Consider the following 239,889-nt stretch of genomic DNA (forward strand, 5'->3'; position numbering starts at 1 on the left):
TTTACAATAGGAAAATGTATATTTATAAAATAAATAAAATATCAAATGCATTCGCAAGGACGTGTAATCTTTTCCGCTCGAAATAAGACTTCCTTTATCTCAGGCGCTCCGCTCGAAAAATGTGCCGGAGTTGCTGGTAGGCAGTACTCCGTCGATAAATATCCGGCGTTAAATTGATCTTTCGATGCATAAATGAAGAAACCTTGTTGCGGGTTAAATATGACCCGGCATCGGCCACCGAACCTGTCATCCTAGCGTTAAATGGGACAACTAGTTTCAACTCGCGCGTACACACGAAGGCCATCGTCAGCTACGCGGCACGCGATATACCGTAAAATGAGCGCCATAGCACCACCGCGCGTCCCATAAATTGAAAATAAAGAGAACTAGGCTGGTTTACGAAGAAGCCAGCGATATTTTTCCGACCGGGGAGCCTAATCGAGCACCAGCAGGAGTCGGACAATGAGCGATCGCCGCAAAAAGGGACCCCGAGGATCGTTTCGCGACCGCGGCGGAATTTAAGGCCGGCCGTCATAAATACCGACGGAATCGCCGGCGGTAATTAGAATTCATTGCGGCAGATCGCCGCCACCATCGTCGTTATTGTCTGACGAGACAAACTGGTCGGCGTGGATCGGAACTGGCCGCTGCTGCCGGCGATTGCCGGCCGCCGTTCGCCAGGCGTTCGCTTCCAAAATGGAAATCATTAGGATCGATCGAGCGCGATGCGTTTTACACAGCGGGTATATAGCCGAGGATCGGAGGCGGATCGTAAAGCGTGGAAAGATCGCCGCCGCGGAATCGGAAACTTCGATCGCGATCCCTCGATCCGGTTTCCTGTCCCGCAGGCCGCCCCCTGTCGTTTTCGAGTCGCGTTCAATTACGCGGGACCTGCCGGCTTCTAAACGACTTCTCGCTACCGTTTCGATCCCCGCGGCGCGATCCCGATCGGCCATTGTTTAATTGGTCGTAATTAACGAGCCTCCGGAGCCAGCGTCCACCCTCCCTCCCTCCCTCTCGCGGCACGAAATTGCTACCGGATAGAACGATTTCGTGCGGCCGGGCGATCGTCGGAATATCGCTGTTCTAATTCGATACCGAGACATTTTATTTCGAGGTACATTCTAATATTTTATACTAAATAGTATTATATGGATAATGCTATACCGATATATCTTTAAGTGTACGAGGCGAAAGCAATAACCACGATATCCCACTGTTCAATTTCTATGTTTCTTTTGTGTCTGTCTGCGGAGATATTGAGATACTAAAATATCTATCTTTATATGGATTATTTTTTAATATTTTTATTTGTATCTATTTATATTTATTTATATTTACATTTACTTTATTTTATTTCTTTCCAATACACATTGGTACAAAATTTAGTGAAAATAATATCTCATTATTTTCGAGAAACAAATTGTTACTAGGAAAACAAAACTTTAAATGCTTTTTTCTTTAAACTTTATTATTTAGATATATCTCAGTATTGAATTAGAGCAGCGATATGTGCTGGGAATTTTTCTTCGATTTTTTTTCGATATGCAAGAACATGCAAACTGTATGTAAAAAACAATCATAAAATCGTGTTCTCGCGATTTAAAGAATCGAAACGCATCTAGAATGTATTTAATATTACACGAACTATTCTAAAAAATAATTACGTTATACATATTAGGCGTATTATACAAATATTAACTTTTTGACGTTGGGAACGAAATATAATATTATGATCGTTACTCAAGAACGTAATATTTATACACGTTCGCAACTATATCGAACTCTTATATAAATTTTATTTGATCTATTTTTATTTTTTATTTTAAATAGTAACTTTATAAACTTCTCAAGCATTTGATTATTAATATTATACTATACATTGTGCTTCTATGTATTAAGTTTCATGAATAATTTAAGCGTGAATAAACAACAACATTTTCTTCTAAATTTTCAATCGAAGATGGATACGTTTTATTTGAAAAATGTCTTAACATTATGTATCACGATCATGGCAATCCGTGAGATTTTGTTTCAAGATCCTTCTTAGGAAACGAGAATCTATGCTACGATTCCTGCGCTTAACCCTTTGACATACGATTTTCTTCTTAGTTACTACGATTAGAAACTTTTCGATCGCAATAATTTCTTAGAAGGGGAAGAAAATTGATGTTTATCGTGTGCCTAAATTTACTCGATTGCTTAAATATTCACGACAAGAGATCAGAATGTTATTCCAATTTTAAGGGACAGAATAACGTCTATACTCGATAAATTATATTATTAGATTACTAGATATTATATTACTACTATTATATACTACTATTATATTACTACTATTATATATATTAGATATTATATTACTAGAAATTTTTATGACGAGCCGGGCTCGACGAAGTATGGCAAGTATGGTTAATCATCTCGCCGACAGGCGAGTGAAAAGTATCGAAAATCGACGCGAAATACTTTCGTTCGCCAATTTATCTCGACATTTTTAACGTTTCATGAAGCGACGCGTTGAACCGCAAAGGGAGAATAAGCTTTAATTAAATTCGATTCCCGGCGTTGAATGGAAGGAAATGAAAAGAAGAGAAATTGGTGCGCGACCGCCGCGGCGGCGTTTTATAGTGCCTTTAATCGCCATTACGAAACCGGCCCTAAATCTGCCAGTGAATTCTAATCCAGTACGCGGCGGACGCGTAGGCGTTGTCAAATGGCAACGACGAGCGGCTAAGCCGACGCTGGTCTGAGAATTCGGCTTAACTATTTCGGGTTCTCGTTCTCGTGCCGGCGATGCCTGTTTACGACGGTCTCGTGACCGATTTTTACGCGGTTCGCCGAAACAAAACGGACACACCGACTCGTCGCGACACATTTCGGTTGCAATCGATATCGATAGCCACGCAATCGCGACCAATCGATAGTTCTAAACATCCAAATACGGAAATTTCCAATTTTCCGCGGAGCTTGCTTCAAGCTCTGGCGCCAGTTTCGAGAGCAATTGCTATTTAAATACGTTTATGCAATACTTCAGTCTAAAGCTCGGTTGCAATCGATATCGGTTGCAATCGATAGCCGTGCAATCGCAACCAATCGATAGTTCTAAACATACAAATACGGAAATTTCTAATTTTCCGCGGAGCTTGCTTCAAGCTCTGGCGCCAGTTTCGAGATCTATTGCTATTTAAATATGTTTATGCAATACTTCAGTCTAAAGCTCGGTTGCAATCGATATCGGTTGCAATCGATAGCCGTGCAATCGCAACCAATCGATAGTTCTAAACATACAAATACGGAAATTTCTAATTTTCCGCGGAGCTTGCTTCAAGCTCTGGCGCCAGTTTCGAGATCTATTGCTATTTAAATATGTTTATGCAATACTTCATTCTAAAGCTCGGTTGAAACCGATAGCCACGCAATCGCGACCAATCGATAGTTCTAAACATCCAAATACGGAAATTCCTAATTTTCCTCGGAGCTTGCTTCAAGCTCTGGCGCCAGTTTCGAGATCAATTGCTATTTAAATACGTTTATGCAATACTTCATTCTAAAGCTCGGTTGCAACCGATAGCCACGCAACCGCGACCAATCGATAGTTCTAAAAATCCAAATACGGAAATTTCCAATTTTCCGCGGAGCTTGCTGCAAGCTCTGGCGCCTGTTTCGAGATCAATTGCTATTTAAATAGATTTAGACAATACTTCATTCTAAAGCGCGAAGTTTACACTGTTGATTTATGCAAATAGAATCGACATTAGACCAATCATTCGATCAAGGATTATCGTCGACAAAGGTAAACACGACAATGGTTCGGAAAATTCAAGGAGAATCGAGATGTTCTGTTACAAAGCTTGGGATCATAATTATTTTTACGAAGATCTAATACACTTTCATCCGAAGTATTCAATTGGCCAATTTGTCTCGGAGTCGAAGCTCGACTTTCGTTGGAAGCAGTTCGAACCAAACACAAGATTCCGTCATGCAAAGCAAGATAAATGTTTGAAAAATATTTTTAAAAAAAGTAAAATTAAAAGCAGGAAATTTATACGTTGCGCGAAGATCCGCAGTTTCTGTATCGCAAGAATGTGCAAATCAATTCGGCAACAACGTTTAATGGCAGACCGGCAACGGAACATCTTGATACATCTCATAAATATGTTATTTAGGAATTATAGTAATTGCGTGTTACTTACTCAGTCTTTTGTTTTTCATACAATAAAAAGTCTTTTTTCCTTTTTTTTCCATTCATGCAACCTACCACAATCTCTGTGTTTAAGACTTTTTAAAGAAAATATAAAATATTTTAACAACGAAACATGATTTGAATATAATTATATTGTTACATGTATATTGTGCTGTGCATTTACATAACTTTTCCCGTCAAAAATTCAAGAAACAAAAAATTTGGCAGTTAATGGGTTAAGCACTTAAAATATTTTCAATTTATGGAAACATATATTGTTTATTGTTTAAATGTTTTTGCGTCCAAACGAGGCGTCGAACTCCACCAAACATTACTCCAGTTGAAATGTACAATAATACAATATATAGGAAATAATATTGTTTGTTCAATTCGAAATAATCAATAGTAAATCTACTTATTTCTAATTTAATTGAAGTAACTAATTTTTAATTTAATTTTCCTGAAAAAAACGCGGTCCCCTAAATTCTGCCACCTTAGACCGATGTTCTATTGAGTCAACATTTAAATCTGCCTCTAAATATTACAAGCAAATTTTGCACTGTAACGCCAAAATACAGTAAATTCTCCTTAATTGACGCTCAGATTGTGCGCAAAAATAGCCAATTTGAGATTTACCGTCGACAACTACATAAAAACGAGTCGCAAGGCTGCAATAATCGCACCTGCTCTTCCCAAATTGTCCATTTTCGTTTCCAAACTGAGCGTCAATTAGAGAGAATTTGCCTTAATCCGCAGTCTACAGTAATGTCTCCCTAACTGACGCTCAGATTGTGCACAAAAATAGACAATTTGGGAAGAGAAGATACGATTGTTCGAGCCTTGCAGCTCATTTTTATCGTTACCGATTGTCAAAAATTGTAAAAAGGAGGCGCAAGATTCGAATAATCACATCTCCCCTTCACAAATTGTCCGTTTTTGTACTGTATTCGCAACAGTTTCCTGAATACGAAGATGGAACGAATTTAGCGCTTTCTCAAGGACGCGGATTGACCTTGGATCGATCGGAAGTCCATTCGATCCATCGATCGGAAGTCCATTCAATCCATCGATCGGCGATGGGTGCCGGATCGAGGGATAAAGCGGGCCAGTTCTAGCATCCGCGGGTTCAAAAATCGCGATTACCGCGAATCGGTGGAATTGATCTGCGTACGGAGCGCGAATCGCGTGGCTCGGCAACTCGGAAGCTAAATAATCCGGAGCAGCGCGGTTTGACGAAGCCGGGCAGGTGGCTCCTCTTTCGGTTGCCTCTCTAATATAGGCCCCGGCATTACGACTTCAATTTTCGGAAATGCGTTGTCGCGCGCGGCGAGATTCCCTGCTCCCTGACCGAGACGTCTTTATTTCGAGAATCGCGCCGGCTAGAATGCAATAACTCAACCACTCCGAAATAATTCATATACGCAGAGCCGGGGGAAACGTGTTCACGCACGCGAAACACACCGGATTACGCCATGCCGAGAAATATGCCTGTACTCTCGCGAAGCAGAACGCGTGCACCATGCCATATTTTTACGAAAAACTCTCCGACTGCCTCGCCGTTTCCCCTTTTCGCGGAAAAACCGCGACCGAGTCGCGACGAACGCTTCGATATCATTCGAGAACGATGCCAGCGCCGTCGGATTTCTACGATCGTTCGAAACGCGTCGATAATTCGATTCGAATTTAACCTCGACAATTCGAATCTTGAAGAACGAATTAAAAATCATCGAATTATAAAGGTTTCGACTTGTCGAAGTCTTCGGGCAAGAGAAGCTTACCCTGCGAAAATTCTTTCTGGTCGAATATTTTATTTATTAATTCGAACAATTCGTCATTTTTCAGTCGAATAAATTATTCTATGCATTTATTCGAACAATTCGTCATTTTTCATTCGAATGAATTATTCTATCCATTTACTCGAATAATTCGTCATTTTTCATTCGAATGAATTATTCTATTCATTTACTCGAACAATTCGTCATTCTTCATTCGAATAACTTATTCTATCCATTTATTCAAATATTTGCGTCATAAGTCGTCATTTTTCATTCGAATAAATTATTCTATTCATTTATTCAAACAATTCGTCATTTTTCATTCGAATGAATAGAATAATTTATTCGAATGAAAAATGACGAATTGTTCGAGCAAACGAATAGAATAATTGGAATAATTGTTCGAATAATTGAATAGAATAATTCATTTGAATGAAAAATGACGAATTGTTCGAGCAAACGAATAGAATAATTGGAATAATTGTTCGAATAATTGAATAGAATAATTAATTTGAATGAAAAATGACGAATTGTTCGAGCAAACGAATAGAATAATTGGAATAATTGTTTGAATAATTGAATAGAATAATTCATTTGAATGAAAAATGACGAATTGTTCGAGTAAACGAATAGAATAATTGGAATAATTGTTCGAATAATTGGATAGAATAATTCATTCGATTGAAAAATGACGAATTGTTCGAGTAAATGAATGATTCTATCCAATTATTCGAACAATTTGTCATTTTTCATTCGATTAAATTATTCCATCCATTTATTCGAACAAGTCGTCAGTTTTCATTCGAGTAAATTATTCGAACGGACATTGCAAAATTACCGGAGTAATAACGCGGGTAATCGTTGACCGCGATTTTTCCGCGCGAATGTTACGGAGCCATTACGATCGAATCAACGAGTCATTAAAAAGATACCGGCGGCCACCGTTTTTACCAAGATTTATGCGAAATTAATGTTTACCGGAACACGAGACATTTTTGCCACCGATCGCCGTTCGTTCGGTGGTTTCGCGACACTGGTTTTAATACGTTTGTAATTTATAGCGCCGATAAATCTCACTTTCCAGGCCGCATAAATTAGAATACTTAAAGGTTGCACGGATCGATCGGAGCCAAGACGGAAATTGCAATTTTAATCTTGTACAATGTATCTCGCGGCAGATCAACGTATCACCTGCATTGAAGTAATTACCGTGCTTGATTAATGGCCGCGTGCTTCGTGATCGCGCGGTCACTCACGAAATATCTGTTCTCCAGTTTCCATGAAAAAATCATGCGAGCCGCCGACCTCGGAAAATAAGCCGCGAAGGAAGGCGTGATCGATATTCCGTCGGTCGACGGTAAATCCGAATACAGTAATAACGTCTCCCTAATTGACGCTGAGATCGTGCAGAAAACTGGACAATTTCGGAAGAGGAGACACGATTATTCGAGCCTTGCAACTCGTTTTTATAATTGTTGAAAATCGGTAACTATAAAAACGAGATGCAAAACTCTAAGAGAGTTGCATCTCCTCTTCCCAAATTGTCCATTTTTGTGGACAATCTGAGCGTCAATTAGGGAGACATTACTGTACTGTTGATCTTCGATCGGAGCTCGACGATTTGGCTGCGTTTATCCGCGTTTCTATTGCGTTGTTGTCGCAAAAGTAATTTCGTCTTTTTCGTAAATCGTCCACTTGGAACACCGAAATTACTTTTGCAACGACTCCGTTGTCCGAACATTTATTTTTACAATACGGTAGAAACTCGGCTAATTAACGATGATACTATAGAAAAACCTCGGTTAAGCATCGTTTAATATTATATATATTTAATATTATCATTTAATATTATTAATATCGTTTAATATTATAATTTAATATTATTAATATCGTTTAATATTATCATTTAATATTATTAATATCGTTTAATACTATCATTTAATATTATTAATATTGTTTAATATTATTAATATCGTTCAATATTATCATTTAATATTATTAATATCGTTTAATATTATCATTTAATATTATTAATATCGTTTAATATTGTTATACTAGCGTACTAACAATTTGTCGAAAATAAAAAGAAATTAACCTTTAATTTTGGAATTAAATGAAATTGTTAAATAATAGAATGTTTCGTTATCAGAATAATACAGTAGAAACTCGGTTAATTAACGATGATACTATAGAAAAATCTCGATTAAACATCGTTTCATATTATATACGTTTAATATTATAATTTAATATTATTAATACAGTTTAATATTATTATTTAACGCTATTAACATCGTTTAATAATATTATTTAACACTATTAATATCGTTTAATATTATTATTTAATATCATTAATATCGTTTACTATTATCACACACATTTAATATTATTAATATCGTTTAATATTATTAAACTAACGTACTAACAATTTATCGAAATAAAAAGAAATTAACCGTTAATTTTGGAATTAAATGAAATTGTTAAGTAACAAAATATTTCGATATCAGGATAATACAAAGATAAACCTTCAGATAAGAGAGTCTCCACTGCAGTTTCATAGCGCGATAATCGCAGCATGATTGAAGCACTTTTGCTTCTCTATTTTTAAAGAAGTAGATAGGACTGTGTAAAAATACCTTTGTGTACATTGAAGTGTTTGCAATCATGGAAAAGGTAATAACTAAACCGCGGATCTTCGTGCAAAATACAAATGATCCAAGTTAATCGCAACAACAAAAATGAATTGTACGAAAAGATCTCTCTTTCAACGATCGTAATAAGTCGATAATAAAGTAACAATATCCTTTTAAATTCTTCCAATGTCATTCCAGTCTTCCATTCGACCTATTAATTTTCCTCATAATCGCAACGAATCCGCAAGTCTTGACACCGCGTCCTCTTTACATCACGCTTTCCAATGAGATCTGTGCTTTCAGAAATCCAATATTTCGAGAAAAGCAAATATTCAAGTTAAAGAACAATACCATATATCTCGAGTCGTCAATTTATCGGCGTAAAAAAGCGATTCCATTTTCTCCGTTAAAGTTCGCGTTCATTGAGAAACCGCAGTAATACCTGCACTCGGCCTACGTAGGATGAAATAACGAGCCGAATTCGATCGCGTCTACGTTTCGCAGACGCGAAGGCGGCAGACCATCGCGGCGGAAATGAATTGCAGAATATCGTGGACTCGCGAACAGAAATGGCTGTAACGGCTCGCTTATGGTTACCTTGGGCTGGCGGCCGAGGAGCCGAGGGAAGCCTAATTTGCTCGGTCGGACAGGCACGGCTCGGTCGTAGGCGACGGCGGCGTCCGGCCGGGGACCGTTAATTGTTTAATTGGCCCGCGAGTGATTAGGCGAGCGGACGTCGGCCGGAATTTATGGGGCTCGGCCACCGTACGGGGGAATTTCACGGATTTGCTCCCGTTCGGTTCACTCGCCGGCTAATTCAAGACCAGCCGAGGCGAGGCAAGGCGAGGCGAGGCGAGGCGTGGCGAGGCGAGGCGGGGCCTCCTCCTCTCTCGCACCTGTCATCCGCTGCCAAATGTCTCGAATCATTAAAACAGAAAACGGTAAACGTTTGTGTTCAAAAGTATCCGGCGTCGAAGAGACACAAGAAACCGTGTCTTCGCTCGCTTGGCACCGCCGCTCCTGCCAAATCCTTTTCGAAAACCCGGCGGCGGGGAGGCGAGGGGCCGGCGCCCTCGGCTTAATGACTCGTCAAATCGGCCAGAGCGGTCCGCGTCAAAAATTAGCCCGGTTTAAGTACATGTTTACCTGGCGAAGGTGACCACCGAGGCGGTTTCGCAATCGGCGCGGCCGCGACGCGACGCGTTAAGTAATATCCCCGCCGAATTGGCTGAGTCGGATCCTGAGGCTCGTCGCCTACGGCTTCCTTTGATCTCGGCGATCTCGGCGATCTGTACAGGGTGTCCCGAAATTATGGCATTTCCGAGAAATGAGGGATTCCTCAGGTGATTCGAAGCAACTTCTTCCTTTACAAAAATGTTCTCCGAGGCTTTGTTTACGAGATATCGATGAAAAACGCTGACCAATCAGAGACGAGGTCGCCTAGCGCCAGGCGGCCGAGCCAATCAGCGGAACCGAGCTCCGCGCGCTCGTTGGCTTGGCCGCCGCGCGCCAGCTAAGCTCGCCTCTCATTGGCCAGCGTTTTTCGTTAATAACTCGTAAACGAAGCCGCGGATCGCATTTTCGCTAAGGAAAAAGTTACTTCAAATGATCTCATGGACCTCTCAGTTCCCAAAAATACCATAATTTTGGGACACCCTGTATATCGCGAACGGTATCCACGCTTCGTACACTGTTGCGAGCTGCTTAGCGTCGAGCTGCTAGCCGCCGGTTGCTATCTCCGTGTTGCGACCGCGTGTCCGTCACGCTCCACGCTTTTCGGACGAAACATCGACTGGCCCTCGCGGTTCGTCGCTGCGCCCAGCCTCGATGAATTACGCGCTTTGAAATCGCGGATGGAGGACACCTTTCTGTCGACTCTTTTGTTGAAACGACGATGCATCGCGGCGGCTATTCTTCGAAGAAATCGCTTTCGACTTCGCGCGCGCGATTAGCGTCCCGAAGAACCGATATCATCCGCGCTATAAACCATACGTGTGCATATATTACCGCGGTTATGTATGTATTACTGCGAGCCAAACGGACGTTACTGCGGACGTTTCGATCACCGCGTGTCAAATACTGCGTACGTTCCGATTACTGCGCGACAAATACTGTGGACACGCTATTAAACGTTAGATTTTATTTTTATATAATTTATAAAATACCGCAGTATTTGGGACGTCCGCAGTAATGTCCACACTTACGCGAGCTTGTTTATGCAACTTAACCTTCAAGCGGTGACCACTGTTTTATTACCACTAGTGACGTCATATCGACTCGGTATCAGTAATGGTAACTCGTCGTCGAATATGCTTCCTATCAATAATGATCACTAGATCGCGGATCTTTATGCAAAATAAAAATTGCCCACATCAATTGTACAAAACAAGAGTTGAGCAGAGATGTATTTCTCTTTTGAATATTTTCGATACATAAGAAAAATAGTGTGACAAGTTTCGCACATTCTTTTAATGTCTTCAGCGTTTTGTATTTCACTCAGCCATTTTTACTATAAATGCGTAAAATTCGCAGTATAATGATCGTTCGATGGCAAATAGACTCCTTATCAATAATGGTCATTAATGGTGTTAAATTGACTCCATATCGATAGTGGTACGTTAGAGACTCTCTTATCTGAACGTTTATTTTTATCTTAGGGCAAGCATTACTATACATATACAGCGAAGAGCAAAACTGAGTCAACACCTTTTAAAACGGAATTACTTTTTTAAAACTGGTCTGAACAACTTGAATTTTTCTATAAATGTTAGACGGACTAGTTCGACGTACAGTGACTAAAATACTATCTTTTTTATTTTGCTATTACTTGGAATGAAAAGAATATAATAAAACTCTAGCTTTCTCACTGTTTTTATCTGAGCCTATAATGAAAATTTAAAAAATGCATTCGGTACTTGTGGGTAACTTATATGCATGTTGAACATTTTATTGAAATCGGTTGACGGATAATCAAGCTACGGCCACTGAAATATGTAAAAATTACCCGTTTTTGGTCGAAATTCGTGAAAAACTACGATTTCCGCAATCTTTAATTGTTTATAGGTCAACCGATTTCGATAAAATTTTCGGCGCGCGTATAAGTTACCGAGAAGTACTAAATACATTTTTTTGGAAAATTTTCATTTATAAACACAGATAAAAACGTGAAAAGAAACGAGAGTTTCTTACATTTTTCTATTCCAAGTGAAAGCGAAACTAAAAAAAAAAGATATTCTAGTCACTCTACAGTCAACCGGTCCCTCTAACATTTACAAAAAAAAAAAATTCAAGTCATTTAGACCAGTTTCAAAAAAGTTATACCATTTTAAAAGGTGTAATATTATACACTATACTAATATAACGCTATTATAAAAATGATGAAAAATTTGTATGTTACGAGGAAATTTTTGTTAGTCGCTGTTAGACCTCGGTAGGTTTAGTGTTAAAATGATAAACAAAAGAACCTGCTGAAATGAACAAAACAAGCGTCTGCATTCTGCATCGAACACAGATAATTCTTGTTTCGCATAAAAATCTACAGCCCAACGAATATACAGTAATGTCTCTCTAATTGACGCTCAGATTATCCACAAAAATGGACAACTTAGAGAGAGGAGATACGATTATTCTTGCGGTTCGTTTTTATAGCTACGAATTGTCAACAATTATAGGAACGAGCTGCGGGACTCAAATAATCGTATCTCCTCTTTCCAAATTGTCCATTTTAGTGGACAATCTGAGCGTCAGTAAGGGAGACATTACTGTATACAATAATATCTCGCTAATTGACGCTCAGATTGTCCACAAAAATAGAGAATTTTGGAAGAGGAGATACGATTATCTAATTGATGCTCGGAATGTCCACAGAAATGGACAATTTTGGGAAGAGGAGATACGATAAATCGAGCCTTGTAGTTCGTTTTTATAGTTACGAATTGTTAACAATTATAAAAACGAGCTGCAAAGCTCGAACAATTGTATCTCCTCTTCTCAAATTGTCCATCTTTCTGCAGGATCTGAGCGTCGATTAAGACATCGTTGTACACTAATGTCTCTCTAATTGACGCTCGGATTGTCCACAAAAATGGCAATTTTGGGAAGAGGAGATACGGTAATTCGAGCCTTGTAGTTCGTTTTTATAGTTACGAATTTTCAACAATTATAAGAACGAGCTGCGGGACTCAAATAATCGTATCTCCTCTTCCCAAATTGTCCATTTTAGTGGACAATCTGAGCGTCAGTAAGGGAGACATTACTGTATACAATAATATCTCGCTAATTGACGCTCAGATTGCCCACAAAAATAGAGAATTTTGGAAGAGGAGATACAATTATCTAATTGATGCTCGGATTATCCACTGAAATGGACAATTTTGGGAAGAGGAGATACGATAAATCGAGCCTTGTAGATCGCTTTTATAGTTACGAATTGTCAACAATTATAAGAACGAGCTGCAAGGCTCGAACAATCGTATCTCCTCTTCTCAAATTGTCCATTTTTCTGCAGGATCTGAGCATCAATTAAGGAGACATCACTGTACAGTAATGCCTCTCTAATTGACGCTCGGATTGTCCACAAAAATGAACAATTTTCGGAAGAAGAGATACGATTATTCGAGCTTTGCGTTTCATTTTTATAGTTAGTTTTAAAATTGTCAACAATTATAAGAACGAGCTGCGGGGCTCAAATAATCGTATCTCCGCTTCCCAGATCGTCCATTTTAGTGGACAATCTGAGCGTCAGTAAGGGAGACATTACTGTAATACGAAGACGAAGGCGAAGACGAAGAAGAAGAAGAAGAAGAAGAAGAAGAAGAAGAAGAAGAAGAAGAAGAAGAAGAAGAAGAAGAAGAAGAAGAAATGACAGATTCGTCAAGAGAATACGCACCGTAAATCGCACGAAGATCAAAGTCCCGGCCGGTGCACTGAACTCGACTGCGTAACGACAGCAATCGCGCGCGGGATTACGAGCATAATCGGTAATCGCCGACTAAATCCGCGACTTTGATCGGCGCGTGACGCAACACGCGCGGCCCGTTACGCCGACGCCGAGGATCGCGTGCCACGAAAATCCGACTAGGCCTGCGCCGCTCGATGCCCGTCGAGCTCGGCTCAATTAAACCGCGATTAGAATAATTGCCGCTATCGATCGTATCGGTAATTAGTCGCGACGCCGCGCCGCGCCGCGCCGCGACCGGCATAACGCTCTCGGAAATTCAATTTGTCGGCGCATTTCGCGACGCACAAGGCCGACCAACACAAATCGTCGAGGTTTCGGTGCGTTTCACTACGGCGTTGCGCCGGTCTTTGCCGATTCGAGCCGATTGTAAATCGCTTTCGCGGTTCAGCGAGCTCGGCTAATCCGCCTCCGATCGATGCCGATACCTCGCCGCGTTGCCCCGCCGCTCCTCCACCCCCGCTACCTATTCGCTACCGTTCCGGTATCGCGGACCAATTAGGTCGGGAAATTATGATAGACGCGGCTGCGAAACGACTTCGAAGACAGTTCGTTCGCGACCTCGACCTGCGCGGTAATTAATTTGTCGATGCTTTCGGCGGTGAACAAGCGATTCGATGGACGTTTATTGGACACGTGGACGCGTTTCATTGCGGCGAACTTGATCGTTTCTGATTGATGTTGCAAGGTCATGTCGAGGGATACCGGCGAACGAATATGTACTGCAAGGTTTCTCATGAGGCGCAAGAATTTTTTTTAGGGTTTTTATAGCGGGTGGAAATCTTCAACGAAAATCCCCTAGAATAATAATGATAATAATAATAATAATAACTTTATTGACTAATGGGATAAACTCTTTGTTACAGTGAGAGAGAGAGAGAGAGAGAGAGAGAGAGAGAGAGAACAGTAGTCACGAAAAGACGCATGAAATACAAAAACTTAAAACTGAAAGAAAAAAGAAAAATAAGACACACAAACTTAAATATAAAAACTTGAGAGAGAGAGAGAGAGAGAGAGAGAGAGAGAGAGAGCACAGAGTAATAATATGGTAGCAGTCACGAAAAGACGCATGAAATACAAAAACTTAAACTAAAAGAAAAAAGAAAACACAAACTTATAAATATAAAAACTTAAGAGAGAGAGAGAGAGAGAGAGAGAGAGAGAGAGAGAGAACATTTTTGTAAGAATAAGAATAGGCCAGAGGTTAGTGAAAAAAATATACAGTTAGTTATATAAGGTTAACAAACGAGTTCTTTTATATTTCTTGTCATCCCAAGTAATAGCAAAATTAGGAAAAGGCATTTCAGCCATCGTCTAGTAGACCAGTCCCTCCAATATACCTATACAATAAAAGTCTGTGGAACGAAAACGAGAAATGCACGCTGCTCCGCGGCTCGGAGAAAAACTGAAAAATCGACGATTATAATCTCGCAGCGTCGCAACAGTCCCTTCGACCGTTCGACCGTGGCATTGCCGGAACACCCGAAATCAAAACAAACGCTCCACGCGACTCGCGCTCGCGCGACCGACAACATCGTTGCCCTCCGGCGTTCTTTCTTTTACAGTTCCTCCTATTATACCAAATATTCCTAGGAGAAACATTTAGATAAACATCCAAGATAAATATCCGAGCATATGTTATCAGAAATCGCACGAAGTTTAAGCAGATCCGATCTCGCTGTTGTTATGAAACAATATACGATAGCCTCGTGTATTGCCATTCGAATTATGTTATATTATAACGTTATATATATTTCGTTATATATATTATATTTCGTTATATTATAATGAAAATGAAAAATTAAAGAAGGACTGGAAGGATCGTGAACAATTCAAGAAATATAGTTACAGAATTGAGCGTACATCGTTATAGGCTCAGATAAAAAAGTTAAAAGGACGAGAGTTTATTTTTTTCTTCGCCATACCAAGTAATAGCAAAATTAAAAAAAAGCCATTTCAGTCATCATCTAGTGGACTAGTCTCTCTGTCATCTAAAAAATATTCAAGCCGCTTAGTCCAGTTTTTAAAGAAATTATTACCCTCTGAAAGGTGTGCGCTAGATTTTGTGAGCCACCGTACGTTTCTGATCGTTCAATTTGCAATTATTATTACAATTATTATTAATTATTATTACAATTCGCGCGCAAACAACGCCCTATATAATCGATCAAACACCAATTAAGAGAAAAAATTCGTCATTTCTTCAAAATCGCTTTCACTCGTTGTCTCGTAAACTGATCGATCTAGCTTCTCAATAAGAAATCTTTGTAAAGCAACGAAGACGATTTGCGCTGTCGAGAGCAGAACGACGCGCAAGACGAAAAAGAGATTTTCGTCTCGTCGAAGACAAAAACAGAGAAACCAGTTCGCAAAGGGTTTCGGCCGAGTTATGTTTCGAACTTAGCGAGCGAACTTATGTTTCGCGAAATAATGAAGATAATGTTCCGTCGGCGGCGATTTTTCGGACAAGGCTGAAGCCGTGCCAGGAAACGCAACTAGCGCGACCGGTTGAGGCGCGCGAACGCGCGCGGGTGAAACGTCGCGCGCATTGTCTTCGGCAATGACAGCGGCCTGGGTGGGATGGACAAAGGGATGATTGAAACATCGAGATCGAAGCAGAACGGACGCGTGTGCCCGATGGGTGCTATGATGAAGACTCGCGCAAAACAGCCGCGCGTCGCAGCGACGCGGCGCGACGCGACGCGTTGTTACGTCCGCCGCTTCTATTTGGCAGTCGCGAACATATCTTGGCACGAAATACAACTTCATTCTCGAGAATGCTGAAACGCGACTGGCCGCTTATTACACGAGGCATCGCCGATTTTTTGGTTTGCCGCCGAAACGGTGGCGCCATGTGCTCGCGTCGTTAACGTTCTTTTTGGCAGACTTCATCCTCGGCTTCGAGCGCCCAGTGCTTCATCGACATGTGATTCTCTGCCATTGTCTGCAGATCGATGCTTTAGACAACTGTGCTTCGGGTTTTACGCTGCTTTTCTGTACGTCGTCTGCGAAATCACTGCACGTTCATTCTTTCATCTCATTCGTTATCATTTTTTGTCTCATTGTGTTTCTACTATGACAATGTTTTTCTTGGACAGATTAATCGGAGAGTGACATTGTAACGACCGTGTAATCATAAATATTTTTCGGTTATTTAACATTTGAGCCGTTTATCTTGAAAGTGGCATAAGTCACTTTTTCAAAAAAATCGAGTTAATGGTAACACTAATTACAATCGAACGGTATCTTTTCATTAAAAAAAAAAAAGTGACTTATGCCACTTTCAAAATAAACGGCTCATTTATATGTTGTAAAATGGTTGGAGCTAGTCCAAGTCGAGAATAACCGTTGCTGTCGTAAATAAATAATTCGCAGCCTTAAACAGAAGTTTCGAAGCTTCGTACAACTTTTAAAATGTTATAACTTTATTATAATTAGGCAAAAGGGTCTAAATTTTCGAGGGGATGTTAGAGTGATTAGTTTACTAGACAAGGGTTGACATGTTAAAATGTACATTGTATATTGTATATTGTATCAATCGAGGGCTAAAAAATTATTTTCAAAAATTGCAATTCGTTCGCATGATAAAAGAATTAAAGAACGATGCTTTTGCAACGTTCTTATCTTACCGTATAACGAAAATTTAAAAAATGCATTCTGCAGATCTCGGTAACTTACATGCACGCTGAAAGTTCCATTAAATTTTTTTAAATTTTCGTTATAGGTTCAGATAAAAAAAATCATGCCAACGAATTGCAATTTTTTAAAATAATGTTTTAATCATTGTCTAGTAAACTAATCCTTCTATCATCCCCCCCAAAAAATTTAGACCAATTTATACAAAAATTTAGTCCAATTATAAAAAACTTATTCTGTTTCAAAAAGTGTACGAATACTTTCTACGCTCACTGTACGTCGTTCCAGGTTTGTAAACAATGTTCGAGGATTCTACGATGACGTTTGATTTCCAGATCGGACGGACAGCGTCCGTCGTGACAGAAGAAAAATTGCCGACCGCCGACTTTTGGCAGAGTTCCGGTCTACTTGCGACGCGCTTGATCCCATCGCTAGGCTTCAGCCGACGACCGGCGCGATGTATACGAGTCCCGTTTCGGCTTTAATGCTCCATCTTGAATACTGTTTCCTCGAGCGGACCGTAATTCTCCGTCCCGATGCCACGTAACCGCGTCCAGACGCCTCCCTGGCGTCGATTCAAGCCCTCTTCCTCCCCCACCCCTCCCCAGCGTCGAATAAACTCTACGGAATTGACGTTCTTTGAACGGCGATCGAATATTATTGTTTAGTTTACGACGAGTCGGCGAACTGTGTGTGTCTAGGCACTTCGGCGATCTAGGTGGACAGAATCAAGTTCGGATAATGGGCCAGATGTGTAATAACACGCCGTAAATCAGTAATGAAATACCGTCGTTTTCCTTGCGCGATATCGCAGAATCCGCGTGACGACGATATGCCGCGTCTAAAATCGAATCATTCGAAATGGTGTTCCGCTGGTCGATGCGATGCGCGTCCGCCGACACAACCTTGCTCGCCTTTATTCTATTTTGGGACCGATAATCGATGAATCGATGTTCGAGCGCCGATAGCAGCCTCAAAAATTCCATAAAATCGAAGCGATTCCATCCTTTGCCGTACTTCGACGAGTCCGACTCGCCGTGAAAATTTCTTGTATAATAAGTTATAGTATTTAAGTCTAGTTATAATACTAGTATATAATATAGTATACTAGTGTAAGTCTCTAGTATAATAACTTATAGCATATAAGTCTAGTTATAATACTAGTATATAATACAGTATACTAGTATAAGTCTCTAGTATAATAACTTATAGTATATAATATAGTATACTAGTATAAGTCTCTAGTATAATAACTTATAGTATATAAGTCTAGTTATAATACTAGTATATAATACAGTATACTAGTATAAGTCTCTAGTATAATAACTTATAATATATAAGTTTAGTTATAATACTAGTATATAATATAGTATACTAGTATAAGTCTCTAGTATAATAACTTACAGTATATAAGTCTAGTTATAATACTAGTATATGATGTAGTATACTAGTATAAGTCTCTAGTATAATAACTTATAGTATATGAACCTAGTTGTAATACTAGTATATAATATAGTATACTAGTATAAGTTTTTAGTATAATAACTTATAGTATATAAGTCTAGTTATAATACTAGTATATAATACAGTATACTAGTATAAGTCTCTAGTATAATAACTTATAGTATATATGTCTAGTTATAATACTAGTATATAATATAGTATACTAGTATAAGTCTCTAGTATAATAACTTACAGTATATAAATCTAGTTATAATACTAGTATATAATATAGTATACTAGTATAAGTCTCTAATATAATAACTAATTGAGCATAAATGTTATTTATTCTGTCCTTTAAAATTGGAATAAAATTCTAATCCCATATTCAACAATATTTAAGCAATCAAGCAAACTTAGGCACACAATAATAATCAATTTTCTTTCCCTTCTAAGAAATTATTGCAATCGAAGAATCTCTAATCGCAGTAACTGCAAAACAAAATGATATGTCAAGCAGTTAAAATCGTGATTTATTTAATGGAGTAAAAGTTGGACATTTATATTTACATTTTATGCTTTCACATTTTATGCTTTCACATTTTATTCATACTTACATTTTATAATCAAATTTTTGGCACATTCCATCTTCTGCTTTCAAGGGACACTGTACTCCAGGCGACTTTCAATGAAGTTCCTCCAAGATTTTGACAAAAGACGAATAGATTTTAACAAAAAAAAAACGTGTTCCGACTGCTGTAAGAACGATGGAGCTAATTAGGCTCGAAAGCAACGACTACGATGCAATCGACTGAACATATTATTTGTACAGAATTCAATGGAAAATGTTCGCGCTCGCCGAACGCGTGCTGTGTGAATCACAACGACACGACCAGACTGCGGATTTCATGCGTTTATGGCAGAAACGAGTAAGTGAAATTCGAACATGCGAAGAATTTCAAAGAGTTTGAAGATACCGTCATCCTGTTTTTCACGTGTCGCCGTTGTAAAACGCCTGTAAAACCATATTCTTCGCAGTTATTGCGATTGAAAATTTTTCGATAATTTCTTAGAACGAAAAGAAAATCGATGCTTATTGCCTAAATTTGCTCGAATGCTTAAATATTGATGACAAGAGATTAGAATTTTATTGCAATTTTAAAGGACAGAATAACATCTCCAGGATGTCCCAAAATTATTGTACAAGCGAGAAATGAGTTCTTGAGGTCACTCGAAGCAACTTTTTCCTCAGTGAAAATGTTCTACGAGGCTTCGTTTACGAGATATTAACGAAAAACGGTGACCAATGAGAGGCGAGCTCGCGTGGCGCTAGGCGGTCGAGGGCGGTCAGCGGAACCAGGCGTCGACCGCTCATTCACTCGGCCGCCACGCGCCAGCAGACCTCGCCTCTCATTGGCCACTATTTTTTGTTAATAACTCGTAAACGAAGCCTCGTAGAACATTTTCGCTGAGGAAAAAGTTGCTTCGGATGACCTCAAGAACTTATTTCTCACTCGTACAATAATTTTGGGACACCTTGTACGCTATAAGTTACTAGTAGAAATGTTCAAGTAAGTTACTACCATAATAATAAGTTATTATTAGAAATTTTCACGACGAGTCGGACTCGTCAAAGTACGGCAAGGGGTTAATTATTTGATTATTATTAATAATAGTATTAATAATTATAATAGTATTTAATAATATTATTAATAATATTATTTTATTATTACAAGGAGTTATTTTACGCGAGAAGATCCGCGGTCTAGACACGAGACAGGAAGCTTCGGAGACGATCGAGCGAATCGGGCATCGAAAGAAGAAATCGAGCCCGTTTCCCGATGGATCCGGCGAGCGCAAAGCCCTCGGCGTCGCCCCGCCGCACGTTACGCTTGCGTATTTCGAATCTGGCAGTGGGCAACGGCTGGCACAGATTACGCTCTGGCGCATTATTATGCGAGAAGCGTACAAGACGCGTAGGCCGTGTCGGTGCTGCGCTCGAGTATTATTGTCGTTTTGGCAGCTCGCGCGATTTTCGTGATTTAATGCACAGTACACCCTGAACCGCTCCTCATCGCCAAAGCCGTGTGTATTCCTGAGGCCCTGCGGCCACGCTGGATCCAAATATGCATTCCCGCCTCTCGCCGGTGTTTCCACGGCTTAGAGTTGTTTTCAATTATTACGCGAAGCGTTTCCGAAAAGGAACTCTCTGCTAACCTCGAAACGGTGTTCGGCGAAATTTGATTCGCATCACGGACGAACTACGAAGACCAACGATTTTATTCTACGATGTCGGAGAAATGTTCAATTAATAAAAAATTCGTCTGGATGAAAGTTCTTTCGACGCTATCGAATGAGCATTCGATCGAACAAGAATTGATCTAGGTAACAAATTTGTTCGGAGAGAATTTCAGTCGAATAAGAATTTATTGTTGCAGGAATTGATACGAAATAAATAATTGATTTAATTATTCGAATTATTTTGAAACTTGATTCAAGTAAAGAATTTATCGAATTATCCGAATTATTTTAAAACGTGATTCAAGTAAAGAATTTACCGAATTATTCGAACTATTTAAAAGAAGAATGATTCAAGTAAAGAATTTACCGAATTATTCGAATTATTTTAAAACGTGATTCAAGTAAAGAATTTACCGAATTATCTTAAAAAATGTCTGAGGTAAAGAATGTATCGAATTATTCGAATTATTTAAAGAAATAATTCAAACAAAGAATTCACCAAATTATCCGAATCATTAAAAAAAAAATGATTAAAATAAAGAATTTACCGAATTATCCGAATCATTTAAAAGAATGATTCAAATAAAGAATGTATCGAATTACTCGAAATATTAAAAAAAAAAAATTAGTCGAACAAAGAATGATCCGATGAATAATTTGTTTATACCGGTACGTCTATTGAAAAGCGACGATCTTCGAACGTGTCGTAAGTTCGAGCAAGGTTGCGAAGTAATGAAAAATTTAATTCGCAAACGATGCTCTATCGCGAACTCGAAGATAGAAGTCTTTTTTCTCTTAGCGACGGCGCGTGAAAATTTGCCGCGCTGGACGACGTTCTTCTCGTAGTTTCGCAGGCAGCGCTTCGAACGAGAATCATCCTGCGAGAAAAATAGAACGTGAATCAGTGAAGCGAAGATCCTGACCACCGATAAAGAATCGAAGCGAACAACAAAGAGAGGATCCTTTATAGGGATCGTTCGTCCAGCAAACGATCGCTATCGGCCGGGGTATGCGTCCCGGTTGATAATTAGGAGGCGAGGAGAGGCGATTATTCAGCGGCGGCCGCGACGCGTAAATAATAAGTGGTGCCGGTTACAGGACGACGGACAAGATTTGTCACCATAACGTTTAAGCAGAAACAGAAGGCGAGCAACTCCTCGCGAGCCGTGTCTAGTCCGACCTAAATATTACGGCCAACCCTTCGCGTCGCCGTTTTAGAAACAATTCTCTCTCTCCGGCTTTTCCTCCTTCCCCCCCTTCTTCTCATACCCTTCCTCTATTTCTCTCTCTCTCTCTCTCTCTCTCTCTCTCTCTCTCTCTGTGCTTGTCCGCGGGTCAACATCGTTCTCTCGCTGTCTCCGCGAACTGTTTTCATGCGAGCCGACGTCGCTTGCCAAGCCGCAAAGACCACGACGATTTGTCCGTCTCGAGTTTTCGTTGTTCCGCCGCAAATCCCGGCTAATTAACAAAGGGTATCGTCGCGAGGTTACACGGTGCACACCAATCAACCGAACACATTGTATTCTTTCGGCGTCGCGTTTTAATTACAAAGACCACCATGGCAGTCCTCTCGAAGCCTCGAAATACATACCCTTTTAATTTGGCTTTCTCGAGGCGTGGCGCGTGTGCAGCATTTCATACGAACGATGCTACAAAGTTACAACATCTGCTCGATCTGTATCTAATTATTTTCTGCTTTTCTTTTTGGAACCACGAATTTTCCAACCGGTCGGCGCAAAATTTCTAAAAAACGAACGCCGCCGACGATTTTGTTAGAATTTTTGAAAGACATTTGAATCGTTGTATTTAATTATAATTTATCGTTATAATCGGTAATTTTAATCATTAATATTAATGTAAGTATGATGATTAATCTTTATTAATTCTAATATGATGGCTTTCTCGTTAGCTTTGGATATTGTTCTCCCTTTCATGGTGCTTAACATTTTTTTGCAATCTAAAGAGAAGGTACGAAAAAGGGTGATATTAAGCATATAAAATACTTTATATTTATGGAAACGTATATTGTTTATTGTTTAAATGTTTTTCCGTCCTAATGAGCCGACGAACACCACCAAACGATTACTTAAGTTGAAATGCACAATAATACAATATATAGGAAATAACTTCGATATAAAATATTTTATATTTATGAAAACATATATTGTTTATTATTTAAATGCTTTTGCGTCTTAACAAGGCGTCGACCTACACCTTACAATTACCAGTTGAAACGTACAATAATACAATATACAGGAAATAATATTTTTTGTTCAATTCGTAATAATAAGCTGTAAAACTACTTAAGATCGAATAATTTTTTACCGCGTATACAACAATCTAACGCGGAATTTTTCTGAGGAACCGCCGCCCCTAAATTCTGCCGCCTCAGTCTGTATCCTATTTAGTCAACATCTAAATCCGCCACTGGATATTACGGGCGAATTTTGCAATGAAGGTCAATAAAGGGGTAGTTCAAAGGGTTTAATAAAGAGAATGTCACATACACTGTCCTTCTTACATAAATTCTCCCAACTAACATTTCTCGTCATTGAAAAAATGAAGCTTTAATAAAATCATTTGTAAAGAAGTGAAAACAAATGCATAACTGGAGTTACATTTGGAACTCTTAATAAGTACAGTAAATTCTCCCTAATTGACGCTCAGATTGCGCACAAAAATGGACCATTTGCGAAGAGGAAACACGATTATTCGAGCCTCGCGGCTCGTTTTTACAGTTGTTGACAATCAGCGGGGCTCGAATAATCGTATCTCCCCTTCCCAAATTGTCCATTTTTGTGCACAATCTCAGCTTCAATTAGCGAGGATTTACTGTATACGTAGAGCGACAATTGGAGAGAATTTACTGTACCTGCAAATTCTCTCTCTATCGCATTTCGTTCTCCGGAGCGTCTCTGTCTTCTTCCAGATTCGTTAAAAAGTATTCTAAAATCGTCAGAATAAATGAACCCCTTATCTTGCAAGTCGAAATCTTTAGAGTCGAGTTTTCGTGGATCGACCGCGATGGGTAAACAGAATGGTCATAGTTAGCTTCGTCGCAATTCGATCCGAATTTTAAACAGGTAGACCGCAATGATCGCTGTAATTTCTCTGCGGAAATGTTTGCGATAGAGATTACGCGGACCATCGAGAAGGAGAAAGTGTTTGTACGATTAAACGATGAATTACTTACGTACTTATCTCGTAAGAATGATAAGAACCCAGAAATATGGTATGTTCGAAAGCAAATAGTTGTGGTCGTGCCGGAAAATACTAACTTCTCTCTGAAATAAAAAAAGAAGTAACTTCTCTGCGAGAATGTTATATTGTGGATACAAATTAAATCCTCCGCTGTCATACATGCTGAAATGACCCACGTTTTATTATTATATTTATTATTATTATTATATTATTGTATTATTATTATATTATTGTATTATTATTATTATATTATTATTATATTATTATTATTATTATTATTATTATTATTATTATTATTATTATTATTATTATTATATTCAATTTTAAATATTCAATATTCCTGGAAGTTCTAACAAAGGAAACTATATTCTAGAATGTTCGAAAATGTTCGAGAATGTTTTAGTTGCATTCTCAAATTTTTCGATTTTAACAGCGTTGCCAGTTTTCGTGTTTTTCGGTCGTCCGAAAATAGAGATAAAGATTACGCGGACCATCGAGAAGGAGAAACGATTGAACGATGAACGAACGATGATTGAACGATGAACGAACGATGAATGAACGCTCGAATAGTCGCGTCTCCTCTTCCCTAATTGTCAATTCTCTGTTCACACGTTGAGCGACAATTGGATAGAATCTACTGTACGCCGATTCTTAAACGCGTCGGAATGCAGGAGGAAGGAACTGCGAGCAGAGCAGCAGGGAATCAGGAAATCAAACAAACGACAGCAGGCGTAGATTTTATCGTTGACAGGAAGACACTGGTGCAGGTGCGAACCCGGCCGCGTGGGTAGGGCCATGAATAAATCAGTTCGACTCGGTGCGCGAACGTACGTACACAGATCGGTCCTCCTATCTGGCCGAGGATCTCTCGCGGGAGCCCGGCCTCCTCTCCTAGGGATCCCCAAGGAAATGCAAAACGCGCCGCGCCGGTGTTTTCTCGGAGAATCGGTGGCTAGTTGCTACGAGGCCGCGTACGTGCCGCGTACAAGGGGCCCGTGGAACAATATCGAGTTCGTACCGCGTGCTGTTCGCGGCCAGCAACAAATTTTGCTTCTTCCTACGGCGACACGGTACAGTTAGATTACAGCGTCTTAACGCATTATTTTGCGGTAATTTGACGAGTCCGACGAGTGAAACTCGTCGTGAAAAATTGTAGGAATAATTTATCGAGCATGGATGTGTTAGATTAATAAGTTTGAATCTTTTGACATTCGAGTGAATTTAGGTACGCGATAAGCATCAATTTTCTTTCCCTTCTAAGAAATTATTGCAGTCGAAATATTTCTTATCGCGGTAACTGCGAAGAAAATGGTGTGTCAAGGGGTTAACACCTTTTTAAAAAATTTAATTCTTTTTAATTTACATATTATATTTATATATTATAATTATATTATAATTTATATATTATATATATATAAATGTAATATATAATATAATATATAATAGTAATAATAATATATGTATATAATATTATATAATGTAATAAATTATTACATATATAAATATAATATATAGTATAATACATAATATTACTAATATAATATATATAATATTATATAATATAATAAATTATTATATATATATAATAATTCATTTATTTCAAAGAATTTCTCCGTGAAATCCTAAAAATCCTCGTTACATATTTATCATCAAATTCTTACAATTCTTCAGTTCTGCAAAAATTACAAAGTTTCTCAAAAAGCGGATTTTTTCAAAATTCACCGTCGTCGCCTAACATTATTTCGTTTCATCCCATAGTAGACACTTTCCCTTAACTAAATAAAAATGAAAAAGTAAAGTAAATGAAATTAATAAAATCAACGTCGGTGAACGTCGCGTCGTTAAATTAATTATTAGCGCAAACTTCATTACGAGTCAAACTGACCCCGCGTCCTCGGCGACCATCGAAAACCATTGGTCCTCCGAGGGTAAATATTGTCGTCGAATTCGACGCCGGTGAAACGGCGTCGACCGAGACGTTGATCCGATGCGAGCCCATAAAACGAACACCCTGTACCTTATGTATGTACATTGCCGATCGTCCGGAGTCCGTTTCGTTCGAACGGAGAAAAACGGAGGCGAGTGCCAGGTGCAACCACCGAGAAATGTCGCGGTCCCCGACGTCTAATCCCGGAGGGGCAACCGAGAAGCGGTCGAAAGAAGGGAGCTGCTGCGAGCGGTTCCGGGAACGAGGATGCGTGGCCGAAAAATTTGGAGAAATAAGGAAGACATAAAGAGAGCACGGGGACCGTGGCACGGTTCGAACACCGTTCGGGGCCCGGCCACGTGTGTGGTCCCGTCGAAGCACGTGTCGCCGTCGCCGTCGTCGTCGCCGCGGCCGGGCCGCGTCTTTTTTGCCGATCGCGATGGGACGAGAGCGGCGGCGATCGGCGATCGGCGGCGCGGCGCTTCGTTTTTCGCGGGGAATCCGAAAATTCCGTGCTCGGCGGACGCGAAAAAACGCGAAAAACGAGGATCGCCGGGGAGGATCGGCGGGGAGCATCGGCGGAGTCATCGCGACGCAGAAATTCGTCCGGCGGGCAACGCGGCAAGAAACGCGCTTGTAATTATCGCGAAGCTCATCCCCCCCCCCCCGGCCGCCCACCCCCTCGGCTCCGGCGAATCGATCACTGTCAATTCTTCCTCCTTTCTTTCGTCGAACTACTCGCATCGAAGCCACGCAAAAAAACCGGCCAATTAAGCGGCGAACGATTTATCGCGGTACGCGCGGCTCTCGTTCCTCCGATTTTTTTCTTTGCCCGCGGCATCCCCCGTTCCGATCTACAATTACCTCGCCGCGTGACGGATTTAATTGCCGAATATCCGCTTAGAAATATGGAGGCGTTCGCGTAAGCCGCGTTTTTTTGCCGATCGAGCAGCGGGTAAATCGCGGACGCCGGGCGTCGCCTAATGGATCGCCGATTTCTGCGATCGACGGCATTTCGCGGAAACGTGCCGCGACTCGTGTCCCCGGATCGCGCAAGATCAGGCGATCGAAGAACTTGTTAACCCTCGAATGCTTCCTACGCGAAGCGCGCGTGTCGCGGGATTTTCGGACGACCGAAAAACACGAAAACTGGCAACGCTGTTAAAATCGAAAAATTTGTGAATGCAACTGAAACATTCTCGAACATTTTCGAACATTCTAGAATATGGTTTTCTTTGTTAGAACTTCCAGGAATATTCATTATTTAAAATTGAATATAATAATAATAACAATAAAATAATATAATAATAATAATAATAAATATAATAATAAAACGTGGGTCATTTCAGCAAGTATGACAGCGGAGGATTTAATTTGTATCGACGGTATAACATTCTCGCAGAGAAGTTACTTCTTTTTTTATTTCAGAGAGAAGTTAGTATTTACCGGCACGCGCGCGCGTTCACAGCTATTTGCCTTTCGAACATACCACATTTCTGGGTTCTTGCAATTCTTACGAGATAAGTACGTAAGTAATTCATCGTTTAATCGTCCAAACACTTCCTCCTTCTCGATGGTCCGCGTAATCTCTATTGCAAACATTTCCGCAGAGAAATTACAGCGATCATTGCGGTCTACCCGTTTAAAATTCGGATCGAATTGCGACGAAGCTAACTATGACCATTCTGTTTACCCATCGCGGTCGATCCACGAAAACTCGACTCTAAAGATTTCGACTTGCAAGATAAGGGGTTCATTTATTCTGACGATTTTAGAATACTTTTTAACGAATCTGGAAGAAGACAGAGACGCTCCGGAGAACGAAATGCGATAGAGAGAGAATTTGCAGGTACAGTAAATTCTCTCCAATTGTCGCTCAACGTATACAGTAAAGTTTCCCTAATTGACGCTGAGATTGTGCACAAAAATGGACAATTTGGGAAGGGGAGATACGATTATTCGAGCCCCGCTGATTGTCAATAACTATAAAAACGAGCCGCGAGGCTCGAATAATCGTGTTTCCTCTTCGCAAATGGTCCATTTTTTGTGCGCAACTGAGCGTCAATTAGGGAGAATTTACTGTACTTATTAAGAGTTCCAAATGTAATTCCAGTTATGCATTTGTTTTCACTTCTTTACAAATGATTTTATTAAAGCTTCATTTTTTCAATGACGAGAAATGTTAGTTGGGAGAATTTAAGTAAGAAAGGCGGTGTAGGTGACATTCTCTTTATTAAACCCTTTAAACAACCCCTTTATTGACCTTCATTGCAAAATCCGCCCGTAATATCCAGTGGCGGATTTAGATGTTGACTAAATAGGATACAGTCTGAGGCGGCAGAATTTAGGGGCGGCGGTTTCTCAGAAAAATTCCGCGTTAGATTGTTGTATACACGGTAAAAAATTATTCGATCTGAAGTAGTTTTACAACTGATTATTAGGAATTGAACAAAAAATATTATTTCGTATATATTGTATTATTGTACGTTTCAACTGGAGAAATCGTTTGGTGGAGTTTGACGCCACGTTACGACGCAAAAACATTTAAACAATAAACAATATATGTTTCCATAAATAGAAAACATTTTACGTCAAAGTTATTTCCTAAATATTGTATTATTCTACATTTCAACTGGAGTAATAGTTTGGTGTTGACGCCTCGTTAGGACGCAAAAACATTTAAACAATAAACAATATATGTTTCCATAAATAGAAAATATTTCATGCCAAAGTTATTTCCTAAATATTGCATTATTGTACATTTCAACTGAAGTAATCGTTTGATGTAATTCGACGCCTCGTCAGGGCGCAAAGAAATTTAGACAATAAACAACATATATTTCCATAAATAGAAAACATTTTACGTCAACGTTATTTCCTATGTATTGCATAATTTGAGAATTCGAGGCTCGAATAATCGCGCCTCCTCTTCCGAAACTCTCCATTTCTGTTTACATGTCGTGTGACAATTAGAGAGAATTTACTGTACCGCGAGATGGTGGTTCTCATTCCCCGACCACCATAAGTTCCACCATGGCCCATCCGCAGCGTGAAATTAGCTTTTCCAGGCCGAGGATCCCGCTAAAAATACCGGGATCTAGCGAGCATAAATCAGAAGAACCGCTGGCCCAATGGCATCATAAATCGCTAACCGTATGGGTTCGATGAAAGGCTAATACTATTCTTTCGAATTTAAATAGTTCGTGTTTCGTTGGCTTCGGCGGGCATTCCTAAGCCACGTAGGATCGACGAAAATTCGGCTAAAAATAATTTTCGCTACGCCGCGGCGTTACGATCGATAGGATCTAGACCGAGGCTGATCTCGCCGCGCCATTTTCCTTTCCCGATTGGAAACGCCTGGGGTAATCGCGGAATCGTTTTCCAATGGTTTCATCCAACCCAGACAAATGTATTTCATAAATATGACCGGTTTCTGGCACCGTCTCTGCGAAACAAAAATACCGCGTTACGAACGTACCTGTGCACGCTCGCGCGCGCGCGCATGTGTGTGTACGTTCGCGCGTGTTTGTTGTGTGTCGCAGAGAGACTTCGACGGCAGAGTTCGACGGCGAATATCAAAGAGGCCCTCGAGACGAATTGCCCGGCGAAACCGTGCAAATTATCCGAAAGTCGTTCGCGTTGCGGTCGCAAATTAAATTGCTTCTCCTTGCGGACATGTAATTGCACGATTTCGCAACGATCCATCGCGCGCGCCAACGCCGATGCCTAATTCGCATCGAAACGAAGAAACGCTAAGTGTTTTAAAGCTGTATTGTGTTGCTGCTGTATTGTACGCGTGCCAAATCGTTCGGCACCGAATGGGGAGCGTATATTTTTTTTGGCAGAACCTCGCGAAATTTTTCATTCACGCGAGCTCCACTTGGAGGAACACGAGTGCGACGATCGTTACGCGTCGAACGAAATCGCTAGCCCGATTAAACAAATTCTAATTCATGTATTTAACCACGAATTAAGAAAGGAAAAGGAAAAAATATTCAGAAAACTTTGTCGCGGTCACGAAAGAGTCTATGGTACAATATTGTTGGTACCGTGAACAAACATATTGGATACAGGAACGCCACAATTGATAAATTAACCCTTAACGATCCAATGACGCCATACACGCGGCAGAAATCAATAAAACCGTAAAATCTGGCGGGAAACATTGGAAGAATAGGCACGATCGTTTCGATGAAAATGTATCAACGAAGTTTTATTTTTAAAAAATGAACATCTCTTCTCTATATTTGATACAAAAATTTTCAGTAAAAAATTTCTCTTCGTCTGAAAAACAGTCTGGACTTGGCAGTGTGTAAACTGGAAATAGTTTCGGTCCCCTAAGGGTTAAGAATTCATTTTTTAAAAAAAGTGTAAGATCTATGAAAGTTTATATAGATTGAATAAAATAGAATAACTATCAAATACACAAGATCGACAGAACAATTAAATCGCACCCTTCAGTGGTAGTAAGTGGTTCGTGTCAGTTGATAGAACGTCCACAGAAATGCGTATAAAATGCACCCGAAAATGTCGTAAGATTGACGCAAAATCGTAACTCTAGGTTAAATTGAAGAAACGACGAAAAAGCTGCCGCGACGGTTGAACGCGGGCATGATGGTGGTGACAACAATTACCTGATCGTAAAATCAGCAATGGCAAATACACGGTAAGTTCGTCCAGGAAAGTAAAAACTTGAACGAATTAAAATGAATTTTCTGGATTCGGTGTGGTGGCCAAAAGAACCGAAGGAGGAATTTTGCCAAGTTGGTGCACGTGGAGTCATCTGACAGCACGCGGCGTAACCACGAGAGAATTGAACCTTATCGATGGCACGGAGCAACGTCCAGCTATGTGGGAGGCCCGACTTAACCCCAAAATAGAGTAAACATTTATCAGAGAGATCGCTATCAGCCAGCGCGGATCCGAGATTCCGCTCTGGAACCGGGAGGAAACAACATGGCCGATCCGGTCGCGAATAATCGTAGCCGCATTGCCGAAACGAAATACCGAATGACATAATTCGAGCGGGCGCATGTTCCGGATATATACCGTTCGCCCTGTCTGTTTACAATGGTTGTAGAGCGGTAGCCGGCCACCGGGATCATCGGTAAACATCCTGAACGAAAGACCAAGGAATGACAGCGCGAAAAAAACGCCGAAATCGTTCCGCGAGGCGAATGCAAAAAGTCGTGCGTGGGAACGAGGGTGTGATGTAGCCGTGCACACCGTTTTGTTGCGCGCGGTTCAAGCGTTTAATTAAAGGCGATTCCCGGACTCACCTGAATCTCGAGGCCCTCCGGGACCCGCGTCGTCGATACCAGGTAAACGTTCCCGGTCCCCTTATCACCGAACTTGAAAAACACCCCTCCAAATCACTTGTCACTAATTAAAGGCCTCACGATGGCGGCCATGACTGCCGTTTGGCTGTAACTTGACACGCCGGTCGCCAGGTGGCAGCACCGGCCGTCCCGCACCGCGCAGGCGTGCGCGATTCGACTGGAATTGAATTTTTAGTTATCTGAAAACTCGATGATATCGGTAATATTGCTTTACAACGAAACACTTCGACGCGATCGCCGTCCTTAAATATCGTCTCGGCTGTTCAATTTCGAACATAGATCGTACGATAATTCCAGTTACAAGTAACCGATTCAAGGAGGACAAATATGTATCTAACGTGCGAGCAGAGAATCAGAACGGATGCAACTGATCGTCGCGATCTCTTCGTTATTTTTAACGATGAGATCGATGATCGTTATCGCTGGGAATCGGAGCTATTCATTCTCTCGCGAGTGTTAACGGGAAGAACTACCTTTAAAGAGTGTTCAGAGTCGCCCGATTTGAATCTCCCGCGTGAATCGCTCGAGATCCCAACCGAATGTCTGCTGCAGCCCGCAGTTCACGGTGGTTCTCGGTGTAGGTTAAAGACGAACAACGTAACTGATATAATTTTGTCAAAATGAAGTTCGGAATATTACATTCGCTAACGCCGCACTTCAAAAAACTGGTTGGCAAAAGCCGGGGTACGTTGAAAGAAACGAAACACGATGGAAGAAATATCTTTAAACGTTTCATGATATTTCAGTTTACAAAATAAGGTACTTTTATGGAGTCGCATGTAAGGAGTCACCAGAGATCGTGTTTTGCGGATTTTTGAGTCTATTTGGTATCGTCTCGGCGGAATTTTGTAATATTAGAAAGAATTTTCGCAAACGACCGCGGTATTTTCGTGAGATCACTAGTAAGTTGTTTATATTATAATATTTCTAGCCAGGTTAGGTTGCATTGTTATGCAATTACAAATCTGGAAGAATCTATGTTGTTTCATTTTGTGTGCTGAACACATGTTTACCTTGACCTTGAGTTCTTAGAAGCGATGCTTTTTAAGTGAAAAAAGAAATTATGTTTTCTAACATTTGCAAAACTTTAGTTTACAGACCCGACGATCCCAGAGTTGAGCTTATCAATAAAGATGGTCCTACAAGATTGCAGAGAAAGTATGTACATTAAAGAGTCATGAACATACGGAGTTATGTGTATACATCATTCTTGTTATCGAAGGGTGGAACTCGATGTAACAAGTAGTAATAATTATATTACGTGTAGCTGTTAACGCATAATATCTATACTGTAACAGCATAGATATTTCAATAAATCAGTAAGTTACAACGTTCTCTGTACACTTTCTTTTTCGACTACTCATTAATTGTATATTCACAGAATTTAACACATTTGCTACAAACCCAAAACGTATCTGCCAATCATGATTTCGAGTTTCCAAGAAACTGTTACAATCTTTTCACATTTTCTCGATGCAGCAGATTCAACAGAAACAGTGCCGCGCTTCTGGTTCATTTCGTTACGCTATAATCTAGCGATAATTAGTGTTTTCTAATTGTCAACGACGCGGCATCCCATACATGCTGGACGACGGTGACGCCATTTCTGGAGAAAAATGGAAGCTCCGTGCGGAGTCCGCGCAGCGCCAATTGATCAGTATAGCGGCAGAACGCTGAAACTGCTAGCCGAAATACCGACATTCGATTCTGGCTAACAGTTTCGGTGTTTCGCCACACGCCAATTGGCGCTGATCGGACCTCGAACAGAGCTTCGAAACTTCCACGAAATATAATCCATTATCGCTTTCGAAGAATTACATCGAGTAACGTGTTATCTTACTTCACAATTATACGAAACAATTATTTGCGATAATTCTGATATTATTCTTGGAAATTATACGGTAATCTAATCGCCAGCTCTGAGACTAGGTTATACACGCGTCCTCGTCGACATTCCTGCGAGATAAAAAGTAGTTTTTCTTGCAGCGAACTGCTGGAAGGAAAGATTTCTTCGAATAAGAAATAGGAATCTTTCACGAAGAAAGATTTCTGAGTAAACTTTTATTAGAATGAAATTTTCAATAAAATCGTTTCGTTGCATATTATTTCGACGATTGTATTTCTTTCACGAACCAATCGATCAACGTGACAAAAAAGAAATCGATTTCTGCGCGTCGCGTTCCTGTACCGACAACGTCAAAATGTCGCCGGATCGATGTGCCAAAGAGATCCGGAGAAGGTCACCGGGCGCAGCGGCCGATCACAATTATAACAAACGGTGTCACGGAGGCGTCGATTACGCTCGTGTGCACGCATTGACGTCGCACGTCGAACTCCCGGCCGTTTCGATCCGAAAAGGAAGAGCGGGTCCTTGTTGAAACGCGGACTGTTAACTGTTACACGAGCCTGGTGACGTTTATCGAGCGAATATTGGCCGCCCGCGGTGACATTTGGCCCGATACCATGTAAACGGCCCCTGACACTTTGTATTTATGGAAACCGATCGTCGGATTGCGCGAACAATGAACGTCGTGCGTTCCGACGGGAATTTCCGATACGAATGCTGAAACGTCCGCGGGCATTTGGCTTCGTCAAACGCGACCGCCACGCGTGGCCCACGAAAAATCTCACGGTTCCGGGCGTCTGCGAAGAATGTTCAAAGAAATATTGCTTGCACATCCTGCTATCTCGCGAATTTCAGAAGGTATTCGACAGAAATTGTCGAACGTTCGATTAAAGGTACAGTGGCCGTCAAAAAGTCTGTCGGAGTAATTTACATTTTATACTAGATGTCCCAAAGTTATTGAAACGAGGGATTCCTGAGATCATCTTGAGCAACTTTCTCCTTAGCGAAAATGCTATCCGCGGCTTCGTTTGCGAGTTATTAACGAAAAACGGTGACCAATAGGAGGCGAGATCGGCTGGCGCGAGGCGGGCGCGAGCCAACGAACGGTCGGAGCTTAGTTCCGCTCACTGGCTCGGCCGCCTAGCGCCGTCTAGCGCCCGCCTCTTATTGGTCACTGCTTTTTTGCTAATAACTCGTAGACGGAGCCGCGGATTGCATTTTCGCTAAGGAAAAAGTTGCTTCAAATCACGTCAGGAATCCCTCATTTCTGGCTTGTATAATTTTGGGATACACTATGTATTTCGATAATTAGGTACACTCGCTTCACTGTACGGCGAATAAATCTCACCTGAGATTTGAAAGCTCGTAATTTAAAAAAAGGAAGAATTTTATGTTTCGAAAATCGTATCGGATAGGTTTCTTTGTTCTGCTATTTCCTATATCATTTGACGTGTGCCCCTTTAGGTACACCATGTTCTTTCAACCCTTCTGTCGATAAGTCGATACCTAGCTCATCCTGGTATTGTTAATAGTTAATTATCGTTAATAATATTTCCTCGACAATATCGTTATTGTATAATGTTGTCCGAGATCTACTTGATGCATATGAAAAATGACGAAAAAACACGTTAGAATCCTGAAACTTATTTTTTTTTTCTAAAATTCCCAGCCATCGTTGTGCCGTATAGCATTACGTTCGCCGTGCTCCATGCAGAAAGCGTCTTTTTTACGATCCCACGGAATGATCGTACGCACAGCTAAAGTTTCACTCTATCTCGAGGCATCCATCAACCCCGCTGCTCACCCACGTCAGGAGGAAATGTCGGAGTTTGCGAGCTGCGGTGGCACGCCTGCGAATGAATTACGATCGCATCGGCAAGACCGCCTGACCGGAAAAGCCGGAACCCTTCCATAAAAAAAATTTCGAAATTTTTAACACCCTGACGCATTAATGGTTTCATGTTCGTGACGCAGCATCGTGGACTGCATCGTGCTGCGTGCTTTCAAAAGACTCGATTGCTTCAATTTACATGCTGAAAAGATTACGCGGAAAACAAAATTTCACGTTGGTTCGAAAAATATCGGAACAACGTCTCTTGCATTTTCAAGATCCCTTTTAACACTAGTTTTAGATAGGGTTAACTAGTCTTTTTTTTCATTTCTTAATTTACGATTATTCGGATTTGGCAAAGGTACATTTACGAGTTATTTACACGATATATTCAAATGATTCATGATTCGTGATCAGTTTTTGATATTTATTGTAAAATGGATTTTTATTACCCATATACACAAATAAATAAATAAATATAATACTAATGGAAACTAATAATGCTAATAATACTAATAAATACTTCTAATAATAAAAACTAATAATACTAATAAATACTACTAATAATAAAAACTAATAATACTAATAAATACTACTAATAAATACTACTAATAATAAAAAAAACTGATAATACTAATAAATACTACTAATAATAAAAACTAATAATGCTAATAATTCTAATAAATACTACTAGTAATAAAAGAGCTAACACTACTAATAATACTAATAAATACAAAATAAATACAACACTCCTTCAAAATTACAACCAATGTCTCATCGTTACTTTACTAACAACGTTACTTTACTAACAAACTAACATAAGACAGCTGCTTCCAGTGTTCCGTAAATCAAGCGTTAAAACATCGATACTATTCCGCGACGACATTGCAGCGCAAGGGCTGAAGTCCCGGCCTCGGAATCAAACTAGCAGCGTCCGAAATCGCGACCCGAAACAACCCCGAAAGCTCGGTTACCAAATCTCGCACCAACTCAAAAACAAAAACCAGCATCATCGAAACTGTTCCAATAAACAGGAAACAATAATCCTCAGACGATTATAATAATAATCCTCAGGCGAGCATCATCGCGACCCCGTCGAAAATTCCTCGAGCGAGCCCGCAGCGGGTAGCTTTTTCTTTAGCGCACCTGCGAGGATCGTTCGCGCGGCAGAAACGGGGCCGCGCGCGTTTCCCCGCATTGTTCACGCAGGGAGCGGTGAATTCCGTGGTCGGTAGCAGCGGCAGCAGCCCGTATCTGGCACGGGGCAGCCTGCACCTGTCGGTATCGCGCAGGATCGCAGGATCAGCTCTGTTGCCTGCGACGTGCGTGCAGATCGGGACGCGCGACGCGCGCCGTGGAGCGGCTGAAAACAGCGGCTGAGGGGTGGTTCACAGCGATCGGGAAGGAAGGAAGGAACAGGGAGCAACGGAGAAGCCTACTTACGATTAGAGAGGGTGGCGGAGAGCAACAGGAAAGCGGGTGACCGGGGTAGGACGGTGGGATAGTCCGGAGGGCGCGGGGGTGGGTTGGTCCGCGAGGAGTCGGAGTCGGCAGAGAGAAACCCGGCGGACGCGTCGCGACAGATAACAGGGGGTGTGAATGAGAACGAAGGGCCAGGGAACAGGTGACAGGGACACCGGTGCGGAAGGGGTGAACGTGGAAAACAGTGGCATCGTGGCCGCCTGGTGGGGAGAGGAGGCGAAGCGGCGGCGAAGCGGCGGCGAAGCGGAGCGGTGCGGAGCGGGAGAGAGAGTAGACCTCCACGATACGGACCACCCCTCGGCGGTTCGCCAGTGGTTCAGTCAGCGTTTCGCACCGGCGTCGCTCCTCTCAGCTCCTCTCAGCTCCTCGGCGGTTCGTCTCGGTGAGCCTCGTGCGGATAATCGCGTGGCCGATGATGTCGCGAGATCAATGAGAGGGAGCCCGAGGACCGCGGGATCCGTCAGTCCGCCGTCGTTACAGTAGACCCGTCTCGGATACAGTGCTGAAGCCCAACAGTCCAGGAAGTTGCTGCTCGGTGTAGTCGGTAGTAGTACGTAGCCTGTAGTCTCGGTAGTCGGTGTCCCGTGCCTGTCCCGTCCCGTCGCGTCCCGTCCCGTGCCGTCCCGGTGCTGTTCGACGAAGTGGAGGTGCAAGGATCGACGGTGCTGCGGAACGACCTGCGACCAGGACCTTGAACGGGTCCTCCAGGCCGGGAGAGCGGTGCATGTCTCACACCCTGCAGCACAGCTTTTCACCTTGCGAAGCTCTGTCCACGTTCCTGAGGTGAGTGCGCCACGGATCCTACGATCGCTTAGGCCACGTCCGAGTCGGAGAGCTCTTTGCGGTTCAACTTGGAGTTATCCAGGAATATATCGTACTTTCGGGTGATGGTTAAAAGGCCGTGTAGTATAGTAGTTTGATAGTATCTTCACGGTTTTCGGACGCGAACTTGCGATGGCATGGCTCGCTCGAACGCGAGTCACTCGGAGAAATGAGTTATCGTTAGAGCAGCGGTTCAAACTGGAGTTATCCAGGAATATATCGTAATTTCGGGTGATCGTTTAAGGGCCGTGTAGTATAGTAGTTTAGTAGTAGTAGTTTGGTAGTATCTCCACGGTTTTTTAATACAAACTTGCCATCGCACGACTCGCTCGAACGCGAGTCACTCGGAGAAATGAGTTCTCGTTAGAGCTGCGGTTCAACCTAGAGTTACCCAGGAATATATCGTACTTTTAGGTGATCATTGAAGGGCCGTGTAGTATAGTAGTTTAGTAGTAGTAGTTTGGTAGTATCTCCACGGTTTTTTAATACAAACTTGCGATGGCACGACTCGCTCGAACGCGAGTCACTCGGAGAAATGAGTTATCGTTAGAGCTGCGGTTCAACCTGGAGTTATCCAGGAATCTATCGTACTTTTAGGTGATCGTTTAAGGGCCGTGTAGTATAGTAGTTTAGTAGTAGTAGTTTGGTAGTATCTCCACGGTTTTTTAATACAAACTTGCCATCGCACGACTCGCTCGAACGCGAGTCACTCGGAGAAATGAGTTCTCGTTAGAGCTGCGGTTCAACCTAGAGTTACCCAGGAATATATCGTACTTTTAGGTGATCATTGAAGGGCCGTGTAGTATAGTAGTTTAGTAGTAGCAGTTTGGTAGTATCTCCACGGTTTTTTAATACAAACTTGCGATGGCACGACTCGCTCGAACGCAAGTCACTCGGAGAAATGAGTTATCGTTAGAGCAGCGGTTCAAACTGGAGTTATCCAGGAATATATCGTACTTTCGGGTAATTGTTGAAGGGCCGTGTAGTATAGTAGTTTAGTAGTAGTAGTTTGGTAGTATCTCCACGGTATTTTAATACAAACTTGCGATCGCACGACTCGCTTGAACCCGAGTCACTCGGAAAAATGAGTTATCGTTAGAGCTGCGGTGCAACCTGGAGTTATCCAGGAATCTATCGTACTTTCGGGTGATCCTTAAAGGGCCGTGTAGTATAGTAATTTAGTAGTAGTAATTTAGTAGTATCTTCACGGTTTTCGGACTCGATTTTGCGATGGCACGACTCGCTCGAACGCGAATGACTCGGAAAAATGAGTTATCGTTAGAGCTGCGGTTCAACCTAGAGTTATCCAAGAATATCTCGCACTTTCAGGTAATCGTCCGTTCGACGGCGAAGACGAAAACGAAGACGAATAACCGAAGTTCCGCTTGATTTACGACGTTTCGTTGACCGTTTAGCGACCATTGAACGACGTTCTTCCGCTCCGCAAACGAACGCTTCCATCTTCAATCGCGAAACAATGGAACGTACAGTAATGTCTCCCTAATTGACGCTCAGATTGTCCACGAAAATGGACAATTTTGGAAAAGGAGACACGATTATTCTTGCGGTTCGTTTGTATAGTTACGAATTGTCAACAATTATAAGAACGAGTTGCGGGCCTCAAATAATCGTATCTCCTCTTCCCAGATTGTCCATTTTAGTGGACAATCTGAGCGTCAGTAAGGGAGACATTACCGTATACAGTAACATCTCTCTAATTGACGCTCAGATTGTCCACAAAAATAGAGAATTTTGGAAGAGGAGATACGATTATCTAATTGACGCTCGGATTGCCACAGAAATGGACAATTTTGGGAACAGGAGACGCGACAATTCGAGCCTTGTAGTTCGCTTTTATAGTTACGAATTGTTCGAGTCTTGTGGTTCGTCTTTTATGGTCATCAATTGTCAACAACTATAAAAACGAGCTGCAAGGCTCGAATAATCGCGTCTCCTCTTCCCGAATTGTCCATTTTTCTGCACAATCGGAGCGTCAGTAAGGGAGACATTACTGTATTTCCCTGATCCGCCGTCATGCGATCATTAATCGCTTCTCCGACACGTAGGTACCTTCCGGTCGAGCCTCTTTGGGAGAATGTGCCGGTCCACTTTCTTTGATCCTCCCCGAGGCGCAAGATTGAAATATTCAAGAGCGGAGCGCGGCGTTCGAGTCGCTGGAAGATTGCCTCCGTTAACGACCCGGTCGTCTGTCATCCTGTTAGCCGTGAATTTAGAGATCGGAGACTATGGAGGAACCCGCGAATAATGCTCAGTTAATGGTACTAGCTGTGCGAGACAGTTCCGGGGAGGGGTTGTATCGAGCATCAATTAGGCGCGCGTTCCGCGGGGCCGCGAATTGGCTGCCGCGATCCGCCGCTCCTCGAGGCGGTCGACCTTGATTAACTTTTCGCGGGGACTTCTCGGGCCCCGAGATTTCGTTCATCCCGTTAGCCGCGAATTTAGAGATCGGAGACTATGGAGGAATCCGCGAATAATGTCCAGTTAATGGTACTAGCTGTGCGAGACAGTTCCGGGGAGGTGTTGTATCGAGCATCAATTAGGCGCGCGTTCCGCGGAGCCGCGATCACCTTGATTAACCATTCGCGGGGACTTCTCGGGCCCCGAGATTTCGTTCATCCCATTAGCCGCGAATTTAGAGATCGGAGACTATGGAGGAATCCGCGAATAATGTCCAGTTAATGGTACTAGCTGTGCGAGACAGTTCCGGGGAGGTGTTGTATCGAGCAGCAATTAGGCGCGCGATCCGCCGCTCCTCGGGCGGTCGACCATTCACCTTGATTAACCATTCGCGGGGACCTCTCGGGCCCCGAGATTTCGTTCTTATCGCGAAACCGGACACGGCCTCGGCTCGTTGCAGGAGCCGTTATTCGCGAGCCCGCACTTCGCCTGGCCGTTCATCGATCGCTCGTTCCTTTTGCAATCTGATCCTCGTTGACGAACCGATCCGATGGCGTGCGCCGCTGGATCAAGATACGCGGGGTTTTGCGTTACGGCCAGTGGTCGTTAACTCGATCTGCGATTCCCTGTTTTATGGTAATTTCGGACGGAGCGGGGCGTTACGGGATCGTTAACAAGCGGCGCAGGATTTTTTTTTAAGAGAGAAGAATCGGGGTTCGGTAATTCGTCCCGGAAATGCCAAATTTCGGGTTGCTGTGAATTTCCCTGAGAATTTGCTACGCCTAAGCGTAGTTTGTTGCTACGGCGATGCTAAGGGTCGACGGAAAACAATATTATAATTATAATTCTATATAAATATTATAAATATAATTATTATAATTATTATAAATATTGTAAATACTATAAATACTATAAATACTATAAATACTATAAATACTATAAATATTATAAATACTATAAATACTATAAATGTTATAAATGCTATAAATATTATAAATACTATAAATACTATAAATATATTATGATTATTATAAATATTATAAATATTATGATTATTATAAATATTATAAATATTATGATTATTATAAGTATTATAAATATTATAAATATTATGATTACTATAAATATTATGATTATTATAAATATTATAAATATTATAAGTATTATGAATATTATAAATATAAATATTATAAGTATTATGAATATTATAAATATTATAAATATTATAAGTATTATGAATATTATAAATATTATAATTCCTGGAAGACATAAAATGGTCAGTTTGGCTATGAGTCAGGCAAGAAAAACCGCGGAGAGAAATTACTATATACTTTTTCGTAACGAAGGACTTCTATTGATAACAATAATAATAAATATAGAATAATAATAAATAAAGATGTACAATGATGTAACAATAATAATAAATATAGATATAGATCCACGATGCGTTCGTAAACCTAGTCCGAGACTATACTATTTCGAAATTTAATGCTATTTAAAATTACTATTAAAAATACTATTTAAACACTATTTAAAATTACACACTACGCTATACTACTCAACAAATAACTTATAAAACACACGGTCCCGGTCCAACAGCTGGTATTCTAACGTGCAACTTCGAGCAGACTTAAATTTAACCAGACGAACAACCCGAAGCAGTAATTTCGCGTTGCTCGCGTCGTTCGCCACCTTTTATTTTTGCAACAGCGAAAACGCGACAACAATCGGCCAGGAAAGATTTATGTGCAAAGTCGATGCGCGACGATAAACGGTCCGGCATAGGCGTCGAGCCCGATACGAATCGAATCTGCCGTCCGATCGGAAACAATTCTCGTCGCAGCGCGCGCGCGAGCGACTATCGAAAGCGTCAGGAATATTAAAAGCCAACGCAGCGAAAATCATTTAAATGTTTTCCGAAACTATGATATTACGATTTAGTCGCGCGATTCGGCGCGCCGAGATTGGAACGCAAGTTTCTCGAGCGTTTTCGAAGCCTGTCGGAGCGGAATCGGCGCCGCCGCACAGTGGGCTGGACCGAGAAATTCAGTGACATTCTGTTATAACTTTTCAATCATCAAAGATATTGCAATGAAATTTTCACCAAAAAATATTTAAAAAATAGTTACTTTCAACTGTAGATAATTAAATCTTTTTTACATCTGTTAAACGATAATTTTCAATTAATTTTCATTGACATTTTTTGTGAAAAAGAAAATTGTTCAAATATAATGTTACAAACTATTTTGTAACATTACAATACTAACGTGCCTGGAATTACTAGTGGGTCCTCTTAACCAGTGTGCGTGCAATAAAGTAGAAAGTCCTAGAAAAAGGTCTCTGTATGCATTGTATGTAGTTGGTAAATTTCGACAGTTCAAACTTTCGATAAAATGTAGAGTATGTTAATTAATCTTACCATTTTGTTACCGTTTCTCGTACTCTACATTTTATCGAAAGTTCGAACTGTTGAAATTTACCGACTACATGCGATGCACACAGAGAACTTTTTCTGGGACGCGTATTATATTATTTATATATTATATATTTATATATTTATTGCACCCACACTGGTTACGAGGACCCACTAGTAATTCCAGGTACGTTAGTATTGTAATGTTACAAAGTTTGTTTCGTTTACTTATATTTTTCATGTTATATGGAGTAATTAAAAATTTTCAATATCCGTCGATTTACAGACGAAGAAGCGTTCTGTAATACTGACTGGAACACAGAGAGATTATCTTCGATATCTTTAATCTCGAAGTAACGTAACGTTGATATCTTTAAAACGTAATAATTTGCAATCTGGTTCGTCTCGGTATGTAACTTCTACAGAATTATGTAGAGGAAAGTATCCTGAAAATATACCGTTTGTCCGAAACCGTGATTCCTTGGGTGTCAAAAGATATTCCTTGCCGAATGCAAAGAATTTCTACACTTTTTGCATTTGATTGAACATTATATTTCTCATATATAGGATACGATAATCTTAATTCAAGCTACTGTTTCCCAACGGCAAGTATTGCCTGTTAATGTTAAAAAAGAAAGCAAAGGAAAAAGTTAATTAGGTTCGTCGGGACATTGCGAGGAAAAGAAGCATATTTTCTGGCGTCAAATGTAGCGCTCAGAATGTTCAAATTGTCGTATCTATTACGATTTACGATCATTTTTATTAATATTCCCACTGTCGAGGGTAACGGACATTTAACAAGCGATAAAAATTGACTGGACATGAGAAAATTAGGTTTTTGTCGAAAAGTCACTAAAATCCTCGATCCGGCCCACTGCGCGCCGATTGGCCCGGCTCTGGATCCGGCCGCGATCGGAGCCGATTTGACAGCCGATTATGCTCGCGTTATAGCTGTTACCCGAGTCGGGAAGTATATCTCGTCGTTCACGGGACACAATGGGGCTGGTTTTAGCGGCGTGGCGAGGCGCAGCGAGGCGGCATCGTAAACCGAAGTTGGACGCCGGCCAAAACCGGAGTACCTGTGACTGCACGCGGCTTGAAACAGCTGTTAACCCGACTTGTTGCACCGTCGAACAAACGGAGAGAGCCGCTTCGCACGCCCGCCGACCTCATACACCGCATCGACTCTTTGTTATTCAACAAGAAGCTACCAATCTGCGGCACGTGCGCCGCCTGCAATCTGCATCCCGCGTTTCCGCTCGCTTCCATCCGGCCGGCCAGCGGCTTAGTTCCCTGAATATTTTACGACGGGAACGATCATTCTTGGCCGGGGCTCTGCAGTAAATGGGCTCCGGGAGCACGGGTTTTCTCAGTCTCGCAAGACCGTGAATGTTGCTTGGAATGTTACGTGAAATATTAAGCCGGGATATACGCGGGACTTACTTGAACAGTTTAATGCGCAGGGTGAACCGAGTAATTATTGAACCGCGGATCTTTGTGCGAAAAAATTCTCTGAAAAATTGGCCGTTTCAATTGTAAGGTGAAAAAGCTAGGCAGACGTTTCTTTGTTACTTTAGTTATGCGATTGAGTTTAAAATAATATGATAGTATTTTCGAATTCTTTAACACTAGAAATACTACGTAAGTTAAAATGACTGGTTTCTGATTTTTCTTTTGGGCGAGATAAAAATTGTTTGCGTTAATTGCAAGGTGAAAAATCTACGCAGACGTTTCTTTGTTACTTTAGTTATGCGATTGAGTTTAAAATAATATGATAGTATTTTCGAATTCTTTAACACTAGAACTACTACGTAAGTTAAAATGACTGGTTTCTGATTTTTCTTTTGGGCGAGATAAAAATTGTTTGCGTTAATTGCAAGGTGAAAAATCTACGCAGACGTTTCTTCGTTTCTTTAATTATGCGATTGAGTTTAAAATAGTACAACAGTATTTTCGAATTCTTTAACACTAGAACTACTACGCGAGTCAAAATGACTGTTTTCTGATTTTTCTTTTAGGCAAGATAAAAATTGTTTGTATTAATTGTAAGGTGAAAAAGCTACGCAGACGTTTCTTTGTTTCTTTAATTGTGCGATTGAGTTTAAAATAATATGATAGTATTTTCGAATTCTTTAACACTAGAACTACTACGTAAGTTAAAATGACTGGTTTCTGATTTTTCTTTTGGGCGAGATAAAAATTGTTTGCGTTAATTGCAAGGTGAAAAATCTACGCAGACGTTTCTTCGTTTCTTTAATTATGCGATTGAGTTTAAAATAGTACAACAGTATTTTCGAATTCTTTAACACTAGAACTACTACGCGAGTCAAAATGACTGTTTTCTGATTTTTCTTTTAGGCAAGATAAAAATTGTTTGTATTAATTGTAAGGTGAAAAAGCTACGCAGACGTTTCTTTGTTTCTTTAATTGTGCGATTGAGTTTAAAATAATATGATAGTATTTTCGAATTCTTTAACACTAGAAATACTACGTAAGTTAAAATGACTGGTTTCTGATTTTTCTTTTGGGCGAGATAAAAATTGTTTGCGTTAATTGCAAGGTGAAAAATCTACGCAGACGTTTCTTTGTTACTTTAGTTATGCGATTGAGTTTAAAATAATATGATAGTATTTTCGAATTCTTTAACACTAGAACTACTACGTAAGTTAAAATGACTGGTTTCTGATTTTTCTTTTGGGCGAGATAAAAATTGTTTGCGTTAATTGCAAGGTGAAAAATCTACGCAGACGTTTCTTCGTTTCTTTAATTATGCGATTGAGTTTAAAATAGTACAACAGTATTTTCGAATTCTTTAACACTAGAACTACTACGCGAGTCAAAATGACTGTTTTCTGATTTTTCTTTTAGGCAAGATAAAAATTGTTTGTATTAATTGTAAGGTGAAAAAGCTACGCAGACGTTTCTTTGTTTCTTTAATTGTGCGATTGAGTTTAAAATAATATGATAGTATTTTCGAATTCTTTAACACTAGAACTACTACGTAAGTCAAAATGACTGGTTTCTGATTTTTCTTTTAGGCAAGATAAAAATTGTTTGTATCAATTGTAAGGTGAAAAAGCTACGCAGACGTTTCTTTGTTTCTTTAATTGTGCGATTGAGTTTAAAATAATATGATAGTATTTTCGAATTCTTTAACACTAGAACTACTACGTAAGTCAAAATGACTGGTTTCTGATTTTTCTTTTAGACGAGATAAAAATTGTTTGCGTTAATTGTAAGGTAAAAAAAGCTAAACAGACATTTCTTCGTTCCTTTAATTATGCAATTGAGTTTAAAATAGTACAACTGTATTTTCGAATTCTTTAACACTAGAAATACCACGCGAGTCAAAATAACTGGTTTCTGACTCTTTCTTTTAGGCAAAATAAAAATTGTCTGCATTAACTATAAGATAAAGAAAGCTACACAGACGTCCCTTCCTTTCTCTAATTAAGCAATCGAGTTTAAAATAATGCAACAGCATTTTAAAATTCTTTAACACTAGAACTAATTTAGTTTTGTATTCTCAGTCATTAACAATGACTGGTTTCCGATTTGTTCTTTTGCAATCCTTGATACCATAAAAATGTAATTGTTAGAAATTTGTATATCAACTTTTTTTTATTGAAACACATATTGTAATAAAAATTGCAGGAAGTTCAAATGAATCCATTCTTGTCATTCTTATAAAACAATATAAATTAGTAACGTTCAGTGCTCGGTAGTTCCAATGTTAAAAGCTTTTACTGCTTTGTATTTGATCTACTTTTGTCACAAATGCATAAAAAACCGCAGTCTAATTGTTATTTATGTTACCAGTGGACCAATCAGAATTTTTGTCTTCACGATGCGATTTCGACGAACCTTCGAGATGATCGCATTCGATTTTTTATTCATTGAATATATTCGTTGAATTATTTTACTTCTTTCAGGTAAGATTCTAAGGTCCGTTTATTTATTTAGAGAAATTGATTTATGGACCGAGTGTCCTATAGATTCGATGCTCTAAGCCTCGCTTCCGCAGCGTAGGATATTTTTGGTCGTTTTATCGAACTTTGAATGAAAGGTTCACTGCAAACTGCGCAGCACTGTAAAGTACCCCCCGAGGGCTTTACACGGCCCAACTTGCTCGCCATTTTTGCTGCGTAAAAACGACTAAAACATATCGCACGCTCCGTTGTAAAGAGAGTCGTCGTGAAGGGGAATCTTCGATCTTTATATTTACGGGTAGATTCGGTCGCGAAAACAATTTTTCCAATGATTTTACAGAGGTTACAATCTGCACAATTTCCAAGAAAAATCGTGTCGCCCGTTTCTCACCGCTCGCATACTTGAAAAGCGCGTCACTAAAAAATGAATTATGCATTACAAAAGTACAGGCTTCAAGCTTTAAAACAAGTCCAAGATCACGGCTCTGCGACCCTCTCTCGCGAAATTACCACAGCTCAAACATCGCGAATTTCGCAAAAATCTGAATCCTCCGTGTATTTCTTCTTAATTAATAATTTACTGCTGCGACGACTCATCGCGCGAGATCGCTCGGGAAAGCGTAATTTTTCCAGGCTCGTTCGGTGGTTGATTCGATCAGTTTGCGGTGCTCTTTGCTAAATATTTAACCCGACGTGCATGCATCTTTTAGCAGACTGTATACGCAGCGAGTGCTCGACGCATGAAAGCCGTAAATGTCTTCCACCCTCGGGAAAGCAATATCTTACGAATGCGAGAAGAAAATGTTCCCCGGCAGTAGATTATCTGTTAATAACTTTTTCAATTCCGTGAGGCTACGTTAGGTCGAGTCGTAAATCACTTCCGTTTCCTTTATCAGATATTTATTTTTCGTTTTCTTTTATTTTTAACATTAAATACATTTTATTTAATATTTCATTTGAATATCTTATTTCATATTTCATCTTAATGTCTTATCTGATATTTTAGTATTTAATTATATTTTTATTTATTTATTGTTTTGTTTTCTTTTCTTTAATATTTTATTTCGTATTTTAGTATTTAATTATATTTTTATTTATTCATTATTTTGTTTTCCTTTCTTTAATATTGTATTTAGTATTTCATCTTAATGTTTTATCTGATATTTTAGTATTTAGTTATATTTTTAATTATTTATTATTTTGTCTTCTTTTCTTTAATATTTTATTTAGTATTTTAGTATTTAATTATATATATTTTTTTATTATTTTGTTTCCTTTTCTTTAATATTTTATTTAGTATTTTAGTATTTAGTTATATTTTTATTTATTTATTATTTTGTTTTATTTTCTTGAATATTTTATTTAGTATCTTAGTATTTAATTATATTTTTATTTATTTATTATTTTGTTTTCTTTTCTTTAATATTGTATTTAGTATTTTTATTTTATTTATATTGAACCCTTATCTATCAACCTCGTTTGTCCCGGCGACTCGCAGCGGGTAGATACGAACAATAGATTCAATCTAGCTGCATCGGAATTTATTTATGCATTCGACACAATATCGATCGCAAAGCAGATACAATTTTAAGAACCGCAGAAATCAGTGACGAAGGCGCGATGAAAATATTTCGTTTGAAAATCTATAAAATGGATATCTTCGTAAAATGGATATTGTCCCTGGTGATAAGTACGACATTTTGTACCGCTAACATCTCACGAATTGTTAACTATTATATAATAGTTATAGTTATACATAATATTTTATATAATCTATTATATATAATCTAATAAATAGATTATAAATAAAAATAAATATAAAATAAATATAAAATAGATTATATATAATATATTATATATAATAGTTATAGTTATATAATAGTTAACACGTTTATTATTATATAATTATTACAATTTTATTAATTTTATTTGTTTTTTTTATTAATTCTTTTCATTTTAATAATTTAATTAATTTATATTATACAATCATTATATAATAATTAACACGTAAATCGATAAATTGTAGATTCAAATTATAAGAGCAAATGGAATGCGTTTACTGTAAAGTTATAGTCGAAACTTTTGCGGCTTACGAGGGCCTGCCTCCAAACTTACCGGAGCCATAGTTTATAGTTTCATCTAGCTGCACTTAAAAAATTGGCTGCATCACGTTGCCGAATCGCGTTCATCACCGGCTCCGTTTTCGCACCAACTCGCGCGCCGTCTCGTTAATCTTCGCGAGCTGTTTCACTTTGCCCAGTTTCCCGATTAACAACACGGGCTGCGGGCGATCACGCCGCATTTACCCCAATCAGGTTCTCGTCTTATTTCTTTTAATATTCAACAACGACCGGCCACCGCTCCGGCAACCTGTCCGTCGCACTTGTTTCTCTTTTCTTTTCCGTTCGAACGGGGCTTTCGTAATCATCGTCCGATCGTCGTTCGGCCGACGTCTCTCTATCGAGAGAGAAACGGGGAGATATCGAAGGGTCTTATTCGTCGGAGCTGCGAACATTGGATCGCCGTCGAAGCTGCGAACATTGGATCGCCGCGCCAACGGAGCTGCGAACATTGACTCGCCGCGCCGTCGAAGCTGCGAACATTGGATCGCCGCGCCGTCGAAGCTGCGAACATTGGATCGCCGCGCCGACGGAGCTGCGAACATTGGATCGCTGCACCGTAGAAGCTGAAAACATTGGATCGCCGCGCCGTCGAAGCTGCGAACATTGAATCACCGCGCCGTCGAAGCTGCGAACATTGGATCGCCGCGCCGACGGAGCTGCGAACATTGGATCGCTGCGCCGTAGAAGCTGAAAACATTGGATCACCGCGCCGTCGAAGTTGCGAACATTGGATCTCCGCGCCGTCGAAGCTGCGAACATTGGATCGCTGCGCCGTCGTAGCTGCGAACATTGGATCGCCGCGCCGTCGAAGACTACAGATAACAATTGCTAACGCCGACGATAGCGAATACTAAAAACATTTAGCTCCGCAGCGGAGCCTTCGGAGTTACGGAACAAATGACAAATGTCTCCGTAACGGAGCCTTCGGAGCGCTAAGGGTTAAATATCGAACGCGGCCGGGTTTGCCTGTGCGCCGGGCGAAATTCGCGTATTCGCCTGTATCGCAAAGATTTCGCCGTGTACGCGGCCATTCCGCCCGCGGCCGCGGCCGGATTTGCGATTGTTCGTCGGGGCCGCGGGCGGAAAGGTGTCGGAAACGCGGCCGGCGCGACCGCACGAGGCCGATTGGCGCACTCTCTCCGCTCGGATATCGACGCGTGCAACGCACCCTTTCCGCACACGGACGCCCGTCGAATCAATCCAATCATCGCCGGCCGGACCGTAACTCTGTCCTCAAACAAATTTCACAGCGGTGTTCAACGATAGCTTTTTTTTCAGCGTTACGTAGGAACCGACGACCGGCCCGCCGCCGATCGGCGGGGATTCGTTCGCCGCTTAGAATCATCCCCTCTCTTCCAGGTGCCAGCCACCGTAAACCGCATCACGCTTCTGGAACACGGTTCTGCTCTAACGCGGCCGGAGAATTAGGGGAATCGACGGTATCGCACTTTTCCGTCCGAGTTGCCGCTCTGGAGAAAGCTTCAGGCGATTGTGACAAGGACTTGATCGGGTTCTGAATGTGTTGGCGAACAAATGGTCAATAAATACTAAGAGAAATTTATATTATATTGTTGAGTGTCTTTTCTGTACAGAGTGTCCCGTAGTTATGTAATGATCGATGTTTCGGTCTTAATTTGAATTTTAGAACGATAAAGTTCCTATCCGAACGGTGCGCAGGTTGTACTTAGCGATAAAATTATATATATATATTATTATATAATAATAATAATATAATAATAATAATAATAATAATATAATATAATAATAAATATATAATAATATAATAATTATTATATTAATATATATATATATATATATATCATATTATTATATTATTATATTATTATACTAAATAAATAGCAGCGATAAAACTGTTTGGGACGTAAATTTTAATTTCTGTAAATAAATGTTCAACGAAGTTGCGGTGCTGGACCGAAACGTAACTGATTTATAGAATAAATGATCATGTACCGGCATTCTCGTCGATCGAATTGTTTCTACGAGAACGTATCGTAAATCCCGATTTTTCGTCGAAACTGCAATCTTTTTTTATTGGGTGTCCGTCGGGTCGGCTTTTTTTCACCGTCGAAATTTGATTCGGGGACGAATATTTCTATCGAATTCGATCCACGGATTTCTCTATAGGGAGGAAACAAAGGATGCCGGCCATTGTCTGGGAGAATACTTTCACCCAGGGAAATGCCGGGAACCATATGAGAAATTCCGAAACAGCCGGCGGACGTTAAACCGGAATACTGGGCTATAACACGGGCCCCATCAAGTTTACCGTTCCCGTCGCACTTCGTTGATTAGGTGGACGCCGAAAAAGCTGATCGACCGACGTCCAATCGACGTTGCTAAAAGAAGCACCTGGCACGGTTTCGTCGAGGAAGTCATTTAATATCTGCATCTTTTCTGTATGGTAAATTCTTCCTAATTTTCCTTCAGCCTGTGAACAAAATTGGTCAATTTGAAAAGAAGGAGATACGATTATTCGAGCCTCGCGGCTCGTTTTTACAATTGTTGATAATCGGTAACTCTAAAAACGAGCCGCGAGGCTCGAATAATCGTATCTCCTCTTCCCAAATTGTCCATTTTTGTGCGCGATCCGAGCGCGAATTAGGGAGAAATTATTGTAGTCCGCGAATTAGCCTCGCCGAAACGTTTCGCGTGAAGTCAATACGTGAAGTTTATGGCGTCGATTGCTTAACAGAACGCGCGTGTCAGAATTGGTTCGAAAAACTTCGTTCCGAAGATTTTTCGCTTAAAGTTGACCAACGTTCTGGTCGACATTCTGAAGTCGACGATAACAAAATCAAAGCCACAATTGAATCGAATTGTCGTATAACTGTACGAGAGATTGCAGAAAGGTTAAACGCATCGCGCGCAACAATTGAATATCGCATAAGATGTCTTGGACTTGTTAAGAAGCTCGATGTTTGGATTCCGCGTGAATCGAAAGAAATTCGCTTAACGCAACGAATTGGTATTTGCGATACGCGTTTTAAACGTAACGCGATCGACGCTTTTTCGAAACGAATTATCACCGGTGATGAGAAATGGATCGTTTGCAATAACATTAATCGAAAAAGGTCATGGTCCGAGCGCGATGAACCGGCACGAACCATATCGAAAGCTGAATCGCGTCGGAAAAAGATCGTGCTATCAATTTGGTGGGACTATAAAGGTGTTGCGTATTTCGAGCTGCTTCCAAACAACCGAACGATCAACTCGGATGTTCGCTGCCAACAACTTATCAAATTGGAGAAAGCGATCGAAGCGAAAATGCCAGAATTGGCAAATCGCGGAGGAATCGTGTTCCACCGCGACAATGCGAGGCCTCGCACATCTTTAGCAACGCGTACAAAATTATTGGAGCTCGGTTGGGAAGCGATGCCGCACCCTCCATATCGCCTCGACCTTGCACCATCGGATTATCATTTATTTCGAAGTTTACGAAACTTTTTAAATGGTAAAAATTTCAATAACAACGATAGTCTCGAATCGCGCTCGATCGAGTTTTTTACCGATAAAGACCAGAAGTTTCACGAGCGCGGAATCGTGAAGTTACCAGAAAGATGGCGAAAGGTCATCGAACAGAATGGAAAATATTTGACCGATTAAAGTTCATTTCTTGTATAGAAAAGATTGAGTTTCATTTCGCATTGAAATACCGAAATTACTTTCCTGCCAACCCAATATGTTGCTCAGGTTGACCCGGTGGTCATCGAATCGTTCTCTAGCACGCATAAAAAAATTGAATAAATTGAATAAATTGTTCCGCAGACGAACAACGAATTCTAACGTTGTTCTCATCGGCGAATCGTTCGGAATGGAACATTATTTCGTAGTCGTTATCCATCGGTAAACAAAGCGCGTTGCGACTTGCGTCTATCGAGCGCGTATAATTTTATTTAACATTGAAATACCGAAATTACTTTCCTGCCAACCGAATAGAAGAGAATCGATCCGAAGACACGACTCGTTGGCTTAATTCTTGCTTGCGACGGAGCGGAACATAACTAATCTTGCCGAAAACGCGTAAACGTTCGCATGAAACCGTCGTCGTAATCCGCAAAGTATGACTGGAAAAGCGCCGGGAAAGTATCTCTCCTCGGCAAATAGGATTATTTCGCGGTCTCTGTGCGCGAGGCATACAGCCGTGCGCGGGATTCTCGAAGTTGCAGCCAAGCTGAATGGACCCCGGTAACAAAGTAGGAAAACGTTCTAGTATCCGGCGCGAAGGTGAGTGGCCGAAGTTTCCCGTGTAGCCGAAACTTAACTTGAACTCGGAGGGGTGGCCGTGTTCGCATCTTATCAAATTTTCGCCGCTTCTGTTACCGAGGGCACGGGCGAACAGAACCCCCTAGTTATGGTCGGAACGAAGTTTCGCCGAAGAGAGCCGCGCAGCCGGCGAACCTCGAGTAACGTTGCAATAATTATTCTCGCTTCCGGATCCTTATTAGAATAGCTTTCTGACCCGTCCTCCAGCTGCCGTCGCGATTCTTTATGCAATTCCTTGCAACGCTCCTGTTGCGTTCCGAGTGCTTAAGAGCGAACAATTTCACGCTCTTTCCGAGCATCGATTCGGTCGGTTGTTCGTTTCGGAATTTATTTAGTTAACACGTTGCACGCGCGACGGACGTTAATACCTTTTTGAAAATTTAATTTTATAAAGTTCGTTGCACGAGCCGTTTATTTTGAAAGTGGCCTGAGTCCGTTTTACAAGAATATTGAGCTAGTTATTTTAATATTTACATTTATATATATATATATATATATTATTATATTTATATATATTTATTATATAATAATATTATATTTTTATATATTTATTATATAATATTATTATATTTTTATATATTTATCATATAATATTATTATATTTATATATATTTATATATATTTATATTATATTATATATTATATATAATTTCATTTCAGCAAAGCTTCTAAAATCACTTACCAATATTATTGAACTAATTAAATTAAATATCTAAACTAATTAAATATCTGGATTTAGAAATGAATAGTCCACTTTTATAAATAAACGGCTCATATATTTGAAAGAAACTCTTTTGAAATCCTAAAAATCCCCGTTATATACTTTATTATCGAGAGAAATCTTATTGTTATTTTTAAATATATGAAATCTTTTCTAAAAGCTGAATTTTTATAAACTCTACTTAGTTTTGTGTAACAAAATATATCTATTATTACATTGTTTACAAAATATGTTAACCTCCACGTCCACGCAACCATAAATTTATAAATATCCACGTAACTGTTAGACTGTGATCTCTACGCATTTATAGGTTATGACAATCTCCAAGTATTTACGAATCGTACAGACATACTTTAATTGTATTTCATTTTTTTAATTTAGCCACGGCAGAGTTCAACGCCAGAATCGGAGAACAAGTTTTCATTAATAACTTCGGTAATTGCAATAAATTCATCTGCATTACGTGAATCGTCGAAAGTTTATGTTAATTCGAAACTTTCCTGTTTGTAAACAGCTCCGGGGTTGTTCGAAATGGAAACGCTGCGTTTGAAATGGCGTTCAACTCCCAAATGCGTCCGAGGCATATTGATTTTGCTCTGATACAAAATAACCACCCCCCATTTCGAACCGCGAAACTGATTATTGCGCTCTGCGGATCTTCGCGTATCCCGTTATTACCGTCGCCGTTGCGAAAGAGGATTTCCAACATTTTGTTAGCACTCATCTCGTCACTGTTTCTATCTCCGCATAGATGACGGGATGATTTTTAATATTCGTGGAACACGAGACAATTTCGTATCAACCCTTTGCACTCGAGTGGTGACGCAGAGGCGCCGCTAAAATTTGTTACATCACGTTTTACGATAATTTTTATATTAACAAATTTTAGATATATAATAATAGAGATATAATATAATATAATATAATAATTAGATATTATATTATATAGTTATTATAGATATATTATACTATATTATATTATGTTATGTTATATTATATTATATTATATTATATTATATTATATTATATTATATTATATTATATTATGTTACTATATTATATTATATTATGTTATATTATATTATATTATATTATATTATATTATATTATATTATATTATATTATATATATATTATAGATATATAGATATTATATTAGATATAATATAATATAATAATTAGATATATAATAAATTGTTAAGAGTGTGACAAGAGTCAATTTCATATGCGTAAAATGCATTTTATCATATAATATAGAAATACTATAAGTTAAAAAAATTATTTTATATTTACAGTTAAAATAGCTTCGAGTGCAAAGGGTTAAGACGTTCAGCGCCGACGATTGGTCACTGAAATTCCCACAAAATCGAAGCAATATAATTAATTAAATCGAAACTAGAAAGTTAATGTTCATCGTAGTGGATGACATTAGAACTCTTTCGCATTCGAAACATCCTAGTCAAATTCAGTTTGTTCGAATAGATTACAATGAAAATGAATTTTCAAAATTGCTGAAAAATTAGTGTCACTTATTTGTGCGTCGACGCGGCGCTCAACGTGTTAAACTGTGCACAAAAGAGTGCCGACAGCACGAGCAACAACAATCGTTCGATAGCGCGCGCATTCCTTCTCCAACGTTTAATAATTATTAATTAAATAATAATTATCTACGCGAGCGTCGCACCGTTTCGCCGTCACGGTGCTAAAAAAAGCAACGGGAAGGGACGCCAAAAGGACGCGCCAGACCCGCGACGATATTCGAGAGTCCAGAAAATGATCCGAAACGAACGAATCGACGAAACAATTCGATTGCTCGAGGTTCGACAAAATTTTTATAATTTATATTTAATATTTTGTGCAAAATAAAAATCGTCCGAATTGATTTTTTGGTGCATAAATTTGATAAAAACGCCTTCCCCCTTTCGACATTCTTAAGAAGTCGAATGCAACGCAACGATATCTTAAAGTTGTTCGAACGTCATTGCAGAACGTCATTGACATAACCTTGACATAACCTTTGTGCAAAATAAAAATCGTCCGAGTTGATTTCTTGGTGCATAAATTTGATAAAAACGCCTTCCCCCTTTCGAAATTCGTAAGAAGTCGAATGCAACGCAACGATATCTTAAAGTTGTTCGAACGTCATTGCAGAACGTCATTGACATAACCTTGACATAACCTTTGTGCAAAATAAAAATCGTCCGAGTTGATTTTTTGGTGCATAAATTTGATGAAAACGCCTTCCTTCTTTCGACATTTGTAAAAAGTCAAAACCAACGCAATGATATCTTAATGTTGTTCGAACGTCATTGCAGAACGTCATTGACATAACCTTTGTGCAAAATAAAAATCGTCCGAATTGATATCTTGGTGCATAAATTTGATAAAAACGCCTTCCCCCTTTCGATATTCGTAAAAAGTCGAATGCAATGCAACGATATCTTAAAGTTGTTCGAACGTCATTGCAGAACGTCATTGACATAACCTTGACGTAACCTTTGTGCAAAATAAGAATCGTCCGAGTTGATTTTTTGGTGCATAAATTTGATAAAAACGCCTTCCTCCTTTCGGCATTCTTAAGAAGTCGAATGCAACGCAACGATATCTTAAAGTTGTTCGAACGTCATTGCAGAACGTCATTGACATAACCTTGACATAACCTTTGTACAAAATAAAAATCGTCGGTATTGATATCTTGGTGCATAAATTTGATAAAAACGCCTTCCTCCTTTCGACATTCGTAAGAAGTCGAATGCAACGCAACGATATCTTAAAGTTGTTCGAACATCATTGCAGAACGTCATTGACGTAACCTTGACATAACCTTTGCGCAAAATAAAAATCGTCCGAGTTGATTTTTTGGTGCATAAATTTGATAAAAACGCCTTCCTCCTTTCGGCATTCGTAAAAAGTCAAAAGCAACGTAACAATATCTTAAAGTTGTTCGAACATCATTGCAGCTTTTTATTCGATCCATCATCCGTTTTCGCGATGAGCGCACAAAATCCGCGGTCTACGGCATGACAGAGGCTCCGACAGGTCGAAAATGGCAGCGCGTGGGCGGACCAGGCGCGCGCGGACGCGGGCGGAGGGCGCGGGTCTTCTCGAAGGAATAAATGTCACGGGCCATTGAATTATTGTCATTCGAACCGCGAGTTCACGCTGTCGATGGATCGTCACAAGCGCGGTCGTAACACAAAGCGTCGCGCGGGGGCAGATCAGAGCGGAGCGGAACAGGGCGGAGCGGCGCGGAACGGAGCCGAGCAGAGCAGAGGGAAACGTTACTGCTCGGTGTACCGCGAGAAATTCGACGCCTAGATCTACTGGTACGGAAATCCATGCTCTTTCATCGCGGGGGAATTTCTTTGGACCTCGCCGGGAATCTCTCCGCGGAGAATGCCGCCGTTCGAGTCGTCTCGAAGCGGAAGATACGCTATTATGAACGCGCGAGTAGCCGACGCCGACGCCGACGTCGACGCTCCGAGGTGAGACGTCACTCATCGAGCCTGGATATATAGCGTTCGAAGACGTCTCCGTTGCTAAATCAGTGTACAGGGTGTCCCAAAATTATGATACTTCCGCGAACCGAGCCGTTCCTGAGGTCATTTGAAGCAACTTTTTCCTCAGCGAAAATGCAATCCGCGGCTCCGTTTACGAGTTATTGGCGAAAAACGGTGACCAATGAGACGCTCGTTGGCTGAGCCGCCTCATGCCAGCCAATACTCGCCTCCTATTGGCCAGCGTTTTTCGTTAATAACTTGTAAACGAAGCCGCGGATTGCATTTTCGCTGAGGAGAAAGTTGCTTCAAATGATCTCAGGAACCGCTCTATTCACGGAAGTATCATAATTTTGGGACACTTATGATCTCGTTTAACAATATTACTAATATAGAAATATACAAATATGGCCGTTTGTTAAGGTTTTGTTCAAATATATAATTATATTAAATATATTATATACACTTATATTAAATATATTAAATATATAATTATAAACTTGAAATAACTTTTACATTTTTTACAGATATAATAATCGTGACGCTAATTTTTAACTAGGTTTTCGAAATTCATTTTGATTGCATTATATTGAATAAATTGAATGTTACTAGGATTTGTAGAATACAAAATAGCTGAACCAATATTTCCTGTGGTAAATTTCCACTTTCTAGTTTCGGTGTCATTAATTAAACGATTTTAATATTGCGTGAATTTGCGTGAAGGAAGAAAATAACCGTGTTTGTATATTTCTATATTAAAAATAATAGAAAACAGAAATATACGAGTATGATATATCGTTAAGTTTTCGTTTAAATGTCACTAAAAGGGTAAAAGTTACCCCGAGTCTATAATTATTATATTATATTAATTATTATATTATTTATATTATATTATATTATATATTATATTATTATATTATATTATTATATTATATTATATTATATTATTATATTAATTATTATATCATGTAGATTGATACACTTAAATTGATCTGTTCACATATGTACATACAACGAGTTTCAAGATAAAGAATTCGGATATCAACAGCTCGGATAAATCGTAGACTCTGCTGTGTCCGCATGCCACACCCGGCAACAAGTTTATCGCGGCATTTGTTAATAAGTACGTCCACGCAACGTTGTGTCACCGCAGTCGGCCTCTATTATCGGCGGACGGCTCGAGCTCGCATTAAAAACCTGCCTACCGTTAAATTGAGTTTAATTATCGGAATCGATTTTCCGGAACGCGGTAAAACGCGGCGCAGCAGCGTTTCATAGTCATTAGCGCGGATCATCAAACTGGTCGTCTAGAGAACTCCCGACCACTAATTATCGAATCGTTTCCGTGCCTGCATCGTTTTATTGTTGCGCGGGACCGTATGCAGCATCCACATTCCACATTCCCCGCGGTCCACCGATGCTCCGAGCGCATCTGCGACTCTGACAAATCTACTTCGCGCTTAGCTCGACGTACAATCACGGCGACTGGTTTCTATTAATTATTCTAATACCGGACGAACAAATTCCCAGCGAAATTGTACCTGAAAACTTGTCCGATTCGCGTTTTCTTGTAAGAAGACGTGGTGTCGTCGCGCGACGCGAACGGACTTATTAAACAATTTCAGCCTAATCTATTCTATCTTAAAGTAGACACTTTGTGCTTTCATTTGAGCTAAGTTGCGTAGAGTTAGCTCTATGGGAACATATTTTAAAATCCATCTGAACTTTTCCTTTTATATCTTGTGAACTCCATGATGTCATAGGCCGATTCCTTTTAATTTTTCAAAATGATCTCGCACGTTTACCGCAATCTAATCAACCCTGTCTTAAAGTAGATACTCCGGGCTTTCATTTTAGTCTACTTGCATAAAAATAGCTCTACGGGAACGTATTTTAAAATCCGTCTGAACTTTTTCTTTTAAATCTTGTAAAGCTCGCGATATCAGAGGTCGATTCCTATTAATTTTTCAAAATGATCTCGCAATTTTACCGCATTTTAATCTATTCTATTTTAAAGCAAATACTTCCAGCTTTCATTTGAGCTAAATTGCATAGAGATAGCGCTACGAGAACATATCACAAAATTCATCTGAACCTTCTAAATCATGTAAACCTCATGATGCCAGTAGTCGGCTCCTCTTAATTTTTCAAAATGATCTCGTCATTCTGCTGCGAGTGAATCTACCTTGTTTTAAAGTAGATAATTTGAGCTTTCATTTCAGCTAAATCTCGTAGGAATATCTCTACAGGAACGTATTTTAAAATTCATCTAAACTTTTCCTTCTAAATCATGTAAACCTCATGATGCCAGCGGTCGGCTCCTCTTAATTTCTCAAAATGATCTCGTCATTCTGTTGCGATTGAACGTGCTCCATTTTAAAGTAGATAGTTTGAGCTTTCATTTCAGCTAAATCTCGTAGAAATATCTTTACAGGAACGTATTTTAAAATTCATCTAAACTTTTCCTTCTAGATCGCGTAAACCCCATGATGCCAGCGGTCGACATCCTTTTACTTTCTCAAAATGATCTCGTTATTCTATTACAATTTATATTCTACCCTGTTTTAAAGTAGACACTTCGGGCTTTCGTTTCAGCCAAGTCGCATAAAAATAAGCTGTTCGGGTAAATCCACCTGAACTTTACCTTCTATATCTTGTAAACTCCGTGATGTCATAGGTCGATTCCTTTTAATTGTTCAAACTGGTCTCGTTATTCTATTACAATTTAATCTACCCTGATTTAAAGTAGACACTTCGGGCTTTCGTTTCAGCCAAGTAGCATAAAAATAAGCTGTTCGGGTAAATCCACCTGAACTTTACCTTCTATATCTTGTAAACTCCGTGATGTCATAGGTCGACTCTTTTTAATTATTCAAAATGACCTCGCTATTTTACTGCAACCTGATCTACCTTATCTTAAAGTAGACAATTCGAGCTTTAATATCAGCTAAGTTGCATAGAAACAGCCCCGCGAGAACATGTCTGAAAATTCATCCGAGCTATCGCTTCGAATTTCTGTAATTTTCCTTGCCTTTTCCCAGCTGTCAGATGTCCGCGAACAGACTCATCGCGCAACCTAATATGTGGAAACGTTAATTAAGATTCGACAGCGCTATTTATCCGCGTCGACGATAGACAGAGCGTATCTCGTTTGGCAATCGTTTCGAATCACTCTTTCCAGCCTCTTTCGTACACACGGTGGAGGCTCACACACGCGGCCCGATGTGCGGTGGATGTGGTTGTTTAATTGCAATCGCCAATCGATCGGAACAATCACGGGCTTAATTACCAAAATCTGTTCCCCGTTAGAAGCCGGCCGTTTGTTCGCCGATTAATCTTCCTCTTTCGCGGCGCCTCTTTCGAACTACCGTGCGTCGATGGTCCCACACGTTCGATGTTCAATTATGAGAGCCGAACAGAATATTCCGGACGCGAAGATCGTGCCCTAATTGATCGCGGTAAATAACGCGCCGCCGATTGAACGTCCATAACAAACACGTGAGTTAATGCAGTCAAATATTGGGTCGAGTCATAAATAACTTCCGCAGCAGCTGGATAGAACGCATTGTTCCCATTTATCTATTAGGTTGGCGCGTGTGAAATGTCGGATTTTTAAGCGAATATACAGGGTGTCCCAGGTTTAATGTTCAAACCTTGTCAGTATATTCTATGGCACAAAGTAAGAAAAAAATGTTATGTAATCATAGGTCATATAGAGCTTTATTAAGAAGTTATGACAAAAATTCAGAATAGGAATAGTAATCAACTAAAAAAAAAATAAAAAATAAAAAAAATCTTCGATCGATGTCAATCATGTATTGTCAACAATGATTATTAATACATTTTGAAATGTATTAATAAACACAGCTTACATAAACACACGGCATGTGCTGATCTATTCAAGCCAATGCTCGCAGTAACAGCAAGTTGATTACTATTCCTATCCTGAATTTTTGTTATAACTTCTTAATAAAGTTCTATATGACCTATGTTTACATAACATTTTTTTCTTACTTTGTGCCATAGAATACACTAACAAAGTTTGAACATTAAAACCTGGGACACCCTGTATAAAACTGCATATCTTTTTTCAAAAGCTGTTCATTTGATCTAAATATGCTCCGTTTGCTTCGACACATTTTTTCCAACGATCGAATAATCGTATCTCCTCTTCCCAAATTGTCCATTTTTGTGGACAATCTGAGCGTCAATTAGGGAGACTTTACTGTACTATGAATCACCGGGACGGACTCGTATTTGCCATCACTAACTGAGCCGTGTATTTTGAAAGTGGCATAAGTCACTTTACCGTAATGAAAAGTGGTGATTTTTTTAATGTTTATACGAAATTATTTTGTACTGAGAAAAATATCAGTAACCCGAGATAACAAATACAAGTAAATCTTCTCGAAAGTTAGCATCCATATTTTTAAACGTGTTAAAACGCAAACCCTTAAATATATCGACTTAAAAACAAAGTGACTTATGCCACTTTCAAAATAAACGGCTCAACAAGAGAAGGGTGAAAAGTAAGTAAAATAACAAAACAGAAAACATAAATAACGAAAAACAGAATAAATGTCTGATAAAAAAAAGGCGGACGTTATTTAAGACTGACAAATTCTTTGTGCTCCGGCGATCTCTTCTTCCAAAATTATCAAGGACAATCTGAGCGTCAATTAGGGAGTCATTACTACAGGGTGTCCCAAAACTGTCTCGCAATCCGGAAATGGCGGGTTCCTCGGATCATTCGAAGCAACTTCCTCCTTTATAAAAATTTTCTCCAAGGCACCGTTAACGAGTTATTAACGAAAAACAGTGACCAATAAGAATCGAGTGCGGCTGACGCGAGGCGGCCCAGCCAACCAGCGCGCGAAGCCCAGTTCCGCTCATTGGCTCGGTCGCCTCGCGCCAGCCGAGCTCGCCCCTCATTGGTCACTGTTTTTCGTTAATAACTCGTTAACGGTGCCTCGGAGAAAATTTTTGTAAAGGAAACAGTTGCTTCAAATGACCCGAGGAACCCGCCGCTTTCGGATTGCGAGACATTTTTGGGACACCCTGTATACAATGTGTCACTGAGACGAACTCGTCTTTGCTTTCACTAACTAGGGAAGGCTGCAAAGTAAGTAAAACAACAAAACAGAAAACACAAATAACAGAGGACAGAATAAATGCCTTATAAAAAAGAAAAAGCGGAAGTCATCTATGACTCGAACTGACAAATTCTTTGTGCTCCGATAAACAACAAATTATGCAGCATGGAAGCCAGAGAGCGAATCTTTCGGATTTGCCTTTCAAAAGGGAATCGAGCTGCCCCGACGCGAAGATTGCAAAACCCAGTAGCCGATTGTTCTCGAACGTCTTCCGTCTGCGAGACGTTCCCGGAGCGATCTGTAATCTGCTGGAGCGTCTTGGTGCGACGTTCCGGCGAGATCCGCGAGAACGGTAAGCGAATCGAGATTTTTCCTCGATTCTCTCGGCACGTTAATGGCATGTCGGGATCAATAGAGCCGGAATTCGGACGAGCACTCGGCGGAAAGCCGTCGGAAATAGGGGCCGGGCTCTCACGTCCGAGGGACGGGGCTCTTCTCGCACAGTTCTACCGAAAACGTTTCAGCTTCGAAAGGGCCGAGGGTGGACACGGCGACTCGTAGGAGCCGGGCACGGGTCCGGTCAAAGGGCGAAGCGCGTAAACAAACGCGCGTGTCCTTGAATGCCGGCCGGAAATTCGCCGGCAGCTCCCCGGAGGGGGAGGGGGGGGTGGCTTTAATCAAGCCCAACCCACTCGTCGAGCAAACCACCTAAAAAAAAATAACTCGACGCAGCCGCGCGCGACCGGGGGCTGCGATTAACAAAAACTTCGTCCATTAATTAGCCCGCTTCGCGGGGAACGCGAACTCTGTGGAGCGTTTGCGCGCGGCGCGGCGCGGCGCTTTGTTCGCTGGAGGGCATTCGAGGGGTCCCTCGTGAAAGGATCCAAAGGCGCGTGTCCATCCGACGGGGTAAAACTCTCGCAAGTCGCTCTATAGCCTATCGTCTCGGGGCTCGAGTTCCTCCGGAAACGCATTAGGGTCGCTCTCGGAGAGCTACTTTCACGATACGAAAAACCGGTGTGCCCAGAATACGCTCGTCGATACGGGGCAGGCTGTTCGATCGGGAAACTGTGTGCGAGAAGGTAAATGGACGCGAACGGTTGCCGGAGATTCTTGTTTCGCTTAAATTTACACGCGTGCTTAAATTTACGCGTGCACGCGCGAGCCTCGTACACGCGCGCAGGAATTTCTCCCTAATTCGCGCAGCAATTTCTCCGTAATTCGCGCTCGGATTTCGCACGAAAATGCGCACAGAAATATCCCTTCGAGTTTTAATAAAGGATTTTAATAAAAATATTAATATTAACCCTGAAATGGTTTTCTACGTCCTCTGGTTATGTCAAAGATATTTGTGTCCCCAAAATTTCCAAGACCTTGAAAAGGAACATAAATCCAATCGGTACAGAGAGTCTCAAAATTATGGTATTTCCGGGAAATATATATATATATTAGGGACTGCTGAGATCGTTTGAAATAACTTTTTCAGATTAAAAAGTCATAAATAAAAAAAAAAATAATAAATCAGTGAATGGAGAGCAAATTAATAGAGTCAATACAAACCATGAAAAAACATGTCCAATTATCGTTCAATCCATCGAATCTCCCCAGATTTTTTAATCTGTTAAAAATTCGTGGCAGGCGTTAAAAATCTGAAACACTTTGATCAGTTAAAAATTAAATAGGCAGCGAAAACGATAAAAACACCATAAATAAATCAGTGAATGGACAGCAAATTATTAGAGTCAATATAAGCCATGAAAAAACATGTCCAATCATCGTTTATTTCATCGAATTCTCCCTCATTTTTTAATCTATCAAAAATTCGTGGCAGCCGTTAAAAATCTGAAACGCTTTGATCAGTTAAAAATTGAGTAGACAGCTAAAACGATGACAAGATCATAAATAAATCAGTGAATGGACAGCAAATTAACAGAGTCAATACGAGCCGTAAATGTCCAATCATTGTTTAATCCATCAAATCCTCCCTCATTTTTTGCTCTATCAAAAATTCGTGGCAACCGTTAAAAATATGAAACGCTTTGATCAGTTAAAAATTGAATAGACAGCTAAAACGATGACAAGGTCATAAATAAATCAGTGAACGGACAGCAAATTAACGGAGCCAATGCCAAGCCATAAAAAACATGTCCGATCATCGTTTAATCCATCAAATTCTCCCTCATTGTTTAATCTGTTAAAAATTCGTGGCAATCGTTAAAAATCCGAAACGCTTTGATCAGTTAAAAATTGAATAGACAGCTAAAACGATGAGAAGGTCATAAATAAATCTGTGAGCGGACAGCAAATTAACGGAGCCAATGTCAAGCCATAAAAGAACACGTCCGATCATCGTTCAACCGATCGGATCCTCCCACATTCTTTAATCTGTTAAAAATCGCTGGCTCGCGGGTCGTCTCCGGAAGACCGGAAAACACAGAAATCTTCGGCAAAGGTTCTTAATCATCGAACTCCATCACGCTGCCGAGACCCGAGACTCACGCCGAGAGCAGATCCCATTTTCGAGCTTCGAGTTTCTCCGCATCATTACTTAACTTTCGCCGATTGTTCTCGCTCCCTCTTCCCTCGTTCTCTCTGTACACTCTCCGCTGAGTGGTTTACTCTTGCTGAAAGTGCAAGAGCAACTCTCCGCGCGCCATCGTCGCCGACCCTTCGATTCGAGTAACGATTCCTGAAGCCGGGGTCCGACCTATTAAGATCGCGGGAAGAGGCGCAAATAAATTGAGTCGACTCCGGGACCGTCGGCGAAGAGATTTCGCCCCGCCGCCCGCGGATCTTTCACGGTACCGGCCGGAATCCACTTTTATATTCGCGCTGGATCAGGTGCATCCACTTATTGCCAATTACCGATCCTCGATTGTTCTAGCTGATTCCCTAATAAACGCGCGGATTCGCGCCGACAATCGATGTACAGCAATTTCTCCCGATTGCGCAGAAAAATGGACAATTTTGGAAGAGGAGATACCATTATTGAAATAAAAATAAGCTGTTTTTTTTAAATAGAATATTTTAATATAAAATATAATATTTAATATAAAATAATTAAATTCTTCTTCTGTATTTACAAGTTTTATATTTCAATATAAAAGTTGTAAATTATTTCAATATAAAATTTCAATTGTGTATTCACATTTTTATGTTTCAATAAATTCAATAATTCAGTAACTAATGATAATAATTTCATAAGATCTGCAGTCTAGTTATTAGCAAGCATGCGATTACAGTATCTATTTAATGTACAGTAATTTGATGCTATATTTGTTGAAACATAGTAGTAGACTCAAGAAATTTTAATGGCTTATGTCAAGGTGGAAGGAGGAGATACGATTATTGAAATAAAAATAAACTGTTTTTTTTTAATAAAATATTTTAATATAAAATATAATATTTAATATAAAATAATTAAATTCTTCTTCTGTATTTACAAGTTTTATATTTCAATATAAAAGTTGTAAATTATTTCAATATGAAATTTCAATTGTGTATTCACATTTTTATGTTTCAATAAATTCAATAATTCCGTAACTAATGATAATAATTTCATAAGATCAGCAGTCTAGTTATTAGCAAGCATGCGATTACAGTATCTATTTAATGTACAGTAATTTGATGCTATATTTGTTGAAACATAGCAGTAGACTCAAGAAATTTTAATGGCTTATTGCGCATGCTGACGTTGCTCGAGATTCCTTTGTTATTGTCGTTGTTTGCCAGATGGAGGCATCTTTCCCTTTGAAACTTCTCGCAAGATTTAATAACGTGGTCGCGATGAAATTTCTCGAGTTACAGCGAATTCTCCCTAATTGACGCGCAGATTGCGCATAAAAAATGGACAATTTGGGAAGAGGAGACACGATTATTCGAGCCATGCGTCTCGTTTTTATAGTTGTTAACAATCGGTAACTATAAAAAGAAAGTATCTCTTCTGTTTTTATGTGCAAGCTGAGCGTCAATTAGGGAGAATTTATTGTGCATTAATTATTGCATTATTAAATAATTGAATCTCTGTTAATGCATTATTGTGCATTCGAGGGTTATCTTTTCTAATTAAATAAGAGAAGCACTGATTGCGTACGGTGTTGATCGATGACTGATGAAGTCTGAAGAAATAAAAAATTCCTAAAGCAGATTAGAAAATTCCTTTCATTTAATACAGAGTGACAATAACTTGTTAATACAGTAATTTCTCGCAAACTCGCGCCGAGATTGCGCACAAAAAAAAATCAACAATTTGTGAAGAAGAAATACAATTATTCGAGAAATTACTCTCGATACTTTGCACAAACGTCGACCTCCTGTCTGCTAAGACATTTAACCCTTTGCACTCGAGTGGTGACTCTGAGGCACCACTAAAATTGTTATACCACGTTCTAAGATCATTTTTACATGATCGAAGTTCAGATTTTAAATACTATTAAAAGTGTAACTGTTGTACGAATCGCGAGACTCAATTTCGTACGCATAAAATGCACTTTGTCGTATAAAATGGAAATACTGCGAGTCAGAAAAATTATCTTAAATCCACAGTTAAAGAATGGCTTCGAGCGCAAAGGGTTAATTCCCTTAAATTTAGATGCACGGTTCTCGGAGAACCGATATCTCTAACTTCGACAATTTCTCACAATTCAACCGTGAGATCTAGGTAAACGTACCTCGCACGGAGCCATTCTCAACGCACTCTGAAATGCAACGCAATATTTTCGAACGTCATCGGGACCACTAAAATTGTTATACCACGTTCTAAGATCATTTTTACATCATCGAAGTTTAGATTTTAAATGTACTATTAAAAGTGTAACTGTTGTACGTATCACGAGACTCAATTTCGTACGCATAAAATGCACTTTGTCGTATAAAATGGAAATACTGCGAGTCAGAAAAATTATCTTAAATCCACAGTTAAAGAATGGCTTCGAGCGCAAAGGGTTAATTTCCTTAAATTTAGATGCACGGTTCTCGGAGAACCGATGTCTCTAACTTCGACAATTTCTCACAATTCAACCGTGAAATCTAGGTAAACGTACCTCGCACGGAGCCATTCTCAACGCATTCTGAAATGCAACGTAATATTTTCGAATGTCATCGGGACCACGGAAACAAGCTGGAACAATGCTCGAATCACGCAAAGCATTACATGGTCTGATATTTTCCAACTTGCCAACGCGCGCTCGAATCCCGTCGGAATTTCAGCACGGCTCTCTTTCTCGTCGTTGCGCGAGTTATATGGTGCACCGCTGACCGTCGTTAAAAAAAGGTCAGTGTAATGTTAGAGGTCGCCGTTATTTCCACGATGCCGCGGTCGCCGTAAACAAGATCCCGATGAAAACATCTTCGATATTTGGAAGCGACGCTTGTCGAACGAGTTTCGGGACGAATTTCGGGACGAGTTTCGACGAGTTCCGACGAAATCCCACCCACGCGATCGCCGCGATCCCGGTAAATACAGCACGGCGAGCATATTCGAGGGGCTCCTCTTGTCCAATTTCGTCGGAGGAGATGCTCCGCGCCGAAGATAACGCGAGCCAAGGTGAACGCGGGTTAGAGGAACCGGAGACGGGCCGAGCCGCGCGGCGCGGCGCCGCGCCGGTGTAATTCATTTCCGGCGACAACTTCGTTTCCTGGAGTAGACTCGGCTGTCTAGGGCCCGAGGGATTCATCGGTCATCCAGAGGAGAGCACCGCCGTGTTTCGGCGGGCCTCGCGCGAGCCACGGATCAATTTGTCGCAGTTCGAGACACGAGCGCCGATAATCGCCGATACCACGAACCGAATTTACGGGCACGACCGATCCGGTTCGAATCGATGGACACGCCGGCCTCTACGTCACTGGAACACATACACACACACACATATATACGCTAGGTTGCCTGCTTCTCGCATAAACTTGCCAATCCACGGTCTTCCGAGTCGCTTCGTTAACCTTGCAGTTGCAGTTGCAGTTGCACCGCACGTTCCACGAGCGTTCGATGCGTATCGATGCTGTGTAACTTAGACGAGATTCAATTGGTTAGGAAATGTAACAAATTCGAGCAATCCTGGCGTAGATATGACAGATCGAATGGCCAGGAAATGCACCGTAGAAGCTGGATTTATCGTTATTATGTTATTATTTTTGGTCGGTTATGTTCAATTTTCGCTCGTGAAATAGGAAAATACAGTAATGTCTCTCTAATTGACGCTCGGATTGAACACGAAATTGGACAATTTGGGAAGAGGAGATACGATTATTCGAGCCTTGCAGTTCGCTTTTTATAGTTGTTGATAATTCGTGACTATAAAACGAGGCGCAAGACTCAAATTAATCGTGTCTCCTCTTCCCAAATTGTCCATTTTTGTGCGCAATCTGAGCGTCTCAGTTAGGCAGACTTTACTGTATTTGTTCTTTTCCCTGACACGTTTAATGCGTTGAACGTAATACAATTTTGTAGCTTTAGACTGTTTAAGTGATTCCGTTGCTTTGAGTCGCATGTAGAGCAGCTCGCGAAAGTGTTCGAACACCTTTTAAAACGCGATAACTGTTTTTCAACTATTAAAACTACATTTTTTTCAGTACTAAATAACTCGAAATTTCTTTTAAATGATAGGAGGATTCATTTTCTTGCATTTTCTTCATTTTGCTCTTACTTGGAATGACAAAAAAGAGTAACAAAATCTCGTTCCTTAACTAGTTTTCATCTGAGCTTATAACAAACATTTAACAAATGACTTTCCAAGATCTCGGCAACTCGTGTGCATGCTTGCACGAAATTGTACAATTTGGGAAGAGGAGATACGATTATTCGAGCCTTGCAGCTCGTTTTTTATAGTTGTTGATAATTCGTGACTATAAAATGAGGCGCAAGATTCAAATTAATGGCGTCTCCTCTTCCCAAATTATCCATTTTTGTGCGCAATCTAAGCGTCAATAAGGGGACCGGAAAAGGAGATTTGATCCTATCGAAAACTGTGAAACTCTTTCGGCGACTCGAACCTCGTCCAAGGTTATTTGCACCCGCTACAACTGTTATAGTCAACTGTTATATAACTATAATTTATTAACTGTTATTTAACTATAACAGTAACTGTTATATGACTATAATTTCTTTCGAGCGTCTTCTTCGCGCATCCGCGAACTATGACGCGTCTCCGAACGGATTACAGTAATGCCTCTCTAATTGACGCTCGGATTGCGCACGAAATTGGACAATTTGGGAAGAGGAGATACGATTATTGGAGCCTTGCAGCTCGTTTTTTATAGTTGTTGATAATTCGTGACTATAAAATGAGGCGCAAGATTCAAATTAATCGTGTCTCCTCTTCCCAAATTATCCATTTTTGTACGCAATCTAAGCGTCAATAAGGGAGACCGGAAAAGGAGATTTGATCCTATCGAAAACTGTGAATCTCTTTCGGCGACTCGTACCTCGTCCAAGGTTATTTGCACCCGCTATAACTGTTACAGTCAACTGTTACATAACTATAATTTATTAACTGTTATTTAACTATAACAGTAACTATTATATGACTATAATTTCTTTCGAGCGTCTACTTCGCGCATCCGCGAACTATGACGCGTCTCCGAACGGATTACAGTAATGCCTCTCTAATTGACGCTCGGATTGCGCACGAAATTGGACAATTTGGGAAGAGGAGATACGATTATTGGAGCCTTACAGCTCGTTTTTTATAGTTGTTGATAATTCGTGACTATGAAACGAGGAGGCGCAAGACTCAAATTAATCGTGTCTCCTCTTCCCAAATTATCCATTTTTGTACGCAATCTAAGCGTCAATAAGGGAGACATTACTGTATACGGTAAATCGTCGCGGAGTTTCCGAGGAGCCGTGCGACATTCGCTCGGCCATTTTCTTAGTTTGACCGTGGATAAGTCCGTCGCACTGTCGAATAAAACGGGAATCTGTTTTATTCCCATATTCTTTAAATTCGTCCGCGAAGAATTCGAAAGAGTCGGCAGAAGCTGAACAATGAGAAATGCGGAATGCTCGAACAAAAAGAAAAATGGTGGGGGAAGAAACGACGCGAGAAGAACAGAATATTACGTTACGCCGTAGAGAAGTCTCGGTCGCGTTAATTCGCCGACAGAAGGCATTAAAAGCGAGCACGCATTACGCAGATTCTTGCGCGCGGGCGCCGGCGATTTACAAAAGAATTTTCGCGAGTTACGGACGAAGGCGTCTTGAAAAAGAAAAAGGCGCAAGACTCGGCCGGCTCTCCGTTTAATCTTGCAGGAAGGCGTCTCGCGGATGTGCACTCCGAACTTATTATTTATGTAATCAGCCTTCTCCGCGCAACATCGCGAAGTCTGTTGACCCGATAACGGGCTGCAAGTTCCTCGAACACCAGTTGCACGATAGAAAACTTCCCCTATAAATAAAACGTGTGATCGATCGGTGCGTATATTTAACGGCGGGAGCGCGGTGTAATGGCCTGTAAACCCCGGGGAAGTCGTTTAACTTCGCCCTCCCCGACTAATTAACCAGAAATTTTCATATTTCTTTCCAACTACGCACGCGGTGCACACGATCCCGCGTGTTTCATTCCGCACGCGCGCCCGTTTTCTCTTCTTTCTTTTTTCTTTTCGTTCGCGTTACGATCCGTTTACGTTTTTAACGAAGCTGATTTCGAGAGTGACCGATTTCCGAAACCGCGCGTTCGATTAATTTAACCTTGCTGAAAATTGAGACGACTTCGGACGCATAATCGGTCGCGCATAATCGACGATTATTCCCGAATCAATTTTTACTTGCAATTCGTGCGACACGATCTACTAATACATCGAATCAACCGCGTCGAAAATATCTCAGAATGTTTCATAGAATTAAAGTATCTCAATCGATTTAAATTAAATATGCAAATATTATTATACTTATTAACCCTTTGCACTCGAAGCTATTTGAACTGTAAATATAAAATCATTTTTCTCGCGTATAGTATTTTTTATTGCATATGAAAATATTTTATGCGTATGAAATTGATTCTTGGGACTCGCACAACAGTTATATTCTTAACAATTTTTTAAATCTAAACTTTGTTAATATAAAAATTATCTTAACACGCGATATATAACAAATGTTAGTGGTGCAAAGGGTTAACATGCGCGAATTCTTCGCGGGCGAATGTAAAGAATATGGGAATAAATCAGATTCCCGTTTTATTCGACAGTGCGACGGACTTATCCACGGACAAACTAACAAAATGGCCGAGCGAATGTCGCACGGCTCCTCGGAAACTCCGCGACGATTTACCGTATATAGTAATGTCTCCCTTATTGACGCTTAGATTGCGCACAAAAATGGGCAATTTGGGAAGAGGAGACATGATTAATTTGAGTCTTGCGCCTCGTTTTATAGTCACGAATTATCAACAACTATAAAAACAAGCTGCAAGGCTCGAATAATCGTATCTCCTGTTCCCAAATTGTCCAATTTCGTGCGCAATCCGAGCGTCAATTAGAGAGGCATTACTGTAATCCGTTCGGAGACGCGTCATAGTTCGCGGATGCGCGAAGTAGACGCTCGAAAGAAATTATAGTCATATAACAGTTACTGTTATAGTTAAATAACAGATAATAAATTATAGTTATATAACAGTTGACTGTAACAGTTATAGCGAGTGCAAATAACCTTGGACGAGGTTCGAGTCGACGGAAGAGTTTCACAGTTTTCGATAGGATCAAATCTCCTTTTCCGGTCTCCCTCATTGACGCTTAGATTGCTCACAAAAATGGACAATTTGGGAAGAGGAGACACGATTAATTTGAGTCTTGCGCCTCGTTTTATAGTTACGAATTATTAATAACTATAAAAACAAGCTGCAAGGCTCGAATAATCGTATCTCCTCTTCCCAAACTGTCCAATTTCGTGCGCAATCCGAGCGTCAATTAGAGAGGCATTACTGTAATCCGTTCGGAGACGCGTCATAGTTCGCGGATGCGCGAAGAAGACGCTCGAAAGAAATTATAGTCATATAACAGTTGCTGTTATAGTTAAATAACAGTTAATAAATTATAGTTATGTAACAGTTGACTGTAACAGTTATAGCGAGTGCAAATAACCTTGGACGAGGTTCGAGTCGACGGAAGAGTTTCGCAGTTTTCAATAGGATCAAATCTTCTTTCCCGGTTCCAAAAGTTTCCCGCAATTACTGCACGAACGTCCCTAATGAACTCGGAAAGATGCGTGCGAACGATCGATGAAGCGCGCGGTCGGCATCCTCGGAGAAAGTTATTTCGGTCGAGCTTTCCCTCCGTCTACGGTGGATTAGCATGTTCTCTCAAGATATTGCTAATTACAAAACGAGCAACTCGGTCCGTCCGAGGGCGTCTTAATGAGGTGTCTGCGGCGGTTCACCGAGGGACTGATAAAACTGGCTGCAACGCGAGCGATAAGGATCCTAACATAGACGACTGGTGGTCGTTCGGTAGCCGAGAATTCGGTCGGACACGAATGCGGCGAACCTAACATCCGGCAGTATCGAGGGCTGCGTGACCCACTGCGGACGATGGCCAACCTTTTGCGGTGCTCCGTCCCAACAGCCATTCAATCGCAGCCAATGCATCGTCCTTCCCTTATCCAGTCGATAATTACATTTATCGTTTCTTCGATATCAAAATCGAATTCCGGTGTAGCCATAAAACGAACATAAATTTTCTTTTTCTCTTTAGAAAATGAAATAACGGAATAGAACCGACTTAAGGAATTAAGAATGCGTTGTCCAAATTATTGTGTTTTATTCGAATTTAATTTAATCTATTTGAATTTAATTTAATTTAAATTGTTTGAATTCAATTCAATACAAATTAATTTTATTCAATTTAATATAATTTAATTTATTTGAATGGAATTGAATTGAATCGAATTGAATGGAATCGAATTGAATGAAATCGAATTGAATTGAATAGAATTGAATTGAATCGAATTGAATGGAATCGAATCGAATTGGATTGAATCAAATTGAATAGAATCGAATTGAATGTGGAATCGAATTGAATTGAATCAAATTGAGTAGAATCGAATTGAATGGAATCGAATTGAATGGAATCGAATTGAATTGAATCAAATTGAGTAGAATCGAATTGAATGGAATCGAATTGAATTGAATCAAATCGAATTGAATTGAATCGAATTGAATTGAATCGAATTGAATGGAATGGAATGGAATCGAATTGAATCGAATCGAATTGAATTGAATCGAATTGAATTGAATTGAATCAAATTGAATAGAATCGAATGGAATGGAATCGAATTGAATGGAATCGAATTGAATGGAATCGAATTGAATGGAATCGAATTGAATTGAATCGAATTGAATTGAATCGAATTGAATTGAATCGAATCGAATTGAATTGAATTGAATCGAATTGAATTGAATCAAATTGAATAGAATCGAATCGAATCGAATTGAATCAAATCGAATCGTATTTTAATTCAATTTATTGTATTTTATTCTATTTTCTATTATTATTTAGTTTATTTTCTTGTTTTATTTTGTATACCATGAAATGCTTAAGAAGATGGATCACTTGCAATCCGTAAGGAAATCAGTAAAATACATTTACATAAATTAAGAATGAAAATGACTTAAAAATGAGAATCTAACGAACCGAAGCGTGACAGAAGAAAATTTAACAGACGTTCGCCGACAATAGCGTAACTCTGAAAAACAGTTTTTAGCTGCTCGAAGTATCGAAACGCGGTGTGCTCAAAGATTTATCGATAAATGTTCATCGCGCAGTAAAAACCGTCGTTCGCTGGCTAAAGAATCCGCTCTAATTTTTTGTTAATTTTGCTCAGGCTCGGCGGAGGCGTAGCTAGCGAAGGGAGAGGAATGTTTAAAAGGGAACACGGCGAGGAAAAAAGGGCTCACCGGCGCAAGAAGATACTCGGCAACAAGAGAACGCAAAGAACGCGGATTTATGACAGCTTATCTTTTTCCCGGCAAAAATTCGTCGCATCTCGGGGCTGAAAATATCGAAAATTTTCGCCGACAGAATTCACACGTCACAAGAGACACTGCCGAGGTATTGTTCTATTTTTTCGCTCCTCTCCAATCTCTCTCTCTCTCTCTCTCTCTCTCTCTCTCCTCTTTTTTTAAATCTTTTTTTATTCCACGGGTATCGAGTTTCCCAGTTGAAATGCACCGCTGCTGTTTGAACTGGAGATCGATCTCCGGTTTAGAGACCGGGTATAACGATCACGGTTGCTCGCCAAAGGGAGTACACATTTTTCCGCTCATTAACCAAATGGGCGACCGGGTGTGCGCGATTTGTTTATTCGTGGATAATGTAATTATCAATCTACGGGAACGGTTTCCCCGGCGCCTAAAGAAGCGGCGGTTCAATGTTTGCTTGGTCGGCTTTCTTAACCCTCGTGTGTATTTGTGTGTGTGTGCGTGTGTGATCAGTTTCACATCATTCCCAGAAAATTCTAGGGAAATTTGTTCATTCAAAATAGCGTTAGTTAACAGTCTGAGAAAATGCTTACTCGAAACAATATTTTATTACGCCGCAAGGCGCTTTAACATCTTTCCCTCGGCTACTGATTTCTCGACTTCTCGAGGCGATCTCAAATTCTTCTTGCACCATAAATTAACCTATCGTAAAGTGCGATCTTTCAGCTTTAATTTAAGCACTGAAAAGTTTAAAAGCTCCGACGGTAATACGTTGCAAAACCGATTCGAAGGGAGCCCTCAACAACAAGTAATTTTCCACCGCGCTCGCGGTCGAGATAAATCAATTTTTCTTGACCAGATATTAAGTTTTGATCGAAATCTAAATAATTTTCTCATAAAATGCGATCTTTCAGCTTTAATTTAAGTGCTATAGAGTTTCAAAATACCCTCGGTAATACATTACAAAACCGATCTGAAAGAAGCCCTCGAAAATGAGTAATTTTCCTCCGCGCTCGCGATCGAGATAAATCAATTTTTCTTGACCCGATATGAAGCTTTGATCGAAACCTAAATATTTTTCTCATAAAGTGCGATCTTCGAGCTTTAATTTAAGCGCTGTAAAATTTCAAAATTCCCACGATAATACATTGCAAAACCGCTCCGAAAGAAGCCCTAAAAAACGACTAATTTTCCTTCGCGCTCGCGGTCGAGGTTAAATCAATTTTTCTTGACCAGATATTAAATTTTGTTCGAAATCTAAATATCTTTCTCATAAAGTGCGATCTTCCAGCTTTAATTTAAGCGCTGTAAAGTTTCAAAATTCCCTCGGTAATACATTACAAAACCGATCCGAAAGAAGCCCTCGAAAATGAGTAATTTTCCTCCGCGCTCGCGGTCGAGATAAATCAAATTTTCTTGACCCGATATTAAGCTTTGATCGAAACCTAAATATCTTTTTCATAAAGCGCGATCTTCCAGCATTAATTTAAGCCCTCGAATCGATCGATTCGAAAGCCGAGGAGCTAGTTTGCAGCATCTCGCCGGCTAGACGCGGCTCCTTGGCCGAATCCGTGCGCTCTCGGACAGCTCGGAGCTTCGAGATTGGCCAGGAGGAGAGTCTGGAATATTTTAGCTAATCCACTTTCGTCTACTTAGACCGAAAGTCCTTAAGCACTGTCAATCTGCGAGCCACGATCGCGTATTCTTCGCGGCCTGTTACGGCTGGTTCCGATACGGTCGGGCCCGTTGACACGCGGCTCCCTCAAAAACTTCAGTTTCAGGGAGCCGGCCAATCTCGTTAAGTAGCTGGAGGCTAATCAGCTTGGCGAACTCGCCGCGGCTAAAGCGTTGAATATTAACCGCATCGCCGGCGAGATTACACGTTGTCCGATTCCTGGGGAAAATGTTCGAGTTGCCGGATCCGCGGAAGAAATAGCAACAATGTCCCGAGGGATAATGGTCCGGGACAGCTCGGTAGCTCTGCGACTTCAGCGATATTAGAACGAATGGCTCGGGGCGAAAGGGTTCAGGCTACGATTAAATAGAGCGGCGTAATCGTCGGTCGCGTAATAATTATATACTCGAGACCACGGCGCTCGTCCCGCGCGGCATTAACCCGACTGCAACTGCTAAATAAAAAGGAAAAAAAAACACCGCAATCCCAACGATCAAAACACGAGAAAAATTCGCCACCGTTTCTGTATATCGCTTGCGATTGTCTCATTGATAGACTGCGGATTTGATGCATTCGTTAGGCAAGACTTGAAACAATGAGAACGTTAAAAGAATTTAAAAATATTTCTTTATTATTTTCAACTGACATCGGCGATAACACGGAAACTTTTCCCCAAAATTATTGTTCAAGCGGAAACTGAAAGATTCCTGAGATCATTTGCAACAACTTTTTCCTTAGCAAAAATGCGATCCGCGGCTTCGTTTACGAGTTATTAAGGAAAAACGTTGACCAATGAGAGGCGAGATCAGCTGGCGCGCGACGGCTGGCGGCCCAGCCAGCGACCGGGCTACGCGCGCTCGTTGGCTGCGCCGCCTCGCGCTAGCGAAACTCGTCTCCTATTGGCCAGCGTTTTTCGTCAATAACTCGTAAACGAAGCCGCGGATTGCATTTTCGCTGAGGAAAAAGTTGCTCCGAATAATCCCGGGAACCTAAATTTCCGAATTGCCAGATATTTTTGGGACACCTTGTACATTGCATATATATATTGTACACAGTCGCCCATTGTTCTCTCGCAATTCGTCGGTGCACGCCGCAATACCTGTAAGCGGATTCCCCATCGGTTTCTGCTAAATGCGGATCTAATGAGTTCGTAATATGTAGTGAATTTTCTGGCCCGTTCACGTTCCTCCGACGCGATCAACCGGTCTACAACAAGAAACACTTTGCAGTCTATTGTTCCGATCGTTATACCCCACGCTAACGAGAACTAATTGACAGGCGGACGCATCGATCCGCATTTAACAGGCCGTACCTCATTAACTCTTATAAAGCGAGTGGTTTTAATAATTCCGCGCGTACAGCGGAGAGCAGTTGAATTCGAGGTGCTAAATGGGTTGCGTTCAATTTAGAAATCACGGACGATAATTGGCACGCCTATCAAACTAAACTCGTGGATCGAGATAAAAGCAGTCGGAAACAATCGCGAGATCGTACAATTTCTCTCGCGAATAAATCGAACAGATCTGCTCCATATTTTTCAACGAACATCAACGAACGTTTCTGCAGCCGAAAAATCGGTTGATTTCGCGAGCGTGCGAATTACACGCGAGGTTCGAAGCAGCGTGAAAGTTGGGGGTCGAGGGTCGTCGTCGTCGACGAGTCGAAGAATCGAGAACTCGGGAAAGCGGAAAATGTTGCGCGGCGCTCGAAGATTCGAAGATCCGCGAGCGGGGTTTACGAGACCGTGATCGCGCGGCTCGAGAAATTAGGCTTGGAGATTGAAGGGTCGTCGAGAACGCGAGAGAATCGAAGATTTAAGAAGACGTGTAAAAGTTCAAGAGTGCTCGAGGATCCGCGGGCTCGGCGGCTGAATTTTTAAGGCTCGCCGTTCCGTGGCCCGAAATTTACGTTCGAGGGCTGTTGGCCTGTTAACTCTTTGGGCCCCGGTGGGATTAAAAAGGTTGCATGTTTTTGATGCAAGGTTAACGCATGGCGAGCCATTTTTTGACCTCGAAATGACCTCGAAATATTGCGCATTTATGAACCTATGTGGTACAGTGGGACTATTTAAGTCCCATCCTATAACAACAAATAGAATTGAATTATTCTCATTTATTTACATTTTTATGTTATGCGATTCCTTTGTTAATAATAACATAAACATTTTGTTTAACGCTAGATTTACGGAGCACAAAAAACAGCTGTTTCATATCAGTTTATAAAAGCATGCTATATATATTCCTTTGTTAATGAAAATATAAAAATTTTGTTTAATACTAGATTTACGGAGCACAAAAAACACCTGTTTCATATCAGTTTATTAAAGTAACAATATGGCATTTATTCTGATTTTTAACAAGCGCTATTGTAACACATTTTATTATATTATTTTTTATATATTTATTATATCTATTTATATATTATTTTTTATATTATTATTATTATATATATATTATTATTTATATATTTATTATATTATAAATTGAATAAATAACTCAAAAATGTATCTTTACGATACGAATAATCGTAAATTAAAAAATTAGTCATCCCTCATCTTGACGTCATCATGGTTCCGTGAATCTGGCGTTAATGAAAATATAACAATTTTGTTCAATTTGAAACGTCATAAAATTTCTGTGCAACACAGGTCTATTTTATTTTCTGAAAAACTGTGCCCCAAAGTTTTTAAATCATCGATTCAAAAGCTGAAAAATACTGAAGAGTATTTTCAGGAAAAACTTGAAAACCCGAAACCCGTCGGACAGATCCCGGAGTATTTAATCATTTTCTTTCTCGTGGACGGTGAGATCGTCGCTGCATTGTCCTCGCGACAGTCTCGAGGATCGCTGATCGATTCTTGCGATCAAAACGGTTGTTCGGTCGGGGGCTTAAACGGGTTACCGGAGGACTAATAGGCCCCGGAATCATGTAGAACAATCGAAACACGGGGAATCCTCTCCGGATTATCGAATACAGCGGCGCAACCGAGCGTAGAATCACCGATACCATTATAATCCGATTGTCGATGTTATGGACGTCGACGGTCGACGGGGAACTGTATCCAGCCCGGAGCTTCCGACGACGCATCGACATCGACCCCCCACCCTCCGGCCTGTCCGCGTTAACGCGAGGACAATTTTTCTAACACGCTGCCGTCGTGCCGCCCGTGCCGCCGTGCCGCGGCAGCTCGCGTTTTATTCGACCGTGACACACGCGGGGATCGATATCCGCGCTCGCTCTTATTTATCATTCGTTTTACTTCGCTATCCGCCTCGCGCCGGTCCGCTCGATGAAATTATAACAAGATACGTAGAGACGCCTCTAACCTTCGACTTCCGTCAAGCTCTTCCATTTTGATCGAGCGTCGACAGTTTAATTCGTTCGACTACGGAACTTATGCAGATTTAATGGACGCTATTGCGAGGAAGTTCGTGGAGTCTACTCTCTGGGTTCGGAGAGAGAGAGAGAGAGAGAGAGAGAGAGAGAGAGAGAGAGAGAGACAGACAGACAGACAGACAGACAGACAGAGTGAGAGAGCGAGAGAGACCGAGAGAAAGAGAGAGAGAGAGACCGAGAGAAAGAGAAAGAGAGACAGCGCGAGACAGAGCGAGAGAGAGAACGCAAGAGAGAGAGACCGGGAGAGAGAGACCGACAGAGAGAGAGAGAGAGAGAGACCGAGAGATAGAGAGAGACCAAGAGAGAGAGAGAGACCGAGAGAGAGACCAAGAGAGAGAGAGACCGAGAGAGAGAGACCGAGAGAGAGACCGAGAGAGAGAAAGACCGAGAGAGGGAGGGAGTGAGAGAGAGAGAGAGAGACCGAGAGAGAGGCCGAGAGATAGAGACCGGGAGAGAGAGAGAGAGAGAGAGGCCGAGAGAGGGAGTGACCGACAGAGAGAGGGAGACCGAGAGAGAGAGAGAGAGAGAGACCGAGAGAGATACAGAGAGAGAGACCGAGAGAGAGAGACAGAGAGAGAGAGAGAGAGAGAGAGAGAGAATTGTATTTTCTTTGCTTGTTTTGGAGTATTTTCGCTAATCCTATTCTACAACTTTATTTGAGACCGGCGCATTCGTTCGAACTGCGCTTTTTCGTCCATACTTTCGCAACTCATAAATGCATAAAATCCTGAATTCGTTCTCATGCCCCGTCGGAAGGAACAATATTTATTTTCGAGGTCTGTATTTTCTCCGGTGCATGAATATCGATGGCACGGGCAAATTGAATTTTATTTCACGTTTCGAGCAACATGCTACGAAAAGACACAGGTTTGGAGGGCGCACCACGTGAACTTCCATTATTAGAGGATACTCCGAAAATAAGTATCGAAAAAAGCGAGACCTCCGAACTGTGATGGGATACGTGGATAGTAAATACATATATATTGGCGTTTGCAATAATTTACTTGAAATATTATGAAATGAAAATTCTAGCAATATCTTCTAATACAAAATTAAAACATCGTATTGAAGAACTGTATTCTTTTATATTTTTCATATTTCTTATATTTATTTCTTGGATTATTCTACAGTTTGAAATTTATGTATTATTAATGTAAGAAGTAAAAACAGTTCTCGACCACGTCTCTCAGACGTGATAATCATTTCTGGCCTGACTTTTTGACCACGTCTGTCAGACGTGATAATCATTTCTGGCCCGATTTTTTTACCACGTCTCTCAGACGTGATAATCATTTCTAGCCCGATCTTTCGACCACGTCTCTCAGACGTGATAATCATTTCTGGCCCGACTTTTTGACCACGTCTGTCAGACGTGATAATCATTTCTGGCCAGATTTCTTTACCACGTCTCTCAGACCTGATAATCATTTCTAGTCCGATCTTTTGACCACGTCTCTCAGACGTGATAATCATTTCTGGCCCGACTTTTTTTACCACGTCTCTCAGACCTGATAATCATTTCTAATCCGATCTTTTGACCACGTCTCTCAGACGTGATAATCATTTTCAACCCGATCTTTTGACCACGTCTCTTATACGTGATAATCATTTCTGGCCCGATCTTTTGACCACGTCTCTCAAACGTGATAATCATTTTCAACCCGATCTTTTGACCACGTCTCTCAAACGTGATAATCATTTTCAACCCGATCTTTTGACCACGTCTCTCAGACGTGACAATCATTTCTGGCCCAATTTCTTGACCACGTCTCTCAGACGTGACAATCATTTCTGGCCCAATTTCTTGACCACGTCTCTCAGACGTGGTTGCAGAACAAAGAGTTAGTCAACGTCAGAAATCTCTTCGACGACTTTGCCAGCCCTGTTTTTCGAAAGTTCCCGATCGAGTGGACGCCGCCTCGCTGCGGCGCGACGGAGTAAAAAATTTTCCCGAACAATTATAAAGGTACCGCGAGCCGGCTGACGAATTTTCTTCGGAATGAAAATATACTACCTCTCGCGGGCTCTGCGCGCCGTAATTTCGAAAGCCCCTGCGCCCCCTTTCATTCCCGGCGGGGAACGAGAACTTCTGCAGGCAGAAATGCTTTCTACCTTTTTACCGTTTATTGCTTCCCCTCTCGTATTCTTCTTCATACGAGTGTCGCGAGCAGGAACGCATTCGAGGGAGGCGCGTGATCTTTAAATAACTGAAAACGAAATACGCCTCGTTGCGCGTTCTGCGACGAGAGAAGAAAATGAAAGGAAGAGAATCATCCATCGAATCTTCAACGGCGTAATAAATACTTGCCGGTTCTATCCTACTAGAGAGCAATTTTACAACAGGTGTTCGTTTCGTCGCTCGTTTCTACATTTCATACGATTTTCTCGAAACGCAAAATTCTCTCTTTACACTTATTATATTCGGTTGGGGAATAAGATCGTAGCGTTTTCATCAAAGACGATTTTCTATGTCGTTTTCGTTAAGCTCGTGAGGCACCCAGGCTCCCAATTTTTCGGCAAATCCCATTGAATGAAGACGATTGAGAATCGTTTTATGATCGCAGTTCATTTTTTCGGCCAATTCGCGACTTGTTTGGTGACCGTCCTCCTTCAAAAGTGCTTCGAGACGCTCTTCGTCGAATTCGGAAGGTCTTCCGCTGCGGGGCGTGTCGTCGACGTCAAAATCGCCAATTTTGAACTTCGGAAATCATTTTCGTGCTGTAGACTCGCCTACGACACCTTCTCCGTATACGTTGCAAATGTCCCGGGCTGCTTCGGCAGCTTTTTGGCCTCGACGAAAAGCGAAGAAGAGAAGGTGTCGAAAATGTTGCTTTTTACCTCCTGGATATTCCATTTCTAAGCCTCGAAGGTAATAAGAAATTAAATTACTCGAAAAGACGATTAGCACAGTTTTGTAGAGCAGAAAGAGCTCTATCGAATAGATAATACATATGTGCGAATATTTCGGCGACTCGAGATTAGTCATTGTTCTCCCCAATGTCTTTGTTGTTTGTCTCGCCTTTGTAACAATGATTTTTGTACACTTGAAATATATGCAAAGATATTCCGTTATGCTTGTGTGCCGCCAGGCTGGTCAACATTAAAACGCGTATCACTTTTTAATACGCATTAATAACGCTCTGGAATTGCAATATAATGAAAACAACAATCGAAGTCGAGCGATATAGTTTTCGCGTTTTAATTAACAGCACGGAACACGCATTCGATTAAACTTCGAAAATAAACTTTTCCTCGGGAGAGGTGCAGAGAAAGAGAGAGGGAGAAAGAGAGAGAGAGAGAGAGAAATTTTTTTATAAAGTTTTCGGATTAAAATAAATCGGGCACGACCGCTGCGAGTGATTAAACAAAATGCGCAACACGCTCGAAATGCTCGAATACGGATACCGCGACGCAGAGAATAATTTATAAAAATCGTCCGTCGGTGATTTTAAATTTTCGATGCATTTCAATGCGCAGAGCATACACGAACGACTAACCGGGAGAACCAACCGCTCGTTCCGCGTGATTCGTTAATGCTTTCCAGGAGTTTAACGATCGGAGGAAGAAACTCGTCGCGAAGACAACGATTCGCTTTTATACCGAAGACGGAAAAGTAAACGATTCGTTGCGCCAGTGTACACTCGACGCCGCACGGTGGAAAGAAAATTAGATTCAGCGTATTTATCTTATTAACACTGTGTGTGTGTGTGTGCGCGCGCGCGTGAACTCAGTTCAACTTATTTTGAAATAATTTACTGCGGTAAAGTCGCCCCTTGATTTTTACATATTATTATTTATATTATTATACATTGTTATAATATATATATGTTATATTATCATTGTTATATATATAACAATGTATAATTATATATATTGTAAAGTATTTATTAGGTAATTACTTTATATTTAAAGTATTTTTACTGTATACAATACATAATATAATAATAATAATAATAATAATAATAATAATATAATAATAATAATATTAAAATAATATAATAATAATATGTAAAAAACAAGGGGTGATTTTACTGTATACAATAAAAATACTTTAAATATAAAGTAATTAACTAATAAATACTTTACAATATATATTATTCTATATTGTTATATATATATTTATTTATATATTATTATATGTATTATTATATACATATTTATTTATACATTATTCGTAAACGGTTACAGACGGATATGTAATACTCGGTGGACGGGTCAGAGGTAAATGGGTCAGTTGAACTGTGAGACATCGAGATTTTTAAATTTCATACGGTATACATAAAAGTCGGTCATTCTTATAGCTACAGATACATATTTCAGTATATATGTATGTACTTGGTTCATCGCATCGTGAAAGATTCAAAGTTAAATTATTGAAAAGAAAATTCAAACAAAAAGATGTTATCTTGCTTTCATTTTTATATAACAGATTCAAGCGACTTCGGCCTTTTATATTAGTTAACAGTCATATCGCATAAAAATAAAAGATATTTGAAAAGAATTGTTTAGTAGTCACTACTGATAAATGTATCTCTTTCAATTAATCAAATGATTTTACTATTTTAAAAACAGCGAAAAATTGATTTTTGGCCTCATTTATTTCCCAGCGTGCACCTGCGCGACAGTCCGCGCACGGCGTTGCCGGTTTTCTGTTATTCGAGCCCGCATATCGATGCGCCTTTGCGTGCGCGGAGAAAAAATGGCTAGGCGAAAGTGTACCTTTCCGACTAATGAGCCATTTAGCTAACGAACGGAGCTCCCTCCACTCCCCGACCCGGCAAAATGAAATTACTTAACCGCGCGAGGCCGCGCGATTGTTTCCGTTTATTAACTTATTAATTCGTAATTTCAGCCGGCATTAATTTTCCGAACGCTAAGCCCGTTATTATCGCGCGGCCGCGTCGCGTCGTTCGACCAGAGATCTCGTTCTCGCGAGATTTTTCGGACTGGCCAGTTTCTCGCAATTCCGACCACTTCAAATATTGACCGAAGCTTTATTTGTTTCACGCTCGCTCGACATTTTCCATGCCGCGATAAAACGCCGGGTCCTTCGGACGATCACAGAGCTTTTGTTAGAAGCATTCGGAATCGGCGAGTGGACGGCGCACGGTGGTCGGATTCCATACAAAAAGCGGGAGAAAAAACATACGACAACTGAAACTATGTATTTAAGCCTTACTTTTTCATTTTGTATCAATAGTACATATTTACATATATATTTTTTTTATTTCAAAATTTAGCTTGAAATACATATTTATATGTTTGGCTTTTTGTCGGGACAGAGTAACGAAAACGAAATGCAGTGTTTTAATTGTTTACAAACATATTTTTAAAAAAATACTATTTTTCTTTTCAATTCGATCCAATTAAACTGAACATCCTCTCCATTTCCATGTTGCGAACAACATTGTTCCGAAACTCCGCCGAACTCATAATTAAAAAATGGAATGAAAATTCAACGTATTCAATTGACCATAACTTAAAATATATGAGAGATAACAAAGTGTCCTGTGACATAATTTAAGTGCATACTAAGTACGTTAAGTTCTGTAAAAATTATTTATTTCCAAGGAACAAAATTACTTATAAACGATGATACAAATTTAGTGGTGAAAAATATCGTAACAAATAATAAGCCATGTTTAATCGACTAGCGAATAAATTATGCATTATGATCTTTAAAACTGACTTTCTCCGCTTTTTCTATGGAAACTGATCACTATGCGACAGTTTGAAAATGAAAGTGAACTTCAAGGGAAATTTTTCGAAGGAAACTTTTCAAAGAGCGATTTCGTCAAACCTTAAATTTAATTAAATGTCGATGCAAGTTTACAAGTATAGTAAATTCTGCCTAATTTTTCTTCAGCTTGCAAACAAATATGGACAATTTGGGAAGAGCAGATACGATTACTCGAGCCTCTTTTACAATGATTGACAATCGGCAACCATAAAAATGAGCTGCGATTTCTTTCTACAAGCCGACAGAAAATTAGGCAGTACAATTTACAGTACAAGCTTTTCATAAACGAACATAAACAACCATTTTGTTGAACGTGTGCTCACTGTCGTGCCACCGTTTCGCAAGCTTAAAATAACCTATTTTCGTCGACGGTTCTCTTAAACAATATTCTACCGCGCGCGTTCTATCCACTCGGTTTCACCGTGTAATTGCCTCGCGGCACTTTCCTAAAGTAGTACTTTTTTTTGTAACTTCAACGCGGCATTACTTCAGCGGACCAGAATTAGCCGATGCAAATACACTCCGCCGTGGCATTGTCGGTCTAGTAATTATCGTTCTTTCCACACTCGCGCTCACGCCACGTTGTTTCATCGACTGTACGCCGGCCATTGTTTCCGGCCACGGTTTCTCTCTGATATCGTTGGCACGCGAGAAAATATCAAGAGTCTGGCTTTCGTCAGGCCCTACAGTGTGTCCCAAAGGGACACTCAGGTCATTTGAAGCAACTTTTTCCTTTACAAAAATTTTCTCCAAGGCACCATTAACGAGTTATTAACGAAAAACAGTGACCAATGAGAGGCGAGCTCAGCTGGCGCGAGACGACCGTGCCAGTGAGCGGAACTGGGCTTCGCGCGCTGGTTGGCTGGGCCGCCTCGCGTCAGCCGTACTCGATTCTTATTGGTCACTGTTTTTCGTTAATAACTCGTCAACGGTGCCTCGGAGAAAATTTTTGTAAAGGAAGAAGTTGCTTCAAATGATCCGAGGAACCCGCCATTTCCGGATTGCGAGACATTTTTGGGCACCCTGTATAACACGTCACTCAATAAGTCTCCGGTCCGACACATATGAGCCGTTTATTTTGAAAGTGGCATAAGTCACTTTGTTTTTAAGTCGATATATTTAAGGGTTTGCGTTTTAACAGGTTTAAAAATATAGATGCTAACTTTCGAGAAGATTTACTTGTATTTGTTATCTCAGGATATTGATATTTTTCTCAGTATAAATAATTTCGTATAAACATTAAAAAATCACCACTTTTCATTACGGTAAAGTGACTTATGCCACTTTCAAAATAAACGGTTCATATATGGCAACACTGATGACAAACCTATATGATTTCTGGACAGTAGCATTCTTCGAACGATACACGTCAAAATTTCATGACATTTTCATGATTAGTTTACAGGTTACACTAGTTTTAGCGACCCCAATTTTCAAAACAGTGGTTAGAAAAGAATTTCGTGTATCGATTTAACGTTGTTTTTCGATGGGAAAAAAATACCGTTGAAGCCAAACAGTGGCTCAATAAGCGTTACGAAGACTCTGCACCAGGGAAATCAACTATCATCGACTGGTATGCTAAAATTAAACGCGGTCGTACGAACACCGACGATGCTGAACGCTCTGGTCGCCCAAAATCGGCAGTTGTTCCGAGAAACATAAAAAAGTCCACAAAATAGTTTCAAAAGACCGTACAGCGAAATTGCGCGAGACAGCTGACCCCTTAACACGTTCCGTGCCACGTGTACCATCGATGGTACACGCTTGCATGTTTACTTAGTGAACTGAACAAATTGTTTACAAGAAATTTAGAACCGAAGAATCAATTTCCACCGCAAGAATGGGCGTTGATAAGTTTTTGTTACGTTGTTATGTGTACAAGAATTAATAATTGCACGTAATACATCAAGTTTTAGTAAAATATCAAAGTGTGAAGATTCGAGTAAAAAAAGCTCGGCACGGAACGTGTTAAAGATATCAGAAGACAGCGTGTTTACAATTTTACACAACAATTCGAGCACGTGTAAATTGCTTTCGAAGCGGGTGCCGCGTTTGCTCGAACCGGATCAAAGACAACAACGCGTCGACGATTCGGAGCGCGGTTAAGCGATGTTTAAATCGAACGAATTACGCTTCGAACTGCTTCCCCAGCCACCGTACTCTCCAGATCTAGCCCCCCAGCGACTACCGGCTTTTCGCAGACATCAAAAAGATGCTCCAGGGAAAGAAATTTGACTGAAATGCCGAAGCGATCGCCGAAACGGAGACCTATTTTGAGAACAAAGACAAATCGTTCTACAAAAAAGGCGTTGAAAAGTTAGAGGAGCGTTGGAACGAATGTATCACTCTCGAAGAAGAGTACGTTGACGAATAAAGTCGAATTTCTAAAAGAAAAATTTCTTTTTCTCAGCTGGACCGGAGACTTATCGAGCGACGCGTTAGTCCCCTCGTCCTGTATTCACGGCTCGCAGAAAAACGGTTCGTCAAAACGGGAGAGCGAGGCTGCAAAACCCGTCTCGGGTAGTTACGATCCGGCAGAAACTTCTGCGAGGCGGCGCACTTAGCCGAAGATCGGCGAAACAATGCGACGATCGAAGTGCGGCGCGGAAACCGGCAAATGGAAACCCGGCATTATTAGCCGCAAGTAGCGGGTTGCAGCGGAGCCACGCGTTCCAGCGGAGGCTTTCCAGTGAAACGCGTTTCGGTGGAACAACGCTTTCTCGCCCCGGCTTTATCCGTCTCTGTCCGGCGGTTACGAAATTAATACATATACGCGGACACGCGGCGCTCGCGGCGAACGCGAAATTCTAGTAACAATTAACGCATATTAATAACCGGCCACCCTTGAGGGCGCGCGGCCGATTGAACCGGGCGGGGATCGACGGACGGGGCTGCGGGAACGATTTATGAAAACGTCGATAAACTGCGAAGGAACGTCCTTACGGTAGTCAATAATCCGATTGACATTAATGCGCGGACAATATCTTGGTAAATTGCGTTTACGCTCCCGCTTTCTATCGCCCGGCGAAATATTGCGAATAAACCGACCGCGTTGGCTACCTCGATCCACGGTAATTTCTCTTTAATTCGCGCACAGATTGCGCTGCTCCCTTCGCGAACCGTCCATTTTTGTGCACGATTCCAGCGTTAATTAGGGAGAAATTATTGTAAATTCCTACGTTTGGATAACAGAAGAATGAAACTCTTGTTTCGACTTCGAGAAAATAAATAACAGTTTCATGACGATGACGATCTATCGTTCGGAATAGCGTAGATAGAATAGCTAGCATAATTTCGGATAGACTTGAAAAATGTCCAAATGTTCGGAATAGCATAATTAATGACATAATAAATAGTTTCATGATGATGACGATCTATCCTTCAGAATAGCGTAGATAGAATAGCTAGCATAATTTCGGATCGGCTTGAAAAATGTCGAAATGTTCGGAATAGCATAATTAATGACATAAATAGTTTCATGATGATGACGATCTATCGTTCGAAATAGCGTAGATAGAATAGCTAGCATAATTTCGGATAGACTTGAAAAACGTCCAAACGAAAATGTCTCCGAACGAGCGCGAAGATGGCTTCGCAGCTGCGCGTCGCGTGTTTCAGTATATCAGCGAATCAACCCTTTGCACGAATTATTGTAGTCCGTGAATTAGTTTCGCCGTAACGTTTCGCGTGCTCGCTGTGTTGCCGGAATCGATCGAATTCAAACCTTGCGAAATAATACGAGGATTATTTCAAGAAATCGTAGCAGTCGGCGTGGTTAAATGAACAAGGCGCAGCGGAAATAACAATAACATGAATAACGTAACCTTGACATAAATAATAATAACATAAATAACGTAAGCTTGACATAAATAATAATAATATAAATAACATAAATTTGACATAAATAACAATACCATAAATAACATAACCTAAACATAAATAACAATAACATAAATAACATAATCTTGACATAAATAACAATAATATAAATAACATAACCTTGACATAAATAACAATAACATAAATAACGTAATCTAAACATAAATAACAATAACATAAATAACATAATCTTGACATAAATAACGCAGCCTTCACATAAATAACAATAACATAAATAACGTAAGCTTGACATAAATAATAATAATATAAATAACATAAATTTGACATAAATAACAATACCATAAATAACATAACCTAAACATAAATAACAATAACATAAATAACATAATCTTGACATAAATAACACAGCCTTCACATAAATAACAATAATATAAATAACATAACCTTGACATAAATAACAATAACATAAATAAAGTAAGCTTGACATAAATAATAATAATATAAATAACATAAATTTGACATAAATAACACAGCCTTTACATAACTAACAATAATATAAATAACATAACCTAAACATAAATAACAATAACATAAATAACATAATCTTGACATAAATAACAATAATATAAATAACATAACCTTGACATAAATAACAATAACATAAATAACGTAACCTAAACATAAATAACAATAACATAAATAACATAATCTTGACATAAATAACGCAGCCTTCACATAAATAACAATAACATAAATAACGTAAGCTTGACATAAATAATAATAATATAAATAACATAAATTTGACATAAATAACATAACCTAAAAATAAATAACGATAACATGAACAACATAGCATAAACCCAAATAACAATTTGTTAGCAAAAATATCGATAAAAATCAGATCAGGAAGATTCGGCCATTAAGGGAAAGATATTTGGCCTCGAGCGGATAACCATTCGATCGAATAACCCCGTCCACTATCTTTCTTGATTGGATCAGCCAATTTCTATTTGGCCGAACTTGCGCCTCGTAAAAATCCACATAAAAAGCGTGCAGTGCTATTACTATTAATGAACGCTAGAAGGAAATATAGATATGTGCGTACGACATAAAATATCCTTCTTTATGTCGCATCGGCTGCAATTGATTCTCTTAACGACAACTACGGTAACATTGAATCTTTATTGGATGGTGAACGTTCGTCATTCGTAACAAAGCGATTAACTTTTCGAGAACGACGGAGCGTCGAGTCAACAAGAATGGAACGTTTACGATTTAATCGTGCAGAAATAACATGTCGGAGATGGTCGTTCTGTTTAACCTCGACGTTTTTCGTAGTTTTCAACAAATTAATCACTTTGTTACTCGCGCGGAACGAACAAGTGAAATCGTTGAATGAAAGAAAACCGAAGCTATAAAATGACGTATGTGATGTAACTTGTTAGGAAAGAAAAGTTATGCGGAAAAATTTTAATATTAATTTAAATTAATTCGAATGTTACGGCGACGACCTCGACGATCGACGCCGGCGATTTTAACCAGTTAGCTGAGGCGCCTCCTTTTCAGAGCACGCACCTTTATAGGATGTTCCCAAAAATGTCTCGTAATCCAGAAATGGAGGATACCTGACGTCATTTGAAGTAACTTTTTCCTCAGCGAAAATGCAATCCGCGGCTTCGTTTACGAATTATTAACGAAAAACAGTGACCAATGAGAGGCGAGATCAGCTTGCGCTGGGCGGCCGTGCCAATCAGCGGAACTGGGGTTCGCGCGCTCGTTGGCTGGGCCGCCTCGCGCCAACCGAGCTCGCCTCTCATTGGTCAGTGTTTTTCGTTAATAACTCGTAAACGAAGCCGCGGATTGCATTTTCGCTCGGGAAAAAGTTACTTTAAATGACCCCAGGAACTCTCGATTTCCAGATTACGAGACATTTTTGGAACACCCTGCATGTGTCGCGAGGATCAAGCGACGACGAGTATACTCGTCGAACACAGAGCAAATATCGCTGTTAAAATATTGGATCAAGAAGACGGTTTTATTTTATAGAATTAACAATTTTATTACTAATATTTATTTATTCGCTTGACATTAACATATACTGCATACACAATAAACGAAAAACGCAGGAAAAATCAAATACTTGTAAAAGTTAAAAATTCAAATTGCTGTTGCAAAGTGGTATTCGGCAGAGCAAGGGAACGATACGTAATGGCGCTTTGCGCGTCGAACGCCAATATCGCGATTCTTTTCCGATCTTATTTTTATAACAATGTAAACACCTTCGCGCAGGATTGGCCTCGAAATATTCTAAACATCTCGAAATTTGAGAATACGTTTTTGTTTCCGCTAAAATTACAATTGAAATAGCCGATGCTCGCTACTCTTTACGCGCGACGAGTATACTCGCCGCGGCACAAAATACTGCCGCTTCTCCGTGACGAGTATACTCGTCGGACTCAGCTAACTGGCTAAAGTCAAGAGCCTAGATTATCTTTGTTCGCGGGATAGGGTCGACGTTGTTCGTCTATCGGGCTCCGTAAGAGGGTTAACTGTTTAGTACACAAAGGATCCGGGGCGTTTAACGCGATCAAAGGAGGCATTTGCCTAGCCCGAAAACTGGGAAAGGCGATCCACCGGGGGGGAGGGGGGGCCCCGTCGAAGCGGCAAGTCGTGTCCAAGTAACCGGTAGAAAAGTTCTGCGGGTTAACGGAGTTATAACTCACCTGCGAAAGTTGCGAAGCCAATTTCACAGCGCGCTGAACACTTTCAAAGTGGACACGCTTTGCTCGTTTTAAGTTAGTGTCAACGAACCCGCCGGCATGCAAATTATTTCGTAATACCCTCCCATGGAGTTCGAGAGGGCCGCGGGTCAGCCGGGAAATTTCGATCGCTCGATCTTTGGCCCGCGACCTCTTTTTCTTTCGTATTCGCAGACCGTTCTTGGAAATCACTTCGTTCGTCCACTTTGAAATTTTTGTGGACTGATGCCGAAGAAACTAGTTTCTGACCGATGGATATCCTTCGCCATGCCAAGGGTCAATTTTTAGTAGACTCCTCAATAAGCACTGGACGTCTTAAATACGTCCATTTTACGGCCAGTTTAGGTCTGAACGTCGTCATTTTAGGAAAAATGGACGTTAAAAGGATGTTCAATTCGGGACGTTTCTAAGACGTCTCTCGGACGTCTTTAAGACATCTAATTCCAGAGGTTAACAGAACGTCCAATTCGGGACGTCTCTAAGACGTCTTTCAGACGTTTAATTTCAGATGTTAAAAGGACGTCCAATTCGGAATGTCTTTAAGACGTCTAATTCCAGACGTTAAAGGACGTCCAATTCGGGGCGTCTCTAAGACGTTTTCCAAACGTCTTTAAGACCTCTAATTCCAGACGTTAAAAGGACGTCTAATTCGGGACGTCTCTAAGACGTCTTGCGGACGTCTTTAAGACATCTAATTCCAGAGGTTAAAAGAACGTCCAATTTGGGACGTCTCTAAGACGTCTTTAAGACGTCCAATTCCAGATGTTAAAAGGACGTCCAATTCGGAATGTCTTTAAGACGTCTAATTTCAGACGTTAAAGGACGTCCAATTCGAGGCGTCTCTAAGACGTCTTCCGAACGCCTTTAAGACGTCTAATTTCAGACGTTAAAAGAACGTCCAATTCGAGACGTCTTTAAGACGTCTTTCGGACGTCTTCAAAGACGTCTCTGGGCTATCCGGATCTCGACAGTTCTAAGAAATTGGTCCAAGAGATACAGGAGCTAAATAAAATATTCTTTCCTTAATTAATAACTTTAGTACGCACGTTTCAAATTTCTAATATGTTCGAAAGTCTGCCTTCAATTCAACGTAAACATTTTTGTCATAAATGCTTGCAACATTGAAGCTCGTCGATGAAAGATCAGACAATTTGTGCAATAAAAAATTTTCAGCAAAGATCTTATTAAATAATCAAATCATATTTCATGTATATATTATTTTTCCTCTCGAGTTTCCTGCTTCTTTCTTCATATATTTTTAAGTTTTCTTTTAGTTATCAAGTTTAATTATATTATATCAATGCACACGGATGGATATACATTATTATTATTATTATTATTTTACCTCGCCGTAACAAATGTTTTATCCCGTCGATAAATAACATGATTATTGTATAGTATAAATGTGTTTAAAAACAAACACTGGTCTATACGTTCTCCAAGAAACTAATAACGCTATCCAATAATTACCAGTATTCGCGTATGCGCATCTTAAAGTTCCGTAGAACCGTGCCCCGTCGCTAACACGACACCGAAACTCTATCCGGGCGCAATTTCGGATAGAAACTGCGGAATCAGAGGCGGACGCCGCGCCGGGGCGAAATTTCGGCGGACGGCTCTTGAATAAATGAACAACGCGTGGTCGAAGAATTTTCAACAGGTCCGCCGCGGCGGGGTTGAAGCGAGATTCCGCGCGCCGGCGGTATACGTTCGCGATTTAGCTGTGAATGCCCGTCGCAGATGGTAATAGCTCGCCTTTGGCGGCATCACACTGGGAATTCCGTAGACCGAGTGCCGACTATGCTAATGCCGAGCCCGAAATAGCTAGCCAACGCGCTCGTTATCTCTTATCTCGGCGGCGTCCTGCGAGCAGATAATCGGGCACCCCTCTCTCTCCGGATCCTGAGGACCGCCCGCCTAACGAGGCTCCTCGTCATCGACTCGTTCGCCACTCCGATGAACGGACGATCGTTATCGAAATGCCGAAACGGGCTTTCTTCGTCGCCAAATTGTTGCCGCAATTGCCTCTCTTAACGGTCGAATTAATTCGTTTATGGAGTCCGAACGACGGTTGCATGTTCTCGCGGCCATGTTCTTATCGACGCTACGATCGCCGCATCGATGCTAACGTATTGCAAAAGTCGGATGGAATCGGAACGACTCGGACACTCTATCTGAAAGGACTTCATTTGTTTTCGAATGCGTTTGAATCAGAGGGACGTAAGTCTCATTTTCGAAGATTTTAATTTGCTTGAAATACTTTTATTTATTTTAAAATGTGATCTGCGCGCATGCCAGAACGTTGAAGTAGCAAGCGAAATTAATTATAGAGTTGATATTTTAGTTCACTTGAATGTAAATTATTGTAACAATAAATTTGGTCAGTGAAAACAATGCGCGTGTTTGTTAACAATAATTCGTTGCTTCTCACGTAAATTGTAAAGTTACTATAAACGAACTTATTTTGTGTTATACAAGATATCTCAATATTATGGTACTTCTAGGTAATTAGAGATTCCTGAGGTCATTCGAAGCACCTTTCTCCTTTACGAAAATTTTCTCCGAGGCATCGTTCACGAGTTATTAACGAAAAACAGTTGTCCAATGAGAGGCGAGCATGGCTGGCGCGAGGCGGCCCAGCCAACCAGCGCGCGAAGCCCAGTTCCGCTCATTGGCTCGGCTGCCTCGCGCCAGCTGAGCTGGGATTCGACCGCCTCGACCGCTGGCGTCGTTGGCTCAGTCGCCTCGCGCCAGCTGAGCTCGCCTCCTATTGGTCACTGTTTTTCGTTAATAACTCGTAAACGAAGCTGCGTATCGCATTTTCGCTAAGGAAAAAGTTACTTCAAATCACCTCATGAACCCCTCAGTTCCCGGAAATACCATAATTTTAGGATACCCTGTATATGACTCTAAATTATCGTAACAATAATACTCATAAAATATACTCATTGCTTAATAATACTCATTACGTCTCACATAAATTATAAAATAACTATAAACGAACTTATTTTGTGTTATATATGACTCTAAATTATCGTAACAATAAATTTGGTCAGTGAACAATGCACGTGTTTGTTAACAATAATACTCATTGCTTCTCACGTAAATTATAAAATTACTATGAACGAACTTATTTTGTGTTATATATGACTCTAAATTATCGTAACAATAAGTTCGTTCTGTAAATAATACGCGTATATGTTAACAATAATACTCATTGCTTCTCGCATAAATTATACAGTTACTATAATAGTTAATAATTAATATTACTAACATTAGTACCCACCACCACACTTGACAGACTCAGTCGACCCTTAGCATCGTCGTAGCAATAAATCACATAGGCGTAGAACTAGCACAGGGAAATTCAGAGCAACCCGAAATTTGGCATTTCCGGGAGAGAATTACTGTTCATATAACACGGTATTTTCTAGAATCCGAATCTGCGAATTTGCTCGAGTATCCGCGATTCAGTATCAATATTTCATTAAAAACCCCGCGGTCAGCTACTTTCCCGCGGGATCTGTGATTAAAAGTTTTTCGCTGTCTGCGAAAGCGAGCCGGCGCGAAGAGGACGCGTGTACAAATCGGGAGCCGACTTATGAAAGAATCACGTCTCCTCTTGAACTTCGCCGGTACGAACTTCTCGCTTCGAGCGTTATTCGCGGCGTCCCCTTTTTCGTCGCGGGTCCCTTGGATATTCAAGGTAAGCCCTTTAAAACTGCGTGCAAAGCCTCCTTTTTTTTGCCTGCAGCGAACGCCCGGATGGCACGCGTCGCGCTTGCCGCGCAAGAGTACGCTAAGTTTTTAAGAAGTTCGCTCGTTTTTTTTAACGCCTTGACCGCGATACTTTTGTTTCTGGGGATTCGGACACCTGTTGTTTGAATAAACTATGACGGTTCGCCGGAGATTAGACCGTCGAGCTTCTCGGTCTGCCAATAACGCTCGCTCGACAATCTGGAGGACTTGGACCGTTTTATTAGGATTTATTTTGCAATAGAGGAACACTATAATGTTCGTTTTATTTATTAAATGCTTGTGTAAACACTCGTCTTTGAACAAATACGCCATCGACAATTTCTTGTGCTCTGTTAAAAATACATTTCTCCCGGAAATGCCAAATTTCGGGTTGCTGTGAATTTCCCCGTGCTAGTCCCACGCCTATGCAACTTACTGCTACGTTGATGTTTGTTGCAACACGTTGAAAAATAGCAACACCGCGATTCGAGTACGTACAAGGCAAACGTCGTTAAAAATACATTTCTCCCGAAAATGCCATATTTCGGGTTGCTGTGAATTTCCCCGTGCTAGTCCCACGCCTATGCAACTTACTGCTACGTCGATGTTTGTTGCAACACGTTGAAAAATAGCAACACCGCGATTCGAGTACGTACAAGGCAAACGTCGTTAAAAATACATTTCTCCCGAAAATGCCATATTTCGGGTTGCTGTGAATTTCCCCGTGCCAGTTCCACGCCTATGTAACTTATTGCTACGTCGATGTTTGTTGCAACACGTTGAAAAATAGCAACGTCGCGATTCGAATACGTACGACGCAAACGTCGATATCGAACAGAACAAAGCGAAGAAAGAGAAGGGAAAATTGAGGTAAATTCGGTAAACCGTGAAAATTGCGACGCGAAAGTTGTAAAGCGATTTAGAGTTTCGCAAACCTTATTTCTGGTCGGACGAAGGCGATCTGAACACGTTCGCTGGCAACGTCGCCAAGGTACGTGGTTGTATTTATTGTATTTATCGTGTTAAATACATCCTATAAAATTTGATGGAAAAGAGAAGCTATAAATTTTCTAAATATCATGCTACGTGTTACATTTTTAGATAATTATATTCGCGAAATTAATTTCATGTTCATTACACGAAATGTGTAATGATTATCAAATAATAATTTAATATTCTCGAAAAGTGTGATCGTTTCTAGAATCAGCCTCGGTATATACAGGGTGTCCCATAATTATGTAATAATTGGCGTTTGATTTTAACTTGAATTTTAAGACGCTAATATTTCTGTTCTAACGGTGCTAAAAGCTGTATTTCGACGATATATCAACCCTTTGCACTCTGTGACACAAATAAAATTGTTGTATTGCGTTGCAATAATTTTCTTCCGTTGTTGGAGCAAGATTTACCATAATAAACCATCGAAAGTCTAACTGATCAAAATCAATAATACTGTAAAATCTGGCAGGAAACTTTGGAGATAAACTAATAACTAAATAATAACTAAAACTATATAACTAAAATATAGCATGTCCCAAAAATGTCTCGCGATCTGGAAAAGGGTGATTTCTGAGCTCATTTGAAGTAACTTTTTCCTTAGCGAAAATGCAAACCGCGGCTTCGTTTACGAGTTATTGACGAGAAACCCTGACCAATGAGAGGCGAGCTCGGTTGGCGGTAAGCGGCCGAGCCAACGAGCGGTCGAAGCCTAGTTCCGCTGATTGGCGTCGCGCTGGCCGCCTGACGCAACGGCGGTGGTTCCGGGGCGGGGCGTCGGCCGTACGCGATCTCTCATTGGTCACTGTTTTTTGCTAATAACTCGTAAACGAAACCGCGGATTGCATTTTCGCTAAGGAAAAAGTTGCTTCAAATGGCGCCAGGAATCAGCTCTTCCGAGTGTCAATATAATTATCGGACACTCTGTAAAAAAAATATTTCCATAAGGAACCGAACAATGTAGCACAATTCCTCTTCGTTAATAATTCTTCTGCAACGTCGGAAATATGATGCTATTGAAAAGTCCGCTGCTCTAATCGACTGATCGCGAAAAAGGTGACGAGTCGATTGCGAGAAAAACGCCGAACGGCTGCAAGCGGACTTCTCCCGGCAGAAAAAGCTGGCGGGCTCGTTAAAACATTTTACAAGACAACCGTAACCGACGCGCCAATCGCGGGTGCGCAAGAGATTGCAGCGAAATTTATTGCAATTACAAGAAGCTGCTGTCCGAGTCGTTAACAGGCAGTGGCCCGTTTCCCGTTAATAGCGACGCTGTATGCAAAGTGTGCTCCGAACGCCGGCGAAAAAGCGTCGCAACCAAAAGAGAGAGAGAGAGAGGAAAAAAAAGTGAAAGAACGAACACTCGCGTGATTTGCATGTAGTACGTGACCCAGCGGGCCGACCGATCTTGCAAATTTTCGGCAAGATCTGCTATTTCCCGCAGCGTTCGACTATAATCGCGATTCAGTCCTGACCCAGATGCTAACTATTGGAACATCGGTCCCCGGGTTAGATCCGGATTAGGTGCACAGATTTTCGCAAATATCTCGGGAAAATCGAGGCGACATTTTTCGCGAAAGATAAGGTTGCTCGATATATCGTGCGGTACAACGTACATTGGTGGACAAAATTTTAAGCAAACGATACAGCAACAAGCAAAATTATATGCATTTTGTGTTTCGGTTAAACATTCGTTGTTACTTTCTGCGAAATTTATGGAAACGTTATTTAGAAATAAATCATTTTACTTGACATGAAATGCATTCGAATGCCATATATGTCATATAGGAAATTTATTGGTTTATTTATGGATTGCAAGTGGTTCATTTTCTCGTGCAAATATCACATATTATGTAATATGATAAAATAGATCGGATAAAGTAAGATAAAATAAAATAGGATAGAATGAAATACAGTAAATTAAATTCAAATAAAGTATAACAGAATAAATTCGAATAAAATACAGTAAATTGAACTCGAATATAAATACAATGAATTGAACTTGAATAGAATACAATAAATTAAAGTCGAAGAAAATACAATGAATTGAACTGAAAGAAAATACAATGAATTCAACTCTAACAAAATACAATGCATACAATTCAAGTAAAATGCAATAAAATAAACTCAAATATAAATACAATGAATTGAACTTAAATGGAATACAATTAATTGAACTGAAAGAAAATACAATGAATTCAACTCAAATAAAATACAATGCATACAATTCAAGTAAAATGCAATAAAATAAATTCAAATATGAATACAATGAATTGAACTGAAAGAAAATACAATGCATACAATTCAAGTAAAATGCAATAAAATAAATTCAAATATGAATACAATGAATTGAACTGAAAGAAAATACAATGCATACAATTCGAGTAAAATGCAATAAAATAAACTCAAATATAAATAAAATGAATTGAACTGAAAGAAAATACAATGCATACAATTCGAGTAAAATGCAATAAAATAAACTCAAATATAAATAAAATGAATTGAACTTAAATGGAATACACAATGAATTGAACTGAAAGAAAATATAATGAATTCAACTCAAACAAAGTACAATGCATACAATTCAAGTAAAATGCAATAAAATAAACTCAAATATAAATACAATAAATTGAACTTAAATGGAATACAATGAATCGAACTGAAAGAAAATACAATGCATACAATTCAAGTAAAATGCAATAAAATAAACTCAAATATAAATACAATAAATTGAAGTTAAATGGAATACAATGAATTGAACTGAAAGAAAATACAATGAAGTCAACTCAAATAAAATACAATGCATACAATTCAAGTAAACTGCAATAAAATAAACTCAAATATAAATAGAACGAATTGAACTTAAATGGAATACAATAACTTAAACTCGAAGAAAATACAATGAATTAAACTCGAAGAAAATACAATACATACAATTCAAATAAAATACAGTAAATTAAACTCAAATATAAATACAATGAATTGAACTTAAATGGAATACAATAAATTTTACTCAAAGAAAATACAATTAATTAAACTCAAATAATATACAATGCATACAACTCAAATAAAATACAGTAAATTGAACTCGAATATAAATACAATGAATTGAGCTTAAATGGAATAGAATAAATTAAACTCAAATATAAATATACAATGAATTGAAGTTAAATAGAATACAATAAATTAAACTCAAATAAAATACAATGAATTCAACTCAAATAAAATACAATACATACAGCTCAAATAAAATACAGTAAAATAAACTCAAATCAAATATAATAATTTATACAACACAAGCTTTACATTAAGTTCCCACACTAATAATTTCCTAGCTGTCTTACAATTTCGTCGAGATAAGGACCTTCGTATCTTCGTTCTTTCCCGCTTAAGAATTTGTCGGAGAGAAACAAGTGCTAATCAACGTAGCCATGAAAGAAATAATGGTATAAGGGGTTAAGAACCTAATCGATCAGGACCGTGTTGTAATACGAGTCGTTCAGTATTTCCGACAATACAGAACGGTCGGTTTTGCGAGTGCTTGGCTACCCCGGGCGTTCATTTCCGCGAGAAAGTTTATCGCCAGCTGTGAATCGTCGAGGCCGGCCAGAAAATAATACGATGGGGACGGAGGCGCATTCGTGGGAGAATACGTCGTTTGGTTACTACGGGCACGAGGCTCCAAGCAAAACAAACGGAATCCATTGTAGGTTCGGCGCGGCCGGTGTTCTACGGAGAAATTAATCTGCCTCGGAGCAAGGTCGAGATGGAAGAGCAGACCAGGCACGGCGTGGATAAACAGCAAAGGCTCGAGAGAGATCTCGAAATTGCCGCGAACCTTTAAGATTTAATCGAGCCCGCCGTCAAAGTAACACAGCGACCTGAAAAACTCGGGCTCGGGTTTTTATCGAAAACGAAGCTTCGCGCCCGACGAAAAAACTTTGTTTTCGCCGGTCGATTTTTTTGTTTGTTTTTTTTTGTTTTTTTTTTTATTGCCGAGGGAAATTCTATCCGCGCCAATTTGTGCAACGGGGTCCGCTGACAGCTTTTGTTTCGAAGGGGAAACTTCGTAGTTGTAACAGGAGGAACTCCGTCAGAAAAATTGTCCGCATCGTCGCAGAACAACAACCGTGTTCCTTTCGCCTCGTAATTTTAAGTCGCGTCGTTTGCGTTAAACGCGGAAAGCGGTATCGTCGTCTGTCATTTGATTGTTATAATAATTGTATATATTATATATAATTATATTTCTATATTATTTATAATATTATTAATTTATATTTTATTATATTTATATATTATGTATAATATTATTAATTTATATATTATTTATAATATTATTAATTTATACATTATTATATTTATATATTATTTATAATATTATTAATTTATATATTATTAGATTATATTAATATTATTATATAATTGTATATAATATCCATTATCTTTCTATCCAATTACGATTCAATTTTAATACCGATTCCGCGATTCAATCTCTGGAGTTTATATTCTTCTCGACAATATCAATATTATACCGGAATATTATTTCGGTAGTTTTACCGACATAGGCGTCAAATACCGGTAAAATATTGTTGCAAAATTTTCTTAACTCTCTATACAACACGTCGCGACATTTTAGTTACATTTCTATGTTTAACATAGAACTGTGAACATTCATCATGTTCACTGACAACTTGTCCACTGACCATTTGAACACTCACGATTTATCCACTGGTCACTTGATCACCTGATCACTGACCATTAACCTTGAATTTAACCTTGACATAAACCTGTCATATTTGTATAAAGTTTATTTCTGTTACATAGCAGATTTTTATACAATATAATATTATTATATTATATATATAATATATAATTATATTAATATAATATTAAATAATATAATATAATAATAATATTATATAATTTCTTATTATTTATTATCCTGTTAATTTGAAATATTTCTTGCTTGTTTATGTATAATATTATGTTTAAATATATGCCAGTTATGTGTGAATTATATTATAATGCGTGTTACCCGACTCCTAGTAATTCTTAATAATAAATTTTTTGGATAAAAGTTAGTCAACACACATTCTCTAATAGATTACAATGCTAAATGTTGATAAAAGATCTTCTTATTCAACAAAAAAAAACAAAATCAATTGCAATTTCTTAACATAACTGTATATTATTCATGTACAAATCGATTCATCCGTGTATCCCCTTCAAAATATTATTAACGTACTTAGCTCGAAAATCATTATTGTCCCGTACGTCCATAAGTTCGCATCGCACTGTGCGCGATGCCGCGAAACGAATCCGCGAATCCTTTGATCGGAGCGCAAATTGGTGTTGAATTGGTTAAATACCAATTAGCAACGGATCGCGTGCAATAACGACCAATCCGTAAAAAGGTGCCGCTCGTTAAAAGAAATCCAGCGGAATTAATCTTCGTTTCGTTGCAAGCTCGCGGCCAAAGTGGCCGAACGCGAGCCATTTCGGAAGATCGTTTATCGGCGATCGAAGTACAGTAATGTCTCCCTAATTGACGCTCAGATTGTGCACAAAAATGGACAATTTGGGAAGTAGAGATACGATTATTCGAGCCTTGCAGCTCGTTTCTATAGTTGTTGACAATTCGTAACTATAAAACGAGGCGCAGGACTCCAATTAATCGTGTCTCCTCTTCCCAAATTGTCCATATTTATGGACAATCTGAGCGTCAATTAGAGAGACATTACTGTAGAATCGTAGAATTAACGTGTTCCTTGACGCGACGTTGCCGACGTTATTTCGCAAACCCGCGATCACGGTTCGCACGCACGCGCGCGCGCGCGAATTATACGCCGCTCATTAATTAGAAAATGAACGGAATTAACGAAGTGCTCGAGACAATATCGCGTGCAAAAACTGGGTTAAAACGAGTAAACGGTGTTATCAAACCTCGCCCAAACACACGGCAACGCCGCGGGCGGGATCAATTGGTGCCGCGCGCCCTCGAATCCAGTGCAGAAAACTCTGTGTCGCGCCGCGGAATTTCGAAGCCGAGTGTTTTCCTCGGTGTTCCCGATGAAAAACGCGCACGAATAAACGCGACCGTTTCGACGTCGCAGACGAGGGGCTGGCGAAACGCGTGTCCCGCTCTTAATTCGCGGGATGGTTGCCGGGGAAAAAAGAGGAAGCTGATGCACTCGCGCGACGCTAAGAGATATCCTACGTTGCTGTATTATTAACTATAAAACAATAATTTAACTATAAAACAGTGTCGTTGTATTATTAACTATAAAACAACAATTTAACTATAAGACAATATCGCTGTATTATTAACTATAAAACAATAATTTAACAATAAGACAATATCGCTGTATTATCGACTATAAAACAATATTTTAACTATAAGACAATATCGCTGTATTAGTAACTATGAAGCAACAATTTAACTATAAAATAATATCGCTGTATTGTTAACTATAAAACAATAATTTAACTATAAGACAATATCGCTGTATTATTAACTATAAAACAATAATTTAACTATAAAACAATATCGCTGTATTGTTAACTATAAAACAACAATTTAACTATAAAACAATAATTTAACTATAAGACAATATCGCTGTATTATTAACTATGAAACAACAATTTAACTATAAGACAATATCGCTGTATTATTAACTATAAAACAACAATTTAACTATAAAGCAATATCGCTGTATTATTAACTATAAAACAACAATTTAATTATAAAACAACGTCGCTGGAACCTGTTGTGTAGTTGTTTTTCATTGGTCGATCGCTTGCACTTTTTAACGCTATATTTGTGGAACCCGTCAAAATGGTGGATCACTAATTTTTGCATTCACGATTAATTCATATCGCAAAGATACATTTACGAGTTATTAATTCAATTCATATGTTACCTACGGTAAATGTTACAATAACACTTGTTCGAAATCATAATAAATGTCTTATTGTTACTTTTAAAAGCTAATATAAAATATAATATAATATAAAATAATAGAATGTAATAATAAAAATCAAATACAATAATTAAAAATATAATAATAAAAGTCAAATATAATAATTAAAAATATAATAATATAAAATAATATATAATATAATATAAAACAGGTGTTTTTTGTGCTCCGTAAATCTAGTGTTAATATACAAACATAAAATATAATTGTGCTATTGAATCTAAATGAAATCTATTTCGAACGAACCAACGTATCTCCGAATTTAATTTAACTAATATTTTATTAGTTATATTCATTTTTGTTAAGCGATGCGGCAATCTTGAAATATGCCAGCTACGCGCATAAGTTTTCGCGCAAACAGCCCCGATCGTATTGTGCTAATCGTACATTACACATTTTATTGTATTCCTTGACTCCGTGTTCGACAAATATTTATAAAAATTTAATAATTAATATGAATTTCATGAAGATGATATAAAACAAATATCATATTCTAAACGTATTGAGTTGTGTAGTAAGTTCGTTCGCGTTTTCTTTTAAAAAAAATATAGTATCGCGCTGTCGTTATACAATTTTAATCTATCCTGCCTTAAAGTAGACACCTCGAGCTTTCATTTAAGCTAGGTTTCAAAGAAATAGCTCGTCGGGAACGTATTTTAAAATCCATCTGAACTTTTTTCCTTTTAAATCTTGTAAACCTCGCGATATCAGAGGTCGATTCCTATTAATTTTTCAAAACGATCTCGCACTTTTACCGCAATCTAATGCACCCTGTCTTAAAGTAGACACTTCAGGCTTTCATTTTAGCCTACTTGCATAAAAATAGCTCTATGAGAACATATTTTAAAATCCATCTGAACTTTTCCTACTAAATCATGTAAACCCCATGATGCCAGAGGTCGGTTCCTTTTAATTTTTCAAAATGATCTCACCATTCTGTTGCGATTGAATCTACTCTGTCTTCGGGCTTCCATTTCAGATAAGTGGCATAGAAATAGCTCTACGGGAACGTATCTTAAAATCCATTTGAACTATCGCTTTGAATTCATGCAATTTTCCTTGTCATTTCCTGGGTGTCAGTGACCCGCGAACGGATTTGTTGACCTAATACGTTCAAGATATGTCGTTTGTTGTAGATTCTTATGAAATTCATAGTAATTACTAGACCGTGTATTTTTTTATGGATTTTTGTCGAACGCGCGGAGACAAGGAATACAAAAAAATATACAATGCGATAGAACGACACGATCCGAGCTTCTTGCGCGAAAACTTTTGCACGTAGCTAGCATATTTTATGGTTGTCGCATCGCTTAACAAAAATGCATATAACTTATAAAATGTCAACAAGGTTAAATTAAACTCTAAGATACGTTGCTTCATTCAGAATACATTTCATTTAGATTCAATCGCACAAATAAACGTTATGATCGGATATTTTACCTTAAATTGCATTTTACGAGCAAGAAAATGTTCGAATTAATAATAAAATTTAAAAAAAATTAGAAAATATTGCATTAATAATAAAACATTTGAACGGCTAACACGGAACGCTGTGCCGCGTTGTTCGACCCGTAAGAAATGTCGCTGGTAAAAATTGTTCCGGTGAGACGAAGTCTTCGATCCACGAAGAGGATGTTCCGTGTCACGCTAGACGTTCGAACGAAAAAAAAGGAAAAAGAAACGAGCGAAAAAAGCGGAAATTAATACAGTCGCCGACAATGACAGCGAAGCACACGCCAGCAGTTGAATACGATTAATTAATAATAATTCCGGCGAACATAATACCGCGCCAGGTATACGCGATACACGCCGAGTGTAATTAAAGCGAGCGGGCCGTTAGCTTTGCCTCATTAACTCCGCTATAGTAGCTCCCGCACGTGAAATGTAATCAATTTTTTTTTCTCCCCGCGAAATCCCCAGAAGTATTCCGTCGGCGGAATTTGAAAATCCTCCATTTCGCATAAAATCTGATTTCTTTCGTTTCCGAGCCGCCGCGGTTGAAGTTCGCGCGTCGCATAACCAACGATGTAAAATCTGTTTCTGGGATCGATTTTATTCATGAAAATAATGAAAAAAGTTCGCCGCAACACGTAGGTCCGATAAAGCATCACAACTTTCCTGTTATTACGTGTTTTCTCTGTTTTTTTCTCTTTTTTTTCTCTTTTTTTTTTGTTCAGAACCCGAAGGTAATAAAACACGTCTATTCGGCCCAGGAACGGCCGAGCAAGCAGAAAATTGTAGAACGCCGGCTGTCACATATTTCATTTGTTTCACAATATTTTATTAAAGGTCGACGCCAGCGACTGCAACGTTTTATTTCACCCGTTAACCGGTTCTTTGATCGGACACTGTTAATCGCTTGTTCCGCCAGACTTCCGAATCCGGTTCTGTTTTTTGGGTCAATTTTCAATTTTCGTACGCGGCGTCCCTGTGCAACAATCGTTCGCAAAAACAGTTTGTTTCAACGCCGATCTTCGACATGATTTCCGTAATTTTTTCGTAATCCTAGATCAGGGGTGGACAAACTTTCGATCACTGCGGGCGAGCTGTTTTTTTAAATTATAGGCGGCGGTCTATCAATATGCAGGGTGTCCCAAAAATGTCTCGCAATCCGGAAACGGCGGGTTCCTTAGATCATTTGAAGCAACTTCTTCCTTTACAAAAATGTTCTCCGAGGCACCGTTAACGAGTTATTAACGAAAAACAGTGACCAATAAGAATCGAGTACGGCTGACGCGAGGCGGTCCAGCCAACCAGCGCACGAAGCCCAGTTCCGCTCATTGGCTCGGTCGCCTCGCGCCAGCTGAGCTCGCCTCTCATTGGTCACTGTTTTTCGTTAATAACTCGATAACGGTGCCTCGGAGAAATTTTTTGTAAAGGAAAAAGTTGCTTCAAATGATCTAAGGAACTCGCCACTTTCGGATTGCGACATTTTTGGGACACCCTGAACAGTAATGTCTTCCTAATTGACGCTCGGATTGTGCACAAAAATGGACAATTTGGGAAGATACGATTATTCGAGCCTTAAGGTTAGTTTTTATAGTTACTGATTGTCAACAATTGTAAAAACGAATAATCGCATCTCCTCTTCCCAAATTGTCCATTTTTGTGCACAATTTCGGCGTCAATTAGGGAGACATTACTGTATCAAGTGATTATAAGAAAAGTAGTAATTTAAAGCCAAAAATAAGTTTAAATTTAAAATAAACATTCATAATATCAGACAGACGGGCGACTAGGAATAGTTATGGCGACCAGTTAACGTTATGGCCGACGCTTTGGTCATCCCTGTCCTAAACGAACTTGACATAAAGCTTTAATTTCAGTCCTGAAAAGTCGAGAAATTCCCACGAGAATATAATCATAATTTCTAAGCTAATAATTTCTCCCTAATTCGCGCTGAGATTGCGCACAAAAATGGACAATTTGAGAAGAGAAGATACAATTGCTTCAGCCTTGCGGCTCGTTTTTATAATTACCGATCGTTAAAAACTATAAAAACGAGCCGCAAGATTCGAATAAAAAATTGTCCATTTTCGTACGCAATCTCGGCGCGAATTAGGAAGAAATTATTGCATATTCTAAAATCCCCGCGAAGTAATCCCTTAAAATCGCGCCCCTTTCTTGCAAACTATCGTGATTAGGTCGCCATAATTTCGAATTTGTCTTCGAACCTAAATGCGAGAATCATGAAGCGCGATCATCCGGCATCAATTTGAGACCTCGAATTTTCAACGATTTCAACCGGAACGAAAACATTTGAAAATCGTTCTCGAGGTCTCTAAAATTGTAAACAATTTAAGATGAATCTAATCTTGTAATTCTTACGAGGCGATTTTTGTCAATCGCTTTCAAACCTAGTCGCCTAGATTTAGCGTTAACGAAAGCAAGGCCGAACCCGTGCGAAGGAAGTTCCAGCGTCGCGAATATTTCAAACGAAGAACAACTATTCATCTTTGTTAACTAATGTTCCCACATTAAGTTAATGATAGCGCGGCTGCACGGAATCCAGGTCAATTCGTCTCATTGCTCCCAGTGACCGATCGATATTTAACAGGCAGCGCCGAACGAGATGAAGCTTGTTCAATCGACACGGATTACAGATCGAGGAATTAACGGCCGAAGTCGAAGTCGGAAAGCTCGCCGTCAAGGTTCGCTTGGGATCGGATTTCGGGCGCGATCGCGATCGCGGCGCGGCGCGGCGCGGATCGCTCGCCGTGAAAACCGCTTTTCGTTTTCCAATCTCGCAGACGGGAAAGTCGGTTCGCCGGCAATCTTCTTGCGAATTTTAGCATGTTTCGTCGATTCGGCGCCGCGGCAGGTTCCCGGAGAAAACGGGTCGGCGCGGCCGGTCTCCGTCGGAAAATTGAATTCTGTTCCGACGCTGTCGACGAAATCGACGCCGAGCAACAACGCGCCGTTCGGATGGGCGCGAGAAACCCGTCGCGACACGTTCTAATCACCGTCCGCGAGAGAATTATTGGGCTGGCAGGAAAGTAATTTCGGTATTTCAATGTTAAATAAAACTACACGCGCTCGATAGACGCAAATCGAAACGCCCTTTGTTTACCGATGGATAATTATTACAAAATAATGTTCCGTTCCGAACGATTCGCCGATGAGAACATTTATTCAATTTATTCAATTTTTTTATGCGTGCTAGAGAACGATTCGATGACCACCGGGTCATCCTGAGCAACATATTGAGTCGGCAGGAAAGTAATTTCGGTATTTCAATGCGAAATAAAACTCAATCTTTTCTATATAAGAAATGAACTTTAATCGGTCAAATATTTTCCATTCTGTTCGATGACCTTTCGCCATCTTTCTGGTAACTTCACGATTTCGCGCTCGTGAAACTTCTGGTCTTTATCGGTGAAAAACTCGATCGAGCGCGATTCGAGACTATCGTTGTTATTGAAATTTTTACCATTTAAAAAGTTTCGTAAACTTCGAAATAAATGATAATCCGATGGTGCAAGGTCGGGGCTATATGGAGGATGCGACATCGCTTCCCAAACGAGCTCCAATAATTTTGTACGCGTTGCTAAAGAAGTGCGAGGCCTCGCATTGTCGCGGTGAAACTCGATTCCTCTGCGATTTTCCAATCTTGGCCTTTTCGCTTCGATCGCTTCCTCCAATTTCATAAGTTATTGCCAGCGAACATCCGAGTTGATCGTTCGGTTGCTTGGAAGCAGCTCGAAATACGCGACACCTTTATAGTCCCACCAAATTGACAGCACGATCTTTTTCCGATGCGATTCAGCTTTCGATATGGTTCGTGCCGGTTCATCGCGCTCGGACCATGACCTTTTTTAATGTTATTGCAAACGATCCATTTCTCATTACCGGTGATAATTCGTTTCGAAAAAGCGTCGTTCGCGTTACGTTTAAAACGCGTATCGCAAATACCGATTCGTTGCGTTAAGCGAATTTCTTTCGATTCACGCGGAATCCAAACATCGAGCTTCTTAACAAGTCCAAGACATCTTATGTGATATTCAATTGTTGCGTGCGATACGTTTAACCTTTCTGCAATCTCTCGTACAGTTATACGACGATTCGATTCAATTGTGGCTTTGATTTTGTCATCGTCGACTTCAGAATGTCGATCAGAACGTTGGTCATCTTTAAGCGAAAAATCTTCGGAACGAAGTTTCTCGAAGCAATTCTGACACGCTCGTTCTGTTAAGCAATCGACGCCATAAATTTCACATATCGACTTCACGCGAAACGTTTCGGCGAGGCTAATTCGCGGACTACAATAATTTCTCCCTAATTCGCGCTCGGATTGCGCACGAAAATGGACAATTAGGGAAAAGAAGGTACGATTATTCGAGCCCTGTGGCTCGTTTTTATAGTTACCGATTGTTACCGATTGAATAGACGTCATAAACTTCGCATATCCTTTGCGAGCCTCGGCCGCATTTTTACCTCCATGAAAATAAAAAAGTAAAATGTTCCTTTTTGCACTCCATGTTAAAATTGACAGCAAACTATCAGTTGTAAACAAAACTACCCGGAATTCGTTTCTATGGTAACCTAAACGTGTCAGCTACCAAAGCTGAAGACAAAAAAAATGATAACCTTAACGAAAGAATGACAATGCAAACATAACGCTGTCTATTGCTGCAAACCGAAATTACTTTCTTGCCAATTCAATAGATCCCGGCGATCGTCCGCCGGCGGCGTGCCGAGAAACAATCGCGACGGCACGCTCCCCGAAGACGACGGGATGGTGGCACCCGCGAGCGGACAAAGGAGAAAAAACGGAACTAGGAAATTCTTAAGACTTGCCGGTGGATCGGAGCAAATTTATTTAGGAACCCTCGGGCGCGGGGGTGGCTCGTTGCTCGTTGCTCGTTGCTCGCCGCGGTAAACTTTCATTCCGTTCTCCTCCGGCGAATGTATCCGGAGAGCAGCTGTCTGCTCCAAGGTCCCCCGAGCTCCTTCAGCTTCGTGCTCGTCGACAGGCCTCGCCATGACCCGCGCCACGCATCGGCTGTCCCGTCGCGTCGCGACGAGATTAAATTTCGAGGAAAAAAGTTGATCGACCGGAGATCTGCCTCGGCTCTCTCCCCTCCCGGCATCTTGGCCCCTCGGGTGCCACTTCCGTCCAAATTACAGCGCGATTCCCCCTTGTAATTCACGCAAAATGGCCGCCCTGTCCGAGCCAGCCGAAATTCCTCTCCGTCCTAACTAATTCTAGGCCGACGAATTCCGGACAAATGCGCTTCGTTTATGCCTTCTACGTTACGCGGCGGAACCGTCCGTTTTCTATGCAGGGTGTCCCATAAGGTACTCGAAATCGGGGAACGAGGGGTTCCTTAGGTCATTTGGAGTAACTCTTTCCTCGGTGCGAATGCGATCCGCGGCATTGTTTACGAGTTATTGGCGAAAAACGATGACCAATGGGAGCCCGCAAAGCCGAGGATTGCATTTGCGATAAGGAAAAAGTTAGTTTATATGACCTCGGGAATCTTCGCATTTCGCGATTTTATGTAAGTTTTCGAATACTCTCTCGCATTTCAAGATGGCGCCGAGCAACGCGAACGTGTTCTGCAGACCTGAAATCTTTTGTTTTTTTCACGTAATTATGTATCGAACATGTTTACACGATTTCTTATGATTCTCTCGACTGATAGGAATAGCAATTAAAATGAGTGGTATAAAGTGATATATAAAGTGCAGTAGTATCACTCACAAGTCATAATAGTATTGCTTCAAAACTTTATTTAACTCATAACTCATGATAGTATTGCTTCGAAACTTTAACTCATAACTCATAATAGTATCACTTCGAAACTTTAACTCATAACTCATAATAGTATTGCTTCAAAACTTTATGTCATAACTCATGATAGTATTGCATCGAAACTTTAACTCATAACTCATAATAATATCGCTTCAAAACTTTATTTAACTCATAACTCATAATAATATCGCTTCAAAACTTTAAGTCATAACTCATAATTGCATCGCTTCGAAACTTTAATTCATAACTCATAATAATATCGCTTCAAAATTTTATTTAACTCATAACTCATAATAGTATTTCTCCGAAACTTTAACTCATAACTCACAATAGTATCGCTTCAAAACTTTATTTAACTCATAACTCATGATAGTATTGCATCGAAACTTTAACTCATAACTCATAATAGTATCGCTTCAAAACTTTAACTCATAACTCATAATAATATCGCTTCAAAACTTTATTTAACTCATAACTCATAATAATATCGCTTCAAAACTTTATTTAACTCATAACTCATAATAATATCGCTTCAAGACTTCATTTAACTCATAACTCATAATAATATTGCTTCAAAACTTTATTCAACTCATAACTCATAATAGTATCGTTTCAAAACTTCATTGAACTCATAACTCATAATAACATCACATCCAAACTTTAGCTCACCAAAACAGAGAAATAAACAAAACTGCGGAGACGGCGAGTCGTATATTTTTCGGCCGACCGACGACTATGCTGCTGTTGCTCGGAGCTAACCTCGATGCGGGCGCGAATAGAAAATAAAGCAAGCGGATTCGTAGATTGCACATATTTCGGTCGGAGTAAGGGAAACAAACGGTCGACTTGATCGATTGGTTTAAAAATTGTATGCGAAGGGAAAATGGACGCCCAAACTTCCTTGACGAAACATGGAAAGAAAGGAATTTACGAGGGTGTTATGGCTCGACTTCTCGTGACCACAGCTTGTGAATCATAATGAAATAAAATGTCCAATTCTAAAGAAAGTACACACCGTCTTTCCATCGAAACTGCATGCCGCGGACGGTTGGTATTGCTCGAAGAACAGATGCGGTCGTAAGGTAATTCAACTGTTTTACGTATTTACGGATGTACGGATATAGTTGAGAATTTCCTGAGTTGTTTCGGCTTTCAACGCGGAACGCTTTCAGTTGTCAGAAGTTACAGATAATTCGTGATTCACGTCGGAGAGCTCGAGCGAGCCTTCAAATCGGAACCATTAAATTTATAATCCTATTATCGCGCAACGTTGACCTTCAACCTCCATATTCCAAATGCATTCCTCGCACATTGTTAGAGCAGTTGCAGAAAGATTCTTCTGCGAACACATAGAAAGAGAAGTCCAGTCAAACTCTCTGGTAGTTTTCGCGGAACAGCTTCTTTCACCGTTCTGCCTGGCTCCACTAACCAGATTACAATCGCCGCGGCGCGTCAAGATGGCGGCCACTTACAGACTCCGACGCCATATTCTTCCACCTCGAAGCTTCCGGTCCGCAGTCCTGCCAGCCAAGCCATTTCTTTCGTCGCCATCTCCGATTCCCTCGGAAAGCCCGAGTGAATTTCCAAGCGGAACCGCTAAATTCGCCGACATTTTTCATACGCCCCGAGAAAACAGCTTCCAAAGTCCCTCCCATCACGGCGCGGCGCGGCGCGGTGCAACGTTGCGCGCATTCCCTCTTTAGCGGGACGTTGCGAGTTTGATCGTAAGAGGAGAAAGAACGATTCGTAACTGTCCCATGGTGTTAATTAAAATTTCCGTGGCCAACGTGACCGCGATAGCTCGTCGGTGACACGGTCGCGGGATCTACGTAAATCATCGCTGCTGCAAGAAAACTGCAAGATGGAGCGAGTAAAGTAGCCTGGCGGAGCTCACTCTCTCTCTCTCTCTCTCTCTCTCTCTCTCTCGCGGGCGCTCTCTTCCTAGCTCTCTCTTGCGCTCTCTCACTCTCTCGCTCTTTCTTCCTCGCGCTCTCTCACCATCTCGCGATCTCTCTCTCGCTCTCTTTCTCTCTCGCGCTCTCACTCTGTTTTTCGCGCTCTGTCTCTCGCTCTCTTTCTCGTCTCTCTCTCTCTCTCTCTCGCGCTCTCTCACTCTCTCGCGCTCTGTCTTTCGCGCTCTCTCTCTCTCTCTCGCTCTGTCTCTTGCGCTCTGTCTCTCGCTCTCTTTCTCTCTCGCGCTCTCTTTCTCGTCTCTCTCTCTCTCGCGCGCTCTGTCTTTCGCGCTCTCTCTCGCTCTCTCTCACTCTCTCGCGCTCTGTCTTTCGCGCTCTCTCTCGCGCTCTGTCTCTCGCGCTCTGTCTCTCGCGCGCTCTCTCGCTCTCTCTGTCTCCCTCATCCTCGAAATATTCTCCGACGCCGTATCTTCGGTAACCGTGGATCGTAAAACTCCTTGACGCGCGAACCAAATTACCAGGATAACCTACGGCCCCTAAGGGAATCGCAATAACCGCCGATTGGGTTCGAAGCGGCGGCGAGTCCGCGGGCTCGGTCGGGCTTTTATTCGATGTCGGCGCGAGCACCTCCGCCGATCAAATATTTAGATCGCCAAAGTGTGCCCCGGCGCGACTCGAAGAACTACTCGTCGGAAAAAAGAAAATTGCTGGAACCACGCGCGGCAAGCCGTCGCGCCGCGTGCTGCTTAATGGACGATTTAATAATTCGTGGCCGCCTCCTTGACCCCGTATCGGCGATCGACGTTCCCCGGGCCATGGAAATCTGGCAACAAGTCGCGAAGGTGTCGCGATCGAACACCTCCGTTCCACTTTCTCGAAATAATTTGAAACGCGACTGAATTTTGCACGAGGTTCAATCGAAATTCCAATTCGGCCTTTTTCTTTTTTCATAGCATCGAGGGGGCTATGAATGCGTGAACGTGCGCAGTCTATTTGGAATTTAATTGCGATCGAACTTGCGTACAGTGAGCGAGAGGGTTTTTATAACGACAGAACCGCGGATTCTATGCATTTGTGGCAGGAAATGGATCAACGAAATACGGAACAGAAATCGCAGACGAATTTGACAGCATTGTTACGTTATTAATTATTTCGCATAATCGAATTACGCATATGGAAATTTGTATGTCTCTCATATGTGTACATATACAGTAATTTCTCCCGGATTCGCGGAACTTCGATATTCTTAGGTTCGCGCTGTGATTAGGTTCGGTGGTCACGTGTGCACTGGCACGCTCCGCGGCTCCTTTGACTCGATTTTCCGGAAGAAAATTCGCAATACAATGACATAACTTTTTTTTAATTTATTCAATTTCTTTTATTTAATTTTTTTGTTAACATATTGCTAAGTAAAATGAGACCAAACACGATATAGTTTGTAAAAATATTTCTGATTTAAATAAAATCAAGCACGATATAATTTCGTTTACATTTATTTACTTAATATTATTAAGCACGATCTAATTTCGATTACATTTATTTACTTAATATTATCAAGCACGATCTAATTTCGATTACATTTATTTACTTAATATTATTAAGCACGATATAATTTCGATTACACTTATTTACTTAATATTATTAAGCACGATATAATTTCGATTACATTTATTTACTTAATATTATTAAGCACGATATAATTTCGATTACATTTATTTACATAATATTATTAAGCACGATATAATTTCGATTACACTTATTTACTTAATATTATTAAGCACGATATAATTTCGATTACACTTATTTACTTAACATTATTAAGCACGATATAATTTCGATTACATTTATTTACTTAATATTATTAAGCACGATCTAATTTCGATTACATTTATTTACTTAATATTATTAAGCACGATCTAATTTCGATTACATTTATTTACTTAATACTATTAAGCACGATATAATTTCGATTACATTTATTTACTTAATATTATCAAGCACGATCTAATTTCGATTACATTTATTTACTTAATATTATACTTATTGTGTAATTCATTTGCTTCTATCATTACTGTGATTATACTTATATTTTAAATATTATATTTTCCAATCTAACCAACTCTACCGTAAATTCATAAAATCTAGTCTAGTTATCATAAATATTATCAATTTTTCAGTACTGCTGGAAGGAGACAAATGACTTTCGAACAACAAGACGCGATAATATCTTTTCGTCTAATCACGTTTTTCTTCTTAGCAACGACAGTAAGGTAGCAAAAAGGAAGACGCCCGATGATCAAAATGATCGAGCATTGCTTCGAGAGGTGCCGGGCATTTTATCGTGCCGTGGAGCGAAACCGAAGCCGAAGTTTCGTATCGTGTTTCGCGAAGATTGAAGAGCAGAAAGAAAAGTTTCGGACCGCGAAGTTTTCGATGCGGAAGGCAGCCTCGTTGCTATCGATACCCGACAAGGATAATGTAATAATTCGAAACCGGAAGAGAGTGCACGTCTCCGATATTATCTCCTTTCTTTTCTTTGATCGCGGTTCTTCTTCCGCGGGATTTCCTGAATCTAAGTCGCATTTACTTCGGCTCGAGTTCCTCGAACCGTATTTTCCAGATACAGAGCGAAGAAAATTTAAAAAAAATATCACGACCTCAATTAGAGATTGTTAACTCGTTGCGGTCGAGTGGCATTCAAAGTTGTTATTTGAAAATAGTTTTAATGTTATCAAATGTGTTCATATTTTTTAGAACGAGCTGTTAAAAGTGTTACCAAGGCACGAGTCGCCAAATTCAATTTCATATGTATAAAATGCGCTATATTATATCAGCCGTTTATTTCGAAAGTGGTATAAGTTACTTTTTTTTTTTAAATGAAAAGATACCGTTCAATTGTAATTAGTGTTACCATCAACTCGATTTTTTTGAAAAAGTGACTTATGCCACTTTCAAAATAAACGGCCCATATAAAATGGACACTGGCTATTTTACTAAAACTCGATATATTGTATGTAATCATTTATACCACAAGAATGGGTCAAAACTATAGCTCGTACATAATAGCTCGATTGTTTCTTCGAGAAGTGATACATTAGTTTTACTTCTGGACACTTGAAATTTTACCTTAAAGACGAATTTACTTGCACGAACTTGTTCAAAATGTAAATATTAACCAATATTATCATAACAATAGACAGTATATTGGACTTTTTGGAATTTCTGGAACTTCTGGACTTTCTGGAACTTCTGGAATTTCTGGAACTTCTGGAATTTCTGGAATTTCTGGACTTTCTGGAACTTCTGGACCTTCCAGAATTTCTGGACTTTCTGGAATTTCTGAAACTTCTAGATCTTCTGGAACTTCTGGACTTTCTGGAATTTCTGGACTTTCTGGAATTTCTGAAACTTCTGGATCTTCTGGAACTTCTGGACTTTCTGGAACTTCTGGAACTTCTGGACTTTCTGGAACTTCTGGAACTTCTGGACTTTCTGAAACTTCTGGACTTTCTGGAACTTCTGGAACTTCCGGACTTTCTGGAACTTCTGGACTTTCTGGAACTTCTGGAATTTCTGGAACTTCTGGACTTTCTGAAACTTCTGGACTTTCTGAAACTTCTGGAACTTCCGGACTTTCTGGAACTTCTGGAACTTCTGGAACTTCTGGACTTTCTGAAACTTCTGGACTTTCTGGATCTTCTGGAACTTCTGGACTTTCTGGAATTTCTGGACTTTCTGGAACTTCTGGACTTTCTGGTACTTCTGGACTTTCTGGAATTTCTGGACTTTCTGGAATTTCTGAAACTTCTGGATCTTCTGGAACTTCTGGACTTTCTGGAACTTCTGGAACTTCTGGACTTTCTGGAACTTCTGGAACTTCTGGACTTTCTGAAACTTCTGGACTTTCTGGAACTTCTGGAACTTCCGGACTTTCTGGAACTTCTGGACTTTCTGGAACTTCTGGAATTTCTGGAACTTCTGGACTTTCTGAAACTTCTGGACTTTCTGAAACTTCTGGAACTTCCGGACTTTCTGGAACTTCTGGAACTTCTGGAACTTCTGGACTTTCTGAAACTTCTGGACTTTCTGGATCTTCTGGAACTTCTGGACTTTCTGGAATTTCTGGACTTTCTGGAACTTCTGGACTTTCTGGTACTTCTGGAATTTCTGGAATTTCTGGAACTTCTGGAATTTCTGGAATTTCTGGACTTTCTGGAACTTCTGAACCTTCTAGAATTTCTGGAACTTCTGGACTTTCTGAAACTTCTGGACTTTCTGGACTTTCTGAAACTTCTGGACTTTCTGGATCTTCTGGGACTTCTGGACTTTCTGGAATTTCTGGACTTTCTGGAACTTCTGGACTTTCTGGTACTTCTGGAATTTCTGGAATTTCTGGAACTTCTGGAATTTCTGGAATTTCTGGACTTTCTGGAACTTCTGAACCTTCTAGAATTTCTGGAACTTCTGGACTTTCTGAAACTTCTGGACTTTCTGGAACTTCTGGAACTTCTGGACTTCCTGGAATTTCTGGACTTTCTGGAATTTCTGGAAGTTGTGGAACTTCTGGAATTTCTGGACTATCTGGAACTTCTAGTACTTCTGGACTTACATATAATACAAAGCTATTTCGACCCATTCTCGTGGTGGAAATTAATTCTTCAGTTCTAACTTCGTAATAAACTATTCTCGTAGCGCATTAATTAAACACGTAAGCACGTACCATGCGGTGTTACACGTGGCACGGAACGCGTTAATATCTTCTTTAGCAGAATATTAAGTATAAAAGTCGAAGCATTTGAAGTTTTTCAAGTAACAATGCAACTGGGTCGTCGCCGCGGATACCTGACCCTGAATCGCGGCTTCTGGAGTGCACACCGGGTCAAGATAGCATTATCACAGTCGTTTCTCCTTTTTCTTTTTCGCTTGATAATCTCGGGTAAAAATAGCTTATTACGATCTTGATTGTTCGGCAGTTCGTTGCACACGCGAACGATGTGGCTCGCGAACGTCGATAATTCACCATTAAAAAATAATGTTGAAGAGCACGAACAGCTTACGCGATAAAATAATTTAGACCTCGGATTTTATGCGGAAAACTGGCTCGATGAAATTCGAAACATTGAAAACGTTCGAACAATTTAAAGATACTGTATTTCATTACGTACAACTCGTCAAGCTTATTAACGCCAGATTACATTTACATCTCACGACACAAATTAGCTTCATAAATGTAACTTCGCGATATGAATAATCGTAAATGAAAAAATCAGTGATTTTCCCGTCATTTGCATGGGTTCCGTAAATCTATTGTTAAAAGAAGGAGCGAATGTCTGCTAGGTTCGCGCATCTTGTATCGCGCGCAGACAATTTTTAGGCCGCATAAAGATCCCGGTGCGATAATAATTTTCGTGGCAATCGGTTCTTCCGAACTATTTTGCCGAAAATAATGCCGCCGAATTATCCGGCTCCCGAATTATCCCCATCCATAATAACGAAGCGGCGATGGGTCTCGATCAAATTGATGCCCTACTTCTGCGCCTAAAATTATCAAGCTGCGCCCAGGCGCTCGATATAATAACGACTAGACCGCGGATCTTTCTGCAAAATGCAACTGCATCGATTCCAACAAACTGGAGCAGAACGAAAATGTATTTTCCCGGAATGGCAGCTTCGACGGATCGAAAATACTGCGACAGATTTCGCCCGTTCGCGTATTTCGTACGTGGCTCCGTCGGGCTCCGTCGGAAACGCAATAAATCCGCGGTTCAATAACGATGATTCCCGTCGCGGAAGTTCAGCAATTATTTCCATATCCACCGATTGAATCCGCCGCGATTGGAACCCCGCCGTGGCTGCCGAGCTCGTCGGATCCGCGTCGGCCTGTAACGCCGCACAGCGGATCGAAGATCTTAGTGAATTTTTTTGACAAAAATCTAATTTTCACATATCGATGTCCAGCCAATTTTTATTGCTTGTTGAATGTCCATTACCCTCGAAAGCGGAAATATTAATAAAAATGATCAATAATAATTTAAAGATCATTAGGAAATAATTTAAAGTTGAACATTTTGAACGCTACATTTGACGCCAAGAAATAATGCTTCTTATATACAATATATAAAAATACATAAAATAATAAAAATATAAAATATATAAAATATATAACATATAAAAATAATGCTTCTTATTAATAATGCTAAAAATGCTTCTTTTCCTCGCAATGCCCCGACGAACCTAACTAATTTTTTCCTTTGTTTTGTTTTTTAGCATTAGGAGGCAATATTTCTCGTCAGGAAACAGTAGCTTAAATTAAGATTATCGTATCCTATATATGAAAAATTAACCAATATAATATATCAATAAAATACAAAAAGTGTAAAAATTCTTTACATTAGACAAGAAATATCTTTTGGCATCCAAGGACTCACGGTTTCGGACAAACGGTATATTTTCAGGATACTTTCCTCTACATAATTCTGTAAAAGTTACATACCGAGACGAACCAGATTGTAAATTATTACGTTTTAAAGATATCAACGTTACGTTACTTCGAGTTTAAAGATATCGAAGATAATCTCTCTGTGTTCCAGTCGGTATTACAGAACGCTTCTTCATCTGTAAATCGACGGATATTAAAAATTTTTAATTATTCCATATAACATGAAAAATATAAGTAAACGAAACAAACTTTGTAACATTACAATACTAACGTACCTGGAATTACCAGTGGGTCCTCGTAACCAGTGTGGGTGTGCAATAAATATATAAATATATAAATATAAATAATATAATAATATAATTATATCATATATATATATTTAATTATATTATATTATATATTATATTATTATATAATAATATAATAATAATAATATAATAATATAATTATAAATAATATAAATAATATAAAAAGTTCGCTGTGTGCATCGTATGTAGTCGGTAAATTTCAACAGTTCGAACATTCGATAAAATGTAGAGTACGAGAAACAGTAACAAAATGGTAAGATTAATTAACATGCTCTACATTTTATCAAAAGTTCGAACTGTTGAAATTTACCAACTACATACAATGCATACAGAGACCTTTTTCTAGGACGTTCTATTTTATTGCACCCACACTGGTTAAGAGGACCCACTAGTAATTCCAGGTACGTTAGTATTGTAATGTTACAAAACAGTTTGTAATATTATATTCGAACAATGTTCTTTTTCACAAAAGATGTCAATGAAAATTTATTAAAAATTATCGTTTAACAGATGTAAAAAAAATTTAATCATCTATAGTTGAAAGTAACTATTTTTTAAATGTTTTTTGGTGAAAATTTCATTGCAATATCTTTGACGGTTCAAAAGTTATAACAGAACGTCACTGAATTTCTCGATCCAGCCCATCTCGAGCGCCGTTGAAAATTCATCCGGTGGATCGATTTTGGCTAACTTATCGCCGACTCGCCGTCCGATTCGACGCGAATCGGCTTAGACGAAGCTGTCCTCGACGAAGCTGTCGCCGCTCGTTACGACAATATCCGGGCGTTTCGAAATATGAAATTTCGTCCCTGTCGCGGGGAAATCTCGTTAGGGAAGCCCGCGGCCCGCGGAAGTTCCCGCAGTCCCCGCAGTCCCCGATCCCGCAGTCCCCGGCCCGTATAATTGGCGTAATGTTTTTCTCGTTACGGGAAATGGCTGCCGCGGCAACCGCCGAGGATTTATGCCCCGAAGAAGTCCATCGATTTATCCGGTGAACCAACGTCGCCGCGGTGAATGGAAAATCGGGGTCTGCGAGGCACAGATTCCATGAATATTAGGGGGGAACTGCCATTAATGCGGCACATACTGAACGGGACGTTACCATTAATCCAAGAATTATGAATCATTTCAGAGTAAAATCGTACTTTCGTCGCAACTACGGTAATGTCTCTCTAATTGACGCTTAGATCGTCCACGAAAATGGACAATTTGGGGAGGGGAGATACGATTATTCCAGCCTTGCGACTCGTTTTTATAGTTACGTTATATAGTTATATATAATATATTATAATATAATATATATTATTGTTATATTATGTATACATATATATATATATATATATATATATATATATATATATATTATATATTATAATATAATAATATATATGTTATAGTCAACAACTCATTTTTATAGTTACGTTATATAGTTATTTATATATAACTATATAACGTAACTATAAAAATGAGTAATATGATATATTATATATCACTATATAACGTACTATATTAATAACTATAACTATAAATATACTATATTATTATTAGTATATATATATATATTATAATGTATTATATATAACTATATAACGTACTATATTAATAACTATAACTATATATATATAGTTATAGTTATAGTTATTAATATAGAATAAAAAAAGAATTTTAAAAAGGAGCTGCAAGGCTCGAGTAATCGCATCTCCTCTTCCCAAATTGTCCACTTTTGTGGACAATCTGAGCGTCAATTAGAGAAACATTACTGTACAGTAAATTTCCCCTAATTGACGCGCGGCTTGGAAACAAAAATGGACAAGTTGATAAGAGGAAATACGATTATTCATACGATCATGTCAACAACCATAAAAACGAACCGTAAGGCTCGAATAATCGCATCTCCCCTCCCCAAATTGTTCGTTTCTGTGCACAATCTGTGCGTCAGTTAGGGAAACATCACTGTATTTTGCGCATGTCTAATCGCACGTAATTCGAAGCAGCTGCCAGTACATACGTAATTATGGCAATTAATTTTTTGCATGCTAAACGGTAATATTCTTCCTTTTTTCTCTCGTAACGTTGCATGGAGTACTGTTTCTTTTCACCGAGTTTTGATAGCATCGAATAGTTTTTTTCTTATCATAGTAATTAAACTAATTCAAGTTTTAATGCTATTACCGAATTTATGAATAGGACACGGAGAATGTTTATGGATAAATTAACTACTGCAAGAAAGAACAATGAAGAGAACTTGAAGCATATTAAAAATGCTTCTGAAGACGATTTAATCGAGAAACAAGAACAAATAAAAGAAACAAACTTTGACGAAAAATCCGCAAGAATTAAATGAAAAATGAAATTTAAAAAAAGAATAAGAAATAAAACAAGTCAACGTAGATAAATCTTCTCGACGCCGTGCATTGTTACAGCAAAAGAACTGATCTTTCGAACGCTACGAACTGTAGAATCGTTTAGATCGTTCAAGCCTTTTATTATCTCGTCCTAAACAAAAGTGTCCCGTTCATATTAATTCATCCTCGCGTTGCGCGTAAAATTTATTCGACATTCGTTACGGGGAAATACGGGCTCGTCGCATTCGCGTGCAGCAAACCAGCGACATTAAATTGTTTAGGATCGCGGCCCGCCCGAGGCAGCGTTTTAATGAAAACGGCGCTCTAAAGGAGGTGGTCATGATAACATTTAATTGGAGAAACTTATAGCCGTCAGAACGTTCCCAGCGACGCGTGAGTTTGACCCGAGAACATTTCGATCTGCATGCAATCTCGAGAACAACCAGGGACAACAGAAACGAACCCGAGGCCCGAAGAAGAACCCGAAGAAGACGTTGCGTCTCTGTCGTCTTCTTTATTTCCAATCGAACTTTCTCGGATTCGCGAGCCCCGCGAGCTCTCGAATGCAGAAAACCGACGCTCGGATCGCGTTCGAACAGTTCGTTCGAAGCCCCGGCGCGTTGTTAAGGGTCCCCGAGATCGTTCGGTCGTTCGAAATCGTGACAATGGGGACGATTGAATTTTCTAACGAAGCGGAAAGCGTCGCGCGCGCTCGTCGCGCACGACCCGCTGTTACGCGCGCGAAGTCCGGCGCAACGCGCGACGAGTAATTATCGGCAGGCACCCGTGAAAACGATCGACTTTTGCGTAATCGGGTTCGTCCGCATGACGCGTTCGAAACGGCGATCCAGGTGAAAGAAACGCCGATCGCCGGGCGTCGGGTATTGCCCCGCGTTTCTGCCGCGCGGTAACGAGGCACAGCAATTTCTCCCGGAAATGCCAAATTTCGGGTTGCTGTGAATTTCCCTGTGCTGCTCCTACGCCTTTGCGATTCATTGCTACGTCGGTGCTAAGGTCGACGGAGTCGGAAGACGATACAAAATGATCCATTTGGATGTGAGTCAGGTAAGAAAAAACCGCGGAGCTACAAGGTATAGTAATTTCTCCCTAATTCGCGCTCAGATTACACTGTCCGACAAAATCAAATTTTTTTTCTGGGTTCCTATAGCCACTATGAAATTCTTGTAGAGCTTCACTCCCTGAACAGGAATCCGAAAACCGAATTGCTCCATCACCCTTAGTTTTTTAAATAAACGAACTTTTGTAAAAACCCAAAATTTTCGACGAACATGAGGTATTGCATGAAAAGTACAAACGCTAGAAAGTTCTAATCAGTCTCAGAAGATAGAGGAGAGTTTCCCGAATACAGTGGTATGCAATTTATTAATTGTTTTTGGTCCTAAATAGCAATAAATTGATGTCAAAGTTTAAAAAAGTGTCGACGTGCGCAGTTTCTCCGCAATATTTTTGTATTTTTACGAAAAGTTCTTTGTTCAGCACGAAAACTCTACCCAGGATCGGATTCTGTAGACATTTCTGAAGAAGAAACGGCCTGTCAGAACGATGTACATTTTGAGTAGGTCGAGAAAATGTTCGTCGGCAACATGTACACGATGTTTTGCCGCCATGTGCTTCGCTGCTCGCTTCTCTCTGTCCGACAGGGCCGGAGCTATGGGTAATCAACACCGATGGAGGGATCCAATGGGGCACCCACTTAGCGTGTGGGGCGTGCCATTTTTTTAGTACTTCAATGCGCTGTCTTCTTTTACATATTTTTATGGATAATAATCACCAAACTATGAATCATGAATTAAAAATGGAGAAATAATGAAAGAAAAATAATGAACAAAAAATATTCATTTTATTCTGAATTTGTTCGAATTACAAGTATATTATGTATACAGTTATCATTTAAATTATAACGATAAAACGATCATGAATAAATAATCATTTTCAAAACGTTAAACTTCTTGAAACATATCGTTAAATATATATTTAAATATTTATTTAATTATATGGCGTAGAAGTCAAAATTATATTAATGTTAGAATATACTTTCGTTACCAACTCCAAATACTCTGGTGTGATTTTTTGTGTGAAATATATCACAGTTTGGTGATTATTATCCACAGAAATATGTAAAAAAAAAACAGAACATTGAAGTACTGAAAAAAATTCAAATATTATTTACGAAAAGTGGGTGCCCCATTGGATCCCTTCATCGGTGTTGATTACGCGTAGCTTCGGCCTTGTCGGACAGAGAGAAGCGAGCAGCGAAGCTCGTGGCGGCAAAACGTCGTGTACATGTTGCCGTCGAACATTTTCTCGATCTACTCGAAATGTATATCGTTCCGACGCTTTTACCGGGCCGTTTCTTCTTCAGAAATGTCTACAGATTCCGATCCTGGGTAGAGTTTTCGTGCCGAACAAAAAAGTTTTCGTAAAAATACAAAAATATTGCGCAGAAACTGCTCACGTCGACACTTTTTTAAACTTTGACATCGATTTATTGCTATTTAGGACCAAAAACAATTAATAAATTGCATGCCACTATATTCGGAAAACTTTCCTCTATCTTTTGAGACTGATTAGAACTTTCTAGCGTTTGTACTTTTCATGTAATACCTCATGTTCGTCGAAAATTTTGGGTTTTTACAAAAGTTCGTTTATTTTAAAAACTGAGGGTGTGATGGAGCAATTCGGTTTTCGGATTCCTGTTCAGGGAGTGAAGCTCTACAAGAATTTCATAGTGGCTATAGGAACCCAGAAAAAAAGTTCGATTTTGTCGGACAGTGTAACCTGAGCGCGAATTAGGGAGAAATTACTGTACCTTGTAGCTCCGCGGTTTTTCTTATCTGACTCACATCCAAATGGATCATTTTGTATCATCTTCCGACTCCGTCGACCTTAGCACCGACGTAGCAATGAATCGCAAAGGCGTAGGATCAGCACAGGGAAATCCACAGCAACCCGAAATTTGGCATTTCCGGGAGAAATTGCTGTGCCTCGTTTTCAGCATTTTTTTTTAATTCTGGCATCGCTATGTATTCGTATCGATGTACGGCCGGCATGCTGGCCGTTTCCTTTTTTCGCCGACTGTACCGAGTTTCTGCAGAAAGGCCCGAATAATCGCGACTTAGTATTCTCGGATCTGCTGGTTTCAATTCCGACCTCCGAGCATTTCCGGGAGAAGAAGTGACTGTACCGCGTGTTCGAAACAAAATTCCGTGTTTACGGGAACGATCGCGCGGAAAGTTTCTCCCGCTGAATCGCGCGTCTCGGCCAAGAACGAGTTCGTACGTAAGCTCGTCTCGCATGCGAAACCTGGGATGGTTCGTTGAAATTAATCGGAACTGCGGCGGCGTCTCCCGAACGCTGCAACACTCTGCGCGGAACAGTTCCCGTACGGATATTCGGTAACCCGCAAACGTTGTTGTTCGGGAGATTCGCGGCCGATCAACCGTGTCCGAATTACTTTTCGATGAAAACTACAATGATTTCCCGAACGACGACGCGAATTTCCGGATTAGCGTCGTGTACGAGCACGCTCCGGCGAGCAATTTCGAAACCGTAAACCCGCTCGTTAACGTCGAAATAACGCAGTTCGCTATCTTCGCGAGCAATTAACGACGCGAATCGCAGAATATTTCGCGCGAACGACTGTCGAATGTCGCTCGACAATCATTCTCGCGCGGGTATAATAATTTGCGAGTACGCTCGAGCGATATCTTTCGAAACGCGACGTTAATTACCGGATATTAGCGTGGGCGGTTTACGCGATAGCGCTGTTATGAATTAAAAAAAAAAAAAGCGTATTAACGAAAATTGTTCGCCGCCTGCGATGATTTCCACGGTTTGCAACATTCGAGCGGGTATCGGCGAAAATAAATATTTTCCCGTGCAGCAACGAAAACTGCCAAGTATCGCGAAATTCCTGAATATCCAATCGCTATATAAATTCCGCGGCGATTTGGAAATATCGGAAGTTCCGCGCTGGTACCAGACGTACATTTTTAATATTCGCGATTAATCGAAAGAACGCAACGGTGGAATATTTCGAAACGTCGCCGATTATCGATCTTCTCGTACACGAAACGCCACCATTGTCGGTCGTGCAGCGCCATTTTTGAATTATTTACAGTCGGAGCATGTATCCATGCATACAGTGCCGGCCAAAAGTTTGGAAACGCTACCCCTGTTGCTTTCAGGACCAGTGAATCTTATGCAGTATATTAATCTTTTTAGTGCGGTTTAAGCTGTTCTTTAAACGATAAATAATGCAAATAATGTGCCCAACTACTATTTCCTCTTTGCCTCTCTCTCTCCCTCTTTTCTCTCTCTCCCTTTTCTTTCTCTCTCTCTCTCTCTCTCTCTCTCTTGTGCTTTCCCTCTCTCTCTCTCTCTCTCTCTCGTGCTTTCCCTCTCGCGCTCTCTCTTTCGCGCTCTCTCTCGCGCTCTCTCACTCTCTCGCGCTCTCCCTCTCGCGTTCTCTCTCGCGCGCTATCCCTCTCGCGCTCTCCCTCTCGTGCTCTTTCTCTCGCGCTCTCTCTCGCGCGCTTTCTCTCTCTCTCGTGCTCTCCCTCTCGCGCTCTTTCTCTCGCGCTCTCTCTCTCTCCCGCTCTCTCTCGCGCTCTCTCTCGCGCGCTCTCCCTCTCGCGCTCTCTCTCGCGCGCTCTCTCTCGCGCGCTCTCCCTCTCGCGCTCTCTCTTGCGCGCTCTCCCTCTCGCGCTCTCATACTCGTCCTCTCTCTCTCTTTTCTCTCTCTCTTTCTTTCTCTGTACCTTCCCCTAAAAGAATATATTGAAGAAAAATAATTCGGAACTCTCTTGCACGTTTTTTCAATTTGCTCGCAATATTCAACACTAAACTAATCTCGTTTCTGCCATTTTTCATAATTCAAGCAAAATTTTAACGGCTCGTCTCAATCGAATACCTTCGTGAACGAGAATAGAAAACTTGGAATAAAATTCTAATATCTTAACATTAATATTTAAATATTCAGTTTTTTTTTACCTTTTGTTATCATTTTTCGTGATAGTAGAATTTAAAAAGAAAAAGAAAGTATGCCAGTCATCGTACCCTAAACTAGCCCCTTCAACACTTACAAAAAAGATTCAAGTCAATCGTATCAATTCGAAGAAAGTTATTGCCTTTAAAAAACCTTTTTCCAGGTTTTGTATTATACTAATCGTATTATACTAATTGTATTATACTAATTATACAGTGCATCGATGCGCTGTTAGTATAAGAACATTCGATTCCGTTAGAAATCTGCAGGTGATTCCAAACTTTTGACCGACAGTGTATACGTAACCGCGAGCAAACCAATAAAAATATTTGTTTCTCGATCGATGGAAAGAACGGCTTCCCACGCGTCGCTCTTGGTCTGTTCCCGATCGAACATAATCAAATTTCAGTGTTCCCCGGCACGTTCGTTTGTCTCGCGTCGTCTCGCATCGCCTCGTGTCGCGTCGCCTCGCGTCACCTCGCCTCGCGTCACATCGGGTCGCCTCGCCTCGCGTCGTCTCGCATCGCCTCGCGTCGTCTCGCATCGCCTCGCGTCGCCTTACGTCGTCTCGTCTCGCGTCGTCTTGCATCGCCTCGCTTCGTGTCGCCTCGCCTCGCCTCGCGTCGCGTCGCCTCGCATCGCCTAGCCTCGCCTCGCGTCGTCTCGCCTCGCCTCGTGCCGCCTCGCCACGCCTCGTGTCGCCTCGCCTCGCCTCGCGTCGCATCGCCTTACCTCGTGCCGCCTCGCCTCGCCTCGTGCCGCCATGCCTCGTCTCGCCTCGTGTCGCCTCGCCTCGCCTCGACCATTAATTAATCGAACTAAAAGCGAACCAAGAATTCCCTCGTTTTCGTTCTCGGTTCTTACCCCCTCTCCGCTCCCCGCCATCGCGTCTGGCCTTTTTATGCTTGTTCGCGTGTTGCAGCACGCGTCGCGCAATATTATCCGGCTCGTTATCGCGAAAAACTGGGTCGGTCACGCGCGCCCGCTGCGCGAGCAAACCCGCTGCTCCGGGTTATTTCACGGGTGAACAAACTTCCCGTGTCGGCTGGGGATGAATGATAAGCGATTCGAATAGAAATCGAGCGGTTATTCGGGATTTTAGCGGCGAAGCGATAACTCAAACCCCATTTGCCGCCGTTTAACGCCGATCACCGGGACAATAAAGCTGTGTTATCGCTAATTGTTGCCGGTCTCCTTCGCCGCCGCTTTTCGAAAAAGCGCGGATCTTCCTGGTCAACTGTTCGAGACACGCGATTTTAACTAGTTAACGGTGTTTGTTGACGAGTATACTCGTCACGGAGAAGCGGCAGTATTTTGTGCCGCGACGAGTATACTCGTCGCGCGTAAAAAGTAGCGAGCATCGGCTATTTAAATTGTAATTTTAGCGGAAACAAAAACGCATTCTCAAATTTCGAGATGTTTAGAATATTTCGAGGCCAATCCTGCGCGAAGGTGTTTACATTGTTATAAAAATAAGATCGGAAAAGAATCGCGATATTGGCGTTCGACGTGCAAAGCGCCATTACGTATCGTTCCCTTGCTCTGCCGAATACCACTTTGCAACAGCAATTTGAATTTTTAACTTTTACAAGTATTTGATTTTTCCTGCGTTTTTCGTTTATTGTGTATGCAGTATATGTTAATGTCAAGCGAATAAATAAATATTAGTAATAAAATTGTTAATTCTATAAAATAAAACCGTCTTCTTGATCCAATATTTTAACAGCGACACTTGCTCTGTGTCCGACGAGTATACTCGTCGTCGCTTGATCCTCGCGACACATGCAGGGTGTCCCAAAAATGTCTCGCAATCCGGAAATGGGGAATAATCCTTCCCGGGATTATTCGGAACAACTTTTTCCTCAGTGAAATTGAAATCCGCGGCTTCGTTTACGAGTTATTAACGAAAAACGCTGGCCAATAGGAGACGAGTTTCGCTAGCGCGAGGCGGCGCAGCCAACGAGCGCGCGTAGCCCGGTCGTGCTGAATGGCTGGACCGCCAGCCGCCTAGCGCCAGCTGATCTCGCCTCTCATTGGTCACTGTTTTTCGTTAATAATTCGTAAACGAAGCCGCCGATTGCATTTTCGCTAAGGAAAAAGTTGCTTCAAATAACGTCAGGAACCCTTCATTTCCGGATTGCGAGATATTTTTGGGACACTCTGTACAGGTGCGTGCTCTGAAAAGGAGGCGCCTCAGCTAACTGGTCAAAGAAAATAGAAAAACCAAGTTGCACGGAACACAGCGTCGCGGAAGACAAAAACTTGCTTCGCCATAGAATTCGTCAATTTTAACGCTAAACCTTCGTTGAAAAACCCCGTTGGAAATAAAAATAAAATAATTTTCCTTGTAAATATGACACGATGGAATTTATTTGGATCTTCTGCGAGCTTTATTAGGAAATATGCTGGAACACAACCGCGAACAACGCGAATTTGAGTTGTTACCTTTTCCGGTCCCTTGACGATTTTTCATAGATTTAATTAGAATAGACTTTCCTAGATTTTTTCCTAGACGAAGAATACTGTTTATCGTTGTAACGAGTACACGCTATTCAAGTGCATACAGCGAACTTCCGAAAAATATTTTTCCCTTTCGCACAGTCCCGGCTGGAATCGTACGGCGCGGCCACGAGCCGGAACGTTCCTTCGGCGCATCTATCATTTTCCGCCGTCGTAGATGATGTACGGACGGTCCGAATTAAACAATTAGAACCGATTTATGGTCTTCGTGGATGAAGCCTTTGCGCGAGTTACGGCAAAGAATTTTACGAATACCGACGACGGTTAAAGCTAAACCGTAATATTGTTATTCAACGCTGTAACTATCAAGCAGTAAAATCGACTAGCGTGTGCACTGTCTCGTAAAAGTGCGAAGATACATTTTATTTCGATTTTGTACGGTTTTTGTCGCAGTAGTCGCTTTGATAGCGTGATTTATTCAATCGTTCCCTATAAAACTGTCTTCAGTGTTTGTACAATCGTAGAACGAGCTCCCAAAAAGATAGGAAAAATCGTCGATGTCAGAACACCGTGTAAATTCGTCGTTAACATCGTAAACTATCCAAAAATCGAAGGAAAGATCAGATCGATCGGACTCGTTGAAAACGAGAGAAACTTTCTGGCCGACCCAGCGCGAAATTAGACGCTTCGGACGTGTCCGATACTTGTCCCTCGAACATGCATAATTCCGAATAACCGACAACTCCATCGCATTCGAATTAATTGAAATTTTCTGTCCGCCGGCTCAGTCTTTCTTACAATAATCGCTTTAATAGCGTGATCTATTCAATCGTTCTCTAGAAAACTGTCTTCAGTGTTTGTACAATCGTAAAACGAACCCCCAAAAAGACAGGAAAAATCGTCGATGTTAGAACGCCGTGTAAATTCGTCGTTAACATCGTAAACTATCCGAAAATGGAAGAAAAGGTCAGATTTATCGGACTCGTTGAAAACGAGAGAAACTTTCTGGCCGACCCAGCGCGAAATTAGACGCTTCGAACGTGTCCGATACGTGTCCCTCGAACACGCATAATTCCGAATAACCGACAACTCCATCGCGTTCGAATTAATTGAAATTTCCTGTCCGCCGGCTCAGTCTCCGGCTCGCATAGATCGTCTTCTACGTAAAGTCCAGGATCCCCGTGGAAAGTTTCGCGAAGATATCGCGTCCCGTTTGTCCGCTTGTGCCTTTGAGCGGGATCCTCTAAAGGCCGAGGGAGCAGCCTTTCGACTCCGGTCCGATCGGAAACTGGATTCTGCACCGGAGAGGAAGCGGCGTCGATCGATCGGACTTGTTACGTAACGTCGTCCAGCCCGTCGCGACTGGAAGAACGATAAAAACTCGGGACTTTTTTACACGGTCGCTAAACCGAACGGGGGGAAAAACGAGGAGCGCGGAGAAAAAGACGAGGCTAAAGGAGCGACCTTTCGCCTCCTTGATCCCGCCTCCGGAGAGAGTAAATCGGCGTGGGCGGGACCGTCGCCGCTGTAAAAACACCCGCGACACTTAATCGAACGATTAATAACGTTCTCCGAACGTACAGGATCCCCGCGTCGCGTCCTTTCGCCGTTTTCTTTTGTTCTCGCGGCGGATCCTTCTTCGGCGGCGGCCGCGGCCGTCCCGGCGTAATTCCGCTTTAAAAGGGGATTCCGCCTTCATTCGAGGGGAAATTACGTGTTCCGCGCCGCGAGGACGGTCGCGGCAATTGTTCGGATGGAAGAGATACGGCGAAAAAGGACTCGTAAGTGGACGCCCGGAGAATCTAATACCGAATTTAACCGGCGCCCTGTGACAGCGTCCCGGGGAGAAACGGGGATGGGGGGATGCTCGAGTCACCCTATCTCGAGATTCATCTAGTGACCAACCGGCGAACGGGCCACGACCCCTGACCCCTGAAACTGCGCTTGCGAACCGTTATACTAACCACATTTAATCATGCCAAAGGCCTCGGCATTGCTTTCCCCCTTCAAAGTGTATTATCAACAAATTATCTCGCGCGGTGAGATCTTCTTTGGGACTGATGATACATGGAGCTTGCAAATTTCTGAACAACGTCGATACACTTCGAATTATTTGCTGTGCTCTGGCGAGAGCTGTTATGGAGTATCGCGGTATCGTTTTTGGTCTTCGTATTGTTACGGCGATTTGTCCAAGTCAAGTCGCTGTAAACTGCCTTGTTGTGAACAACTCCTTAAAAAATAGTGGGAGATAGAGATTACAGTAATGTCTCCCTAACTGACGCTCAGGTTGTCTACAAAAAGGGACAATTTGGGAAGAGGAGATACGATTGTTCGAGCCTTGCGACTCGTTTTTATAACTGTTGAAAAGCGGTAATTATAAAAACGAGTTCCAAGGATCGAATTCGCAAGGTTCCTCATCCCAAATTGTCCATTTTTGTGGACAATCTGAGCGTCAATTAGGGAGACATTACTGTACTACGGAAGAGTGTTACCAACAGACGATCGAAGAGTCGAGTTCGGACCGTCGAACGATCAACGTTTCAAATTCTAACATAATTGAATCGAGTTGTATTATTGTAAATAAAATGCCGCGACGCGAGAGAAACGGAGTGATTCGCAACAATATTATATATAGGCTATCCCAAAATTATTATATTTACAGCAACCGAGGGGTTCATGATGTCATTTGAAGTAACTTTTTCCTTAGCGAAAATGCGATCCGCGGCTTCGTTTACGAGTTATTAACGAAAAACAGTGACCAATGAGGTGCGAGATCAGTTGGCGCGTGGCGGCCGAGCCAATGAACGGAACTGCGCTCCGCGCGCGCATTGGCTCGGCCGCCTCGCGCTAGCCGAGCTCGCTTCTCATTGGACAACTGTTTTTCGTTAATAACTCGTTAACGATGCCTCGGAGAAGATTTTTGTAAAGGAGAAAGTTACTTCAAATGATCTTAGGAACCCCACGTTTCCCGGAAATACCATAATTCTAGGACATCCTGTAAAACACGTACACAGTGGCGGGCACAATTATAGACTCAAAGTGAATTATACATTTTATACAGACATTTAAACAAGAACCAAGGAAAATATTATGTTTGTACATTTATACAGGGTGAGTCAATTAGTCCCCACGATTTATCTTCCGATGGTCTGGCACAAAAACTGTTTCCCAGCAAAGTTAATTAGTATTTAACCGAGAAGAAATTGCGATTGTTTAAGTTTGAAAACGAATTGATTTTCGATGAGAAAACAAGGTCAAGATAATTTTAACTTCATAACATTGTGGGCGACTATTCGAAGCGTTGTTATTCCTTTCGTTAATAGTTTTAGCAAATTGACAGCAATGCGATAATATTTTCAAATCGTTTAAACGATTTAGTCGTTCTGCATCAGATCAATTCGTTTCTGTCTTAAATTCATAAAATTCGCAATCTGTTCGTAAGCGGCAATATTTTCTTTTATATAAATTTTATCTTGCTTTTTCCTTGCGTATTATCCTCTTTTGTTTTAAACGATTTTCCCATGAATAATCGAATGAAACGAGGCGATCTTGTACTTGGCCACGGTACGAGATCCTCTAAATCGGTATCTGCCGGTAGCATTTTCTGATTTGTAGATTCAGAAGGCGCAGAAAAGGAAGGCGCAGACGGTATTAGTACGGTTTTATTCTCGTGCGATTGTTCCTTTCATTTCGCTCGGTACTCGCAACAATCGCTCGGCCCCAGCCCCGGCTCGGCAATCCTCGACTTTTCATAAAGCCCTCCCCCTTTAAAAAGGAGATCTGCATTTGCCCGCGAGGAAATTGCGTTTTCCCAGTAGCAACCCTCGTTAGCGCGATCGCTCGAAGGAGATGAGGCGCAAAAACGAGTTGTAAACGGTTGAAATCTCGAAGGAGCGACCGGCTTTTTCTCTTTTTCATCCTCCTACTGTCTCCGACAAATAGATCTTTTTAAACGGTTCCGGGGGATTTTTCTGCTCCCGTTGCATTCTTTATGCTTCCAGCTCGATATCGCGCCGGTGCATGCCCAGATTTATCGTATCGTATCGTATCGCGTCGTATCGCATCGTGTCGGACGATTTCGACTGCATATTTTTGTACCGCATCCGCGATCGGTATGAATTTTTAGTAGACGCGCGGAACGGAATAAATAGAGAGAGAGAAAGAGAGAGAGGGAGAGAGAGAGATAAGCTACTAGGAAAACAGTTATAAAAAGACTGCGGATCTTTGTGTGAGATAAAGATTTCCTACATCGTCTGCAAGATATATAAATGAAATAATAATAAATTGTTTCATTTGATAATTCTGTTAACTTGAAGATAGTATAAAGATATCATTAAATTTTTTTTATGTCTTCACAAATTTTATATTTCATTTACTCATCGCAGCAAACGCAATCTTGTCTTAAGAACCTAATCATTTTTCTAGAACCTAATCACTTTTGTAGAACTTGCTCACTTTTTTAGAACTTGATTATTTTTCTAGAGTTTGCTCATTTCTTTAAAACTTGATCACTTTTCTAGAACTTGCTCATTTTTTTTAGAACTTAATGATTTTTCTAGAACTCACTCACTTTTTTAGAACTTAATGATGTTTCTAGAACTTAATCATTTTTCAAGAACTTAATAATTTTTTTAGAACTTAATCATTTTTCTAGAACATGCTCATTTTTTTAGAACTTAATGATTTTTCTAGAACTTGCTCATTTCTTTAGAACTCAATCATTTTTCTAGAACTTGCTCATTTCTTTAAAAATTGATCACTTTTCTAGGACTTGCTCATTTTTTTTTAGAACTTAATGATTTTTGTAGAATTCACTCACTTTTTTAGAACTTAATCACTATTCTAGAACTTGCTCATTTCTTTAGAACTTAATCATTTTTCTAGAACATGCTCATTTCTTTAAAACTTGATCACTTTTCTAGAACTTGCTCATTTTTTTTTAGATCTTAATAATTTTCCTAGAACTCGCTCATTTTTTTAGAACTTAATCATTTGTCAAGAACTTAATAATTTTGTTATAACTTAATCATTTTTCTAGAACATAATAATAATTTTGTTACAACTTAATCATTTTTCTAGAACATGCTCATTTCTTTAAAACTTGATCACTTTTCTAGAATTTGCTCATTTTTTTTTAGAACTTAATGATTTTCCTAGAACTCGCTCATTTTTTGAGAACTTAATCATTTCTCAAGAACTTAATAATTTTGTTAGAACTTAATCATTTTTCTAAAACTTGCTCATTTCTTTAAAACTTGATCACTTTTCTAGAACTTGCTCATTCCTTTAAAACTTGATCATTTTTCTAGAACTTGCTCATTTCTTTAAAACTCGCTCATTTTTCTAGAACTTACAGAAAGCTAATGGAATACTTAAACGATAAAATTCCATCAATATAATATCAAATGTTAAATTAAAATTTTGTTGTTTAGAATTCCCTGTCACATTATTATGTTTATCGTTGTATAAATGTATAATTATGTATCGTAATATAAATGTAAATGGCGGTATTCCGGGAAAAAGCCTCACCCTAATCTCTTCCACAGAAAGCTGAAAGAACCGATTGCAAACAAAATATCTGAAATAATTTGTTCACCGTTTCGATGTCCGTAGTCCGCAATTAAAATGAAAAATAATCACAGCCGAATTCGACCGAGTGAAACGAATATCAAAATTTGTGCGCCTGTTCCGGAAATTTAATTATGGCAGCGCGCATCCCGGGTCAGCGAACACCTAACAGAATTCGCCAGAATTTTGATTCCGTTTCGCGTTCTGCGGAACGCTCGATCCAGCAAGCTAATTCGCAAACGAACGCGATTTCCGCGCATCATACGACAAACCCGCGCGGACATGATCGGCCTAAAAACAGCGAAAATAATATTACCGGCGACCGGCGACAATGGGATCGCGTCGATAGCGCCGCTAAACGATGATGCATTAACGCGAGGCGCTTGGAATCGGCCGACGCGGATATTTCGCATCGTATCCGCGCGGAACGGCCGCGGTGGTCGGCTAATTATCGAAATCGTCGGCAACGGTGCTTGACCGCGACGCCGATAATCGCGTCCGCGGATTATCGAGGGTCGAATAAAATTGTATCGGGCCAATGTGTCCGCGTGCTGGCTAATTGACCCGTTCGCGTCCGGAGGAATACATCCCGCGGGATCGCGCGCGGCCGAATTACCGAAGGAACGACGCGGCCGATCCGCCCGATTAATAAAATCGCGCCGCGAAATCCGCGCTTCAATAAATTCCCGCGGAACCGTCGCGTCGCGCCGACTGCTCGATAATCGACGACGAACCTGGAATTTCCGTCGGTCCTGGAATTTTGACGCAAACGAACGCTACTATTGCATTCTTATTTCGCCGGCTCGCGACTTAATAAGCCGAGGCTCTCGCGTAATCTCTCGCGAATCATAACGAGACTCTGCTAAAAATTATCGAAACTGTCGCGCATGGTCGGAAAAATGAATCGAATAATATAATATATAATAATAATACATGTAATAATAATAATATATAATAATAATAATAATATAATATATAATAATAATAATATAATATATATATAATAATAATAATCGTCAAAATTATCGCACAAAGAATCATAAAAATATACATGATGTCCCAAAATTATCGCACAAAGAATCATAAAAATATACATGATGTCCCAAAATTATAGTACTTCCGGGAAATTAGAGATTCCTGAGGTCGTTCGAAGCAAGTTCTTCCTTTACAAAAATTTCCTCCGACGCATCGTTTATGAGTTATTGACGAAAAACGGTGGCCAATCAGAGGCGAGATCGGCTGGCACGTGGCGGCCGAGCCAACGAGTGCACGAAGCCCGGTTCCGCTCATTGGCTCGGCCGCCTCGCGCCAGTCGCGCTCGACTCTCATTGGTTAGTATTTTTCGTTAATAACTCGTTAACGATGCCTCGGAGAAGAATTTTGTAAAGGAAAAAGTTACTTGAAATTACCTCGAGGACCCATTTTCCGAAAGTACCATAATTTTGGGATACTCTCTATATTTCCAGATACAAATACGTTTCTATATATAATATATAATTTTATAGTTTCTATATATATGTGTGATATATAGTCTTATAGTTTCTATATATAATATATACTTTTATAGTTTCTACACATAATATATAGTTTTATAGTTTCTATACATAACATATAGTTTTATAGTTTCCATACATAATATATAGTTTCGAAAATTTTAAGCAGAGTCTCGTTACGAATTAAATAACACGATAAAAAAATAAATAAATATAAAATAAAATAGAAGATAAAGGGATAAAAGATAAATATAAAATGAAATAAATAAAATAATAGTACGTTCAATACCTGACCGAGTTTCTCTTTAATTAACTTCAGATTATTTTACATGAACTGTTGACCCAACTGCTGACTCGCTGATTCTGAATTAAATCTATATTGATATATTAGTTTTTGTTCTTTGTAATGTCTAATTTATTTCGCTTGTCTTTATAACATTTAACGATACATATATATATAAATTACATAATATATATAAATTACGTAATATATATAATATAATATTATATATATTATGTAATTTATATATATCGTTAAATGTTATAAAGACAAGCGAAATAAATTTATTTTTTATTATTTATATATATAATATTATATAAACATAACATAATATAATATTTATATATTATTATATATACATAATACATATAATAATATATGAATTACAGCGTAATTAGAAGCCAAAATGTTCGAAAATGTGACGTACGCCGCCACGATATCACTCGTACGCGTCTAAATTCGCAAATTCATTGAACAAATTCCCCATTAATTTACCTCGAAATACCACGTTTCGTAAATCAACTGTTAACAGATCGTAAATCAGGGATCAATTGCGCGGGATTTTCTCAAATAATACGATCTAATACGCTGTTTGGAACGCGGCTACTTTTTCGGCGAAGCCACCCGGATTAGTAGTCTCAGGGGAGAGGGGATAAAGGGTCGCAATTTTCGTTCTATTTGGCCCAGCATTTTTCCGAACGACAAGCCGGTGCCGTTGAAACGAGCACGAATATTTTTGCGCGCCGCGTTCGAAACTTTCTGTCGATTGTCACCGATGCGGCGTACGATTTTCGGAAATATTCGTCTCGGTTGGCCACGAATCCGGTGAATCGCGAGACGAGACATGCTGCGAAGTAACGATTGAAATTTCGATTAGCCGGGAAATTATTCCATTCGTTCCAAACTTGCTACGCCGAATCGAGTAGAACGAGGTGCGCAAACGTTCGTCCCATACATGGATATTACACTCGATATATTACACTTGATGAGCGATGATTTCTGTTTCATTCGTTGCTTCACGTTTCACTAGAATAATGGCATTGAGTTAGGGAGGAATTATAGATTTTATGTTTAATTATTTTTCCACATGTCGTTCTATTTCTGAACGACGTATATATTTCTGAATTATTAGATCAAGGGTCTAGTAAATAATAAATAATGGATAAATAGTAAATAATAAATAATAAATAATGATTAAATCTTGAGACATTTTTTAACGAATTTCTTTATTCGAATAGATTCGAATAAAATAAGCAAAATCAAGCCTAATCTAAGGAACGAAATTCACTTGTTTCTATATATATATAATTATTTGTAATAAAATTTATATCTAATTATGAGGTTTGTAAACTATATAGTATTTTATAAATAATTACTGAAGATCGACGAAGATTAATTATTTCTATTTATATATTACTAGTATTATTTTAAATTATAGTACTAAATTATAGTAGTATTTTATCAATTTTTGTATTAAATTATAGCATTATTTTATAAATTATAGTATATTAATTCATAATATTATTTTATAAATCTCAGTATTAAATTATAGCATTATTTTATAAATTTTAATATATTAAATTCTAGAATTAAATTACAGCATTATTTTATAAATTATGGCATATTGAATTATAATATTAAATTATAGTATATTAATTTATAATATTATTTTATAAATTTTAGTATTAAATCATAGCATTATTTCACAAATTTTAATATATTAAATTCTAGAATTAAATTACAGCATTATTTTATAAATTATGGCATATTGAATTATAATATTAAATTATAGTATATTAATTTATAATATTATTTTATAAATTTTAGTATTAAATCATAGCATTATTTCACAAATTTTAATATATTAAATTCTAGTATTAAATTACAGCATTATTTTATAAATTATGGCATATTAAATTATAATATTAAATTACAGTATATAAATTTATAACATTATTTTATACATTTTAGTATTAAATTATAGCATTATTTCATAAATTTTAATATATTAAATTCTAGTATTAAATTACAGCATTATCCTATAAATTATGGCATATTAAATTATAGTATATTAATTTATAATATTATTTTACAAATAACTATGAGAATTCAAATTATACTTAAAAATTGAATAAAACGTGGCCAATTTTAACCTGCGAAAGGATTAATTTAATATGCCAAAAGGTGAATGAAAACGGCCAACAAAAAAATCATCGACTCAAAATTCAAAAATCCGTGCAATTTATTTAAACAATGGCATCGAACGTCTGCGACGAGGAAAATCGAAATTGTACCCGCACAGCCTCACCCTCGACTCGGCAAGAGGAACCTGAAGTCGTCGAAATGTATTCCGAGAAAAATGGAACAGTCCGCGGTTCTCGCGTGTTCGCCCACAGTGATCGAGCCGCATGATTTCTCCGGCGCGACGCGCGACGCATCGCTCGCTCGCTCGCTCGCGTGCGAGCCACGCATAAAAATGCGTCTCGTTCGAACCTAACGAGATCGCGGGCCGCGCGTAGTTATCCCCGCGTCTCGGATATATCACTGGCATCCCGGGTATCCCGAGTATCCCGGATATATCCGTCAGGCTCCCCTGTCACGTTCGCCTAAGGGAAACGCGTCACGTTCCGTATTAATATTTTTCCTATTTACAATGCGGCGCTCCGCGGGAATTCGAGACACGTGGGAAACAATTGTGCGCCGGGCCTCGTGCAAAACGCGCATATCAAACGTCGCATATTAGGTTGTCGCGTCATTTTTCCAGGATCCTGCTCGTCCCCGTGTCGTCCACGTCCCGTCGGACACCGTTGGATCATTTTATATACCGCGACGAGAATCTTGTCACCTTCCGTCATTCTTTAATAATAACTCTCGATACCGTCGCGATGCGCCCGCCAACTTGCATCCGATGCTCGTATATTTGATTCATCTCGATTATTTGATATTTATTTTTGCTTCGAGAATGTCGCGCAACGATGCGAGTTTTCGTGAATTTGAAACAACGAATTCGTTGACTTCGAACACTTTCGATCAGATTATCGGACTCTTTGGAACACGGAAATATTATCTGCGCTCGACGATAGCGATTTTAACCCGTTTAGTGCCGAACGATGATACAGTAATGTCTCTCTAATTGACGCTCAGATTTTCTACCAAAGTGGACAATTTGGGAAGAGGAGATACGATTAGAGAGACAGAAAAAGAGAAAGAAAAGACAAAAGAGAGGGACAACAGCGAGAGAGAGAGCGAGAGAGAGAGCGAGAGAGAGCAAGAGAGCGCGAGAGAGAGCGAGAGAGAGCGAGAGAGAGCGAGAGAGAGCGAGAGAGAGCGAGAGAGAGCGAGAGAGAGAGATCGAGAGAGCGAGAGAGGGAGCGAGAGAGAGAGCGAGAAAGAGCGAAAGAGAACGCGAGAGAGCAAGAAAGAGCGAAAGAGAGCGAAAGAGAGCGCGAGAGAGCAAGAAAGAGCGAAAGAGAGCGCGAGAGAGCGAGAGAGACCGAGAGAGAGCAAGAGAGAAAGCGAAAGAGAGCGCGAGAGAGAGAGCGAGAGAGAGCGATTATTCGAACCTTGCGGCTCGTTTTTATAGTTGTTAACAATCGGTAACTATAAAAAGAAAGTACCTCTTCTGTTTCTATGTGCAATCGGATCGTCAATTAGGGAGAATTTATTGTGCATTAATTATTGCATTATTAAATAATTGAATCTCTGTTAAATGCATTATTGTGCATGGGAGGGTTATCTTTTCTAATTAAATAAGAGAAGCACTGATTGCGTACGGTGTTGATCGATGACTGATGAAGTCTGAAGAAATAAAAAATTCCTAAAGCAAATTAGAAAATTCCTTTCATTTAATACAGAGTGACAATAACTTGTTAATACAGTAATTTCCCGCAAACTCGCGCCGAGATTGCGCACAAAAATGGACAATTTGCGAAGAAGAAATACAATTATTCGAAAAATTACTCTCGATACTTTGCACAAACGTCGACCTCCTGTCTGCTAGGACATTTAACCCTTTGCACTCGAGTGGTGACTCTGAGGCACCACTAAAATTGTTATACCACGTTCTAAGATCATTTTTACATGATCGAAGTTCAGATTTTAAATACTATTAAAAGTGTAACTGTTGTACGAATCGCGAGACTCAATTTCGTACGCATAAAATGCACCTTGTCGTATAAAATGGAAATACTGCGAGTCAGAAAAATTATCTTAAATCTACAGTTAAAGAATGGCTCCGAGCGCAAAGGGTTAATTCCCTTAAATTTAGATGCACGGTTCTCGGAGAACCGATATCTCTAACTTCGACAATATCTCACAATTCAACCGTGAAATCTAGGTAAACGTACCTCGCACGGAGCCATTCTCAACGCACTCTGAAATGCAACGCAATATTTTCGAACGTCATCGGGGCCACTAAAATTGTTATACCACGTTCTAAGATCATTTTTACGTCACCGAAGTTTAGATTTTAAATGTACTATTAAAAGTGGAACTGTTGTATGAATCACGAGACTGAATTTCGTACGCATAAAATGCACTTTGTCGTATAAAATGGAAATACTACGAGTCAGAAAAATTATCTTAAATCTACAGTTAAGGAATGGCTTCGAGCGCAAAGGGTTAATTCCCTTAAATTTAGATGCACAGTTCTCGGAGAACCGATATCTCTAACTTCGACAATTTCTCACAATTCAACCGTGAAATCTAGGTAAACGTACCTCGCACGGAGCCATTGTCAACGCATTTTGAAATGCAATACAATATTTTCAAACGTCATCGGGACCACTAAAATTGTTACACAGTAATGTTTCCCTTACTGACGCTCAAATTGTCCACTAAATTGGATAATTTGGGAAGAGGGGATACGATTATTCGAGCCTTGCGGCTTGTTTTTATAATTGTGGGCAATTTATAACTATAAAAATAAACCGCAAGGCTCGAATAATCGTATCTCATCTTCCCGAACTGTCCATTTTTGTGCGCGATCTGAGCGCGAATTATGGAGAAATCGCTGTACAGTAATGTCTCCCTTACTGACGCTCAAATTGTCCACTAAATTGGATAATTTGGGATGAGATACGATTATTCGAGCCTTGCAGCTCGTTTTTTTATAATTGTGGACAATTTATAACTATAAAAATAAACCGCAAGGCTCGAATAATCGTATCTCTTCTTCCCGAATTGTCCATTTTTGTGCGCGATCTGAGCGCGAATTAGGGAGAAATCGCTGTACAGTAATGTCTCCCTTACTGACGCTCAAATTGTCCACTAAATTGGATAATTTGGGAAGAGGAGATACGATTATTCGAGCCTTGCGGCTCGTTTTTATAATTGTGGACAATTTATAACTATAAAAATAAACCGCATGGCTCGAATAATCGTATCTCCTCTTCCCGAATTGTCCATTTTTGTGCGCGATCTGAGCGCGAATTAGGGAGAAATCGCTGTACAGTAATGTCTCCCTTACTGACGCTCAAATTGTCCACTAAATTGGATAATTTGGAAAGAGGGGATACGATTATTCGAGCCTTGCGGCTCGTTTTTATAATTGTGGACAATTTATAACTATAAAAATAAACCGCATGGCTCGAATAATCGTATCCCCTCTTCCCGAATTGTCCATTTTTGTGCGCAATCTGAACGCGAATTAGGGAGAAATTACCGCGCGCCGTTCTTTTATCGGCCGGATTCAATTTTCGCATGGTTCAATCTACCGTAATTACGTTCGGCCGCGAAACGCCGATTTCCTGTCGCGTTATTCGTCGAACGATTCGGCGAACCGGCGACGCCGACGAACATCCAACGATGGGTCGTCCTTTCGCGGCCATCGCTCGCCGACCAAGACTCGCTCGAACTAATTAAAGAAGCGGCCGGCATTCGAATTTTTCCGTGATAAAAAATAGACGAACGCCCGCGGTAAGGTTAAACAAGTTCTTCGCCGTCGCGGAAAATTTTAATTAAACTCGACCGGCGCGGCGCGCCGGTAGCCGTAGTTTACCACGGTGGTTTCATTAAAAAATGATTCGACGACGGCGACGCACATCGATTGCCGTGCAACAAACATTACTGGTAACGAGAAGAGAGAGTTCGAACATCGAAGTTCGCCGACCGTAATTCGCTCGGGGCCGCGATTAGTCGAGGCAATTTTTTAGTGGACCCGCGCGGCAACGTTGTTCTCTCGTTACCAGTTTAAACGGAATTCCTAGAACTGCACACCGGCCACGCCGATTTTCGTTCCTCGCTAGGAAGGGGATCTAATTTCCGGCGGTCGTATCTCGCCTCGGTTACGTCGCAACGGGAACCGCAACTTTTCGGAAAAAATGTTTTTATAGTATTAAAGTGTTCCATCTGACGATGCTGTTGCGCGATTCCGAAAAAAAATATGACACCCATCGAGCGTGAGGCAGAGGCAGAGGGGGAGAGAGTGAGAAAGAGGGTGAGAGAAAGCGAGGAAGAGAGAAAGTGAAAGGAGGCGAGAGAGAAAAAAGAGAGAGAGAAGAGACAAAAGGCGGAGAGAAGGCGAGAGAGAGAGAGAAAGGATGAGTGAGATAGCGAGAGAGAGAGAGAGAGAGAGAAAAAGAGAGCGAAAGAAGAAGCGGGAGAAAGAGAAACAGAACAAGAGAAAGAAAAGACAAAAGAGAGAGACAACAGCGAGATAGAGAGCGAGAGAGCGCGAGACTGAGAGAGCGCGCGAGAGAGAGAGAGCGCGAGTTCGAGAGCACGAAAGAGAGAGAAAGAGTGTGGGAGCGCGAGAGAGAGTACGACTGGGAGAACAAGAGAGAGCGAGAGAGAGCGCGAAAGAGAGCGAGAGAGAGCGCGAAAGAGAGCGAGAGAGAGCAAGTTAGAGCGAGAGAGAGAGCGCGAAAGAGAGCGAGAGAGCGAGAGAGAGCAAGAGAGAGCAAGAGAGAGCGGGAGAGAGCGGGAAAGAGAACGAGAGAGAGCGCGAAAGAGAGTGACAGAGAGAGTGCGAAAGAGAGCGAGAGAGAGCGCGAAAGAGAGTGACAGAGAGAGTGCGAAAGAGAGCGAGAGAGAGCGAGAGAGCGCGCGAGAGAGAACGAAAGCGAGAGAAAGGGCGAGAGAGAGCGAAAGAGAGAACGAGAGAGAGCGGGAGAGAGCGAAAGAGAGAACGAGAAAGAGCGGGAGAGAGAGAGAGGGAAAGCGAGAGAGAGCGAGAAAGCGAAAGAGAGAACGAGAGAGAGCGGGAGAGAGAGAGCGAGAGAGCGAAAGAGAGAACGAGAGCGAGAGAGAGAACGAGAGAGTAAGGGAGAGAGCGAGAGAGAGAGAGGGAAAGCGAGAGAGAACGAGGGAGAGAACGATAGAGAGAGGGAAAGCGGGGGCTGGAGAGTGGAACAGAGAGAGAAAGGAAGAGAGAGAAAAAGAGGGAGGGGCGATAGGGAGATGAAGAGAGAGAGAGAGTGGGAGACGTTCGTGTGTCGCGAAAATTCAACCGCCTACACGCATTTCAGGCTTTACGGAAGCTCGTTACGAGTTCCGCGAATGTCTCCTGTTCCGACTTCTTGCCGGAACTTCTAAGATTTCGTTCCCATGTTTGCTCCCGCTACTGTTTCCGGAGTTTGCAAATGGAGGCCGCGGGCACCGTCTAACGAGACGTTATTTGTCTTTTTCCATGACAATCGAGAGCTGAGGTGAATCGGATCGCGGGCCGATGTTTGCGAATCGCGCGAATTTAAACGTCGAACACGAATCGGAAGCAGCTTAATCGGAAAGACCGGAGAGTAAGAACGAAATCGGTGTAACTGTGCTAAGGATAACAAAAAGTCAGATTAGATTAGGTGGGAGTGAAGGGGACGCGGAAAGATGTTATTGGAGAAAACAGAGTAGAAACGTTCGATTTACGAAGCAGAAGAAAGTAGATGGAAGTGACATGGAGAAAGGCGAAGTCGGATTACGTGAAATCAGTGAAGAAAACTGGTACACCGATTTGAATTAACCCCGGAACTACAGATCCAATCGAGGCCACTGATTTCTAATTAGTTTTGTTTCGCGATTCCTGACACCGTAACAATGTTTTCCTTCCAACATTTTTATACGAACTTCTTTATTGAAGCACGTACCATAATCAAAATCTAAATAAAATCCGATCTTGGCCGTTGTCTAATGATAAAGTACAAGAAAACGAAGAAAAAGACGAGCGATGCGACTCGAGAGGATAAAGAAGGAAAGATGTTTCCTTAAGAAAGATGCAGCCGACACCAAGAGAGCGAGAGAGAGAGCGCGTTGAGAGAGCGAGAGAGCGAGAGAGAGCGAGAGAGCGAGAGAGAGCGAGAGAGAGCGAGAGAGAACGAAAGAGAGGTAGAGAGAGCGCGAGAGAGCGAGAAAGAGAGTGAGAGAGAACGAGAGAGATCGAGAGAGAGAGAGAGCGAAAAAGAGGGAGAGAGAGCGCGAGAGAGAACGCACGAGAGAGCGAGAGAGAGCGAGAGAGAGCGCGAGAGAGCGGGAGAGAGAAAGGGAGAGAGCGAGAGAGAGCGAGAGAGCGAGAGAGCGCGAGAGGGAGAGAGCGCGAGAGAGAGTTCGAGAGAGCGAGAGAGGGAGCGAGAGCGAGAAAGAGCGAGAAAGAGCGAGAAAGAGCGAAAGATAGCGCGGGAGAGCGAGAGGGAGAGAGAGAGAGAGATCGACGGTACTCCGGCTCCTTAAAGGCAACGAATAGAAAAAAAGAAATGTAATTGAAGTAAGGGGAGGAGAAATCGGTCTGATAGAATACATACATTGAAAGCTTACGGCGGAAGAAAGGCGGAAAGAGAAATAAAAGATTCGGGACTATAAGGTCACGAAAGGTCTGGACGGAACCGCACCCATAAAACGAAACCTTAGCCACCCTCCGTAAGGTTCCTGCCACCGTGAACCCTATAAAATTCATCTGAAAATTTATCTCCCGAGCCGACACCCAATTCCATCCGAATTTAGAGTATCGCCGCGAAGCCGGGCAACTTGTTATTTATAACCGTAACAGCAACGTTTCGAAATCTTTTTCTCGGTTTTACAACCGGCCGTGGCTTGAATTTCGAGCCGGTTCCACGGTTACTGCGGTTTAATCTACGTTCCGCGGACCGGCTGTAAAAATCGACGAACAAAAATATCTGCGGTCCGGGACAAATTTCGGGACATGTTGCACGGTCGGTGGAAAGGGATGGAAGCGCGGCAATTTTATTCGCGTGTCCAGATAAGCGCGAGCGCGATGCACGTACAACGCCGTTCTTAACCTTTTAGGTACGGCTGAATTCTGCGCGAGGCTATTTCCCTGGACGGCAGATTCTGATATGTACTGTACAGAGTCTGATGCTGTATATTCGGTCTGTGTATATTGTTGACGCTGTTGTAAATCGATGTGAAGACAAAAGAAATGCGAAACAATGCATAGGAAGATGATTATTTCATTCAAACGGAGAGCGAGCGAGCTACTAGAGTGAGCCACTACAGGGTGTCCCAAAAATATCTCGCAATCCGAAAGTGACGGGTTCCTCAGATCATTTGAAGCAACTTCTTCCTTTACAAAAATTTTCTCCGAGGCACCGTTAACGAGTTATTAACGAAAAACAGTGACCAATGAGAGGCGAGCTCGGCTGGCGCGAGGTGGCCGAGCCAACGGCGCCAGCGGTCGAGCGGTCGAATCCCAGCTCAACCGGCGCGAGGCGGCCGCGCCAGCGGCGCCAGCGGTCGAGGCGGTCGAATCCCAGCTCAGCTGGCGCGAGGCGACTGAACCAATGAGCGGAACTGGGCTTCGTGCGCTGGTTGGCTGGGCCGCCTCGCGTCAGCCGTACTCGATTCTTATTGGTCACTGTTTTTCGTTAATAACTCGTTAACGGTGCCTCGGAGAACATTTTTGTAAAGGAAAAAGTTGCTTCGAATGACCCGAGGAACCCGCCACTTTCGGATTGCGAGACATTTTTAGGACACCCTGTATAGTGGCGCGTCGTTCAGAGAGATGATATCCGCGAAAGCCACTATAGTGGCGTCTCGTTCAGAGAGATGATATCCGCGAAAGCCACTATAGTGGCGCGTCGTGCCTAAGAGGTTAATTCTCAGTGACGTACAGTAAGTACAGTAAATTCCTCCTAATTCGCGCTCGGATTGCGCGCAAAATCGGACAATTTGGGAAGAGGAGACGCGATTGCTCGAGCCTTACGGCATTGCTACTTCACTTTTTGGTTCAAATGACTCAGATATTGCGTTACAATTTTCTCTTTTTATTGCGACGTTTAATTACGATTAATTCGAATTTCAAAATTATACTGTCGTTATAGTATTTTACATATTTGTAACTCAACGGTAAACCTAAATTTATTCAAAATCAGTCGAAATGACTGGTTCAAAGACGAGTTCAAAGATCCAACGACCTTTAAACCTTTATTCAGTCGCCATTATTTAACCTAAATTTTCCCCATCAACGATTAGGAAACAGGAGAACGTCGACATTCATATTTTCGAATAACTGCAACACGTTCGTCGAGAAAGGTGTCGTCGCGTTCGCGAACGCTCATGTAACGTCGGCATCGTTGTAAAATTCGACGGGAGAAACGGAGCGGCCAGGAATAATTCTATTTCTCACTGCGGATTAATTGCTAATTCATCCGCGGCGGATATTAAGCCGAGCCGAGTTCCATTTACTGTTTACACCGCGATTCATTTAGGACCGTCTTAATTAAAATGATTTCCGAGCGGGAGAGGGTGGGGCAGACGGTTCGCCAGCGGACTCACAACGAACGCCACCCAGAACACCACATCCTTTCCGGGCAACTTGTTTAATTTTCGAGTTGCTCGGCTCTTTTCAAGTTCAACACACTCGCGCAGAAAAATATAAACGAACGTCCCCCTTCGCATCCCCCTTAACTTCGTCTCGCGGAACGAAGAAGAGGAAAAGAACGCGGGAGAAGATACGGCTCCCACGTCGTATTTATCGCGTTCCGCTTTCACCTCGGCGATCGTTCTTTTTTCAGGCGCGATCGTGGAACGCACGCGTTCGCGAAACATTGCCCGCCTCGAGCAATGTGCAAAGCCTATTAACCCTTAGCGCTCCGAATGCTCCGCTACGGAAACATTTGTCATTTGTTCCGTAACTCCGAAGGCTCCGCTGCGGAGCCAAATATTTTTAGAAAAAATAATAATAACGAACGAGAGATCATCGTACATAGAAGCTACAGTAATGTCTCCCTTACTGACGCTCAGATTGTCCACTAAAATGGATAATTTGGGAAGAGGAGATACGAATATTCGAGCCTTGCGGCTCGTTTTTATGATTCTGGACAATTTATAACTATAAAAATAAATCGCAAGGCTCGAATAATCGTATCTCCTCTACCCAAATTGTCCATTTTTGTGCGCGATCTGAGCGCGAATTAGGGAGAAATCGCTGTACAGTAATGTCTCCCTTACTGACGCTCAGATTGTCCACTAAAATGGATAATTTAGGAAGAGGAGATACGAATATTCGAGCCTTGCGACTCGTTTCTATGATTGTGGACAATTTATAACTATAAAAATAAACCGCAAGGCTCGAATAACGATATCCCCTCTTCCCAAATTGTCAATTTTTGTGCGCAATCTGGGCGTCAATTAGAGAGACATTACTGTATTGGCTATAAAATTGGAAAATTGAATGATATCGAGAGACTCACGTTGTAGACGACTTCTTACCGTGTCCAGAGGAAAGAACGTCGCCATGGCGACCACGCTGCCCTGCAAAACGTTTGTAAGTGGCACTTGCGTCGAAAAGCTCGGCGCAATGCCCGTTAACCTTTGGACGACAAACATTTTTCAGCGTTTTTGACAGCCACGGCTAGATCCGTTCAAATCTGTACGATTCATTTTCACTTGTATATCGTTAAAACCTCTTTGCCGAGAGGCCAAAGATCATCCTTTTATTAGTTTCGATATTAACCCTTAGCGCTCCGTTGGCTCCGCTACGGAGACATTTGTCATTTGTTCCGTAACTCCGAAGGCTCCGCTGCGGAGCCAAATGTTTTTAGCACACGTTATCGTCGGCGTTAGCAATTGTAATCTGTAAATAACGTGCTAAGTCTGTACCATTACGATTAAACCATTTGTTGATCTTTTCCATGGTTAGCAACATGGAGACAAATAAATATTACGATGAGAATTTAGAGCCGAGCGATACCGAAGACGTATTTGATTTTGAAGAGTTAAAAGACATTGTGGAAGACAATGTTGGTTATGATTCTGACACTTCGAGTAATTGTAGCGAAATTATACTACCAAAGAGACGAAGAATGAGAATTATTGAAAGCGAAAGCGAAGATTCGTTACAAGACTTAGACGAATGGCGCGATGTTATGGAAGAATTACATATTCCAGATAGAATACCTTTTAGTGTATTGCAACAGGTCGTCGGACCACAAGTTCCTACGAACATCGAACAGCCGATACAATATTTTAAATTATTTTTCACGGACGAATCGGTAAATGAAATTATAAAAGAAACCAACGATTACGCAGAAAATGTTCTAAACTTGAAAGAAATATCTAGTAACTCTATTTGGCAAAGCGAATACTGCGACACTTGTCCAAGTAAACCCAGAATGCACATGAGAGATTGTTACCAAAGATATCGCACCATGGTGAATTACAAAATTTAAAATTTATCTTTTATTTACAATAGGAAAATGTATATTTATAAAATAAATAAAAAATCGAATGCATTCGCAAGGACGTGTAATCTTTTCCGCCCGAAATAAGACTTCCTTTATCTCGGGCGCTCCGCTCGAAAAATGTGCCGGAGTTGCTGGTAGGCAGTACTCGAGAAACGCGCGGAGCGCTAAGGGTTAATAGTTGATAGTTACACGTGACTGCCACAACATTATAATTGAAATGGAATGTTTCTAACTCCGGGTCCAAACGGATCCGGCGCTCGTCATCCATGAGTTAATTATGATCGTACTTACGGCTGCGCCGGAAATCACGTGCACCAGGGTCTCGTAGGTGAACAGACCGCCATTCCGTCCACCGCCTCCCATTTTGCCCTGATCAGTGCGAACCGGAAACGCAGAATGATTGCTCGATCGGGTAATCAGTCGGCGTTCATGTCACGCCGATATTGATAAACGTTTCTTTTTTTATCTGTGAACATCACGTGTTCGTCGATTAGTGAGGTGACACGGTATAATATCGTTATTAGCAATTAAACCTTGGACCCGATCAAGGTCGCGTCGCAGCTCCCCGTTGTATCGACGTTTACTTCATATTCTCACTGGTTTTTATTGACAGAAATTTATTAGCTATATTTATAATATAAATAAAATCGAATGCATTCGCAAGGACGTGTAATCTTTTCCGCTCGAAATAAGACTTCCTTTATCTCGGGCGCTCCGCCCCAAAAATGTGCCGGAGTTAATGGTAGGCAGTACTCGAGAAACGCGCGGAGCGCTAAGGGTTGAAGTTAAAATGGACGCGACGCCGTTGCATTCGTAACTATCGGCCGCGTAAATGTTTGATGGCGCGCAACGCCCAGCGGCGTTCATCAATTTTTCGCGGAACGGAAATCCACTTTCGCGGTTTCAAACAAGCAGAAGCTTATACTTCGGATAATATCGCCGGATCGGCGAATTATTTACCGCGGCCCCGCTCTCTCTTTTGATTTACCGGGCTCTCTCTCTCTCTCTCTCTCTCTCTCTCTCTCTCTCTCTCTCTCCTCTTCTGCCAAGAGGAATGCCGCGCGCTCGCCGCTCGACCGCGAACATTTCAGAGGAGAACGTTTGATCTCGTTCGAACAGAAATCAACAAGACGGTGGCTGGAATTGCGGAGACGGTGGAGAAATTTCGAACGAGTTACAGCATACTGCAAAGTTGTAAAACTTAGGTCTTTTTTCTAGTGTTTGTGGTATACTCGACCGGCTTTTAGGATCTTCGTCAGACAGTCTTAGACACTCTTTGGTGCACGGTGGGTCCCACTCTCTAACAACAAATTGAATTGGATTGTTATTAATTTTTTATGTTTTTATATTAGATATTATAAAATATATAAAATGTAATAAATATAATAAAATACATAAAATATAATATATAATATAATAAAATGTATAAAATATAACGTGTGTGTGTGTGTGTGTGTGTGTGTGTGTGTGTGTGTGTGTGTGTGTGTGTGTGTGAATATAATAAAATATATATTATAAAATATTTTATATTTTATATTACGAGATTTCTTCGTTAATAAAAATATAGCAATCTTGTTTCATTTAAAACGCAATGAAATTTCTCTTGCAATATGTATAATTGTAATATTCTGTGCAACATTCTGTGCCCCGAAGAGTTAATGGACTGCGGATTTTATGCGTTTCATGCGAAATTGAATGAATTCGATTTAAAATGGTACAAGCATTAAGAGAATTTGCAAATATCAATATATCATCTTGAATCTTTTAAATCGACTAAGTAAGAAATGAACTTGCTAACTAGTTTCTATTTCTTTCAATCGATGCAGACGATTTTTATTTTGCACAAAAATCTGCATAGTCGTTAATCACAGTCCGTTCACAATCGTACTATAAAGAGCAATTTTTAGCTCTGCGGTTGCACTTTTATTCTTCTCGATCCCCATAAATCTTATGACAGAATTGATTTATCTTTTAAAACGAATAAGAAATGAACTTGCTAATTAGCTTCCATTTCTTTCAATCGATGCAGACAATTCTTATTTTGCACAGAAATCTGTATAGTCGTTAATCACAGTCCGTTCGTAATCGTACTATAAAGAGCAGTTTTTAGCTCTGCGGTTACACTTCTATTTTTCTTGATCTCCATAAATCTTATCACAGAATTAATTTGTAGATGACAGTGTTCAAAAATATACCTCTTAAGTAGGTGACGTTAATAATTATCACATTGTGCACTGTTCAAAAAATGTCCCGTACAATGGTTATATTGCAATATCGCAATTTTCCAGTCATTTCTGATGCTTTTACAAAAAAATGTTTGGAACAAAAATTAATCAGTACTCGGTCCTCTATAAACGTCAATATAAACAATTAAAATAAAATTATTTTTTAAATAAAAAATTAAAGTCACCCTGACATTTTAATCGTTATTATATCTTTCCTACTTAATAAAGTGATAGCTGACGTCGAGACGAATTCAACGACCTATATAAAACCGGCTTCGCGTCTTAGAACATTGCTGAAATCGTCGTGAACAGCTAAATTCATCGATTGGGACCACTATGCGTCGGTCCGTCGAGCATCCCGAATCTCTCTCAGACCGTATCAGCTAAGCAGGTTCCACTCGATATCGCGCCGGATAGATTAATTCGAAGCTATCCGGGTAGAATCGTGCAAGACATGCACGGTTGACGTGGCAGCCGAAGTGTTAACGCCGGAGACGTCCCCGGGGAAATTCGCGCGAGTGGACTTAACGGAATAAAAATAAACCGTTTGTTACAGCTGGAGGCGTGCGGCCGTATTCTGTGCTGCGTGCAGAGGCTCTGCAAGAGCGGAAGTACAGTCGAAGAGGCCGAGAATCGGATCCCCCGGGGTCGAAGGGGCGCACAGGCGGGCCCCGAGCTGGAGGGGCCCTCAGGCTCGGAGGATGGCATCCTCCCGGTACCAGTCAGCCCGACTCCTGCGTCCACCTCATCGCAGGAGGACGCCTGCAAGCCACCGCCGAGGAACTGCTATCGCCTCGTCATGCTTGGCAGCGCGAGGGTCGGCAAAACCGCCATTGTAGCACGGTGAGCCTTGAGCCGAAAACACCTTCGTCGATCGCAATAAATCATATAAGATAGCAACACCGTAGATCAGAAGATATGTTTAAAATATAATTAAAATAGCTTCGAGTGCAAAGGATTAACCCTTTCGCTCCGATGGGCGTATATATACGCCCTCGAAGAATGACCATTCATATACGAAGAGCGTATACACAGGGTGTCCCAAAAATGTCTCGCAATCCGAGAGTGACGGGTTCCTGAGGTCATTTGAAGCAACTTTTTCCTTAGCGAAAATGCGATCCGCGGCTTCGTTTACGAGTTATTAACGAAAAACAATGACCAATCAGAGGCGAGATCATTTGGCGCGAGACGGCCGAGCCAATGAGCGGAACTGGGCTCCGCGCACTCGTTGGCTGGGCCGCCGCGCGCCAGCCGAGCTCGCATCTTATTGGTCAGTGTTTTTCGTTAATAACTCGTAAATGAAGCCTCGGAGAAAATTTTCGCAAAGGAAAAAGTTGCTTCAAATAACCTCAGGAACCCGCCACTTTCGGATTGCGAGACATTTTTGGGACACCCTGTATATACGCTCTAGAAAAGTGGGCGCGCGGGTAGTTGAGTTGAGTTGAATTCAATCTCATTGATTTGATTTGAACTTGATAGAATTGAATTGAATTGAATTGAATTGAATTGAATTGAATTGAATTGAATTGAATTGAATTGAATTGAATTGAATTGAATTGAATTGAATTGAATTGAATGTGATCGGATTGAATTGAATTGAATTGAGTTGAGTTGAGTTGAGTTGAGTTGAGTTGAGTTGAGTTGAGTTGAGTTGAATTGAATTGAGTTTATTTATTCCATGGGCGTATATATACACCCTCGAAGAATGACCATTCATATACGAAGAGTGTATATGTATATACGTTCATACCATATATACTTTTATTTCATACTTTACATGCGATACTTTTGTTAATCGAGTATCTGGTAACACTGCATGCCTTAAACAATCGACTATCATGAAATATAACACTATCGACAAGACGATATTGTGTTTTATTCTAACAATACACAGTTTCAGACTTCTTTAGAACATTGCCAGCGACGTATATGTATATACCAGCAATTTATAATAGTAGTGATTAAAAGGTTTACACGAATTTATAATTCTAAAATAATTTTGTTGGCTTAATTTTAATCATTCACAGGTAAATACTCAATTTCTGCCTTTGTGATAATATATTGAGTTTTGAAGTATTTAATTTTTTTTAGACCCATTATCAAATCACGGGGAAAAGGAAATTTAGGAGAATATTTTTCACGAGCGACAGTGAAAGTACTGAAAGTGAAAATACCGATACTGAAAGCGTTCGCCATGCAAGACAAACAGTAACGTGCTCAAGATCACAAAAATCTGAATATATTTGGACTACGGAAAACTTGGAACCAGAAATACATTCCGAACTTCAGTGCCAAAACTACTCAATAATACGCTCCGTTCACAGCGATCTCATTTTGACGCAAGCGCTCCGTAGCGAAAGGGTTAATGATACATTACTGTATTCTTCTCTAGTGGTGCAAACAAAGGGATTTCAGACAGAATAATAAGCGAAGGGGGGCGGGCAGAGACCTAACTTAAAATAGAATTTGGAAGATTTTTAATATTCATTTTATTTTTAATATTCAGATTTTTAATATTCAGCCATTTTTCGTTTTATAGAATATCCTGTGTTCGATTTGGCACTTGGCAAATGGTGAAAATGAATTTTACAATTGATTTTAGAAAGTTTTAATATTCTTTCAGAAAGGATAATAAGCGAAGGGAGGGTGGGCAGAGGCTTTTTTCGCATAAAAAGGCATCCGTTGTTATTATTATAGAATGGAAAATAGCTCTCGTCGCTCTCGTCGTTTTTTGAATTAGAATATTTCTATTGTTATCGTAGAACTGGCATTGTCGATAACACACGAGTAGAATTCTGCGTGCAGACAACCGCATACGCGACTCGTGTCAGCAGCAAGATTAATCTTAAAACGGGGGGTCTTCGGTTATGTATCTGTTAATGAATTCATGGTGAACGTGAATGATGAAAGCTGCAGCGTTTACACGGTTTCACTGGTCGAATACGTGTCTCCATTGTCAATGACATCCGGGCACCGGTTGAATTCATTTCCGGCGACGGTCGAGCCAATCTCCCGCGGACGTTTGCTTGTTCGTCGGACACGTTTAGACGTGTCGCTGTCGCGTCACCGCGGATGAATCGTCCACGAATGCGTAATTTCCTTCGCGAAATGTTTACGGAACGTGCCACGAAAAGTGTAAACATATACACGCGACGCGAACTTACGAGACGACCGTAACGTAATACATTATACGGAAGCGTGGATATTTCACTGCCCAGTATGTACATTATATTCATCGATTCCGACGCAATTATGAACAAATAAATAATAATATGTAACATCCGGAAGGATTTTCTTGCGTGTTCGCAAATGAAAGAATAATTACGGATGACAGAATTAGGAAGTACGGTAATGTCTCCCTAACCGACGCTCAGCTTCTACATAAAAATGGACAATTTGGGAAGTGGAGATACGATTATTCGAACCTTGCAGCTCTTTTTTAAAATTGTTGACTATAACTATAAAAATGTCTCGTAATCCGGAAATGGCGAGTTCCTCAGATCATTTGAAGCAACTTCTTCCTTTACAAAATTTTTCTCCGAAGCACCGCTAACGAGTTATTAACGAAAAAGTGACCAATAAGAATCGAGTACGGCTGACGCGAGGCGGCCCAGTCAACCAGCGCCCGAAGCCCAGTTCCGCTCATTGGCTCGGTTGCCTCGCGCCAGCTGAGTTCGCCTCTCATTGGTCACTGTTTTTCGTTAATAATTCGCTAATAGTGCCTCGGAGAAAATGTTTGTAAAGGAAAAAGTTGCTTCAAATGACCTGAGGAACCCGCCACTTTCGGATTGCGAGACATTTTTGGAACACCCTGTATATTATTAGGTCTACCGGAATGTTCTGTCCGTTTAAGGAATGAAAGGAAATCATAGATTTTTCATAAATTTAGTAATATATCTATTGTACAATATAATTTCCGTCGTTACTTATGACCTCTTGCCAGCGTGATAGCGATTTATGAGCAACATTTTTCAAAAATATATATAAATTTGCAATGACATTATCAGACAGAACTTTCCAGTAGACCTAATATATGTATAACTATATAACGTAACTATTGGGTTGGCAACTAAGTAATTGCCGATTTGTTCAATGAAATGAAAAATTCTTTTTTACTTGGAATGATGTTTAACCTGTAATGTATTTTCCATTTTGTTCGATGACCTTTTGCCATCTCTCTGACAACTTGAAAATTCCACGATCGTAGAAAGTCTGATCCTTTTCGGCCAAAAACTGAGTTAAGTGAGATTTTACAGCGTCATCATCATTAAAAGTTTTACCACGAAGGGAGTTGTCCAGGGATCGAAATAAGTGGTAATCCGATGGCGCGAGATCAGGGCTATATGGTGGGTGTAACATCAATTCCCAACCAATATCCATCAATTTTTTGCCGAGTGGACAAAGACGTGTGCGGCCTAGCATTGTCCTGGTGGAAAATGACACCTTTACGATTGACCAATTCTGGTCGCTTTTCCTTGACCGCTGCATTCAATTTGTCCAGTTGCTAACATTCACGGATAATAAAAACTAACATAATAATAATAATAATAATTTTATAATATAACATTTACGTATATCATAAAAATGGGAGTGAGAGACATCTATAACTGAAATCGGTGATTACTTAGTTGCCAACCCAATATAAAACCGAACCGCAAGGCTCGAATAATCGTATCTCCTCTCCCGAAATTGTCCATTTTCGTGGACAAGCTGCGAGAGACAATCGAAGAAAATTTACCGTATTCGGTTTCTGCTATCTTGGACGATCGCCGTGTTTGCGAACGTTTTGATTATGAATTATTCGAGAGATTCGTGAGCCGAATAAAGGATACACGGGTTCGTTCTGTCTATAGACGGCGGGAGAGTTCCCGTAAATATTTCCTTTGTACGTCCCCGGCTCTGTGTACACAGCCGGTAAGCACGAAGGGTCGAAGTAGACCTAGGGCAGCGCAGAATCGGCATCGCCCGGCACCCAAGGGAAAAGTCGGAAGAAAAATGCGGACCTGTTCTACCGGTGGCCAGCGCATTCTAAACGGGGGACCCATTGTTTCCCGGCTGCCATTGTAGCCGGTGCACAAAGTTCGAACCAGAGACGTGTATCGCACTTGCGAGCCAGCTTGAGGTCCGCGGAGTTCTCGCGAAAGTAACGAATTTATCTTGGAATCCGATTAAAAATCAACAGATTTTCAGTTTCGAACTCGCTGTTTCACTCAATTTACTCCGTGAACCCGCTCGGATGACCTACTTGTTTAGTCCTCGCGCGGCCGGGCTGAACGTTCATCCATTTTCTATTTCTGGACACGGCTGAAATAATTTGAAATGTTCGCGTGAAACATAACAGAATAAAACAGTACCGTAGCGTGTATTTATAGTATCGTCCATTAAATATAATTCCGTATTTGCGAGAAAGAGAGAGAGACAGAGAGAGAGAGAGAGAGAGAGAGAGAGAATTCTTTTTGATATTAATTAACAGAAAACGCCCGTTCGCGTCGCACAGTATTTTTTATTTGCTGATGTATATCTGCAAATTTCGATCCTGTTCGATCGAAAATTTCACTTTTAAAAGCTTCAAAAATCTGAGAACGATTTTAACAAATTTGTACGAGGGAAAAGAGCGAAGAAAAAATGTTCAGAGAGATAGAATAACGTTTCGAAAGAGCAATTAACGAGTACTGAAAAAAAAGGAAAAAGTGACACAAAGTTGCAATTATTTCCGTGCAATAAAGGACTGACTGTTGCAACGTTGTAATTAGACTGCAGTTTTGATGCATTCGAGGCGAAAATAGCTAACCTGCGAATAGAACTGTGATGACATTGGAAGAATTTAAATAAATGCTGTTCTATTATTCTCGGTGAGTTAAAAACTGTTAACCCTTTGCACTCGAAGCCATTTGAACTGTAAATCAAAAATAATTTCTCTGATTTATGGTATTTCTATTTTATATATTAAATCGAGTCTTGTGGTACAGCAGTCACGGCAACTTACGGCAATAAACAATTTAGCAATTTCTTCAATCTAAACTTCGTTAATATAAAAATTATCTTGGAACGTGCTGTAACAATTCTAGCGGTGCCTGAGCGTCTTCACTCGAGTGCAAAGGGTTAAAAGGTGTTGTTACGTAACTCCCAATTTCGCGTACTCGAAGCCATTTTAACCCCTTGCACACGAAGCTATTTCAACTGAAAATACAAAATCATTTTTCTAACTTACAGTATTTCTATTTTATACGAGAAAATGCATTTTATGCATATGTGAGAATCGACTCTTGGGACTCGCGCAACAATTACACTCTTAACAATTTTTCAAGTGTATAAACTTTGTTAATATCAAAAATATCCTAAAAGGTGATATAACAAATATTAGTGGTGCCTCAGAGTCGCCACTCGAGTGCAGAGGGTTAATTGTAAATCAAAAATAATTTCTCTGATTTATAGTATTTCCATTTTATATTAAATCGAGTCTTGTGGTACAACAGTTACGGCAATTTACGGCAATAAACAATTTAGTAATTTCTTCAATCTAAACTTCGTTAATATAAAAATTATCTTGGAACGTGCTGTAACAATTTTAGCGGTGCCTGAGCGTCTTCACTCGAGTGCAAAGGGTTAAAAGGTGTTGTTACGTATCTCCCAATTTCGCGCGCACTCGAAGCACAAAGTTTCTATTCCGAGATCCGCGGTCTAGCTAGAAAAACTGTGAGATAAAGACCGCGCGATTTTTCTGGCACGCGGAACGGCGAAAACACGGGAATTTATCCGCAGTTCGCGGCACCGCGATTTCGAATGCCTTCGGTTTTGACGGAAGCGAAGAAACCTTTAAGCGGAAATCGCGTCTTACCAGCGGAGTGTATGCACAGTAATGTCTCCCTAACTGACGCTCAGATTGTGCAGAAAAATGGACAATTTGGGAAGAGAAGATACGATTATTATTCGAGCCTTTCAGCTTGTTTTTATAATTGTTGAAAAGCGGTAACTATAAAAACGAGTCGCGAGGCTCGAATTCGCAAGGCTCCTCTTCACAAATTGTCCATTTTCGTGGGCAATCTGAGCGTCAATTAGAGAGACATTACTGTACAGCGATGTCTCCTTAATTGACGCTCAGATTCTGCAGAAAAATGAACAATTTGGGAAGAGGAGACACGATTGTTTGAGCCTTGCAGCTCGTTTTTATAATTGTTAACAATTCGTAACTATAAAAACGAACTACAAGGCTCGAATTATCGTATCTCCTATTCCCAAAATTATCCATTTTTGTGGACAATCTGAGTGTCAATTATAACTATTATATTATATATATAATGTATAACTATTAACACTTGTGTGATTCACGGAAGCTGTTGAAATGACGGGTTACTGATTTTTTAATTTACAATTATTCATAGCGTAGAGATAGATTTATGAGTTATTTATTCAATTGATGTGTTACTGACGGCAAATGTTACAGTAACGCTTGTTAAAAATTGAAATAAATGCCTCTTATTGTTACTTTTGTAAATTAATATATATGCGCCTCCTTTTCAGAGCGCGCAACTACAGTAATGTCTCCCTAACTGACGCTCGGATGTGCAGAAAAATGGACAATTTGGGAAGCGAAAATGCGATTATTATTCGAGCCTTGCAGCTTGTTTTTATAATTGTTGAAAAGCGGTAACTATAAAAACGAGTCGCGAGGCTCGAATTCGCAAGGCTCCGCTTCACAAATTGTCCATTTTCGTGGAGAATCTGAACGTCAATTAGAGAGACATTACTGTACAGTGATGTCTCCTTAAATGACGCTCAGATTCTGCAGAAAAATGGACAATTTGGGAAGAGGAGATACGATTGTTCGAGCCGTGCAGCTCGTTTTTATAATTGTTAACAATTCGTAACTATAAAAACGAACTACAAGGCTCGAATTATCGTATCTCCTCTTCCCAAAATTGTCCATTTTTGTGGACAATTAGAGAGACATTACTGTAATCGTTCAACTGGTATAACTATTAACACTTGATTCACGGAAGCTGTCGAAATGACGGGTCACTGATTTTTTAATTTACAATTATTCATAGCGTAGAGATAGATTTATGAGTTATTTATTCAATTGATGTGTAACTTACGCTTGTTAAAAATTGGAATAAATGCCTCTTATTGTTACTTTTGTAAATTAATATATATGCGCCTCCTTTTCAGAGCGCGCAACTACAGTAATGTCTCCCTATCTGACGCTCAGATTGTGCAGAAAAATGGACAATTTGGGAAGCGAAAATGCGATTATTATTCGAGCCTTGCAGCTTGTTTTTATAATTGTTGAAAAGCGGTAACTATAAAAACGAGTCGCGAGGCTCGAATTCGCAAGGCTCCGCTTCCCAAATTGTCCATTTTCGTGGTGAATCTGAGCGTCAATTAGAGAGACATCACTGTATTTAGTTTCGTCAGGTGGTCGGCGTTGCAGGGTTTCCCGTCTCCGCGTTGACGTCAGAGATCACTCGATCATCGACCACTGTTATAATTGGTCAGGGATCCTTAATGGAGCTAGTTGGCGGTGCTGCGAAACGTATCGAATACTCGTCCCGCGTAATATGCACGCCGCGAGGCAGTTACCCTCAAATAGAGTCAACGGTAATCAAGATATTTAATCTGTCAACACCCTGGGCGCACTTCCACCCGCAACTTTGCCGACTCGAGAGAGAGAGGGAGAGAGAGAGAGAGAGAGAACATCCGCAGTCCCGGTCTATTTTCGATCCAGGTTTTCGAAGTTGTCCCCGGCATCTCGGCTAAATTGCTCGACACCCTCCCTTTCCTGGCAGCTGTTTCGCAAGCTCTCCGTCTTTTTCCTTATCCCGGAACCGAAATTAAACGCTTTGGAAAAAAAAAGAACGATTCGGCGACTCGGTCGGAGAATTAATTAGTTCGCAGACCAAGAAGTTCCTCGGTAACAGAGTAAACGTGTTCGATCGGCGAATCGATTCGTGTACATGTTAACACGTTGAATGCCACGCCGGTTTTACAGAAATTGTCCGTGGCGCCACGACGAATTTTCTTTTACGTGATCCATATAATGTTGAAATATTATCTGCGATAGATAAGTTACAATGTATGTTTGACATGTTAATTGCGACAGGGATCACTGTTTGAATTAACGATGGTAATAATACAAAATTTTAGACATTGACATTTGTTTTAAATTATACAGTGTGCCTAAAAAATGTCTCGAAATCTGAAAGTGGCGGGTTCCTTAGGTCATTTGAAGCAACTTCTTCCTTTGCGAAAATTTTCTCCGAGGCACCGTTAACGAGTTATTAACGAAAAACAGTGACCAATGAGAGGGGAGCTCGGCTGGCGCGAGGTGGCCGGGCTAACGGCGCCAGCGGTCGAGGCGGCCGAGCCAACGGCGCCAGCGGTCGAGGCGGTCGAATCCCAGCTCAGCTGGCGCGAGGCGGCCGAGCCAATGAGCGGAACTGGGCTTCGTGGGCTGGTTGGCTGGGACGCCTCGCGTCAGCCGTACTCGATTCTTATTGGTCACTGTTTTTCGTTAATAACTCGTTAACGGTGCCTCGGAGAACATTTTTGTAAAGGAAGAAGTTGCTTCAAATGATCTGAGGAACCTGCCATTTCCGTATTGCGAGACATTTTTGGGACACCCTGTATATATTTCTATCAATTTGGGCGCACCGGTCACCGGTGACCCCCGTGCCATTCAACGTGTTAATTTCTGTACGCGTTTGGACAAACAAGGAAAAACGAGCACACGGCGACACGTTAACTGCGCTGTCGAACGAAGTCGCGATGTCTTTTATTTCGATGTTTATTTCGATCACATTTTTAATCGAGAGAAATTGTTGTTCGTTGATTGCCGCGAACAGTACTTGTTTTGTTCAATTCATTTGGTTTCGTCGCTTCTTTTGGAAGTGATCCTTTTTTAGAGGAAATTGTCAGAGTTTCTTTAGGCGGTCCAGAATTGTCAACGAACGCCTGTCGAATCGTCTTTCAAGCGCGTAGATTAAATCTCCGGGCGTTGGGAAAAATTTTATTCCAATGAGGGATAAAATGTGAAGACTAAAAAATTAAATTTCATTCGACACTGTCGATCGAATGTTCGAACGAATAAAAATTTATCTAGAAAAATTCATCTAAAGAAGCTGAATAAAATTTTATTCGAATAAGAACATATTCGAATATAATAATTAAATAAATAAAGTATTTATTCGAATACAAATTTATTAACAAAAAATTCGTTCGAATAAATATTTATTAACAAAGAATTCAGTCGAATACAAATTTATTAATAAAGAATTCGTTCGAATAAAAATTTCTTAATAAATAAGAATGTATTCGTTTTATTTCGAATATTCGAAATAATATAACGAACAAAAGAAATAATCTACGTTATCATAACGAATTATAATCGAAATTATTCGATTACTATTTTATTTTAATAAGAATATATTCGTTAAATATTTCGAATAAAAATTTATCGAGAAAGAATTTATTAACAAAGAATTATTCCTCATAAATGAATGGAATAATTTATGGCGAATAACAGAATCGTTCGAATAAAATATTCGACTAAACGAAATTCATTCGGATAATTATCTCGGACAGATATCGATTCGAAACAATCCGAACAATACCTAACTCTGTTAAATCTTTCCTTGCAGCTCACGCATCGTTTTAAACATCGTCTTACATTTACCGATGCTCCAACGAACGGGCTAATAAACCCGCAAAAACCACTGAGTAATTAAAAAGTTAAACCGTCTTGGTTTATAACCAATCGGCGCGCGATTGGTTGACAGTTGCTAATGGTTTTCTACAAGGTCTTGAATCCCGTGGCAATAGCTGCCAATCTGCGGGGACCAATATTTGCAAAATAGTCGAGTTTTTCGGCGAGAATTCGCAGTACACGAGAAACATTTTAACGGTCCAAGAAATCCTCGCACGCCATCGATCGAATCGACCAGCAAAATGGTAATGTTGCGAGCTACGCGCGGCTACATATACATACAGGGTGTCCCAAAAATATCGCGCAATCCGAAAGTGGCGAGTTCCTCGGGTAATTTGAAGCAACTTTTTCCTTTACAAAAATTTTCTCCGAGACACCATTAACGAGTTATTAACGAAAAACAGTGACCAATGAGAAGCGAGCTCGGCTGGCGCGAGGCGACCGAGCCAATGAGCGGAACTGAGCTTCGTGCGCTGGTTGGCTGGGCCGCCTCGCGTCAGCCGTACTCGATTCTTATTGGCCACTGTTTTTCGTTAATAACTCGTTAACGGTGCCTCGGAGAAAATTTTTGTAAAGGAAGAAGCTGCTTCAAATGATCCGAGGAACCCGCCATTTCCGGATTACGAGACATTTTTGGGACACCCTGTGTATACAGGAAATGAGAGATTCCTGAAGTCATTCGAAGCAACTTTCTCCTTAGCGCAAATGCAATCCGCGGCTTTGTTTACGAGTTATTAACAAAAAACAGTGACCAATAAGAGGCGAGATCAGCTGGCGCGAGACGACCGAGCCAATCAGCAGAACTGGTCTTCGCGCGCTCGTTGGCTGGGCTGCAAAAGCCAAGCTCGCCTCTCATTGGTCACCGTTTTTCGTTAATAACTCGTAAACAAAGCCGCGGGTTGCATTTTCGCTGAGGAAGAAGTTGCTTCAAATAACCTGAGGAATCCTCCCATTTCCGTATTGCGAATCACTTTTGGGACACCATGTAGAGTGTAGAGGCCGATGGAGAACACACCGCCTTCTTCGAACATTATTTAATGCTTTGTCGGACGAGGGACGGTCGATTGCTTGTGGCCGGGTAAACGGTCACTGTGAACCAAGCCTGAATGTATCGGCTCGCTCTTCCGCCCCCAAAACCAGAAAGCTTTTAACAGGGCGATATTTTTAACCCAGGGGGTAGGGAATGTACTCGGCCGTCCGCTCACGGGGAACGTGTCACTGATTTAACGGAATGTTCTCCGTCGAGTTTTCCCCAGAAAATCCTGTCGGCCTCGTCGCACGTGCTACCTCATTTGCTACGGGACCGTCGATACAACGGTGAAAACGAACCGGTCACTTCGTATTTAATAGTCGCACCCTTTTTTTTAACGAGCATCGACAGCTGTCCTACGTTTTAGTCGAACACCGAATTCCATTCCGCCATTTTGTGCGAGAACAGAATTCACGTTTCATTCGTCAATTCTTGCAAGTGTATGTTTCAAATTTCTTTCGAATTTATTGTCCTCGTTGCGACTTTTAATACATTTCAATGCGTTTTCTTTTTTTTTTTGGAGAAAATTCTGTGTTCGATTTGGCACTTGGAAAATGGTGGAAATGCTTTTTAGACAAGATTTTAGAGATTTTTAATATTTTTATTTCACGCGGCGATTTTCGACGATTGAAACTTAAAACAGAATTTGGAAGAATATTTTGAGATTTATCGATGACGTGAATTATTAATTACTGATCTGCGGAGACTAGATTTTTAATATTCAGCCATTTTTGTTTTATAGAAAATTCTGTGTTCGATTTGGCACTTGGAAAATGGTGAAAATAAATTTTACAATTAATTTTAGAAATTTTTAATATTCTTACTTCGCGTGGCAATTTTCAACGATTAAAACTGAAGATAGAATTTTGGAGAATATTTTGGAATCTCTGTTGGTTTTACGTAAAATATTAATTACTGGTCTGCGGAGTTTATGCGTATACGACGAAACAGAACATTAAAATCATTCAAACAATTCGAAAATACAATTATCCTATTTTCAACTTATTCAACCCGTTAAAGTCAGAATTTTAATCTAATTCCTATTCGCTTCGTTAAATATGGAAAATGTCCAATGCGATAGTTTTCCGAAAAATTCGCGAACGGAAGTTGCATTATTACCGAACGAATCGAAGCCCCGATTTGTTCCACGAAAAATGCAGTTGCGGGTGCTCTTCGAACATCGTTTTTTTCTATGCTTTGTTTTATACGGTATCCTGTATCGTGCAATCGTTTGTTTTTTTTTGACGAGGAGCGACTGCAAATTTTCTTTTGGATAAAAATACAGGGGAGATAACGAGTTCTTTTTAACGAGTACAATAAATTCTCTCTAATTGACGCTCGGATTGTGTACAAAAATGGACAATTTGGAAAGAGGAGACACGATTATTATATTTTATTTATGATTATATATACTCTTATTATATAAAAAAATTGTATATTATATAATATTATAACATTATATAATACGTAAATATATTATATTATAACATAATATTATATTATAGCATAATATTATATTATAATATACATTATAACATATATTATAACATAATATTATATTATAGCATAATATTATATTATAATATACATTATAACATATATTATAACATAATATTATAATATTAACATATTTATTTTATGTCCTAATATATAACATATTTATTCGAGTCGCGAGGCTCGAATACGGTAAATTCTCCCTAATTGACCCCGAAACTTGTACACAAAAATTTGTAGGAAGAGGCGAAACGATTATTCGAGCCTCCTTTTCGTCCATTTTTGTTTCCAAGTCGAGGGTCGATTAGGAAGAATTTACTATAAATTCCATTTCATATAATATATAAATTATATCCATTATACATAAATTGCCCATTTCTGTGTACAATCGGAGCGTCAATTAGGAAGAATTTACGGTATCTCGTTCGCATGATTTGCGAAACGCGGCCCCGAAAAAAAGCGTGCCGCCGGCCGCGCAAGTTCATCGGCGTACCAATTGTCGCGTTTCCACGCTAACGCCGGCGCGGCAGATCGGATTCCGGCCGAAATTAAATTGTTTGTCCTATTAGCACCGATCGAATCAGTCCGTTCAAAGCGGCCTCGATCCGAGCCCCCGACCATGCGGAACGTTCTGCCTGGAATATTCGCCGGCTCCGGGCTCCTCCGTTCGATTCCGGTACAACCGCACATACGCGGCCGGGACGCTTCTGGCAGGCCCCCGAAAAAAAAGAAAAAAAAAGAACGGATGAACCGACGCTCTACCGGTCGAACACCATGCGGGCATCCTAAATCCATCGTTTGAAAAATATTCGGTATTTTTCGCGAGCTCGGGATCGCGACGGTATTCCTCGCGCGGATTCCGCTGCGTTTACATTTCGCGCGTTTTTATCGCGAAAATGGAATTGAATTTCTGCAGAGAATAAGTGTCTGACTCGCTCGGCGGACTCGTAACGATCGCGAGAGAATTGCTGGCAACGTCGGTTTTTTCTAGACCGAGTTGCAAGAACATATTCGAGTTGACGTTAAGAATCATTTTTGATATGTGGATAATTTAGAGTCAGCTCGATTCATAGTAACATTGCAATTTCTTTCGCTTGTCTATTTAACATTTAACATAATAAATAATAATAATTTGAGTTGGTTAAGAATTATTTTTGATTATTATTATTTATTGTTATGTCGTCAAATTTAATCTGTGCATGGCAAAATGTTAATTCGACAAGTGAAAGAAAAAGATTTAAATTATCTTAACAATTTTTGCCAGTGAACGATACACATGTTAGTAAACAATAGACATGTTATTAAATAACAACGCTCCTCGTCGCTCACGATGAAAAAAGAAATGCGACTTGCGCCATTATGATTCGAACAGGCTCATTTAGTCACGATGTCGCGAATTTTGTTGTTCAGACAATTTAGAATGTCAGGAAAAATTCATTTCGCTGACCAGAAAATATTTTCTGATTTCAAGAAAAGGATACTATTAATTTTTACTGTCACACGCATTTTTTTTCTTTTTTTTTGGTATTGTACAATTATGAAGACACCAAAAACATGAAAAATGTCCGCAAGCAAAAATTACAACTACAGTAATGTCTCTGTAACTGACGCTCAATTGTTGACAATTCGAGACTATAAAAACGAACCGCAAGAATAATCGTGTCTCCTCTTCCCAAATCGTCCATTTGCGTTCACAAGCCGAAGGAAAATTAGGGAGAATTCACTGTACACTGCTCGAAAAAATTATCGGATAGACGAATTTTGGATAAAAATTGGCGAACTTCGACTGACTATAACTCCATGAAAAGTCGTCGTGGAACAATGATCCTTTTTTTAAATTGAAGCTTAAAACCTCTACTTTCAGATAAAATGTCTCGATTTTAAGTTCGACATACCTTTTTCACTGTAACAATTAACGTATGAGGACATGTTTGTCATATCGAAAATTGACAAGTTTGACGAAATGCATAGACTTTGTAAAATTTTGTTCGGACGAAGTTTCGGACGAACCGAATGAAATACGATTCAGGGTGTTTCGTTAAAAACCGGTCATCTCAATATCTCTTCCAATAGCGACGCTACAACAAATATTATACGCGGAATTTGATTGGTACTAAGAGACGAGTACGATGCGAAAACTAGTTTTTTTTCAAGGTTATTTTCGTCGAAGTTTCCGGGTCTATCGATGTTGATTTGCATATAAATGCATATTTTCTTTTTGTATTGCATTGTGTACCAAATTGTCCATTTTTGTACGCAATCTGGGCGGTAAATTATTACTGTGCAGTAAATTCTCTCTAATTGACCCTCAGCTTGGGAACAAAAATGGGACAATTTGTCAAGTGGAGATACGATTATTCGAGCCCTGCAGCTCGTTCTTATAGTTGTTAATAATTCGAGACTATAAAAACATATAATAATAATAATCGTATCTCCTCTTCCCAAATTGTCCACTTTAGTGGACAATCCGAGCGTCAATTAGAGAGACATTTGAGCCGTTTATTTTGAAAGTGGCATAAGTCACTTTACCGTAATGAAAAGTGGTGATTTTTTAATGTTTATAAAAAATTATTTATACCGAGAAAAATATCAGTATCCTGAGATAACAAATACAAGTAAATCTTCTCGAAAGTTAGCATCCATATTTTTAAACGTGTCAAAACGCAAACCCTTAAATATATCGACTTAAAAACAAAGTGACTTATGCCACTTTCAAAATAAACGCCTCATTTCTGTCCTAATTTTCATTTCACCAACGACGTCCAACACGTTCATCTTTCCTCGAACCACATCCTCAACATTTCTGTCGCACCTTCAGCCTAAAGCACAATCTCCGCTTTCCTGTCGAACGATTCGATTCGAACTAACGTAGCCGCATGAAAGTCGAATTACCGTAACTTCTTCGATTACGGGTCGCTTTACCGGGCGAAAAGCACGGTCTTTATCTTAACGCCGGATAGTTAGATTCTAACTAGCGGCGCGCGAAAGTTTCGCGGCGCGAAGAATCCCGCAGTTTTGCCGGCGATTATAAAGGGCGGACGCGGCGCGCGAAGTGTTTTAAAGTTAATTAGAAAATTGTGGTGAAACGCGAGGCGGCCGGCCGCGCGCGGTGGATGCATTCGACGTGGCGGACGGAGAACGGCGGCCGCTCGCGCCGGTCGGGGTGGTCCATTAGCAAACTTCGGTTCGGGAACGCGTCGCCTCGTGTTGCCCGATGAGTCGGGAAACAAAGGAACTCTCATTGCGTCCATTAAGGTTATTCTTGCCGGGTCCGGGACTTGGTTCGAGCTCGGATCGTATCCCGAGGCGGCGCGGTCTCGACGAATGGGGAGGGCCGCGGAACGGCGTGAATAGAGCGTCTGAATGCTGGAAATGGGTCGGCGTGGAATAACTTGCCGAGTAGTTGCGTGTTTAGACTGGAAAAGTGGAGGAGGTGCATCTCTGGACCTTGCGTACGACAGAAGGTTTCTAGAATTTAATGGAGAGGAGAAAACGGAAGTTCTCTATCGCGCGCGAGGGGTTAGAACAGAACGAACACGTACGACGCGTTTTTCTGTCCGGGAACCCCATTTTATATATAATATATTTATACACATATTTTATATACGTATATTTTATAATATTAATAATAATTTATTCAGATGTACAGGTAGAAATACCTTTTATTACAGATAAAGCAATGGGAAATTATAGTAATCTCATACAGTACAAGCAAAGAGGGAAAAGGAGAAAAATAGAAGAAATATATCGAAATAAGATAAAATACGTAAATGTATATCCACACGCATATAATATAGTAATACAATATACGTATAATATAATAAAAAGTGAGAAGAAGAATACGAAAAAGTATAACAAGCATAATAGGTACACAGGGTACCCCATGATTATGTTAACAACTGGAAGGAGTGATTCCTGAAGTGATTTGAAGTAACTTTCTCCTTTACAAAAATTTTCTTCGAGGCTTCGTTTACGAGTTATTGACGAGAAACGCTGACCAATGAGCGGCGATCTCAGCTGAGCGCGTCGCGGCCGAGCCAACGAACGCGGCGAAGCCTAGTTCCGCCGATTGGCTCGGCTACCTCGCGTCAGCCGAGCTCGCCTCTCATTGGTCAGCATTTTTCACGAATAACTCGTAAACGAAGCCGCGGATTGAATTTTCGCTAAGGAAAAAGTTGCTCCAAATAACCTCAGGAATCGCCCTTTTCAAGTATTAACATAATTACGGTGCACCCTATATATTAGTTCTAATTTTGTCATACAAGTAGTTGCCAAAAAAGTAAAAGAAAGAAAAAAATGATAAAAGAATCAGGTTGCAGAGTGGTTAATCCATAACCGCATGTACCGATTAGTCATTTTGTTAGCGATAATCGCGTATTTCGTGCGCGAATGCAATCAGTGTCACCGAAGTATCGCTATCAGGCCGCGAGCGCTTAATCCGAGGCTAAGTCGATGTAAAACGCGCGGAATCGGTGTAACGTTAATATCTAGATTACGAGAGGTAGCCGCTGATGCTTCGGTAACGCAGAAGGTAACGCTTTTGGCTTCAGGTTTTTGTCCAACAAATTCGACGAAAGTTACACACCGACGATCGAGGACTTCCACCGGAAGCTGTACAGGATTAGAGGGGAGGTCCACCAGCTTGATCTCCTGGACACCAGCGGAAACCATCCGTTCCCCGCGATGCGACGATTATCCTTTCTAACCGGTAAGTCTATCAGCTTAAATGTGGAGGAATGGTTTCGCGGAAAGCGGTTTAACCGTTTGTGCAAACGAGAAGCGTGTGTAGCGGTTTCCGCCCGTGCCATTTGTCACGCTGTTCCCCGTAATGTACCGTTCAACGGAAAACCACTCCCGTTCCCGTGAACCCCGTTCAGAGGCAGAATCGAATTTATCCGGCAACGTGTCCAATGACGGCGAAACAAGAATTAATGCGTGTTCGTGTAAGAAGACGATCACTGAAGCTTCCTTTCTCGTTAATTAATGTACCATAAGCTTGGGAGAACAATAGAGTTTGTAATGTCTTAAATTCTTCTAGAGTTTGCTTTTGTATATCGAGCATTCTTTTCTCACTCGAAATCCCAGAAATCCGCAGCCTGTGCGAAAATGATTAAGACGAGTGATCGATTTTCGAAGAGTTCACCGCGCCTTTAAAAATATGTTTAACCCTTTGCACTCAAGGCAATTCCGACTCCAAGTTCGAATCGGCTTTTCTGATTTATGATTACTGCGTTTTATATATATGAAATTCAAGTCTTGTTACTCGTACAACGGTTTCAACCGTTACGAGGCGTCATTAAAAACTGTTGTGTACTTTTTGAAAATAATTTTATTAATCATATTTGCTTATATTTAAGGGTTATATACAGAGTGTCCAAAAATTATGGTATTTCCGGGAAATGAGAGGTTCCTGAGATCATTTGAAGCAACTTTGTCCTTAGCGAAAATATTCTACGAGGCTTCGTTCACGAGTTATTAACGAAAAGCGGTGACCAATGAGAGGCGAGCTCGGCTGGCGCGAGGCGACTATCGCGTGACGGCGCAGCTATCGAGCGCACGAAGCCTAGTTCCGCTGATTTGCTCGGCCACCTGCGTCATCTGAACTCGCTCTCCGATTGGTCCATGTTTTTCGTTAATAACTCGTAAACGAAGCCTCGTAGAACATTTTTGCTAAGGACAAAATTGCTACAAATGACCCTAGGAACCCCTCATTTTCCGGAAATATCATAACTTTGGGACAACCTGTATAAGATCGAAATATCATGGGTCAGAGAAACTATTTTAAATTTTGCGTTAATTTGGCCTCAAATGCAAAGAGTTAGCCAGTTTTTGAAATATTAACGAAATTAACAGCGCACAAATTATTTTGGAGCATGATATAATAATTCTTAGCGATGACTCACAGTTGACGAGAAAACAAACTACTGCTTTACATAATTAACCACTCCAATATTGTAGAAAAGCTCGTACAAACATTATCAAAAATGTATCGAAAATGTGTAACGATTACAATAAATGCCAAGCGAATCATTTTTACCGCCCTATATAATTCTAGCGTTAACCAAGGGTTGCGAAATTCCTAATTACAATAATATCTCCCTAACTCGCGCACAGATCGCGTACAAAAATAAATAATTTCTGATTATTCGAGCCTTGCGGCTCCTTTTCATAGTTACCGATTTCCAACAACTATAAAAACGAGTCGCAAAGCTCGAATAATCCTCTTTCCAAATTGTCCATTTATATACGCAATCTGAGCACAAATTAGAGAGAAAATTACTATAACCCCGACGATCATCGTGAAATTTCAAACCAGCCAATAAACAACTCTCCACAAATTAAATCGTGCCCTCTATCGAACGTTCGTCCTCGAATGCCGATCGTAATCGTGATTTCATGGCTGGCAAGTGTCGCGTGCTAATGCGACTGCATAAATTCGTTGACTTAACCGTCTCCGTAGACGCGTAGTTCGCGGCGCGGCGCGGCGTTATCTCCGCTCGCGGAAGCACGGATATCGCGGACACGATCTCGCGACAGCAATAGCAACGGCAATAGCAATAACCGTCAAAGGAGTAGACCATACTGGACGGGTGCAAACTGGTTGCTGCCCGAGGGCTGCGGCAGCGGCTCGCAATCGAGCCTCCGGCGATGACGAAGCACGCGGGAAGGGGAGGGGGCAGTGGCAGCGGCTCGCAATCGAGCCTCCGGCGGAGACGGAGCATGCAGGGAGGGGAGCGGGCAGTGGCAGCGGCTCGCAATCGAGCCTCCGGCGGTGACGTAGCGCGCGGTAGGGGAGGGGGCGGCTGGAGAGGCTTGTTCGCCGACCGGCAGCTCTCTGTTTGCGAGATTACACTTGACGTATCAACAGACAAACGGGCGGGCCGACGTGAACCGCGTGACGGAGCACGGCAATCTTCATTGCGGCCCTCGGTGAGAGCCGGGAATCGAAGAGCCGAGAGGGACTTCTGGGATCGGACCGACGGTCGGACGGACGGATAGGCGGACCAGAGCAAAGGAATTGCGAGCACTTGAAAAATCGTTACGGATTGTGATCGATCCTCTCCAACTCCCGGCTCCCTTGGTCTACTTCGAGAGTTTATCGCGGACGTTGTATTCAGATGGTCTCAGAACTTGTCGACAGACTGGCTCGTCTCTGCGAAGTATGAATTTTCTGCGTTCGTTGTAGAAGACACCGGAGCTAGTTATAAGTTTCGTATCTGGTTGAACGATTCTAATAAATTAGAATATCTCGACGTTGTTGAATAGTTTTTATTATTAGTTGAATTTATTTTAGTTTGTTATTCATTTATTTAAATTCATAATTAAAGAATTAATCGTTTATTTAAATTATTAGTTTAATAGCTTGTTTTACTTTTTTATTATTTATTCATATTAATTTGTTTACTCTTTTAACCGTTTGCCGTATTATCTTCTCGACGAACGGTTCAGATATTGCGTTGAAATTTCCTTTTCTATTGATTACAAATTAATTCGAATTTCAACATTATACTGTCGCTATGGTATTTTACGTATTTGTAACTTAACCCTTTGCACTCGAGTGACGACTCTAAGGCGTCGTTAAAAATTGTTACATCTCGTTTCAAAGTAATGTCAACGTTATCAAATCTGTTTATTTTTAAAAATATTGTGCAAAGTGTAATCGCAAAATTCAATTTAAAACGTATAAAATACACTAGATTGTATAAAATGGAAATGCTATAGGTCAGAAAAACTATTTTGGATTTCGAGTTAAAATGGCGTCGAGTGCAAAGGATTAACGGTAAAGCTAGCTTTACGCAAAATCGGTCGAAATAAATCGGTTTCGTAGTTCCGTTCGCCGCATCTTTCCCTCGACGAATTTTTAAGCAGAGAATGAATTCCGACTGTTGTGATTCTCGATCAATTACGCTGCAAAAACGGTCAATCTCCGCTTGCAATAACATTTTCGATTACTATCGCCAGCCATCTTTCCGATAAATGTACTAGATTGAGAGTTATTCGATGTCGATGCTGGAAAATATAATAAATAGCGAAACATTTTCAACTATCGTTAATTAACATCGTTGGACGATCTCTTTTACCTGCCATACCAATATCGCCTTTCATCGACATTTCATCGATCGACTATTTTATAACAACGACAAGATTGGATTTATTTAAACTTTCTACAGCACGTATAATTATTATAATATATTATTTTATAATTATAATTTAAAAATTTTATTATTATAATATATGCTCCATAAAAGAAGTTTCTCATGCAAAATATTTGTACAATGTTGAGGACTGTAAGCAGACTGCAAAATGCAGGAGCTTAACAAACATTTATCTCCTTTCTGAATAATTTAAACGAGTTGAATATAAAACAATAGTATCTTTAAATTCTTTAAATGTCTTCACTGTTTCGAAATTGATCTACACATTTTTATCAGGAGCCCATAAAATGTGCAATTTCAATTATAACATATGAATTATAAGAAAATTATAACAATATTATAATATACTTATAATAATAATTATTCGTTACAATAACAATTATTTAATAATAATTATAGTTATAAGAAAAAATCGAAGATCAGTCATTTTGACTGGCTTGGTAGTTCCAGTGCTAACAATTCTAACAGACTAATAATATAATATTTCTACAATATAATATTATACGACAAAATGACGATCGAACTGTCGAGTTCCATGCTTCAGTTTCGAAATAAGCATGTTCTGCATCGCATCTTCCCTTAACACTAGAAATACCGTGCTCTGAATGCGACCAATGCAGGTGTACTATTTTATAACAACGACAAGATTGGATTTATTTAAACTTTCTACAGCACGTATAATTATTATAATATATTATTTTAAAATTATAATTGAAAAATTTTATTATTATAATATATGCTCCATAAAAGAAGTTTCTCATGCAAAATATTTTTACAATGTTGAGGACTGTAAGCAGACTGCAAAATGCAGGAGCTTAACAAACATTTATCTCCTTTCTGAATAATTTAAACGAGTTGAATATGAAACAATAGTATCTTTAAATTCTTTAAATGTCTTCACTGTTTCGAAATTGATCTACACATTTTTATCAGGAGCCCATAAAATGTGCAATTTCAATTATAACATATGAATTATAAGAAAATTATAACAAAATTATAATATGCTTATAATAATAATTATTCGTTACAATAACAATTATTCAATAATAATTATAATTGTAAGAAAAAATCGAAGATCAGTCATTTCGACTGGCTTGGTAGTTCCAGTGCTAACAATTCTGACAGACTAATAATATAATATTTCTACAATATAATATTATAATAATATAATATTTCTACAGTATGATATTATAATAATATAATATTTCTACAATATAATATTATAATATTATAATATTTTATAATATAATATTTCTACAATATAATACTATAATATTATAATATTTTATAATATAATATTTCTAATATCTGCGATGTTTCGCATTTCACCCGAAATTCGTCATAAATTATGCATTTCGTCATAAATGCATAAAACCCGTACTTTATAACTACCCCACGCAACTACCCCATTACAATAGTTGCCGATACCCGCACTTCCGTCGCGGAATAACTTGTTAGCAATAACCGAAGGCCGACAGTCCCCCATCCGACTATCCCCTTTCCGAATATCCGAAGCTGCAAAATTACTTCGCGAGAGGCGGATTCGCCGGTCGCTTCGAACGAGCCGAAGGAATATACCGCGTATTCCCGTTGAAAGCGTGGCATCAGCATCCCCGTGCAACCGGCACGAGCATCGCCGCCAGCCGGCAAGCAGAACGTAACTAAATTAATTATCCAATCCGCCCTCACCCGCGACTGTCGGCCGCGGAAACGCGCGGCGCGCGCGAGCCCTTTTTCGGAGCGGGATCCCGAGCGCGACGAGTCTATTCCCTTTGGCGCTCGTGATTTTCGCGAAGGGCTGTCCTCTCTGGATCCTTCTTTCCAGCCTTCATCCCGCGAACGTGCGCGCCGCGAACAGCTGAACGCCGCGCGTAAATATTTGCCGTGCGAACTTCGGAAAATTACGGAGGATCCGTGAGACGACGCCCGCCTCGCTTGCATCGGGGCTGCACGCTCCGGGGATAATAGTAACAATACCGTCTTTATGCGCTTCCGATCCGCGGCGGGGGATGCGGCTCACCCCCGAGCAAGGCTGAACAAAAATACCGTCGCGCGTCGACATGAAAGAATCGAACGCACCCTTTGAACTCGTTGAAAATAATTCGGCTCGGCGCCGAGCAGATCGGTTCGGAGAAGACACAATATAGGCAGACCTTCTTTGCGTGATCTCCGTGACCGCAAAAGACTGGGTAATCCCCTAAACTTTCTGTAGGGAAACACGTTTTACGATCTGCGGATTTTACGATCGGTTCATCGGCGTCTCGGATGTTACGTGCGCGGAATTCGAATTTATAATTAGAATTGCTCGTGTGCGACGAACTGCCTCGGTTTAATGAAATAGTAGAAACTGTTTCTTAACTCTCCACGACTCTGATTGGAATGGTAAATCTAGTTTTTCACAGAAGTCGAGCACATTTTGTTCCATTCAAATGCGCGCAGCCCTCGAATCTCCGCGAACATCCCCATCGCACCGGTGCTGAGAAAGTAGCCGATCTTTGACCGAAAATAACTCCGGCAGAAAAAATCGCAGAATACCCTCCCCGTGCTCGTCTTAAAGCGGAGAGTCTCTACTTTCAGAGCCGCGATCTCATTTTCCGCGGAGATTCTTTCCCCCCGCGGAACGCGTCGAAACCCTGGCGTTACTTTCCCGCGCTTAAACAATTTTGCACTTGCAACGTTTTGCAAGTTCGAACAATTTCGCAGAGTTCGAGACACGGATCTCCGGGTCGATTGTAACGTGGTCTTATAGAAGAAAGTCTCAGCTTCTCGACGAGCTATTAAAAGTCGATCTACGATTTTTCCTCGCGATTCTGTCGCGCTTTGCAGTAGAAACTGTGAGAAATCTGCGCGACGTGGAAGACCACAGCCTCCGTAAGGTTGCGTCGATAAAAACGCGGGACGAGATTCGGTATTCCTTTAATTCCGCGAAGTAGCAGCATGCCCGGAGGCAGTAGAAACGCCGTCGAAGGACAAGGTACCCGACCCGAAGCCGCAGTTATCGAGGGAAAGCCAACGAAGCGCGAGCCGTTTGCGTCGCGGCGTGCGTCTTCGACGAGGCCGCGCCGAGGGCGGGGGATGAGTTCTCGTTGGGAACAAGCAACCGTGAACGAAATCCACTCGAAAAGTAACCGGGACAAGGGGATACGGTGTTCCGACGCGGCCTGGAATTTACGAGCGACCGATATTTCGGGCGATATCGTGGCTCGATCGAGGCTCGATCGAGCGTGCTCCCGGTTCTCCCTGGAACTCGGCTTCCGTAAGCGGGTTAGAGAGACGCGATCGAAGAAAGGATACTCAACAAGTTGCGGGCGGCGGTCTCTTAAGGGACGTGGGGTAGGGTTGGCGCGGCGGAGGGGGCCGTAACGGGGGTTGCGAGCGGGATCGAAGGTTGTTACGCGCGAGCCACGGCCGGCATCCGGAATGCGGAAACCGTCGGAACAGACGGAAACGTGTTCACACGCCGAGAACGTGATTCGTGAACGTCGATCCCGTGTCGACGAACTATGTCCGACGATTTTCCAGGGGACTGTCGACTGCACAATGGCGCCGAGCTGTGACGGTATAGCGACGCGGTAAACCCGACGGGGCCATAAACAGAAGCCCTTTTCCGCGGGTCTACGGCACCGCTAGCAAATGGAACCGACTCCAAAGATTTTTATGGCCGGCCGATAAATCTGTGGTTCCGGTTTATAGCGCGGTACATTCGGCGGCTTCGCGATCTGAACTGTGTCCTTAAAATTATTTCCGCGGCGATCGGGACTCTCGAAGCCAGTGTCCAGAAAACGCCACTACAGTAATGTCTCTCTAATTGACGCCGTGGTTGCGCACAATAATGGACAATTTGGGAAGAGAAGATACGATTATTCGAGCCTCGCGGTTTATTTTTATAGTTAGAAATTGTCCACAATTATAAAAACGAGCCGCAAGGCTCGAATAATCGTATCTCCTCTTCTCAAATTATCCAATTTAGTGGACAATCTGAGCGTCAGGAAGGGAGACATTACTGTAGTTGGCTTGGTATAAGAAGCCACTAGGTGTAAGAAGATGTTTCGTAACACTGTCTTGACCCTCCGCTGTGAAAATGAGCCAAAATCATTTTTATTTCTCGCATTTTATTTCTCGAGAAAGTGAAATTAACGAGTAATTCAGTGTAAGGTGAATTCTCCCCAATTGTCCCTCGGCTTGTGAACAGAGATGGACAATTAGGAAAGAAGAGATATGATTATTATTAAGATATTAGTATTATTGAGATATCAGTATTTATAGTTGTCGATTATTAATAATTATAAACACGAAGCGCGAGGCTTGAATAGTCGTATCTTCTATTCTCAAATTGTCCATTTTTGTTTGCAAGCTTGGAGACAATTGCGGAGAATTTACTGTATCGAGAGTTGTAATAAAGAAAACGATGTTCTAGAATGCCTTCTATACTTTTAATTTTTTAACTTCCCGTACATATTCAATAAATAGATAAGTAAATAAATAAATAAATAAGGTTCAAGTTATATTCTAAAATTTTTGGGTGACGACAATACTGCCAGTTTTCGAGTGACATCATACGGTGCATTCGACAGCACAATTTAATGTTTAAAAAATTGCTTGTTAACTGTAAAAATGAACTCGGTTCCTTTACAATGTACCAATTCGTAAACTGCGCCATTTGGATTTCATGAATGCCCTTAATAATTTCAAACATTCGACACTCTACATTTAGAATTTTTAACAGCATCGAGGACAAAAGAATTCCGAAAATTCATGGACCGCCATTTTCCATCTTGCAAAAGGACCCGCCGGCAGATCGAAAAATGAATGGAGCCAGCGAATAGTTCGCGAGTGGCAATGTATCGTATTTTTTTTGCAATTGAAATTTCTCTCTCGTAAAAAAGAGCACCGAGTCTGTTCAACGTCGGTTCGTTCAGGGACGGATTGATTTTTTTCTGCCGGGACTGCGGCAGGCAGAAGTTCCCGTGCGATTTAATTAGACAGCGCGGATTACATTCGAACACAATACAGCTTAACGAGGTAATTCGTACAGAGAATAGAATTTCGCATTAATTTCTCGTGATCGGTGCCCGTCCGTAAAATACGGACGCGTGTAAATTCGATCATTCGGAAGGGAGCCATTTTGCACGACGCCGGACGAAGCAACACCTTCGCGCTGTCGTGCCACCCTTCGCCGACGACGACCCTCGTCGTGGTTTTCCCTTTACGAGCCCGCTGGGTCTGCTTCGCCACTACACGGTGTCCCGAAATTACTGTACAAGCGGGAAATGAGGTCCTGAGGAGGTTCCTGAGGTCATTTGAAGCAATTTTTTCCTTTACAGAATTTTTCTCCGAGGCATCGTTTACGAGTTATTAACGAAAAACGGTGACCAATAAGAGACGAGATCATTTCGCGCGAGGCGGCCGAGTCAATCAGCGGAACTGAGCTTCGCGCGCTTGTTGGCTCGGCCGCCTCGCGCCAGCCGTCAACCTCGTCTCTGATTGGCTGCCGTTTTTCGTTAATAACTCGTAAACGAAGCCGCGGATCGCATTTTCGCTAAGGAAAAAGTTGCTTCAAATGACCTCAGGAACCCCTCATTTGTACAATAATTGCTTGTACAATAATTTTGGGGCACCCTGTATATCGGTATCGCTGTAATCTCGTGTACCAGCGGAATTTCGGCGCCGTAGATCCTCGATTATTAAAATCGGTGAATACAATCTACGAGACCGCGAAGCTGAATTTTCCGCCCTCGCATTCCTCGGAGCTTAAATTTTCGAAGCTGCAGCCCTATGTTCCGGAAAATCGATGCGAAGAACTGGTATTTTCCGACGAAGTTTCGTTTCATAATAATTTTATACTTCGTAGAAGCGCAAGATAATTGTTACCGATAAGCGTGCTGTTTCGATTTTAACTTTTAACGCGCAATTCGACCGAAAACTGTAGCAAACTCGAATCACTGAGCAAACTAAATCCGCTGAACTGTAACGCTAAACCTACCGTGCCGGTGAAAATGACCGATTTCATTTAAATATTTATTATTTATATATTATTTTTCATTTAAATATTTGGCAAAGTTGTAAAGACTCTTTCGTAGAAAATAACTGATTAATCAAAAATTATTCGAAGCGAACATTACAATAAAAATAAGGAGAAGTCTGCACAAATTCAATCTGGTCACACTTATAAAGCAATACAAATTTTTCTGATTTATTGGACGGTAGGTTTGGCGTTAATTCGTATCACAGGATACGAAAATGTTCGATCCTAGGTCCGAAGTACAGTAATGTCTCCCTAATTGACGCTTAGCTTGGAAAGAAAAATGGACAACTTGGGAAAAAGAGGTACGATTATTCGAGTTTTGCACCTCATTTTTATAATTGTTGATAATCTGCTGCTATAAAAACGTGCCTCTAGACTCGATCAATCGTATCTCCTCTTCCCAAATTGTCCACTTTCGTGTACAATCTGAGCGTCAATTAGGGTGACATTACTGTAGTGCGACGAACAAATGAATTCGCGAGGGCGTTTCGAAAAGAGTGAGGCTAAAAGGAGGCTAAGGCGAGGGAGGCTGAAGAATCGAAACGACTGATCGTGAAGAGTTTCCTCGCGCGAAATGTCAAAACGCGTTCCGAATGGAGCTAAATATAACCATCGATCTCCTTCCATTCCGTTTGATCAAAGCTCCGGATGGCTCTTTGCATGCGGATTATCGAGCCGCGGTGTTGTTCGGTCACGAACCGCCCGCTGCCGTGCACGCGGAAAACAGCCCGGAAAACGGCCACGCGCGAGCTAAATAACAAGTCTGATCAACCCGTTAACTGCAGGATCAGCGACCTCGAAAACAGCGTCGAACCAAAGCAATTCATTCGACGGAATAAAAATTGAAATTAAAAAACTCGATTTAATTTTAATGCACTGTTATCTGCGAAATCACGGATCGAGATCTACTTACACGATTAGCGAGAAAATAAACAACGAAGATTGAACGAAATTTACTTTTTAAAAAAAAATTAGTATGCTCCAAACTAACGATAAGATTTTGATAACAATTATGCAAGGAATGTGTTTAGGATTTCGATGGGGATTCTTTCAAATGTGTAACAAAATTGAGAAAATTAAATTTTTATGTCAATTTAATGTCAATTAAAATTAAAAATTAAATTTTTATGTCAATTTAATGTCAATTAAAATTTTTATGTCAATTAAATTTTTAGCCCGGAAAACGGCCACGCGCGAGCTAAATAACAAGTCTGATCAACCCGTTAACTGCAGGATCAGCGACCTCGAAAACAGCGTCGAACCAAAGCAATTCATTCGACGGAATAAAAATTGAAATTAAAAAACTCGATTTAATTTTAATGCACTGTTATCTGCGAAATCACGGATCGAGCTCTACTTACACGATTAGCGAGAAAATAAACAACGAAGATTGAACGAAATTCACTTTTAAAAAAATATTTAGTATGCTCCAAACTAACGATAAGATTTTGATAACAATTATACAAGGAATGTGTTCAGGATTTCGAAGGGGTTTCTTTCAAATGTGTAACAAAATTGAGAAAATTAAATTTTTATGTCAAAGTATTAACACTGAAATTATCGAACCAGTCGAAATGACTGGTTTCCGAATTTTTCCTTTTGCTGTAAAAATTCCTGACGCTGTGAAGATGTTTTCGTCACAAAATTTGTCTACGAACTTCTTGATTCGAGCGTACAATTATAATCGAACTGCAGATTTTCTGTACTAACGACGAAAATGAGTAGATCAATTTCAAAACAGTGTTGGTATATTTAAAGAAATAAAAAATACTATTGTATTATATTCGAATCGTTTAAATTATTAAGAAAGGAAACAAATGTTGATTAAGCTTGTGCATCTTGCAGTCGACGCGGGCAACTTTTATTTCGCTTGAACGACCGCGATCTAATTAGATAAAGATCGTAACAATAAAAATCGTAGGAACAATATAAATTAATTACGTTTATGACACGATGATTCCAGTGTTAACCCTTTTTGCACTCGAAGCTATTTGAACCGTAAATCTGAAATAATTCTTTTGTCTTGTAACATTTCCATTTTTTACGACAAAGTGCATTGTATGCATATGAAATTTTAACAATTTCTTTTAAATCTACGCTTTGTTCGCATAGAAATTATCTTAGAACGTGATATAACAAATTTCAGTGGCGCCACTCGAGTGCAAAGGGTTAATTACCTTTCCCAATCGAACGACCGATTTATTTCATACATTACATTCCGCTTTTATATTTCTTACATTTCGCTTCGCGACTGTAAAAATTACGGAAATCAAATTGAATTTAAATTGACGGATTCGTCCGGGCTGTCGTCGAACCCGTGCAAATTCGTAATAAGGCTTAAACATGTAATTTCAAATAACAGAGGCAACAGAGTTTCATTGTGCCCCGTCACTTTTCCTGCCGGCAGCTGAAAGCGTCACGCACCCTTAGGGATTTAGGGGGTTTAAAAAGCGCCGAGAATAACGCGCGCGATAAAGAACGCCGGTTTATTAATTCTCGCGGTCGGATGGTCTTTCGGAAACGGCGTGCGGCGCGCTCGCCATGAAAAAAGAAAAAAACGCATTCGCGTGTCACGCAGGTCGCACGTGACATGGCACGAGAGTGCAATACGGGGTCGCCGTGTGGGACCGGCGACGCGCGACTCGGCCAGCGTGTCGCAGGGTGCGTACGCGAACTGCAAATGCTTCTATCGATCATTCGGCTTCGAGCCGCGCACGCACGCGTCACGTGTACTGCGTGCGTCGGGCTCGTCCACCACGTGAACCACCACGGAATTATCCCCATGAATTATCGAATCGTCTCCGTGCGACACCGGAAAAACCCCCGTATCGCGCCCTCCGTTCGCGACAAATACGATCGGTATTTATTGTTATTATTTATTTAATCGGCGGCTACCGCGGCTTCCGCCTGCGAGCAGCCCCTGCTGCGCGCACGTAATTACTTGCGCGTCGCAAATTTAATTAATATATTAATAAACACTGTGTGTCCACGTGACGACGGAATGATGTACGCGGTGAAAGGAGTATTACGAAGCTATTGTTATCGAAGCTGTCACGCATCATTGAACCACGCGTTGCTACAACAACGAATACGGAAATTCATTTTTTGTGAACGGGACACGAAAGTCGGCGAGCTACGGGAAGGGCGAAAGGACAATCGCTATAATGAATCTCCGCTTCTCCCGGCTTCTATATGATTGAACGAATGTACGTCTTCAATTCCGTGAAATGTTTGTAATTGCAGAAATACGGCACTCAACTTAATGGCGCGCTATAATTCTAGAGCAGATTCAATTATTTAGTTGGCAAGAATGGAATTTCCGTTTGCGCCAATGGATAGCGTTATGTTTGCATTGTCATTCTTTCGTTAAGGTTATCATTTTTTTTTGTCTTCAGCTTTGATAGTTGACACGTTTAGGTTACTGTAGAAACGAATTCCGTGTAGTTTTGTTTTCACAACTGATAGTTTGCTGTCAATTTTAACGTGGAGTGCAGAAAGACATTTTACTTTTTTATTTTCGAAAAAGGCAAGAAAGCGGCCGAGGCTCGCGAAGGGATATGCGAAGTTTATGGCGTCGATTCAATCGGTAGCAATCGGTAACTATAAAAACGAGCCGCAAGGCTCGAATAATCGTACCTCCTCTTCCCAAATTGTCCATTTTTGTGCGCGATCTGAGCGCGAATTAGGGAGAAATTATTGTAGTCCGCGAATTAGCCTCGCCGAAATGTTTCGCGTGAAGTCGATATGTGAAGTTTATGGCGTCGATTGCTTAACAGAACGCGCGTGTCAGAATTGGTTCGAAAAACTTCGTTCCGAAGATTTTTCGCTTAAAGATGACCAACGTTCTGGTCGATCTTCTGAAGTTGACGATGACAAAATCAAAGCCATAATTGAATCGAATCGTCGTATAATTGTATGAGAGATTGCAGAAAGGTTAAACGCATCGTACACAACAATTGAATATCGCGTAAGATGTCTTGGACTTGTTAAGAAGCTCGATGTTTGGATTCCGCGTGAATCGAAAGAAATTCGCTTAACGCAACGAATTGGTATTTGCGATACGCGTTTTAAACGTAACGCGATCGACGCTTTTTCGAAACGAATTATCATCGGTGATGAGAATTGGATCGTTTGCAATAACATTGATCGAAAAAGATCATGGTCCGAGCGCGATGAACCGGCACGAACCATGTCGAAAGCTGAATCGCGTCGGAAAAAGATTATGCTGACAATTTGGTGGGACAATAAAGGTGTTGCGTATTTCGAGCTGCTTCCAAACAACCGAACGATCAACTCGGATGTTCGCTGCCAACAACTTATCAAATTGGAGAAAGCGATCGAAGCGAAAATGCCAGAATTGGCAAATCGCAGAGGAATCGTGTTCCACCGCGACAATGCGAGGCCTCGCACATCTTTAGCAACGCGTACAAAATTATTGGAGCTCGGTTGGGAAGCGATGCCGCACCCTCCATATCGCCTCGACCTTGCACCATCGGATTATCATTTATTTCGAAGTTTACGAAACTTTTTAAATGGTAAAAATTTCAATAACAACGATAGTCTCGAATCGCGCTCGATCGAGTTTTTTACCGATAAAGACCAGAAGTTTCACGAGCGCGAAATCGTGAAGTTACCAGAAAGATGGCGAAAGGTCATCGAACAGAATGGAAAATATTTGACCGATTAAAGTTCATTTCTTATATAGAAAAGATTGAGTTTTATTTCGCATTGAAATACCGAAATTACTTTCCTGCCGACTCAATATGTTGCTCAGGATGACCCGGTGGTCATCGAATCGTTCTTTAGCACGCATAAAAACATTGAATAAATTGAATAAATTGTTCCGCAGATGAATAACGAATTCTAACGTTGTTCTCATCGGCGAATCGTTCGGAATGAAACATTATTTTGTAATTGTTATCCATCTGAAAACAAAGCGCATTGAAATTTGCGTATATCGAGCGCGTGTAGTTAAAAAATCATCGATCTTCCGGATCACCGACGGCGATCATCGTGTCAGACCCGCGTTTAAACATGAGCCGCGCGTTTCCGCGCTGGATTATCGTTGCCGCCGTGATTTCTGCGGTTCTCTATTCAGTGTACGCCGCTTTTAAACATTTCATTTGCCAGTGATTAACGAGGGCGTTGCCAGCGGAGCGTTTATCTGCTCGTAAAATATCACCCAAGACGCTGCGCGTCCCGCGCTCCAGTAAATTCCGGTAATTATGCCCGCGCAACTAATTACCGGCATCAACGTGCGCTGTCGCGCGATAAATAACGTTCAACGAACGCCCGAAACGGCCGCGCGCTGCTTGTCGCTCGATCGCGCCGAAGATTAAACCGTATCGCGCACGAGGATTAATGCTTTCCGCGGAAGCTATACAAAACCCTCGAAAACTTCGTCGTCGCCGAACGGAACTTCCGAGCCTCTGGAAAAGTCGTCGCGCGATGGAATTCCGAGGCGGAACGCTGCGTGACTTTTCATCGCGGAACGGGACCGAGCGTTTAACAGGTCGATGGGTGTACAGGACGATCAAGAATTATTAGCATAATTAATCTCGAGATTATGCTAGCTAGGGAAAGGTGGGCGAGGGTTTGTTCGAGGCTTGCTCAAACGTTGTCGCAGGGTTTAGGACGTTTCTGTCGGACACATCTCCGAAGAAATCTGCAGGGATGCGGTAATTTCTCCCGGGAATGCCAAATTTCGGATTGCTGTGATTTTCCCTATGTAATTTATTGATACGTCGATGCTAAGGGTCGACGAAGTTTCAAGAAGACAATACAGAATAGTCTGTTTGGGTGTGAATCAGATAAGAAAAACCGCGGAGCTACAAGTTGCTAGAGCAATTTCGGTAGAATCGAGGCATGTGGCCCCCGAATTGTCTTTGAATCGTGGCACGTGGCCTCCAAATTGTCTTTGAATCGTGTCACGCGGCCTCCGAATTGCCTTCGAATCGTGGCACGTGGCCTCCGAATGATATCACGCTTCTTGAGAGTGTCGCGCAAGAAGGACGCGATCACAATTTCTTATTGGCTAATATATTATCTTTTTGTTCCAGCTGAGAAAGTACCATTCGAACCTTTATTTCTTATTCCTACAATATATGAAAATTGCAGCAGAGATTTCCTCGACTGAACATTTATTTTTAGAATATTCTGGTATTACAATATTCCGATAACCTTGACATAACCTAGCAGAGAACTTGGACGAAATTTTTAGGGGATAGGACACTTTGGTGTCAGGATATTATGAAAATAAACTAGAGAAATCGAGATACGGTAATTTCTCCCGGAAATGCCAAATTTCGAATTGCTGTGAATTTCCCTGTGCTAGTGCTACGCTTATGTAATTTATTCAAGGGTCAAGCGTGCTATGTACTAGGTACGTGATCGCCGAATTGCATTCAAATTTTATTACGTGGCATCCAAATTGCCTTTGAATCGTGACACGTGGCCTCCGAATTGCTTTCGAATCGTGTCGCGTGGCCTCCGAATTGCCTTCGAATCGTGGCATGTGTACTTCGAATTGCCTTCGGAATCGTGGCACGTGGCCTGTGAATTGTTTTCGAATCGTACCATGTGGGTTCCGAATTGCCTTCGAATTGTGTCACGTGGCCTCCGAATTACCTTCGAATCGTGGCACGAGGCCTCCGAATTGCCTTCGAATCGTGGAAAAAAAATTAGAAATAAAAGAGTTAAGTGATCGTTTTTATTCTAGCATTACTATGTATTCATATTAATATACGTCGACATGCTGGCCGCTGCCTTTTTTGCCGACTGCCCCGAGTTTCTATAAAAACGAGCCGCGAGGCTCGAAGAATCGCGACACAGCATTCTCAGATCTGCCAAATTCTCTAAACGTTTTTACTGTTTTTAAAATAATCTACACATTTTTGTCACAAATGTATAAAATTCACAGTATAGTATTTAAACGTACAGTCTCGCCGGAATCACTCGAACTCGATGCAAAACGGAATCGCGTTCAATCAACCGTCGTTCGGAGCGATTCCGTTCTTCAGTTGCTGAAAAGCAGTGCCGTATCAATCTGACCAAGATCCCTCATCCCACGATCTATAGGGCGATTAAAAATTTAGGTGGCCGTTGCACTATCGAGTACTGCGAATGAATATCGTCCGAACTATTAATAGTTCGCGGATCTTCTGCGTGAATCCGCCAAGTGTCTTCTCGATCGGTGTTCTCGAAGTTTGCGCGAGGTACTAGCTGGTCATTGTTAAAGCGCAATTGTTCGGGTCTAAACGTCGTCAAAGCCTAGGCGAAGCCTCGTCGTGCCTCACATTCTGGAAACTGTAGCAAGATCCCCGGAAAGATTTCGCCGAAGTATACGGAGCATCCGAAACTTCGGCGATGCCTGGCCCAGCTTCAGCTTCTTGGGAAGTTGCAAATCTTAAGGGAAGTTGCCACGCTGGTTGGAACAGGTGTTTACGGGAAAATTGTACAACGTACAGGCCGATCACGAATTACCAAAGCCTAATTGTTTCCAAAATAATACGGCGAGAAGCGGGTTGGAATTGAACAGCATCGTTTCTTTTTTACTCTTCTTTTTGACGACCGCTATGATTTTCCATTAGAATCGCGCCAGCAGCTGCGGCATACTTAACGAACTTCGAGCAACCGGAAAGAAAGGCGAACTTTTTAATGGAAAGAAAATTACGAGCACCCGTTCAAGCCTTTGTATATTTTTAATTATTGCACTTAGCGGGAACAAGAACTTAGCGGCGGCGCCGAGGACACGGGGCAATAAGTCTTCCGGACACCGGGATGGCACAGAAGATGACCTAGAAAATTATCTCGTCAAACGAGAAAAATCGCTATGACTAAAAATTGCTTTAGCCATTTATTTATTATGTATTTGTTAATTGAACGGGCAGAATTACCTTTTAGAATAAAGGGATATAATGTATACAGTGATTCAAGTCGAAAATACGTAGGTAAATTGCGTCGGAAGATTTTGGAGTCACAGAAACAATTATGTTGTTCCTTAATTAGGAATTTACATATCCGATAATTCTGTTAAGACAATTAGAACGCACTAGATCGCGGATTTTGCATTTGTGGCAAAAATGAGTCGTTGGAACAGAAAACAGTAACACTATAACAATTAGAATAATTGATTATTAGAATTATTAGAATAGAATAATTGATTATGTTATTATATGTAATAAATATTACATATATTATAGATAATATATACATATATACATATACATATGTCCCAAAAATGTGTCGTAGCACGGAAATGGAGAGTTCCTGAAGTAATTTGAAGCAACTTTTTCCTTAGCGAAAATGCAATGCACGGCTCCGTTTACGAGTTATTATCGAAAAACGCTGACCAATGAGAGGCGAGCTCAGCAGGCGCGAGCCGGCCGAGCCAACGGCGCCAGCGGTCGAATCCCAGTTCCGCTGATTGGCTCGACCGCCTCGCGCCAGCCGACGAGCTTGCTTCTCATTGGTCACCGTTTTTCGTTAATAACTCATAAACAATGCGTCGGAGAACATTTTCGTAAAGGAAAAAGTTACTTGCAATGACCTCAGGAACACCCTATTTCCGGATTACAAGACATTTCCGGGTCACCCCGTATATAATACATTATATAATAACGAATCGATCGTATTATTTATAACTGCATTTCCCGTTTATCGCAATCGATGCGCAGTATTTTTATTTCGCACAAAGATCCGCAGTCCACTAATTGCCATAAAGGGTGCGGTGCGTTTCCTCCCTTAAGAGATGACGGAGTCTAAGGGTCGGACAAGAAATTATAAAGTTCAGAACTTAAAAAGAATCTCGGGGACGGTTATTAGTATCTATACAACGTTATATGAGTGAAAATAATATTTACAACATTTATAAAACATGCCTCTGCTATTTTCGGGAGCAGCCGAAGAATTCAATGCGCTGCGAATAAATTATTTCCAACTGAAAATGCTAAATATTTGGCAAGAATTCGATCCACTGAAACTGCACGGGAACTGGTCGAGCTCGTTGGAAGTCGAGAGAGAGAGAGAAAGAGAGAGAGAGAGAGAGAGAGAGAGAGAGAAAGAGAGAGAGAAAGAGAGAGAAAGAGAGAGAGAGAGAGAGAGAGAGAGAGAAAGAGAGAACAGAGAGGGGGAGAGAGGGAAGGTCGAGTGAAAAGGACGCTCGGCGCCCTCAGAATTTCGAGTTCGGAACTCCGGGGAAGAGTTCGCGTGTCACCCCACACCCCCGTTCGGTTTACGGACGTCCTTTAGGAATACCTAAGGGATGCTCTATAGCCAAAGTCTCCGCAGCGACTCCGGTTCGCAAGCAGCAGACGCGAGGAAGACGTCTGAAAAATATGTGCCACGCGAAGCTCGGCCATGTGTGTGACGTCGAGAGACATTTCGCCGGAAGATCCTCGTCGCCGTCGGCGCCCTCGGCCAGACACGCCTGGCCATCTCGAAAGGGGGACAAGACACTCCGCGCGATTTCAATTAACGGAATAAATTCGGAGCGATACGGCGCGGAACGGGCCGCAATAAACCGCGGCTGTAAACCGCCGCCCCGGCAAGACGCTGGATGCATTCAATTGAAACCGAGGGAACCGAATGCACCGGGAAGACACAATGGCGGCGCGCCGACGACGACGTTCCCTGTTAACCGAGGCCGAATCTGCTTCATATCAGGACCAATAATTAGGATGTCGCGTTAATTCTCCGCGCCATTCAGTTCCTGTGTGCAGCCCGCCGGCGAATTAGGCGAGCCGAATGCAGCTGACGATGCTGATTGGGGCTCAACGTATAACCTATTCGGATGCTGCAACGTCGCAACCGGCCAGTTTCCTTATTACGCCGATTGCAGACCGTCTTCGGTGGTCGTCGCGTTCAACCCCTTGCCGTACTTCGACGAGTCCGACTCGTCGTGTGAAATTTCTCAATAAATTAAAATCTCGATAACTTATTATACTAAATTTCCGTATTTCACTATTTAACACTAGATTTACGGAACACGTCAAAATGGCGGGTCACTAATTTTTTAATTTGCGATTATTCGTATCGTGAAGGTACGTTTATTAGTTGTTTATTCAATTTATATGTTACAATAATAATATGATAAAATATGTTGCAATAATGATACGTTACAATAACACTTGTTAAAAATCAGAATAAATACATTTATTAGTTATTTGTTCAATTTATATGTTACAATAAAAATATAATAAAATATGTTGCAATAATGATACGTTACAATAACACTAGTTAATAATCAGAATAAATACATTTATTAGTTATTTGTTCAATTTATATGTTACAATAATAATATAGTAAAATATGTTGCAATAATGATATGTTACAATAATAATATAGTAAAATATGTTGCAATAATGATATGTTACAATAACACTTGTTAAAAATCAGAATAAATATATTTATTAGTTGTTTATTCAATTTATATGTTACAATAATAATATAGTAAAATATATTGCAATTATATGTTACAATAACACTTGTTAAAAATCAGAATAAATACATTTATTAGTTACTTGTTAGTTACTTGTCAAAAATCAGAATAAATGTCTCATTGTTGCTTTTATAAACTAATATAAAACAGCTGTTTTTTGTGCTCCATAACTCTAGTGTTAATTATGTTATTTCGTCCTTTAAAGTTGAAATAAAATTGCAATCTCTTGTCATCAATATTTAAGCATTCGAGGAAATTTAAGCACGCAATAAGCATCGATTTTCTTTCCCGTCTAAGAAATTATTGCAATCGAGAAATTTCAATTCGCAGTGACTGCGAAGAAAATGGTATGTCAAAGAATTAAGGTGTTCGTAGGCTGTCTCGAAGACTTTTGTTTCTCTTCGAGGGGATGAATTTATTTTTTCTGTTACTAAGCAGCATTAACTTCTACGAAGAGGTTATTCCGCAAATTCAGATATATACAGTATAATCACTGCAATTTTATTATATTATATCGTACTTTTTTGTTTTATGTATGCTGTGAGGTCCTGGCATAATTATACTCATCTCATTTATTAACGCCGGAACTATTCGAGCATTGATCGAAATACAGTCGAAGATAAATATATCTGACACCCTTTAAAGTGGCACAATTTATTTTAGACGATAGGTAGAATATTCCACTAGATCTACAAAACGCGTTTTTGAAATTTTCGTTATAGGTTCACATACAAAAATTAAAAGATACGAGAGAGTTCTATCCTTTTTGTTATCTCAAATAATAGCAAAATTTAAAAAAAAGAAAAACATTTTAGCCAATATCTAAGTAGACTAGTCCCTCTATCATCTAAAAAAAAAACATTCAACTCACTTAGCCCACTTTTAAAAAATATCATACAATTTTAAAGGGTGTCCACGTGCAACATTTGCCCCGATTGCATCTCCTCCGCGCGCCCTAAAAGAGGGCCACACACGAACGCCCGTAACTCCGACAAAAATGATGACACCTGCATCGTTGAAAGGTCGCCAGAAAGCGCGGAATCTCTGTTTTAATATGCCCTTTCAAGATCGCCTCTACGTTCCTCCGCAACAAAGTTACAGCAATCCAAATCGACCGCCATGCCCGAGCGAATTTTCAAAAAGCGGCGAACTTCGCAACGTCGCACATAGCGAACGAAATTTTTTCCCGCAGCTCGCAATCGTACCAGACGAAAGCGACGATCTTCCCGCGTAGAACGAGCGCACGTCGATCGCCGTACCATTTCTTCGACGAGCGTTTTCGCCGGCAACGTCCGCGCATTACCGTTGGCGAGGTTGGCCCTGTGCATTAGTAGCTGCGCGAAGAAGCCGGCTCCTTTTATCTTCCGTACACAGTATACACGTTAAACGGCGCGCTCGTATCGGCGGAGCGAGAACCGTGTTGGAGAGGGGGGGGGCGCAATAGCCTTGAGCAGTCAATTGTGTTTGCGCGGCGAGGATCGTAAGTCGTTCAGCGGAACGCTGCGCGCCGGGCGCTCGCTCTGCATACAGGGCTCAACCGCGATACGATAAGAAAACATTGTTCAGCGTGGCCCGAGCGTGGTAATAACGTCGGAAAGCCAATCCCGTCGCATCGGAACCTTCCGATGCGTCGCGCCGCGCGTTCCTATCGGCTCGGGGAAGGGCGAGAGGGCTCGCGGGGGAAGGCGAGATAACTCGCCGCAGGTTCGGGCCGCCTCGCGCCGCGCGTTCGTATCGGCTCGCGGGGAGGGCGAGAGGACTCGCGGGGGAAGGCGAGATAACTCGCCGCAGGTTGGGGCCGCCTCGCGCCGCGCGTTCGTATCGGCTCGCGGGGGAGAGCGAGAGGGCTCGCCGCAGGTTCGGGCCGCCTCGCATCTCCTCGCGCCGCCTCGCGCCGCGCGTTCGTATCGGCTCGCGGGGAAGGGGAAGAGGGCTCGCGGGGGAAGACTCTCGTCTTCCCGTCTTCTAACTCACCGCAGGTTCGGCGGGCCGCCTCGCGCCGCGTGAAATATGTATCGAAGGTGTGGCTCAAATGAACTCGTTTGCACCTACAACGGGCGTCTTCGAGGCGACACTTTATCGCCGCCGCGATATCACCTTTTTCCTATCGAATTCCGTCGACCTCCAAGTACAGTCACGCTCTCATTAATATTCCGACACCTTTTGAAACGCGATCACTCTTTTAAAACCGGACTAAACGATTCGAATTTTTCTTAGATAATAGAGGGACTAGTGTGCTAGAGACAATGACTAAACTAATTTGTTGCAATTTTACTTGGACGGTGATTACTTGTGACGACACAAAATAAATAAACTCTCGATTTTTAACTCTTCTATCTGAGCCAAAAATTCCTGCAAAAATTCAAAAGATGCGTTTTTTAGATCTCGATCAGTTATATAATTGTTTACTGCTGGTACCAAAGTCAACCGATTCAGATGAGATTTTCAACATGCGTATAAGTTAAAGAGATAAACAAATTTGTTTAATTTATTTTTGCGTTTTCTAATTTGCCTTTTTATAACATTTTTGTTATAGGCTCAAATAAAAGAGTTTTAAAAAATGAGAGTTTCTCGCTTTCTTTTATTATTCTAAACAATAGCAAAATTTAAAAAAAAGCATTCTACAATAGTTATGATCCCCTAAACTGGTTGCCCCCATCATTTAAAAATAAATTAAAATTGTTCAGTCCAGTTCTAAAAAAGTTATTGCATTTTAAACGTTGCCCGAATAATTAATGGAGTCACCAAATGTGCCGGGAACATTGTTCTGGTACAAAATGTTGTGCCAAGATGCATCAGTTATTACCTGCAACTTGCTTGTTCGTCGTCGAAATAGTTTAATATCGTTGAAGACGTTCGTATATAACGCAACATAGGAATATCCGCAGGGTTACGATTCGGTTGAGAGGACCTCTAAAGTATTCGACGTTATGTCGAATGCACTTACGGGCCACTTGCAGTCGCCTAAATTATTTCGTACCATTCTAGATGCTCGTGACGCAAAGTTCCTGAAACTATCTTCGAGTGTTTGTGAAATTACCATTCGCTTTGACGCGTCAAAATTATTTAATGTTACGGTAGACTTCGCTATTATTTCGGAGTGCTTGTCACGTTGTGTTTCGCTCGACTACCCTGCAGTTGTGTAACATTCTGTTGTTGTTGTTGTTGTTATTATTATTATTATTATTATTTGATGACAAACAGGCTCGATGATGTTTGTACACGCAATAGTTTGTGTACATAGGAGCAGGGCATTATCGCTGGTGGTAATATTATGCAATTGAGGTTCAAAGGTTTCCAGAGAACCGGTGAAAAATGTATATGTTTTTACTGAAATTTATATGTTTTTATTGAAATTTATGTATTTTTATTAAAACTTATTTACTTTGACGCAAATTTATGTATTTTAATTACAATTTATGTATTTTTACCAAAATTAATGTATTTTAATAACAATTTATGTATTTTTATTTATATTTGTATGCTTTTTATTGAAATGTATGTTTTTATTAAACTCTCTTTATGTATTTTGACACAAATTCATGCATTTTAATTGCAACTTACGTATTTTTACTAAAATTTTACGTATTTTTATTAATATTTATATGTTTTTATCAAAATGTACGCGTTCTCATTAAAATTTATGTATTTTTATTAATATTTATATGTTTTTATTAAAATGTATGTGTTCTCATTAAAATTTCTGTCTTTTTATTAAAATTTATGTACTTTTATTAAAATTTATATATTTTAACACAAATTTATGTATTTCAATTACAATTTACGTATTTCTACTAAAATTTATGTATCTTAACTACAATTTATCTATTCTTATTAATATTTATATTTTCATTCAAATGCACGCATTTCCACGAAAATTAATTAGAATTTACAAATTTTTATATTTCGACACAAATTTACGTATTTCAATTACAATTCACGTATTTCTACTAAAATTTATGTATCTTAACTACAATTTATCTATTCTTATTAATATATTTATGTTTTCATTCAAATGCACGCATTTCCATGAAAATTAATTAGAATTTAAAAATTTTTATATTTCGACACAAATTTACGTATTTCAATTACAATTCACGTATTTCTACTAAAATTTATGTATCTTAACTACAATTTATCTATTCTTATTAATATTTATGTTTTCATTCAAATGCACGCATTTCCATGAAAATAAATTAGAATTTAAAATTTCTTTCAAACGTAAAAATGTTACACACTTCTCTCGTTACGTTCGAGTAGAACACTTCGCGAACAATCACGATATTCTGGCTGGACAGAGGCGGGCTTTGCGCGTTTACGTTGAAACCGGATAGACGAAACGCGAGGCTGCGGGACGCGCCGGAAAGAAAAACTTCGCTTCCATTTAATTTCTGTTTCGCGGAGCCGTTCCCATGCACAAAGCTGTCTTGCAAATAACAAATTCCAGTCTGCCCCAGTTTTCTTGTGCGCGCGGCACGACGTAGCCGGGATCGAGCCGCGGAGCAAAAACCAGCGAACCCTAAACACGTTCATTCGGCGGCGAGATTTAAGAGAGGCGAGGAGAAGGGGGTGACGGGTGTTCGCCGAGGGATGGCCTCTTCTCTCCCTTAGCTCGATATTTCGAATAGCCTCGAATCGCCTCGTGGCCGCGGTCAGCCTGACAAACGTTCCTCGCGAAGAAAAAACGAAGCTGGAAGCAACGAGAACGAAAAGCGGATGTGGCTTTGCGAAGATTCCGTGGGGAGAAGCCGGGGAAACGATCACCCCGACCCACCCCCGCCGACCATCCCTTTAAACGTCGGCGAGGAGAGTTCGCGTCTCGTCACGAATATTCGCGGCTATGAACCGAAACACGGAAAGGGCGTTAATATTTAACCGGCCGCACTTAACCGGAAGCCGAAAGGCCACCCCCTCCCCTCCCCTGCCCCGGGGACCCTCGGGAGAAATGGAAGCGGAGGAGTTTCATTGGTGGCGAATCGTACGTCTTCCACGTGAATCCTCGGCGAACGGCCGACCTTAGGGGTTTCTTTCATCGTTGAACGGTTAATTAACGTAACGAACGTTTTATAAATACAGGGTGTCCCAAAAACGTCTTGCAATCCGAAAGTAGGGGATTCCTGAGATCATTTGAAGTAACTTTTTCCTCGGCGAAAATGCGATCCGCGGCTTCGTTTACGAGTTATTAACGAAAAACAGTGACCAATCAGAGGCGCGAGATCATTTGGCGCGAGACGGCCGAGCCAATGAGCGGTCATAAGCCCAGTTACGCTGATTGACTCGGCCGCCTAGCGCTAGGCGAACTCGCCTCTCATTGGTCACTGCTTTTTCGTTAATAACTCGTGAACGAAGCTTCAGAGAAAATTTTCGCAAAGGAAAAAGTTGCTTCAAATGATCTTAGGGACCTCCCGTTTCCAGATTGCGAGACATTTTCGGGACACCCTGTACATCGCGGAGTTATGGTCGCAGTCGGATCGCCGCGAGAGATGAACTTCTCCGGGCCGCGTGCGATTACGGGAAAAAGGGTTCAACGCTTTTCCGATAATCCAAGAAAAATCTTGGTAAAAAGAGAAAGGGCAAAGGCGAAGCTTCCCCGGAATCCCGACATTCTTCGCGTTACTTTTCGAATAGTGTAGCTGCTAACAAAATTCAATTCAACCTCGACTTCTCGATAACCTGCGGCGAGAATCGAAACGAGCGCGGATATTCCCGGCTTAACACGAAACATGGACGGTCGTCGATGGTTCCTCTGTAATTGAATACTTACGACAAAGCACTTGCAAAGGGAGATCGTGCTGTTCGACCTAGATTGAAAAAGTACATCCTACTTTCGCGTTTCGCTCCATTTTTCGTTACACTTTTATCTGCTTCATTGCAACTGTCGCTGAAGACATTCGAAAATGTTGCTAAAATGCTAAATTTTGCTGAATACAATCCGTTAAATTCTTTCTTAAATTTCTTTAAATTCTTTCTCTTTTAGATTTATCTTTTTAAAATTTATCCAGCAAATGTTAACAGAATTGAGAGACACTTTTACTTCATATGGCGCTTCTTGAGAGTGTCGCGCAAGAAGGACGCGATCACAATTTCTTATTGGCTAACATATTTTCTTTTTGTTCCTGCTGAGAAAGTACCATTCGAACCATTATTTCTTATTCCTACAATCTATGAAAATTGCAGCAGAGATTTCCACGACTGAACATTTATTTTTAGAATATTCTGGTATTACAATATTCCGATAACCTTGACATAACCTAGCAGAGAACTTGGACGAAATTTTTAGGGTATAGGACACTTTGGTGTCAGGATATTATGAAAATAAACCTTCCGATAAGAGAGTCTCTACTGTACTAGAGAAATCGAGATACGGTAATTTCGTCCGGAAATGCCAAATTTCGAATTGCTGTGAATTTCCCTGTGCTAGTGCTACGCCTATGTAATTTATTCAAGAGTCAAGCGTGGTACGTACTAGGTACGTGATCGCCGAATTGCATTCAAATTTTATTACGTGGCATCCAAATTGCCTTCGAATCGTGTCACGTGGCCTCCGAATTGCTTTCGAATCGTGTCGCGTGGCCTCCGAATTGCCTTCGAATCGTGGCATGTGTACTTCGAATTGCCTTCGAATCGTGGCATGTGTACTTCGAATTGCCTTCGAATCCTGTCATGTGGCCTCCAAATTACCTTCGAATTGTGTCACGTGGCCTGTGAATTGTTTTCGAATCGTGCCATGTGGGTTCCGAATTGCCTTCGAATTGTGTCACGTGGCCTCCGAATTGCCTTCGAATCGTGTCACGTGGCCTCTGAATTGCCTTCGAATCGTGGCACGTGGCCTCCGAATTGCCTTCGAATCGTGGAAAAAAAAATTAGAAATAAAAGAGTTAAGTGATCGTTTTTATTCTAGCATTACTATGTATTCATATTAATATACGTCGACATGCTGGCCGCTGCCTTTTTTGCCGACTGCCCCGAGTTTCTATAAAAACGAGCCGCGAGGCTCGAAGAATCGCGACATAGCATTCTCAGATCTGCCAAATTCTCTAAACGTTTTTACTGTTTTTAAAATGATCTACACATTTTTGTCACAAATGCATAAAATTCACAGTATAGTATTTAAACGTACAGTCTCGCCGGAATCGCTCGAACTCGGATCGATTTCGTTCTTCAGTTGCTGAAAAGCAGTGCCGTATCAATCTGTCCAAGATCCCTCATTCCACGATCTACAGGGCGATTTCTGACATAAAACGACTCCTATTACCTGTATTTACTCGCGAAATGTTCAACTTCGTCCGGCGATACGCGGTCTGACCACCGGTTTTAATATTTCGCTGTGAACCGTCCGTTCGGCACACAAACGACAGCTTATTCCTCCCTCAACAATGCCGGGGAGCAGACTCGAAATTCTGCGGGCAGCTGTCGGCGATTTACAATCTCGAAAAAGCTCATAAAACCGTCGTCGGCGCGATCTCCTGAGCTCGGCCCCTTCGCGATGGCAAAACGAAAATCGATGGGGGAGAACGGAGTGCGCGCCGCGGCGGACAACAGCCGGTGAAACGCGTAATAAACCAGGTTGTCGCGGAGCTTGAAGAATCGCCGGACACGCGGAAAGGTGACGCGACACTTCCGGCCGGGATTCGTCGCGGGTTTCCGGCGCGGCGCGCGGTTATATTGACTCGCGGAAAAATTTGATCTCGACGGGCTTGTACGTGCCTGGCGAGCTTCCACGGCTAACCGGCGAATATTTGCAGAGCACGGGAACGCTGGCCCCGCGTGCGCTATGCGAGACAGCGGCGAAAAAATAAAGTGGCAGCGGTTATTAAGTCGACCGAGCATCGAGATTACCGCGACGCCGGTTATCAAGACCGTCTTATTTTTACAAGGGTACGGCCAATTCGAGACTTTCGATAACCTAGCCAGATAACGGAGAAGCGAGCCGGTCGGGACGTTCGTGAAAATGTAAATTTTGAAAAATATTGCGCTCTTTGTTGTGCGAAATTAAGACGAAGGCGGGGGGAATCGAACGGAACGCTGGATTATTTTTTAAGAAAAATGCAAACTTGGTGAAATTCTATACCGGAACTGCAAAATTTTGTAGTAAATGTCACGCTATGTAATTAAAAAGAAATTAATTATATGATAATAATATTTTTATATAGTATGATAATAATTGTTATATAGTATTTATGATCATAAAAATATTGGTACGAAAAGTATAATTATTTTTAAAATATCACAATATCGTGATGTACACGCAATAAAGTTCACCGATTATTATTTAAATATGTTTCGATTGACTGTTTATGCATAGAAATTAATTAATTAATTATAGTTTCTACTTTTCCTTCCAATATTGTTCTCCATATAAAATGGTTATGTACATTTGCTAAAATATAAGATGTAATAATAATTATATTTTGATATAATTAATTGTGATATTAATTTATTATTAATTTCTTGTGATATCTTTAAAATAATTACTATAATATATTGAAAAGTAATTATTTGAAAAATATCACAATATCATGATATTATACACACAATAAATTTTACCGATTATTATTTAAATATGTTTCGATTGACTATGTATGCATAGAAATTAATTATATTAATTAATTATAGTTTCTACTTTTCCTTCCAATATTGTTATCCATATAAAATGGTTATGTACATTTGCTAAAATATAAGATATAATAATAATTATATTTAGATATAATTAATTGTGATATTTTTTAATTTATTATTAATTTATTGTGATATTTTTAAAATAATTACTTATTGTACGAATATATTTTTTATTGTAAATATTATGTAATAATAAGATATAATAATTATTATTATTATATAATATTAATAATAATAAAAATATTGGCACAATAAGCAATTATTTTAAAAATATCGCAATATCATGATATTATACACACAATAAAGTTTACCGATTATTCTTTAAATATGTTTCGATTGACTATGTATACATAAAAAAGTTAATATGTCTCCAATCTTTTAAAACGCGCACGAATAAATCGTGAAGTCGTAGAATTTCATTTTTATCTCCGAATTTCCCGAAACTCGACGCACTGTGCGCCGCGTCGATCCTGCGGAGATTTCGCCGCGTGGAAGGTCGAGGACCGGAAATAACGGATTGCGGATTCCTTAGCACGGTATTTTAGTGCATTTTTTCGGCTCTGATACGCCTCGGGACACTTCCCCGATGGAATAGCCGGCCGATGATAAACGGCGATTGTTGTTCGGGGATGTTCGTGACGATCAACCAGCTGAAGTTTCCGAGAACCTGAAATTAAACGAGGCGTTATTTCGCGCCGAGTTTCGGGAACTTTGAACTGCGTAAAGTATTGCTGTTTCGCGCACACAGAATTTCAGATTAAGCGCGGCAACACCGTTTTACGCTGAGCCTGGCAACTCGAAACCAATGTGATACCGTAAAAAGTGATATCATTGCAAAATTTTTGATAAGAAATAGTTAACTTTGACCGGCTACAACTCCGCGAAAAATCATCGTAGAATGATAAAATTTTTTTAAAATTAAAGCTTGAAACCTCTACTTTAAGACAAAGTTTCTTTATTTTAAGTTCGACGCGCCCTTACAACTGTAATAACCAAATATCCATCGAATTCGAGACCACGTTCGTCATATTGAAGATTACGAAGTTTAACGAAACGTACGGACTTCGTAAAATTTTTTTCCGAGATACCGTATACAGCCGAATGAAGCTCGATCCTTCCCCTTTAATGTAGGAAAGACGAAACTTGACTGCGATTTTTTTTCGCAGAGTTACAGAACCTTGAAGCGAGCCTTGCATTTGTATCATGTACCGCCGACACTGGCATTACTCTACGCGCACCACGACGAGATTTCCACTCGGATTTCTCTTAACTTAAAATCGAGAGACGCTATCTCGAAGCAGAGATTTCGAGCTTTAATTTAAGATAAAAGTCATCGTGCTACGATGATATTTCGCGGAATTATCGTCGGTCGAAGTTGGCCGATTTTGACCCAAACTTTCTTCGTGCTATAATTTTATTCAGCGGTGCGCGCAGAACTGTTGTAAACCACAGCGCTGCATAAAAGCGATCGTAGTAAAGCAAGAACGTTCAATATAAAATGAATCTACAGGGTGTCCCAAAAATGTCTCGCAATCCGAAAATGGCGGGTTCCTTTACAAAAATTTTCTGTGAGGCACCGTTAACGAGTTATTAACGAAAAACAGTGACCAATAAGAATCGAGTACGGCTGTCGCGAGGCGGCCCAGCCAACCAGCGCACGAAGCCCAGTTCCGCTCATTGGCTCGGTCGCCTCGCGCCAGCCGCGCTCGTCTCTCATTGGTCACTGTTTTTCGTTAATAACTCGTTAACGGTGTCTCGCAGAAAATTTTTGTAAAAGAAAAAGTTGCTTCGAATGACCTGAGGAAGCCGCCACTTTCGGATTGCGTGATATTTTTGGGACACCCTGTACGCACAGTCGAAGGAGAGTTCGTCTCGAACAAAATCGATCGCTTGAATCGACGAAGTTCGAGGATTCGCCGATCGTCCCGGCCAATCGAAGACGCGCGGGGGTTGTCGCGCGGGGGAAAAGCCGAGGAGCACGATAAACCCGAGCAAACGAACGCGATGACAATAAGAGGAGAGAGAAACCAGTGTCGCAGCAACATCAAGGAAGAAGTTGGCCGTGCGAGACGCGCGAGTGGTCGCGAACAAGCGGACAGCGACCCGAATTCAAAGACAATGAGCCTCTAGACGTCGGCCGGCGCGCCGCGAGAAAAGGGAAATCCTTTCGATTCCGGGACACACGGCCGCGTCGTCGTATAATGGCTGACATATATTTCACGGGCGAAACAATGGCGGCTGCGACGATGTTCCCCGGCGGAGCAAAATATATGGCACGTATCCGCGAAGTTGGGTGCACCCGTTGGGAGACGACTGCGAAGCTGCCCCTTCGGCCAATAAGACGGGTAGAAGAATCGCTTATTTAAATGACCCACGACAGGATCCTACCCGATCGATAAAACTATGTACATTGGCGAGAAGACCTTTCAATTCGAATTCAAATTCGTTCAATTAATCCGATCGGATTTGTTGCATTTGGTTGCAGCAATTCGAGCTTCGGCGATCTTTAATTTTGTCGTAACTCGCAATTTCGATAAAAATTTTCTGCACGCATATAAGTCATCGAGATCGAGACGAAAGACATTTTCAAAATTTTTGTTGCAGATGAAAAAGTTAGAAAAGGAGAGTTTTTTACTTTTTTCTGTCGTTCCAAGCAAGAGCAGAATTGAGAGAAAGCATTTCGATGGAACAGCTTCTGGTGGACTAGTTTCTCTGTCGTTTGAAAAATATACGAGTCAGTTGGTCCAGTTTGAAAAAAGTTGTTATTATGATGTATATTACCATATATTATTTTACTTTATTTATATATTTTATATATTATTTATTATATTATATATTTTATAATTATATTATAATATATTTTGTTCTTATTATTTAATAATTTTTAAATATTATTATTATATTATACTATTGTAGCGGCCAGTCGGCGCGCATAAGAGAAGATTTATTTCTCGCGCAAACGACTAACATATTTATGACTCTCCTTCGAAAAGGCTATCTTTGAGTAAACTGTTTTCCGTGCGGACGGCAATAAGCCAGTAGAGTTTCTTTTTTACCTGATTCTCGATAGCCTACGAGACCGTCATAAATAACGGGAAATTCCGAAGGGCACGCAAAACGGACCCGAACGCCGGACGTCCGAGCGCAACGGCCCTGAGGAAAACCCAGGCCGTTACATCATAAAAAACGCACCCACTCCGATCACCACGCGGTCCCAAAACGGGACGCGCTCAGGGCGTAAGGGACAACGCGGTGAGAAGGAGATGGACAACGCTGATTGGGAAAACCCATTCGCGGGTCAACCAATCAGGGGGTGTCCAGAGCCCTTGCCGGGGGCAAACAAGAAAATATAAAAAGAGCAACAGTGAGACGCTCGCCCTCATACCTCGCATACCTTCGATACTTCTCATACCTCTCTTGCTACGACGTCACGTTACCCGAAAGTGTTTCTACGCAACTTAATAAATAAAGTTTAATAGTTACACCGCACGCACCAGTTATTTACCAGAACACATCCATAACTAAACTATATTATATTATACCATATTATAATATACTATATTATACTATACCATATTATAATATACTATATTATACTATACTATATTATACTATACTATATTATATTATACTATATTATATTATACTATATTATATTATATTATATTATATTATATTATATTATATTATATTATATTATATTATATTATATTATATTATATTATATTATATTATATTATATTATATTATATTATATTATATTATATTATATATTATATTATATTATATTATATTATATTATATTATATTATATTATATTATATTATATTATATTATATTATATTATATTATATTATATTATATTATATTATATTATATTATATTAATATTATATTATATTATATTATATTATATTATATTATATTATATTATATTATATTATATTATATTATATTATATTATATTATATTATATTATATTATATTATATTATATTATATTATATTATATTATATTATATTATATTATATTATATTATATATATTATATTAGGTATTATTATAATATTAAAGTGAGTTTTAAAGGGTATTCACTCAATTTTGCCCCTGACTGTAGCTCGGGACAACCGAGATTCCACCGTGATCGTATTCTATTGCTTAAAAAAAAAAAACAATTTCGTACCATTTCGCGTCGCTTGCGGTTTTCGTTGTGGCTCGGTGGTTTGTCTTTTGATTCGAAAAAATGTAGCTCAGGGGTTGTTTTTCATTTGCAAACGTAGCACAGAGAGAGGTTAGAGCACGCGCCGTAGACGTGGAAGCTTTTCTAGGCTCGGTGCTTTTTATATACCCGTGTTTACCACGATTTCCGAGAACGAGCGCGGTGAACGTCGACAACAACTTCTTGCCGTGCGCTTACGCGATTTATTTATCAAGAAGAATCGATGACGTAAACGTGGCGCGTCGTCGGTCAGCCGCGAAATATGCGGCTGCGAACGTAACGACGCGGAATCGGTCCAATTTCTTGATCGTCAACAATTTTTCCGTGCACCGTTTCGAAACCGTTTCCAACGTGGAAGAGTGCATTGCATCGTCGTCGAATGCGCGTAGCGTAATTCATTTTATAAATGAAAGGAGGGCATTGTGCAGTCGGCTCGAAAGAAATCCGTTCTACGAGACGGCGCGCACTTAACTTAATTAAATCGGGATCTCATCACGATTAATTACGACGAAAGACGATTAATTATGTTCAATTGACCCCGGGGTCGGGGCTCGAGGACGAAAGACCGCGGGACACCGGCTAAAATAAATTTCCAGTCGCGTGGAGCCGAGCACTGATTTCACCGAGGGCACTGGCTAGAACGAATTGTTTGATCGAGATTGTTAAAGGATTTCGTTATCCGTTATTTCTTATTCGTACGATTGCGCCGGTCCGAATGGAATTTAAAACGAACGCGCGTTTGTTAATTATTTACGTCGTATCGAATCCGGAACCATGTTAACATGGCATCGTATAATTTTCCACTTTGCCTTAATGTCTTTTTATGTAATCCAGATATGGGGTGATCGCGAATAATTTATAATGATTTAGTAATAATATTAATAATAATTTATGGAAACTAACAACAAGTAGTATCAACGTATTAACAACAGACTAACAACAGATTAACAACCCTGTATCTGGTTAAATAAAATTGGTTTTAAGCATTATTAAATAAATAAATAAGTAAATACATATATGTATAATAATATATATATAATAATTATATAACAATGTATTAATTAATATATTAATGTCTTTTATGTAATCCCGATATAGGGTGACCGCGAATAATTTATAATGCTTTATTAATAATATCAATAATAATTTATAATTATATAAACTACGTTACGTGAGAATATGGAAACTATCAACAAGTAGTATCAACGTATTAACAACAGACTAACAACAGATTAACAACCCTGTATCTGGTAAAATAAAATTGGTTTATTATTAAATAAATAAATAAATATATGTATTATAATAATATATATAATAATTATATAACAATGTATTAATTAATATAATAATATAATCTTTTATGTAATCCCGATATGGGGAGACTACGAATAATTTATAATGCTTTATTAATAATATTAATAATAATTTATAATTATATAAACAACGTTCCGTAAGAATATGGAAACTAACAACAAGTAGTATCAACATATTAACAAAAGACTAACAACAGATTAACAACCCTGTATCTGGTTAAATAAAATTGGTTTTAAGCATTATTAAATAAATAAATAAATATATGTATTATAATAATATAATAATATAAATATGTATTTGCTCGATAGTAGAATATACGTAGAATTGTTTAAGAAATAAGAATAATTATATAATAATGTATTAATTAATATATATGATAATAATATAATAATTAAAAATATGTATTTGCTCGATAGTAAAATATACGTGGCATTGTTTAAGAAATAAGAATAATAATATAATAATGTATTATAATAATATAACAATATAAATATGTATTTGCTCGATAGTAAAATATACGTGGAATTGTTTAAGAAATAAGAATAATAACACAATAATGTATTATAATAATATAATAATATAAATATGTATTTGCTCGATAGTAGAATATACGTAGAATTGTTTAAGAAATAAGAATAATTATATAATAATGTATTAATTAATATATATGATAATAATATAATAATATAAATATGTATTTGCTCGATAGTAAAATATACGTGGCATTGTTTAAGAAATAAGAATAATAATATAATAATGTATTAATTAATGTATATATAATATAATAATGTATTATAATAATATAACAATATAAATATGTATTTGCTCGATAGTAAAATATACGCGGAATTGTTTAAGAAATAAGAATAATAATACAATAATGTATTATAATAATATAACAATATAAATATGTATTTGCTCGATAGTAAAATATACGTAGAATTGTTTAAAAAACCGTTTCGTCACCATTTCACCAAATTCGCAATAAGACAAGAATTTCTTGCAACGATAAAAAGACATCGCGAGTTCGAAGTTCCGCCGCGTTCATCGAGCCAGCAAACGTCGAAATAGCTGCATCAGCGGCCGTGTCTCGTTCCAAAGAATTGTTTTCATCCGGCGTCGTCCCTGGACGCATCTTGTACAACGCGAGGTCGAGCACCAAAAAGAAGGATCTTTCAGCGGTGTCCGCCGGAAAACGCGAGAGCCTCGTTCGGTGGAATTTCGCGCGCCTTGTCGCCGGGTTTCGGCCGGAAACCGCCGACAGCTTCCCGGCGACCGTGTTCCAAAGCGATAACGATTTCCTCCGGGATGCAACCGGTGGTCCATTCAGTTCTATATCGGCGGAATCACTTTCAAGCGGCCGCGTTCGTCACGAGGACCGACCGCGACGTCGATACGTCGATACCCAATTGCATCGTGCACACGGCATCGGATGGATTGGTTCGCAACATTGGCTTAACCCCGTCGACGCGGGTACCTCCGCGACGATTATAATTGTCTCTGTACCGATTGTTTCGATTTCATTAACCGCGGACCGGCCGGCTCAAATTGAGGTTCCATGAAGCGGCGCGTGGGGTGCGGTACGATGAATTAATATATACATATTGCGTTGAATATGTTATACATATATATATTAATATATGTATTATTATATTATACATTATATAAGTAAAATCAATCATTATTTCTTTTATCTCTATACAAAGTAAAATAAATAATTTCCTGTACATCTATACAAAATAAAATAAATAATACTGTCAATAATAAATGCTTCTCTTTTAACGCAAATACGTATATTATATACATATATTATATATATATAGTATATAATTATATATATAATTATATAATTATAAACTAATAATTATTATTATATACTATAATACTATACTATACTATACTATAATACTATAATTATATACTATATATAAACTAATAATAATAATTATATACTATATATATAACATATGTATATTATACAGCATTTATATTTTATATTTGACATATATTTATATATAGCATTTATTATTGACAGTATTATTTATTTTATTTTGTATAGATGTAAAGGAAATTATTTATTTTACTTTGTATAGAGATAAAAGAAATAATGATTGATTTTACTTAAACAAAAAATCGTATTATAAGTTAATAAATAATTTTATATTGATATTATATCTTCGAATTATATATGCTTTATCAAGTTCATCGGCTAAAATATTAATTTGTCTCAAATACAATTTAATCTAGGTGATAGAGTAAAATGCGAAAAATAAATGGTAATAAAAATTATTGTTATTGTAGTACGCGGATATTCGATTAATTGGCCTCCGAATCAGATTATTATAAATGGAAGAATTAATAATCAATGTGTGTATATCTGCTTAATCGGTAAAATTTTTTGAATGAGAATTCATTCAGATTTAACAATGGCGTAGATATTAAAATTGAGATTGATATAACTAAAGCAATAACACCTCTAAAATTTGGGATAATTCGTAGAATTATATAAGCGAATATGAGACGCATCCCTCTGGCTTAATGCGTTATGGGGTGGAGATCCGTAAAAATAACACCGAGAACTGAATCACGCTACTGTGACTCTCGATTAAAAATTAGAATAGCTGTAGACAGCTGGGTGGCACCACTTAACATTTCGCTAAAAAAGAAATAAAGTAACGATAATTATAAAATGATTAATCTTAATTATACAGGGTGTCCCGAAAATGTCTCGCAATCCGGAAATGGGAGGTTCCTGAGGTGATTTGAAGCAACTTTTTCCTTTGCGAAAATTTTCTCCGAGGCTTCGTTGACGAGTTATTAACGAAAAACACTGACCAATAAGAGGCGAGCACGGCTGGCGCGCGGCGGCCCAGCCAACGAGTGCACGGAGCCCGGTCCCGCTCATTGGCTCGGCCGTCTCGCGTCAAATGATCTCGCCTCTCATTGGTCAGCGTTTTTTGTTAATAACTCGTAAACGAAACCGCGGATTGCACTTTCGCTAAGGAAAAAGTTGCTTCAAATCACCTCAGGAATCCCCTACTTTCGGATTGCGAGACATTTTTTGGGAAACCTTGTATAACACAGCTGCGGTATAACTTGAATAACTTGCTGCCCTTGTATAACTTGAATCGCGTGACGCGTACGCGACCGTCGCGCGATTTATTCCGCGGCTCTAACAAGGCTGCGCCGATAGACGAGACACTCCTCTCGAAGCGTATCCGGTTGAAAAGCGTTCGAATCGAAGGGAAATCGGAAAGAGCGTCGCCGAGGCTTTTCTCTCGATCGATAGACTTTCCTTCTGAAAGCGTACAATAAAGAGGACTCGGATGGCGCGGCTCGCCGCGGGCGTTCAAATTGTTCGAGGATGTTCGGAGCTCCAGAAGTGTCGATAGTTAAGCAATCGCTATCCGAGATGCGAATCCTTTTCGGTCGCCGTTTATAATGTCTTTCACATTTAACGCGGCCGTGTTGCGATCAGATTTCGTCGAACTTGCGCGTCGACTTGAAAACCTGAAAATTTCGTCAAATACGAAATATTTCGCACGGAAATAAAAAAAGCGAGCGCGTTTAACAATTTGTTGAAATGCTACACCCGTTAGATCGTTCAGGGTGTTATACTATCCGGAAATCCGGTTGCATGCGGCGCTTTCGAATCACATGTGTTCTGCGATCGTATTTTATATTATTATTATTATTATTATTATTATTATTATTATTTATTTGGATTCAAAATCGTTTTTCCGATTTACGGTATTTCCATTTCGTACGGCTTTAAATGCATTTTATATGGCTGCAGTTTCACATGACTATGAATATTGTGACTCGTGCAATAATAATTGTTAACAGTTTTCAAAATATAAATAAAATAATATATTATAAATATAAATGATATAAATTAAATAATATAATAATAATATAACAGAATATAAATATAAATCGATTACGTTGATATTATTTTGAAACGCTATGCAACAATTTTAAGTGGCGAGTCGGAGTCACCGACTGGAGCGCAAAGGGTTGAATTTAGCCGTTGCGCACATGCTATAATTTTTATTCGAGTCTATCGAATATAAACAAATTCAGAAACATGAAACTTGTGTCGCCGCTCGGAAACAGATTTTCGCGGAAGCGAACCAAGTTGACTTAACGAACAACCAAAATCGAATGTTCCGTCGGCGTCCAATATTCGCAAAGGTTACCATAGGTCACCGCCGTTGCATTACGATGGCAACGGACGCGGGGATACCGTTCGCGAGCAGCGACTAAAACTGCGAACGCGATACGCAAGTTGTGCGGAAACTGTCTGCACGCAATGTCCAAGTTCGTATTCGCTTCGAGCTATAAATAGAAAACGCGGCACGTCGCTTCGGAACAGAGAAACCCGCGAGCCTCGAACAATGCCGGAGAACAATCGCCGCGGCTGGTTATCGCATACTCGTGATTATTCGCGGACGAATTCGCGCGACGTGCGACTACTTTGCGGGCCGAGAAATTCGTTAAACGTGCTCGTTATCCAGCGTGTCTGGCTTTGACAGTGCGACCGGTCGCAACAATGACGGATCCGGGAAGGACTGATCGAAAATATGGCGGTTCTATTGGGTTGGCAACTAAGTAATTGCCGATTTGTGCAATGAAATGAAAAATTTTTTTTTACTTGGAACGAAGTTTAATCTGTAATGTATTTTCCATTTTGTTCGATGACCTTTCGCCATCTCTCTGACAACTTGAAAATTCCACGCTCGTAGAAAGTCTGATCCTTTTCGGCCAAAAACTGAGTTAAGTGAGATTTTACAGCGTCATCATCGTTAAAAGTTTTACCACGAAGGGAGTTGTCCAGGGATCGAAATAAGTGGTAATCCGATGGCACGAGATCAGGGCTATATGGTGGGTGTAACATCAATTCCCAACCAATATCCATCAATTTTTGCCGAGTGGACAAAGACGTGTGCGACCTAGCATTGTCCTGATGGAAAATGACACCTTTACGATCGACCAATTCTGGTCGCTTTTCCTTGACCGCTGCATTCAATTTGTCCAGTTGCTAACATTCACGGATAATAAAAAATAACATAATAATAATAATAATAATTTTATAATATAACATTTACGGATATCATAAAAATGGGAGTGAGAGACATCTATAACTGAAATCGGCAATTACTTAGTTGCCAACCCAATATTTCGTAATCGACACCCTAAAGAACGCGAATTCTTCCGCTAAATGCACGAAATGAGTTTCGCTCGTATGCAGATAACGCAACGTTCGATAACAACTCCAAGTTGAACTTCGATTATCCGAATTCAAAATCGATTGATAATTTCCTTTTATTTTCGATAAATTGTTGATGCAAGAATACGAGACGATTGATCCAGGTTTAATCAAGGTCCTTCTGCAGATTCGTCGTTATTACTTGGATCGATCAAAAATCTAAACAATAATGATCGAGGAAAATCGTTTGATCGAAATTCACCGCACACTTCTATCCTGTCGAAAATTAAAATCAATTCCTTCGAGAATGTTTCAATCGATTCAGCTGTTCGTCGACAAGAACGGAAATGTTAAAAACGAAGCAGAAAATGCAATAGGTACACCAATTTTCTTTTTTTTTGGCACCTCCGGTCGCGGGAACGCAGAATGGCACCTGCGTAAAAATGTTTCCATCGTTAGCACGGAAGGTTCAAACGTGCAGAGTTTACGGCTAACATTGTTTCCCGTTGCCGCAAACAACGATGTTATTTCAGGTGACCGGAATGCGTAATTCCGTATAATCGAGTCCTATTAAATTCTTCAAGTTGGTGCGTGACGCCACGACGAACGGATCTCGCGACGGCCATTTTGTCGCGGCGGCGCGTTGCACAATTCGCTTTACATATTACACCGTTCATTAACCGGTTAGCTGTATTGCTGACGAGTATACTCATCGAGCGTAAAAAGTAAAGACCATTGGTTATTTAAATTGTAATTTCAGCGAAAACAAAAACGTATTTTCAAATGTCAAGACGTCTACAGGGTGTTCCACAATTATTTGATCAGCCGAAAATGAGGGGTAGCTGAGGTCATTTGAAGCAACTTTTTCCTTTGCGAAAATACAATCTGCGGCTTTGTTTACGAGTTATTAACGGAAAGCATGGACCAATGAGAGGTGACGGCGCGAAGTTCGAGAGCCCGCAGCACGAGACTTTGACAGATGGTCGGGACGGACTCGAGCCGCGTTCGAAGTATTGAACAAATCACGAAGCGAGAACTTTGCGGATTTTTTTTACTACGTAACAGTGATATTTTTGAGAAAAACGCTGTTCACCTTTACTTTAGAACGTCTGAAGAATATTTACTAATTTTTCGGACCCGAAATAGTAAGTAATTTAAGCGTTGACCTTGACATAACCTTGACATAACCTTGATATAACCTTGACATGACCTTGATATGACCTTGACATAACCTAAATATGACCTTGACATAACCTTGATATGACCTTGATATGTCAAGGTTATGTCAAGGTCATAACAAGGTCATATCAAGGTCACATCAAGGTCATATCAAGGTCATATCAAGGTTATGTCAAGGTCAACATATGAAATTTTTAAGCAAGGTGTACAGTGAAGATAACAAAGTACGTAAATGATATTTTAATTAAATAACTCCGTGTCCGAACACAATTCAACGAATGATTCGCAAAGCTAATTTAATAAATAATAATCGTGTTAAGGGACGTAAGGGATATATTTGTTAGAGAAATATGGAGAATATTATCAATAACCTTGACATGACCATGATATAACCTTAACATGACCTTGACATGACCTTGATATGACCTTGATATGACCTTGATATGACCTTGACATAACCTTGACATATCAAGGTCCTATCAAGGTCATGTCAAGGTTACGTCAAGGTTATATCAAGGTTATGTCAAGGTCAACATGTGAAATTTTTAAGCAAGGCGTACAGTGAAGATAACAAAGTACGCAAATGATATTTTAATTTAAATAATTCCGTGTTCGAACACAGTTCAACGAATGATTCGCAAAGCTAATTTAATAAATAATAATCGTGTTAAGGGTCGTAAGGGATATATATATGTTTGTTAGAGAAATATGAAGAATATTATCAATAACCTTGATATGACCTTGACATAACCTTGACATATCAAGGTCATATCAAGGTTATGTCAAGATCATGTCAAGATCATATCAAGGTTATATCAAGGTTATGTCAAGTTTAAGGCCTCGTGCTGCGGGTTCTCGAACTTCGCGCCGTCACCTCTCATTGGTCAGTGTTTTCCGTTAATAACTCGTAAACAAAGCCGCAGATTGCATTTTCGCAAAGGAAAAAGTTACTTCAAATGACCTCAGCTACCCCTCATTTTTAGCTGCTTAAATAATTGTGGAACATCCTGTAGAATGTTTTGAGGCCAATCCTACGCGAATTACACGTTATTATAAAAAAATAAGATTAGAAAAGAGTCACGATATTGGTACTTGTAGAAGTACTTGATTTTTCCTGCATTTTTCGTTCATTATGTACGCAGTATATGTTAATTTCAAGTGAATAAGTAAATATCGATAATAAAATTGTTAATTTTGTGAAAGAAAACTGTCTTTTTGATCCAATATTTTTAACAACGACGAGGCGCCACAGCTAACTGTATAAATATAAATATAAATATAAATATAAATATAAATATAAATATAATATAATATAATATAATATAATATAATATAATATAATATAATATAATATAATATAATATAATATAATATAATATAATATAATATAATATAATATAATATAATATAATATAATATAATATAATATAATATAATATAATATAATATAATATAATATAATATAATATAATATAATATAATATAATATAATATAATATAATATAATATAATATAATATAATATAATATAATATAATATAATATAATATAATATAATATAATATAATATAATATAATATAATATAATATAATATAATATAATATAATATAATATAATATAATATAATATAATATAGTATGATATAATACAATATAATATAATATAACTAATATAAATATAATATATAAATATAAATAACTGTATAAATATACTAAACATTCTACCCGTCATTGCCGTCAGTGCTATAACATCAAATTGTTCTGCGATGCGACGTCCAACGGAACAGCGTTTCCACGGTGTAGCGGATCAATTTGTCCGACCGAACCGGTCGAATTCTACGTCTGCACGGAGGCTGGTGCACCAAAGGAGTCAATCGAATTTCCTTTCGTGCTTATTACACGATGGCGGTGCTCGTGCTCGCGATAAACTGTTGATCGCCAGGCGATAAACGTCTGCGAAAATTTATGTCGCCGCCGCGCCGAGGCAAACAACAACGACTGCCCGGATACCCCGGCAAATAATCGGAGGTCATATTGACGCAGCGGCGGGTTATTTTCAATTGTAAATGCTCCCCGGCTGAAGCGAATTCGAAACGCCGCGCGTGCCGGATGCTCGCGAGCCGCGGCTCGTTAATGTTTATGGGCGTTTTTGTTTGTAGCGTCGCTTCGCCGTTACGGGATTCGGTTCGGGGAACCAGCCATTCGGCGACGAATGGAACCTTCGAGGTAGAAATCTGCCGATGCCGCGTCACGTAAACTCGCATGAAATCGTAGGAGATATAATGGGGTGAAAAATCCGTCCGCGCGTGACAATGAATGAACAGCGTGTCGTGTGATCCCTGTGATTGAAACGCCATTGAAAGCAGTAGGAAGAATAAGTAAATTTTAACCCTTTGCATTCTGAGGCACCACTAAAATTTGTTATATCACGTTCTAAGATAATTTTGACATTAACAAAGTTTAGATTTTTTTAAAAATTGTTCAAAGTGTAATCGTTTTGTAAGTCGCGAGACTCAATTTCGCATGCATAAAATTTGATTTTTCATATAAAATGAAAATACTATAAGTGAGAGAAATTATCTTAGATTTACAGTTAAAACAGCTTCGAGTGCAAAGGGTGAAAATGTTATTGCATTATTTTGAATCCGTTGAAATAATTAAAGAAAGCGTGAACTTGCTGTGCAGTTTCTGTTTCTTGCGATTGACGCAGACGATTTTTAGTTTGCATAAAAATCCGCAGTTCAATGATAATTTCACTCTTAAAAAACGCGCGTTAAATAATACAATATATTCTAAATGATAATAATAATAGCGAACTCGCACTCTTCGAATGTCTATTAATATTCGGACAATTTTTAAAACGCAACAACTTTTTTAAGACTGGAATGAACGATTCGAATTTCTTTTTAGATGATAGAAGGACCAATGTAATTGCAATTTTGCTATTACAGGCTCGGATAGGAAAGTTAAGAAGCCAAAACTTTTTATTTTCTTTTGTCATTCTAAGCAATAGCAAAATTTAAAAAAGCATTATATTTATGGTCGCTCTACCACCTAAAAACGAAAATCAACTCGTTTAATCGAGTTTCTAAAAAAGCCACAGCGCTTTGAAACCGTCTAGAAATGATGCCACCGTCTAGAAATTTGAATAACACATCACGATTCGTACGAACCGTTGGAAATTTGTACGTAGATGCGCGAAAGGTTGTTTACTTCGCAGCAAAAGTTCGTAGATGCATCAGCGAAACCGCGATCTATTCGTCTTCGGAGCGAGACAGGTCGCCGGAGAACGCGACAAAATGGCGTCTGCTCGGCAGCGAAGGGACCCCATTATAAGCGAATCAGCGTCGTCGCGGCGTCGATCGCGGAGGACGCGCCCGAAGACGGGACGCGAACAGTGGAAAACGTGCCCGTTCTGTTTCAGTGACGCTTCTCCGTCTCGAAGTTTCGAAGATGGGAGGCACTAACGTCCCCGAAATCCTCGGGATGTCCTTCGGCGGTCTGGGCGAACTTGCTCGTCGCTCGTTTCCGTAAATCGAACTTTTGTTTAGAGAGGAGCACCGGAATCTCCCTTTTATGTAACCAATAACAATCCCCGAATGTCGGAACTCGAGCGCGCTTTCGGGCATGCCTGGAAACGCCCGACTCAAACAATTCCAATTGTCAAGTGGCCAAATTAAATTAACAGCTATTCCTGGCCGGGAATAACAACGTAGATCTTCGAAACGCAAGAGAGAAAGCGAAAATGCAGTAATTTCTCCCAAACTTCCCTTCGGCTTGTGAACAAAAACGGACGATTTGAGAAGAGAAGATACGATTATTCGAGCTCATTTTTATAGTTGTTGGCAGTCGGTAACTATAAAAACGAGTTGTCAAATTTAATCTGTGCATGGCAAAATGTTAATTCGACACAAGTGAAAGAAAAAGATTTAAATTATCTTAACAATTTTTGCCAGTGAACGATACACATGTTAGTAAACAGTAGATATGTTATTAAATAACAACGCTCCTCGTCGCTCACGATGAAAAAAGAAATGCGACTTACGCCATTATGATTCGAACAGGCTCATTTAGTCACGATGTCGCGAATTTTGTTGTTCAGACAATTTAGAATGTCAGGAAAAATTCATTTCGCTGACCAGAAAATATTTTCTGATTTCAAGAAAAGGACACTATTAATTTTTACTGTCACACGCATTTTTTTTCTTTTTTTTTTTTGGTATTGTACAATTATGAAGACACCAAAAACATGAAAAATGTCCGCAAGCAAAAATTACAACTACAGTAATGTCTCTGTAACTGACGCTCAATTGTTGACAATTCGAGACTATAAAAACGAACCGCAAGAATAATCGTGTCTCCTCTTCCCAAATTGTCCATTTTCGTTCACAAGCCGAAGGAAAATTAGGGTGAATTCACTGTACACTGCTCGAAAAAATTATCGGATAGACGAATTTTGTATAAAAATTGGCGAACTTCGACTGACTATAACTCCGTGAAAAATCGTCGTGGAACAATGATCCTTTTTTAAAAATTGAAGCTTGAAACCTCTACTTTCAGATAAAATTTCTCGATTTTAAGTTCAACACACCTTTCCCACTGTAACAATTTACATATTAGGACATGTTTGTCATATCGAAAATTGACAAGTTTGACGAAATGCATAGACTTTGTAAAATTTTGTTTGGATGAAGTTTCGGACGAACCGAATGAAATACGGTTCAGGATGTTTCGTTAAAAACCGGTCATCTCAATATCTCTTCCAATAGCGACGCTACAACAAATATTATACGCGGAATTTGATTGGTACCAAGAGACGAGTGCGATGCGAAAACTAGTTTTTTTTCAAGGTTATTTTCGTCGAAGTTTCCGGGTCTATCGATGTTGATTTGCATATAAATGCATATTTTCTTTTTGTATTGTATTGTGTACCAAATTGTCCATTTTTGTACGCAATCTGGGCGTCAATTAGAGAGACATTACTGTAATTGCTGCAGCGTTTCGCTTTTCGTTTCTACGTATGTTCCTACCTTTCTCATTCAGTTACGTAAACTTATTTATCTAGTTTTTCCTTTTGGATGCTGCGTTTTATTTGCTCGGCACTCGTCTCTACTGGTTTTTTCTTCTGATCCTATCCACGCGCTGTTACGTACAATCCCTGGCAAAAAGTATTCGATCACCTTTTAAAACGCAGTAGCTTCTTTCAAACTGGTCCAATTGAGTTGAATCTCTTTTTAAGTGTTCAAGGGACTCGATTTTTCAAATTTTTTGTCTGAACCTGGGAGAGAAATTTCAAAGATTCGTTTGACAAATCTCGGTAATTTATGTGCAAACTTATATAATTTTGCATATTTATGTGTGAAATTTCGTTGAAATCGATTGACAGCCGCTCGAAGGAAGGAAAAATTACCTGTTCTTGGTTGAAACAATGCGATAAATAATGCGATTTTCACGATCTTTAAAGCACTTTAAAATGTGGACGAATATTTTTTACCAGAAATTGTAATACCTTTGTATTACTCGCTGTATGCATTTTCTTTCTATCGCCATACTCCGTATCTTCTACTTTTATACTCTACAGCAGGGGTGTCAAACTGAAAAGCTAACTTGAGTCAAATAAACAATGCTTAACTTTAAGTGGGCCGCAAAAAAAAATCGATGTTCATAGGAACAAATATTTTTATTTTGACTAGTACATTGTAATAAACGTATATAAAGTTAAATTATTGTTTACGTCCTGATACTTGACATCAAAAATGTTCATCTCGGGCCGCGAGTTTGACAACTCTGCTCTACAGGGTGTCCGAAAAGCCACTCGCAATCGGGAAACGAGGTCGTTCGAGGTAACTTTTTCCTTGGCGCAGATGCAATCCGCGGCTTTGTTTACGCGTTATCAACGAAAAACAGTGATCAACGAGGGGAGAGATCAGCTGGCGCGTGGCGGCCGAGCCATCAGCGGAACCGGGCCTCGTCAGTGTAAAGGTCATTGTGTAGTAGATCGTTCGATTCGTTTTTGTTCGTCGGTTACAACGTTGTAAAGTGAAAAATACATAGTGCCATTTAAAAAGAAAGGAAGTCAAGGTGACCCGAGCTTTTAATCGAGTAAAAAAAGTTTTCGAAATTTTTATTATCGCACTTTGTACTTCTCGAGGTATAGTAATGTCTCTCTAATCTAATAAAGATTGTGCAGGAAAATGGACAATTTGGGAAGAGGAGATACGATTAGTTTGAGTCTTGCGCCTTGTTTTTATAATTACCGATTCTCAACAACTATAAAGACGAGCCGCAAGGCTCGAATAATCGTATCTCCTCTCCCTAAATTGTCCATTTATGTGGACAATCTGAGCGTCAGTTAGGGAGACATTACTGTAGACAATTTGAGAAGACAAGATACGATTATTCGAGTCTTGCAACTCGTTTTCATATTTACCGATTCTTTTATTTTTTAGCTTGCTTTTTTATAGTCGTTGCTAATTTATAACTATAAAAACGAGTTTTTAGTGGGCAATCTGAGCGTCAGTAAGGGAGACATTACTGTACAGCGATTACTCCCTAATTCGCGCTCAGATCGCGCATAAAAATAGACAATTCGGGAAGAGATACGATTATTCGAGCCTTGCGGTTTATTTTTATAGTTGTAAATTGTCCACAATTATAAAAACGAGCCACAAGACTCGAATAATCGTATCTTCTCTTCCCAAATTATCCAATTTTGTGGACGATCTGAGCGTCAGTTAGGGAGACATTACTGTACATCGAAAAAAGATTAAGTAATGTCTAAAATGTCTCCGTTACTCAACCCGCGGAAACAGTATAGACGATGCGTTTGCAGTTAATTATTATAATTACGAATTGTCAACAATTATAAAAACAAGTCGCAAGGCTCAAATAATCGTATCTCCTCTCCCTAAATTGTCCATTTATGTGGACAATCTGTGCGTCAGTTAGGGAGACATTACTGTAGACAATTTGGGAAGAGAAGATATGATTATTCGAGCCTTGCAACTCGTTTTCATATTTACCGATTCTTTTATTTTTTAGCTTGCTTTTTTATAGTCGTTGCTAATTTGTAACTATAAAAACGAGCCGCAAGGCTCGAATAATCGTATCTCCTCTTCCCAAATTATTCATTTTAGTGGGCAATCCGAGCGTCGGTAAGGGAGACAGACATTACTGTAGTATGTTGACGCGCAAGAGTGAGCAGCCGTTGCTGGAACAGGTCGTTTCGGGAAAAAGGAAGTCGTTTCATGGACGGTGGTTTCGGGTGGAACTGACGGCGTTTTTTTCTCCCATTTTAATGACAGCGACGCAACCGGCGCGATCCGCGAGACGCTACTCGGGGAAAGTTTCCTGCCGACTTCATGCCGTCCACGACCGCGTCCGCGGAAACTTGAAAAACTCCGGAGGTTCCCGGCGATGAAACGAGCCGATCGATGTTCCCCGCCGGTCCTTTTGTTCCGCGAGGACTTTACCGGCAGGGAAACTCGTTAAAACTGGCTCGCGGAACGACGAAACGTACGACGAAACACACGCACGCAAGTACCTAGTTATTTCTCCCGGAAATGCCTAACCTCGGGTTGCTGTGAATTTCCCTGAGCTAGTCCTACGCCCGTGTAATTTATTGCTACGTCAATCCCGGAAGACCAAAATGTTCTGTTTGGGTGTGAGTCAGATAAGAAAAGCCGCGGAGCTACGAGGTACAGTAATTTCTCCCTAATTGACGCTCAGCTTTTACACGAAAATGAACAATTTTGGAAGAGGAGATACGATTGTTCGAGTCTCGCGCCCCGAACCTTCGAATTGTGGTATTTGGTCTCCGAAATGCCTTCGAATCGTGTCACGTGGCCTCCGAATTGGCTTCGAACCTTCGAATTGTGGTATTTGGCCTCCGAATTGCCTTCTAATCGTGTCACGTGGCCTCCGAATTGCCTTCGAACCTTTGAATCGTGTCACGTGACTTCCGAATTGCCTTCGAATCGTGGCATGTGGCCTCCGAATTGGCTTCGAACCTGCGAATTGTGGTATTTGGCCTCCGAATTATCTTCAAACCTTCGAATCGTGGCATGTGGCGTCCGAATTGCCTTCGAATCGTGGCATGTAGCCTCCGAATTGTCTTTGAACCTTTGAATCGTGTCACGTGACTTCCAAATTGCCTTCGAATCGTGGCATATGGCCTCCGAATTGCCTTCGAACCTTCAAATCGTGGCATATGGCCTCCGAATTGCCTTCGAACCCTCGAATTGTGGTATTTGGCCTTCGAATTGCCTTCGAATCGTGGCATGTGGCCTCCGAATTGCCTTCGAACCTTTGAATCGTGTCACGTGACTTCCGAATTGCCTTCGAATCGTGGCATATGTCCTCCAAATTGCCTTCGAACCTGCAAATCGTGGCATTCGTCCTCCGAATTGCCTTCGAATCGTGTCACGTAGCCCCCGAATTGCTTTCGAAGCGTGTCACATGGCCTCCGAATTACCCTCGAATCATGGCAAAAAGTTAGAAATAGAAAAGTTAAATCACCGTTTTAATCATCTCATATTAATGTAACACCAGCATGTTGGCTGCTATCTTTCTTTGCAAACGGCCTCGGCTTTCTATAAAAACGAGCCGCGAGGCCGGAAGAATCGCGACTTAGTATTCTCAGATCTACTTTCTCAGAGACTAATTACTGTGCTTGCACGCTCGGCGCGCGAATGTCCCCGGCCTCGCGTTCATCGATAGAACCGCCGCGGCCTAATAAATATTCATAAATCCGCGTGCACGGTGCACGCGGCGTTTATTTTTATCGATCTCGTCAAACATCGTCCGCGCGAAGTCGCTTGCATTCTGTCACGGCGATAACTTGCTGCGAATGATTCTATTGCAGGATCTCGGCCGGTGCTTCGTAAATGGTGTCATTTTACGACCGTTGTTACGCTGTCACGGTGCACAACAACTTGCTAACGAAGCGAACGATATTCTCGCGCGTGCAGCAACTTTTCTGCATCGGCTAGAAGCGGCCGACGGAAGAAAATCGCTCGCGTTCGAAGTTCCTTTTCGGTTTCGGGCGTCGCGAAGATTCGAAGATTCGAGTCGCTCTCGCAGACGCGCCAGACTTTTTTCGGAAATTCTATGCTGCCGCATTTCCACGGCGGGTCTTAACGAGATGCTGAATAATTTGCACGGCGACGAGAACCGTGTAACCACCGGGCATCCTGGCACGAAACTTGGCGTCGTTCTTTCCGCGGGAATGCGATGATTTAAAATTCAAATGCGCCACCGCGCCGCGTCGCGGCGCAGTGTTCCCGTGAATGAACTTGTTGCAGCCTCGATTATTATTTCAAGATATTTTCCTCGGAACGCGCTCTCTCTCTCTCTCGCGCGCGCGCGCGCTCTTTCTCTCTCACGCTCTCCCTCTCGCGCTCTGTATCTCACGCGCTCTCTTTCACGCTCTCTCTCGCTCTCTCGCTCTCTCTCTCTCTCTCTCTTTCGCACTCTTTCTCTCTCGCGCTCTGTCTCTCTCTCTCTCTTTCGCACTCTTTCTCTCTCGCACTCTGTCTCTCGTGCTCTTACTCTCGCGCTCTCACTCTCGCGCTCTCTCTCTCTCGCGCTCTGTCTCTCGCGCTCTGTCTCTCGCGCTCTGTCTCTCGCGCTCTGTCTCTCGCACTCTGTCTCTCGCGCTCTGTCACTCGCGCTCTGTCTCTCTCTCGCTCTGTCTCGCTCTGTCTCGCTCTCTCTCTCTCTTTCGCACTCTTTCTCTCTCGCTCTTTCTCTCTCTCTTTCGCACTCTTTCTTTCTTTCGCACTCTTTCTCTCTCGCGCTCTGTCTCTCGCGCTCTCCCTCTCGCGCTCTCCCTCTCGCGCTCTTCCTCTCCCTCTCTCTCTCTCTCTCTCTCTCTGTCTCTCTCTTGTCGCAGGACCTGTGTCAAATTCGCTGACACCTTGTAACAAGTACCTTTGTGATACTAGTCAACTGCAGAACCTGTTTTGTAACTTTTATATCTTCCAACTGATTTTCCTGTTTAAATGCTCTCTATTTAAATGATCTTTTCTTTCAGATTTTTCTTTTAGATTTTCTTGCGTTCCGTTTACATCGCGAACGATTTCTACAAATGAGACGAAGACTGCACCGATCGAATATTGTTCGACATTCTTAACCCCTTGCCGTATCATTCTCATCGCAGATGCAACGATTACAACTTCTTCGATTCTGCTAATTTCTTGAAAGAAAAAGAAAATGTATTCTTACTTGAACGCTTAAATGTTGATGGCAAAAGAACAGAATTAGTTTAACTAATTTAATGAACGATGAATGTTCGTACCCGGCAGGTTATTGCTGGCCTGCGGAAATAAAAATTGTCTGGGTTAATTGCGGGAAACGTAAGTTAGATGAAAATGTCTTTCCCTATTTAATAATAATTGTAATAAGTTGAAAAAGTAATGTAATTATATTATACTATATTATAATCATATATTAATTAATTATAATATATTATAATTACAATTATATATTAATTAATTATAATAACATATATAATTATAATATATATATTGTAATTACAATTATAGATTAATTCATTATAATATATTATAATTATAATGATATGTTAATTAATTATAATGTATTTTATAATATATATTAATTATATATTAATTAATTATAATATAATTATATTATATTACATTATATATCCTTAAACACTTATTTTCTATTTGATCTATGAATTCTTGTCATAAATACGTAAAATCCGCAGTGTCTAGTTATTACTGAAAATCGGACTCATCAAAATAGGACAAAGGGTTGAACTTTCGTTGAAACGTCAGTGTCGAAACGTCTTCGTAGCATCGAGTTTCGAAGAGCGTTTTAAATGACTCGTAATCGTTTCCACGGTCTCGTTCGGCGGGAGAATAAACGGCCGAGGAAAATGTTCCCGTCCCAGTAAATTGTCATCCTTATTGTGTTCGCAATACAGGTGACCTGTTCGTGGTGGTGTTCAGTCTGGACTGCCGGGAGTCCTTCGAAGAGGCCATCAGGCTGCGCGAATCGATCCTGGAGTCTAAAGTGAGCGCGACCCAGAGCGCCACGAAGAGCCGAAGCAAGAGTCACTTCCATTTGAAGGTTCCAATGGTCATCGTCGGGAACAAGTGCGACAAGGACGTGAGGTACGAGCCATTTGTTCCGTCCGCGCGCGCGATAACTACAATTTGAATACCAATTGCCTGTTCCTTCGTTAAATATTCATACGGTTAATGAAGACGCGCGGAACACACGTTGACGCGCGGAACTGCGAGTCGTTTGAAGCGGAATTTACGATTCTCCCGGTGAAGCGTTTCACGGTATTCGCGGTTCGAACACGCTTGCTTTGCGAATTTTACGCGGTCGCGTTAAATTTAAAACAGGGTGTCCCGAAAATGTCTCTCAATCCGGAAATGGTGGGTTCCTCGGATCATTTGAAGCAACTTTTTCCTTTACAAAAATTTTCTCCGAGGCACCGTTAACGAGTTATTAACGAAAAACAGTGACCAATAAGAATCGAGTACGGCTGACGCGAGGCGGCCCAGCCAACCAGCGCACGAAGTCCAGTTCCACTCGTTGGCTCGGACGCCTCGCGCCAGCTGAGCTCGCCTCTCATTGGTCACTGTTTTTCGTTGATAACTCGTTAACGGTGCCTCAGAGAAAATTTTTGTAAAGGAAAAAGTTGCTTCAAATGACCTGAGGAATCCGCCACTTTCGGATTGCGAGACATTTTTGGGACACCCTGTATAAACACGCAGACTTATCTCTTGGCTGTTTAGGGTATCAGTCGTTCCAGAGCTCTTTTAGAGTACGTTTCGTTGATGACAAAGTTATTTATAACATTTTTTCTGCGCCGTTCGCCAGAATCAATATTTTGCAAATATTGGCCTTAAGACAAAAATTATCGCAGTTCAATTGAGACGTTCTACCTCATCCTCTGTACTTCCCAGACATTGTTCCATCCGATTATTACTTGTTCTTCTCGTGAAAAAATTCTCTCCGTGAAAAACGACTTAAATTCGTAAGCGAAATAAAAACGCACCTTGTTCAATATTTTACAAATATTGGTCTTAAGACAAAAATTATTGCAGTTCGATTGAGACGTTCTACCTCATCCTCCGTACTCCCCAGACATTGTTCCATCCGATTGTTACTTGTTCTTCTCGTGAAAAAATTCTCCCCGTGAAAAACGGCTTAAATTCGTAAGCGAAATAAAAACGCACCTTGTTCAATATTTTACAAATATTGGTCTTAAGACAAAAATTATCGCAGTTCGATTGAGACGTTCTACCTCATCCTCCGTACTCCCCAGACATTGTTCCATCCGATTATTACTTGTTCTTCTCGTGAAAAAATTCTCTCCGTGAAAAACGGCTTAAATTCTTAAGCGAAATAAAAACGCACTTTGATTAATATTTTTGCAAATAAGCCTCGAAGACAGGATAACGAGGCCTCCTGAAAGATGGAAGAAGGTAACAGAGCAGAACGGTTTATATATAACTCGATAAATCAGTCTTAAACAACAAATATCGTGTAATCATTTCGCATGAGAAAAAAAGGAAAGAACTTATGGGACACCCTAATAAAAATTGCACGCTCTCGTGCGCCGATCGCGGCGCGGCGAATTAACAGCGGGAAGCCTCCTCCTCTTTGGAGGAGGCGGAATCTAGTTAAACGTCAGCTCCGTTCCTCTGTCCGAGAAAATTCTCGGCGTTCCACGGTCAAAAGATTCGCGTAACCGACGTTCATTTTCCTGTCCAACGATCCGGCCGGGCCGGCTTTCGCGATTCATAATGGGTCAAAGCGAACGCTTCGCGCGTTAATAACAGAGAAAATGTCCGGCCGACGTTTCGCGAATTGACAAAAGGGAGGTCGAATTACGAGGGCGCGGCGGCCCATGTTTCTCCGCAGAACGGTGACCGTCGAGGAAGCCGAGGAGTACTGCAACAGCCAGGACGACTGCTGCATCTTCGTCGAGGTCTCCGCGAAGAGGAACTTCCACGTCGAGGAGCTGTTCTACCAGCTCTTCGTGGTCGCCGGACTGCCGCTGGAAATGGCACCCAATCATCACAGAAAGGTCCCGCTCACCTTCGGTTCTCCCACGATGCTGCCGCCCTCGCAGGTCTGTTTTCCTCCCTTTTACCACGGCGATCGGTTTATTTAACGAGTCAACAAAACGGAACGGCGGCTCGGTTTTTGCACCGTAAACCTCCGAACGATCGATCGTTTGTTCGTAGGTTTTAGGTTCACAGAAATTGAGCGTCGCCGCATCACACAGGTTAAATTAGGATAAGGGTAGAAATTATTTGAGACCAGCTGTGATGATGCTTTTCGAACGTGACGTCTATTTTTGTGTGGTTAATTATGCAACAGAATAATATTCGATTATTTTCTCTTTTTTTTTATAAAGTTTCGTTGCATCTTCGCGAGGCAATTTCTTGAATGACAATAAACTCAGGGAATCTTTGGTTTTAATGGATCCCTTTGACTTTGGAAAAACCCTTTTGGTTTTAATGATCTTGAAAATTGTTGTCAATCACGTCATTCCGAAGAACTTTCTTCCAGATAAAATTATTATCTCGAAAAAATTATAGAATTGACTGGATAAAAATTGGCGAACTTCGACTCACTATAACTCCGCGAAAAATCGTCGTAGAATAATGATTCTTCTTTCAGATTAAAGCTCGAAATCTTTACTTTAAGATGAAATATATCGATTTTAAGTTTAGCATATCCTTGTCACACTGTAACCACTTACGTGTGAGGCCATGTTTGCCATATTGAAAATTGACAAGTTTGAGGGGAAACGCATCATTTTTTAAATTTTTCTCGGTATCGTCGTTTACAGCCGAATGAACTACGATCCTTTCTCTTTAATTTAAAAAAAATTAAACGCGGCTACGATATTTTTTCGCAATGTTATAGCACTTTAAAGTAACCATTCAAAGTAAATGTAACTTTAAAGTAACATGGCTTCGTATTTAGAAGGTCACGGTGATAGGGATGTGTGAAACTTAAAATCGAGGAATATTATCTTAAAGTGCAGATTTCGAACTTTAATTGAAAAAAAAGATCAGTATCTTACGATGATTTTTCGCGGAGTTATAATCGGTCAAAGTTGATCAACTTTTATCCAACATTTGTCTACAGTATAATTTTGCCAAAGAATGCAATATGTTCTCGATTATGTAATAAATACCTGAAATAATAGATTACTGAACTTTCGAGCCCTTATTTTAACGATATCTGCAAGTGTACGAGCAGTTGTCGCCGAAGAGAGTAGTAATTGGTAGAAAAGAAGCTGCCGCACAGCCGGTTAGGGCTAAATAACTTCGCGATAAAATTTTTTCTCGATCGTAAATAGGGTGTCCCAAAATTATTGTACAAGCGAGAAATGAGGGATTCCTGATGTCATTTGAAGTAACTTTTTCCTTAGCGAAAATGCAATCCGCGGCTTCGTTTACGAGTTATTAACGAAAAACGCTGACCAATGAGAGGCGAGCTCGTCGGCTGTCGCGAAGCGGCCGCGCCAACGAGCGCTCGAAGCCCAGTTCCGCTGATTGGCTCGACCGCCTAGCGCCAGGCGAGCTCGTCAGCTGGTGCGAAGCGGCCGAGCCATCGAGCGGTCGAAGCCCAGTCCCGCTAATTGGCTTGACCGCCCCGCGCCAGCCGACGAGCTCGCCTCTCATTGGTCACTGTCTTTCCTTAATAACTCATAAACGATGCTTCGGAGAACATTTTCGTAAAGGAAAAAGTTACTTCAAATGACCTCAGGCATCCCTCGCATCCCTTATTTTCATAATTCTGGGACACCCAGTAATTTCGGTCGCGGCGACTCGACTCGTCGAACCGAATTCGCTTCGTTTTCCCAGGGTCTGAAAGTGGGACGTTTTTGTTTTTCAGCCGCGGCACAAAGCCACCTTGAGCATAAAGCGTCGCCTGAGCGACGCCTGCGGCGTCGTGGCGCCGAACGTTCGCCGGCCGAGCATCAGAACGGACCTGATGATCATGAGGACGAAAACGTGTTCGCTCGCGGCCGGCCACGAGAACAACGCGCCCGGCTCTAGGATAACGCTCCGGACATCGGACACCAGGAAGACGTGCTCCATTCAGTGATACATCCCCGACTGCTTCGCGCGTCACGAAACGAAACGACGGGCCCGGGCCCGTGGACGATCTTCGCGAGCGACTCAGCACTAATTACTCTAACGCACAAGAATTGTTGAAACTTTTGGGAAAGCGGGACGACAGACCCGCGTCGTTCGCCGTGCTCGCGAAACTTGCGAAATACGACTTGCGAGGCACAGTCGACTCGCGGGAAGTTCTGCGCGCGAAACGCAAACGCGAAACGTTTCACGAAACGAGGAACGCGAAAGGGCGAGGCCCTCCGTGGACGAACATAGGAAAATTCGTTCGGACGACTGTGAATCGTAGCCGAGATTTCGAGTTCTCGTTCTCTGAAACCACGCCGGGCACCCTTCCGGTTGCGGAGAACGCCGGGAGGGGTGGATCGTGTAGCATGCACCGTCGCCTTGGGTCGCGAGTGCGGGTTCCTCTCGCGAGTTCTACTCTCTTTCTCTTCCAGGTGCATCTTGAATTGCTCGATTCGGTTCTCGAAGTTTCTCTTGCCAGAAATTCGCTGTGCCGTGCAGACGAATGATTATTATACTGCGGATTTTATACATTTATGACGAAAATGTATAGGTCAAATATTATACAGGGTGTCCCAAAAATGTCTCGCAATCCGAAAGTGACGGGTTCCTTGGATCATTTGAAGCAACTTCTTTCTTTACAAAAATTTTCTCCGAGGCACCGTTAACGAGTTATTAACGAAAAACAGTGGCCAATAAGAATCGAATACGGCTGACGCGAGGTGGCCCAGCCAACCAGCGCACGAAGCCCAGTTCCGCTCATTGGCTCGGTCGCCTCGCGCCAGCTGAGCTCGCCTCTCATTGGTCACTGTTTTTCGTTGATAACTCGTTAACGGTGCCTCAGAGAAAATTTTTGTAAAGGAAAAAGTTGCTTCAAGTGACTTGAGGAACCCGCCACTTTCGGATTGCGAGACATTTTTGGGACACCTTGTAAAAACTGTAAGGTCATCGAAGAAGAATTTGGGGATATTGTTACATTGTTTTTAAACTTGCTGTGATTATTAAAGGAAAATTTCAACGTATGTTTCTTACAATTAATTTGCGCAATTTTTATTTTGCACGAAGATCCGCGGTCTAATGATCGGAACATGTTTCCCTGAATTCACTTGCGGAATTAACTCAGCGCGGACCGCCGGAAATGCTTCTGCTGTTGCTGATTAAATTGCTGACTCGTGAAATGAGAAACTCGTCCGCGAACGATTTTTTGCAGAATCGGCGACGACGCTGCTTTCGCGCATCGGCGATCTTCGACAATCCAATGTTCCTTGATACTAAATTTACGGATCCCGTCAAAATGGCGGGTCACTAATTTTTTAATTTATCATTCGCGTCGTAAAGATACATTTATGAGTTATTTATTCTATTTATACGTCGCTTACGGTAAATAAGCTTACAATAACGCTTGTTAAAAATCAGAATAAATGTCCTATAGTTACTTATATAAACTAATATAAAACAGCTGTTTTTTATGCTCCGTAAATCTAGTGTCAAATAAATTGCACGAACGGAATGTTTACTTATTTATTTATTTATATATACAAGTAAACCCCCATTTTTTACAACAAAGAACAAAAAGCTGATATTAATGCAGAATCAGCAGCTCGGCGGTTCGAGAAAAATCGTTCTGATTTTTGCGATATTGGCTACGAATACGTTTGTTTTATCGCCATTATCACTAACAATTTGAAGTCCCGTAGATTTTGTCCTGTAAAAAGAGTCGATCGCGCTAAATCTCGACCGAGTAGAACGAGGTTCCAAAATCGCATAAAAATCGCAATGAATTTCAACCGTTCGATTTTCACTAAATTTTTACTAAATCATCTCGGCTCTGTCCAGCGATCCAGAAAATCTTCGATACATTCGGAAGAGGAAGAGACCTTATCGAACCATAAGCGACAGGACTTCCGCCGGACAAGCGACGGGCGATCGGGATTAGCGACGTAAGAGAGAGAGGATCGAAATCGCGGAAACGAGGGAAAATTTTGTAACGGTGAACGGGTGACACGGAGAACGGCGAGAACGGAGGAACTAAATTCGTTTCCCGAAACGAAAAGAAAGAAAGAAACGTCCGTTGTTCGTCGTTGCTCGCGTGGCGTCGCGAGCGAAGATCGTCGCAAAGAGAAAGGAAACGTTCCAACCGACCACGCTGCTCGCCTTAATTAATTAAAATGGAATAGCTCTAGCCATAGCGTCCTAGGGGTAACGTGTACTATTTAAAAAGTAAGATGTAATCGAGGATCGGGATGTTGGATTTAATTGATCGACGACGACGACGACGACGACGATTTCCGTCGGTGAACGCGACGGTTTCCCGGCGCTCCTCGCGAACTTTCGCCGTCGCGGAACTTTCGGCCGTTCGTAATCGCGGACAGTGCTGCTTTTCGCGCATAGTTTTTCATCGGGGGATGAGCCCGAAGTCGGGGGGGAGGGCGGTTTAACGGCCGGCAAACGGCGGGAAACGTCGCGATCGACGGAGACGTGCGATTTTTCCTCGCCGAGAAGCAACTGTCCGTTTAATTGCTTTCGCAACATCGTAAATTCTCCCTGATTCGCGCACAGATTGCGCCAAGAATGGACAATTTGGGGAGGGAAAATGCGATTTAGTTTCGCGGCTCGTTTTTACAGTTGCCGATTGTTGACAATTATAGAAACGAGACGCAAGCCTCGAATAATCGTATCTCCACGTCTCAAATTGTCCGTTTTTGTGTACAGTAATTTCTCCGTAATTCGTTCAACTCCCTAATTCTCCTTAATTTCACAAAAATGGACAATTTGGGAAGAAGAGATACGATTATTTTATAGTTGTCGATTGTCGACAATTATAAAAACGTACCGCAAAGCTCGACTAATCGTAATTTCCTCATCTGAAATTCCCCGTTTTTGTGTACAGCAATGTCTCCTTAATTCGCCGAATTCCCTAATTCTCCCTAATTCCACAAAAATGGACAATTTGAGAAGAAGAGATACGATTATTTTATAGATGTCGATTGTCGACAATTATAAAAACGTACCGCAAAGTTCGACTAATCGTAATCTCCTCATCTGAAATTCTCTGTTTTTGTGTACAGTAATGTCTCCCTAATTCGCCGAATTCCCTAATTCTCCCTAATTCCACAAAAATGGACAGTTTGGGAAGAAGAGATACGATTATTTTATACTTGCCGATTGTCGACAATTATAAAAACGTACCGCAAAGCTCGACTAATCGTAATTTCCTCATCTGAAATTCCCCGTTTTTGTGTACAGTAATGTCTCCCTAATTCGCCGAATTCCCTAATTCTCCCTAATTCCACAAAAATGGACAATTTGGGAAGAAGAGATACGATTATTTTATACTTGCCGATTGTCGACAATTATAAAAACGTACCGCAAAGCACGACTAATCGTAATTTCCTCATCTGAAATTCCCCGTTTTTGTGTACAGTAATGTCTCCCTAATTCGCCGAATTCCCTAATTCTCCCTAATTCCACAAAAATGGACAGTTTGGGAAGAAGAGATACGATTATTTTATAGTTGCCGATTGCCAACAATTATAAAAACGAGACGCAATGCTCGAATAATCGTATCTCCTCGTCCCAAATTGTCCATTTTCGTGCGCGATCCGAGCGCGAATTAGGGAGAAATTCGCAAATTAGAGAGAATTCACTGTATATTCGAAGGGATTAACACCGAACCTACCAACCAATCAGCAATTTTTATTACCAAAACCGGCTCCAACAACCGTAACTTATTCAAGCATTTTCCAGTCCTCGAAAGTTCGCGAAATTGCAAAATAAGGAAACAGTCGTTCCATGGTAGATTCCGTGTTAATTCACCGCTGATCTCGCGCACTCGACGCGAAGCGAAAAATAACGAACAAATCGACGGGGACGTTGGACTACGTTCGTTCGAAACATTCTGTTTGTACATTGTGTCTGCGTTCTCTCGCGAAGGAGATCGTTGCTCGAGGCGAAATCCGCGACGAAAATAACGAGTAAGTAAGGTTAAATTAAATCGAATCGACGGGGAACCGAGATTGTCCGAGATACAATAAAATGCGAACGAATATCCGTGTAACGAAAACAAAACAAAAAAACAAAAAAAATTCGCGGAAAAAACGACGTCCACACGTTCGAACGAACGAACGAACCGTCGCGATCGTTCTTTTCGAACGACGCGACGAGAATCGTGCGGCCGGTTTCTTTCGCGCAGAGAAACGAATGTTGTTCGCCCGTGAAAAACGGGCGGGTGTAAGGACAAGATGATAAAGCTGTAACATTGTACCATTCTTTGCTGTGGCTTCGTGAATAAATTTGTATCGAACAGAAAGAAGAACAGGGAAAACGTGTGGGGCGACCTCGGAGAGAACAAGGAGAGACCATTAATCGACGCGCGCGGACGGGAGACGCGCTCTCCGTAGAAAAACGTCGCGTCCGCCGTTCGTCGAGAGAATATTTTGTTAGCCGGTCCGTTCGTCGGTTCCTAAAGGCGATCGAAACGATTGCCGTCGCGATTCCCGAGGGATCGCGTCGACCGGCGACGGTCCGCGAGGCATGGCCGGCCGTGCGCGACCGTCGGGTCCCGTTCGGGCTTTATTTCGAAACCGATGCGAACCGAGCAGCACCCCCGTATACGTGTATATAGTTAATTGATTCGTCGTATCGCGTCGAGACCGATACGTGCTTCGATCGGTAAGCTTCAGCCCTCTCCCTCTCCCTCTCCCCCCGCCGCCGCTGCCGCGCGAATATCGTTGGAACTTGGAAGCCGCCGGAAAGCTGCAACGGGAATCTTCCGAGCGCATCGGTTCTAATTAATTTCCGATGAGGCGAATTCCCCGCTCGACGGTTACCGCCGAATTTTCGGAGAGTTTCCGACGCGACCAGCCGAGCATCCGTGAAATCGCGTCGAGCTTTCTCGAGCTTCCAACTGTTCGACCGTGTTCGATCGAGGCCTCCTGGGTGGCCGGGATCATCTCGAATCGTCCCGCCGCGTTGTCAGACGATCGACGAAGAGGAACGACGGAAGATGCGCGCGATTACGATCACATTGTAATGCGGCGCTCGAGAACAGGCAATGAAGACGCGCGGAATAAGCGGCATTCCGCGCGCGCCACCCACGCCCCCTGATTTTCGGACCAATCACGTTCCGTTTTCTTGTAATAAATGCGTAAACGATCCCGTGGTGTTTTCTTTCCTCATCGTGTTTCCACGCAATCGTCGTGGCTCCGACGACCACGGAAGTATTTTCAAACCGTTCGAGGGTCGGGAAGTGCTTTCGAGAAGCTGCCTGATCGCCGCCGCGCTTTCTTCTTCTGGAGAAGATCCATCCACTTGTTGGTTCGACGCGGGCTTAGGCGAACTCTTGATGCACTTATTCGTTCGCAGGACGAACGGTGATGCGGCCCTCTTTTCGTACTTCCCGGGATAAAAAACGTATGGTCGCTGGACCGCGGATCCTCGCGCAAAATATAAATGATTCCCGTTAATTGCGAAGAAAAGAAATTAGAAATTTAAAATAGAAATTTAAAATAGAAATTTCTTTCTTCCGTTAATGATCTCAGCAAGTTAATCGTTCCGGCGACTCCAAATGGCGACTCCGAGGCGTCATTAGAAATTATGAAAAATAAGAACGTTTCAAAATAATTTTATTAATCAGATTTGTTTATATTTGAGGAACCATTAGAATTTATAACTATTGCACCAGTCACAAGATTCAATTTAATACGTATAAAGTGCATTAGGTTATACAGGGTGTCCCAAAAATGTCTCGTAATACGGAAATGAGGGGTAGCTGAGGTCATTTGAACTTTTTCCATAGCGAAAATTTAAAAAAAGAGAAAACTATATTAAATATTGCGTTTATTTGGCTTCGACTTCAAAGGGTTAAATATGATATATATAGAAGTCCTTAAATTCTTTTAGTAGTTTCATTATTTGAAACTTCACCTGCCCCTTTTTATTATAAATGCATAAAATCTAGAAATCATAAACGATGATTTTTCTCTATTATCCTTTGTTTATTATCGATTAGTTTTAGAAAACAATAATAGAAGCGTCAGAAAAATACAGAGGAAATATGTAAGAACTGATGATCGCGATTATGCTCTTGCGTTTCACATCATCATTTCGTATGAGCTGACCTTTTCACAGAAAATTTGCATTATTTATAGTATTAATTTCAATTTTTAATCTGCACCGATCAATACGAACTTGTCGATTTGTTTATAATTGGGCAAATTATAATTACTAGGGAAATTGCTAGGGAATCGTTACGGTGGTGAACGCGTTACTCAATGCCAATGGAAAAATAATTATCGACGCGACCGAGTGTCTCGAGGTTAATATATTCCAGAATCGAACAAATGGTTTGCAAATGGCCGCTCGATTCAAGTATCTCTGCTAACAGCCACTATAAACTTTTTATCGTTTCAAGCCGGCAACCGCCGGCCTAAAAGTGGTGGCCGTGCCGGTCACTTTCGATCCAGTAATTAATAATAAACGGTAATTAATATTTATCTAAAGAACAACTATTCACGAAAAGGTGGCGAAATGAAATTCACGGACGAAGAAGAAGGTTTATCAAAATTATTATATATAAATTAATATATAATATGATTTTATATATTAATTTTAATTTTCATCATTTTCAAACATTTAAATGAGTTGAACAATAAAACAGTAAAAATAGTATCTTTAAATTCTTTAAATGACTTCACTGTTTCGAAATTGATCCGTCAGGATTTTTGTCAGGAGCCCGTACAATGCACAGTTCAATTATAACATATGAATTATAAGAAAATTATAACAAAATTATAATATAATTATGATAATAATTATTCGTTACAATAACAATTATTCGATAATAATTATAATTATAAGAATAATAATGAATAATTATAAATAATTATAAATAATTATAAATTATAAATTATAAATTATAAATTATAAATTATAGATTATAAAAATTATGAATTATAAATTATAAATTATAAATTATAAATTATAAATTATAAATTATAAATTATAAATTATAAATTATAAATTATAAACTATAAATTATAAACTATAAATTATAAATTATAAATTATAAATTATAAATTATAAATATAAATTATAAGTAATAAATATAAATTATAAGTAATAAATAATTATAAATTATAAATAAGAATAAGAATAATAAGAATAATAATTATAAAAATAATGTATTATAAATACATTATTTTATATTATATCCGAAATCCGTTCGGAGGAAGACGGTTCAAAGGGTCAACGATTAAGCCGATTTAATTGCCGCGTTTTATTTGTCGCGAGTTCCGAGGGGAACTTTAACCCGGCAACAGTGTCAACTTCCGGGAAAGTCGATTCCTACTCGGCGGATTAAAGCGTTTTCGAAATCCATTAGGGGTTACGCGCGCTAATTGACCTTTCTCCCGTTATACGGATTCATCGGTGCTTGTTAGCAGTCCGCGCGAATCTGTCGCCACGTATTTTTAACGATCTCGTTGAAATATTGATAAGGAACTGCATACGCATCGAGACCCGAGCGGAACGTGAACCACCGAGCGGCATCGATTTCTTGGCAAAACCGCGTAATTACTTCTCCGTCTGGATCGCCGGTAGGATTTGCTCGCCGGTGTTGTACCATCGTCGAAGTTCCAAGGTCTATCTTGACCCATTTGTATAAATTGTCCGTGATTTTTAACGACGACGACGACGCGGCGATTGTCTTTATTGCGTAGTCATCGTTTCGAACAACGCTTGCAGATCGTTTAAAATGGTATCTGACTAAACTAATTAAATAAAAGCTATAATTAAAAGCTATAATTTAGCTATAATTAAAAGCTATAATTTAGCTATAATTTAGCTATAATTTTTAAATAAATTATAGCTAAATATTATAATTAAACAGTGGATATTTGCGCAGAGTAAAATCTGTCGGATTTAATTTTAAGATACAGTAATATAATTGGCCAGTTACTAATTTCTGCCACGAATCCATGAAATCCACAGTCGTTTAACCTTTAGAGAGCCGGAAAACCGATATATTGACAAATCAGAAAAATAGTTTTAAGGATTATTTAAATTGAAATGGCACCAACCGAAAAAATATTTTTAAGGATTACTATTAAATTAAAATTGACACAAATCGGAAAAATGTTTTTAAGGATTACTTAAGCTAAAATGGTACAAGTCGGAAAAATATTTTTCAGGATTAAATTAAATTAAAATGGTACACAAGTCAGAAAAATATTTTTAACGATTAAATTAAATTAAAATGGTGCACAAGTCAGAAAAATATTTTTAACGATTACATAAATTAAAATGGTACACAGATCAGAAAATATATTTTCAAGAATTAATTAAACTAAAATGGTACAAATCAGAAAAATATTTTTCTCAGCATTACTTAAATTAAAATGGTATACAAGTCAGAAAAATATTTTCAAGCATTAATTAAACTAAAATGGTACAAATCAGAAAAATATTTTCCTAAGGATTACTTAAATTGAAATGGCACACAAGTCAGAAAAATATTTTTAAGGATTAAATTAAATTAAAATGGTACACAAATCAGAAAAATATTTTTAACGATTACTTAAATTAAAATGGTACTGAAACTAAAATGGCACAAATCAGAAAAACATTTCTAAGGATTACTTAAATTAAAATAGTACACAAATCGGAAAATATATTTTCAAGCATTAATTGAACTAAAATGGCACAGATCGGAAAAATATTTTCAAGAATCAAATTAAACCGGGATTAAACGAATACCAGGACGTCCACGAACCTGTTCGGTGGCTAGATGGTTAAATTCCTGCGTCCTCAACGGCGCATAATTAATGAAAGTTAATTGACGTGATTGCCTTTGCTTATGGCGGAAGTTTATTAGCCCGTTCCGGGAGCGGGCACTCAGAAACTCGTAGAATAACAATTGCAGTAGCACGAATAGTTAGCCCGTTGAATGTCTGGCCGAATGGTTTACCCAATGGTTGGCCCACACCGGCGCAAACATGGCGACGCAGAGCTCGCATTTGGGGAGCAGGAACTGCGGACAGTTTCTCGGCGGATGCAGCTGAAAACGGTGGCCTGGAACCGACGCGGCGCGACGACGACGACGATGAAACGAGCGAGCGTGACGCGGTAAAAATAAACGGCGAGGAAGTAAAAAAGTAATTGTTGCAGCTTTTTACGTTCTCCAGTGACAACGGCTCGGGACGCGGGTAATTGCAATTCGTCCGAGCTGTCCTATTACCGAAAGGCGGTCTCGTCTCCCGCGGCCGCAGATTCAAACGACGGTGTCTTTATTCTCCAGCTAGCGCTGCAACCGGCCGCCATCCCTGACACCGACTGCCTTTAACCGCATGGTTTTTTTTAACGAAATAGTCGAAGCAGTAACCCTGTTGCGTTCGCAGAATTTGTTCGGCTCAAAAGCAAATTTAGCGCGTCTTGCCCTTGGTGTCACGGTTTTATTTTTAAAGAAAACATGAAGTTGTACAATATATAATAATATTAAGTTACTAATATAATATTACAATGGCATTTACAGTGTTTTTTTATTGATAATCAATATGTTCTCTACACTATACAGAGTGTCCCAAAAATGTCTCGCAATCCGGAAACGGCGGGTTCCTCGGATCATTTGAAGCAACTTCTTCCTTTACAAAAATGTTCTCCGAGGCACCGTTAACGAGTTATTAACGAAAAACAGTGATCAATAAGATTCGAATACGGCTGACGCGAGGCGGCCCAGCCAACCAGCGCACGATGCCCAGTACCGCTCATTGGCTCGGTCGCCTCGCGCCAGCTGAGCTCGCCTCTCATTCGTCACTGTTTTTCGTTAATAACTCGTTAACGGTGCCTCGCAGAAAATTTTTGTAAAGGAAAAAGTTGCTTCAAATGACCTGAAGAACCCGCCACTTTCGGATTGCGAGACATTTTTGGGACACCCTGTATACATTTTTCATTCATCCTTTCTAATAGTTCCTAACTCAAATAGCCATTTGTAGCCAATGTAAACTTGCAACACCCACGAGATATCTCGTAGTTGGCAGTAAATGGGTTAACGATTAAAAAAGAATTAAATTTTTTAAACAGATATCAAATAGCTCTTCAACAATTTGTTCATCGTCGTTCGTATAATATTTTATGCAAATTTGTTCCAGTCCTAACTTGCTTCGAATGTGCCGTTACATTAAAAAAAAAAGTTGCTAATAAATTTTCATTGAAAACGGCCGTTTCAAGTTTGTCCTCGACCGAATCCGTCGAATTGACGATGCTTGAAAAGAGCCTCGGAGAATCTCCGTCGGGTTCGCATGGAAGTTTCGTGGACCAAAGAAATTCGAAGAGGACGGTGTAATATAATAATGGTATGCAAGAAATTCCGGTGTCCTCGTCAAAGTAGAACCAGCACGTGGACGAGGAAACGTGACGAGGTTGTTGGCCGGACCTCGTGGCGCGTCTACGGCTCAAGTATCGAGGCTCAGACCTCATTAGAACCGGCTCCCCGTCGACGGTGACCACAAAATTCCAGACGCTCGGAATGTTTAATTAAACTCCGCGAAGAACGCCGGGAATTTCGGACGTGGCGCCGCAAAGCTCGTGCATCATGCGAGTGTCACCTTCATCGATCCGCGTCACGTCGACGCAACAACAATTTTTCCACAATTAATACGAATCCCGCTGGCTTTAATTAAATCCTCGCATTTTTGCTCCAAATCGGGCCGATTGATCGATCGACGTCTCTCGCACGTACAAACGTTACACATAAATCGTTCCTTCGATTTAGAGATCAATGGTTACTCTGTAAAATACAGGTACAGTGTGCGACGATATACAGGCTGTCCCAAAAATACCTCGCAGGGAGGTTCCTGAGGTCATTTGAAGTAACTTTCTCCTTTGCGAAAATGCAATCTGAGGCTTCGTTTGCGAGTTATTAGCGAAAAACGGTGGCCAATGAAAGGCGAGCTCGTCGGCTGTCACGAGGCGGCCGAGCCAATGAGCGGGACTGGACGTCGCGCGCTCGTGACGCTCCGCGGGCCGAGCACGCCTCTCATTGGTCATCGTTTTTCGTTAATAACTCATAAACGAAGCCTCGTAGAACATTTTCGCTAAGGAAAAAGTTACTTCAAATGACCTCAGGAACATTCTTGGAATACTCTGTATAATCTCGGTAACCGTTTGGCTCGATATAGTAGTTTTATTGCACTGTTCATAAATAGAGTTTTCGGATCTAAGAATAATGAATAGAAGAAACGTGATGTGCTTTGCACAGAGATCCAGATTTGATTGTCCCGACCGACACGATTCCAGGGTGAAACAAGAACCGTGAACACACCACGAAGACAATGGTATCGGCCGAACGGAAATAGGAAAATCCTTGGGCGAGAAAGGCAGCGGTGAAGGAAGATAAGTGGAAGGGTCGAGGTCGGACAATCTTCCTCGTAAATAAAATCCGGTTATTACGTATGTACAGTCCCAAAGGTGGCCCACCGTGAAATCCGTAGCTTCTTCCATAACCGCGACGCGGCCGGCCGGCCGGGGGTAATTCAGGCAATTCCCAGGCGCATTATCCCCGCGCCGCGAGGCTGGGAATTTCAGACGGTGCTCGCCCTCCCACTGCGAAATTTCGCAGCTCGTTCGCGGTTATCGTTGCCGCCGCGCACAGAGACGTCTCCTATCTATGTCCCCGGCGGGAATCCGCGTGACGCGCTTCGTTACACCGGCCTCGAATTTCCCACTGTCCGAAGAAACTCTGCTGACCCCATTCTGGTCCTGGGCCCAGCGTCCCCCTACCACAAAGCGGCCATCAATGGACAAAATTCAGAAAGGTCGCTGCTTCGTATCTGTTCAAAACTATGCGTACGATGTGTTAACCCTTTGCGCTCGAGGCCAAAATAACGGAAACTTTCAAATAGCTTTTCTATTCTTTTCTGACCCACGGTATTTCTATTTTATGGAAATTAGTGCATTTTGTACATGTTAAATTGAATATTGTAGAATATTCATGCAACAGTTACGCTTTTAACAATTCTTTAAATATAAACGAATTTGGTTAATAACATTATTTTGTAACGTGATACAATAATTTTTAATGGCGCCTTGGAGTCGCCATTCGAGTGCAAAGGGTTAAAACGTCTAAATAATTATGTACAGGATGTTCCGTGATTGTGTTAACACCCGGAAAGTGGTGATCCCTGAGGTCAATTTCATCCTATTATTATAATAATAATATTTTAACGATTTGTTAAATTTAATATTTAACACTAGAACTACCAAACTAGTCAAAATTACTGGTTTCTGATTTTTTCTTTTACGGTTCTTGATATTGTAAAAATATTTCTAGGAGAAATTTTTAGATACACTTCTTTGTTGAAGTATACAGGATGTCGCAAAAATGTCTTGCAATACGGAAATGGGGGGTTCCTGAGATCATTTGAAGCAGTTTTTTCCTCAGCGAAAATGCAATCCGCATAATCCCAAAATTATGAAAATGAGGGAAATGAGGGATTCCTGAGTTCATTTGAAGCAACTTTTTCCTTTACAAAAATGTTCTCCGACGCATCGTTTACGAGTTATTAACAAAAAACGGTGGCCAATGAGAGGAGAGCTCGGCTGGCGCTACGCGGTCGAGCTAATCGGCGTAACTGGGACTCGCGCGCCTGTTGGCTGCGCCGCCTCGCGCCAGTCAATACTCGTCTCCCATTGGTCACTGTTTTTCGTTAATAACTCGTTAACGGTGCCTCGGATTGCATTTTCGCTGAGGAAAAAGTTGCTTCAAATAACCTCAAGAATCACTCCTTTCCAAGTGTTAACATAATTATGTTTTCGCTAAATAGATAAGTGTTCCAAATAAATAAATAAATAAATAAAGCAGTATAAACGTTTGATAAAAGAAATGAAAGTTATTTATGACCAATAAAAAGAATTTAACTATCGATTTTGGATAATTATCGAGTTCGGATAATCGAAGTTCCACTGTATCCGCGGTCTAGTAATGAGGATACAGGTGCACTCGACGGTGATCTTTCGATGCACGAGCCACGCAACTGTGGTACAACAATTCGCCTGCACATTTAAATGTATAATGTTAACTACGGTGCCAAGTGGATGTTATTAATGGTTGATAAAAAGTAGGTCGCGGTATCCGAGACTTCGGATGACATTATAGAATTTAATGAGTAAAATATCGGCACAGACCAATCGACTTTTCAACGAGTTGCACAGGCCTAATCATTATTATAATCGGAGATAATTGCGGAGAAAATATTGACAATTTTTCTCTCATACGAGACGGAGCATGTCGCATGCATAATCGAACGATTCGCAAACAGATTTATTTTTCTTGAGCTAAGGGTAGCGCGTTTTTATCCGAGGACGCTAATTATTCGGCGGTGACGCGAACGGCCTTCTAAAATAGCGCTATTTCCGTACGAATGTTATCGCTTCTGCATGCATAAATTTGCCGGCTGTCGTATTCATCAGCCGATAAAGAAATCAATAGTTAAATTCATCGAATGTATCGTATGGCAACGCGTTGATGGTGTCACGATTTTAACACTAAACCTACCGAGCCTGACGAAACGACCAATTCCACGCCTTTGTCTTTTAGCCTTTTGCACTCGAAGCTATTTTAACTGTAAATATAAAATCATTTTTCTCCCTTATAGTATTTTTTATTTTATACGATAAAATGCATTTTATGCATATGAAATCGATTCTTGGGACTCGCGCAACAGTTACACTCGTAACAATTTTTTAAATCTAAACTTTGTTAATATCAAAATTATCTTCAAACGTGATGTGACAAATTTTAGTGGTGCCTCTGAGTCACCAATCGAGTGCAAAGGGTTAGAATTCTTGAGATTACAAAGACTTTTCCATACGAGATTGTTCCATGGATACCTTGATGGAAGCATACATTATATAATAAAAATGGCAGAAGGTCTAAATAAATACAGTTTCTTGGCACTCTTGCAAAGCAAAACGCGTTGGCCACTGTTCGAACTCGACAGATTTAGTGTTAACATTATTGTTATTGACATTATTGAGATTACAAAGACTTTTCCATACGAGATTATTCAATGGATATCTCGATAGAAGCATACATTATGTAATAAAAATGGCAGAAAGTCTAAATAAACACAGTCTCTCGTCACTCTTGCAAAGCAAAACGCGTTGGCCACTGTTCGAGCTCGATAGATTTAGTGTTAACATTATTGTTATTAACATTATTGAGATTACAAAGACTTTTCCACACGAGATTATTCCATGGATATCTCGATGGAAGCATACATTATATAATAAAAATGACAGAAGGTCTAAATAAACACAGTCTCTTGGCATTCTTGCAAAGCAAAACGCGTTGGCCACTGTTTGAGCTCGACAGATTTAGTGTTAACATTATTGTTATTAATATTATTGAGACTACAAAGATTTTTCCACACGAGATTATTTCATGGATATCTCCATAGAAGCATACATTATATAATAAAAATGGCAGAAGGTCTAAATAAACACAGTCTCTCGTCACTCTGGCAAAGCAAAACGCGTTGGCCACTGATCGAGCTCGACAGATTTAGTGTTAACTTTTATTAACAATTATTGTCTGCGATGCACTGCGGATATGCACTTTTCAATGTGCATTAACGTCGCACTGTTTGCACGTTTCACATTTCCAACGTTCGAGACTCTTACATTCTGCACGAGTCTCGGCGATGCTACAAATATGCAGCGAATTTTCATGCATTTATGGCATGTGCAAAGAGCGAGAACGTGTATACAGGGTGGTTCGTGTAAACAAGGCCACCTAAATATCTCCTTCAATTGCTGGGAGCACGAAAAAATATTTTCTACGCTATTCGAACGGTTCGAAGAAGAAGAATTATGTTACGAAAAATATTTTTCCTCTAAAAACTATTTTTTAGAGAAAATATTTTAATTCTTAATATTTTTATTCTAAAAAATATTTTTTCTCTATGGTCATTTCTCTTTCGCAGTTTACAAGGTCATCGATATTCTTTTTTTTTACGTGCAGTTGTATAATTTTTTTTATCGCATCGTGTGGCTGATGTAAAAATAAGTTCAGATATGTACATCACGTGACATTGAAGTAACCTTTGACTTCGTAACTTAACAGGATAGACGTCACAGAAATTTAGTAAAACAAAGGTCACTTTTACATCTGATACGCGATGCGATAAAGAAAATTATACAATTGCGCGAAGACCAAACTTCGGAAAAAAATGATCTTAGAAAGTAAATATTTTTCGCAATATAATGGTTCTTTTCATTTCATCGAATCATTCGAATGGCATAGAAAATACTTTTTGCGCTCCCATAATTGGTGGAGATGTCTAAGTGGTCTTGTTTAAGCGGGCCACCCTGTATTCATGAAAGCCAATCTGTACGTATTGTTTCCGCGAGGACACTTTTAGCGTGCGAAAGAAATGTTTCCATTAGTTTAATTCCGGGACAGCTAAGTATGGAAATGGAAATTTATGTAGAACAGTTTGATTATGCATATCACGATTCTTATTATCCGCGCTGCTCGCGGACTTCCGGAGATTTCATTAGCATTTTAATAATAATGTAACAATAATTTATCCAAGTACACGGGTAAAAAAATTCTTTGTTGCGGATAAGGTACTA

General features: G+C 40.4%; 1 protein-coding gene and 1 long non-coding RNA gene across 2 annotated transcripts; both read left to right on the plus strand.

Moving 5' to 3' along the window:
- The first annotated feature begins 31,854 nt into the window (after positions 1–31,854).
- On the plus strand, positions 31,855–32,663 carry LOC143258877 (uncharacterized). The gene is made up of 3 exons (XR_013032807.1): positions 31,855–32,013; positions 32,076–32,231; positions 32,421–32,663. It is a non-coding gene; the product is annotated as an uncharacterized LOC143258877 (long non-coding RNA).
- Positions 32,664–37,178: 4,515 nt separating this feature from the next.
- On the plus strand, positions 37,179–229,414 carry LOC117228622 (dexamethasone-induced Ras-related protein 1). Its single transcript, XM_033484466.2, has 7 exons — positions 37,179–37,271; positions 73,597–73,823; positions 151,291–151,577; positions 168,511–168,668; positions 220,065–220,254; positions 222,020–222,230; positions 224,012–229,414. Exons 2-7 carry the CDS (start codon positions 73,719–73,721, stop codon positions 224,222–224,224), a joined length of 1,164 nt encoding a protein of 387 aa, XP_033340357.1. The 5' UTR covers positions 37,179–37,271; positions 73,597–73,718; the 3' UTR covers positions 224,225–229,414.
- The last annotated feature ends 10,475 nt before the right edge of the window (positions 229,415–239,889 follow it).

Source organism: Megalopta genalis, chromosome 1, assembly GCF_051020955.1.
Source record: "Megalopta genalis isolate 19385.01 chromosome 1, iyMegGena1_principal, whole genome shotgun sequence".
Lineage (NCBI taxonomy): Eukaryota > Metazoa > Arthropoda > Insecta > Hymenoptera > Halictidae > Megalopta > Megalopta genalis.

What these genes read in the sequence shown, in the direction of transcription:
- LOC117228622 (XM_033484466.2), top strand. Translation starts at nt 73,719, where the DNA reads ATGACAGCTTATCTTTTTCCCGGCAAAAATTCGTCGCATCTCGGGGCT. An exon ending in TCACAAGAGACACTGCCGAG is followed by an intron (nt 73,824 to 151,290) that starts GTATTGTTCTAT and finishes CGTTTGTTACAG; the next exon opens with CTGGAGGCGTGCGGCCGTAT. An exon ending in ACGATTATCCTTTCTAACCG is followed by an intron (nt 168,669 to 220,064) that starts GTAAGTCTATCA and finishes TTCGCAATACAG; the next exon opens with GTGACCTGTTCGTGGTGGTG.